The 260,453-nt window shown below is 45.9% G+C and overlaps 5 protein-coding genes and 1 long non-coding RNA gene across 14 annotated transcripts; 3 read left to right on the top strand and 3 right to left on the bottom strand.

The window, feature by feature from the left end:
* The first annotated feature begins 23,000 nt into the window (after positions 1-23,000).
* On the top strand, positions 23,001-38,096 carry LOC137335716 (steroidogenic acute regulatory protein, mitochondrial-like). The gene is made up of 7 exons (XM_068001020.1): positions 23,001-23,064; positions 24,815-24,928; positions 26,934-27,061; positions 28,736-28,894; positions 32,445-32,629; positions 33,996-34,089; positions 36,307-38,096. Exons 1-7 carry the CDS (start codon positions 23,001-23,003, stop codon positions 36,415-36,417), a joined length of 855 nt encoding a protein of 284 aa, XP_067857121.1. The 3' UTR covers positions 36,418-38,096.
* Positions 38,097-38,972: 876 nt separating this feature from the next.
* Positions 38,973-78,610, bottom strand: ash2l (ash2 like, histone lysine methyltransferase complex subunit). 5 transcript variants are annotated; one of them, XM_068001015.1, is made up of 18 exons: positions 78,523-78,610; positions 72,171-72,234; positions 70,782-70,930; positions 69,465-69,553; positions 67,289-67,383; positions 64,614-64,709; positions 62,509-62,604; positions 60,556-60,631; positions 58,620-58,637; positions 57,178-57,240; positions 52,528-52,615; positions 50,326-50,543; positions 49,246-49,413; positions 46,497-46,690; positions 45,901-45,993; positions 44,220-44,318; positions 41,894-41,953; positions 38,973-40,646 (listed from the first exon to the last, which is right to left on the bottom strand). In XM_068001015.1, exons 1-18 carry the CDS (start codon positions 78,606-78,608, stop codon positions 40,539-40,541), a joined length of 1,860 nt encoding a protein of 619 aa, XP_067857116.1. In that variant the 5' UTR covers positions 78,609-78,610; the 3' UTR covers positions 38,973-40,538. The 5 variants fall into 5 exon arrangements, with proteins under 5 accessions (XP_067857116.1, XP_067857118.1, XP_067857120.1 ...); XM_068001017.1 differs by lacking the exon at positions 57,178-57,240; XM_068001019.1 differs by lacking the exon at positions 58,620-58,637 and having other exon boundaries at positions 57,178-57,282.
* Positions 78,611-83,612: 5,002 nt separating this feature from the next.
* On the top strand, positions 83,613-93,041 carry LOC137336118 (nodal homolog 2-A-like). Its single transcript, XM_068001605.1, has 3 exons — positions 83,613-84,022; positions 86,367-87,166; positions 92,820-93,041. The coding sequence occupies exons 1-3, from the start codon at positions 83,716-83,718 to the stop codon at positions 92,970-92,972; spliced, it is 1,260 nt and encodes a 419-aa protein (XP_067857706.1). The 5' UTR covers positions 83,613-83,715; the 3' UTR covers positions 92,973-93,041.
* A 37,970-nt stretch (positions 93,042-131,011) lies between these two features.
* Positions 131,012-143,933, bottom strand: LOC137335714 (eukaryotic translation initiation factor 4E-binding protein 1-like). 3 transcript variants are annotated; one of them, XM_068001013.1, is made up of 3 exons: positions 143,799-143,933; positions 132,553-132,726; positions 131,012-131,443 (listed from the first exon to the last, which is right to left on the bottom strand). In XM_068001013.1, the coding sequence occupies exons 1-3, from the start codon at positions 143,929-143,931 to the stop codon at positions 131,412-131,414; spliced, it is 339 nt and encodes a 112-aa protein (XP_067857114.1). In that variant the 5' UTR covers positions 143,932-143,933; the 3' UTR covers positions 131,012-131,411. The 3 variants fall into 3 exon arrangements, with proteins under 3 accessions (XP_067857114.1, XP_067857115.1, XP_067857113.1); XM_068001014.1 differs by having other exon boundaries at positions 143,811-143,933; XM_068001012.1 differs by lacking the exon at positions 143,799-143,933 and adding an exon at positions 143,565-143,792 and having other exon boundaries at positions 131,014-131,443.
* Positions 143,934-160,490: 16,557 nt separating this feature from the next.
* On the bottom strand, positions 160,491-248,249 carry LOC137335712 (rho-related BTB domain-containing protein 2-like). Of its 2 annotated transcripts, XM_068001009.1 has the most exons (11): positions 247,920-248,249; positions 244,177-244,253; positions 201,813-202,014; positions 197,549-197,652; positions 196,253-196,438; positions 192,633-193,624; positions 185,968-186,086; positions 179,283-179,433; positions 176,551-176,639; positions 166,295-166,400; positions 160,491-161,277 (listed from the first exon to the last, which is right to left on the bottom strand). In XM_068001009.1, exons 2-11 carry the CDS (start codon positions 244,203-244,205, stop codon positions 161,084-161,086), a joined length of 2,172 nt encoding a protein of 723 aa, XP_067857110.1. In that variant the 5' UTR covers positions 244,206-244,253; positions 247,920-248,249; the 3' UTR covers positions 160,491-161,083. The 2 variants fall into 2 exon arrangements, with proteins under 2 accessions (XP_067857110.1, XP_067857111.1); XM_068001010.1 differs by lacking the exons at positions 244,177-244,253; positions 247,920-248,249 and adding an exon at positions 213,245-213,377.
* LOC137335713 (uncharacterized) lies at positions 228,005-249,842 on the top strand. 2 transcript variants are annotated; one of them, XR_010966485.1, is made up of 4 exons: positions 228,005-228,507; positions 242,372-242,543; positions 247,153-248,532; positions 248,918-249,842. It is a non-coding gene; the product is annotated as an uncharacterized lncRNA (long non-coding RNA). The 2 variants fall into 2 exon arrangements; XR_010966484.1 differs by lacking the exon at positions 248,918-249,842 and having other exon boundaries at positions 247,153-248,630.
* Positions 249,843-260,453: the final 10,611 nt, after the last annotated feature.

Below are 260,453 nucleotides of genomic sequence, written 5' to 3'. Positions count from 1 at the left end.
CAGGTCTGACTCATCTCATGTCTGGCTGTGAAATTTGAGTGTATTTATAGACAAAGGGAACATTGTTAGAAGTAGCCAGCAAGGCTTTCTTAAGGGACGATTGTGCGTTTCCTTGGCTGTAAAGCGCTTTGGGACATCCGGGGGTAGCGAGAGGCGCTACATCAATGAAAGTTCTTACTTTCTTGACAAACCTCACAGCGTTCTTTGAAGAGGTAACAGACATGGTAGACAAGGGGAAAATGACATACAAACATACGAATTAAGAGCAGGAGTAGGCCATTCAGCCCCTCAAGCCTGCTCTGCCATTTGATAAGGTCACAGCTGATCTGATTGTAACTTCAACCCGACTAAATTGTGAATGAAGACATTTTTGGTCGCTCTTGAGACTACTTGCATCCCGGGCTCAAACGCTAGCCTTCACCAGGATTCGAACCCACATCTCCCACCAAGATTAGCTGTGGGCCACCCTCACTCAGCTTTTCAGCCACTCAACCCTTTGAGCGTAGATATAGTGTACTGGAACTTGAGATGAAAGATACCACATGGGAAATTACGAGAGGAAATTTAAGGGTATGGCAGCAAACTCGATTAAAGATCGGTTGGTTAGAAGGAAGAAGACACTAACAGTTGACCACAGTTTTTCAGTGTCGTTGAAAGTGCGCAATGGTGTCTCAGGCTTCAGTTCTGGAACCACTTCTGTTCTGTGTATATCAATGATTTGGATATAGGTCTAGAGGGAGTGGTGTTGAAATTTGCACATGATACCAAATTACGAGATAGTTAATTCTTTACACCAAGACCAAAGGAAGCTGCAAAGTGATAGATAAGATGGGGGGCTGGGCTAAAAGTGGCAGATGTAATTCAGTGTCAGTGACGGTGAGGTGATGCACTTGGTAAAAAGAAATAGCAGTAATTATATTCAATGGAATTACGCTCAGTGCTGAGGAAGAGCAGAGGGATACAAGTTCACAGGACATTAAAAGCAGCATCTCAAGCTGATAACGCTGTAAAAAACCATTAAGAGTACGGTGTGCAGCATTGGACTCCACACTATAGGAATTATATGGAAGCTTTTGAGGGGACACAATGCAGATTCACTAGGATGTTGTCTGATAAGAGGAAATAGAAACACTAAGACAGACCTGAAAAATTGGGTCCTTTTTCAGTACAACACTGATTATGGGGCGATATGATAGAAGTGTTTAAAAATTATGGAAGGGTGGGACAGAGCAGATAGAAGCAGATTGCTCCCAGTAGTTGAGGGGTCTTGAACAAGGGACCATAGACAAGATTGAACGCAGGAGATTTAAAGCAGAGGGCAGGAGAAACTTCTTCACACGAGTGTTGAGGCTGTGGAATTCACTTCCAGGGTTGGTGATTGAGGCAGAAATGTCAACATTCAACATTGGATAGGTGGATGAAGGAAAAAAAGGGTGGGTCAGTGAAATTAGGACTACTTGCTCGCATGGAGGGTAAACACCAACACAAACTGGTTGGGCCGAATGGCCCCCGTCTTGTAACTTCTACACATTTCTATGTATTTCTGGTGACCACCACAAGGTATGTATCCTACCCAGGTCAAAAGTGCAGTCGGCTCTTAATAGCGGTTAGCGTGAAGAGGCACGGCAACTCATACAGCTATCAAGATGCTTTGCACCGTGACAAGCTGCACACACTCACTCAGCTCAGAGGGACATCGTTCATCGTACATAATCAATTCAGGTTCAGAAAATCACAATGTAATTCCATTTTAATGGAGATCAAAGCACTTGATGTTCAGGGAGCTTTTCGCAAGAATCTGCATGAAGATGCAATCTCGTCCTCAAAGCCATATCAGAAATGTTATCCTAACTAAAGAATGAACTTGCATTTATACAGTGCCTTTCACAACCTCAGGATGTCGCAAAGCACCTTACAGCCAATTAAGTACTTTTGAAGCGTAGTCATTGTTGTAATGTCGGAAACGTGGCAACTGATTTGTTGACAGCAAACCCCCACAACGTGATCACCAGATAGTCTGTTTTAGGTGTTGGTTTGAGGAATAAATATTGGCCAGGACACCGGGGAGAACTCCTCTGCTCTTCTTTAAAATAGTGGCATGGGATCTTTTACGTCCACCGGCGAAGGCAGACAGGGCCTCGGTTTGATGTCTCACGTGAAAGACGGCATCAACGACAGTGGAGCACTCACTCAGTATTGCTCTGCAGCGTCAGCCGAGATTTTGTGCTCAAGTCTCTGGAGTGGGACTTGAAGCCACAACCTTATTGTCTGGAGAAGTGTGCGCCACTACTGAGTCACCACTGACACCTTATAGAATCAAAGGCCGAAAGAATTTTATTCTCTGGTCTCGTGTTCTAATGTCTTCCATGAACTTCTTGTTGACTTGGATACAATTTCTAGCAGATGCCTATTGAGCTTAAAAGAGACACAAAGAATCCTCAGGTCTCCTGTCTGATAACATTATTGCAGCAAGATCCTTGAATTAAAAGGCATCTACAAAAATTATGCCGATCCTCCAACATTCTCAAAAATGTGCGGGTGGAAAGTTTACATAGATAAAATTAACTTTACTGCTACAATTTCAAAGGCTCGTTTGTACAGCTGAGTAGTGTCTTTTAAATGTTTGACGAAAAGCAGGTTTGTTTGCTACGATTGGTCAGATAGCCCAAAGTGACATTCAATTATAGTAGCTGCAGATATTTAAGGTTGATCATTACGTTAAATCAAAGTCTCAGCCAAAGGGATGAGGCATTAAGTGCAAAGTTGCTACTGAACAGCTACTTACAAAGCACTCAAGGACTCCAAATCACTACCAGTATCCCAAACAAATTGAACAATCCAATACTCCAGCTATTAAGTGGAAAGAGATTGTATAACTAGTAACCTGAAAGCATACGACTGCTACTTTGAACTCAAACACAACTAATCTTGGAAATCGGTAAGTCTAGCGAATGCTGCAATTATTAAGTTTATTACTGTGCTTGTTTAGATTGCTGGGTTTACAGGGAGAACCTGTTACTTTTAAACTATTGTAATCTCACAATGAAACTTTTATTGGTGCAAACCGCACTCTCTCAGATGTGTTTACGTAGATATCAGTCGGATTGCAAAGATCAGGCCGAGTCCTTGGGCGTTAAGTGTTATATCTCGGTACGAATCACTGACTGACGATTTGAGTTGGGTTATGCAGGACTCCCAGCCAGTTCAAGTATCACTATTCAGAGCTCGAGACAACCAGTCAAACAACAACAAAAACTTTCATTTATATAGTGCCTTTAACATAGTAAAACGTCCGAAGGCGCTTCACAGGAGCGATTTTCAAACAAAATTTGACACCGAGCCGCAAAGAAGGTATTCGGGCAGGTGAGCAAAAGTTTGGTCAGGTTTTAAGGAGCATCATAAAGGAGGAGAGAGGGGTTGAGAGGAAATTCCAGAGCTTAGTACCGAGGCAGCTGAAGGCACAGCCGACAATGGTGGAGCCATTAAAATCGGAGATGCACAAGAGACAAGAATTGGAGGAGCGCAGAGATCTCAGAGGGTTTTAGGGCTGGAGGTGTCAGAGATAGGGAGGGGCGAGGCCACGGAGGGATTTGAAAACAAGGACGAGAATTTTAAAAATCAAGGCGTTCTCAGACCGGGAGCCAAATGTCCGTCAGCGAGCACAGAGGGTGATGGGTGAATGGGACTTGGTGTGAGTTCGGATTCCCGTTTCCTATCCAATTCTTTGTAGCGTGTAGAGTCAAAATCACCGAGTGACAGAAAGGCAGTTTATTCTGTGAATTGACTGTTTCAACCAGAACATAATTCCAAGCGATCAGTCTCTGATTAAACATCATGCTATACAGTAACCCCAGGACTGAATGTTACAACACTTGAGATTGCTGGTGCTGAAACCATGGAAATAATTCAACAGCACCAATTGCATCTGACTTCTGGCACGTAGTCTTGAAAACATTACAGTCGAGCGCCACAAGCTTCTTCAGTGGCATGTGAATTCCCAAGGACCAAGTAGTCACCCGAGACTGACTATTTGTGGTATGTCTTCCCTAAGATGAGTTCAGCACCAAACACAAAGTTCAACATTGAGACCAGTCGGGCTTATTTTATACAACCAGCATTTATATGGCGCCTTTAATGTAGTCAAATGTCCCAAGGCACCTCACAGGAGTTTAATCAGATAAATAAATTGACACCCAATAGTAGGAGATGTTTGACCAAGCTTTTTGACCTGTCCTAAGAGCATCTTAAAGGAGGAGAGGGAGGTAGAGAGCCAGAGAGGAGGGAATTCCAGAGCTGAGGGCCAGGACAGGTGAAGGCACAGCCTCCAATGGTGGGGGCGAAGGAAGTCGGGGGTGCGTAATTGAAGGAACCCAGAGATCTCGGATGATGATAGGGCTGGAGGAGGTCACAGGGAGGGAAGAGCAAGGCCATGGAGGGATTTGAATGAGAGGATGAGGATTTCAAAATCAAGGTGTTCGGGGTCTGGGAGCCAACGATGGTCAGCGAGTGGAGGGGTGATGGGACTTGCTGCGGGTTAGGAATCAGACAGCAGTATTTTGGAGGTTTGTGGTCAGCAGAAAGGGAGATACCTTCAGCTTCCAGTCAACACCGAGATAAAAGGGTCCGATTTTAAAGGGCACTCGTACTGTCTTCCCATACATTAATCTAGATATCCACAAAAGAAACAAGTTATTAAGTGCACAGTTTAAGACTGCATGGGATTGGGATAATTAATTGAACCTAAGAACAACTACAGCTATGTATTTTCTTACTATGTGTCTGTTCAAATAGGCCAAACAACCATTAAAAGCATCAATCACACGGTTTACGAGTTGTAAATGTCATTTAGTACATGTTGCCCAAGTCCATATGCAAGAAGCAAGGTCATTGGGATGGTATGAAGCTTAAGAATACGCAGTGTAAATGTCTTGCCAATTAATGATTTCCAGCTGCTGATTCTACCCATGGCAGGACTTCAACCTGTCCCTGTAAACATTCCACCTGGCATTTCTGCACTGGGCAGACGCACAACATATCTTGTTCCAATTTAAGCCAACGTTACACATTTCTTTCAAGTTCTGCAATGACCATCACTGGCCATTACTTCGGGAGTATTTTTTTTTTTGCTTAAGGCGAACAAAATGAGGCAAGAAATTACGCTGGTATTGCAGCAAAAACGTTCGGGCAATTACAGCGCAACTTCTAGTGCCACACAACCGCTGCTGACTGCACAAGTGTGAAGTGGCTGCACTTGTGCCAACCTGCTGATGGAGATTAGCTCTGTTGGAGCATCGTGGAGGCTCGAGAATCCTCACAGTTGCCTGTAACCATTCACCAAGCGTTGACTCCACCTGTGACTGCATTCTGGGAGTCTTGAGCTGCAAGCCTCCGTACTAACGGAGGAAACAAGATGCTTCTACATACCCCATGGCCTGCAGTAGTAAATGCTCCATTGCAGGTGCTATTGAGGTGGTCACTTGCTTCATTTTTTGGTTGCACTGCAATCTGCCACTCATGGGGGACAGTAGTGCCTTTCTCGGAGTTTCAATTTCCCCACACGACCCAGATTACCCTCAGTCATGAGAAGTTACCTGCCTCCTGGCACAATGCAGTCTAATATGCTCATGCAGGTGGCGTTTAATAGCAGACCCAACTAATATCCATGTCCCCATAGTGGAGGGGCTCAGTATGCACTGTACTAACTGACTCCACATCAAGAGTCCTCCAAAGTGCTCGGTGCCTCACAGTGCCCTTTCCTGCCTGTATTTCCTGCAGTGCATGTAACTTGTAACTGCGTCAAGCAAAAGGTGACGTCAGCCTTCAGCTGGTCGGTACTCTTCTTGAATAGAGCTTGGTTTTCCTTGTTCTGAAAACAAATGGCACTTTATGGATACATACAGGCACACACGTCCAACTGGGTACTGCACTGTCATTACATGTAGTGTGCATATAATCGATCACCATTAATGTCACATTGTACAAGTCACGGGATCTCATTAATATGGCCGTTACCACTGACTCCATCCTCTAATCCCCATTATCCCAATGGCCTGCTTACTGAACAAATGCATCATTGCTGCTTTTTGTGCCATTAGTTGCTTCAGGTATGAGGTTCACCATCTGCTGTACACATACTTCTCTTCTATAAAGACCTTCATTGATATTGCACCATCACGACCTTCCCAAAGCATTTTACAGCCGATGAAGTACTTTTGAAGTACATTTACTGTTCGAATGTAGACAACACGGCAGCCAATTTGCACACAAGGTCCCACAAACAGCATTGAGATAATGACCAGATAATCTGTTTTAGCGATGTTGGTTGAAGGATAAATATTGGCCAGGACACCAGGGAGAACTCTCCTTTTCTTTGAAATAGTGTCACAGGAACTTTTACCTCCACCCGAGGGGGCAGACGGGGCCTCGGTTTAACATCCCATCTGTAAGCTGGCACCTCCGACAGTGCAGCACTCCCTCAGTACTGCACTGGGAGCGTTGGCCTAGATTACGTGCTTACGTCTTTGGAGTGGGGCTTGAGCCCACAACCTTTTGACTCAGAGAGGAGAGCGCTACGACTGAGCCACGGCTGACACTTGCATGCAAGTTTGGCCTTTAATTGCAACAACGGTGGGGATTAAGGAATGAATGGACCCATGGAAAATCTTTCCTGCTATACACTTCCCCACCATGGCATACATTATTTTTCTGCAACTATTTTCACTTGTACTATCTTACTTGTTACATTCTGGCCAACGTTTCTCAGTACCGTTTTCTTTTGCTTCTTGAAACTGAAATTTTTCCAGAAGTGATGCCTCCGCATTGTGTCATCTTATAGTTAGACTCGACATCAAATGATCGGAGTAATGTTTATACAGCACCTTCTACAATCTCAGGACGTCCCAAAGCGCTTTACAGCCAATCAAGAACTTTTGAAGTGTAATCAGTGTTATAAAATGTAGGAAAAGCAGCAGCCAATTTGCGCACAGCAAGGTCCCAAAACAGCAATGTCATAATGACCAAATGACCTGTTTCTTTAAGTGGTGTTGGTTCAAGGACAAACATTGACCAGAACTCCCCTGCTCTTCATAGAAAATTTCCGGTGCAAAAGGAGGCCATTCGGGCCATCGTGTCTGCGCCGGCCGAACATGAACCACCCAGCCTAATCACACTTTCCAGCACTTGGTCCGTAGCCACCTCACGACCATATCTTCTTCAAAATAGTGTCATGGGATCTTTTACATCCACCCGAGGGGGCAGACCGGGCCTCAGTTTAACATCTCATCTAAAAGACGGCACCTCTGACAGTGCAGCACACCCTCAGTACTGCAGTGTCAGCCAGGATTACATAGTCAAGTCTCTGGAGTGGAACTTGAACCCACAAGCGTGCTGCTAGTGAGCTAAGGTTGACATCACACTTAGCACCTTGTGTGTGCATGTTCTGGGTAACCAGTCTTCGCCCACACAATTGTCCTTCCATTGCCCCATGACAAAAGGTTGCGGATACAAGTCCCACAACTGACTTGAGCACCTAATCCAAGCAGGCACCTCGGTGCAGTTCAGACGCAGTGCTCAGCTATTAGGTCCTCTGCATGAAACATCTGCTGTTGACACGGCACAGATCCCATGACACTATCTCTAATGTCCTGGCCAACATTCCTCCCTCAACCACCACCAAAAACAGATCCTCCGTTCTTTCACTCATTTACCATTTGTGGGATCTTGCTGTGTGCAATTTGCTCACATATGCCGACATAACAGTGGCTGCAGTTCAAAATTAATCCACTAATAAAGAAGAATTTTGGACGTACCGTGGAGGCTTTTGAAATGCAAGTTCTTTTTTTCTCTCTTTACTATGCTCACCAGCATTTGCAAGTTACAAGAGTGGGGTTATTTGTCATTGCAATGTGCTGTTTACACACCCTTGAAGTAACATTTGTTTGACATGGCAATTGCTTGATTTATTGCTCATATTTTCTGGGGATAGGTAAATTACAATGCGGCTTTGGCTGAAGAAGCTAACTTCAGCATTCAAGGCCTTGATATCCATCTCCACAACGTAGCTTCAATTCTAAGTGTCACTCCCAAAAACATGAATCCACATCTATCAGGTGTTCATTCACCTGCCCATTTCCAGCATTTTTTTTTCCAATCTTGGCTCAAACTTCCACCAAGTGCTGTTCATCTTTCCAAGGTTACCTTGGAAGTAGGTGAAGGATTGCATGGTGGACTTCAATCTATCAGAATCCACTGCACAACACACTTGAGGTAATGTACAACTTCACAGTACCTACCTCTCTCTCAAAACTCCTGGCGCAAAGAACTTAAGAAGCTGATAGCGATCAAGCCTGGTTAAAGCCTTGGAATGAGATGTCTCGGCCAAGGTGGATGGCATATCACAAGCTGCCCTATGCAGGTCTTTCCACCACAAGACAGATGCCAGTCACAGCACTAGAATGACTACTGATGGGAGTGGTTACCTGGAGGTTCAGGTATCTGGTCACAGGCTCACATCAAACGATCAGTGCCTACCAGATTGGGTTTCACTGAGGCAAGCAGTTGCCACTAAAGCTTTGTACCATCAGGTCACCTCCAAGTCTACACTGCTCTCAAGTAAATAGGCTCAAGGACTTTGGTCTGAGTACCCGAGGTTCTTTAAGCTAGGAATCATTCCTGTAGCTTTCCTCTGGACCTTTAAGGTCATTATATCACCCACCATGTGGGAGAACCAAAACTGGGCACAGTACTCTAGATGCAGTCTGACCAGTGACTTGTATAGTGTCAAAATGGTGTCCTTTGACTTACACTAAATGGTTCTATAATACAATCCAATACCCTATTAGCTTTAGCTAGTTTCTCTACATTGGTCATGAACCTTCAGTGATCTGTGCACACTAACACCTAGGTCTTTTCCTCTCAGTATTCCCTGCAAATGGTACATGTATTTGTGCTGGCCCTACCAAAATGCATGACGCTACATTTATCTAAATTAAACACCATTTGCCATTGTGTGGCCCACTCCCCAAACACATGTAAATCTTTTTGGATTTGATGGCACTCCTCGACCATGTTAACCCTTGCACAGATTTTGGTGTCACCTGCAAACTTACCTACCATACTCCCAACACCACTTGCCCATGTCATTAATAAATGACCGTGAAGAGTCTAGGGCCTAGGGCCGATCCCTGGGGGCTCCACCAGTAACATGTCTCCAAGCTGAACCACTTCTGTTAACTGCAACTTTTTGGCTGAGGGATTGGAGCCAATTCCTAATCTAGCATTTCAAATTCCTACTGATACAAGATGCTATCTTGTGACGTAACCTAGACTCGGGTAGTGGAAGAGGTACCTTATCAAAGGCTTCCTGAAAGTCCAGGTGGGCAATCTCTACCGGATTTCCCTCATCCACTACCCTAGTGACTTCCTCAAAAAACTATGAGATTTGTAAAACACAACCTATTTTTTCCAAAGCCATGTTGTGCACTTCTGATAGCCCCTTCACTTTCCCAGTGATCATAAAGGGCATCTCTTACGACCGGAAGAGTCTCTGCTACTCTCCCCACTACATTCGACGGTTCTCCGTCAGACCATTTAATAGAAGGAAAGTTGAAATCTCCCATAATGCAAATTGGGCCCAGGCTCGAAGCCTGCGGAGTGGGATTGGGCAAGTCTGAGGATCTGCTCACGGTCCTGCTCTTGGGCCTGGCTAGAACAGCAATTTGTAAGTCCTGAATCGGCGGGGGTCTCTCTGGCTGCCTGCATCTCTTCCGCGGTCTTGTCTGTGCCTGGGTGGCCTTGGTGAGGGAGCACGCGGTATCCACCGGTACGCTTGATGCCTTCTGCGACCAGTGGGCACCGCACGGTTTAACAGTGTCTTTTTTGATGCTGGTAACATTTTGATATAGTTGGGAAGGTTCCCTTTGCTTTTGTTGGGACTTTGTTGCTCATTTTGCCTTCTTTTCGTTTGATGGACCATATGTTCCTTTCCGAGATTAGTGGTGCCATAAAAGGGGCACCTGTGGGCAACCCAGTGTCACCCTTATTTAAAAAAAGGCCCAGGCTAGAACCCTTAGCAATGAATGAACAAAGTTCCTCATCAGTTAGGGATGCCTGTCCTGGAGGTGTCTAACATGTGCCAATCAAACTTAGGGCCACTGGCTTGGGACTAATTGAATACAAACAGCTTCAGCAGCTGTTGATTTGCTAATCTCTTGCCTCAGCAGGCAGATTGTCTGAGAAATAAGGTGACACCTTCTCCCTTCTGACCTATTCTGTCTTTCCTAAAACAGTTATACCCTGCGATTGTGGCATTCTGCACCATCTACATCTGGCCATATCTCATTAACATCTATAACATCCAGGTTTTCGAATGCTACCTAAGATTCTCATTCCAGCAGTTTATTTTGAAGACTTCTTGCATCAGCAAAGAAGCATTTCAAGGGTCTATCAGCTACCTTACTCTGGGATCCACTCCTTTTAAGAACATAAGAAATAGGAGCAGGAGTAGGCCAATCGGCCCCTCGAGCCTGCTCCGCCATTCAATAAGATCATGGCTGATCTGATCCTAACCTCAAATCTAAATTCATGTCCAATTTCCTGCCCGCTCCCCGTACTGTCGATTTCTGTTTTAAATTTATTTAATGATGTAAAGGCATCCTTTTGGATGCCTTAACTTTGCCCTTAGACTATCTGGGTAGTCCATTATTGCGACTTACCCCAGTGAAACTACTGGCTGGTTTATCAATTCCAACCTTTCGCTCAATTAATTTAAATGCTCCCCTGAAGGCGACCTCAGCTAACATCCAGAAAATTAAGATGGAGGCCACCCCTCCTTAAAAGCTCACCTTGTCTTTGAAAAATTCCCCAGTTGTCTATAAAAGTAAGTCTCTCCTCCTTACGTACTTCCTTGAGCCACAGGCAGAGTTTGGTGATTCCGCCATTCTGTTCTGCAGAACCCCATCGCGCTGGAAGGCAGCCTTTGCTCTATTGTCCTTTAGTGCATGAACCAACTTCTTGTAGCTGTCCTGCAAGAGAAAGGATATTTTATCCATCACAGCATTCGAGCCCACATATACCATGATGGCTCCATCCTTCTCACCTTTCATGAGGTCATCCAATCTGTGCAGATCATTAATGTTCTTTCCTGGAAAACAAAACCGCAGTGGACACAGCCTTACTTCTGCACAGCATGTTGTCTGTGCCCTTACAATGGAACCCCCGATAACTGGGGCCTTCGGTCTTACCCATCTCTCTCTCTTTGACTGTCTACTTTCCATTTGCCTCGGCCTTCCTTTGTCGTCTTTTGGGGGGCAACGTCGGCTGTGGTGAGCAGCATGGCTACGACATCTGTATCGGAGTCGGTCTCTTCCTGCGAGAGACCTGCCAACCTGTTCTCCAAGGCAAAAGTACAATCCAGAGTACAGAAATTAGTGGAGTCAAGGGGAGAAATAGACTTACCAGTTGTCTGATTAAGGAAATTGTCAAAATCCACCAGCTATTTCAGGGCTTCAACAACTTGTTTCAGGTTGCAGATCTCCTGCTTAAAAGACTCTCAAGACATTTACAGCACGTGAAGGAATCGCAGTGCCCAATATAAACTCCCTCCCTTGCCAAACTTACCTTAAATGTGTACACACAACACCTTTCACACTGGACTACGCACAGCTCTGGAGGTGGCCATGATATTTTCAAGTGATCAAATGTCCTGCATGAAGGAGGCAAGAACACAGAGCACAAAACTGTAAGGGTAGAAGGAGATGACAAAGTAAAAGTGAATGAAACTCCCTCTGTTCCAAATTCCTTTGTTCTTAATTCCCAGAGCAACTGACTGCTCACTCTGTTGAACCCCTTATTCCCTTTGACTAATCCAGCCCTTTTCTGCCACTTTTCAAATAATCAACTGCTCCTGTTCTCACCTAATTAAGCTCATGTGGCTGCTCACATGACCTCCCTATGCACCTGCTAGTTATAATTCTAAATTATCCCCGTCTATCCATCTAGAGTCATGATGTGGAGATGCCGGTGATGGACTGGGGTTGACAATTGTAAACAATTTTACAACACCAAGTTATAGTCCAGCAATTTTATTTTAAATTCACAAGCTTTCGGAGGCTACCTCCTTCCACATCGTTCACCTGAGGAAGGAGGTAGCCTCCGAAAGCTTGTGAATTTAAAATAAAATTGCTGGACTATAACTTGGTGTTGTAAAATTGTTTACAATTATCCATCTATAGCTACTAGACACACTTACTTTTGTACTTAAATACTCCACAAACCACAGAAAAGACTACACAAATAGAGAATAGTGACAGACAATAAACAGGCGATCCAGTAAACACTCCAAGCAGTGCAAGTGAGACAAGAACCAAAATCCTTCGATTCTCTCACTCAACAAACCACCAACTCCCTTGTTCTCAACTCCCAAAGTAATTGACTTCTCACTCTGTTGAACCTCTCACTCAGTCTCCAATATTGTCAGTCTGCAAGAGTAATCCGATACCCAGGCCAGCACTGCTCCAGGGAACTATTAACAATTGGCCAGTCAGCCAGCCCTGCTCATTGATGAGACTTGGAAGAGTGAATTTATCAGTAGGGGCTTTGGGTTTCTTGCCATTCAGCTCCTGATAACACGAGGGGAAAATGCTGAAATCGGAGAGATGGTCCTTGGTAGATGGTCAGCAGGCAGCCTTCCAAGTGCTTTTTACTCAGTTGTGCAGGTTTAGCTGGTTGAAAGACAAGTTGCATCCCAATGCATACTTAGGGGTCTCCAAGCCTTGGCATTTGCCAATGTGCCCCAAATTCTCTGGGCTGGGTTAAACAGCATGTGTCTGTGAGAAAGGGAGTGCTCACCCCAAATCAGGCAAATGCTTGTACAGATGTTGCAGTAGCTCAGTAACCCTTGCATGGTGATAGATTTTCTTGGTGGTCAGACAAGTGTACACACACACACACTGGTAAATCCGATCTGTAGATATAGTCTCACTTGCCTCCGACTTCATTATACGCCAGGTATGGGGCCATTTGTCAGGTCATATTTTATAGCTTTCAAATTTGGCTTCTTTATGCCTGGCCTTCAAAGGAATGGAAGTCAATGTCAGTGGAATTGGTAAACTTAATGCAGGAACCGCTCAGCTCGAGCACATAATCTAGGCTGACACGAGTACAGTACTGAGGCAGTGCAGCAATGTCGTAGGAACGTCTAGATGAAAAAAGACCAATGTCCACCTAGTTCAACCTTCTACCACCCTGATAGTCACATGCTACAATGATAATGCAGATACTGACTAATCATAGCAATCGATCTCTATCAATTCGTCGACAATAGACCCAGACATGAGGCAAGGAAAGCGCCATTAGTGGAGCTTTGGGAACCATAGGTCCAAAGTCACATTCCTCCCAAACCTGCTACACCTCGTAAGTCATGTCTCAATTCACTGTCAGAGGTTTTGCCTTTCGGAGGAGACATTAAACAGAGATCCTGTCTGCCTCTCAGATCGAGGTAAAAGATCCCAGGCCGCAACTCGAAGGCAAGTACTACTAGAATGAATACTTCAGATATCCCAATCATATCTAATAGGGTTTATTCAAGTCAGACATTGGAAAGACTTCAGCAAAGGACAAGTAAATAGGTAGCTGGAATTAGGCACCTAGCTTATGAGGACAGGCTGCAGATCCTGGGAATGTTTACAGTAGAGAGGGCTCAGGGCTGATCTGAAAGAAGCACCTGAAGTGTTTAGTCAATCTGCTTAACATAGTCCCAGATCCTGCAAGAGGGCATAGCCTGAAAGTTAGAAGAGGGAGGGTCAAAGACAGCTGGGATTCAACGACTTTTTGCAGAGAGGTGAATGCATGAAACGGACTGGCAAAGGAGGCGATGAGGTGGGGGACGTGAGGTGGGTGGGGACTGTTTTGAAGAGCTGAACAAGTACCCGGAGTTGTAAATGTTGGAGGGGTACGAGGTATTGTGGGATGATATTTATGAGACACTAGTGACCAGCACAGATGGACCCGAGTGGTCCTTTCTGGTCTTGTACATTCACATATTCCAAAGCAGGCCCTGCCTGAATCGTCATTGCATTTATGGAATTTGGACAAAACAAAGGCTCAATATCACAATTCATAGCAGTTAATTGTACAGCACTAGCTAAAAATGTCTTTATCAAATAAAATCTTATCTGAAGGTCAGTATTTTGACATTGTATTTTGGCCTGGACAAGTCAAGGATGTGTGTTGATCGGACTGGTGTCCATCACCTTGTCAGATGACTTCCCACTTGAATGTGGAAGATTTACCACGGCGATGGGAATCGAGCAGCCACGGCGAGGGTTGTGCAATGTGATTTGTAGCCAGGTTTCTGAAATGTTCAGCCTCAAGTCAGTTTAACTAGGAGTATCGCTTTCTTGTTAAGGTAGACTTATTCAGACACATCGGCCAAGCTTCAGGTTCACTGCCATAAAGATGAAAATCTTCACTTGTGTCGTGGGGTCAGTCAGAGCAATTGACCACATCCACCCCGATTTGAATCTTTACAGCGGGGGATTCAGCTCATCTACTTACTGCCCCGACACAAGGTGCAATTCAATTGTTCCAATTTAGCAGTGGCTCCACATGAACAATTGAGGGATTACATCAGCCAAAAGCAGTACATATTCATCAGAGCCAATGCATTCCAGCCACAGCAATAACTATGGTGATATTTCCTCGACGCAGGTGAGAAAGCACAGAAGAGATTTACGAAGATGACAGAGGGAGAGTTGTGGGGGGTTTGGGGAAGGAGGGAATTAGAACCTGCATTTATGTAGTGCCTTGGATATCCTCAGAAAGCTCCAGAGCGTTTTACAGCCAATGAATTACTTCTGAAGTGCAGTCACTGGTGCTACGTAGGCAAGCGCAGCAAAGGCCCACAAACAGCAAGATAAATGTACCGGAAATGGTGGAGGGGTGAATGTTGACCAGGACAGAGAGAACTTCCCGCTTTCCTTCCAATAGTGCCCCGTGACCTTTTACGTCCACCTGAACAGGCAGCTGTGGGGGCGGGGGGGGGGGGGGGGGGGGTGGGGAGAAGTCAGTTTAATGTCTCATCCGTAAGACAAATCGCATTTATATCGTGCCTTTAACATAGCAAAACGTTCCTTCACAGGCACTTCAGAGGAGTGATTGTCAAAACAAAATTTGATATCGAGCCACATAAGGAGATTTTAGGACAAGTGACCAAAAGTTGTCAAAGAGGCAGGTTTTACGGAACGTCTTAAAAGGAGGAGAGGGAGGGGTAGAGCGTTTAGGAAGGGAATTCCAGAGCTTAGGGCCACGGCAGCTGAAGGCACGGCCGCCAATGGTGGAACGATTAAAATCGGGTTTGTGCAAGAGGCAAGAATTGGAGGAACGCAGAGATCTCGGAGGGTTGTTGGACGTTAGAGATGGGGGTGGGGGGGGGGGGGGCGAGGCCATGGAGGAATTTGAAAGCGAGGATGAGAATTTTAAAATCGAGGCATTCCCATGTCAGGAGTCAATGTAGGTCAGCGAGCACAAAGGTGGTGGGTGAACGGGACTTGGTGCGAGTGACGATATGGGCAGCAGAGTTTGAAATGACGTCTGGAGGTAACAAAGGGATGGATGAGGGTCTCAGCAGCAGATGAGCTGAGGCAAGGGTGGAGACGGGTGATGTTACGGAGGTGGAAGTAGGCGGTATTGGTGATGGAGCGGATATGTGGTCGGAAGCTCATCTCAGGGTCAAATAGGATGGTAAGGTTGCGAACAATCGGGTTCAGTCTTAAACAGTGGCCAGGGAGAGATAGAGTCGGTGGAAGGAACCCAAAACAATGGTTTTGGTCTTCACAATATTTAGTTGGAGGAAATTTTTGCTCATCTCAGACAAGTAGTGTGAAAAATTGGACAGTGGAGGGGTCAAGAGAAGTGGTGGTGAGGTCGAGCTGGGTGTTCTCAGCGTACATATGGAATCTGACGTCGTGTTTTCGGGTGAGGTCACCGAGGGGCAGCATGCAGATGAGAAGTAGAAGGGGGCCCAGGATAGATCATGGAGGGGGGGGTCCAAGCTAACAGTGCAGGAGCAGGAAGAGAAGCCATTACAGGTGATTCTCTGGCTACGACTGGAGAGATAAGAATGGAAGCGGGCGAGCGGAGGAGAGGTGTTGGAGGACGATGGTGTGGTCAACCGTGTCAAAGGCCGAGGAGGGATAGTTCATCATGGTCACAGTCACATCGGATGTCATGTGACTTTGATAAGGGCCTTTTCAGTACAGTGGCAGGGGCCCAGAGAAAGTTAAATGGCAATCTTCAAACTTACTGTGGGTTTTGATAAAGGCAAGCTGGGAAAAGTTAATTAGCTATTGACTTATCAACCAGAGTAGAGTGTATCAATTTTATCACAAGATCAAAAAGGTAGAAGTTAGGAGCCATTTTAACAGATAGGATTGTGAGGACATGGGACGTCCAACCAGAAACAGTCCTTGAAGCAGAATCCACCATAGTTCTTATTTAAAAAAATGGAAGTGAATAATAATGTTGAAAATCAAAGATTTGAGATTCTGGGGAAAAGGGAGGAAAATAGGTCGAACTGGGTAGTTCTTTCAGAGCTGGCACAGGCAGGATGGGCCAAACGTTCTCTGATTCTATAGTTAACAGTCACTAGTTGTCCCCATCTCTGTAACCTCCCCCAGCCCTACAACCCTCCGAGAACTCAGCGTTCCTCCAATTGTGGCCTCTTGTGCAAACTGGAACAATTTACTGATAAACAAAAATAGAACAGCTGTAGGAAACATATAAAACTGTGATCAAGAGTGTCTAGGAGAAATATATCCCACTCAAAAGCAAAGCCGTACAAGCCAGTAATGATACACCATGGATGAATAAAGAAATAAGGGCAAAATTGAAACTAAAGAAAAAGGCATACACTAAGTACATAAACAATGGAGAGGATGACAAAGGGGAATACAAAAAGGTTAGAGAAAAGTTAACACAATTAGGAAGGCCAGGAGAAACTACAAAATTCAAATCAAGGAACATAACAATAAAGTATTCTACAGACACAACAATAGCAAGAAACATCTGGATAGGGATAGGGCCAATAAGGGATACACAATAAACTCACAGGTAATGACTGAAATGGCAGAAATATTAAATAATTACTTTGCCTCAGTACTTACCTGGGAGACTAACATGGTGGGCATGACATTAGATGAAGAGATCAAAAAAGATAGATATTTAAGACAGAAAGGGAGGAGGTAATTGATAAACTAATCAAACAGAGGATAATACCCCTCGTCCGGATGGATTGCATCCACGCACATTAAAAGTAGTTAAAGATGTAGCAGAGGCACTATTACGTATACATATAAATTAATCAGAAAAGGGAATTGTGCCAAACGACTGGCAGACAGCGAATGCGATTCCTATATTTGAAAAGGGAGATAGAACTTGTCCAGGGGACTATACACTAATTAGGTTAACGGTGGTAGGAAAGATAATAGAATCCCTACTCAAAGATGTAATAGAGAAACATCTAGAAACCAAAAATATATAAAGAATAGTCCACACGGATTTCAAAAGGGAATGTCATGTTTGACCAACCTTATTGAATTCTTTGAAGTAATAGAAAGGGTAGACGAGTGAAGCGATGTAATATATTTGGATTTTCAAAAGGTCTTCAATAAAAGGTACTGCATAGTAGACTCATGACCACAGTCAGAGCATGTGGAGTCAGGGGACAAGTAGCAGAATGGATAGCAAGCTGGCAACAAAACAGAAAACAGAGAATTGGCAGTTGAAGGTCGTTACTCAGACTGACAAAAGGTGGGAAATGGTGTTCAAGGATCACTGCTGACACCATTATCATTCACCATTCACAAACGATTTGGACTCAAATCGGAAGTACAATTTCAACATTTGCAGACGACACCAAATTGGGGGGTATAGTGAATACTGAGGAGTACTGCGACAAAGTACAGGAAGATATTAATAAACTTGCAGAATGGACGTGTAAAATTGGCAAATGAATTTCAACAGGAACGATGGCCCGAATGGCCTCGTTCTGTGCCATAATATTCTATAGGTGTGAGGTATGACATTTTGCTTTTGTGACATTTTGGTTGCAAGAATCAGGGGGCCACATACTGCTTGGATAAGAATCTAAATGGGGTAGAGGAGCAGAGGGATCTCGGGATACAGATACACAAATCACTAAAAGTAGCCACGCAGGTGAAAGAGGCTAGAAAAAAAAGCAAACCAAGCACTGGGGTTCATTTCTGGAGGGATAGAATTTAAAAGCAGAGAAGTTATGTTAAATTTCTTTAGAAAATTGGTTAGACCACACTTGTCACAGTTCTGGTCTCCGTATTACAAGGAGGATGACGTGGCACCGGAGAAGGTGCAATAAAAATTTACTGGGATACCAGAATTGAGACGTTGTACCTAATCAGGAAAGATTGAGGGGTTACCTTCATAGACGTCTTTTAGATTATTAAAGGTTTTGACAGGGTAGATGTTGAGATGATGTTGCCACTTTTAGAGATGATGTGGAGATGCCGGTGATGGACTGGGGTTGACAAATGTAAGGATTCTTACAACACCAGGTTATAGTCCAACTGTTTTATTTGGAAATCACAAGCTTTCGGAGGCTTTCTCCTTCGTCAGGTGAGCAAGTGGTTGCTCACCTGACGAAGGAGAAAGCCTCCGAAAGCTTGTGATTTCCAAATAAAACAGTTGGACTATAACCTGGTGTTGTAAGAATCCTTACACTTTTAGAGAGACCACAACTAAGGGCCATAAATATTAAATAGTCACTAATCAATCCAATAGGGAATTCAGGAGAAACTTCTTTACCCAGAGAGTGGCTGGAATGTTGAACTTGCTACCACAAGGAGTACTTGAGGCGACGAGCATCGATGCATTTAAGGGGAAACTAGATGAACGCGAGGGAGAAAGGAGTAGGAGCAGAAGGATAAGCTCAGAGTTAGATGAAGTCGGCGGCTCATGTGGAGCATAAACACCAGCACGGACCTGTTGGGCCGAATGGCCTGTTTCTGCGCTGTACATTCTATGTAATCCCAGATTTCCTTCGCCCCATCATTGGCAGCCTTGGCTTCAAGCTCTGGATTTTCCTGCCCAAGTCTCTCCTTCTTTAAGACATTCCTTAAAACCTCTCTCTTTGACCAAGCTTTTGGTCACCTGTCCCAATATCTCCTTATGCAGCTCACTGACAGATTCTGTCTGATAATGCTCCTGTGAAGTGTCTTGTGGAACTGGTAACCACAATAACTTGCATTTGTTGTTAGGCGTCCAAAGTATGAATTCTGTAGAGGGGTAAATCACTACACATACTGGCACTCCTGCAAATCCTTTGGATTCATATTGGCCAGGGCACCAGGCAAACTCACTGCTTGGCTTTCAATAGTGCAACGGGATTTTTGCATCTACATGAAGCACCAGAACAGGCAGGCCGAGTTTAATGTTTCATCTGAAAGACTGCACCTCCGGCAAAGCAGGACTCCCTCAGTACAGGACTGATGTATTGATGTATTAATGGATTAGTACACAATGATAGTAATGACCAGGCCAAGAGGCAACTAGCATCCCGTGTGAGGTACCAGCCCTAGTGCCCACCTCACCTCAGGTGAGATACGCCTCTCCTTGCAGCAAGATCGAAATGCAGCATTACTACCTATCCAAAATTCAAGCATTCAGCCAGCTTGACTGCCAGTAGAGCACACATTAAACAATACACAACCACTTCCATAGTTTGATGCCAACTTCAAATTGCCTGCTGATATTTACTCTTGTATAGTAAAGCTGCTTTCTCAATATAATCTAACATTTTAAAATACAAGTCCTATTTAGCAGGCACTTCCTTCATTGTCACACTTAGCTTTAGCATAGCCTTCAAATCAACAGGAGCAATGCCATGGGAGATCTGCTAGAAGAGGTAAATTGAATAAAGGGAACATTTTTAATGATTAATCAATCACTTTTACCTTTAGTGTGTCTTGTACAAGACTGCATATATTCATCATAACTTGCATTGATAGAGCACCTTTAACATCGTAAAACATTCCACGATGCTTCACAGAAGTGTTATCAAACATTTGACACCGAGCCACAAGCTATTCGGACAGGTGACCAAAAGCTCGGTCAAAGAGGTAGGTTTTCAGGAGCATGTTGAAGCAGGAGGTGGAGAGGCAGAGGGGTTTCAGGAGGGAATTCCAAAGCTGAGGGCCCGAGGCAGCTGAAAGCACAGCCACCAACGGTGGAGCGATGAAAATCGGGGATGCACAAGAGGCCAGAATTGGAGGAACGCAGAGATCTCAGAGAGTTGTAGGAGGTGACAGTGATAGGGAGGAGCGAGGCCATGGAGGGGTTTAAAAAGGTTAAGAATTTTAAATTTGAGACATTGCTGGACCGGGAGCCAATGCAGGTCAATGAGAACAGGGGTGATGGGTGAGTGGGATGTTATGAAGGTCCAATTTGTGCTCAAGGAATTTTGGCCAATGTCAATTTAAGCTGTTCTCCAGGATGTGGCTATGCTGTGCTATTTGCATTTAGTTATACAGGCAGCACTGGTCCATTCTGAGGGCCGTCCCAATTCGTCCATCCACATGCAATTTGTCCTTCTCAGCACAGTTTAGCTCATTTTGAAGTGATAACTGTTTATCTGCAGAGAGAAGCCACCCTCAGGATCCAAGGAATTAGCAGTGAAGTGTGAAATCTTACAGGACTTGTAGAAGCCATGTTATGGGCTCACTGAATGTTTAAATCATGGGCCTTGAAACTCAGTGCTACCATTTAACATGCATTTCATGGCATACTCAAGTTATAGTAAAAGACAGACTTGCATTTATACAGCGCCTTTCAGGACATCTAAACACATTTTGCAGCCAATAAGTACTTTTGAAGTTTTTGGGCAGTCTTACATGAGAAGGAAAAAATTGCTGCACTGTTGGCTATGGGTCGTGACACGCCAAGGATTGACTCGCAAGTATGGCCAAATAGGCCTTCTGCAAATGTCAGAGCACATTCAAGTTATCAGTGCAGTGGACTGCCATATTACAAACTTCACAGCCCACAATGACTGCACTGATTAGATACCTTTCCCTCACTGAAGATAAGCTACTCCCCGCAGGAGTTCAGGGCTGTAGCTGGATTCCTTACCATTCTCCAGGCTTTCCATGAAGCCATGCAACTGCACAAGTCGTCCTAAAAGCAGGACTGCTTGGTTACACACGGCAGTTGCATTGGGTCTTTGCACCAAGAATTGGTTCTTGTGCCATTCTCAGCCAGATATTTGGGAGTCGGTGCTTCCACATGGGACAACTTGGATTTAGCATGACTTGGATTTAGAATTAATTTTTTGAAGAGGTGACTAAAGTAGTGGAATGGGGAATGTCAATGATGTTATTTATATGGACTTCCAGAAGGCATTTGATAAAGTCCCACATAAGAGACTGTTAGCGAAGATGGAAGCCCATAGAATCGAAGGACTTGGTTAGGAAGTTGGCTGAGCGAAAGGCGACAGAGAGTAGGGATATTGGGTAGGTACTCACATTGGCAGGATGTGACCAGTGGAGTCCCGCAGGGATCTGTCTCTTGGGGCCTCAATTAGTCACAATATTTATTAACGACTTCGATGAAGGCATAGAAAGTCTCATATCTAAGTTTGCCGATGACACAAAGATTGGTGGCATTGTAAGCTGTGCAGATGAAAACATAAAATTACAAAGCGATATTGATAGATTAGGTGAATGGGCAAAAGTGTGGCAAATGGAATTCAATGTAGACAAATGTGAGGTCATCCACTTTAGATCAAAAAAGGGTAGAACAGGGTACTTTTTAAATGGTAAAAAGTTAAAAACAGTGGATGTCCAAAGGGACTTAGGGGTTCAGGTACATCGATCATTGAAGTGTCATGAACAGGTGCAGAAAATAATCAACAGGGCTAATGGAATGCTTGCCTTTATATCTAGAGGACGAGAGTACAAGGGGGCAGAAGTTATGCTGCAGCTATACAAAACCCTGGTTAGACCACACCTGGAGTACTGTGAGCAGTTCTGGGCACCGCACCTTCGGAAGGACATATTGGCCTTGGAGGGAGTGCAACGTAGGTTTACTAGAATGATACCCGGACTTCAAGGGTTAAGTTACGAGGAGAGATTACACAAATTGGGGCTGTTGTCTCTGGAGTTTCGAAGGTTAAGGGTTTATCTGATCGAAGTTCAAGCTATTAAGGGGAACGGATAGTGTGGATAGAGAGAAACTATTTCCGCTGGTTGGGGATTTTAGGAGTAGGGGGCACAGTCTAAAAATTAGAGCCAGACCTTTCAGGAGCGAGATTAGAAAACATTTCTACACACAAAGGGTGGTAGAAGTTTGGAACTCCCCTCCGCAAACGGCAATTGATACTAGCTCAATTACTAAATTTAAATCTGAGATAGATAGCTTTTTGGCAACCAAAGGTATTAAGGGATATGGGCCAAAGGCAGGTGTATAGAGTTAGATCACAGGTCAGCCATGATCTTGTCAAATGGCAGAGCAGGCACCAGGGGCTGAATGGCCTACTCCTGTTCCTATGTTCCTTCCTAGAACATGGCAAAGGGAACCTCCTTGAAATGGAACACAATAGTGTAAATGGACCAGAGTGAGAAGCATCAGCTGTTTTGCTTCATGTACAATGCTTGTTGGTTTTATGTCTGGGTGACAGTGAGGACCACCTGAACAGTTCATTTTTAATACTTAACTTACTTAAAAATATGGTTATGTACTTTAAGGACCTGCACTGGAAGTTTATTGCAACTTGATGAAGTACGCAAGTAGCTGCCTGGTTAATTTGATGAATATTCCTGGCATGGAGAGAGTAGCCGTCAAGAGTGTACTTGACATTGTTCTGGTCACACCCATAAATTTTGGGCCTGATATCAATGCGTCCTTCACAGGGCGTATAAAAAAGAACTGACAGGACAGAAAAAAAGATTCCAGTGAAACAGTGATCAAGACGCAAGATGATTCCAGCCACTTTCAAGCTCTGCGCAGCAATCTCTTACCAGCATTTCCGAACTCTAACAGGTAATTGGAAACATCATATCTGTTTGTTAATGGTAATTAAATGGTAAACTCTGCTGCTTTCTAAGATAGTCAGCCGCTATAGAAGCAAAAGCAGATTGTGAAAGGAGCTGGGGGAGCATGGTGGACTTTGAATTGGCTTCTTGTGTGTTTGGATGCTTGATGAACTCAAAGGCAGAGAGCTGCTGACAGACAACAAAAAAAGTCAGTGCTTTTAAAAAAGGAAGTACACCAATAATACTCATTTAAACTTCCTTACACAAGCAGCTGTTGCTGCCCAATTCATTTGAGATTCCTGCCAGTCATCAGCAACTGCCAAGAATGACCTCACCATCATTGTGGTTGAACCCATAAATTTTCCATCTCCTATCAAGGTGTCCTTCACAGCGTATTCACTGCTGTCCTACCGCAAGGACACAGAGCGACACCAAGTGCGGTCGATGCACTGACTGTTGGTAGGGGCTTTCAGCTTTGCTGTATTTCTGTGGGAGTCTCCAACTGGTGATACTTCTGCCCCCAAACAGGAGGCCAAGAAAAACCGACTAGATGTACTTTACAAATAGTTTTCTGTAGACATAGGCAGTCTGTAGTGTCGAACATTTAACCCTAAAATTGGAAGAGGATACAAAGAGTTCAAGACGATTGGACTCCCCACCAATCTTACAAAGAGTTTCACTATTTTCAATCAATTGAGAACCTCAACCTCTCTTGTACAAGAGTCACTTGGTAGGACGCTGCTCCGTGGAGTGAACCAAATGTCTGTGGCTGCAATTACCCAAACAAGCTCCAGGCCTCAATCTTTCCACTGTGGGCATTTGGCAAGTGGAAACCAAGCATGTCTTCATAGCAAAATAACAGGTTGCATAAACTTGTCTTGTATTCCCTTCAGTTTAGAAGCTTGAGGGGGTGATTTGATCAGATCAAGGTCTTTTAAAAGAAAAATGATACAGATTCGATCAGGGAGACACGGAGAACTTATTTCCTCTGGTGGGGAATCCAGAATAAGGAGGCACAATCTTACATTTAGAGTTCAGCCATTCAGGGGTGAAATCAGGAGACACTTTTTCCACACAAAGGGTGATGGAAATCTGCAACTCTTGCCCACAAGACTGTGGTTGATGCGACAATTGAAATTTCAAAGACTGACCGATGTATTTTTGTTCGGTAAGGGTATCAAGGGATGTGGATCGAAGGCTGGAATGGAGTTGAGGTACAGATCAATCATGATCTGATAGAATGGTTGAACAGGCTCGAGGGGCTGAATGGCCTATTCCTATATAGAACCAGCAGATCTATTACGGTGTGTTTAGTTACATCTTAATTGAACTATCAAAACTGGGATAATCATGCTTCTTAATTTACTCAAGAAAACAAGGGACCAGCATGAAAGCTCACCTTAGTGTCCCACGGACAGGCAAGCCCCGACTGGAGGCACGCAAGTCCACCAAGGACCACAGGTGAAGAAAGCCACACCAAAAGCTCCCCAGGCTATTACAAGTATCACTACTTCAAATAGATGCTCAAAGTGGCTCGAGGAACCTGCACAAGGCAACTGGGTTATCTGGAGAGAAGCAGCACACTGGTTTCGAAAAGGATGGGGCTATTTCCTACTTGAATGGGACAGCGTACTGCAGCAAGGACTGGCTATTTAAAATACCAACTTGTTTTATAGTGTCAGCTCTTAGGATGGGAGTGTCAGCATGTCTGATTTAAGATTCAGAGTTTACAACTGAATGCTTTTTTTTGTCTCAAGGGCTGAGGCATACAGCAGTAGCTGCCCTCGGACACAAGCTGAATCACCTCAGGCTTCAGAGTCAGGGGCCCAGCACTTGGGTCAATCAAGTCCGCAGAAGGAGCTCCTTAATCAGTGAGTACAGATGTTTTGAGTGCTCTGTTTTCACTTCTGTGGTTCTTTTTTTAATATTTCTGGATTAGCTTTAAGGGTTCAGCAATACAAGACGACATTAAGAAACTTGTACAAAAGGTGTGTAAATGGCAAATGAATTTCTAAGTAGATGAGAGATGGTGCGTTTTAGTAGGATGAATAAAGAGGCCACAAACTCCTTGGAAAATAAGATTCTCAATGGGGTAAAGGAGCAAAGGGATCTAGGAGTACAGATACAATAATCACAAAGGAGTGACGCAGGTTAATAAGGCCAGAAAAAAGGCAAACCAAGTACTCGGGTTCATTTCTAGAGGGATAGAATGGAAATGCAGAGAAGTTATGATAAACTTGTGTAGAACTTTGGTTAGACCACACTTGGAATGCTGTATACAGTTCTGGTCTCCATATTATGAAAAGGATACACAGGCACTGGGTAAGGTACAAAAAAGATTGACAAGAGTGATACCAGAACTGAGGGGTTATACCCATCAGGAAAGATTGAACAGGCTGGGGCTCTTTTCTGCAGAAAAGGCGGCTGAGGCATGATCCAATAGAAGGTCTTTAAGATTATGAAAGGGTTTGATAGGGGAGACATGGAGAAGATGTTTCTACTTGTGGAGACACCAAAACTAGGGGCCATAAATATAAAATAATCACTAATAAATCCAATAGGGAATTCAGGGAAACCTCTTCCCTCAGAGTGGTTCGAACTTGGAACTCGCTACGACAAGGAGTAGTTGAAGCAAATAGCATAGACGCATTTAAGAGCGAACTAGATAAACACACGAGGGAGAAAGGAATAGAAGGGTATGGTGATAAGCTAAGAGGAGGGATGGGAGGAGGCTTGTGTGGAGCAGAAATACCAGCATGGACCAGTTGGGCCAAATGACCTGTTTCTGTGCTGTACATTCTATGTAATTCTATGCAAGTCATTCGGGTGGCCATGTGGTACTTTGCACACTGTTTCAGCTCGAGTTATGATCTGGAATGCACTGCCTGAAAGGCTGGTGGAAGCAGATTCAAAAGGGAATTGGATATATGCTTGAAAAAAACGGGCTAAGGGGAAGAGCAGGTGAGTGGGACTAATTCATATTTCTTGCAAAGGGCCGGCACAGGAACAATGGGCCGACTGGCCTCCATCTGTGCTAAAAGATTCTATGATCACTTTTCCACACTCATCCCTTCCCGACCCAAGCTTTCATTGAGGAAATTGAGCTTATTAAAAAAAAAGTTAGTCAGATCCATGACAAAAGCACTCTAGGGTGCAATACAGTTCATGAATCTTAAGAACTGTGCTTCCTAATTAGTTCAGCAGAATGGATGTAACATTTTTATTTTAAATTAGTGGCACAGGGGCAATTCCCACTTTGCTGTCCCAATAAGGCATCAGTCACTCAGGTCAGCTACTAATACCGACCGCAGGGAGTCTAAGGCACTCGAAGACTGAGCACCAGCTGTTGTTGCATGCTTGGACAATGCCAATGACATTTATATTCAAGTCTCTCAAGACCAAGAAAATGAGTCAAGACCAGTTCTTCTCTCTCCTCTCCCCCCACCCACCCTCCACCATAAGGATGCTTGACCTAAAGGCTGGCCATCTGTTTTGTATAGTTGCCGGGGGGAAAACAGAACTAATTCTTCCAGTTTGGATAAACTAAATCGTCAGAGACAAATACGCCAGTGCAGTAATGCATCTCACAATTTCAAGTTACTTCAAATGAATGTTTTAAAAAAGAAACGGAGAAATCTCGGTGTAGATTCAAGGCCAGTCAAGCACGTAACTAAGTCATGATGAGTTTACACCAAGCTTACTAATTCTAAAAGCAGTAAGACGGACAAAGGTTCAAAAAAGCAACTGCAGGACATCAAGAATAAGGATGCAAGAGGGTCTGAGAGATGACAGCAGTACACCAGGATGATCTACCACCTCTATTCTGAATGCGCAACACTAATTAGCATTTGCTTTTTATTCCCCCTCCCCCACAAGGTTGTAGGCTTGAAGAGAAGCCATATACTGAAGCAGAAATGGCCTATGTTAAGCAGGGTGAAGAAGCACTCCACAAATCCCTCTCCATTCTTCAAGACTCAAGTGGATGGAAGACAGAGATTGAAGGAGTGAGTTCTGTTGCAATATTTCCATTCAGCCAATCTTAAAGACATTGTTTCCTTTTTTGAAGGTAGTCATATCTCACAGAAGTTGCCTTACAGTTATAGCTCATTTAAATTACTAATAAGTAGAAGAACATGCCACAAATTAAGGCCCCCCGTTTGCAGTTTTCAATGAAGAAAAAGGCCAAATTAGTGAAATGCAATGCCAAAAAAGGTAAAAATCGTGACATCCAAGGTCGTAAAAACAAACTTAACTTCTTTATTCAGTGACCATAAGCCAGAGCATGGATCATAATGAACTGGCTTTCTTGCCTCCACTCTGCCCTGATTCTTGTCAGCCGTGGTTCAGTGGTAGCACTCTTACCTGAGTCAGAAGGTTGTGGGTTCAAGCCCCACTCCAGAGACTTGAGCACAAAATCCAGGCTGACCCTTCAGTGTGGTGCTGAGGGAGTGCGGCACTGTCGGAGGTGCCACTTTTTGGATGAGATGTTAAACCGAGGTTCCGTCTGCCCTTTCAGGTGGACATAAAGATCCTATCGTACTATGTGAAGAGAGCAGGGGAGTTCTCCCAGGTGCTCTGACCAAAATCTATTCCTCGACCAACCAATCTAAATCTACTGCGTGCAAATTGGCTGCCGTGTTTCCTACATTACAACAATGACGGCACTAAGTATTTCATTGGCTGTGAAGCACTTTGGGGTGTCCAGAGGTTGAAGGAGTCCGTTTCTGGAGTGTTAAAGCTATTTTCACATGAAGTCTCCTGCTAAATTCTTGTTAAAAGACTCATGAAAACATGAAAAAGGCACAGAAGAAAAATGATGGGCCAGTAAGGCACTAGCACTTGAAACTATCGGCTAAGACTTCGGTTTCAGTGGCAACAGCTTCTTAAATTGAATGTACGGTTTCAGGTGCCCCAAGTAATGTCCAGCAATATTGCACATGTGCATTTTACCATTTACCAGACCCCAAAAGTTAGCAAGTTCGATTGGAGCTTCTCTGGGTTGCTACGAACCTCCCTTTAAAACACTTTAGCAGCTTGATAACGAATTGCGACCAATCATAAATGTTGCCATCAAGTGCGCTTTCCTTTGGTGACCTGGCTCCTGCTCAGCATTTGCATTAGGTTTGATCATGAACTGAGTGGTCAAATCAACAATGGTCTTCAACAAGTCTACATGCTCAGTGCTTTGAACAGACTATGCAGTTGCCACTTGTAACCCGGTGAATCAGAGACCTATAGTAACAGTGATCAAGAGGTAGTTAGCGGGTGAGAATTCAGTCATCGGCACCCAGAATTCCAGAATCAGTACAAAATTATTCAACACCAATCATGCCTGCTGGAACAAGCCACCGTTAAGCCATCTCTGCTCTCACAATGAAGGTTTTAAGCTAAGGACACAAATTTTCTTTTAACACAAAGGGTGGTAGAAATCTGGAACTCTCTCCCACAAAAGGCTGTGGATGCTGGGTCTGTTGGAACTTTTGAGACCGAGATCGATAGATTAAGAAAGGGCATCAAGAGATATGGAGCAAAGGTGGGTAAATGGAGTTGAGGCACAGATCAGCCATGATCTCATTGAACGGCAGAGCAGGCTCGAGGGACTGAATGGCCTACTCCTGTTCTTAACGTTCCTATGTTGTGAATTGAGTGAAGAATTTAACATTTTGAATTTTTAACAGGCAAATGGCGATAAAGTGGTCAGTAAAATGCTTCCAGACATTGGCAAAGTGTTCAAGCTTGAGGTTGTGATGGACAAGCCCTCAGATCTACTCTACAGTGAGCTGTTTGACAAAGTTGAACAAATGGGAGAGTGGAACCCAAACGTTAAACAAGTGACGGTAAGATATTCAACAGAGGCACAATCATAGCCCACTTTAAAACAGTGTTTCCAAACTAGAATTATGCTGAGATAAATATAGCCTTTCAAGGGTCAATATTCCATGGGGCTACAATCAATTCTAATCCAAGCACACATCCATGCAAAGTCTTTACGCAATTCAACCAAAGTGCTGACTATCAACGGATGGTTTGTGGAAATGATCAGTTCTATTCACAAGTGCCAAAAGTTGCAGAAGTACAGAGACCAAGTCAAAAAGGACACTATGGAAAATCAAGTGACTTACATTCAACTCGTCGTTGGAGGAACACTGTTCTGTTCATGTGTTGTAAATGGAACACAAGTTAAAAATAGGGCATTAAAAGGAATAAATGCAACAAATTAATGAATTGCACACTTGGGTGCTGGGCACATTTGAGATTTGAATAGCCAGACCTGCAGCCCAACTGGTTAACTAATGTCCACCCAACTGGTTCACTCATGTCCTTCAGGGAAGGAAACCTGTCATCCTTACTCAGTCTGGCCTTTCTGTGTCTGCAGTCCCACAATTCCCTCTGGAGTGGCCTAGAAAGCCACTCAGTTGTAGCTAACCACTAATAAGAAAACTGCAATGGTTCAAGAAGCAGGCCAATCACTTCAGGGCAATAAATACCAGCCATGCCAGTGACGCCCACATCCCTATAATGAATTAAAAGAAATGTGGCTACACTGATTTTCATTTGGCATTTTCTCTGCTCTCTTCCCTCATGACCCCACCCTCCCAAACCCTTTCATCCCCACCATGAAGAACAATTTGTTGGTGACATCTTTGTAGTGCTAAATTTTGAAAGCTTCCAGCAAGCTGCTTATCCATAGTATTTTCTGCAAACATTTGTCCACTGAAGTACGACTTTGCACTCTCCCCACAAAACTAATCATGGTCGCACCGAGGTCTGGACTGCAAGTTCTTCACAGCAGTTGGGTGAACTTGGCCGCATTAAGAGCAGCAAGAATTAAAGGACTTCAGTTATGTGGAGAGACTGGAGAAGCTGGGATTATTCTCCTGAGGGCAGAGAAGGTTAAGGGGAGATTTAATAGAGGTGTTCAAAATTATGAGGGGTTTTGGTAGAGTAGATCGGGTGAAACTGTTTCCACTAGTAAGAGTATCGATAACCAGAAGACACACAATTAAGATAATTGGCTAAACAACCAGGGGCAGAATAGCATTTTTTTCTTAATGCAACCTGTCATGATAATCTAAAAGTTCTAATTGGGGAAAGGCCAATTTTACAAAGCTGAGATACGATTTGCCTAAAGTGGGCTGGAAACAGCTACTTGAAAGTAAATCAGTGTCAGAGCAGTGGGAGGCATTCAAGGAGGAGAGAGTGAGGGTTCAGAGCAAATATGTTCCCACAAAGAAAAAGGGTGGGACTCCCAAATCTAGAGCCCCCTGGATGTCAAGGAGCATGCAGGGTAGGATAAGGCAAAAAAGGGAAGCTTGTGTCAGATGCAAAGAGCTCAATACTGCAGAAAGCCGAGGAGTATAGAAAGTGCAAGGGTGAAATTAAAAATGAAATTAGGAAAGCACAGAGTGCATGAAAAAATATTGGCAAGTAAAACCAACTCAAGGATTTTTTATAACTACTTAAAAAGCAAGAGGATAACCAAGGAAAGAGTCGGGCCTATTAACAGACCAAAAAGGTAACCAGAGTGTGGAGGCAGATGATGTGGGTATGGTTCTTAATGAATACTTTGCATCTGTCTTTACAAAAGAGGGGGATGATGCAGAGATTGTAGTTAAGGAAGAAGCGTGCGAAATATTGGATGGGATAAACAGTGAGGGACGAAGTATTAAGGAATTAGCATCTTTGAAAGTTGATCAATCGCCAGGCCTCGATGAGATGTATCCCAGGCTGTTGAGAAGCAAAAGAGCAAACAGTAATAGTTCTGACCATTTTCCAATCCTCCCTGCCTACAGGCGTGGTGCTGGAGGATTGGAGGACTGCTAACGTTGTACTGTTGCTTAAAAAGGGATAGACCAAGTAATTACAAGCTTGTCAGCCTAACTTCAGTGGTAGGCAAATTATTGGAAAAAATTCTGAGGGACAGTATTAATCGTCATTTAGAAAGGCACGGATTAATCAAAGACAGTCAGCATGGATTTGTTCAGGGAAGGTCTTGTCTGACTAACTTGATTGAATTTTTTTGAGGTGGTAACAAGGAGGGTCGACAAGGGTAGCACATTTGATGTAGTCTCCATGGATTTTGCAAGGCTTTTGACAAGGTCCCACATGGCAGACTGGTCAGGAAAGTAAGTGCCCATGGGATCCAAGGGAAAGTGGCAAGTTGGATCCAAAATTGACTCAGTGGCAGGAAGCAAAGGGTAATGGTCGACTGGTGTTTTTGTGATTGAAAGGCTGTTTCCAATAGGTTTCCACAGGGCTCAGTACTAGGTCCCTTGCTTTTTGTGGTATATATCAATGATCTAGACCTAAGTGTTGGGGGCATGATTAAGAAGTTTGCAGATGATATAAAAAGGTTGGCCATGTGGTTCATTGTGAAGAACAAATCTGTCGACAGCAGGAAGATATCAATGGACTGGATAGGGGGCAGAAAAGTGGCAAATGGAATTAAATCTGGGGAAGTGAGGTAATGCATTTGGGGAGGGCAAACAAGGCAAGGGAATACACAATAAATGGGAGGATACTGAGAGGTGTAGAGGAAGTGAGGTACCTTGGAGTGCATGTCCACAGATCTCTGAAGGTAGCAGGACAGGTAGATAAGGCGGTTAAGAAGGCATATGGATACTTTCGTTTATTAGCCGAGGCATAGAATATAAGAGCAGGGACGTTATGCTAGAACTGTACAAAACACTAGATAGGCCACAACTACAGTACTACGTACGGTTCTGGTCACCACAATACAGGAAAGATGTGATTGCACTAGGGAGGGTAGAGATGAGATTTACGAGGATGTTGCCAGAGCTGGAGAATTTTAGCTATGAGGAAAGATTGGATCGGCTGGGGTTGTTTTCTTTGGAACAGAGGAGGCTGAGGGAGATTTAATTAAGGTGTATAAAATTATGATGGGATTAGTTAGAGTGGATAGGGAGGACCTATTTCCCTGAGCAGAGGGGTCAGTGACCAGGGGGTATAAATTTCAAGTAATTGGTAGAAGGATTAGAGGGGAGCTGAGGAGAATTTTTTTTCACCCAGAGGGTGCTAGGGGTCTGGAATTCACTGCCTGAAAGGGTGGTAGAGGCAGAAACCCTCATCGCATTTAAAAAGTACTTGGATGTGCACTTGAAGTGCCGTAACCTGCAAGGCTACGGACCAAGAGCTGAAAAGTGGGATTAGGCTGGATAGCTCTTTCGGCCGGCAGACGCGATGGGCCGAATGGCTTCTTTTGGTGCTGTGATTGCATGATAATTATAGCTCGCTCAGGCCGGAGATGAGCTTTGGCCAAACAAGGCATAAGCGACCAAAGCCCAAGCTCAATTCCATCCTCTCTCACACTCCAGAAGCATCGATTTCATGCCAGTTTCCAAAAATATATAAATTTGAACTTTTCAGATACTGCAAAAGATCGACAAGCAAACCATGGTTACCCACGAGGTTGCCGCGGACACTGCGGGCAACATGGTCAGCCCACGGGACTTTGTGAGCGTGCGCCACTGCAAGAGGCGCGGCTCGACTTGCTTCCTTGCAGGGATGGCCACGCATTGCGACATGATGCCAGAGCAAAACGGTTTCATAAGGTAACAAAATCTAAGCAGAGTTAAAAACATCTACCAACTGAGTGACCCCAGGAGATCGGAGAAGGTCGCTCATTGTTTCAACAGTTATATATTCCGCATCCAGATACTAATTTGCACATTTGGATATTGGGAGTCCTGTTGTGGCTCCCCCCGCCCAAATCAGATTTAAAAGACCCAGGAGCTTTTCGAACCCAAGTTCCAATCTCATCCGGTCAGAATTTCCCCACCCATCTGCTTTGGTGCTCTCCTGCTTTAAGAGTTTGAGAAAATCTTGCTATAAACATTGTGCAGTATCTAATTTGAAGTTGTACTAACTCTGGCAGAAGCTGCTAAATATTCGCACCCACCCCCTTGCCCCTCACTAACATTTAAGGGTCAATCTTTTCAGGCATTTCAGCACCAAAGCTTTAACAGTTCTTCAGTCGGAGCCATTTCAGATTGGTGGCCCCATTCATTACCTAGAATTCATTTTAACATATGGTGTACTGTTAAATACCAATAGCATTGCGTTATACTCGTCTCTGCAACGCTTATCTGCTTGTTGTTTCTGCTTCCAACAGAATGGCTGTCGTCACCAGGTAAGTGCATGTGTGCTGGTTTTATTAGATTGCACCACTGCTTGCATATTACAGCTCCAAACGTAGCTTTCACTGCATTACCTCCCACGAGTCACTCGCTTTTGCTGCTGACATGCTTTCCATCAACCCTGTACTCGCTGAACTAGTGGCTCCCGGTCCAGCAACGCTTCAAATTAAAATTTCTCATCCTTGTGTTCAAAACCCTCCATGGTCTCACCCCTCCTTATCTCTGACCTCCTCCAGCATTACAACCCTCCTCCAACTCTGCTTTCCTCCAACTCTGCCCTCTTGTGCATTCCCTATTTCCTTCTCTCCACCCCCCACCATTGGCGGCTGTGCCTTCAGTCGTCTAGGCCCAAAGCTCTGGAATTCCGTCCCTAAATCTCTTGGCCCCTCTACTTCGCCTCCTTTGAGACGTTGCTTAACACCTACCACTTTGACCAAGTTTTTGGTGACCTGTCCTAATATATCAAATTTTGTCTAATAACGCTCCTGTGAAGTGCCTTGGGACAATTAGTTATGTTAAAAGGTGCGATATAAATGCAAGTTTTTGTCTGGTTCAGGCTACATCAAGTATAAATGGTGATCAGAACATACATCAGCTCTGATACGCTGAAGGAAAACTAACGTACAACTTCTTATTCTAGATAAGGCAATTAGGGCCAATGACAACCCTGGTACAATCAATCTCGCATTCTGCTGCCATGTGACCTGGTTTCCATACACACATTTGTTGCCTTACTTCATCTTCAGTTGTACTTTGTTGACTTACCTTGTTCTAATTGCAGGGCTGAGAACGGACCCACTTGCATTGTCCTCCGTCCAATGGCAGATGATCCAAACAAGACCAAGTTCACATGGCTGCTGAGCATTGATCTGAAGGCAAGTTGGCAAAGCCAAGTTAAAAAGGATGAGAGGTTAACAGTTCTGGATGCTGATTTAGGTATACATGTGCAGCACTTTGCACTCCCCCAGGAGTTGAATGATGAGTGGAGTGTTAGATATACAGCAGACTGATGTAAAAGATAGTATTTTCAGTATGACTGCACAATTAGTCAAGTCAGCTTGTGCTTGAACGTCTTCTTTGACCTACAGGTTTCCAATATAACCACCTACTCATTAATGAAATATGACAAATTGACATTTCAAAGTCTTGCACATGCTGCAAAAAGCATCATGTCACTAACTTAACTAATTCAGCAACAGCACAGAGGAAAGTTCTCAAGCAATAACTTAATTCTGTCGTAGATAGTTCCTTGGTCAAAATAACGGACATTTTCCAATCCTCCTCTGTCAACCTTCAGTGAATTCCCATAGTCTCCATCCAGACCTGTAGTTAACAAGTTGACATCGTTAACTGCAGGTATGAACTGATCAACATTGAACAGTGTACATGATGAGGCTCGGCTGATGAGCTGGAGTTTAACTTTGGAGACGGGGGAAGAGGAGATACAGGGGAAAAAGCACCAGAATGATACTAGGGCATGGAGGGTTAAATGACAGGTTGCATTAACTTGGCTTGCATTCCCTCGAGTATAGAAGATTGATGGTGACGTGATCGAGGTGCTTAAAATGTTAAAAGGATTTGATGGGGAAGATACAGAGAAACTATTTCCTCTGGTGGGGGAAATCAAGAACAAGGGAACATAATCTTAAAATTACCGCTCAGCCATTCAGGAGCAAAATCAGGAAGCAAAATGTTTTTACGCAGCAAGTGTTTATGATCTGAAATGCACTGTCTGAAAGGGTGGTGGAGGCAGATTCAATCGTGGTTTTCAAAAGGGAATTGGAAAAGTACTTGAAGGGAAAAAATTTGCAGGGTTACAGGCAAAGGGTGGGTGAGTGGGACCAGCTGGATTGCTCTTGGAAAGCTGGGATGGGTTCGACAGGCTGAATGGCCTCCTTCTGTGCTGTAACCATTCTATGATACTAGGTGCAGATCAGCCTTGATCTTATTGAATGGCGCAACAGGCTCAAGGGGCTGAATGGCCTACTGCTGTTTCAAATGTTCCTAAAAAAAAAAATCACCTTGTTTTCTTTGAGGCTTCAAGTAGATCAACTTCCTCCGCAGATTCAGTTGAAAACAGACCACGTGTTAACCACCTCAACTGGGTGCAAACTGGTGGCAACATTGCTTTAAGCATGGTCCACAAAGCTCCATTCGCTGCAACTAAGCAGCCCACTCAGACAAAAAGCTTGGACACTCCCACTGCTGCAATGGATTTAAAATTCAAGGCTCTTCCCTTTTATTTTCCTTCTTGGAATATGGGCGGCGCTGGGAAGGCCAGCATTTATTGCCCATCCCTAGTTGCCCTTGAGAAGGTGGTGGCGAGCCGCCTTCTTGAATCGCTGCAGTCCGTGTGGTAAAGGTACGCCCACAGTGCTGTTGGGTCGGGAGCTCCTGGATTTTGATCCAGCAATGGCCAATATACATCCAAGTCAAGATGCTGAGAGACTTGGGAGGGGAACTTGAAGATGATAATGTTCCCATGCACCTACTGACCTTGTCCTTCCAGGTAGTGGAGGTCACTGGCTTGGGAGGTGCTGTCGAAGAAGCCTTGGTGAGTTGCTGCAGTGCAACCTGTAGCTAGTACATACTGCAGTCACGGTGGGCCAGTGGTGGGGTGACTGGATATTTAAGGTGGTGTTTGGGGGGCTGGTCAATCCTTGCGAGCATCAGATTTTAAACTAGTCAGAAAGGGGGATTTAATTCTCGGTTGTTTCAGAACAAACCAGAACGCACTGTCTGAAAGGGTGGTGGAAGCAGATTCAGTTGTAACTTTCAAAAGGGAATTGGATAAATACTTGAAAAAGGAAAAATTTGCAGGGCTATGGGAAAAGCGCAAGGGAGTGGGACTAATTGGACAGCTCTTTCAAACAGCTGGCACAGGCACAATGGGCCGAATGGCCTCCATCTGCGCTGCATGATTCCAAGACAACAGGGAAATGCAAAAAAAAGCAAAACATTCAGATATTTAACATCCTTTACTCACGTCTTTTTGCAGTGAGCAAGTGAGGTGATACCGGAGTCGTACAGAAACCAAAAAGCTTTCACAACATCTGACTGATTAAATGACTTCATTTTTCTTTCTATTTTAGGGCTGGTTGCCAAAGTCTCTCATCAACCAAGTTCTTTCCCAAACTCAAGCGGACTTTGCGAAATACCTGCGTCGGCACATGGATTCCCACGTTGTTGCAACCAGTTGCTGAAACCGGCCACGCTCAGTGTTAGAAAATCTGTTCAACCCAACAGTCCAAAAGAAACTTTAAAAAAAATAGCACTTGGTTTTAAAAAGATATCCATTTGGAGACTGGCTGAAATGAGCCTCCAAACCAGAGAAAGAAACTTCAACCTTTGACACCTTCCACTGTCGAAAATCATTGTTTAGCTACGGCTGTATTTAAAATAGTTGTGAATTTTTTTTGGAACTCATCTAAGGGAGAGAGGTTAGTGACTGTCAATTAAATACTTTTGGCACTTGGTGTCAGCAAAAAAGGCCATTCCTCGGTCAGATGTAAAACAGATTAGATACAGAAAGTTCCCCGTGTTCTTCCCTCTCACCCTGCTGAACCTAAACCTCAAAAGCACACGCTCCTGCAAGCATTATATTTTTTTCCATTAACCACATCAGCCCCTCTTGGATCTCGTTCAATGAGATTGCACTTTTCTGCACACCAATGTAGAACTGTGAGCAGCCACGTGCTATGGACTTGGAGTCAGTCAGAAACAAATCAACACTGGCCAGACACATTGGTAAAGGGAGGATCAAACGCCACATCCCAAAAAGTTGGAAAGAATCTCTTTTCATCCCCTGCCACGTCCCATCTCTTTATGCAGAATTACCTTCAATCTAGATAAACGATGGTCCTGTCACTTACATCAAGCAAACATCAGGAGTGTCTATCAGCAAGCTTCCAGTCACAGCCGGCCCTTTCCTTTGCCAGCTGAGATGCCAGGCCACAGAACCCATAGACAAATTCTCATGCTCAATGCTTGGGGGATGCTGAACATTGCAAGTTCTTCTACTGTTTTTGCTCCTTTGCCATAGATTTTCCCCAGCCAGGCATCACATGGACCAGTTCTCAGGCCTCCAGGAGGAATGCTGAGCCAACAGGAGCACAGGAACAAGGTTCTTGGGTTAGCACCTCCTCCTTACTCCCTGCAACAAAGACAACACTCCAACACAAGCTCACTGCACAGCAAAGAGCAGGTGCAAGCAAACCTGTGTCCCAACACTGCGAAGCTAACAAGCTGCACTTAATACCGGATTTATCTTCGTGATGCGATCTGCATTGCCTCTGTTCTACTTGCTCATTCCCTACTCTGGTTCATCCTGTACCAGAAGCAGACGGATACACCACATTTGTCCACCACTTACTGTTTCTATTTCACAGTGCCAGCGTTTTCTTTTGATTCCTTTAGAAGATAACAAAGATCGGTCAGCTACCATTACAGAAACTAAGAGAAAAGGCGGGTAAATGGAGATGAGGTACAGGTTAGCCATGATCTAATTGAATGATGGTGCAGGCTCGAGGGGCTGAATGGCCTACTGCCTTCCAGAAAGTTGATGTCCAATACATACACTGAAAGCTTAAACGAGCCTCCTCCCACACTACGTCATCCAAACCCATCTAACCACTAAGGTTTATCCCAATCCTCTGCTTGAGATATGAAAAATTCCCAACTCCAAGTGATTTGTAACTATGAAGTCGAAAGGTTACTCTGCCAAAGACACTTCTTCAGCTGACAGCAGAGTGTTGTCTGGGCTTTGCACTTTGTGTACATACATATTCCAGTTCTTGTATTTAAAATTGAAAATGCATAGCATTATTAACATTGCTATTTATTGACTTTAAAATGTTCTGTAAAAAGTACACTGCAGAGAAATAGTGCACTTGTATTTATTATATTTTGAATAAATTTCACATTTAGCACCATGAAAATCCTTCTCAAAATTGGAAATTTGTTCTAAAGTGTTGTGGAGAAACTCTTACCATTGATACACTCCAACAGAAATTACAACGTCGCAGCCTGATTGCAGTGTTGCTGGGAGGGGGTGTTGTAGAGATGGACAAGATACTTAAATGGGTAGGGCGTGTTATGATCTGGAATGCACTGCCTGAAAGGGTGGTGGAAGATTCAATAATAACTTTCAAAAGGAAATTGGTTTACCACTTGAAGGGAACAAATTTGCAGGGCTATGGGACTAATTGGATAGCTCTGAGAACCAGCACATTCACGATGGGCTGAATGGCCGCCTTCTGTGCTAACAGGGGCTCAAGCATGGGAAAGGCAAGTTGAGGGTGACAAGTGTTTCCTTGCACTGAGGGTGTTCAATAGCTGGAGCAGGTTGCGAAGGACAGTCGAGGTCAGAACACTGGAATCACGTCATGGAACAGTTGGATCGAGATCAAACCGGTGTAAGGGCCTTATCCATCATTTCTCCCCACATTAGCCTGAAAACTGTCTGTTCTCATGAAGACCCATAACCACGTCTGACCTTACACTGGTTAAGAGCTTGGACATTCTGGGCCTGACCAAAACATGGTTAGCGACAGCAGTACCATCCCTCGTTCTGCCTCTGGTTCGGGCACCTCTTCCTCCCCCGACACCTTTGCTTGTGTAAACAACTGCCCCCTTTGAAACCAGGAGTTATTCTTGGTTGTTTGGGTGAAGTGTAGGCTGGGTCTAACAGTCAACCCTGATGGCAGTAAATTGCTAACTGCAAAATGCACAGGTGCCCACTCTCCTCAGAGCCAGACTATTGTGTACAGGCTAAAAATACCAGATAGATTTATTTACAGATAAAATACAAAACAATAAGACATGTTACTATTCCATTCTTGGCTCCGAGCATACTCACTTGCGTTGCCACTAACAGGTCGGGAGTGTCGTACATGAGCACAGCCAATCAATTTCTCTGCCCCTTTGCAGAGTCATTCTTCTCAACTCCAATTGTTTGATATTTGCCCCAACCGCCTACTTTTCAAATAAAAACAGCTGGAGTACCTGGAATGAAGTGACAGAAAAACATGGAGAAACCAACAGCGACAATCCCCAAATGTATCTGGGAAATGGCAAGTGGGCAGCCCAATTCCAACACGGACTTGCATCAGAACCGTTTTACACCCAGAAATAAGTTACTTTGCTCGATAGGATGAAATAAAATGGAGCGGCATAAATTCTCACAAATATCCATCAACAATCAGATTTCAAAAAAAACAATCTGACGTTTATAACGAGCAGTAATTTAGCTCGAAGATGGGCAAATGTTTTGTGGCATTAGAGGCAGAAAACAATACTGAAGAGGCCAAAAAAAACTTCAGGTAAATGACTTAAAACCTATAAGCCGATTTAAAAACCCGAGAGAAAGAGTCACGAGGATTAGCAGAGGGTGAAAGCAGAAATTTGCCAAGTTGAAGTCCCTTATCCCAAAATAAAGAGAGGACAGAAACACACAGCATTATTTCATTTCATCAAAAAGTTATTCCTTTTTCACAATTATGAAATACAGACATTAATTCCAGCTTTTATTACAGAATAACGACATTCAAATGCAAGACTGCTTTGAGTGCACCTCACTTTGTCTGATGGGGCTTTGCTGGCCGTGATTTTGTGACTGTGAACCCACCGTTCCTGCACAAGTATCCAGACACAAACACTACCCACCCACACAATGCAATGATGCTTTTCCAGCACTTTGGAATCCCATTCTATCGAATATTGTGTAGCTTCTCTGAATAACCTGTTTCCGTTTGTTTTGATACAGAATTGAGCTGAAGGTTTCGGTCCTCCTGGTGCCCCTTTATTGAGTAGTTAGTCAAGTGACGTAAGCTGGTCAGGACTATATGAAGCAACAGCTTCTATGCTTATTAAATGCCAAGGTCCTCGATCCAAGGCACTTAAAAGCACAGTACCCATTCAATACCAATGTATCATTACTTGAAGTAAATTGCGTAGTTCCTTGTTTGGCATTGAAGATTCAGCTTCGTAACACAGGAAATATATCACGAGGTGGTCATTTTGTGTGACCAGACGATTGTGCTTGGGTTGTTGGGGGGAGAAGAGCTTGTATACCAGATCTGAACTTGACAATTGTACATGACACTTCCACGTGTATTGAGACTGCTGGCAATGGCATCAGGTCGTACAGTAATGATTAGGGTTACCTAAACCCAAGTACATGGAAATTGTTCTGACACGAGGCCAGCGTTGTATGAGCCTAACACAATGGTTCTTGGTTCAAGTATCACGTCCATTAACCTTAGGCTGCCCACAACTACTTCAGCTCCTTCTGAAGTCCCAGGGTTTCTCTTAAGTTAAAAGGGAGTTAGGGCTCCCACGGAGGGCTTCGTCTCCCATCGACCTCTCCTTCGGCGTGGTAAAGTATATCCGCTAGCGTGTGCTCCACCACAGCGTACCAGCCCATATCACTTATCTGCACATTAAGCAAAGACAAACAGGACACGGTTAGGATTAGTGGCGGAAGCTCCTGAAATAGCGCACTCTGAGCTTACATGTTTCGCTGGGTGTGTGGCTCAGTCACAGGGGACTGACTTCTATGCACTTTTCTCCAGCCATTACATTTTGAGCCTGAGCTGGCCGCTATAGGCAAGTCACGCTCAAGTGGACAAAAAGGGAGGAGCCAAAATGGGACCGTCCCACTTCCTTCAACAAAACTAGTGACGTTCAATCAGGCGGCAAACTTTATTTCTCGTGTGTCCACAATGTCATCGGTTCCCTGAATGGTGAGTCGCACACAGTCGCAGCGGAAGGACAACCATGTCTGCCATCAGCTGCACACCTTCAATGTGAAAGCATCCTTGCGGTCGACAACCATCTGACCACATTGTGCCGCACTGATCATCCCAATTCATCCAGACAGTGCGGGGTTTATTTGGAGAGCGCCGCCTTATTTTTAATTTTGAAGACAACTATCCAGTCGCCCCAAGACAATGAGCTGAGTTAAGGCGCGCTGAGAAATGCCAGTCAAGAGTTGCTGCTAGTTCAAGACTTGCACGTGTCCAACACAAAACCTGCATTATTCTTGCATGCACAAATATAGCAGATGGTTAATTCATGCCACATTATAGCACTACTGGTTAAGAACAAGAATGAACTTGTATTTAGATTGCAACTTGCATGACATCAGAACATCCCAAAGTACTTTACAGTTAATTACTTTTGAAGTGTGGTCACTGTTGTAATGTAGAAAACGCAGCAGACAAATTGCACACAGCAAGGTCCCACAAACAGCATTGTGATAATGACCAAATAATCTGTTTTAAGTGATGTTGGTCAAGGGATAAATATTGACCAGGTCACTGGGGAGAACTCCCCTGCTCTCCTTCAAATATGCTGAGGGATCTAGGGGGGCATTCACCTCGGCGGAGCAGATGGCGCCTCGGTTTAATGTCTCATCCAAAAGACGGCACCTCCGACAGCGCAAAGCATTTTTAGAATTAAAAATAACTGCCACAGTTGGAAATCTCTCTTCTGTTCTCCCTCCCACTGCCCCCTCAGAAAATGCTGCAAATACACAATGTTTGTCAAGAGTAAAGGCAGGTTATAGGGACGCACCCCTCACCACGAGAGTTCTCTATTTCCACAATGTATTTCTCTTTTCAAAACATTTAGTGAATAAAACAAGAATTGAGATGTTACAAGTTAATTTGCATTACTTACTGGTTTGAACGGAATGTCTTTTGGAGGGTACTTGAAATTTGGCCCAAAGTTGATTGACACCTAAAGACATCAGGCCCAAAAGTTAACTGTGTTTCATCACAAGATGTTTGAATTGATTAACAGTTTGCTAAATATTATTGTACATTAAACTGACTGTCCAACTTGAGCACCTCTTCAGAGCTAATCACAAAAATACCCAACAGACTAAGTGTAAAGTTCCATTCAATTCCTCCTTTCTACTGTACATGTTTTTTTACTCAGTGGTTAGAATGTGAAATTTTCTACACAGTGATTGAGGTGAATAGCATCGATTCATTTAAGGGGAAGCTAGATAAATACATGAGGGAGAAAGGAATCGAAGACCATCATCTAGTAGGTACAGCACAGGAGGCAGCCATTCAGCCCATCATGCCCATGCCGGCTCTTTGAAAGAGCGATCCAATTCGTCCCATTGCCCTGCTCATTCCCCGTAGCGTTGTAAATATTTCCCCTTCAAGTATTTATCTATTTCCTTTTTGAAATTTACTATTGAATCTGCTTCCACTACCCTTTCAGGCAGTGCATTCCAGATCACCACAACTCGCTGCGTAAAAAAATGTTTCCTCACGTCACCTCTGGCTCTTTTGTCGATCACCTTAAATCTGTGTCCTCTGGTTACCGACCCTTCTACCGCTGGAAACAGTTTCTCCTTATTTACTCTGTCAAAGCAGGTCATGATTTTCAACACCCCTATCAAACCTCCCCTTAACCTTCTCTGTTCAGAGAACAACTGCAGTTTCTCCAATCTCTCCACATAACTGAACTCTCTCAACCCGAGCACCATTCTAGTAAAATCTCTTCTGCATCCTCTCAAGGCCTTGACATCCATCCTGAAGTGTGGTGCCCATAATTGGACACAATACTCCAGCTGAGGCCTAACCAGTGTTTTATCAAGGTTTAGAATAACTTCCTTGCTTTTGTACTCTAGGCCTCTTAATAAAACACAGGATCCCATATGCTTTTTTAATTAAAAAAATAGCCTTCTCAACTTGTCTTGCCACCTTCAAATATTTGTGTACATACACCCCCAGGTGTCTCTGTTCCTGCACCCCCTTCAAAATTGTACCATTTACTTTATATTGTCTCCTCTCATTCTTCCTACCAAATGCTGATAGCATTACATCAAATGAGAGGAGGAGACTCGTGTGGAGCATAAACACCAACACAGACCAGTTTCTGTGCTGCACATCCTATGTAATATAACTCAAATTGAGCAAACTAATCAATTGAAATTCTCAGATTGGAACAAATTCTCACTGCAGGTGCAAAAATCTGTTCAGCTGCCTGCTGAAAACCCTTCATGAATTTCATGTTGCTTTAAAAAAAATGGTTGGCTACCCCCCTTATTTGCCCTTCATCTCCCACATCAAGGTAACAAGTGAGAGTGACAGGCAGGTGTCTACCAGTGAATCTCCTTTGGAGTATTGCCCATCTTTCACCTGGTCCTCTTCCTCCGAGCTCCAGAATGGGACTCCTATACCCTGCTGGTAGTGCGCAGTATTAGTACTCCGCCATACAGCATCCCCACAGCGTTGCAGCAAGCTTTCCACCTCAAAGGAAAGCCATGGGTCGTATGAAATGCAGTCCCCACCGCTTGTAGCGGGCGATCGTGTTAACGCGATTCACCCGCTATAAGCCCTGTGGACGGTAAAAACATCATAGGAATGCAAGGTTAGCCCCAGACGCTCTCCAGAGGATTCCGAATGTGAACCGTTGGTTGGGTTTTGTACACAGTGGGCTGGGGGAGAAGATTTTTTAAAGATTAAACCACTAAAGCAGTACAAGCACAGCCCCGCTATCTCTGGCCCCACACGGGTTCTATTTCTTCTACAGGTGAAACAGGGCGACCTGTGGCATCGTATGAAGCTCGAGTTTCCGTCCGTACCTATTAACTATCTCGTATGTTAAATGAAAGCAGCCCCGGGCTTCAGTACTTGGATCAATCGCATCCTGACACTGACTGGGGATTGTTGAATGAATGAATATCAGTGCAGCAATGTAATTTTAGAAAATGTAAAAAGGGCTTCTTAGCGGTGATAAGGAAACACAGGAAGTTTGTTACTACATCATTAAGTACGGGGGATTGAACTGCTCAAAGTAGCCGGCACGCTTAATAAGTGTCAACTTTGTTATCGACTCCTATGGTCAGCAGCTGGTTACCTGGGGCTTTTTTTGGCTGTGGTGATTTTTATTTCACAAATGTGAACGGGAGACTCATTAATGGGGAAAAGCTGCTTCCAGCAACACTTGGTTCTGCCCCACTTCCAACTCCTACAGCTGTACTCACCGTGCAGTTCTTGTACAAAGATATTGCAGGATGATACACACCGGCATACACATCTTCATAGGCAGTTCCTTCATTCTCTCCATTCTTATAAAATATCATCTGATCAAAAATAATATATTTGATGATTCAACCAAGACATCGGCTATAATAACTCTGCAATGACTTAGTGGGTAAAATGCACCAGTGTGGTGCTGAGCTAAACAGATAAGAACGAACTTTCTCAACCTCTGGACGTCCCAAAGCGCTTTACAGCCAATGAAGTACTTTTGAAATGCAGTCACAGTTGTGATGGAGGGAAACACAGCAGCCATTTTGTGCACAGTAAGCTGATAATGACCAATCTGTTTTTGGGTGATGCTGGTTGAGGGATAATTGTTGGCTCGGGCATGGAAGAAATCCCCCCCTACACCTCTTCAAATACTGCCATGCCATCTTGTCTATCCACCTGAGGGAGCAGATGGGGCCTCGGTGTAACGACTCAAGTGAAAGACACCACCTCAGACAGCGCAGCATTCCCTCGGTACTCCATGGGAGTGTCAGCCTGTGTTGTGTTCAAGCCCCTGGAGTGGGACTTGAACCCATGACCTTCTGACATCGAGGCGAGAGTGCTACCCACTGAGCTACCTGATCAGGAGATCCCAGCTTTAGTCACCTCAGCGAAAGTCGGTGTATGGCATTACAGCTGGCTTGAGCACGGTTCCCATTCCCGATAGCATTCCTACTATCAAGTTCATGTGTGGGGGCCCTGGATGAGGACAGGAGTCAGGGCGAGCCTGGATTAACCCCCTTGATGCACTCCCCACCCCAGCAAGGTCAAGTAGTCTGCAGGCACTCTCTGTCCAGCCTCATGAGGATCATGGCAAGAACTGTACCTCAGCACCTTCATGGAAGGAGATGTAAGGAAATATAGGTTACGATATTATGGGGAACCAGTCTCGATAGGGTTAATTAGTCACAGCTTTAGCTGAAACTACCGTACCAGCTTCCAAATTAACTTACTGCAGCTGCAGACACTAAAGACATGAGAATCTGGTTATCGCAAACTAAAGGAGGAACATTACAGTACCCCATTTCCTTCAGATATTGGAATGCTGAAGCTAGTCAGTACTCCTGTCACCTTCGAGGCCAATTGAGTGATTTATCAACTGCAGGGACTGAGGAACATTGTGCTAAGAGATAAGGGAGGCCCACAAGGCACTGTCTCCTCTGGACAAATACCTGTTGTCTATATGATTGGGTAAATTAAGGGGAGTATTTTGGAAAATACCTGGTTAGATGTTTGCCACAGTTCTGTTTTTTTGGGTACAACTGGGGAGTCTGAGCCTTTGTGAAGTGCACACAACAGAAAAGAAAGTACCAGGCAGGTAAACGAGAACAAACACACGTGCATGAAGGAACAGGGAACAAGGTCACTGCTTCTAACTGAAAAGGACAACAGGTTAACATAATTCTCAATTGTACTTTGTAAACTACTGCTTAAATACTGTAATATATTGATTCTTGCTTGTGCTAAATAAAGTCATATGGCGATGAACCATTATGGTATCAGTCTCGAACAATTGAACAGTCAAATAAGCTACAGAGGAGGGAATTTAGATAAAAAGGGCACTCTGAGCACAGGAAACTGTGGGCTGACTGCACCTGCAGAGACACGCGTGGGGCACAAGATTAGAAATCTCACCTTGCTGCCTGTCGCTGGCTTGAGGCTCTTCTCAGCTTTGTCCACAAAATCTTTCTCCTCAAAGTACAAGTAGCTCTTGAATTTAATCAGAGCCTGTCCCAGAAAGGAAAACTGGCATTAACAGCACAGAACACAAACTCAATCACTTCTTCCTCTTTCAGTTTTTCCCAGGCCCAGAATTACTTGGGACCAATGCTACACATTGTACTTGAGACTAGAGCTGCAAGCATTTAAGGAGCAGTTCGGTCCTTCTTCCAACTCATGCCAGATCTACTTTGAGTTGGATAATCAGTCATTTCCAGAGATGGATACTGTTTCACGTGTCAGAAGCTTTAGAATGAGCACGCCCACATGGTGCAACGCACTGGACAGTGAAACGCAGCGTTCCCCCAATTGCTCACTACAGGGAGGGTAACAAGGTCAGTCAACATGACCCTTTGCTCTCATCGGCCAGCTTTAGAAGACTAATATTTGTATAATGCCTTTCACGACCTCGGGACTGCACTGAGGTGTCAGACGAGACTTTGCGCTCAAGTCTCTGGAGTGGGACTTGAACCCACAATCTGCTCCGCTCTGCAACAACCCATTCCACTTACCTTGTCTTTGTAAGTGTCTGGCAGTGCCCGGGCAGCCTCGGTGTCCTCAGGAAGATAGAGGTAAAACCCAAGGATGTCTCCTTGCCCATAGCCTTCGGAGTAGTGTCTGCCAATCGACTGATGAAACTTGGTCCCTTTCTTACTGCGCCACGAGTAACTGAACTTATCGTAGCCCAAGGGCGCCTGGAGGTTGCCTGGAAGGACCAAAGTTTGAAAAGATTACAACTTTCCCTCTGAACTTCGATCTCCTAAACTCCAAATATGCCATTCAATACAGTCTTCCTACTGCCTCAATTCTTCTGTTGGAGTCACTCATTCTTTCCCAGGACTTCAAAACTTGAACTTTGCCTCTCCCTTTACTCCAAGCTACAGGCTTTCATAAGCCAAACTTGAAATTCTCAAACCACTGCTATTTAACTTACCTCATCATCTCATTTAAAATCTTGCGTCCCCTGAATTAATAGGGCGTGGCCCTTTATCTGGGTTTCTGAATTAAACAAAAAGTATATACCGTACCAGAGAAAAGTTATAGGCAGTGTACAACTTTGTCAAATGAGAACCACTGCCAAAAAAAAATGCTGTGGAGATGCCGGTGATGGACTGGGGTTGACAATTGTAAACAATTTTACAACACCAAGTTATAGTCCAGCAAAAAAAAAAAGTGCTGCAGTCGTTGTACATCTGCAGAATGCCACCATCTTGATTACAATCAGCATCTCGGCTACTGTAAGCAAGTCTACACCAGAACAAAGAGTACAATACATATTTTTAAACATTTTTAAAATCATGCGCCAAGTTTAAGGCAATAGCTCGGTATTCCGCTGACTGGAAAAACCAACTGACAATGGCTCGTGAAGTCATCAGCCCTCGCTTGATTGAATTACATCACTTATCAGTAGCGGTGTGTGCTTGCTCCTTTCTACTGCAATTTCAGCTGTTCTTAATGTAGCTATCAAGTTTAAGTTTGGACAAAACAACTAACTGAAATTGAAGATAAACCCATCTCATGTCCCGTCCCTTTTTAGAACAAAACTTAGCAGCAACTGTGACCTGACTTTTGCAAGCAGCTAAACTAGCCCAGTTTGAATTCAAGGTACTTTTTTTAAAAATTTCCCTGCTGGATTCAGGCATCGTTCTCCTTCCTCCCCCAAAACAAGTCTCGCTGCGTTGCCACCCAAACAAGGCAACGAAGGTTCAGGAGATTGATTCCTGTTGTGAGAGGGTTGTCCTATGAGGAGAGAATGAGCCTATATTCTCGAGTTAAGAATGAGATGTGATCGCATGGAAACGTATAAGATTCGAAGAGGGCTTGACAGGGTAGATGCTGAGAAGCTGTCTCCCCTGGCTGGACTGTCTAGAACTAGGGGGCATAGTCTCAGGATAAGGGGTCAGCCATTTAGGAGCAAATGAAGACTAGTTTCTTCACTCAGAGGGTTGTGAATCTTTAGAATTCTCTACCCCAGAGAGCTGTGGATGCTGAGTCGTTGAGCATATTCAAGATCGAGATCGATAGATTTTTTTGGACACTGAGGGAATCAAGGGATATGGGGATAGGGCAAGAAAGTGGAGTTGATGTCGAAGATCAGCCATGATCTTATTGAATGGCGGATCAGGCTCGAGGGGCCGTATGGCCTACTCCTGCTCCTATTTCTTATGTTTATATTTCTGACTGCAGCCAACTGCGAGGAAATTGTGCACTCGGCGTCGGCTGCAGGTTTGAAAAATCGGAGTGAGCATTGACACCACTTTCAGCCAATGAGTTACGGCAGGACTCACAGCCAAAAGTCTATTTACTCAGCAAACAGAGTATATTTAAGCAGAGTCTCTACGAACTGCAGCAGAACTCATGACTGAAACTACAGCAAAGTCTCCCGATAAAAGCAGGATTATTCCTCCAACAAAATGCACTGAATGGAGGATAGTTACATACAAATTATGCGCGTAAAACCAATCACTTACAGCAGTGCGGTCTCCAGGCACGATTGACGGGGGAATTACTCACTCAATCATCTCCATTCTGGCCAGAACTGTATGCAGCCTTTAAAAATAAAGCTGCCTTTCACGTAGCACCAGTTTCTTTCAAAATAAGTTAAATAGAGGAAGTCAATGGAAAATGGTGTGGGTAATCCAACTGAGCCATATTTTAGGCATTGAAGTCGAAACCACAAACTTATTTCCTTTGCTTTATCGAAGGCCAATCGAAACAGTTAATGGACAGTGTTATCACTGTCACTCACATCTGTGCAGGTTTTGTTTTCTCTCTGGTACAAATATACGAAAATGGCAGGAAGGAAAAGACAAGTTTGGTCCATCAAGCCTGCCCCACGCGAATGACGGCTGGAGCATCGTGACGAGACACTTCCTACCCTACCCCTGCAGTCAGACAATCTACTGGGAGAAGAAAAACCCAGGGCCAATAAGGGAAAACTCCTCTCCGACCCCCTCAGGCAAACAAAACCAGTCCGGGAGATCACATGGACCAAGTGTTGTCTGTAAAGCCACTCATCTTCTGTACGATGATGGATTCTACATCATCTCTTACGCTCCCAGCATTTTCCATTATAGTGCTTTTTTTTTTAAATTAAAAAAAAGGTACGATTTATGTGTTGCTGTCAACTAGACCCCAGGCCTGATTACTCCAACAGGTACCCTTCCAAACCTCTCACTGATGGGCTCCAACAGGACTAGACCGAGCAGAAAGCTCCCTTGCTGCAACAGCATTGCGCAGGTTTTTAAAATAGTGCTGTACCCAAAGGCTGTGACCAGCCAAGTCTCGCGGCCGTCTCCGCAGGCATTTCGTCCACAGTGATCTCGAAGTACCAGCCTCCTTTACGGATCCCGTGAGACGCTCGCACCATGGAATAACCTTTCTCTCCCGTCACCGTCAGCCGGTCGTCAGAGATCTTGAGCTGAGGGGCTGGAAAAGTTGTAGAGCCGATTAATACTGAGTTTCAATTTACAGCACAGAAACAGGCTATTCAGACGAACTGGTCCAGGTCGGTGTTAATGTCCATACCAGCCTCCTCCCTCCCTACTTCATCTAACTATTAGCATATCCTTCTATCCCTTTCTCCCTCATGAACTTATCTAACTTCCCCTCAAATGCCTCTATGCTATTCTCCTTAACTACTCCTTGTGATAGAGAGTTCCACATTCTAACCATCCTCTGGGTAAAGAAATTTCTGAATTCCTTCTTGGATTTATTAGTGACTATAAGACCTCCATTAAGTCCCCCCTCAGCCTTCTCTTTTCTTGAGAAAAGAGTCCCAGCCTGTTCCATCTTTCCTGATTAGGTATAACCTCAGTTCTGGTACCATTTTCGTAAATCTTTTTTGCACCTTCTCTATATCCATTTTGTAAGATGGAGACCAGAACTGCAAATTTGCGACCCAAAAGCCTGAAACGTATCTCTACCCTGCACACAGCTCCATAATTGACACGACTCCTTATGAAGCCTCGGGAGAGGCTTGGAGTGAGAACTGAGCCACCAAATAACATAACAAAACAATTGGGAACAAATACTCACAACTCAGTTGCAGTAAAATGAGCAAGGGCCAACTCAAACTTATACGAAACGAACTGCCCCCAACACTGATTCCATCTTTCCCTGTCCAATAAATTCTGGAAAGGATGCATGCATACTGGCATGTTTCTGAATTGTGTGCCAAGATTCACCCATTCCAGGCAGCGATCAGAGACATTACCAAGGTCGCGACAACTGCGAGCCTCTCTGACCCACTCCATGTCTACTCGGCACAAAGTCTAAGTGAAAATAAGACATTGAGAACCCCCCCCCCCCCCCCCCACCCCTCCCCCCGAATGTACAAACCTCGATCGTGCAGTGCCAGAAGAACCTTTTCGTACAGGCACGCCCTGTACAGGTCCCCAGGGATGGGCTTGCCAGCCCAGCAGTCCAGTTCAAGTTTCTCCGGGTCTGGAGCGTGAGGATCGGGCTCAGCCAGGATATACCGATATCCATCCTTGTTGAACGGATGTTCCAGGGGGTAGCCGTGGGGGGGCAGGCGTTGTGCAGCAAACAGCGGATCACTGAGGGGGGGGGGGGGGGAAAAAGAGACACCAATGGGATTTAAGTTTATTTGAGCGGAGTGAATGTTGACATCGCTGTGTCAGCTAATGAGTTTGAGGCGGGGTGGGACTTGTGGTTTTAATTTACACAGTCTCCAAACTCAACCAAAAGTACAGCAGGATTGTTTCTCCAGCAAAATGCTGTGAATGGAGGAGTTACATAATACAAATTATGCGCGTAAAATCAATCCCAGTTACTTCCAGCAGCGTGGACTTCAGCCGTGATTGACTGGGGAAATTATCTAATCAGCTCCATTCTGGCCAGGGCTTGTGCGGTCACCATATGCAGCCTTACCTAAAACAGCAGATCCCCTCCACATCTTTCTCTCCATCTCCCTCCTCACTGGTACCACCACCCTGTAAGAGGGTGAAACCTAGTTGGTGCTGACGCACCCCACCTGATCCCTGAGAAACGGAGTCGGATTTCGGTAGGAATGCAGTCCGCTCACTTACAAATACTATTGTGTGAATTTGCACCTTTTCTAACATCAGTTAAGAACTTAAGAAATAGGAGGAGTAGGCCATACGGCCCCTCGAGCCTGCTCCACCATTCAATCAGATCATGGCTGATCGACCTCAACTCCACTTTCCTGCCCGATCCAGATATCCCTCGATTCCCATCAATGTCCAAGCATCCATCGATCTGTCTTCAATATATTCAACGACTGAGCATCCACAGCCCTCTGGGGCAGAGAATTCCAAATATGCACAACCCTGAGTGAAGAAATTCCTCCTCACCTCGGTCCGAAATGGCCGAACTCTTATCTCGAGACTATGACCTCTAGTTCTAGACTCTCCAGCCAGGGGAAATAACCTCTCAGCATCTACCCTGTAAAAACCCTCAGCATTTTATACCTTTTAATGAGATCACACAGTTGTTAATCACTCAAGCGTTTAACACGGGGGAACTACAGATACTGAAGCTGCAATTTACTCTAGAGGAAGATGACCCGCTCTGCTCCCATAGCCAGCCAACTTAAACTGCCATTGGACTCATTTCTGCCCCCCACCCCACCAATTGGACTCATTTCTGCCCCCCACCCCACCAATTGGACTCATTTCTGCCCCCCACCCCACCAATTGGACTCATTTCTGCCCCCCACCCCACCAATTGGACTCATTTCTGCCCCCCACCCCACCAATTGGACTCATTTCTGCCCCCCACCCCACCAATTGGACTCATTTCTGCCCCCCACCCCACCAATTGGACTCATTTCTGCCCCCCACCCCACCAATTGGACTCATTTCTGCCCCCCACCCCACCAATTGGACTCATTTCTGCCCCCCACCCCACCAATTGGACTCATTTCTGCCCCCCACCCCACCAATTGGACTCATTTCTGCCCCCCACCCCACCAATTGGACTCATTTCTGCCCCCCACCCCACCAATTGGACTCATTTCTGCCCCCCACCCCACCAATTGGACTCATTTCTGCCCCCCACCCCACCAATTGGACTCATTTCTGCCCCCCACCCCACCAATTGGACTCATTTCTGCCCCCCACCCCACCAATTGGACTCATTTCTGCCCCCCACCCCACCAATTGGACTCATTTCTGCCCCCCACCCCACCAATTGGACTCATTTCTGCCCCCCACCCCACCAATTGGACTCATTTCTGCCCCCCACCCCACCAATTGGACTCATTTCTGCCCCCCACCCCACCAATTGGACTCATTTCTGCCCCCCACCCCACCAATTGGACTCATTTCTGCCCCCCACCCCACCAATTGGACTCATTTCTGCCCCCCACCCCACCAATTGGACTCATTTCTGCCCCCCACCCCACCAATTGGACTCATTCCTGCCCCCCACCCCACCAATTGGACTCATTCCTGCCCCCCACCCCACCAATTGGACTCATTCCTGCCCCCCTCCCCCAACCAATTGGACTCATTTCTGCCCCCCCCCCCACCAATTGTGCCATTTACCAAAGGCCCTCACCTTCGGGTCCTCTTTGCAGTTCCCCCTGAAGTGCCGTCCTGTTTACGCTTCGCTCCTCTTCCTTTCCCGCTCCCTCCAACAGTGCCACCTTGAGAAGAAAACGGCAAAGATGAGAGATCTAGGACTAAACCGCCTGCTCTCAACGATGCCTGGAGCTGAGCGACTGCTCGGGGAAGGGCAGAGGACACAAAAGCTCAGCCTGGGTTGAGAACAGACCAGCCCGACAAAGAACGCAGATCTAAGCGGCTGTCTACTTCACATGCCTGGGATAGGGAACAGGGACAGTACAAATAAAAAGGGTAATTGTTGACAACACCAACACCAATTTCAGCACAGTAGCGCTAGGTTACTCACTACGCTGTCCTTCAAGAATGCTACTGCCAGAATCTCACAGAGAACAAATGAATAAAATTAGATGCTTGCTGAATGAGCATTTCCATCAGTACCATCTGTTTTTGGAAGTAAAACCAAAAAAAAAAACATTTATTTATTTTTTGCCTTACTGTTGAGTGTGGATACCAAATCAGGGAACTTGAGCAGTTCCCAAGCTGAATGTGTAATAGGACTCTATGTAGTGTTGGGGTCAAACCAGCCTGGATTAATAACCATGTCGCCTAATGTTAGCTCAGCTCCGTTCCTCCAAACCAGGCCTCCTCTCACTCAAAAGCACTCTGTTTTAATCAAACTTCATTCTTTCTGTTGCACTGTGCCTACATTAAACAATCATTATTTCTCTCCATTGAAATAGCTACCAACTCGGAATCTCACATTTTAAAATACAAGCTGAATGGTGCATTTTGAAAACAAATTTGGCCAGAATGTAAGGAAACTCTACTGAAAGGGTTGTTGGTTATTGGAACAGCTTGCTAAAAGGAAAGACGCAGAGAAAAGTACCCGATACAACAGCTAGGACAGCAGGAGGGTGCAGTCGATAGACTGGATGTCCCTTTCTACACGTTATGCTGCGGATTCAGTCCAACACAAAGCCTCTGAAATTATACCACAACTTAGCATTTGAAATTCCTCTCTGATGGATTAACGAGTTCACTAACCTGTTTTAAATGAATGGGTGACTATCTGTCCTAAGACAGGGGAGAGAAGCATTTCAGACCATATCTGTGAATCACTGGGCAACTAACATTCAAAAGGTGTAATTTCAGGACCTGATGCTTCACTGTAGAAACAGGTTACACAGAGTGTGCAGTCAAACTCTGATTTGCATTTCAGTTGCTCTGTGATAGTGTATGTGTCGGTATTTTTATCAGGACTTGAACTACCCAAGTGATGTTCTCCCTGCCTCCCAGTCCAGTTTTATAACTAATACTCATCATGCTGGCCAAGTGCGTTTGTATCTGACTTATCACTGGATTGCTGAGGCTTTGCTCTGATCCAATACCTTGCTTGTACCTCACAGAACTGGTGGGACTAGAGAAAGACCCTTTCAACACACGCAACAGTAGTTTGCTGTTTTCAAACAGATTTTTGTAAAAAAAAACAAAAATAGTTCAGATATTGCACTCACTTCAGACCATATTGTCAATGTGTAAGTGTCGTCCAGATTTTCAAATCCCTGTCAAGACAGGTTAATGCTCTGGAAATGAGAATTTGCTGCCTCCGCAATGAGCCATTCCTGATCTTATTAGTGGAGGAACTGAGCTTCGGGCAGCTTTGATATTCCTTTGACATCTGTGCTAAATTCTGGCAGTAATTGTTTTGAGAAGCAATAAGGATGCAAGTCAGGTGGTAATTGTTTCACAGAAAAAAAAAACTCGCAGGTTTTTTGAGGAGCATGGGAAATTTTTTTATCAGCCGGTTCAAATTCTGCTTTGCGATTACTTTCAGGTATTTATAAATGCATCATTTTTGCGGCTTTTCTCAACGGGAAGCACAAATGCGCAAAAGGTTGCATAGAAACAGAGAACTTCAAAGACCTGGAAAGTCAATGCAGAACACCCATTACACTTGTAGAACCTCAACCCTCTTGAATCACTCATTCTTGCAGTCAAATCCCTTTTTGTGCAATTATATTGTATATATTGACGTCTATTCAAACACGTACGGCTGCAAAGGTGCATTAAGTTTCCTCTCTCCTCGTCCCATTTTTGGAGCTCTGTTTGGCTACACTTTCACAATAGGCTCATGTCGCGTACCATTTCAGGACGCTAGGCAAATATCTAGTCCTCCAGGTTGCTCATAAATGACCCTCAGCTTGGAAGATTGCCAGATTTCCCCTGCAAAGATGTTTATCCTACACTTGTCAACGCCCTGGATTACCCTTTTCCAAGAAGTGCCTTCCGAAACACTTCCTGAAACGGAACCTGTGTAGCTTTGTAACAATAACTTGCATTTATATAGCGCCTTTAATGCAAAATAGTAATCCAGGGAGCTTCGCAGAGGTGTATACAGAATAACAAAATGGGGATGTCGAGCCAAAGATGATGAGGTGACCAAAAATTTAGTCAGAGATGGGTTTTAAAGAAGGTCTCAAAGGGAGGAGAGGGAGGTGGCATGAAGGGGGAACGGATTCACAGGAGGCCAGAGTCAGAGGAACACAGGGTTCAGGGGAAGGGGCTATAGGGCAGGAGAAGGTTAGAGATAAGGACAAGCGAGGCCAAGAAAGGATTTAAACACGAGTACGAGCAGTTTAAACTTGGTGTTGAGGAAACTGGGAGCCAATGTCGGCCAGCAAGGTCAGGGGTGAAGGGTGAGCAGCACGTGGTAAGAGATAGGACACACACAGCAAAGTTTTGGATGAGCTGAAGCTTAGAGAGGATGGAGGACGGCCAGAAGAGTATTGCAATAAGAGTCTGGAGGTGACAAATGCATGGAAGAGCGCTCAAGGAGCAGGTGAGCTCAAGTAGGATGGACAGAGGCGGAAGTAGGCAGAGTTTACAACGGATACGGAATTAGCTCAGCTCAGGGCTGAATCGGTTGAGACAACGACCGGATCAGAAGGCAGTAGACCAAATATAACCCACTTCAAGTTACGCAGAGTTCATCAGGATCAAACTTTAAAAGGGGAAACCAACCAACACCAAATGCAATTATCAATTGCTGTTTATTCCAAGTTCCTCCTCAGCCTCAAGTCTTTTTTTCCCCCCTCACTGCTTCTGTTTTGCAATTACCATTGCCTGGATGAAACAAATGAAAGGAATCTTACAACACCAGGTTATAGTCCAACAGTTTTATTTGAAAATCACAAGCTTTCGGAGGCTCTCTCCTTAGTCAGGTGGACACTCACCTGACTAAGGAGAAAGCCTCCGAAAGCTTGAGATTTTCAAATAAAACTGTTGGACTATAACCTGGTGTTGTAAGATTCCTTTCATTTGTACACCCCAGTCCATCACCGGCATCTCCACATCATGGATGAAACAAACTCATTGGAGATAAAGGATGCTTAAATGAGCCACTTTTTTTTTTTTTTAAAAAAAGCACGAAAATATTCAAGTCAGACAAGACCACCATGGGGAGATCATGTTCTGTGGGGTGCAATCTCTCTCTCCAAGGCAGGTACTTTTCCAGTGCTGGTTACCCAGGACAAGTATCGACATGAGCCAGTTATAAATGAACACTGCATAATCAGAGTAAGAATAGATAGTTAGTAACTCATGTACACTAAATTCAATCTAGCTTGGTTAATTTAGGATTCAGTAATTTACTGATTAGAAAACAGAGGAACATGTTGCACTGAAAGATACCAAATCCAGCCTCTACACTTTACATAAACCCATTGACCAACATCAGAACAAGTACCTATTAATTACACATCACTTATTCCCCTCCCGACATTTGGTAAATACAGATGTGCATTGAAATATACAGGGCCAGATCTTAACTCTGTACCAACTTGTACATGAACTAACTCTACTATCTGTACTATCACGTGGATTTAACAATGTATCGCCCTTGGTATCTAACAATTCTACAGGTGTCTGAGCAGAAGAAAGGCTGCATAACAAATATTGCAAACAAACAGCAGACTGCAGAATTCATATGTTGACAAAAACATGCTTGTCTTAACCCAAAGGGCATCTTACATGAACATACACTGTACATAATATCCTATGCAACAAAAGTTAGAGCAAGACTGTAGATGCACCATATTCTACCTACTGTGCCTGCGATTGGGAAGATAATCCCAGAACAGGCTGGGGGAGGGCGCTTTCGAACAGACGTACCAAGTTACAGGACAAGTCTATTATTTTTGGTCAACTTTTGAATTAAATCTACAAGACGGTAGTACAGAGCTTGGATCAAAATCAAGTCTAATGTAGCATGGGTTTGATGCAGGGTTGAAGCCATCTCCACTACTCCTCCACCCCCAGAGGACTATCTCCACCCATCCAGAGAGTCAGCCTGACATTTCCAGTTTTCTCAACCCAATCACCAAGAGCTAGAGATGGCAGTCGAACCATTTTCAATTTGGAGGTAGTTTATGGCACTTGTGCATCAACTGCAACTTAGCTCAAACTCAGTCGGAACTCTTCGCTTAATCTTCATCTAAGAGCCTGTGCCGTAGAGGAAGACCTTCACCCTCCAATCTCAGCTACACTGGGACCCCAGGAAGTGGAGAGGACAAGGCTCTCACCTGCAACATACCTCTCATCACCCCCCCCCCTCCCCAGGCAGTTCCAGCGGATATCAACTCACCTTGCGTGGAGTCACGGGCCCGACCCCCAGTCCCATCACCGCATGCCGCACCACTGAGCCGCCCTGCAAACACAAATTGTGAAGCCACGATTCTCGCTTGTGAGCCTGTTGTGTTCAGTTAGCAGCGCCCAGCCAGTGCCCAAAACGCAGGACTGGCTGGCTTAACACAGGGCTGCTTCTATTACATGGAGACCAAGGTTTGAATACAGGCTCTACAGGAGCAAATGGCAAGAGTTCCACCGAGTGAGCACGTGGAGGGCCGCCTCAACAATGACTCGTACTCCTGATTTCTGCTCTCCTGGCGTCGCCAACTCGGGCCTGGGAATAGCTCCACAGACACTGGGCGCCCTCCAGTGCCAACCCAAGTGGCCATGCTTCACTTGAAAGCCCAGACGACCAACATTGGCGGCTATTTGACCATAGGGGCGACGCAGCCAAGCAGCCTCCCGTTCTTGTCCAATATTTACTCCTTTTCAGCAGGGGTCTCCAAGTTATCTAATACCTTGGATTGATTCTCTCCTCTGTGCTGAAGAGCATTATGGCCCAATCGCAGCATTCACACTGCCCCCTTACACGAGCGCAGCTAACTCAGCAGAACCTGAGGATGGAACATCACTACTCCATACCAGACCGCCCATTTACCTACTTCAGGGCCGAATAGGAGAAAGAAGCAAGAGGCACGGGGGTGGGAAGACAGGTAAGAAAACGATCTCAAGAGTAACTAGAATAAACTCAACTGAGGTGGGGGGGGGGGGGCGGGTAGAGAGAAGGAGAACGGGCAGAGAAGGAGTGTTACACATAGAAATGGACAATTTGAAGTCCAGTGCATGTAAAGTGACTGAATTGGGTCTGGTTTGTGGTAACTCACCTGAGCTGTGCTACACATTGCAGCTCTATGATGGCCGACATCACAGCCAGCTTCCCCTCCCCGTTACGACCACTGGGTACAACTTACATTTATAATGCTATCGAGTATACAGCTTTTAGACTGCTCACTACCTGAAGCTCAACATGGCAAAGGGAGAACATCTCCTCCACCCACTCAAAACTCCAGTTTAACTGGATCATCTGATTTGAACTGTGCAATTCTCAAAACGTATCTCAACAGTAACCTGATTATCTTAACCCTATCATCTTAAATCCCAGAATAGATGGTCATAAAACACTGCTCCAATTCAAAATTAAATAGGTAGAATATGGCTTGCTTCACGGCACCATGTGCAAGCACTTTAATGCAGTATATAATCCTAGGTTTGTGTCCGTGCTTACATTAAAACTAAATAAACAATTTTTCCTCCCCCCTGCACATGTGCTGCATTTTGCCCAGCTCAGATCAGAGGAAAAAGGAAAAGTATAAAAAAATGCAAGGCAAATCGCTAAGCAACAAGCATTTTAAACCAGGTACGAAATACTTAAGTTTCAGAACTTCTTAAGACACAAACTTTCAAATGAAGATCCACCTGGAAGAGAAGTCACAGCATGCATTTGTATAGTCTGAAGACAACACAAGCATCGACTATGGACTCTACGCATTAGCTCTTTTTGCTCTAGTTTGGTGCAGGTCCCATTCCACATTCAGCCGGGTCAGTGTTAGTCCACCAGCAGTCAGGCCGACAGCATCGCCCAGTGTGTGTGTCTGTCTCTCTCTCTCTCTCTCCCAAATGTAGCAGGAGATCCGAGCAACCAGCCTGGCTTCCCTCTGCATCTTGCGAACTAATGCAGTAGCTCCCGGGGTTGGGAAGGCACCTGCGGTTGGTATGGAGAGGCCACCTCAGACCCCGAAGCATTGCAGCCGGCCAAATGAGCCATGTGGCTCTCGGGAGCGTTTCCTGGGTCTTTCATCACAACAATGAGACAAAACACTTCACCGCTCCGTTACTGCACAAGGCTGGATACACTGCGAAATCTCAGGACATCAAACTTACATAGACATTTTCACACTAGAAATATCAACTCCCGATAAATGGACAAACCACAATATTTTTTCACAGCATATCAAAAGCCACTTTAGTCTGAACAGCAAGCTTTTCACATGCGTAATACCACACTGCAACTGGATGTTTATAAGCATGACTGCATAATTTTGGTAGGAACTCTTCCCAAAGCTCTCCACCGCTGGGGTTTTCCTCACCTCATATCTAGATCATTGCATTACGCGATTACCAGGATGGTAGAAGGTGAACTAGACGGACCATGGTCATTTTGCATCTAGCAATTCCTCCGATCTTAACTCAGTATATTAACTTTTTTTTTTGAAAAAGGCAAATCAGGAAATAATCTATTCTTCGACGAGGCAAGGAACGCAGTAGAAATAGGAGGTGGTGCAGCTCCTCGGGCTTCGATGCAATGTGACTAAACTAGAAGGTAAGGAACTTGGGCTGTTGTAACTTTATATCATGGGGACAAATGGGAAGGTTGGAATGCAGCATCGATCTGGAGTTCATGATTGACTTTCAAGGAAGTCTTCAAATAAATGCTAGAAAGCCAACGGATCTTGGCTGTGCAGCACCGGAGTACAAATGCACAGGTTAGCTTCTGCAACGCTCCACACTGTGCGATACTGGCTCAATCTATGCTCATCTCAGGCTGCTTCCAGATCCCTGACACTGCACATCCCACAAGGAGGACTGATAGATACCACAAATTCTACCTTTCCTCACAGGTCCTGACACCGATGTGCTGCAATCTCAACCACTCCTGCCAGATTGGAGGGACTTAGTACACTTATTACACTGGTGATACTTTTTTAAAAAATAGTTTTTTATTTTTATGAACTTTATTAGCTTGTTCCCTGCACTCATGAAATTAACAGGTTGAAGTCCATTCCTAACTGGTATGGGACAAACACTGAGATAGTTCAGGGTCCAACTGGTCAATAATCTGGGGACAGCAAATCACACTAATACACAAGAGTCTATATGATCGGTGAGCCAAAAGGCAGCTGTAAATAGGTTCAACAGTAAATTCATTTTTAAAATAGGCTTTTTCTGCAACTAAGCGTGAATAAAATTATTCCCAATTACACATTTAGTGCATACAATTTACCCTCCCACAGGTTTTACATGATTTGTTAGTCAAACAAAGAGCCCCTCAACCATGTAAAATAGAAATCACATGTTCCTCTGCCTGGCTTATTACATTTTATTTACAAACACGTTAAAACAGTCACACAAGTTAGTGACAGGTTAGTTGAAGATTTGTCACAGTGCAAACTGATGAACAAATCTAAATCATAGAACGGTTACAACACTGAAGGAGGACATTCGGCCCATCGAGTCCGTGCATGATGGAACCAGAAGCTGCGTTCACGCCAAAGAAACCAAGATTCGCTTGGAACTCAAAAATGAGACCAGTTCAGTACTGAAGTCATCAACTTACCATTGAGGTTGCCTCCCGGGGTCAAATTGCCACCCTGTTTCTGTGTGTCATACGCCGGGCCAATATTAGAAAGATCCTGCAAGAGAGAGTTCTCAGCACCAAGCCAGTTTCAGAAGAACAGCACACATCACTAACAGCTAAAACATCCAAACTGTTCTCAGAGAAACACTCAATTTTAAACTGTTTAAAGCACATGATAATTTCACTGACATTTTCAATACTGCCAATAGGAAGGATGCTAGTGGGAAAACAACCCCATTTATAAATGTACTTGTGTATCACAGGACTAAACAAATGCAACTCTAATCTAACTTACATTTATATACCACCTTTAACTGCGTAAAGACATCCCAAAGCACTCCACAGGAGCGTTATCAAACAAAATGCAACACCGAGCCACATAAGGTGATATTCGGACAGCTGGCCAAAAGCTTGGTCGAAGAGGTAGGTTTTAAGGAAGGTCTTAAAAGGAAGAGCGGTCGAGAGGCAGAGAGGTTTATGGAGGGAAATCAAGAGTTTTGGGCCTAGGCAGCTGAAGGCACGGCCGCCAATGCTGGGGTGAAGAAAAAGGATGCGCAAGAGGCCAGAATTGGAGGGATCTGAGGGTTGCAGGAGGTTACAGAGATAGTGAGGAGCGGGGCATGGAGGGATCTGAAAACAAGGATGAGATTAAAATCAAGGCGTTGCCAGACCAGGGGCCAATGTAGGTCAGCGAGCACCGGACTTGGTGAGAGTTAGGGTACCGGCAGCAGTTTTGGATGAGCTCAAGTTTATGGAGGGTGGAAGATGGAAGGCCAGTCAGGGGAGGTATTGGAATAGTCAAGTCTGGAGGTAACAAAAACATGGGTGAGGATTTCAGCAGCTGGTAAGCTGAGGCAGGGGCAGAATCAAGCGATATTAGGAGGCAGAAGTAGCGGTCTTTGTGATAGAGGATATGGGGGTCAGAAGCTCAACTCTGGGTCAAATAGGATGCCAAGGTGCAAATGGTCTGATTCAGCCCGAGACAGTGGCCAGGGAACAGAGTTCATGTCGGGGGCCAATGACGCAAACACTGATCTATAATGCAGGTGCTCACCAACGGGATTTTTGTAGATTTATTATTTCATTGCTCTTTCTCCCCCCCGCCCCCCCCCCCACCATCCTCCCATTAATATTTACATGTCAAATGTGCACTAGTTTGTGACGTGAAAAAGAATCAACTTCACTGCTGCAATTATTAAAGCAACTTACTGAAGCAGCAGTGGCACAAATATTCAAGCATCTAATGTCAGCTACTCCTTAGAAAACTTCAGACCGCTATAGTTTGAGAAACCACAGTTAAACAAAAATATACTCGCCTCAAGCAAGTTTATTCCTGTGTATAAAACATCACAAACAATGGAAAAAACTGCTCTTGTAGCACAGATCTTTAATCTGAAGCACTCACCAATATGGGAGACATTTATCTATCCATGAACTTAAAAAAAAATTCACACCTGTTAAAAGACAATATGATAGGGTATATGTAGGAGGCCTGGAATATTAATAGTTTATCCAGTTTTTAAAAAAACTGATATTTTAAGCAATCATTTCATGTTGTTGGTTATTCCCATACTTGACACCTACCATTTAAGGTTTCAAACCTGTCACATTCTCTCTAATCTAATGTCAGCTACGATGCCCAGTACTGAATGACACCCCTGGGTTTCCAGCCACATCAGTACCCCTTCCAGTACTGGATACCAATAGGGACCAATCAGCAATCTCTCCAGTACTGGAGTCAACCTTCACCTTGCCCCAAGCTAAAACTTGAAAAGCAGTTCCAACACGGAGCAGCTGGGCGACACATCTTTGTTGCGGTAAAGTTTGTTGCCCAGTGCGCTGACTCGACTGATTACGGGCGCCACGTCGATGGTGTTTTGACTCTGCCAGCATGCAAATGGCACATCATCTTGCACGCAGCAGGGTTCTTACCTGGTCTAGCAGTCCAAACTTGGGGTACTCTTCCTGCGGATCCTTGCTGCCAGGATCTGGGTTTTCCTTCACCAAAAACACATCCCGCTCTTTGGTCTGAAATTTCAAACGCATCCAAAATCGGTTATGGACTCCACAAGTCACCCAAATGCAAAAACTGGTCAAGAAATAAGACAAAAGCTTTGGTACCTCATTGCATCACCTGCCTTCAAACATGGTCACAGTTGCTTGTTCTGCCACTGAGCTAGTCCTACCCGGTTATTCAGTGTGGTACCTCTCCCCAGAACCGTGAGATCAGTCAGTGCATCCTTTGAAGGGTTGTGTCAATCAACGCAAAGGGTTTATTTTATTTTTTTTTTTAAAAAGTTCCAACACTGGCACGGTGCGAGCAACAAAGACACTTTGTGCACCCCCCCACTTCTTTCACCCCACCATTGATGGCCCTGCCTTCAGCCGTCTAGGCACTAAACTCTGGAAGTCCCTCCCCAAACCTCTCCTCCTCTAAGACGCTCCTTGAAACCTAACTCTTAGACAAGGCATTTGGTCACCCATTCTCATGTCTCCTTCTTTGGCTCAGTGTCAGTTTTAATCTGTGAAGCACCTTGGGCTGTTTTACGATGTTACAGGCGTTATAATAAATGCAAGTTGTCAGAACCAAGACGGGCTGTGTATGCACGGGGCACCAATACAGTCACAGCAGCGGCCTGTGTTTGTGTGTATACGTACCGATAAGCAAGAGCGAGGATAGGCACAGTACCAAGACGGACACTAAACAGGCGCATCGCACTTCTGCCGCTGTGTATCAGGACGATATCGGAGCCTAACCTGAATAGATCAGCTGGCAAACAGTATTGTTTCTCCAGGATCGACATTGAAGGTCAGAATAGAGATCCAACTGCACTCATTATAATGACAGCTGAAAGGCAGGCTCAATAATGATCTGAGCAGCTCTCTTACAGTCAGTGGACACAAATAGGAATTCATGCTCTGAGAGCAGACACACATCCCTCCTCTGAACTGCAATTCGATGGAATGTTGGACAGCTGAAATGCAGGTAACAGAGTAAATGTAGGCAACGACCTAGAAAGTATTGAACGAAGCAACAAAAATGCTAAGCGCAGCCGGGTTTCTCCAAACTCCCGACAGCACACGTCTAAAACTAGGGGGGTAAATTTTCACCTTCACATGCTGGGCGGTAAGCTGGCCCCTTGTAGAACCGGCCCGATTTTAATCGGACTGAAATCAATGGGATGGGTCCTGCAACAGACCCATGATCATATTGAATAGCGAAGCAGGCTCCAAGGGCTGAATGACCTATTCCTGCTCCTAGTTTCTATGTTTCTAGATGGGCGACCCACTCTGCCAGGTTACTGCCCAAGAGGTGAGGTTGAAAATTACCCCTCGTCTGTTCTCACTCGATCCTTTTGCTGCAGTTATCCTTTGCAGCTCTCCAACTACTTCAAACTAACCTGAAGGTGTTAAAATCTTTATCCTGGGATGCAGGGCACAAGGGAGCATTCTTTTTCTCCCTCCAGTTTCTGTCCCATCAGTCTCCCACTGCCACCAGTGCTGGTAGTGGGAAAATACACTGGCATCCACAAGCTCCACAAGGCTTTTTAATCTTTGCCTCTCCCAGGACACAGCACTGCTGGGAGAGGGGGAATGTTTGTGCGTGAGGTCACACAATCAATTAGATAGCCCGCAAACTCTGGCCTCACCCGTTGTTTTGTCCGTTCCTCAAGCCAGTATACTTGGAATGCTTTGCCGATGTGTTTCCTGGCCCGTAATTTGGCTTCAGGCAAGTGCCCTCACTGCAGAGCGAAGCTCAGAAGGACGACACTGTCCAGCCGGGCACCGTCCACAAATTAAATGGACCGAACACAAGAAATACTCAAGAGGCATCCCAGTGACAACCATGCTACGTTTTATTGTTCCAAGACCTGAAACATGACAATCTGCATTGCAGGGCAGGTGAGCTGCCTGTCAACTATTATGTACAGCGGGAAGAAAACTTCTCAGTATCGACCATCACCGTTTCTGCCTTTTTTTCTCCAAAAAAAACGACAGGGGAATTTTTGATCCCATTCCGAGGGGAACTCACTCACCATCGTCTTCACAATGTTGTTTGGCCAAGTGATTTTGCTGGGTCGTTGTCGGGTAGTCAAACATTCCCAGTACTTGTCAATAAATGGTATTATATCCTGCAGAAAAACCAAGACAATGAGCTCAAATTGAAACTCCGTACTGCTCACCACACAGCATGCACGAGACAAATAAAACACTCAACGCTTCCATTTCAAAATCCAGACAGATAAGAGGATTTACTGGCAAATCAGCTCACCTCCTCACCGATTCAGATACTGTGCCCCACAGTCCCTGTAGGGCAACCTGCCTGTCAAAGTAGGTCAGGTCCCACACGGCCTTGAGGTGCAGCTGCAGCTTGCTCTGTGACTTGACGCATCACGATGGCAAGCCTGGAGCAGACAGCGTCAGGAGCAGTCCTTGCACTTTCCCCCCTCCCACCCCACCCTCTTGACTCAGGCTTTTAAATGAAAAGGTATTTTAAAATCAACAGCAGCAATTTTTAAGCACTCTGCTGCTTTAAAATCACTCAAACTGGCCTGCCTGGGAAGGGGGGTGGGGCTTCTCGGAGGTGATCGCACAATCAGATTTCTGTCCCACCATCATGATTCCGTTATCCTATTACAGGATTAGGATGTGGGTTGATTCTGGTACAAATAAAAAGATATAACAGATACTCCACTGCCTCGTCCCTTCCACGGCTCTAATCTCCTCCAGCATCCCGACAACCCTCCGAGATCTCAGCGCTCCTCTAATTCTGGCTTCTGAGCATCCCCCATTTTCATCTCTCCACCATTGGCGGCTGTGCCTTCAGCTGCCTAAGCTCTGGGATTCCATCTCTCTATTTAAGACGCTCCTTAAAACCTACCTTTGACCAAGCTTTTGGTCACCTGTCCTAATATCTCCTTAGGTGGCTCGGTGCCAAATTTTGTCTGATTACACTTCTGTGAAGCACCTTGAGGGGTTTTACTACGTTAACGGCGCTATACAACTGCAAGTTGTTGTTCACACTGCAGGTACTTGGGTAACCAAAAAAAAACGTAGGAAGTTAGGAGAGGGGTTCTCCAGGAGGTCGAGACTGGGACAAGCACTGCTTCGAGTCTCCCCCCTCCCCAATTCTTCGATACCTCAGCAATAATATTTTGAGAAGCCCCCCACCAGCTGACTGCAAGTGGCTTCCTTTTGTTTATAATATAATATGAAGCGGGATTGCAGAATTTGATGCAGCATCTACAGATTTAGTAGTTATGTCTCAGATATCAGGATCTGATGTTTTCAATGAAAATATTGGCTGGCAGCAGATAACATTACATATTTGTTGATTCAAAAATGACATCAGATACAACTTACAAGTGGACTTTCCCACTCGGCCGCAGGCAAGCAAACTTACCGTCACAGGCTGCACCGAGCCATTCGGATAACAGGTGTCCCAGGTTCAATCCTCGCTCAGTGCCGAGATAGGTTATTGCAGCAAGTCCGCAGTGAGGGAGTTACATCCAGTCTCCAAACGTTAGCTCAATATCCCACTCTGGATCAATATATAGTCGTGAGATACCTTCCCCCCACCTCCCATGCTTGTGAGCGTCAGAAGAGGGTCCACTGTGACGCCTCACGCAGTTGAGCATCCCGCTGACAGAACTCACACATGAAGAACGGTCGCTTGGGTGAAACGGCAGTGGGAAGCCAGTTCCGTCAAAACAAGGAATACAGGTGGGAATCGAAGGAAAAGATTTTTGTACCAGACAGCTAATATGAAATTCCCACAGTCGCCCAATCTCACGTGGAAAGGCCGGTGTTCTCCAAATACCTGCAGCGTCATAAGAGTTTCGCCAGCTTTTTATTTGTACCAGAATCACTATCAGTAGCCCAAGACATGTAATGCTGGAGAACACCTCTCGTCAGGGCATGCGAGGAATAACACTGCAAGCATCTCAAGATGCAGCCCCAGCCTTCGGCGGAGGGCCAAGTTTGGGCGATTAAACCAGCAATCGTTCGAATGGAGGGAGCAAACAGAGATTGGTGACATCAGGTCACAAAGGCTTTGAGAAATTACCCGAAGAATTTCAGCTTGACCAGCTCCTTACCAGAGTTCACGGTTTTCCAGGAGCCAAACACATTTAAACAGCTGAGAGTTGGAGCCGTTCCTCCACCATTCATGATTCCAGGTTTGAGAACTGTGACGTGGTTCACTTTGCCCATCAGTGCTACACGGGAAGAACACTTAGAATCACGGAAGGCAGGCGGTCGGTCCATCGTGCCTGCTTCGTGAAAGAGCTATCAAATTAGTCCTACTCCCCTGCTCTTTCCCCTTCGCCCTGCAAATTTTTCCTTTTCAAGTATTTATCCAATTCCCCTTTGAAAGTCACAATTTAATCTGCTTCCCTCAACCATTAAGGCAGTGCATGCCAGATCATAACTCGTTGCGTAAAAACAACTCCCCATATCTCCCCTCTGGTTCTTTTAGTATTTGAATAATATCATGAAGCAATTAGACTTCCAGTGTGCTTGTGTACCACTGACAGCTATGTTGTTGTGCTGGATCAAGAGTCAATACCAACCCAGTGCCAAAACTACTCCAGGACCCATCTGATTTTTGTGGGTGTAAAAGTATTACCAAAATCTTCCAGACTGCGCACCTAGATTATATTTGGGATGAACACTCTCTGCAGCCGTTGCACCCAAGCCCTCAACACCGTACCTTATCTTTTGAAAACATGGTTTTGGGATGCTCGTCCTGGGTCCGGGAGCGCCAGGTCAGGTTGGCGAGACCCGTGAGGCACATTTCCTTCAAGTCTGCAGGGAAAGAAAGAACTTGCATTTATATAGCGCCTTTCACAACCTCACGACTTCCCAAAGCGCTTCACAGCCAATGAAGTACTTTTAAGTGCCATCACTGATGTAATGTCGGAAACACGGCAGCCAATTTGCTAACAGCAAGATCACACAAGCAGCACTGTGATAATGATCAGATAATCTGTTTTAGTGATGTTGGTTGAGGGATAAATATTGGCCAGGACACCGGGGATAATCACCCCTACTCCTCTTCGAAATTATGTTGTGCGATCTTTTACGTCCACCCGAGAGGTTTAACGTCTCATCCAAAAGACAGCACTTCAGGTGCAGCAGGTAATCCGGAAGGCAAATGGAATAGTGACCTTTATTTCTATGGGGATGGAGTATAAAAGCAGGCAAGTCATGCTACAACTGTACAGGGTGCTGGTGAGACCACACCTGGAGTACTGCATACAGTTCTGGTGCCCTTATTTAAGGAAGGACATACTTGCATTTGAGGCAGTTCAGAGAAGGTTCGCTAGGTTGATTCAGGGTATGGAAGGGTTGTCTTATGAGGAAAGATTGAACAGGTTGGATCTATACTCATTGGAGTTTAGATGAGAGGAGATCTTATTAAAACATACAAGATTCTGAGGGGACTCGATAGGGTAGATGCTGAGAGGATGTTACCCCTCATGGGGGAATCTAAAAGTAGGGGGCATAGTCTCAGAATAAGGGGTTGCCCGTTTAAGACGGAAACGAGGAGGAATTTCTTCTCCCAGAGGGTCGTGAATCTTTGGAATTCTTTACCCCAAAAAGCTGTGGAGGCTGAGTCATTGAATACATTCAAGGCTGAGTTAGACAAATCTTCGATCAGCAAGGGAGTCAAAGGATATGGGGAAAGGGCACGAGAGTGGAGTTGTGGTAAAATCAGATCAGCCATGATCTCATTAAATGGCGGAGCAGGCTCGAGGGGCCAAATGGCCTACTCCTGCTCCTATCTCTTCTGGTCTTAAGGTCTTATAGTGCAGCACTCCCTCAGTACTGGCTACTCTGAGAAGAGATGGATAAAAGCTTTAACATATTCTGTGCATCATATTCTATAAAGTCATGTACGTTGACAGAGTATTGCTTTGCTGCATTGATCCTCCTTAGCACTTCTCTCGCAAGAGAATTTGAGACACCAACAGACACCACCAACCAGCTACTTATCATCCAAACCCATTTCCAGTGGGCCCTTTAAGAGCCTCACTGTGTTAGCTCATTAAAACCCAAGCTGGGGTTTTACTCAGCCTCACAGAACAGCAAGGTCCCGGGTTCTATCGATGCTGTTCACAAACGCCTGGAGGACTGGCATTGGAATCAGTCTCAATTATTCCACCCTGAACTCAGAAGTGGTGGCAGGAGAGAGAAATGAAAAAGTTTCTGGGGCGAATGTACGAGGACAGGTTGCACAGACTAGGCTTGTATTCCCTTGAATATAGAAGATTAAGATGTGATCTAATGGAGGTGTTTAACATGATTAAAGGATTTGATAGGGTAGTTAGAGAGAAACTATTTCCTCCAGAACAAGGCGGGGCATAACCTTAAAATTAGAGCTAGGCCGTTCAGGGGTCACGTCAGGAAGCACTTCTTCACACAAAGGGGAGTGGAAATCTGGAACTCTCTCCCCCACAAAGCTGTTGAGGCTGGGGATCAACTGAAAATTTCAAAACTGAGATTGACAGCCTTTGTTGAGTAAGGGTATTAAGAAATATGAACCAAGGCGAGGAGACGGAGTTAAGATAGAGATCTAATTGAATGGCGAAACAGGCTCGAGGGGCTGAATGGCCTGTTCCTATGTTCCACCTTGCTGGAGGAGGACAGGATCAGGCTCGACTCCAGGGACCATACTGCATCAATGCAACACGTACACATGGAACGACCCAACAGATCCACAACTGGCTGGAGGAATCCCTTCGCAGATGTGATCCCAAACAAACATCAATCGTCGCTGTTAACCTGTATGACACAAAGTCAGCATCTCTAACCACGACTTTTCCACAAAGTGCATTAAGCTCAATAATCAAACACCGGGCGTTTCGTGCAATTCGTAATCTTACTTGCTTGTTTTCGGAGGAAGTAGGTGTTCCCGCTGTGGTGACACATGTTGCAGTGAAAAATGTAATTGGTCATGAACGGAAGGCATGAGCTGCAAACAAGGAAACCAGCGATCAGAATTAGGTACAACTCATAAATCTACCTGGATTAAGCGTGTCTGGATAAACCTGCGGTCATGACTTCAGTTAGTGTGAATAAAGTCACAAGAGAGTTTAGTGGTTATGTACTTGGGATAATAATCCACAGAACGCCAGTTCAAATCCCACAGCAGCAGTTTGAGAATTTGAATTCAATTCAAAAAAATTTGGAAATAAAAAGCTGGCGTCAGTTAAAAAAAAAAGTTACTATGAAGCTGTCCGATTGTCGTCAAAATCCAACTGGTTCATTAATGTCCGGTAGGGAAGGAAACCTGCCGTCCTGAACCGGTCTGGCCTACTGGTGACTCCAGTCCCACACCAATGTGGTTGACTCTTAACTGCCCTCAGAAATGGCCACTCAGTTACCATGTTATCAGGGGAACGAGGGATGGGCAATAAATTCTGGCTTTGCCAGGGATGCCTGCAGCCCGAGAATAAATATAATATAAAAAAATCAAACGAACAAAGTGGACTAGCTGTCTGCAAAGAACAAAATCCCTCAAAACTCAACAGAACCAATCGGCTATAGCTTCCTTCATGTCCATACAGACCAGCTAAGTCCCCAAGGACAATCTCAGTCGGACTCCAACACCTGAGGACAGAGGGAGGGGAGCAGCAGGAGGAAATTAAATCACCAGTTGGGGTTCCTATGCTGATCGCCGACCCTGTGTCATAGCATGAGGCGAGGCAGGACGCAGCTTAGCTGCGTTGTCATCCAACAGTCAAGCAGGTTGCCTACAGTTGTTGTCAGCGATCAGGTCGAGAACGGCCAGTCTAGTGAAGGGTGCCAGAGGTTCTCAGCACCACTGCTCCCCCACCCCACCCCCCATACAAACCTTCAACAGCAATCAACAGCTTCGCGAGAAGGGGGAATAGCAGAGAAAGGGGGAATACTTTGACTTAAACCACAATGTGAACGCCTCATTCCCCACTGTACAATTCAAGCAAGGCACTAAGGGGCCAATTTTAACCTCACCCGCCCTGCTACAAAGAGGCAGGTTCCAGTCAGGCCTATTCAGCTTTAGGTTAAAATTGCCCCCCCAACCCCGACAAAATTTCAACGTATTCTATAGACTAGCAATCGAAATATAATGCACCAGCTTAAATATTCTCTCAAAGTGAATTGCTGCCCTGTGACGAACCCTGGTGACCCGTGTACAGCGCAAGAGTCAGATTACGTACGTTGTATCAAGACCAAATGTGTCTGCAGAGAACCATTTTACACAGATCCCACACTGGAGCTCCACTCCACCGAGATGCCGCACAGATTCGTCCTCCATCACGCCCGCCTGCTGAGCGTCGGTGGCTTCGGTGCTATCGCCAGATGCCTCCTGGAAAAACAACGTACAATTCGGAAATCGGACATGGAAACAAGTGCCAACAGTTCACCATTCGGCCCGCGTGAGCAACAAGTGGGCCAGTCAAGCTACAACGGGACTGCGACAATTCAGCTCGCGTCTCCCAAAGTAACTACCAAAGCACTTGGACAGACTCCGCATTGAGCAACCCATCTCATCCACAGTGACGTGGAGAGGCCCTGAAGGCTGGGGCAGAAGTGGTTATGCACTTCATTAGGGTTAGACACTTTCCTAGAGGGGGAGGGAGCGAGAATCCCAAGAGAGAGAGTCATTCAGCAGGCTGCTGTCATTGAACTTTGAACAGCTGCTCATTCCCCACCTCGAGGGGATGGGCAGCCCAACGAGAGCTGGGAAAGGAGTGTGCCGGGTAATCAAGTAACCCATCGAGAGTTATGGGATACTCTCCACTTGCCTGGATGAATGCAGCTGCAACAACGCTCAAGAAGCTCAACACCATCCAGGACAAAAGCAGTCCGCTCCATCGGCACCCCAGCTATCAGCTTAAACATCCACTCCCTCCTCCACCGGCGCACCGTGGCTGCAGTGTACACCATCTCCAGGATACACTGCAGCAACTCGCCACGGCTTCTTCAACAGCACCTCCCAATCCTACAATCTCCGAGAAAGGCAAGGGCAGCAGGTACATGGGAACACCATCATCACCAGGTTCCGCAGACTTGGACGTATATCGCCGTTCCTTCGTTGTCGCTGGGTCAAAATTCTGAAACTCCCCACCTAACAGCACTGTGGGAGCACCTTCACCACAGACGATAGCGGTTCAAGGTGGCGGCCCATCACCACCTACAGATGGGCAATAAATATCAGCCTTGGCAGCGATGTCCATATTCCAAATATGAATTGAAAAAAAGCTAAGAGCCTTACTTTCATTTTAAACCCATTGCAGCAGCATGAGTGTCCAAGCTTTTAGTCTGCGTGGGCTACTTTGTGCGTTGGCCGAGACAGGTACCTGAAATACATTCGACAGCCCAGCACCAGCCTGTCCTCAACAGCGCCGAATCACCAAACATTTTCCAGCAGGTGGTGGAGTCAAAGGTCTGCAATCGGTCGGGTGAACCCCTGCTAACCCAGGGCAACAGGGCCCCAGTTGCAGCACCTCAGCTGCCATCTGCTAACTCAGCACAGACCAGAGGTCGAGCTCAGGGCCTCTCCCCCCTGGTCTCACCCCGTACCAAAAGCATCTCAAGATACTTACAATATCTTTCCCACCAGAGGACTCCATCTCCATAGTGACAGGTACTTCGGCTATAGTAGAATCACTGGAACAAGACAAAGGTATCATTATTGAACACAGTGCACTGACTGAAAGGACCGTCACTCAGCTGTGGTCACAAACCATTTACTTGGTATGAATTCTGCACTAACCTAATGATTGTAAAACCTTAAATCACTGGTTAGTTCTCAGCTGGAGAATACTGCATACAACTCTGGGCACCGCATTATTGGAAGGATATCAAGGCCTTGGAGAGGGAGTAGAGGAGATTTACCAGAATGTTACCAAGGATGAGGGACTTCAGTTATCTGGACACACTAAAGAAGCTGGGATTGTTCTCTCTGAAGCAGAGAAGGTTAAGGGGAGACTTAATCAAGGTGTTCAAAATCATGAAGGGTTTTGATGGAGTAGACAAGGAGAAACTGTTTCCACTGGTAAGAGGATCAGTAACCAGAGGAGACAGAGTTAAGATAATTGACAAAAGAAGCAGAGGGGAGATGAGAATTTTTTTTTAATGCAGCGAGTCATGAGGAGGAACGCACTGCCTGAAAGGGCAGTGGAAGCAGATGCGACAACAACTTTCAAAAGGGAATTGGATAAATACTTCAAAAGGAAACATTTGCAAGGCTATGGGGAAAGAGCAGGGGAGTGAGACTAATCGGATAGCTCTTTCAAAGAGCCGGCACAGGCACGGTGGGCCGAATGGCCCCCTTTCTGCGCTGTGATTATATTCTATGAGAACACTTTGGGAGTCCTGAGGACATAAGCTGCTATACAAACGCAAGGTTTTTTCACCCCTCCTCTTACTGCTTCTGGAGTGTGGGGGAGCTGGGGTCTAGGTTGGTAGAGATTAGTGGCCCTGGCCTGCATGTCTGTTTGCTGACTGAAGATCTTCCTGCTGCAAAAAGACTTGAAGTTGCAGCCATGGCCAGTACAGACACATGCAGGAGTCACAATATAGATTGGGGTGGGGGAAAAAAAAAGAGACTGAGGGCTGAGGCCCATGCTGGGAAGTCAACTGGGCCTCTTATTAGGGCTGGGAGGGAAGAGCATCCCGCTGGGAAGGTAGCAGAGACCTCCAGGTGCTTGTCTGTCAGCACTGGGGCTAACGCTTGGAGCCCACATCATCAGAGTGCATCAGGCCTGAGGTAGCATTGGTCCAGGAAGAGCAGCAGGAAGAGCACACTCCTGAAACAACAGGGCTGGGGGGGGGGGGGGGGGGGGAGAAGAGTGAGGAGGATCTAAGCTGAATGTATGTTGAGGGAAAGCCTCAACGAGGGGATGGGAAATAGTCCCACAATAACAGTTACGCAGATTTTCAACGAAACATACCAAGAGGATATTCAACCTCCATTTGGCAATAAAACAGCAACAACTTGCATTTATATGGCCCTTTCATGCAGTAAAAACGTGTCAAGGTGCTTCACAGGAACGTTAATAAAATTTGACAGTCACATTCGGACAGGTGACCAAAAGCTTGGTCAAAGAGTTAAGGAATGTCTTAGGAACACAGGAACAGGAGTAGGCCATTCTATGAGATCACGGCTGATCTGTATCCTAACTTCATAATCCCTTAATATCCTTGGCTAGCAAAAATCTATTGATCTGAGATTTAAAAATCATTAATTGAGCTAGCATCTACTGCTTTTTGCAGTAGTGTGTTCCACACTTGCACCAACCTTTGTGTGAAGAAGTGTTAACTAACTTCTCTCAAACGGCCTGGCTCTGATTTTCAAGTTATGTTCCCTTGTCCTAAACTCCCCCTCCAGCAGAAAAAGTTTCTCTATCAATCCTAAAAACCTCAACCAAAATCACCCCTTAACCTTCAATATTCGAGGGAATACAAGCCTTAAACGTGGGGAGAGGGGCAGAGAGGTTCAGGGAGGGAATTCCAGAGCTTAGGGCCTGGCTGGCTGAAGGCACGGCCACCAGTGGTGGGACGATGGAAATCGGGCATGCACAAGAGACCAGAATTGGAGAAACGCAGAGGTCTCAGGAGGGTTGTGGGGCCGGGGGAAGTTGCAGAGATAGGGAAGGGTGAGGCCTTGGAGGGATTTGAACACAAGGATGATCATTTTAAAATTAAGGCGTTGCTGAACCGGGGACCTATGACAACACATTGGTACCTTTGGTCTCCAAGATACATTGCTAGCAACTACAGAACAATCAAGTGGCGAAATGCCCCTTGCTGCTGATGGGAAGTAGTCGCACACACTGAAAGTGCACTTTCCCAATGGCCAGAGCAGCAGTGTTTTGTTCGACACAGGACAGTTCTGGGAATCACCCCGAAAACACGTATCGACGTTTCCTTTGTTGAGCAAGCAGACACAAGCTGCTGCAAGGGTTGTGCACAGTCGCAAAAGTTTCAAAATTAAGTTACTGCAGCAGCGTTGGAAGTGGAGAATCAACCCCCGATTCACTCATCTATCGTTAAATAAAACCATCTTCCGTGAACGTTTAAACAGCCCCACCATTTGCTGTAAGAAAGACAGACAAAACCAGACAAGCACAAAAGTGGAACATGTTTTAAAAGTCAGAGAAAAGACATGGGGTGCTGGTAGAATTACAGCAACACCCTCCATCGTGAGATTCACTCTGCTCTGCACAAAGGGGCAACAGGCAAGACTAACATCGTACTGGGGGAAGAAATGACTGGTGCAGCACATTGCACACCAAGTCCTGTGTCCTCAGTATCATGAGGGCATTGGTGGGGCGATGGTAATTACCCCGGAACCTGCTCCTCTCTGCTATCACAGTGAGGAACAGGAATGAGAACATTGAAGGACGAGGACCCCGTCACACAAACCCAAGACCCCGTCACAAACCAGAGGTGTGCTCAGCTCTGCAATCTGGCGAGCACTGAGATCGGTGTGGGTGTGAAGGGGTTGCGTGAATAATATCCATCCCCATATCATGGAACTATTCAGTTATCTGGGCAACTCTGTGGAGCACAAGACTCCAGTTGCACAGAGAAATCCTCCCCTGTACCCCAGTCCCCAATAAGACAGAGACAGAGACTCTCTCTCTCTCTTCACGCCCCCCCCCCACACACAGAGAGAGTCTCTCTCTCTCTCTCTCTCACCACCCCCCCTCCCACAGAGTCTCTCTCTCTCCCCCCCCCCTCCCTCACAGAGACTCTCTTCCCCCCACTCACACAGAGACTCTCTCTCTTCCCCCCCTCACACAGAGACTCTCTCTCTTCCCCCCCTCCCTCCCAGAGACTCTCTCTCCCCCCCTCCCTCCCACAGAGACTCTCTCTCTCTCCTCCCCGCCTCCCTCCCACAGAGACTCTCTCTCTCCTCCCCCCCTCCCTCCCAGAGACTCTCTCTCTCCTTCCCCCCCCTCCCTCCCACAGAGACTCTCTCTCTCCTCCCCCCCTCCCTCCCAGAGACTCTCTCTCCTTCCCCCCCTCCCTCCCACAGAGACTCTCTCTCTCCTTCCCCCCCTCCCTCCCACAGAGACTCTCTCTCTCCTTCCCCCCCTCCCTCCCACAGAGACTCTCTCTCTCCTTCCCCCCCTCCCACAGAGACTCTCTCTCTCCTTCCCCCCCTCCCACAGAGACTCTCTCTCTCCTCCCCCCCTCCCACAGAGACTCTCTCTCTCCTTCCCCCCCTCCCTCCCACAGAGACTCTCTCTCTCCTTCCCCCCCTCCCTCCCACAGAGACTCTCTCTCTCCTTCCCCCCCTCCCACAGAGACTCTCTCTCTCCTCCCCCCCTCCCAGAGACTCTCTCTCTCTCCTCCCCCCTCCCTCCCACAGAGACTCTCTCTCTCCTCCCCCCCCTCCCTCCCAGAGACTCTCTCTCTCTCCTCCCCCCCCTCCCTCCCACAGAGACTCTCTCTCTTCCCCCCCCTCCCTCAGAGACTCTCTCTCTCTTCCCCCCCCCCCTTCCTCAGAGACTCTCTCTCTCTTCCCCCCCTCCCTCAGAGACTCTCTCTCTCTCTCTTCCCCCCTCCCTCAGAGACTCTCTTCCCCCCCCCCTCCCTCGGAGACTCTCTTCCCCCCCCCCTCCCTCACACACAGACTCTCTCTCTTCCCTTCCCCCCCCCTCACACACAGAGACTCTCTCTCTTCCCTTCCCCCCCCCTCACACACAGAGACTCTCTCTCTTCCCTTCCCCCCCCCCTCAGAGACTCTCTCTCTCTCTCTTCCACCCCCTCCCTCACAGAGACTCTCTCTTCCACCCCCTCCCACAGAGACTCTCTCTTCCCCCCCCTCCCTCACAGAGACTCTCTCTTCCCCCCCCCCTCCCTCACAGAGACTCTCTCTTCCCCCCCCCCTCCCTCACAGAGACTCTCTCTTCCCCCCACCTCCCTCACAGAGACTCTCTCTTCCCCCCCCCCCCTCCCTCACAGGGACTCTCTCTTCCCCCCCCCCTCCCTCACAGGAACTCTCTCTTCCCCCCCTCCCTCACACAGAGACTCTCTCCCCCCCCCCCTCCCTCACACAGAGACTCTCTCCCCCCCCCCTCCCACAGAGACTCTCTCTCTCTCTCCTCCCCCCTCCCTCCCAGAGACTCTCTCTCTCTCCTCCCCCCCCCTCCCTCCCACAGAGACTCTCTCTCTTCCCCCCCCTCCCTCCCACAGAGACTCTCTCTCTTCCCCCCCCCTCCCACAGAGACTCTCTCTCTTCCCCCCCCTCCCTCAGAGACTCTCTCTCTCTCCCCCCCCCCCCTTCCTCAGAGACTCTCTCTCTCTTCCCCCCCTCCCTCAGAGACTCTCTCTCTCTTCCCCCCTCCCTCAGAGACTCTCTTCCCCCCCCCCTCCCTCAGAGACTCTCTTCCCCCCCCCCTCCCTCACACACAGACTCTCTCTCTTCCCTTCCCCCCCCCCCCTCACACACAGAGACTCTCTCTCTTCCCTTCCCCCCCCCTCACACACAGAGACTCTCTCTCTTCCCTTCCCCCCCCCCTCACACACACAGACTCTCTCTCTTCCCTTCCCCCCCCCTCACACACAGAGACTCTCTCTCTCTCCCCCCCCCCCTTCCTCAGAGACTCTCTCTCTCTTCCCCCCCTCCCTCAGAGACTCTCTCTCTCTTCCCCCCCCTCCCTCAGAGACTCTCTCTCTCTTCCCCCCTCCCTCAGAGACTCTCTTCCCCCCCCCTCCCTCCCTCAGAGACTCTCTTCTCCCCCCCCCCTCCCTCACAGACTCTCTCTCTTCCCTTCCCCCCCCCTCACACACAGAGACTCTCTCTCTTCCCTTCCCCCCCCCCTCAGAGACTCTCTCTCTTCCCTTCCCCCCCCCCTCAGAGACTCTCTCTTCCACCCCCTCCCTCACAGAGACTCTCTCTTCCCCCCCCTCCCTCACAGAGACTCTCTCTTCCCCCCCCCCCCTCCCTCACAGAGACTCTCTCTTCCCCCCCCCCCTCCCTCACAGAGACTCTCTCTTCCCCCCCCCTCCCTCACAGAGACTCTCTCTTCCCCCCCCCTCCCTCACAGAGACTCTCTCTTCCCCCCACCTCCCTCACAGAGACTCTCTCTTCCCCCCCCCCCCTCCCTCGCAGGGACTCTCTCTTCCCCCCCTCCCTCACAGGGACTCTCTCTTCCCCCCCTCCCTCACACAGAGACTCTCTCCCCCCCCCCCCTCCCTCACACAGAGACTCTCTCCCCCCCCCCTCCCTCACACAGAGACTCTCTCTCCCCCCCCCCCCTCCCTCACACAGAGACTCTCTCTCCCCCCCCCCCTCCCTCACACAGAGACTCTCTCTCCCCCCCCCCCCTCCCTCACACAGAGACTCTCTCTCCCCCCCCCCCCTCCCTCACACAGAGACTCTCTCTCCCCCCCCCCCCCTCCCTCACACAGAGACTCTCTCTCCCCCCCCCCCCTCCCTCACACAGAGACTCTCTCTCCCCCCCCCCCCTCCCTCACACAGAGACTCTCTCTCCCCCCCCCCCCCTCCCTCACACAGAGACTCTCTCTCCCCCCCCCCCTCCCTCACACAGAGACTCTCTCTCTCCCCCCCCCCTCCCTCACACAGAGACTCTCTCTCCCCCCCCCCCCCCTCCCTCACACAGAGACTCTCTCCCCCCCCCCTCCCTCACACAGAGACTCTCTCCCCCCCCCCTCCCTCACACAGAGACTCTCTCCCCCCTCCCTCCCTCACACAGAGACTCTCTCCCCCCCCCCCCCCCCTCACACAGAGACTCTCTCCCCCCCCCCTCACACAGAGACTCTCTCCTCTCCTCCCCTCTCCCCCCCCCCTGAACCTCCCCCTTTTCCCATTCACTCCCCATCGCCATGGAACCAGCGGCCAGTCCTTGTTCCCTAAATCCAGCCCTGGACTCCCCCTGAATCCGGAGTTATCACTCCACCCACCGCCGCCCCTTCACCAACCTGCTGCCGCCGCCCCCGGTCGCTCCGGGCCCGGCCGGAGCCTCTTCCCCCGCGGCCGCCGCTCCCGCCTCCCCGACACCCGCCATCTTTGAACCAGATCTCGCTCCAGCTCCGCAACTCTCGCGAGATCACCGAACGCGCCGCCGCTCTTAAAGTCACCTGACGCCCGGAGGACTTAAAAAAAAGTACAACACTCTTAAAGGGGCACAACCATTGGCCTTAAAGGGGCCTCACCCTCTTTGGTGTCTCCTTGGCTTGTTGAATAAAGATCAAATCTACCAGGATTAGAAATCGTTCCTCCCCCCCCTAAAAGGAGAAAACAGCATCAGTTAAATAAAAGACAACATGTCCAAACCAGAATGAGAAAATAAAGAGTTTTTTTAATGTGGAATAAAGATAGAAAATGTTGGAAAACACTCAGCGGGGCAGACAGCACCTGTGGAGAGAGAGAGGTCACCTCTGTAAACCTTTTCTTTCCAGTACGTTGATGGCTGTTTTGGTTCCGCTTCGTGCTCTCGCCCTGAATTGGAAACTTCCATCAATGTTGCTCCTAACTTCCACCGCTATTTCCTCTGGTCGGAGAGTCAGTAACAAGAACAGCAGCAGTGGGAGTTCATCCAACGATAACAGGCAGTTAATTAACCACAGGATGGTGTGTCCTGTGCTGCTATTTACCTTCACATATCTCAATTTGGTAAATGTGTCTGCAAGTGTATTTTCTGTGACTTCCTTCGTTCTTCAATTGCGCAAGGCTTGATTCATCCATCAGACAGGATATTTTGATGAATTATTTCTGGACGTTGCCTTTAATTCATCGAAATACCAAAAGCAATGGTGCAAATAAAGTGGACAGTCTGATCCCACTGAAAGTTGGGAGAATGAACTGTTTGGTGGGTCCTGTTACAATTTGCTTTGTGTGAATTCTACTAACAGGCCACGAGGTGGCAGCATGGACAAAGAGTGGCACTGCCTCAGATGAAGCATTTCTCACTCATGGACGGGCTTAAAGTGGGGTTTATTGAGAAGAGGTCCTAGCCGCCCCCCCCCCAACCTCTTGTAACCTTTGCCCCCACCCCACTACTTATATACCTGATACTCATGTAATAATTTCAAACACTAATTTCATTTTCTGGAAAATATAATGTTGCAAAGCACACATGTTCAAATCTAAAAACCATGGTGGGGCGGGGGGGGTGAAATTTGATTTGGACAAGGAAGAAAAATGGGCTGTATCACATCTGGCACCCGATATACATCTGGTCCGATATTTAGTACCACAGATTTCAATGGAATAATATCAGGCGGGGTGTATAACAGGTGGCAACAACAACAACTTGCACCTTTAATGCAGTAAAACATCCCAAGGAGCTTCACAGGAGCGTTACCAGACAAAATTTGACACTGAGCCACATAAGGAGATTGTTTTTATTCGTTCATGGGATGTGGGCGTCGCTGGCGTGGCCGGCATTTATTGCCCATCCCTAATTGCCCTTGGCATTTTAGATATTAGGACAGGTGACCAAACGCTTGGTCTCAGAGGTAGGTTTTAAGCGACAACTTAAAGGAGGAGAGAGAGGTAGAGAGGCGGAGAGGTTTAGGGAGGGAATTCCAGAGCTTAGGGCCTGGACTGCTGAAGGCACAGCTGCCAATTGTGGGGCGATGGAAATCAGGGGTGCACAAGAGGCAAGAATTGAAGGAGCGCAGAGATCTCGGAGGTTTGTAGGGTTGGAGGAGGTTACAGAGATAGGGAGGGATTTGAACACAAGGATGAGAATTTTAAATTTGACCCATTGCTGGACCGGGAGCCAATGGAAGTCAGCGAGCTCAGGGGGTGATGGTTGAACGGGACTTGGTGCGAGTCAGGATATGGAAAACGGAAGGAATTGGGGTTGGGAGCGATGACCAGAGGACTGACTTGATTAAAAAAAGGGGAGTTTTCAGTGTGAGGATCTTGAGACAGGCTTGCTCACTGGCTCAGCGTGGAATTACTCGTGCTGCGAACTGCCAGAATGTTACTGTGTCAGTTGTCAGCGGATGTGAGTGCTGCAGCCTGTACCGAACTGTTTTCTGACAGCAGTTTTGATTATTTAAATCTTTCTTCTCCCTGTTAACAGTGTCTGGCAAAATGACCAACCGTGGTCGCAATGCCCCTTTAAGATTTGGGAGTGCTTTTTTTGTCCTGTTCCTGCAACAAAAAGGAAAGAGAAAAACAAACACACAGGAGAAGTCTGAATTTTTAACTTTTTTTCTTGGAGTTGCTGTTCCTATGTTTTGCCAGATGGTGGCAACATTTCACCAAGATTTAAAGAAAGAAGCAAAGACTTGCATTTTTATAGCGCCGTTCACAACCTCAGGACCTCCCGAAGCACTTTGCAGCCATTTAATACTTTTGAAGTGCAGTGACTGTATATTTGTGTCTGTATGTGCCTGTGTGTATATATGTGTGTATCTGATTGTATATGAATGTGCATATGTATGTGTTTGTGTGTGTGTATTTGTGTGTGTGTGTGTGTGTGTATATGTGTGTGTGTGTGTGTGTGTGTGTATTTGTGTGTGTGTGTGTATATGTGTGTGTGCCTGTTAAATTCGAGGCCATGCTGGACCAGGAGCCAATGTAGCTCAGCGAGCACAGGAAGTGATGAGTGAACAGGACTTGGTGCGAGTCAGGATGAGCTGAAGTTTACAGAAGGCGGAAGGTGGGATGCCGGCCAGGGAGCTTTGGAACAGTCAAGTCCCATCTCCAATATTCTTTTTAGAACTAATAACCAAAAATATTCAAAGAAAATGAAGGAAAAAAAACATTTGTTTTAATACACTCATTGTATTTTTTCTCCCTGGTTTTTGCTTACCACAATGTCCAGGAGATTATTTTTTAATTCTTGAAGATGTCAAGACATTTCTGGAGTGTTGGCAACTCTCTGGATGGGTGTGTGGGGCGGGGGGGAGATTAAGAATAAACGAATCAGATCAGCCCGCCCCCTTTTGATGAACATGGACCTGCCGAAGCAACATCACTTACAGAAACACTGGGAGCTTTGACAACCTTTCAATGATGGATCCTCGTGTTAATAAAGTCCAAACGGGCCATGGACCCAAATGGACCATCAACTCAACTCTCTGCCTGTAGTTCAGGGGCTTTTGTGATATGATTCCTAGCCCTGACTGGGGAGAGGGTGGGGATCCGATGAAAGGGCAATTCTACAAAATAGTTTTTTTTTATTCGTTCATGGGATGTGGGCGTCGCTGGCGAGGCCGGCATTTATTGCCCATCCCTAATTGCCCTTGAGAAGGTGGTGGCGAGCCGCCTTCTTGAACCGCTGCAGTCCGTGTGGTGAAGGTTCTCCCACAGTGCTGTTAGGAAGGGAGTTCCAGGATTTTGACCCAGCGACGATGAAGGAACGGAGATATATTTCCAAGTCGGGATGGTGTGTGACTTGGAGGGGAACGTGCAGGTGGTGTTGTTCCCATGTGCTTGCTGCCCTTGTCCATCTAGGTATGATGTGGAGATGCCGGTGATGGACTGGGGTTGACAAATGTAAGGAAACTTACAACACCAGGTTATAGTCCAACTGTTTTATTTGAAAATCACAAGCTTTCGGAGGCTTTCTCCTTCGTCAGGTGAGCGTGGGATGGGAGGTGCTGTCGAAGAAGCCTTGGCGAGTTGCTGCAGTGCATCCTGTGGATGGTACACACTGCAGCCACAGTGCGCCGGTGGTGAAGGGAGTGAATGTTTAGGGTGGTGGATGGGGTGCCAATCAAGCGGGCTGCTTTGTCTTGGATGGTGTCGAGCTTCTTGAGTGTTGGAGCTGCACTCATCCAGGCAAATGGAGAGTATTCCATCACACTCCTGACTTGTGCCTTGTAGATGGTGGAAAGGCTTTGGGGAGTCAGGAGGTGAGTCACTCGCCGCAGAATACCCAGCCTCTGACCTGCTCTTGTAGCCATAGCTGACATCGGTTGTCCTGTTGGAGGGAAAAATGGGCAGATAATTAAATGAAGTCGCCTGGTATTGGAACCATTAACAGTTCGTCATTCATTCCCATTTCAAAGGGGCCGGCAACTCACACCTTGCGAGCTGAAACTGACTTAAAATCTCCCCTCCCAGCAATGTCTGTGCAGGGACCTTGAATCCACTCCATAGACTTTACGAGTTTAATTACTTTTACTGAACAAATCAAGTCTCCTCCTGTTTGGCGGGAGATTGTTACTGCATTCATCATTCTTGAGATCAAAGCTTTGCATTTTGACACCATCATCTCCTATCTGATATTTTTTCTCTCTTGAGTTATTGATATGATATCCCCTCTAGTCCCTGATCAGGCAGCTCTCTGGGTTCGAGCTGGAGGGTGGGGGGAGTTGGGTAAAGGCCGGTCAGCGTGGACGGATTCTGGGCTGGATTGGGATTTGAATGGGGCGGCTCTTATTTGAAATGCTGATCTGGTCTGGAGGGAGCTGATCTGATCAGCACCCGACATGACCGGCTGCTTGAAAGAGATGAGCCTGTTAATTCGCAGTCCCTCTCTACCCCCAGTGCTGGGGGATTAAAGAGGTTGGATTTGTGGCTCGGGCATCGAGCCCCTCAAAAGTTAGTGAGTTTATCCCGAAACTATTCAAAACTTGCATCCGAGTGACTGATATCACAAATCACTCATCTCACGCACCTCCCTCTTGCATATCATTCTGAAACTTTACAATCACACACATAAGTCCCTTAAAACCGCCCCAATCCCTCTGCTCAGGACGCTTTTAAGATCTATTTACAAACAAGGTTTAAAGGACATTTATTCCTCGCTGTCCCGGTTTAAATTCCTACCTTAACAGCTGCATTTTCTGCTGTTTGATATCTTATATGGGACAGAAGATCTTGTAACTTTGATTTCCCCCCAATGAGAAACAGATATTTATTGCACCGAAAGCGGAAACAGCAAACGTGCAGGGTTTTTAAAAAAAGGCAATAGTCTCCTTAAAATCAGCGATGATTTACAGGGCGGGTTGTCACAGGGTCTTGGGACAGTGAACTTGTGTGTATTGAGGTGAAGGAAGTTTGGTTTGTGGGATATCAGGAGGAACTGAAGAGGCGGCCAGATCAAAGCATCGCCCTTGTCTATAAGAGTGAACGCCCATCCCTCGCACCCTTCAGTCTCTGCACACTCCCATCCAGCCAGGAGTTACTTGACAGAGCGACCCAGGCAGATGGCTCTCCGCCGCCGCCTCCTGCTGCCCGCTGTAATGGTCTTCTGCATCTCGGTCTTTGCGGCTCCCAGTTGGGAGAGGAGCCGGGGACGCGAGCAGGGTCCTCTGCGCCACTCCCTGGGGGCACCGCAGCCCGACAGCCTGAGGGCATCGAGCCCCGGGCACGGGGGTGCCCACCACCCAGGGTACCCCCTCTACATGATCCAGCTGTACAAGGCGGCGACGGGAAGGGGCAGCAGAGACATCCCGATCCAGGACCAGGCAGCGGTTCGAGAGGCGGACGAGGTGATCAGCCTGATGGCGAGAAGTAAGTCTGATTCATTCCCTTCTAAATCTCTTTTTTTTATTTATTGCTCGCTGCCGCCTTTGTAAAATTTCCTTTGGGTTCCCAAAAATAAATGTTTAAAGGGGAAACATTTGCAGGGCCAGGGAGTGGGGCAAGTGGGACTAATTGGGTAGCTCTTTCAGAGAGCCAGCACAGGCACGATGGGCCGAAAGGCCTCCTTCTGTGCTGTATCATTCTCTCCCCTCCCCGCCCCCGAGGGATTAGGCGCCCAGAGGTTTGTACAGATGTTCTGACTGGGGTTGAGTACACATCCTGTCAATGTTTTGACATATGGGCAGGAGGGAGCTGGTCAGGGGGGGTTTTCGGGAGCTGTCGGGAGCATCTGTTGGACAAAGTCCAGCAAACATGAGAGGGGTTCATCGGTGTAGTGCAGAGTCCCATCAGTCACATAGGACCTGCCCAATGAGACCCCAGGAGCTCAGGCCGATGGGACCCCCCCCGCTCCGACCCCACAATGGTTGTATTATCCAGTTGATTCCCTTTCCTGCTCTGCTACTGGACAGACCCTGCGAGAAAGCCTGTGGGACACCCCATGGATCAAATCCACCCCTCCCGATAAAATCCGAGACTGCAATCAGCCTGATCCTCTCAGCAGTAGAGTCCTCTCTGACCAGCCAGACTTCGATCAAAACCCTCCCCAAAATAAACTGGGAGTCTGAAACACAAAGTAGAAGAGGCTACAGACACACCGCAGATCGGTTAAGTGTCTGTGGAGGGGTCAGGACAGGGCCATTCTTCAGAACTGACTCCCCCCTCCCCTGCCTTCGAAGAAAGACCTGCATTTATATAGCGCCTTTCACAACCTCATGGCACCAAAAAGCGCTTTACAACCAATGAAGCATTTTTTGAAGTGCAGTCATTGTTATAATGTCGGAAACGTGGCAGCCAATTTGTGCACAGCAAGATCCCACAAACAGCAATGAGATAAATGAGCAGATAACCTGCTTTTTTTCGGAAATTCCAGATTTCCACTCCCCTTTGTGGCCAAAAGTGCTTCCTGATTTCACTGCTGAACGGCCGAGCTCTAATTTTAAGATTATGTCTCCTTGTTCTGGATTCTCCCACCAGAGGAAATCTGTCTCTACCCTATTGAATCCTTTTAACATTTTAAACACCTCGATTAGATCACCCCTCAATCTTCTAAACTCAAGGGAATACAAGCCAAGTTTCTGCAACCTGTCCTCGTAATTTAACCCCTGGGCAGAGTACCCGAGTTCAAACAAATGCTGATTTGAGAAATGTTACAGATTACTCGTCAATTGGTATTTTGACTGAACTGCGGTCCGCTGTATCTCACCTTTGAGTTTATTTATATTTTTCACTGCTTGACTCACAGTGGGTGAGAAACAGTGGCGACTTAAAGGAACTGACCATTTGCCCTCCTTCTAGCTTAATTTTGCGCCTATTTTCTTATCTTCCTCCATCGTTGGGTTTTATAGCGAGGCACTGGCTTGGGGTCAACGGCATAAATACTGGCCAATTTCCCCGCTCCCTAACCCAAGGGTGCTGAGATCAGTTCTGTCGCTGCTAACGTTGCCTCATTGAGATCAGCCGACTCAGCGCAGACCGGGGAATCACTGTGCGATCTCCATCTGTAGCACTGAGCTGGAGAGACCTGCTCGCCATCGTGGAGCTTCATCTGTCCCTTGTTAAAGGGTTTGCATGCACCCCACTCATTTCTGGTTTGCTTGGATTTGATTTGATTCCTGTTTCGCCTGGTCCAGAACAGTGGAAGCAGAGGACACGGCCTGCTCTTGAAGGGGGCGGGGGTTAATTCCAGGGAGAGGATGGAAGCAGATAGTATTGACTCATTCAAATGCAAATTAGGTAGAACTCTTTCAGAAAATAACATTTTGGGATACGGTGTCTGAGTAATTTGAGACATGACATGTGGGAAGTGCAGCAGGCTCGGAAGAAACAGATGACTTTGGCCCTATGGTTCCCAAAGCTCTCCAACACTGGGAGGAGGGGCGGGGGGGGGGGGGGGGGGGGGAGGGTTTCCTCGCCTCTTGAGAGAAAAAAATTTGCAGGGCTACGGAGAAAGAACGAGGGGAACGGGACTAACTGGATTGCTCGTACAAAGAGCCGGCACAGGCTCGGCGGGCCGAATGGCCTCCTTCTGTGCTACAGTGATTCTATGCCTGGGTCTGTTATGGACTGATTGATGGAGATTGATTGATATGATGACTCACCAACTCCATTATCGTTGTGTCATGTGACTACCAGGATGGTAGTAGGCCAACTAGATTGACCTTGGACTTTTAGCGTCCGACAATTCCTATGTTCCTGTTTCTACCTCTTTCAGGTTGGAATCACAGTGGAGACAGTTGGATTATCGATTTCGACGTGACCTCCATTGTTGCCCGTGACACCGTGCAGTTTGCCGAGCTCAGGGTCCGCTTGCCCGCGTTCTCCGCCTGTCACAACACCACCGTTGTCATCGATCACAGCCACGGCCACAAGTGCGACGGCAACGGGACCTGCCACGATCGCGTGGCTCTCGGCTCCTTCGCTGCCAGCCCTGCCGCCGGTGCCAGATCGAGCTGGAAGGTCTTCAATGTCACCGGCCTCCTGAACAGCTGGCTGAGCCCAGAGCGGCCTCCGCGGGAGGGGTCCGGGCGGCAGGGTCATCTCCGGCTGCCGACCCGCGGCTGCCTGGAGGGCGAGGAGCGTCGGCAGCGCCCGAGGGAGAAGATCGGCAGACCGGCCGCGACGGGCAGCGAGCCCCCTCTCGGGGCCGCCGGTCAGGCCATGCTGGTGCTGTTCTTCAAGAGGGACCGCTCGGAGGCAGGAGGGGCCTCCTCCACCCTGCTGAGAACCGTGGAGCGCTCCAAGTTCCGGCCGACCGCCAAGGGCACCGAGGATGCCAACAGCAAGAGGCACAAGAGGAACAGGAAGGAGAGGCTGATCGTGGGCAACAGCACCTCCGTGCTGAGGAGAGACCAGTCCCTGTGCCGCCGACTGGACATGGAGGTGAACTTTGACCAGATCGGCTGGGGGGAATGGGTCATTTACCCCAAGACCTTCAATGCCTACAGGTGTGGGGGGGAATGCCCATCGCCAGTCGACGAGACTTTCATGCCAACCAACCATGCGTACATGCAGGTGAGGAGTAAGAGGTGCCCTTACTTCACCGGGCAGGGCATTGCGTTCAGAGTCATTAGGAAGGAGGTGGAACTCGCTATCACAAGGAGTAGTTGAGGCAAATAGCGTAGATGCATTTAAGGGGAAGCACATGAGGGAGAAAGGAATAGAAGGATATCCTGATAGGGTTAGATGAAGTTGGTGGGGGGGAGGAGCCTAAACGCCGGCATAGACCAGTTGGGCCGAATGGCCTGTTTCTGTGCTGTAGTTTGGATGTAACGCAGTATAAGATGTCTAATGGGCAGCTGATCCGTTATCGGCCGTTTTACACTGTCGCCCAAAGTCAAAATGAGCCCCTTTAAATTTTCAGCTCACCCAGTGTAAAACTGAAACCAGCACCAATATCACTGTAATAACACTTCAGAGAAACTTTGTTACTTGAAAACATTTTTAAATAAAAGTTTAAAAATGAGTACCTCCCTCTCTCTCTCTCTTCCCCACATTCCCTCTCCTTCAGGTTTCTCTTTCTATTTCAATGCTTTACATTCACTTTGTTTACATCTACTATCTCCCCCCTGAAATCTATATACGCAAACTCTATTTCTGAGTCTCCCACGTCTCACCATCATCCCTTTCAGGGGCGGGATCAACTTTGCAAAGACTGGATTCAAAAGCATTTTTGCAGCCGTCTGGGCCTAGATCTCTGGAGATAGTCATCATGTCCAGACAAGATAACTCACTCAAGTTGCACAAAGGGTTAAAAACCAAACCCTGTCTCGGCCCAACTACAGAACCATAGAAATGATACAGCACAGAAGGGGGCCATTCGGCCCATCGTGTCCGTGCCTCCTCGAAGAACAACCAGGTGCCCATTCTAATCCCACCTTCCAGCACCTGGTCCGTGGCCCTGCAGCTTACAGCACTTTAGGTGCAGGTCCAGGTACTTTTTAAAAGAGTTGAGGGTCCCTGCCTCTACCACCAATTCGGGCAGCGAATTCCATACACCCACCACCCTCTGGGTAAAAAAGTTTTTCCTCCTGTCCCCTCTAATCCTTCCGCAAATCAGCTTAAATCTATGTCATCTAGTTCTCTTGAACTCTCCACTAGGGGAAACAGGTACTTCCTGTCTACTCTATCTGGGCCTCTCACAATTTTGTACACCTCAATCAAGTCTCCCCTCAGCCTCCTCTTCTCCAAGGAAAACAACCCCAGCCTATCCAATCTCTCCTCGTAGCTGCAATTTTCAAGCCCTGGCAACATTCTTGTAAATCTTCTCTGCACTCTCTCCAGAGCAATTACATCCTTCCTGTAATGTGACCAGAACTGCGCACAATACTCCAGCTGTGACCTTACCTGCGTTTTATACAGTTCCATCATTAGATCCCTGCTTTTGTATTCTATACCTTGGCTAATAACGGAGAGCATTCCGTATGCCTTCTTCACAACCCTATCGACCTATACTGCCACCTTCGGGGACCTGTGCACATGCACTCCAAGGTCTCTCACTTCCTCTACCCCTCTCAATATATTCCCGTTTACTGCGTATTCCCTTTTACTGTTTGCCCTCCCTAAGTGCATTACCTTACACTTCTCCAGGTTGAACTCCATTTGCCACTTTTCCGCCCACTCCACCAACCCATTGATATCTTCTTGGAGTCTACAGCTGTGCTCTTCACTATCAACTACACGGCCAATGTTTGTGTTGTCTGCAAATTTGCCAATCATGCCCCCAACATTCAAGTCCAAATCATTAATATATACCACAAACAGCAAAGGACCCAACACTGAGCCCTGTGGCACACCACTGGAAATGGATTTCCATTCGCAAAGACATCCATCGACTTTTACCCTTTGTTTCCTGTTACTGAGCCAATTTTGGATCTTATTCTCCACATTTCCCTGTCTCCCATGGGCTTTTACCTTTCTGACCAGTCTGCCATGTGGGACCTTGTCAAATGCCTTACTAAAATCCATGTAGAAAACATCCACTATGCTACCCTCATCAATCCTCCTTGTCACTTCCTCAAAGAATTTAATCAGATTTGTAAGGCATGACCTTCCCTGAACAAATCCATGCTGACTATCCCTGATTAAACCATGCCTTTCCAAGTGACAGTTTATCCTATCTCTCAGTATTGATTCTAATAGTTTGCCCACCACCAAGGTAAGATTGACTGGCCTATAATTGTTTGGCCTTTCCCTCGTACCCTTTTTAAACAATGGTACTATGTTTGCAGTCTTCCAGTCCTCTGGTACCTCCCCTGTATCTAGTGAGGATTGGAAAATGATCCTCAGAGCATCCGCTATTTCCTACCTGGCTTCCTTCAATAGCCTAGGAAACAATCCATCCGGCCCTGGTGACTTATCAACTTTCAAGGATTCCAGTCCCTCTCGTACTTCCTCTCTCGTAATGTTTACCTTGTCCAATATTTCACATCTCTCCTCTTTAACTACTACGTCCGGATCATCCCTTTCCTTTGTGAATACGGAGACAAAATATTCATTTAAAACCCTACCCACATCCTCTGCTTCTACACACAAGTTACCCTTATCGTCCCTGATAGGTCCCACCTTTTCCTTAGCTATCCTCTTGTTCTTAATGTACTGATAAAACATCTTTGGGTTTTCTTTAATCTTACTAGCTAATATTTTTTCATGCCCTCTCTTTGCTTTCCTTATTTCCTTTTTTACGTCATCCCTGTACTTTCTATACTTCTCTAGGCTTTCTGCAGTATTTAGTTTTCTGTGATAGTCATAAGCTTTCTTTTTCTGCTTTATCTTGCCCCATATACTTCGAGACAACCAGGGGACTCTAAATTTGGCAGTGCCACTCTTTTTCTTTGAGGGGATGTGTCTGCATTGCACCCGTAGAATTTCCCTTTTTAGTGCCTCCCACTGGCTTGCCACTGATTTCTCCTCAAGTAGTTGTGTCCAGTCCACTTCTGCCAAATCACCTGTAAAATTTGCCTTCCCCCAATTTAAAACGTTTACTCCTGATTTAACTCTGTCCTTTTCCATAATAATGCTGAAACTAACTGAATTGTGGTCACTCTGCGATTCTCCTTGCCTAAACCCATTTGCTTTGCTGTCTCTCTTTGTCTCGTCCTTTAAGGATGTACCTTCCCAAAACCTGTCTCTTTAATTGTGCTTTCACTCATCTCTCCTCCATCCCCTCGCAGCATCCCGTTTCTCTATGTGAAGCACCTTGAGACATTTACTCTGAGTTCAGTCACTGCGGTAGGTCCATAGGGTGAAGTCTAATGTCAGGGCAAAGAATGAGAAGTGTGCAGAGCTGACTGTTCGAGAGGGCTGATCTCAGGGTGTTGGTGAGGAGGTTCGCCAGCTGCCAGCAGGTATGGAAAATTTAGACTCAGACTGCCATTGTTTTCCAACCAAACTTTCAGTAAGACCCACCGATGGGCAAGAGTACTGTACTCACCAGCAGTCTGGGCTCTTCCAATCAGTCCTTAGATTGATAACCCATCTGGTTCACTCATGTCCACCCAACTGGTTCACTAATGTCCTTCAGGGAAGGAGACCTGCCGTCCTTACCCAGTCTGGGCCTATATGTGACTCCAGTCCCACACCAAAGTGGTTGACTCTTAACTACCCTCCGAAGTGGCCTAGCAAGTTACTCAGTTGTATCAAACCCCAACCGTCGGTTCGAGAAGGCCCACCACCACCTTCTCAGGGCAACTAGGGATGGGCACTAAATGCCAGCCTTGCCATCCGTGCCTGCATCTCGAGAATGAATAATAAAAAAGATTTGCTCCCAATGTGGGAATTAGCTGCCTCTCAGGGTTGTCTCCTTACAATGTTATAAACTGGATAGCCAGGTGGTGAATAATAGAATACTAGAGCCTGGTCTTCAGTTGCTTCCAAGCCTTTATTCACAGAGATTCACAGGGAGCTGGAATCAGTCGTGTAAATAGTCTAGCGGGCGTCAGTCTCCCGGAATCAGAATCAACACCCTGTATCAAAGCAGCTTTAATTGGAAATAATATCCTGGGTCTATCCTATCTGTCTCATTTAATATTTAATAAACTTCACAGAGATCCCCACAGCAGCACTGCAGCCTCCACCCTTCACCACTGAAGCCCTAATATGCGCCTTAGTCTCCTCTTGACTTGGCTACTCCAACGCTTTCGTAGCTGGTCTCTCATCCATCACCTTCCATCAACTCCTAGCTTGTCCAAAATTCTGCTGCTTGTATCCTGTCCCACAGAGGACAGCCCTCACTGGGCCTACATTGTTTCCCTGTCTCCCAACGCATTAAACTTGAAATCATTGCCCCCATCTTCAAATCCATCCTTGGCCTGGCCTTGCCCTATTCCAACAATCGTCTGTAGCCCTACAATCCTTCCAAACACTCTGGTCTTCACATTCGGCCTTTTGTGCATCTCTCCTGCCCCCCCATCCCTTTGCCCCAACACTGGTCTTCAGCTGCCTGGATCCCATTCACTGGGATTCCATCATTAAACCTCTCCCCGCTCCCCGCCTCTCTCTCTTCCTTTAAAAAGCTTCTCAAAACCCATCTCTTCAACCAAACTTTTGGTCAAATCTCCGAATCTTCCCTTTCCCTGCTCGCTGTCCTGTTCCTTTATTACCTGCAAAGCTTCGAATCATAGAATGATATAGCACAGAAGGAGGCCATTCGGCCCATCGTGCCTGTGCCGGCTCTTTGAAAGAGCTATCCAATTAGTCCCACTCCCCTGCTCTTTCCCCATAGTCCTGCAAATGTTTCCTTTTCAAGTATTTCTCCAATTCCCTTTCGAAAGTTACCATTGAATCTGCTTCCACCACCCTTTCAGGCAGTGAATTCCAGATCATAACCACTCGCTGTGTAAAAAAATTCTCCTCATCTCCCTTTTGGTTCTTTTGCCAATTACCTTCAATCACCGTCCTCTGGTTACTGACCCTCCAGCCAATGGGAACAGTTTCTCCTTTTTGAACACCTCTATTAAATCTCCCATTAACCTTCTCTGCTTTTTTTTCCCCTCTCAACAACAACAACTTGCATTTATATAGCGCCTTTAACATAGTAAAGCATCCCAAGGTGCTTCACAGGAGCGATTATCAAACAAAATGTGATACCGAGCCACGTAAGGAGATATTAGGACAGGTGACCAAAAGCTTGGTCAAAGAGATAGGTGTTAAGGAGCGTCTTAAAGGAGGAGAGAGAGAGAGGGAAAGACGGAGAGATTTAGGGAGGGAGTCCTAGAGCTGAGGTCCTAGGCAGCTGAAGGCACGGCCGCCAATGGTGGAGCGATGAAAATCGGGGATGCGCAGAGATCTCGGAAGGCTGTAGGGCTGGAGAAGGTTACAGAGATAAGGACGGGTGAGGCCATGGAGGGATTTGAAAACAAGGATGAGAATTTTAAAATCGAGGCGTTCTCGGACCAGGAGCCAATGTAGGTCAGCGAGCACAGGGATGATGGGTGAACGGGACTTGGTGCAAGTTACAATACGGGCAGCAGAGTTTTGGATGAGCTCGAGTTTATGGGGGGTGGATGATGGGAGGCCGGCCTGGAGAGCATTGGAAGAGTTGAGTATAGAGGTAACAAAGGCATAGATACCTTCAAGATGCCACAAAAAGGCAAGTTGTCGTTTGCTGCCTTTTCCTTGCTGCGAAAGTAACTTGTTCCGATCGTTCTCTCTCTTCTTTGTTTTGCAGAGTTTGCTGAAATCCTTACACCCGGAGCGCGTGCCCTGCACGTCCTGTGTGCCGGTCAAGATGAGCTCTTTGTCTATGCTCTATTACAAGGACTGGGAGGTGGTCCTGAGCCATCACAAGGACATGATCGTAGAGGAGTGCGGGTGTCACTGAGCAAAAAACCATCAAACCCCTTCCTCTCCCCCAAGAATGGAAACAGACAGCTGACAATAATGTTTCAAAAGTTGTGTAAAGTAAATAACTAAATGCAATATATAGAATACAAAATGATATATTTTTATATAAACGCTGAATAAAAGCAACAACAATATTTTTACTGTGCTGCGTTGACTGCTGTACATCAGCAAATCAGGATATGATCTGGATTTTAAGGAACAAAGGACCAGGAGCAGGCCATTCAGCCCCTCAAGCCTGCTCCGTCATTCATTAAGATCATGGCTGATCTGTACCTCAACTCCGTTTACCCGCCTTTGCTCCATACCTCAGTATGGAATCATAGAATTCCAGCAGAGAATGAGGCCTTTCGGCCCATCGTCTCTGTGCCGGCTCTTTGAAAGAGCTATCCAATTAGTCCCACTCCTCCTGCTCCTTCCCCAGAGCCCTGAAAATTTTTCCTTTTCAACTGCATACCCAATTCCCTTCTGAAAGTTATCCCTTGATACCCTTACCTAACAAAAAGGAGATAATTATTTCTCTGTCCACTTGGTTCTTCTCAGACAACTCCTGCACTTGCTTGGGACCTGCGGCCAAGTCTGTACCAATGATTCTCTGGCAGCGAGTGTACAGACCAGGGTGAACTGGCCTCTGCCTCCTCACCGAGATTTCTTTGCTCCTCATTGTTGGGGGCGGGGGGGGGGGAAGAGTCTGCACTTTGTTCGTTGCTGTCCTCCAGATCTCATGCTCCTCCCCGATGGTGCATTGGAACACAAAAAAAAGGAGCAGGAGTAGGCCATACGGCCCCTCGAGCCTGCTCCGCCATTCAGTAAGATCATGGCTGATCTTCGACCTCAACTCCACTTTCCTGCCTGATCCCTATATCCCTTGATTCCCTTAGTGTCCAAAAATCTATCGATCTCATTCTTGAATATTCTCAACGACTGAGCATCCACAGCCCTCTGGGTTAGAGAATTCCAAATATTCACGACCCTCTGAGTGAAGAAATTCCTCCTCATCTCGGTCCTAAATGGCCGCCCCCTTATCTTGAGACTATGACCCCTAGTGCTAGACTCTCCAGCCAGGGGAAACAGCCTCTCAGCATCTATCCTGTCGAGCCCTCTCAGAATTTTATACGTTTCAATAAGATCACCTCTCATTCTTCTAAACTCCAGAGAGTATAGGCCCGTTCTGCTCAATCTCTCCTCATAGGACAACCCTCTCATCCCAGGAATCAATCTAGTGAACCTTCGTTCCACCCCCTCTAAGGCAAGTATATCCTTCCTTAGGTAAAGAGACCAAAACTGTACGCAGTACTCCAGATGAGGTCTCACCAGAGCCCTATATAATGGCAGCAAGACCTCCTTACTCTTATACTCTAACCCCCTTGCAATAAAGGCTAACATACCATTTGCCTTCCGAATTGCTTGAAATGATGATGTGGTGGAGGGCAGGAATTTTTCACATCACAAACCGTGAGCGCGAGAAACAATTGGTAATTGTAGAGCACAGAAGATCATTGAATGTTACTACTGAATCGACTTCCACCGCCCTTTCAGGCAGTGCAATGCCACTACAAAATGTTGGAACGACACAACGGGTCAGTCAGTAAAGGAAAGAGGAAAGAGAGGTTAGCATTGCACTGCCCGAATAGGTGGTGGAAGCAGATTCAATAGCAACAATCGAAAAGGGAATTGGATGGATACTTGGGAAGGAAAACATTTGCAAGGCTACGGGGAAACAGCAGGGGAGTTGGGGCTAATTGGATAGCTCTTTCAAAGAGCCGGCACAGGCACGATGGGCCGAACGGCCTCCTCCTGTGCTGTATGATTCCCAGCTGAATTTTAAAAAATGTCCCTTCCCTTCTAAATACACACACATAATCTTCTCTTTCTCAGCAACTTCCTAGCCCTCGTCTCCTGAAGGAGTTGATTCTCGCTGGGTGGGGTGGGGGGACGCAGTGCTCTTTGGCAAATCGCTCAAGTGGGCCGTTATTGAGGAGCAGCGAGCTTTGACAGGGCAGTGCCCGCGGGCTATTCAACCGTGACGTCCACATGTACACTAGGAGCGGTTGGATGACGTTTAGAGGCGTGAGCTTGGACAAGTCTTTGGGGACTGTTATATTTCGAACATGATGGCACTTCCAGTGGCCAACACCACTGGCACCAATGGGTGGCAGGGTTTTGCCTTGGGTTGCGTGAGTGAAATCATCCCTTGGGTCTCTGCTTGCTGGTGATACGACCACTGGCTATTCCGGCCGGGCTGTGAGGGACGTGCAGGACAAACGTAGCCCAAATTGTCCGCCTGGCGCAGTGGGTGGGTGCAGAGCGTTAGGTCCCACGTCTGTGGTCTCAGACAGGGCAGCAGTCAGGGCACCACGGGCTAGCCGGGGGGGAGGGCGGGGAAACCAGCCACGGTTCCCATCAGACGAGAACTGGATGGGGACTGGAGGTGATGCCAACTGTGGTCGAGCAGCCTGCTGCCATTCACTGCCTGCGCTTGTATACGAAGAACAGCCACTTGGGTGCAGGATGTAGGTATTGGGAGAATAGTTTAGTGGGACTCAGCGACTTCAGGAGATGAGACTATAAAGGGAGCCACTCTTCCACTGATGAGACCCTCCTCCGTGTCTTTGTTACCTCTATACTCGACTATTCCAATGGCCTCCCGTCTTCCACCCTCCGTAAACTTCAGCACATCCAAAACCCTGCTGTCCGCATCCTAACTCGCACCAAGTCCCGTTTGTCCATCACCCTTGTGCTCGCTGACCTACATTGGCCTCTGGTCCCCCAGTGCCTCAAGTTTAAAATTCTCATCCTTCAGTTTAAACGGTGTCAGCCGTGGCTCAGTGGGTAGCATTCTCACCTCTGAGGCAGAAGGCTGTGGGTTCAGAGCCCCACTTCAGAGACTGGAGCACAGAATCTAGGCCGACACTCCCAGTGCAGTGCTGAGGGAGTGCTGCACTGTCGGAGGTGCCGTCTTACAGATGAGACGTTAAACCGAGGCCCTGTCTGCCCTCTCAGGTAAATGTAAAAGATCCCATGGCACTATTTAGAAGAAGAGCAGGGGAGTTCTCCCCCGGAGTCCTGGCCGATATTTATCCCTCATTCGACATCACTAAAACCGATTATCTGGTCATTATCTCATTGCTGTTTGTGGGACCTTGCTGTGTACAAATTGGCTGTTGCCTTTCCTACATCACAACAGTGACTACACTTCAAACAATCTACTTCATTGGCTGTAAAGCGCTTTGGGATGTCCCGAGGTTGTGAAAGGCGCTATAGAAATGCAAATTCTTTATTTCATTGCCTCATCCCTCCCTATCTCATAGAAATATAGAAACATAGAAAATAGGAGCAAGAGTAGGCCATTCGGCCCTTCGGGCCTGCTCCGCCATTCAAAATGATCATGGCTGATCGTCTAACTCAGTACCCTGTTCCCGCTTTTTCCCCCATATCCCTTGATCCCTTTAGCATTAAGAAATATATCTATCTCCTTCTTGAATACATCTAATGGCTTGGCCTCCACTGCCTTCTGTGGTAGAGAATTCCACAGGTTCACCACCCTCTGAGTGAAGAAATTTCTCCTGATCTCGGTTCTAAATGGCGTACCCCGTATCCTGAGACTCTGACCCCTGGTTCTCGACTCCCCTCTGCAGCTTCCTACTACCCTCTCCCGCAAAAAAACTCTTTATCCCTCTCACTCTGGCCTCTTTTTTAAAATTCGTTCATGGGATGTGGGCGTCGCTGGTGAGGCCGGCATTTATTGCCCATCCCCAATTGCCCTTGAGAAGGTGGTGGTGAGCCGCCTTCTTGAACCGCTGCAGTCCGTGTGGTGAAGGTTCTCCCACAGTGCCGTTAGGAAGGGAGTTCCAGGATTTTGACCCAGCGACGATGAAGGAACGGCGATATATTTCCAAGTCGGGATGGTGTGTGACTTGGAGGGGAACGTGCAGGTGGTGTTGTTCCCATGTGCCTGCTGCCCTTGTCCTTTTAGGTGGTAGAGGTTGCGGGTTTGGGAGGTGCTGTCGAAGAAGCCTTGGCGAGTTGCTGCAGTGCATCCTGTGGATGGTACACACTGCAGCCACAGTGCACCGGTGGTGAAGGGAGTGAATGTTCAGGGTGGTGGATGGGGTGCCAATCAAGCGGGCTGCTTTGTCCTGGATGGTGTCGAGCTTCTTGAGTGTTGTTGGAGCTGCACTCATCCAGGCAAGTGGAGAGTATTCCATCACACTCCTGACTTGTGCCTTGTAGATGGTGGAATGGCTTTGGGGAGTCGGGAGGTGAGTCACTCGCCACAGAATACCCAGCCTCTGACCTGCTGTTGTAGCCACAGTATTTATATGGCTGGTCCAGTTAAGTTTCTGGGCAATGGTGACCCCCAGGATGTTGATGGTGGGGGATTCTGCGATGGTAATGCCGTTGAATGTCAAGGGGAGGTGGTTAGACTCTCTCTTGTTGGAGATGGTCATTGCCTGGCACTTGTGTGGTGTGAATGTTACTTGCCACTTATGAGCCCAAGCCTGGATGTTGTCCAGGTCTTGCTGCATGCGGGCACGGACTGCTTCATTATCTGAGGGGTTGCGAATGGAACTGAACACTGTGCAATCATCAGCGAACATCCCCATTGTGCATCCCTCGCCCTCCCTTCGCTCCACCATTGGTGGCCGTGCCTTTAGGCATCAAGGCCCTATTCTCCGGAATTCCATCCCTAAACCCCTCCACCCCTCATTTAAGAGGCTCCTTAAAACCCACCTCTACGATCAAGTCACCCCTCCTGCTATCTCCTTCTTTCGGTCGCCATCCCTCTTTATTTCTACGCCTCCGTGAAGCGCCCTGGGACTATTTCTTTCAACGTGAAAGGCTCTAAAACGCAAGTTGTTGTTATTCACGCAAAGGCTTTCGGGAGCAAGTGGCCTTCAGCTGATAGAAATGTTAGTTTTGCAGCTCGAAGTGGCTGATCAGTTGGTTTACAGGCTGTTCGTTGAGTGGGAGCTGGAACACATTCTACAAATAACATTTCCTGAGATGAAGCAGCCGGTCATTTGCTGGACGATCGGTGTCTGTCCCTGTCAGTTGGCGGAGGGGGTCCATGTAATGTTGATGACACTGACTACAATCTCCTGCCATCGCTGCAAGAGGTCGTGGCCTTTCTCTCCTCCCTCCCTCTCTCCCTTTGTCTGGCTGTCTGGGAGCACGTGTTTATTTAGCAGTCACAACAGGAATCTGTAGGAAATCCCCAAAGTGGCCAAAGCAAACGCCTTAAGGAAGGCCAAGGCAGCAATTCACAGGAATGTGTCGAGATCAGTGACATAGTGGGGAAGGATGGGGCAAATCGATCAGTGCCGCTATGCGTGTGTATGTGTGCGTTAGATGGAAGAATTGTCTTTACATCGTGCCTTGCACGACCTCAGGACGACCCAAAGCACTTTACAGCCAATGAAATACTTTTGAAGTGTAATCACTGTTGTAATGTAGGGAAACACGGCAGCCAATTTGCGCACAGCAAGATCCCACAAACAGCAAATGTGATGATGACCAGGTAATCTGTGGATGAGGGATAAATATTGGCCAGGACACTGGGGTGAACTCCCCTCTTCTTCTTCCAAAAGTGCAGTGGGATCTTTTACCTCCGCCTGAGAGGGCAGACGTCTCATCCGAAAGACGGCACCTCCGACAGTTCAAAGGAGTGTGGGTAGCGCAGTAGCGGGGGTGGGGTGGGGTGGGGGCAGGCTCACAGCTCCACCCCCCACACGGTGTCAACGAGCCAATACCGAAGGGGACGCAAGCGTGGACCGAAGGACCCCTCCGGTGGGTTGCAGCTGCTTTCGCGTCGCCCTGGCGCCCCTCCGGGACTGGCGGTACTGGCCCCAGCCAGCCTGGCCAGCTTGCCCTCGGCACTGCTGCCATGCCTGCGATACCCGGGCGTTGGGACCCTCCCCACTTTCGTCCGTGACAGTTGGCACTGTGGTATGCAGCATCCCACTGGAGAACAGGATGGGCTTCGGAGGCATTCCTATTCCTGATGGAAACGGTGTAAGTGCCTCCATTGTTTCAGGAATGACAGGACTACATCCTGGCTCCAATTCCTGCTGCACCCCACAACAATGCATTTATATCAGCACCAAAGTGGGATGTCTCTCTATTGCCTACACGAGCCACCTTCCTGCTTTTCTATTGCCAGCTGATGGCAACTCATGTCCCATTTGCTGCTGCAGGCGAATGCTCACTAGGATCTGGATCATTTCACATCGGACCCTTACATTCAGTCCACAACAACAACAACTTGCATTTATATAGCGCCTTTTAACATAATAAAACGTCCCAAAGCGTTTCACGGGAGCATCATCAAACAAAATTTGACACCGAGCCACATAAGGAGATATTAGGACAGGTGACCAAAAGCTTGGTCAAAGAGGTAAGTTTTAAGGAGCGTCTTAAAGGAGGAGAGAGAGGCGGACAGGTTGAGGGAGGGAATTCCAGAGCTTAGGGCCCAAGCAACCGCTGCACCATTGGCACGGCCGCCAATGGTGGAGCGATGAAAATCGGGGATGCGCAAGAGGCCAGATTGGAGGAACGCAGAGATCTCGGAAGCTTCTAGGGCTGGAGGAAGTTACAGAGAAAGGGAGAGGCGAGGCCACGGAGGGATTTGAAAACAAGGATGAGAATTTTAAAATCGAGGCGTTACCGGATCGGGAGCCAATGTCGGTCAGGGGGTGATGGGTGAACGGGACTTGGTGCGAGTTAGGAAACGGGCAGCAGAGTTTTGGATGAGTTCAAGTTTATGGAGGGTCTAAGATGGGGGGCTCGACTTGGAATAGTCGAGTCTGGAGGTAACAAAGACAGGGACAAGGGTTTCAGCAGCAGACGAGCTGACCATCAGGATATGCGTATAACTCGCAAGCACAGAATGAAACCAGAAGCCCAAGGGCTTGTGTTCACCTAAAGCCACTGGGACATTGGAGGGAGTTACCAAGAGAGAACGGGAGAGGGGATGATTCAGAAACAAGTTGAGTCCCTGACACTGTGAACAGCTGCGACCTTTTTCCATGTGTCTGTCAGCGGGGCGCATGATGTGAAGCAAAGTGCTGCCCGATTGTTTCTTTCCTGCCTGGGGGGAGTGAGCCCTGTGTGTGTGTGTGTGTGACTTGCTCCTTTCACTTGAACAGTCGCACTGGCCTCCATGTCGATGACCAGTTGCTGGATCAGTGGGAAAGTGTGAGAGTGCCCACTCTCCCATGTTTATTTTTGGATGCCAACTCCATTAACCCAACCTTCGTAGATCCACATCTTCATGGGGTTATGATGCCATTCGACACCAGGGACGGTGTTTGAGGGAGGGGACGCGGGCTGAGAGTTTATATTGGGGGCACAATCCTGCAGGATTATCTCTGGTTGCCAACCCTCCAAGATTACCCTGGAGTCTCCAGGAATTAAAGATTAATCTCCAGGACAAGCTGGGGAGAAAAATCACAGGGACATTAAAAAAAAATGGTGTTTTAAAAAATTTTCTTGGAACACTTTTGTTTTTGAGTTATAAATCTATTGTGGATGGGGGCGAGGGTTGGGGGGGGGAGCTGTTTGACTGCGTGAGGCGGTCGGAAGTCCTGTGATGAATTCTCCATGAATACCTCCAATCAGAGTTGGCAACCCGAGACACCTGGCAAAAACGAACAAGCTCATTCACCTTTCACACGAGACGTCAAACCAAGGGCCCTGTCTGCCCTCTCGGGTGAACGTAAAAGATCCCCCAGTTGATGGAGTTCTCCCTTTGTCCTGGCCAACATGCCTCCGTTAACAACACCACCAAAAACAGGTTAACTGGTCCCATATTTCATTGTTCGTGGGATCTAAACATGTTCAGAGCTTAACGAGATCACAACAGTGAGGCTGCATCACAAAGTAATTTATCGTGTGTGAAGCTCTTTGAGAGAGAGTGAGAGGGATTTACATTGCTATAGCCAATTTCATGACCTCAGGACGTCCCAAATCGCTTCACAGCCAATTAAGTACTTTTGAAGCGTCGTCACTATTGTAATGTAGGAAGCCAATTTGCGCACAGCAAGATCCCACAAACAGCAATGAGATCAATGACCAGATCGTCTGTTTTAGTGATGTTGGTCGAGGGATAAATATTGGCCCAGGACTCCCCTGCTCTTCTTCGAAATAGTGCCGTAGGATCTTTCACTTCCACCCGAAAGGGCAGACGGGGTCTCGGTTTAACGTCTCATCCAAAAGACGGCACCTCTGACAGTGCAGCGCTCCCTCAGTACTGCACTGGAGTGTCAGCCTAGATTATGTGCTCAAGTCTCTGGAGTGGGGCTTGACCTTCTGACTCAGAGGCGATATTTTTGGGATGTTTCTGGGAGATGTTACATAAAGAATACAAGTCCTGAGTAAAAACTCGGTTGAAAACTTATTTGGAGCCGATTTTTTTCCCCCACTGTCGGGAGTCTTAAACGGATTTAGAAAAAAGCAAATCATGGACACAAACAAATGTCGGTTGTCAACTCACCCTGCCAGGGCGGAAGAGAGATGTCTAAAGCCTATCCTGAACATATCGAGGGCTGGCTCGGTTTTGACCATTTGTGGCTTGCGTTGTGCACTTTTTGTAAGATTATGGTGTCGACAGTGAGCTGTGCCAGGCAGAAGCAACCAGCTGGGTGAGTGAGGGGGTGGGGCTTGGCAGACGAGTGTTTCACATGGGACATGTGACAGCCAGCAGTCTGATGAGATGCATATCTCTCCTGCCACCCTCCACACATTCTACTCACAGCACCTAGGAAGTGTCTCACTTGTGGCGTTCATCACCCTGTCTGTTATACAGTCATCCAAACACGACTAGTGCTGATGTCATGACCCTAAGGCATCCACTGTCAATCGCCGAGAAAGAACTTGCATTTGTATAGCGCCTTTCACAACCTCAAGGACATCCCAAAGCGCTTGACAGCCAATGAAGTAATTTTGAGGTATAGTCAACTGTTGCAATGTAGGAAATGCAGCAGTTAATTTACACACAGCAAGGTCCCACACACACAGCAATGAGATGATGACCAGGTAACCTGTTGTTTTAATGATGTTGGTTGAAGGATAAACATTGGACAGGAGAACTCTACTTCTCTTCTTTGAAATAGTGCCGTGGGATCTTTCACGTCCACCGGAAAGGGCAAATAGGACCTCAGTTTAACGTCTCATCCGAAAATCGCCACCTCCGACAATGCAGCACTCCCTCAGTACTGCATTTGAAGTGTCAGCTGAGATTTTGTGCTCAAGTCTCTGGAGTGGGACTTGAACCCACAACCTTCTGACTCAGAGGCGAGAGTGCTACCCGCTGAGCCAATGTTGACACCTGTTGCTCTATGTTCAGCTGTCGAGAGCTGTATTTACGTTAGGAGGTAGGCAGATTATGCCACCCACCCCCAAACCTGGCAGCACTCATCAAACCCGTCACTAATGACGTGCAGACAGTCCTGGGCTCATTTCCAGTTGATTCTCTAAACCAGAAGGATCGGGGCTTTCCCTTCAGCTTGGCTCAGTTGGTAGCGCTCTCGTCTCCACCAAGAGGGTTCTGCAATCAAGCCCTGCTCCGGGGCTCGAGCCTGTAGCCTTGGTTTGACACTTGAGCACAGTCCTGAGGGAGTGCTGCTCTTTTGGAGATTAACCTGAGGCTCCATTGGCCTATTTAGGTGCAGATAACAATCCTTTGGCACAATTTGAAGAAGAGCAGGGGAGTTCTCCCTGATGTCCTGGCCAACATTCCTCCCTCAACCAACATCACTAAAAAAAAACAGATTTGCCTCATTTACTGACTTCCCATCTTGGTCTTGGATGCTTTGTGCTGCCCAGGGCTCAAGCCCAGGTCGCAATATGGTGTTTGAAACAGTGAGGGCGCCCTCTGCTGCAGGGGAGGAGATGATGCTTTCTGACAGAGAGGCCTTGACCTTCATGGAACAAGGGCTTGCAGCTGGAAAATACCCTTGAACGAGTGGTCCACACATGGGAAGAGCCTGAACAAGGGCTAAGAGGTCAGGGAGATGTTTACGCTCCCGTGACGCGGCTTGGGATGTTTTACGACGTTAAAGGTGCTATATAAATGCAAGTTGTTGTTGCTGTCTCTTTTACCAGCTGTTTCCCTTCAGGGAAAGGAGGAGAGAGAGGTAGAGAGGCGGAGAGGTTTAGGGAGGGAATTCCAGAGCTTAGGGCCTAGGCAGCTGAAGGCACGGCCATCAATGGTGGAGCGATTAAGATCGGGGATACGCAAGAGGCCAGAGGAGTGCAGAGATCGAAGCTCTCTCCTCATTCTCTTACTGACAAGTTTAAGTCGATAACTCAGCCTCGTCACTGACTCTCCAACCTGAGAAACAGCCTTTCCTTATTCTCCCTATCGGAAGTCTTCATAATTTTAAAAACCGGCCTTAAATCTCCTCTCAGCTCTGGTGGAAACAGTGTCAGTATCACAATGCAACATTCCCATCACTGGTATCATGATGAATGTGAGGAATCTTACAACACCAGGTTATAGTCCAACTGTTTTATTTGAAAATCACAAGCTTTCGGAGGCTTCCTCCTTTGTCACTCACCTGACGAAGGAGAAAGCCTCCCTCCGAAAGCTTGTGATTTTCAAATAAAACAGTTGGACTATAACCTGGTGTTGTAAGATTCCTTACATTTGTCAACCCCAGTCCATCACCGGCATCTCCACATCATGGCATCATGATGGGCTTGCTTATGATTTTATCACACAAAGCACACAGAGGGAATCTTCCTCCATTTTTACATTCTAAGCCGTAGTCTGTATACAGTTTCCAGCATTCAATGGGACATTTGCATTAGTCCTTTCACACTCATGCCCTCACAGGCCTGGGTGATCCCTCAGATAAAAGACCCGGACAGTTTTTTAAACCCTCGCAGCATTGAATGGAATATTGTTTTAAGCTTTGCTGCGTATCTCAGTCCCGTTCCCCAACAACAGCAACAAAAGGATTCAAGCAGTCAGGCCCCAGTATAAACATGCCTCTACGCTCTCCTCTGAAGCCAGACACCTATTTGTTTGTTCAGACTAATGGAGATTACTGCAATCCACATCAGCCGCTCGGCAGGAGAAGCTGCCACTTGCCCTTTGAATGCTTCCCGCCCGCATCTGTTTTTGTTACAAGATCAGCAGCAACATTTTAAGCCCTCACCCGTGCTTTTGTTGCCTCCAGACTCGACTATCCCAATGCTCTCCTGGCCGGCCTCCCATCTTCCACCCTTCGTAAACTTCAGCTCATCCAAAACTCTGCTGCCCGTATCCTGACTCGTACCATCATCCCCTGTGCTCGCTAACTGACACGGACTCCCGATCTGGCAACACCTCGAATTTAAAATTCTCGTCCTAGTGTTCAAATCCCTACATGGCCTCGCCCCTCCCTATCTCTGTAACCTCCTCCAGCCCTACAACCCTCTGAAATCTCCGCGCTCCTCAAATTCTGGCCTCTTGCACATCCCTGACTTTAATCGCTCCACCATTGGCGGCCGTGCCTTCAGCTGCCTAGTCCCAAGCTCTGGAATTCCCTCCCTAAACCTCTCTACCTCTCTCTCCTCCTTTAAGACGCTTCTTAAAACCTATCTATCTGACCAAGCTTTTGGTCACCTGTCCTCATATCTCCTTATGTGGCTCGGAGTCAAATTTTTTTTTGATAATGCTCCTGTGAAGCGCCTTGGGACGTTTTACAATGTTACAGGGAGCGATGGGTGAACGGGACTTGGTGTGAGTTAGGAAACGGGCAGCAGAGTTTTGGATGAGCTCAAATTTATGGAGGGTGGAAGATGGGAAGCCGGCCAAGAGACCATTGGAATAGTCAAGTCTAGAGGTAACAAAGGCATGGATGAGGGTTTCGGCAGAAACAAAGACCCTGCTGTACGCCAGTTGTTGGTTTGAAACTGCTGACTTCTGCTGACTGGTAAGGCTGAGTCATACTGCTGGCTCTGCGTTGCTCTCAGGATAACGGGTGCTAACAGGCACATGTTGAGCTCAACTCACCAGGATGCAACCACCAGGTGCATTTAAAGTAATGTGCTCATCAGGGTGAGGGTTGTCAGTGCTGGGGAACAGAAAACTTTACATTTTAAAACACGCAGTGCCAATATCAAGCGCTTTGGGACGTTTTGCTACGTTAAAGGCACTATATAAATGCAAGTAGTTGTTGTTGTTCAGCACAGCGAGATGCAGAGTGAAGCTCCCTCTAAACTCTGTTCTAACTTCAGGTGAGCGCAATCTACTGCACCAGTGTGCCATTTTTTCCATTTCCCTACTCCGGTAGTTTTGTCAGTGTGTCCCGGATCGGGAGCCAGTGTTAGTCAGCGAGCACGGTGTGGGGGTGATGGGTGAATGGGACTTGGTGCGAGTTCGGATACGGGCAGCAGAGTTTTGGACGAGCTGAAGCTTACAGAGGGTGTAAGGTGGGAGGCCGGCCAGGAGAGCGTTGGAATAGTCGAGCCTGGAGGCAACAAGTTTTGTCAGTGTGTCCTCTAGGCTTTGGATTTAGCCTGCCTGACCTCACTCCATAGAGGATCCTAACAGCCAGCAGGCACGCGAGGCTTTCATGCCATCACTCTGGGCTGGATTTGAACACAGATGCCAGAAATAAAGGGCTGTATCTCACCCACTCCACCACCCAAATTCCTGAATTGGTTACATTTGCCCTACATTCCAACAGTGACTACACTTCAAAAGGCATTCATTGGCTTTAAAGCGCTTTGGGACGTCCTGAGGCCATGAAAGGTGCGATATAAATGCAAGTTCCTTCTTTCTTTAACGCTGAGCAAAGAGGCAGCTGTCCTGAAGGCTTTTCGTAACACTCGAAGTATAGATTAACATTTTATAAAGTTTGCTTCGCACCAGAGGTGCGAAACTGGTGATGTGGGAGGACCTACTCAAGGTGGTCTCACACCGCCTGTCACAATGTGATGCACTGTCAGTTCAACCACTTCACTCCCAAGTCACACCACACAGTCTTTGGGTCAACGCGGCATAACTGAGTGGCATCAGTGCAAAAACCTGAAGTATAAGTGGGGAGTCTGTTTGAAACGCAAAGGTTGAGCAGCAGAGAGATAGAGGGAAAAAAAGGAAAGGACAATTTAACTAGATCAACGTAAACCAGTATCAAAGCAAGCAGTACCTTGGAAACATCAACGTCAGCCCCTCCTCCCCAACCAGTAATGAGGGGACAGGTTCAGTCAGCCTGATTGAGGATAATTAGCTCCAATCAACATCTTCAGAAGAGCAATGAATAAACAAATGCCTGTCTGGTTCTCACAGCAGCAAGAAGCTTAGCTGATTCCAACCCAGGCAGGCAAAGAAAAACAGTCTGCTCTGCTCAGATTACATATTCAGACAACAAATAGGTATAGGGGCAATTGGCTAATTAATCCACTTGGGTCAGCATCTGCGAGCATCACACAATCTCGGACCAATCTACGCGAAGTGCGATAAGCCTTCACGTTCCCTCTTTCAGTGAAGGTTTGCCCACAGTCATTATAGGATCATTGATATTTAATCACCTCCATAGACATTAATCCGCCAATTACTGCACATCCTTCCAATCTGCCGGAGGAATAAGCCCACACTGGAAGGTTTTCAATTATCAGTCTGCATGAGTGTAATAGTGAACAGCACAAGCTAATTTGCAAAACAGGCCCTTATCACTGCCTTGTGAATGAGTTTGATCATTCACCCTGTGTTTTGAGTTGGGTAAATGGATGAATGAATGAATAGCCCCGTCAATCATAGAATGATGCAGCAGAGAAGGAGGCCATTCAGCCCACCATGCCTGAGCCAGCTCTTTGAAAGAGCTATCCCTTTAGTCCCATTCCCCTGCTCTTTACCCAGGCCCATGTAAATTTTTTCTCTTCAATTCCCATTTGAAAGTTACTATTGAATCTGCTATCACCACCCTCTCAGGCAGTGCATTCTTTTTTTTATTCGTTCATGAGATGTGGGCATCGCTGGCGAGGCCGGCATTTATTGCCCATCCCTAATTGCCCTCGAGAAGGTGGTGGCGAGCCGCCTTCTTGAACCGCTGCAGTCCGTGTGGTGAAGGTTCTCCCACAGTGCTGTTAGGTAGGGAGTTCCAGGATTTTGACGCAGTGACGATGAAGGAACGGCGACATATTTCCAAGTCGGGATGGTGTGTGACTTGGAGGGGAACGTGCAGGTGGTGTTGTTCCCGTGTACCTGCTGCCCTTGTCCTTCTAGGCAGTAGAGGTCACGGGATTGGAAGGTGCTGTCAAAGAAGCCTTGGCGAGTTGCTGCAGTGCATCCTGTAGATGGTACACACTGCAGCCACTGTGCGTCGGTAGTGAAGGGAGTGAATGTTTAGGGTGGTGGATGGGGTGCCAATTGTCCTGGATGGTGTTGAGCTTCTTGAGTGTTGTTGGAGCTGCATTCATCCAGGCAAGTGGAGAGTATTCCATCACGCTCCTGACTTGTGCCTCGTAGATGGTGGAAAGACTTTGGGGAGTCAGGAGGTGAGTCACTCTCCGCAGAATACCCAGCCTCTGACCTGCTCTTGTAGCCACAGGATTTATGTGGCTGGTCCAGTTAAGTTTCTGGTCAATGGTGACCCCCAGGATGTTGATGGTGGGGGATTCAGCGATGGTAATGTCGTTGAATGTCAAGGGGAGGTGGTGAGATTATCTCTTGTTGGAGATGGTCATTGCCTGGCACTTGTCTGGCGTGAATGTTACTTGCCATTTATTAGCCTAAGCCTGGATGTTGTCCAGGTCTTGCTGCATGCGGGCACGGACTGCTTCATTATCTGAGGGGTTGCAAATGGAACTGAACACTGTGCAGTCATCAGCCAACATCCCCATTTCTGACCTTATGATGGAGGGAAGGTCATTGATGAAGCAGCTGAAGATGGTTCCACATCATTACAACTTGCTTCATTAAAAAAAATTCTCCTCATCTCACCTCTGGTTCTTTTGCCAATTACCTTAAATTTGTGTCCTCTGGTTACCGACCCTTCTGTCACTGGAAACAGTTTCTCCTTATTTACTCTATCAAAACCCTTCATGATTTTGAACACCTCTATCAAATCTCCCCTTAACCTTCTCTGCTCTAAGGCGAGCAACCCCAGCTTCTCTAGTCTCTCCATGTAACTGAAGTCCCACATACCTGGTACCATCCTCTGCACCCTCTCGAACATAGTTACATGAAACAGGAGTAGGCCATATAACCCCTCAAGTATGTTCTGCCATTCATTGAGATCATGGCTGATCTGTGTCCTACCTCCATATACCTGCCTTAGCCCCATATCCTTTAATCCCTTTGGTGAAACAAAAATCTATCAATCTCAACTTTAAAATTAACAATTGAGCTAGCATCAACTGCCCTTTGCAGAAGAGAGTTCCAAACTTCTACCACCCTTTGTGTGTAGAAGTGTTTCCTAACTTCACTCCTGAAAGTCCTGGCTCTAATTTTTAGACCATATCCCCTGGTCTGAGACTCCCCAACCAGTGGAAATAGTTTCTCTCTATCTACCTATCAGTTCCACTTAATATCTTGAAAACTTTGATCAAATCACCCCTTAATCTTCTAAATTCCAGGGAATACAACCCTAGTTTGTGCAATCCCTTCTCGTAATTTCACACTTGCATTTCATGTATCATTTTAGTAAATCTACACTGCACTCCCTCCAAGGCCAATATAGCCTTCCTAAGGTGCATTGTCCAGGACTGAATACAGTACTGCAGGTGTGGTCTAACCAGGGCTTTGTATAGCTGTAGCATAACTTCTACCCCCCTTGTATTCTAATCCTCTAGGCTTTGACATCCTTCCTAAAGTGTGCAGTCCAGAATTAGACACAATACTCCAGGTGGAGCCGAGCCAGTGTTTTATAAAGGTTTAGCAAACCTTCCTTGCTTGTGTACTCTGTTATTATTTATAAAGACAAGAATGCCGTATGCTTTTTTAACAGCCTTATCAACTTGTCCTGTCACCTTCAAAGATTTGTGTAATTATATCCCCAGGTCTCTCTGTTCCTGCACCCCATTTAAATTGTACCATTCAGTTTATATTGTCTCTCCTCATTCTTCCTACCAAAAAGCATCACTTCACAGTTCTCTGAGTTAAATTTAATCTGCCACATGTCTGCCCATTTCACCAGTCTGTCTACGTCCTCCTGAAGTCTGTTACTATCCTCCTCATTGTTTACTACATTTCCGAGTTTCAGGTCATCTGCAAACTTTGAAATTATACCCTTTACACCCATTAATAGATATCAAAAAGAGCATTGGTCCAAAGACTGACCCCTGGGGAACACCAATGAATGAATTGGATGCATTGTCCTGTGAATGAGTTGGATACATTGTCCTGTGAATGAGTTGAATACACTGCGCAGTGAATGAGTTGGATACATTGCCTTGTGAATGAGTTGGATAATTTGCCCTGTGAATGAGTTGGATAATTCGCCCGGTTTATGAGTTGGATAATTTGCCCGGTTTATGAGTTGGATAATTTGCCCGGTTTATGAGTTGGATAATTTGCCCGGTTTATGAGTTGGATAATTCGCCCGGTTTATGAGTTGGATAATTCGCCCGATTTATGAGTTGGATAATTCGCCCGATTTATGAGTTGGATAATTTGCCCGGTTTATGAGTTGGATAATTTGCCCGGTTTATGAGTTGGATAATTTGCCCGGTTTATGAGTTGGATAATTCGCCCGATTTATGAGTTGGATAATTCGCCCGATTTATGAGTTGGATAATTCGCCCGGTTTATGAGTTGGATAATTCGCCCGGTTTATGAGTTGGATAATTTGCCCGGTTTATGAGTTGGATAATTCGCCCGGTTTATGAGTTGGATAATTTGCCCGGTTTATGAGTTGGATAATTTGCCTGGTTTATGAGTTGGATAATTTGCCTGGTTTATGAATTGGATAATTTGCCCGGTTTATGAGTTGGATAATTTGCCCGGTTTATGAGTTGGATAATTCGCCCGGTTTATGAGTTGGATAATTCGCCCGGTTTATGAATTGGATAATTCGCCCGGTTTATGAGTTGGATAATTTGCCCGATTTATGAGTTGGATAATTCGCCTGATTTATGAATTGGATAATTTGCCCGATTTATGAGTTGGATAATTCGCCTGGTTTATGAATTGGATAATTTGCCCGATTTATGAGTTGGATAATTTGCCTGGTTTATGAATTGGATAATTTGCCCGATTTATGAGTTGGATAATTCGCCTGGTTTATGAATTGGATAATTTGCCCGATTTATGAGTTGGATAATTCGCCTGGTTTATGAATTGGATAATTTGCCCGATTTATGAATTGGATAATTCGCCCGGTTTATGAGTTGGATAATTTGCCCGGTTTATGAGTTGGATAATTCGCCCGGTTTATGAGTTGGATAATTCGCCCGGTTTATGAGTTGGATACATAGCTCTGTGAATGAGATTACATAGCTCTGTGAATGAGATTACATTGCCCTGTGAATGAGATTACATTGCCCTGTGAATGAGTAGATGGAATTGAGTGAGGCCCTGGTGATTTCTATGCTTGGTTTTAGCATCCATCACACGGAACTATGTTATGAGTCTCATACAAGGCTCAGTTATTTGGCAGTTTTTGCTTCAAAGTGATGTGGTTTTACATTTAAAAGTGGCTTAACATCGCTATGGCTGTGCAATGGCTGCAACCAGTGCAAACCAAACTTTGTAAACGTCAGATCTTCTGATGTTATCAAAGCCGATGGTCCCACCAGCTCAGCACTAACAGAAAAAAAAATAACCAGCATTTGGACCTGGTGAGAGAAACTCTGCTCATATGCGAAAGCAAGAAGCAGAATCAAGCAAAGTCCACCTCTTGGGTGGACGTACAAGATCCCACGGCAGAAGAGCAGGGGAGTTCTCCCCGGTGTCCTGGATGACATTTAGCTCTCAACCAACAACACTAAAACAGATTATCTAGTAATTATCTCTTCGCTGTTTGTGGGATCTTGAGGTGCAAATTGGTTGCCGAATTTCCTACATTACAACAGTGACTACACTTCAAAAGTACTTCATTGTCTGGGAAGTGCTTTGGGACGTCCTGAGGTTGTGAAAGGCACTATATAAATGCAGATCGTTCTTTTTTTTTGTATAACTTGGAGCCGCTGGCACTTCACTCTAAAGCAAGGTCGCAGAGGGATTTGACGTTAGTTTGACGAGCATTGGCCAAGGTAATAACTTCCAGGTCTTTACTTTAATGGTTTGCAATCTACCACTGTCATTTGCCACTGTGATGAATGCCAGATACTTTTGAGCAAGAAACAAAGAAAGAGAGAAAGAAAGAGTCACCAGCAGAGGGCAGTTGATCCTCATTCTCCAGTAGCAAGCGTTGCAGTCATGTTATCTGCACAGCTAAACAGAGAAAGAAAATCTACCTTTCTAAATCTCCTCGGGTTTTTTCCAGCAGACATCTCGTTTCTCACACCCCGTCGAGGAACCATTCCTGCTCTCAGCTGCCATAGCAGAAAAAAACATAACCAGCATTTAGAGCTGGTGGGAGAAACTCTGGACATGTTAACGGTGAAAGCATGATGCAGAGTCAGCAGTATAACTCCACTCTAAAACAAGGTTGCAGAGGGATTCGACGTTGGGTTGATGAGGATTGACCAAGATAAAAACTTCCATTTCACTGGTGCTCCATGAAGCGTTAAAAAGAACTGGCATTTACATCGCGCATTACCATTGTTGTTCAGGACGCCCCCAAAGGCACTTGGTACCCAATGAAATGACTCTTGAAGTGCAGTCACTGTTGTTGTGTTGGCAAACGTGGCAGCAAACTTACAGACAGCAAGATCGCACAAACAGCAAATGAGATGAACGAGTAGTTATTAATGCTCAGTGCATGAGTTTGCACTCAGTATGTATGCTTTATCAACAAAACTCAGCAACCTTTACATCAAGTATTTCTATGAGAAGAGGATGTAGAAAAGGAATACTCTCTCCTTGGTGCTCTCAACACACACAAGTTGCACAGCAATCTCAACATACAAATATCCTTTCTTTGGGTACTAGCCATTCTACATGCATAATATATGTATGTGTGCGACATTCGTTCAGTCACTGAGGAGGCTAAGTGCTGGATGAACAATGCATTATTGATATCAGGAGATGAAAAGCTTGGTGCAGTCGCACTGGGGAGATTTTTTTAATATGTGCTGCTGCTTTCTTCTTCCTGTTGCTGACGTCTCCCTGCACTACACATGGGCAGGAGAAAGAAGCTGTGAACTCATGGATTTGCTGTCTATTACAAATCAAGCACAGTTCTCAAAGAAAGAAACAACCATTTGCATTAATACAGTGCCTTTCAACCCTCTGAGAACTCCGCGTTCATCCTATTCTGACCTCTTGCACATCCCCAATTTCCTTCATCCCACCGTTGGCGGCCGTGCCTTCAGCTGCCCAGGCACTAAGCACTGCGATTCCCTCCCTGAACGTCTCCAACTCTCTACCTCTCTCCTCCTTTAAGACCCTTCTTAAAATCTACCTCTTTGACCAAGCTTTGGTCACCTGTCCTAATATCTCCGTATGCGGCTCGGTGTCAAATTTTATTTGATAATTGCTCCTGTGAAGTGCCTTGGGATGTTTTACTACGTTAAAGGCGCTGTATAAATGCAAGTTGTTATTTTTCATGGCCATCGTTTGCCCAGCAATCTAGTCCACATAGACAGGTTAACTGGTCAATCATCTCAAAGCTGTTTGCGAGACTTTGCTCAGGGTGTCCCAAAGCACTTTGCAGCCAATGAATTACTTTTGAAATGTAGCCACTGTTGCTATGTATGTAAAAACAAAAAGCGAATTTGTAGACTTCAAGGTTCCACAAACAACAATAACGCATTGACTGTCCAGTTGGTCCTTTTTGGTGGTATTGGCTGAGGGATGGAGGTTGGCCTTGGCACCAGGAGAACTCCCCGCTCTCCTTCAAAATAGTGCCATGGGATCTTTTACATCCACCTGAACAGGCAGGCAGGGCCTCGGTTCAACGTCTCAGCTGAAAGAGTCCCAAAGCTGATACGTTCTCTGTTCAATAGTTCTGACAAATACATTTTCACCTGACCGCACCAGAAATTCCCACAAGGTACTCTGTGCAAGTATTGCATATTTTCAACCACTTAACCTAATTTTTCGTCACTAAACAGTGGCCACACTTCAAAAGCCCTTTGGGGTGGCCTGAGGTTGTGAAAGGCATGGTATAAATGCAAGTTCTTTCTTAACCCTTTTGTTTTCTTCCCTCACCTGCTGTCTCATGGACTTACGTGATGTTTTTAGTTAATTAATCTGTCCATCGTGCCAAGACCCAGTAACATCTTCCGAAGTTCAATGTTCAAATACTTGTAAACCAACTCTGTGGAATAGCCGTGCACACATACCATTTACATAGCTCCTTAAATACTAATTTGAAAGCGATTCATTCACCACATGTGGTTTGTCTGAAGTGGCAAGCCAGAAATTCCTAGCAGTGCAGAAGACAATGCAGTGCCAGGAATGTTCAGCCATGCTGTGCCTCAAGTCCCATTGAACAGCTTCTATCTGATTAATGCAGTTTACAATCTTCCAAAAAAAGTAACAGGAAATGTCACAGTGGATTTTTAGCACATCTCTTACTGATGCAGGAACATTTAAAGAGAAATGCCACAAAAGCAATTTTTTTTAAAAAATGAGCAAAACATTACCTGCAATCCCAAGGTCAGCTATAATGTTCCCTGTTGTTTCAAATATGTACATTGGCTGATTTCCCATGGCATTGCTCACGGTAATGCTGCATTATAAGAATGGGAGCGTGATACCACATAATGCACACAGTAAGGTGCATCTGTGCCCCTTTAAGGAAGCAAAGTCTGAGTGTCAGAGAACATCAGATTGGATCTTTCAGAGTTTAATTATTGTTTGTGTCAGGAAATTTTGCAGATAAAAAATTGCTGGTCAATGTTGGCTTCAGATCAGAAGCATCTAGCATGAAGTAACTGGCTTTTCCTGTGTTTTTTTTAAACATGACTTTGCATCTACAGTGTTACGAAAATGTGAAGCCTGCAACATGTTGTCTTAAATAAATATATGTATATATATATATGTATATATATATATATACACACACTTGCTGATCATCCATGGATAATATATAGGAACATAGGAACAGGAGTAGGCCATTCAGCCCCTCGTGCCTGCTCCACCATTTGATAAGATCATGGCTGATCTGTGATCTAACTCCATATACCCGCCTTTGGCCCATATCCCTTAATACCTTTGGTTGCCAAAAAGCTATCTATCTCAGATTGAAATTTAGCAATTGAGCTAGTATCAATTGCCGTTTGCGGAAGAGAGTTCCAAACTTCTACCACCCTTTGTGTGTAGAAATGTTTTCTAATCTCGCTCCTGAAAGGTCTGGCTCTAATTTTTAGACTGTGCCCCCTACTCCTAGAATCCCTAACCAGTGGAAATAGTTTCTCTCTATCCACCCTATCCGTTCCCCTTAATATCTTATAAACTTCGATCAGATCACCCCTTAACCTTCGAAACTCTAGAGAATACAACCGCAATTTGTGTAATCTCTCCTCGTAACTTAACCCTTGAAGTCCGGGTATCATTCTAGTAAACCTACACTGCACTCCCTCCAAGGCCAATATGTCCTTCCGAAGAACTGCTCACAGTACTCCAGGTGCGGTCTAACCCAGGTTAGATATAGATATATATATGTAATGTGGTCAATTTTGGTGGCCAGAAATCAGCTACGTGGGTAATTATTGGAGTTTGCATGTGGTGTAAATGTACAAGAATTCAGAGTTTGGGGCTTGTGTTTTTATTTTAAGCTTGTGACCTCCATGCACCGCTGCTTCCAGTACTCCCAGTATCCCTGGACTGGCCAACAGCAAGCCTTGCCTGTTGTCCAGCGAGTCCAATAACGTCTTGCCCCGCACTCCAGCTTCCGGTCCACAGCATTCACACGACAACTATTGAGAACTTTGAAATCTGATCACACGTGTAAGAAAGACTCGCATTTATATAGCGCCTTTCACAACCTCATGACGTCCCAAAGTGCTTTGCAGCCAATGAAGTACTTTTTTTTGAAGTGTGGTCACTGTTGCAGGAATGGTGACTCCTCCCTCATCCCAACCGGAGAGAGGGAGAAAGGAAATGGGTTGGCTGAAAAGTGGAAGGAAAGGTGGAGAGCTCTCGACAGTGAGTCCCACAGAGAAGGACAAACACGACTGAAAATTCTACCACCTATCATGGGGCGAAGGGAGGGAGGGAGCAAAGGAAATAATCAAACGAGCGGCATGTTCAAGAGGGGTTAAACAGTTGCAGGAGCTTGCAGAGATAAGGTGGAGCAGGTTGTTAAGGGATTTATGGAGAAGGTGAGAATTTTAAATTTAGAACAGGAAGGATCTAAGCCTCACTGCGTTGGAAGGCCAGGCCCCCCCATTTTTCAGAGCTGAATCTATGGAGAAAACTTTGAAATCCAGACCAAAACTTGGGGTTTTACATCACTTGAATCCTATTGAATGCTGCATCCAAACACTCCCCAAAAATATCACAGGTAGTGGCGAAACATTTTTTTTTGGAAAATAAATGCTCTCCCTTCCGCAAGGCAACAATTGCTGCCAGGTTCCAAGGATATTGGGTGCCTTCCAGTATCTCATTCAAGTGCCCATTTCTTCAGTGTAGGTATTGATAACGACAGAAGACATCACAACCAAATTTGATCCTGTCTCGCTGTGATTTCTGTAGCTGTTTGTTTCCCCTCTTTCCGTAAGCATCTCCTTTCCTGGCATATCTCCCTTTCTGGATCCCTCTCATGCACTCCCCCCCTCCCCCCACCCCGACCCCATCTCCATTGCCACTTTTCCTTCTTTTCCACCGAGACCTGAAACCAGCATCAGGACTTCCAACCTTCAGATAAGTCCAGAAATGATCTCATCTACCCACTGCAAACAATGGACCAGGGACTGGGAGGAAGGATTGGAGTCGAGCCATACAGGCTCTACCAACAGGCTAGCTGGTCTCCCTCCTGGTAGTGTAGTGGGTCTGCAATCTCAGCCCATCCTCAGTACTGGCACATCCTGGTGCTGATGCAACATCAGTGGGTGAAGTAAATGGAGGGGGGAGGGGAACATGGGCAGACAGCCAAGGTTCACACAGCTACACCAAGGCGGCAGGGCGGAGAGAGACATGGTCCACGGCTTGCATTGAGGCTCTGTGGGCAAAAGATAAGCAGCTTTTAGAGCTGGGCTAGGTCCATTAACCCTGTGGCTGGTAATGCACCAATCATCACATGGTTACCAAATGAATGAGATGTCTCGGTACAAGATAGATACAGCAGATGTTACCTGTATCATACTTAGAATCATCGAATTTTAAAAGCACAGCAGGCCATTTGGCCCGTCTTGCCTGTGCTTTGAAAGAGCTATCCAATTAGTCCCACTCCCCTGCTCTTTCCCCAGAGCCCTGAAATGTTCTCCCCTTCACCAATCTTTCAGGTAGTGCATTCCATAAGAGATAGGAGCAGGAGTAGGCCATTTGGCCCCTCGAGCCTGCTCTGCCATTTAATGAGATCATGGTTGATCTGATTTTTACCTCAACTCCACTTTCCCGCCCTTTCCCCATATCCTTTGACCCCCTTGCTGATCAAATTAATTCTTGTTAATTCAATGAATTAATTAAATTAATTAAATAAAATCTGGAATTTAAAAAAGTAGTATCAGTAATGGTGGCCATGAAACTACCGGATTGTCGTAAAAACCCATCTGGTTCACTAACGTCCTTTAGGGAAGGAAACCTGCCGTCCTTACCCGGTCTGGCCTATATGTGACTCCAGACCCACAGCAATGTGGTTGATTCCGAATTGCCCTCTGAAATGGCTGAGCAAGCCACTCAGTTTGTAAAATCTCGCTAAAAAAAGTCATAATAAGAATAAACCGGACGGACCACCCGGCATTGGACCACGAGGCACCAGACAAGACAAAGGCAAACCAAGCCCAGTCGACCCTGCAAAGTCCTCCTCATGAACATCTGGGGACTTGTGCCAAAATTGGGAGAGCTGTCTCACAGGCTAGTCAAGCAACAGCCTGACAGAGCCATACTCACAGAATCATACCTTTCAGCCAACGTCCCAGTCTCTTCCATCACCATCCCTGGGTATGTCCTGTCCCAACGGCAGGACAGACCAACCAGAGGTGGCGGTACAGCGATATACAGTAAAGAGGGATTGGCCCAAGGAGACCCCATGAAATCTCATGGCACCAAGTCAAACATGGGCAAGGAAACCTTCTGCTGATTACCACCTACCGTCCTCCCTCAGCTGATGAATCAGTCCTCCTCCATGTTGAGCACCATTTGGAGGAAGCACTGAGGGTTGCAAGGGTACAGAATGTATTCTGGGTGGGGGACTTCAATGTCCATCACCAAGAGTGGCTCGGTCGCACCACTACAGACCGAGCTGGCCAAGTCCTGAAGGATATAGCTGCCAGACTGGGCCTGAGGCAGGTGGTGAGTGAACCAACATGAGGGAAAAACCGACTTGATCTCGTCCTCACCAATCTATCTGTCACAGATGCATCTGTCCATGACAGTATTAGTAGGAGTGACCACTGCACAGTCCTCGTGGAGATGAAGTCCCGTCTTTGCACTGAGGACACCATCCAACTATCACCATGCTAAATGGGATAGATTCAGAACAGATCTAGCAGCTCAAAACTGGGCATCCATGAGGCGCTGTGGGCCATCAGCAGCAGCAGAATTGTATTCCAGCACAATCTGTAACCTCATGGCCCGGCATATTCCTCACTCTACCATTACCAACAAGCCGGGGATCAACCCTGGTTCAATGAGGAATGTAGAAGAGCATGCCAGGAGCAGCACCTAGCATACCTAAAAATGAGGTGCCAACCTGGTGAAGCTACAACTCAGGACTACTTGCACGCTAAACAGCGGAAGCAACATGCTATAAACAGAGCTAAGCGATTCCACAACCAACGGATCAGATCAAAGCTCTGCAGTCCTGCCACATCCAGTCATGAATGGTGGTGGACAATTAAACAACTAACGGGAGGAGGAGGCTCTGTAAACATCCCTATCCTCAATGATGGCAGAGTCCAGCACGTGAGTGCAAAAGACAGGGCTGAAGCGTTTGCAACCATCTTCAGCCAGAAGTGCCGAGTGGATGATCCATCTCGGCCTCCTCCCGATATCGCCAGTCTTCAGCCAATTCGATTCACTCCACGTGATATCAAGAAACGGCTGAGTGCACTGGATACAGCAAAGGCTATGGGCCCCGACAACATCCCGGCTGTAGTGCTGAAGACTTGCGCTCCAGAACTAGCTGCGCCTCTAGCCAAAATGTTCCAGTACAGCTACAACATTGGCATCTACCCGACAATGTGGAAAATTGCCCAGGTCCTGTCCACAAAAAGCAGGACAAATCCAATCCGGCCAATTACCGCCCCATCAGCCTACTCTCAATCATCAGCAAAGTGATGGAAGGTGTCGTCGACAGTGCTATCAAGTGGCACTTACTCACCAATAACCTGCTCACCGATGCTCAGTCTGGGTTCCGCCAGGACCACTCGGCTCCAGACCTCATTACAGCCTTGGTCCAAACATGGACAAAAGAGCTGAATTCCAGAGGTGAGGTGAGAGTGACTGCCCTTGACATCAAGGCAGTATTTGACCGAGTGTGGCACCAAGGAGCCCCAGTAAAATTGAAGTCAATGGGAATTAAGGGGAAAACTGGAGTCATACCTAGCACAAAGGAAGATGGTAGTGGTTGTTGGAGGCCAATCATCTCAGCCCCAGGACATTGCTACAGGAGTTCCTCAGGGCAGTGTCCTGGGCCCAACCATCTTCAGCTGCCTCATCAATGACTGTCCCTCCATCATAAGGTCAGAAATGGGAATGTTTGCTGATGATTGCACAGTGTTCAGTTCCATTCGCAACCCCTCAAATAATGAAGCAGTCCGAGCCTGCATGCAGCAAGACCTGGACAATATCCAGGCTTGGGCTGATTAGTGGAAAGTAACATTCGCGCCAGATAAGTGCCAGGCAATGACCATCTCCAACAAAAGAGAGTCTAACCACCTCCCATTGACATTCAACAGCATTACCATCGCCAAATCCCCCACCATCAACATCCAGGGGGTCACCTTTGACCAGAAACTTAACTGGACCAGCCATATAAATACTGTAGCTACAAGAGCAGGTCAGAGGCTGGGTATTCTGTGGTGAGTCACTCACCTCCTGACTCCCCCAAGCCTTTCCACCTACAAGGCAAAAGTCAGGAGTGTGATGGAATACTCTCCACTTGCCTGGATGAGTGCAGCTCCAACAACACTCAAGAAGCTCGACACCATCCAGGACAAAGCAGCCCACTTGATTACCGCCCCATCAGCCGACTCTCAATCATCAGCAAAGTGGTGGAAGGTGTCGTCGACAGTGCTATCAAGCATTCACTCCCTTCACCACCGGTGCACTGTGGCTGCAGTGTGCACCATCCACAGGATGCACTGCAGCAACTCGCCAAGGCTTCTTCGACAGCACCTCCCAAACCCGCGACCTCTACCAACTAGGACAAGGGCAGCAGGCACATGGGAACAACACCACCTGCACGTTCCCCTCCAAGTCACACACCATCCCGACTGGAAATATATCGCCGTTCCTTCATTGTCGCTGGGTCAAAATCCTGGAACTCCCTTCCTAACAGCACTGTGGGAGAACCTTCACCACACGGACTGCAGCGGTTCAAGAAGGCGGCTCATCACCACCTTCTCAAGGGCAATTAGGGATGGGCAATAAATACCGGCCACGCCAGTGATGCCCACATCCCATGAACAAATAAAAAAAAATTTGTCCACCTCAGCCTTGAATGTATTCAATGACTCAGCCTCCACAGCTTTTTGGGGTAAAGAATTCTGAAGATTCACGACCCTCTGGGAGAAGAAATTCCTCCTCAGTTCCGTCTTAAACGGGTGACCCCTTATTCTGAGACTATGCCCCCTAGTTTTAGATTCCCCCATGAGGGGTAACATCCTCTCAGCATCTACCCTCTCGAGTCCCCTCAGAATCTTGTATGTTTCAATAAGATCTCCTCTCATTCTTCTAAACTCCAATGAGTATAGACCCAACCTGTTCAATCTATCCTCATAAGACAACCCTTCCATACCCGGAATCAACCGAGTGAACCTTCTCTGAACTGCCTCCAATGTAAGTATGTCCGTTCTTAAATAAGGGCACCAGAACTGTACGCAGTACTCCAGGTGTGGTCTGACCAGCACCCTGTACAGTTGTAGCATGACTTGCCTACTTTTATACTCCATCCCCCTAGAAATAAAGACCGTTTGCCTTCTGGATTACCTGCTGCACCTGTATGTTGAGTTTTTGTGTTTCATGTACGAGGACACCCAGATCCCTCTGTACCGCAGCATTTTCTGGTATTTCTCCATTCAAATAATATTTTGCTTTTTTATTTTTCTCCCAAAGTGGATGACTTCACATTTTCCCATATTATATTCCATCTGCCAAATTTTTGCCCATTCGCTTAACCTGTCAATATCCCTTTGCAGACACTTTGTGTCCTCATTGCAACTTGCTTTTCCACCTATCTTTGTATCATCAGCAAATTTGGCCACGAGACACTCTGTTCCTTCATCCAAGTCATTGATATATATTGTAAATCATATTCCAGATCATAACTCACTGGGTACAAAACAAATTCTCATCTCACCTTCTGGTTCGTTTGTCGTTACCTTAAATCTGTGTCCCCTGGTTACTGACCCTCCTTGGCTTTTCTTTCCCCAAAGTATTGTTGTACATTGTGTGTCATAACCAGAATTAGGAGATTCTCACTTCCCCATCAGCTCTCAGGACAAACAGCTTTTATGTTGAGCGTTCCCTCCTTTTTGTTGAGGTTGTCGGTCCTGTGTTAAGCACACTTGCTTTATAATTTCTCTTCTTCAGCCACTTCTGTTCACTTTTTGTGTGTTATTTCTTTGGGCAGAGCTATAGCTATAGTGATAGGGGACTCAATTGTAAGGGGAATAGACAGGCGTTTCTGCGGCCGCAACCGAGACTCCAGGATGGTGTGTTGCCTCCCTGGTGCAAGGATCAAGGATGTCTCGGAGCGGCTACAGAACATTTTGGAGGGGGAGGGCGAACAGCCAGCTGTCGTGGTGCACATAGGCACCAACGATATAGGTAAAAAAGGGGATGAGGTCCTAAAAGCAGAATATAGGGAGTTAGGAGGTAAATTTAAAAATAGGACCTCAAAGGTAGTAATCTCAGGATTGCTGCCAGTGCCACGTGCTAGTCAGAGTAGAAATAGGAGGATATTTCAAATGAATACGTGGCTAGAGGAATGGTGCAAGGGGGAGGGATTCAAATTCCTGGGACACTGGAAACGGTTCTGGGGGAGGTGGGACCAGTACAAACCGGACGGTCTGCACCTGGGCAGGGCCGGGACCGCTGTCCTAGGAGGAGTGTTTGCTAGTGCTGTTGGGGAGGGTTTAAACTAAAGTGGCAGGGGGTTGGGAACCTGAGCAGGGAGAGAGAGGAAAGCGTAACAGGAAGGGACAGAAGGTATGGAGTAATAGGTAAAGTGTTAAAAAAGGAAAAAGCAGGAACTAAGCGTCACAAAACAGATTTGAAAGTTCTTTATCTGAATGCACGTAGCATTCGTAATAAAATGGACGAGTTAACGGCACAAATAACTACGTATGGGTATGATCTTGTGGCCATTACAGAAACATGGCTGCAGGGTGACAACGACTGGGAATTAAATATGCCAGGGTATTTAACAATCAGGAAGGACAGGCAGGAAGGAAGGGGAGGTGGGGTGGCTATGTTAATAAAGGAAGGAATCACTGTAATACAGAGAAATGATATTGGGACAAAGCATCAAGATAATGAAACAGTTTGGGTGGAGATAAGGAATAATAAGGGAAAAAAAACATTAGTGGGCGTAGTATATAGGCCTCCTAATAGTTGCAACTCTGCTGGAAGAAGTATTAATCAGGAGATAGTCGGGGCATGTAATAAGGGAACAGCCATAATTATGGGGGATTTTAATTATCATATTAACTGGACAAATCAAATTGGGCAGAGCAGCCTTGAGGACGAGTTCATTGAGTGCATCAGGGATGGATTTCTTGAGCAGTATGTAACTGATCCTACAAGGGGGCAGGCAACCTTGGACCTGGTCCTGTGTAATGAGTCAGGATTAATTAACAATGTCCTAGTTAAGGATCCCCTTGGAACGAGCGACCACAACATGGTTGAATTCCATATCCAATTAGAGGGTGAGAAGGTTGATTCTCAAACAAGCGTACTGAGCTTGAATAAAGGAGACTATGATGGTATGAGAGCGGAATTGATTAAAGTGGACTGGGAAAATAGATTAAAGGGTAAGACGGTACATGAGCAGTGGTGTTCATTTAGGGAGTTATTTTACAACTTTCAAAATAAATATATTCCACTGAGGAAAAAAGGGTGTAAAAGAAATGACAGCCACCCGTGGCTAAGTAAAGAAATCAAGGATAGTATCCGACTAAAAACAAGGACATATAAGGTAGCCAAACTTAGTGGGAGGATAGAAGATTGGGAATTCTTCAAAAGACAGCAAAAAGTAACTAAAGGATTGATTAAGAAAGGGAAGTTAGATTATGAAAAGAAATTAGCAAAAAATATAAAAACAGATAGCAAGAGTTTCTATAGTTATATAAAAAGAAAAAGGGTGGCTAAGGCAAACATAGGTCCCTTAGAGGATGAGACCGGGAAATTAATGGTGGGAAACATGGAGATGGCAAAAATGCTGAACAAATATTTTGTTTCAGTCTTTACAGTAGAGGACACTAAGAATATCCCAACACTGGACAAACAGGGGACTCTTGGGGGGGAGGAGCTAAATACGATTAAAATCACTCAAGAGATGGTACTCAGTAAAATAATGGGACTCAAGGCGGATAAATCCCCTGGACCTGATGGCTTCCATCCTAGGGTCTTGAGGGAAGTGGCAGTAGGGATTGTGGATGCTTTGGTGATAGTTTTCCAAAATTCCCTGGACTCAGGAGAGGTCCCGGCAGATTGGAAAACTGCTAATGTAACACCGTTATTTAAAAAGGGTAGTAGGCAGAAGGCTGGAAATTATAGGCCAGTTAGCTTAACATCTGTGGTGGGTAAAATTTTGGAGTCTATTATTAAGGAGACAGTAACGGAACATTTAGATAAGCATAATTTAATAGGACAAAGTCAGCATGGCTTTATGAAGGGGAAGTCATGTCTGACAAATTTGCTTGAGTTCTTCGAGGATATAACGTATAGGGTGGATAAAGGGGAACCAGTGGACGTAGTGTATTTAGACTTCCAGAAGGCATTCGACAAGGTGCCACATAAAAGATTATTACTTAAGATAAAAAATCACGGGATTGGGGGTAATATTCTGGCATGGGTGGAGGATTGGTTATCAAACAGGAAGCAGAGAGTTGGGATAAATGGTTCATTTTCGGACTGGCAACCAGTAACCAGTGGTGTTCCACAGGGGTCGGTGCTGGGTCCCCAACTCTTTACAATCTATATTAACGATTTGGAGGAGGGGACCGAGTGCAACATATCAAAATTTGCAGATGATACAAAGATGGGAGGGAAAGTAGAGAGTGAGGAGGACATAAAAAACCTGCAAGGGGATATAGACAGGCTGGGTGAGTGGGCGGAGATTTGGCAGATGCAATATAATATTGGAAAATGTGAGGTTATGCACTTTGGCAGGAAAAATCAGAGAGCAAGTTATTTTCTTAATGGCGAGAGACTGGAAAGTACTGCAGTACAAAGGGATCTGGGGGTCCTAGTGCAAGAAAATCAAAAAGTTGGTATGCAGGTGCAGCAGGTGATCAAGAAAGCCAACGGAATGTTGGCTTTTATTGCTAGGGGGATAGAATATAAAAACAAGGAGGTATTGCTGCAGTTATATAAGGTATTGGTGAGACCGCACCTGGAATACTGCATACAGTTTTGGTCTCCATACTTAAGAAAAGACATACTTGCTCTCGAGGCAGTACAAAGAAGGTTCACTCGGTTAATCCCGGGGATGAGGGGGCGGACATATGAGGAGAGGTTGAGTAGATTGGGACTCTACTCATTGGAGTTCAGAAGAATGAGAGGCGATCTTATTGAAACATATAAGATTGTGAAGGGTCTTGATCGGGTGGATGCAGTAAGGATGTTCCCAAAGATGGGTGAAACTAGAACTAGGGGGCATAATCTTAGAATAAGGGGCTGCTCTTTCAAAACTGAGATGAGGAGAAACTTCTTCACTCAGAGGGTGGTAGGTCTGTGGAATTTGCTGCCCCAGGAAGCTGTGGAAGCTACATCATTAGATAAATTTAAAACAGAAATAGACAGTTTCCTAGAAGTAAAGGGAATTAGGGGTTATGGGGAGCGGGCAGGAAATTGGACATGAAGCTGAGTTCGGATCGGTCAATGCCCTGTGGGTGGCGGAGAGGGCCCAGGGGCTATGTGGCCGGGTCCTGCTCCGACTTCTTGTGTTCTTTAGATTTGTGGTTGGGATCAGATCAGCCATGATCTTATTGAATGGCGGAGCAGGCTCGAGGGGCCGATTGGCCTACTCCTGCTCCAATTTCTTATGTTCTTATGTTCTTAATGCTGCCATGTTGGTGGGAATTTGCACGATTGTTTTGAGGCTTGGAATTAATGTTACCGGCGCGCTTTTAGAAAACTTACCAATTTTAAGTTCCTCGGATAACACATGAAAAGGGTAAGGAAAGACTGAGCAAAGCTCACCCTCTCGAAATTAAAAGTGTCCAAACTTTTTTGTTTGCCTTTATAGGCCACTTAGACACATGCCATGCAGGATCGGGGGTGGGGGGCGGCACTTAAAATGTTTTAAACCACGTTCTCATTAACCTGCGTATATCTCAAGCTGCTGATGCTGGCAGATCTGAGTGCCCTGATTCAATGAGAGCTGCACTAAGAAAATAATCAACCTAGTGAACCTTTTCTGAACTGCCTCCAATGCAAGTATATCCTTCCTTAAATAAGGGCTCCAGAACTGTATGCAGTACTCCAGGTGTGGTCTCACCAGCACCCTGTACAGTTGCAGCATGACTTGCCTGCTTTATACTGCATCCCCCGAGAAATAAAGGCCAATATTCCGTTTGCTTCATTGACCATCATCTAGCGAGGAGAAGTACAAGCACAGATCGAACCGAGTTCCCTGGGCTCCATAGGCTGGAGTGCTGTGACTCGTGGGCAATGTGGCCCGAGGACTCCTCCAGTTTGGACACCCCAATGACTGGCACGTCAACTCCCAGCACAAGCAACAAAAAAAACTTGTGGCTTATTTCAGGGGGAAAAAAAAACTCAAATTGCTTCCTGTGCACCACGCACAAGGTTAAGCTAAACTTCATTCATACCTCCGAGGAAAAATGTTTTGTTTAGCCCACTGTATCTAATGCACTTATTTGAAATATACCCAAATGACAAATAAAAATATCTGTACACTTAATGGTAAAACCTCGTTGCTGCATTTTTTGGAAAGTACTGCAGGAAGTGTTTTCGTGCTGGTTTTGATTTCACTCAAGCACATTTGAACTCATCGACCTGACAGGCAGGGGTTTGAATTAATAATCTTATTACTCCACACCTCTCATCGTTAAATATGGAATGGTTAACCTGCTCAGGATGCTTTCAGTGAGCTTCAAACTCAAGTAGATTCCACTTTGTTCTCAGATTTTTAAAAAACTTCCATTATTTAAATCTATTTTACTTCCTGTGATACTGAACCCAACTCCCTCAATAATTCAGGTTTTTTTCACGTGTGACCTTTTTCCCTACGAACTGTTCTCGCCCACTTCAGAATTTTGCCCCTTTGCTCAATCTTTTCACACCACCCACTCTCCCTGACCAGGAACACAGGAGCTGGCTGCTGGCAGACTTCAGCCCAGCCTCTACCAGTATCTCCCCTGTAAACTGGCTGGCTGGTGTGCCATAGTGGCCCTGGGGCAATTATCCCTCGGATTTGCCTCTGCCTCCAGGTCGGTGTCTCACTTTCACCCAAAACCTTTCGACGACAGCTGGGCTGGGATTGGGAACACGCCCGTGTACGAAACTGGAGCAACTAGTGCACACGCTGCACCATTCACAGAACTTCCAGTCAGCAACTTCCTTCAGAGATTTCCGCTGTAAATGCAGCATCTCATTATGGTCATGATGTGGCGACGCTGTTGGACTATAACCTGGTGTTGTAAGACTCCTATCATTATGGTCATGCCATTGACTGCCAAATGAGTTCACATCAACAGTAACCTTCTTGGACTTCAGGAAGGCAGCTACTTGCCTTGTCCTCATGCAGAAAGGATGAAGGACAACGGAAAATAACTCTGGACAAGTGTCGGTAACTCTCATCACCTACGTTGTTAATGGATACGACCTCGTCCGGCACCAGCTGGGATTACTGTTACCTCTCTCTTCAGAGCTAGGCAAAGATAGAAGGTGGTAACAAACATGAAACACTTATCTTTAAGTCCACAGGCTCAAGTCACCCATCTCTTACTGAAAATCGAAAACCAGAAAATATCCGCAGGGTTGGCATTCCTGATTGATGTCCAGAAATCCCTGTTAGAAGGGCATGAGTGGGAATTATAGAATCACAGAATGAATACAGCAGGAAAGGAGGCCATTTGGCCCATCAGGCTCTCTGCAAGAGCAATCCAGCTCGTCCCACTCCCCCACCCTATCCCCATAGTCCTGCAATTTTTTTCCCTTCAAGTAATTATCCAGTTCCCTTTTGAAAGCCATGATTGAATCTGCCTCCACCACCCCCTCAGGCAGTGTGTTCCAGATCACAACCACTCGCTGTGTAAAAAAGTTTTTACTCATGTCGCCTTTGGTTCTTTTGCCAATCACCTTAAATCTATGTCCTCTGGTCCTTGACCCTTCCGCCAATGAGAACAGTTTCTCTCTATCTACTCTGTCTGGACACTTCATAATTTTGAATACCTCTATCAAATCTCCTCTCAACCTTCTCTGTTCCAAGGAGAACAACCCCAGCTTCTCCCACTTAACTGAAGTCCCTAATCCCTGGAATCATTCTACTAAATCTTTTCTGCACACTCTCTAAGGCCTTCACATCCTTCCCAATGTGCAGTGCCCAGAACTGGACACAATACTCCAGTTGTGGCCAAACCAGTGTTTTATAAAGGTTCATCATAACTTCCTTGCTTTTGTACCCGATACCTCTATTTATAAAGCCCAGGATCCCGTATGCTTTCTTAACTGCTTTCTCAACCTGTCCTACCACCTTCAATGATTTGTGCACATGCACCCCTAGATCTCTCTGTTCCTGCACCCTTTTGTTTATATCGCCTCTCCAAGTTCTTCCTACTGAAATGTATCACCACACATTTCTGTGTTGAATTTCATCTGCCACCCATTCCACCAGTCTGTCTATGTCTTCTTGAAGTCCATCACTATCCTCCTCACTGTTCACTGCACTTCCAAGTTTTGTGTCATCTCCAAATTTTGAAATTGTGCCCTGTACACCTAAGTCCAAGTCATTAATATATAACAAAAAAAGCAATGGTCCTAGTACTGACCTCTGGGGAACACCACTGTACACCTTCCTCCAGTCCGAAAAACAACCGTTCACCACTACTCTCTCCTTTTACTTAAGCCAATTTTGTATCCATGCTGCCGCTGCCACTGCCCCCTTTATTCCATGGGCGTCAACTTTGATGACAAGCTTATTATGCAGCACTTTATCATACGCCTTTTTGGCAATATAAACTAAAGGGTACAATTCTAAAAGGGATGCAGGGAGAGATCTGGGGGTATACATGCACAAATCGTTCAAGGTGGAAAACTTTTTTTTACACAGCGAGTCGTTGTGATCTGAATCCGCTGCCTGAGGGGGTGGTGGAGGTAGATTCAATTGTGGCTTTCAAAAGGGAATTGGATAAGTACTTGAAGGGAAAAAATTTGCAAGGCTATGGGGACAGGGAAGTGAAGTGGGACTAACTGGATTGCTCTTGTGGTGGGCGAGCATGGACTGTATGGGCCAAATGGCCTCCTTCCATGCTGTAACCATTCTATAATTCTCAGTCAATGCATTGCCCTCATCGACCGTCTCTGTTACCTCATCAAGAAACTCAATCAAGTTGGTTAAATTCGAGCTGGCTTTCCTTAATTAATCCACACTTGTCCAAGTGACTGTTAATTTTGTCCCGGATTATTGTTTCTAAAAGTTTCCCCACTACCGGAGTTAAACTGACTGGCCTGCAGTTGCTGGGTTTATCCTTACACCCTTTTTTGAACCAGTGTATAACATTTGCAATTCTTCAGTCCTCTGGCACCAACCCCGTATTTTAAGATTGTACCCTTACTCATAGTACAGTGAGCAAGTGAAACAGCTATAATGGCGTCTGTATGTGGATCTTTTTGTATAATTTTGTGTAATTAAATACTCTGGTGCTGGATGTGCGAACCGCACGGGACTAATAGAGCGGGGAGCTCTTTGATCACATCAAGTTACAAGAAAGTTGGCCTCAGGATTCCGCCTTCTGGCTTGTTTACATAAACAAATGAAAAGATGAAACAAATATTCCTGTCCGAATTAGGATTGGGGCCCTTATCAGATACTGGGCAGCCATAAACAATGGAGCCTTCCAAGGCTGGTCCAAGAAACCTGGCCTAGAATCTGAAGGAGTCAGGGAAGGCCTGGAGAACTATGGACTCCCAGACTTGACATAAAGGCAAGACTAGATAAGGTGAGGAAAAACAGTTTTGAGCTACTGTGTAAGTTGATGATGGGTTAAGATCAGAGGTGGGACACAAGCTGCTTCTGCAGACCCTTGAAAGGTGGAAGATAACAGGGGAGGCTGACACTTTCTCAAAGAAACAAAGAACTCGAAGCATTATTAGGCATCTCGCCCTTTTGGGAGACCCCAATAGGGCAAAGGCCCATGCCAATAGCTAACCCTGGGTCCACCCCCAAAAGTGGCATAAAAGGAGCACTCTCCGCTGGTGTTAGGTTATAGAGACTTGGCAGGAGTAACGACTGGTGACGTTGGAGACCAGCCAAATAGCTATTTGACATTTTGAAGAACCTTCCAGATCAATAGAAGTGGCTTCAGGCGGAGCAGGACAGAGGACAAGGGTTCTAAAAGGTCACCCCAGGCGGGGCAGAAGACAGGAGAGATAACCAATTGATGAAGATATCCCAGGTGGGGTGGAAAGCACGCTTTCTTCATGTCTCCTAGACTGATACGACTCTACCCAGTGCGGAACGGTTGATATGGTCTCTTGCTCTCTGTTGTAAATCACTGTCCCAACACTGCGTATGTTGGTTCTTTTGTAAAGTTCAACAAAGCACCTTTTTACCAAATTGGAGTCACGTCAATTACCGGCAACTAAGAGTAAAATCTCAACAGTATCGCAGGGAAGATTATGGCCAGTACCTCCACAATTTCCACCCTTATTTCCCTCAGCAACCTAGGATGCATCCCATCCCGACCGGGTGACTTATCGACTTTAAGAACAGCTCGCCTTTCTAGTACCTCCTCTATCAATTTTCACCCCATCCAGTATCTCAACCACCTCTTCACATACTGTGACTTTGGCAGCATCTTCTTCCTTGATAAAGACAGATGCAAAGTACTCATTTAGTCCATCAGCTTGCCCTCTGCCTGCATGCGTAATCGGTCCCACCCCTCGTCTTACTGCATGCCTATAGAAGACTTTTGGATTCCCTTTTATGTTAGCTGCCAGTCTATTCTCATTCTCTCTTCCGGCCAGTTCCCTCCCAAACCATTGTTCAGGGACAACGGAGCCAACTGCAGTGTCCCACTAGCACCTTGGCTGAGTTTGGCCAATTCAGCAGATCAGTGATTCAACGTGGCATCTCCCTGATACATACATCTCAGCACACTACCATGCTGTGCATTCAGCTTCTGAACCATGAAGGGAGCATATCTTTTACATCATTAGTCTGGGTATTTAGACTGTGACCATGAACAGAAGTGAAGGTGCTAAACGGCTGAAAGTACACCTTTGTCTTTATCTTGAAAACTACGTTGTCATGTTTCTCTACGCACCAGAGGCTGGACTCTTATTGATTCAGTGCACTAAGCAGCACTGCAGCAAATAAGGTCCCTGGAGGAATTTAGACCCGATACAAGCATATAACACATTTGCAGAATGGAGCTCGGGAGCATTATGCAACAAATAGCATTGAATTTGTTCAGTTAACACAAGTACTGGAGTGTGCTTTTGTTTTAGTGGTAGCATTCCCGCCCGAGGCAGAAGCTGCAGCGTTCAAACAACGCTCCAGACAGTCCCGGCGAGTGGAGACCGGAGCACCCACTCTGAACTCTGGGATGACATCCAGCGGGATATTCGCGTCTGGTGGGTGTGCGTGGCCCACCTCATCCTAAGGACTAGCCACCTTATTGGCTGGTATAAAGATGGTTATGGCCCTGGAAGAAGCATTGCCATCAGACTGTTAATAAGCCTGCGAATCCTTCCATTACTTCACACGATTCTCTCCAAGAGCGTGAAGATTACAAAGAAGAAACACAAGTACTAGCAGGAGATGCAATAAGGGCCACATAAACAGTGCTGCTCGTGCAGCAGACGAGAGTTGGTCAGATGACACTTCAACACTGAGCAGCTCATCTGAGAGAGGATGTCGATAAATGCCATTAAGAAAAGTTAACTGAACAGCAAGGGTGTTGGTCAGCATCAGAAGTGGGAAGTAAGTCGTTATAATCAAGGGGAAAGCCAGTTTTGCCTCCAATTTACACTGAATTTGGCTGAGTGTGTTGCTTTATTCGTGTGTACAATGGTCCAGAGTTGTTCACCACTAACGTACTTGAGTAACAAAAACTGTGAACTGGGAGACATTCTGGGAAAGTTGTGAATTGTTTGCACTGGTTTTGAGACAAGACGCAACAACTTCAGGTTACTGAATTTGACTTTATTTATTGGCTTTCTCTCTCTCTCTCTCTCTCCCTCCCTCCCTCCCTCCCTCCCTCTCTCCCTCCCACCAAGAATTACATCTCTGAAAGGTTAACCTTTAGCCTTGATTACCAAAGGCATACACATTTGAAACCAGATTAAACAGATCAAGAACTCGAGAGATGTCCCCTCTTTACAACGCCCATCGCCAACTAGGACAGCAGATGCTCCACCACGTTCAAGGCGTGGCACTTACACTTTTCACAGCATTTGCAGGATGTGTCACTGTCTGTAGCCGGGTCGAAGTGGATGGATTCCATCAGTGGCAGGAAATGTTTGCATATTTTTTTTTTATTAGAGCAAGCAGCTTGGTGAAGACACTTGGGCTGATCTACAAGCCCAGCTGGAGAAGTTCCAGGACCAAAGGTCCTCACTCTGGAGGAAACCATATGGTGTGCCTTAAATGTCCATCTCAAATTGGGCATCATCTCCTGTCAAGGCAAAACAAAATGGCATTCAGTGACCTTTTAATCACTCCACGTTCAAGCAATAATCAGATGAAGGTCATTTCCCTGGCCTCTCACCCTCCATTCTATCTCTTCAGGAGGTGCTCACTTGTGCAAGGGTTTTGGTTCCACGAGCCATCCATTACCTCATCCAATTTCTCGTTCTTCACTGCAAGGGCAAAATTGGTTGCCCATTTGACCAGAAGGAAGCACTACAGCATACTCAGATTTTGTGTTCCTTGCGCGTGTGCACATATACACACTCGATCAAGGTTTTACTAGACAGTCATCAAGTCTGCAAACCCTACTAATGTCCCCACATTCGCCCATCAACATTGGAGCCAAACGTGACATCCAATTGTTTCCTGGATAAGATCAGCCAATTCAGCAGCTACTGAGAATCCAGCCTAGGACCTACTGGTCCATTTGGTTTTGTATTATACCAGATGGTACCTTTACTAACACTGCCAATAGGTGAGTTTAAGGGAGATCTTCAAAATACTGGGTACATTTTCACTGGTCAGGAATTTCTTTAACCAAATTATCTCCATTTTAGTTTGCAATGCTTACTTTAAATTACAGAGTGGATAGGATTAATTACTAACTTTGGTCAAATGCCATGTCATATGCCCAACAACCTGGGCATAAAAGCTGGGTACAAAAACAGATTTATGTCCAGGATCCTTCTTCCTTTCCTACAAACACACACTTGGTAACCTCAGCCATGCTGACCAGGTTGGGAGGCAGGTGCTTCCACACAAGGAGATAGAGATTAAGTTATCCACTGATCATGAACATGTACCTCCCAACAGTCCATTTCACAACAGCACAGTGATGCAAGCAGCGCAGCCAACATCCATCTTGGTTGTGAACATTGTGGTATCAGAGAAAAAAAAAACATGCTTCAACCACCTCAAATTGCTCACGCCAATGGTGACAAGAGCTGCAAACACCAGTACTTCACATTGATGCCTCCAGTTTGGATGGACAAAATCTACAATTGTCGGGCTGGTGCAAAGTGGGTAGAATCCAAACCCTCCCTCCAAAAGCACCCTTCACTGAAATCCTCACACTCCGTCCCCATCGTCACTTACCACCAGCTGCCTTATCCTCATGGCTGTTCACATGGTTGGCTGCTGGCTTCGCCTTCTCTGTTGTGTTCGGATTCGTGACACCTGGGATGTTTGGAAGGTCACGCGGAGGGGTCCTGGCAACGGGGGAATTGCGGCATTCCATGAGGAATTTGCGGTCATAAATAATGCGGGTGCCTGCAACATAAAAAGCAATGCATGGTTCAGGTCAACAGGGAGCGAGCGCCATTCATCAGAGCTGTGAGGTTTTACAGCCTTGGGTCATGATTCGCCAGGTTGCTTTGTCACGATAACATACTTGCAAACGCTTTTCGGGGTGGTGGAGTGAAAACAATTTCAAAAACTTATTTGTCCGTAAAGACCAGAAAGTTCCGCGTTGGATCCCCAGCCCCTGCTGACGTCAAGTGGGCAGCAGTTTGAGGTACTTTTGCAGGGAAGAAATCAGCCAAGGATCCTGCTCCTGTTCACAATCCAGTGATTCTGCTTTAAGTGTTCAGTGTGCTGCAATAGCCTGAATACACAAGTGTGGCCACTTGGGGGAAATATCCAGCACCTACAGAATCACACCCTCGTACAGCCAGCACCTTCAGGAACTGGGGGGGGGGGGGGGGCGCAAAGAAAAGGACAGACAAGAAATGTTCTTAATTTAACAAAAAAATAATTTGTTGGTTCGTCAATAGGACTGTAAATTTGGATTTTCCTCAATAAAAACATATCCCTAAAAAAATTGGGATTTTTTTCAATCTTCAATAGGAGATAGACAACAGGCAAGCAAAGAGCTGCAAATGGCTAAGGATCAAGGAGGTAAAGAACACAGATCAGAGGGTTCAATGCACAGCTTGTGAACTGCTTCATTTTTGCAGTTCAACCAAAACTGGCAATCTTACTGGCCTTCACTGGCTGTTGGGGATTTTTTATTTTTCTCTGTGAAGTTTCTTCTCAGGGTGTGAGCGATGCTGGCAAGGCAGCGTTTATTGCCCATCTCCAGCTGCCCGATGAAGGTGGTCCTTCTTCTTGAATCGCTATTTTCTGTACAACTGAATGGCTTACTCGGCCACACCAGAGGAGGCATCGAATCAACCATGTTGTGAGGGACTGGAGTCACGTGATGGCTGGACCGAGTAGGAAGGTTTCCTTCCTTGAATGACGTCAGTGAACCAGTTGGGTTTTTCACCACAATCCAGCAGATTTTGGGGGACATTTTATTCTGGTGCCGGCCCCACAAATTACCAGATTTACTGAATTCAACTTCACAACTCGTGTGTTGGGATTTGAACTCACGACCTCTATCTGGATCGCTGGTCCGCTATCATCTCCACTGCACCAGCGCCTGTCGAAAAGCAGGCCCGGGGTGACCCAGCTTCTGATGTCCCTTTAGTGCTTGGCTCGCACAGAACTTTCCAAAGACAGTATTATTGGCAACTTGCTGTGTTGATATTGCGGTCAGACTCCTTCTCCCAAGCATCAACCACACTACATACAATTACATAGAACGTACAGCACAGAAACCGACCCAACTCGTCTACAATGGTGTTTATGCTCCACTCGAGCCTCTTCCCACCCCTCTTCATCTATCCCTATCCTTTTCTCCCTTGTACCTACCCAGCTTCCTCTTAAAGGCATCTATGCTATTCGCCTCAACCATTATGTGGTTGCAAATTCCACACCCTAACCACTCTGGATAAAGAAGTTTCTCCTGAATTCTTTATTGGGTTTATTAGTGACACTCTCATATTTATGGCCCCTAAATACAAGATAAGTCACTGCATGTTACAGTACTGAGGCACTGTATCACTCATTTAATACAGACTTCTGTAATTTCATAATGACCCAGGTTTCATTTGTGGGGACTGTGCATTATAGGAATCGTGACTGAAACCCATAGATTGTCTCCAAATTCTGCCAACTTCCACCAGCTGCAGGTTCTGTACTTGCCTGGACTTAGCACTGCAGAATATTGATCAGTTGAATACATAAGCACCATGCAGGTTTGAAAAATCAGTAGATCGCCTTAAAAATTCTCTCTCTAAGAGAAAGCACTTCAACTGCTACTTTTAATGAACACCTCAAGGTCTTTATGATCCTGTGGCTCAACTCCGTCTGCACCGACTTTGTTGGCTTGCTGTTTTATTTCTGCAGTCTACTCCAAGTATTTCAATTCTGGGGAACATCTAGGTTTAACATGTTCACCTAACCCTAGATATCCCTCCCAGTTTTAGCAAAAGCATACACACAGGAGAGGGAACTATGTAATGGAACAGAGAGTACATCAGCTGAATTCAGTCATTCAAACCAACTCAGATATCTCATTTCCGGTGCAACAAAGTCAAAGGAAACGTTCTTTTTGAAGTTTTTCACAAACGCACGCATACTCTTTCACACACACACCGACACCATCTGGTGCCTTTCCAGTGCTGGAAGCCTTAATCAATGTTATCAGCCGCAGACACTAAGTGCTTCATGCTGATGACTGCACCCTCAGCAAAATGTGGAAAGTGTAACATTCTGCCAATTGTAATGTTGCATTATCAATTTTCATTACCTGATGTCATGGAGGGGAGCCCGTCGATGGGTAATGAAATCTGGCGGATAAATCAAGAATTGCCAAAATGTGGACAGCCGTATGGTGCAGCAATACTTTAGGCACAGGAATGAAGACAAGTATGATACAAGAAATGTTCCGTGCACTGTGCAGGGAAGGGATTGCTCAAATCAGGGTTTGTCCTGTGAAAATGATGGCAGACAACCAGGTAGGTGGACAACTGGGGCGTGGACAGGCCCAACTACTGTATTGTCCAGGGGTTAGTTTTGCCAAATTTCACTCCTGAATGTAGCGACTCATGCTGGGGAACGTCTCTGGTCCCTCACTTGGTAGCCATGGGGGAAGGCTGCACAATCATAGAAAGGTGACAGCACGGAAGAAGGTCATTCGGCCCATCGAGTCCCTGCCGGCTCCATGCAAGAGCAATCCAGCTAGTCCCACTCCTCCACCCTATCACTGTAGCCCTGCAATTTTCTTCCTTTCTAGTACTTATCCAGTTCCCTTTTGAAGGCCATGATTGAATCTGCCTCCACCACCCCCTCAGGCAGTGCATTCCAGATCCTAACCACTCGCTGTGCAAAGAAGTTTTTCCTCATATCACCTTTCGTTCTTTTGCCAATCACCTTAAATCTACGTCCTCTGGTTCTTGACCCTTCCGTCAATGGGAACAGTTTCTCTCTATCTACTCTGTCTGGACCCTTCATGATTTTGAATACCTCTATCAAATCAACTCTCAACCTTCTCTGCTCGAAGGAGAACAACCCCAGATTCTCCAGTCGATCCATGTAACTAAAGTCCCTCATTCCTGGAATCATTCTACTAAATCTCTTCTGCACTCTTTCTAAGGCCTTAAGATCTTTCCTAAAGTGCAGTGCCCAGAACTGGTTACAATATTCCAGTTTTGGCCGAACCAGTGTTTTGTGAAGGTTTGTCATGACTTCCTTGCTTTTGTAGTCCAAGATTTATAAAGCCCAGGATCCTGTATGCTTCTTTAACCGCTTTCTCAACCTGCCCTGCCACCTGCAACGATTTGTGTACTTACACCCCCAGATCTCTATTCCTGTATCCCTTTTAGAATTATGCCCTTTACTTTATATTGCCTCTCCTCATTCTTCCTACCGAAATGTACCACCTCACATTTTTTGCGTTAAATTTTATCTGCCATGTGTCCGCCCATGCCACCAGCCTATCTATATCCTCTTTTAGTCTATCACTATCCTCCTCACTGTTCAATACACTTCCAAGTTTTGTGTCATTTGCAAATTTGGAAATTGTGCCCTGTATACCCAAGTCCAAGTCATTAATATATCAAGAAAAGCAGTGGTCCTAGTACCGACCCCTGGGGAACACCACAGCACACCACCCTCCAGGCCTCAAAACAACCATTTACCACTGCTCTCTGTTCTCTGTTACTTAGCCAATTCTGCTACTGTATCCATGCTGCTACTGCCCCTTTTATTCCATGGGCTTCAATCTTGACGACAAGCCTATTATGCAGCACTTTATCAAATGCCTTTTGAAAGTCCATATACACCACATCAACTGCATTGCCCTCATCTACCCTCTCTGTTACCTCATCAAAAAACTCTAACTTAATCAAGTTAGTTAAACACGATTTGCCTTTAACAAATCCGTGCTGGCTGGCTGAGCTTAGCAGATGGATACTTGACTGGAAGGGGGGTTAGTGGTGGTGATAAGGAATGGGGGAACATCACAACCAATCCTTTCCCTGCAGGGGTTTGAACCACCAGTTAGGAAATAGAACATCGGCTGACTGTCACTGTGGACGAAAGGAAACACTGACCCAAGGATCAAAGAGCAAAGAACTATTTGAAAAGTGGGCACAAGATTCAAAATCCCTTTGAACCAAACATGAACTCAAGGTTACCAGAAACATTACCCACTTAAGAGATGAAATTAAAAGACACAACATGACCACATCTGGTAATGTAGAACTATTTCTCCGAACAAGGAGTGATACATATTCAATTAATGATACATATTCAAAAGGTTTCACCTCAAATATAGTGTGCCAGCAGATATTCTCCTTATTCCTGTCTTCAGTGCTGCACATTTAAAGCTCCTGACCAGATTTATCACCCGTGTGGAGTACAGCCCACTTGACTCTTCCCAAATTCGTATCAGTACTTGGACAGGATGTGATAAGGTCACGTGGGGAAGGTTTATCATGTGAATATGAGCATTTGGTGGATATTAAATGCAACTTGCACTGGTAGCATGAGACAGAACTAATTGGCCCAACAAAAAGGGGCACAAAATGTGAGCAGCATATTTTACAAATAATGTCAAGGAGGGGTCTTAAGTCAATAATTGATAAAGCTTCTGTACAGATGAGCTGCCCCATCTTTGTTTCTAAGGGGGAGGTTTTAACATTGTACCTGTGGATAAATGCCTTGTAAACACTAATATCTAGTACTCCTTATGTTGTTACATAAAATATATTGTTTTTAAATCAGCATTAAACTCAACACTCTATAGGATCAGACAGAACCAGGAATGCTTTTAGGTCAAGATAATCCCCGTGTTCCCAATCACTGGTGGGCATCAACCTTGCGACATGAACAGACCAAATAAAGTGGGTGGAACAAACAGTTACTTAGTTCTGCTCCTCTCCACCCAAGATCATACATCGAAGGCCTCCAACGTGCAGCTGTAAAGGCAGGGAAAGCTCAGAGTAGGGTCTTACCCTTGTCCCCTGTTGAGCAATGGTGCCAGGTGTTATTGCAATCGAAGAAGGGAAGGATTACGAAAATAAAGAGAGTATCGCCTGAATGAAAACTGACATCAAAAAGGGGGGAAAAAAACACTAATGACAAAATTCTGATCATCAAACATGGAACAATTTTCCAAAATATCTTAATCTTCACCGGTAATCAGTTACAAGTCATTTCCAATACTATAAATCTGTCTTAGCTAATAACTGACTGACTTAAGATTCAAAAAAATTTCCTTTTTTAAATATAATCAGTATCTGTTACTTTTTTTTAAAAAAGTTTGAGACCACTTTTTATTGGTTCAGCATACACCAAAATTCACATTTTAAACAAGTGTAGAGAGTCAAACTAAAATAGCTGTGTCTACAATTAAATTTGTTTGTCTTGTATATTTACAGAATGATAGAAGATTTTTTTTTAACGAGTGCAGGCTGCACAAGTCGTACTCAAGTTTGGATTTTTTTTGTTGTTGGCACCAAGACAAAAAAACCCTCATTACACTGTTGTGAGCACCATAATTTATTCATTCAATGGGTCGGCTTTTCAACCTGCTCTGGAAGGTGCAGCACAGCGCAGAATGTGAAATGATTAAACTGCTGTTAACTTGCACTGGAGAAGGACTTGGATTTCACCATCTGCGGCGAGATATATGGGTCTACGAGAATCCCAACTCCAAGACTGCTTTTCAACAGATTTATTCAACTGGTGATGCAAAGCAACCTCTTGTGCTGAAAGGCTTGGCCACAATCATTCTGCGTTTGGTCTGTTAACAATTCAAACATGTGGATTTAGCCGATTGACTGTTTACTCACTCTTATCATCACTATGTTCCAATTGGCAATAAGATGCAAACCTTATGACACAAAAGCCTAATGAATCAACACTTGGACTTGGGAGAGTAAGTAAACTTTGGGTGAATTGTCCCGAGTGATTACATTATTAAGGGATTAAGTAAATCATGATATTAAATCATTCTCTTAAGTACTCTGACTTGTGTGTTCTTGTCGAACATGTTCCAGGTGGTGACACGAAACTGCAGAGACCAATTATCCTGCTGCACCATCGAACAATTTTTGACGACAGTATATTGGTCGCAGGGAGTTGAGGAGATAAATTCATTCCCTCAACAATCACACTCAAATTTATACTAATTGTCACCTATTTTCCAGAGAGAAATAGGGCACTTGTTAGAGTGAGGGATCAAAAGGACGAGTCTTCATCAATACACCGTCAAGAGTGGCACTGCTAAAACCTGGGTGCACATCATTCATGCCCTCTGGGAGAATGATACTCGTGGGAAGATGACCAGGAAAAATATACTTTTCTCTCCTTGCCAATTTTCTCTTCTGCCTCTCCTGAATTTGCTAACTCCTTGCTGGGATATGGTCCCAGCAGCCCAGTCATCATTCAGCACCTCATTGGTGAGACTATTATTCTTGTGGAAGTCTTCACAGTGAGCAGTAGCAGGCAATACAATCTGAGCCCGCTCCTGTTTCCCACTTAAGCTCACACAAGTAAACTTCCATCAGTGGTTGCTGTATCGCGATCACGGGAGGAAACTTAGGCCCATCTCCCCCTCCTCAACCCAGCATGCTTGAGGCCAATTAAAGCCCGATAACAGCAGTGTTCGTGTAGATCAACTAATATAGCCCACAGAACAGAGATTAAAAATATCCTTCCTGATCTATATGGTTCACTGAAACATTGGAGGAGCCCCTTCCCCCAACCCAAAAAAATAAATTAAGATATAGGGCAATAATTGTACACTTTTTTTTTTGCTTAATTGGTTAACACAGAATGGAATCAAAATTAAAACTTGTTGTACTGTGAAAAATTCGCTATGTTCTCTCCCCATTGGACAGATGGAACCTCAAAAAAACTTCAAAGATTTTCTTTCAAACAAACCCGCAGGCACCAAGCTCTGTCCAGGAACTCAGTGACGAGCAGAGTGCAGTTGAGTACACGGACTGTCTGACCTCTGGCATTCGTTGCTACTGTGAAAACATGGAAACATTTCTATTAACTGCTCTTTCGATCTGATCAATACTGTGGTGGGGGTGGAGGAAGGAAAAGAGCGAAGAGGGGGGGAAAAAAAGTGCTGCAATGGGACACTGCAGCTTCAAGTGGCTGCACTACTGACACAGCTCCCACATCATCAGTTATTGACACTACGTGTTTGCTAAAAACACACGTGGATAACGATACAAATTATACTGGCAACTGTGTCCCATCCTACATTACAACAATGACTACACTAAAAATTAATTCATTGGCTGTAAAGGGCTTTGGGGCATCCTAAGGTGGTGAAAGGCACTATATAAATGCAAGTTCCTTCTAATATTGCAAACAACTGGAACGGATAGTTATGTTGACGAGTGGCTCCAAGATGATCATTTTTCAAGGATTTAATTGAGAAAAGTGAGACTGAAAACGCACCATTTACGCAATGACAGGAAACAAGACCATTCAACAAGCTTGGCAGGATTCAAATATCATTCAACCAGCAGTAACAACAATCAAACCCACAGACTGAATTAAGTTCCACTTCACAGTTCACCTGAGGAAGGAGGTAGCCTCCGAAAGCTTGTGAATTTAAAATAAAATTGCTGGACTATAACTTGGTGTTGTAAAATTGTTTACAATTCACAGAAATAGGCACTGGTCTTGCATCAGCTACTGATGGACGCTGCTGATATGACAATATTCATCACAGCTGCTTCACCTCAGGTCAAATGCTTAGGCATTCTTCACCCAGACACCAGATCACAATCCCACTCCAGTATATCAGAAATGGAAGCGTTAAATAATTTACATGTACATTAAACAAAAATGAAAATTCAGGGCAATAAGCCTGTTTAGATTTCAAATGCCACTCAAATCTGCCTTTATGGTTTGAAATGCCTCAACAGCTTAATTCAAATTAATTGATTAAAAAACTGATGAGGGAAGAAAACTTCACAACAATGGACCTTAATTACACTGCACAAACTTGCAGCAGATGTTACAGCAGGATCTCATCTAGTGTCACAACACGAAGCAATATTTAGGCAAATATGAAGAAAAAACAAGTTATTTTGAGATTATAATTTAATCTCAGGCTTCAGATGATTATGAACTGGTTCTCGTGGTTTCAAACATCATATGATTCTCTTGACGCTTTACTGCCTTGTGATCAATACCACTTGGTCATTGTGTTGCATTTTATCAATACAGCTGCTTAGAATTATTTTCCTCCCAAATGTGACGCAAGACACATTGTGAAAAGCACAATTATTTTTTGCAATTAAATAGTGTGTTGGACTTTCACACAGGGGGGGCGCGCGCGCGGGTAGGCCCGGGTGGGTGCGGGGAGGAGCGGGGGGGGGGGGCCTGGGGGTGCAGCAGGGGTGGGGGGTTCTGTTCTGTGGTTGCAGCTGGGGGATGCCTGAGGGTTCAGTGGGGGGGGGGGGGGGTGCCTGAGGGTTCAGTGGGGGGGGGGGGGGGTGCCTGAGGTTGCAGTGTGGGGAGGGGGGACTGCCTGAGGGAGCAGTGAGGAGGGAGGGTGCAATGTTGGGGGGGGGGTTGCTTAGGGTGCAATGTTGGGGGGGGGGGGTGTTGCTTAGGGTGCAATGTTGGGGGGGGGGGGGGGGGGTTGCTTAGGGTGCAATGTTGGGGGGGGGATGCTTAGGGTGCAATTCTGGGAGGGGGAGGGGGGTGCCTGAGGGTTCAGGGGGGGGGGGGGTGCCTGAGGGTTCAGTGGGGGGGGGGTGCCTGAGGTTGCAGTGTGGGGAGGGGGGACTGCCTGAGGGAGCAGTGAGGAGGGAGGGGTGCAATGTTGGGGGGGGGGGGGTTGCTTAGGGTGCAATGTTGGTGGGGGGGGGGTGTTGCTTAGGGTGCAATGTTGGGGGGGGGGGGGTGTTGCTTAGGGTGCAATGTTGGGGGGGGGGGTGTTGCTTAGGGTGCAATGTTGGGGGGGGGGGGGTGTTGCTTAGGGTGCAATGAAGGGGGGGGGGATGCTTAGGGTGCAATGTTGGGGGGGGGGGTTGCTTAGGGTGCAATGTTGGGGGGGGATGCTTAGGGTGCAATGTTGGGGGGGGTGCTTAGGGTGCAATTCTGGGAGGGGGGTGCCTGAGGGTTCAGTGGGGGGGGGGGGGAGGGGGGGTGCCTGAGGGTTCAGTGGGGGGGGGGGGGGAGGGGGGTGCCTGAGGGTTCAGTGGGGGGGGGGGGGAGGGGGGTGCCTGAGGGTTCAGTGGGGGGGGGGGGGGGGAGGAGGGGTGCCTGAGGGTTCAGTGGGGGGGGGGGGGGGGAGGAGGGTGCCTGAGGGTTCAGTGGGGGGGGGAGGGGGGGAGGAGGGTGCCTGAGGGTTCAGTGGGGGGGGGGGGGGGGGAGGAGGGTGCCTGAGGGTTCAGTGGGGGGGGGGGGAGGGGGGGTGCCTGAGGGTTCAGTGGGGGGGGGGGGGGGGGAGGAGGGTGCCTGAGGGTTCAGTGGGGGGGGGGGGGGGAGGAGGGTGCCTGAGGGTTCAGTGGGGGGGGGAGGGGGGTGCCTGAGGGTTCAGTGGGGGGGGGGGGAGGGGGGTGCCTGAGGGTTCAGTGGGGGGGAGGAGGGTGCCTGAGGGTTCACTGGGGGGGGAGGGGGTGTCTGAGGTTCAGTGGGGTGGGAGGGGGGTGCCTGAGGGTTCAGCGGGGGGGCAGGGGGGTGCCTGAGGTTCAGTGGGGGGGGGCAGGGGGGTGCCTGAGGGTTCAGTGGGGGGGGGGGGGGGAGAGGGGGGTGCCTGAGGGTTCAGTGGGGGGGGGGGGGGGAAGGGGGTGCCTGAGGGTTCAGTGGGGGGGGGGGGTGCCTGAGGGTTCAGTGGGGGGGGGGGGTGCCTGAGGGTTCAGTGGGGGGGGGGAGGGGAGGGGAGGGGGGGAGGGGAGGGGGGGGGAGGGGAGGGAGGGGGGAGGGGAGGGGAGGGGGGGGGGGGAGGGGAGGGGGAGGGGGGGGGAGGGGGGTGCCTGAGGGTTCAGTGGGGGGGGGGGGGAGGGGAGGGGGGAGGGGAGGGGAGGGGGGGGGGGGAGGGGAGGGGGGGGGGAGGGGAGGGGGGTGCCTGAGGGTTCAGTGGGGGGGGAGGGGGTGCCTGAGGGTTCAGTGGGGGGGGGGGGAGGGGGGTGCCTGAGGGTTCAGTGGGGGGGGGGGGAGGGGGGTGCCTGAGGGTTCAGTGGGGGGGGAGGGGGGTGCCTGAGGGTTCAGTGGGGGGGGAGGGGGGTGCCTGAGGGTTCAGTGGGGGGGGGAGGGGGGAGGGGGGGGGCTGCCTGATGGGGGGGGGGGGGGGGAGGGAGGGGGCTGCCTGAGGGTGCTGCCTGAGGGTGCAGGGGGGGGGGAAGAGGGGGTGCCTGAGGGTGCAGTGGGGGGGGGGGTGCCTGAGGGTGCAGTGGCAGGGAGGGAGGGGGCTGCCTGAGGGTTCAGTGGGGGGGGGAGGGGGCTGCCTGAGGGTTCAGTGAGGGGGAGGGGAGGGGGGTGCCTGAGGGTTCAGTGAGGGGGAGGGGAGGGGGGTGCCTGAGGGTTCAGTGAGGGGGAGGGGAGGGGGGTGCCTGAGGGTTCAGTGTGGGGAGAGTGGAGGGGGGGTGCCTGAGGGTTCAGGGGGGGGGTGTTGGGGGGGTGCCTGAGGGTTCAGTGGGGGTGCCTGAGGGTGCAGTGTGTGTGTGGGGGGGTGCCTGAGGGTGCAGTGAGGGGGGTGGGGGGTCGGGAGAAAGTTGAGCACCCATGTTGTGCAATTGCCTTACCTCCTGGGGTGGTGCTGAAGAGGGTGCCCCCGGGGGTGGTGCTGTAATCGTGCGGCAGCTGCCCCGAGTCACTCACGGTCACCCTGCGGGTGGGAATGGCGCGGCTCTCGGTTTTCTGAGCTGGGCCGGACATCCTCACACTGACTCACCCGCTTGAACGCGACCGGCGAACGGGAAAGCCAGGCCTGATCTCACCCCCCTCCCCCTCTCCCTCTCTCTCACACTCACACTCACACTCACACTCGCCTTCTTCCACCTTCACCTTCACCTCTCTCTCGCCCGTCCCCGCGAGCACCAACACCGGGACCTCACTCAACCCCCCAGGCCCACACACATCCAGGCCCGAGCACCCTGCGACCAACAACATCCGCTCACCCGGCCTCCAGAGCCGCGTCATCTTCGGCAGCGCGACGGAAAGAGCCGAGCGCGTTCGGGAGCCTCGTTGCGTCCGATCTGACGTCACGTCATCTTCGGCAGCGCGGCGGAAAGAGCCGAGCGCGTTCGGGAGCCTCGTTGCGTCCGATCTGACGTCACGTCATCTTCGGCAGCGCGGCGGAAAGAGCCGAGCGCATTCGGGAGCCTCGTTGCATCTGGTGACGGGGGGGGGGGGGGGGCTGGGATGAGCAGTCACTGACTCGGTCTCGCCATCGAACTATTGTCGTTCACAGTCCAGAAGGAGACTATTTGGCCCATGGTGATCATGCCTACTCTTTAATTGAGCAACCCCCCCAAAACAAATCTCTCGGTCTATCTTCCTCTGTTTACAATATTTAATTGTAAACAATTTTACAACACCAAGTTATAGTCCAGCAATTTTATTTTTAATTCCACAAGCTTTCGGAGGCTTCCTCCTTCCTCAGGTGGTGTGGAAATCTTTAACCAGTATTTAACCAGTTTTCTCTTTAAAGATGCAATGGTGTCAAAGCATGAACTACTAGTGGTAAATTGCTTTACCGAAGGAAGGATATACTTGCCTTAGAGGCGGTGCAAGGAAGGTTCACTGGATTGATTCCTGGGATGAGAGGGTTGTCCTATGAGGAGAGATTGAGTAGAATGGGCCGATACTCCCTGGAGCTTAGAAGAATGAGAGGTGATCTCATTGAAACATATAAGATTCTAAGAAGGCTTGACAGGGTGGATGCTGAGAGGATGTTTCCCCTGCCTGAAGAGTCTAGAACTAGGGGACATAGTCTCTGGATAAGGGGGTCAGACATTTAGGATGGAGATGAGGAGGAATTTCTTCACTTCGATGGCTGTGAATATTTGAAATTCTCTACCCCAGAGGGCTGTGGATGCTCAGTTGTTGAACATATTCAAGACTGAGAGTGATACATTCTTGGGGGCAAAAATTGGATCGGGCCTGTTTTTGGGCGGGGGTAGCACGATCCGCTATTACCCCGCGCCCAATGGCCTCTGCGCAGGCAGGACGAGACTTTCCTCACGCCTGAGGACTTACTGCAATCTGCGTTGGAAATCAGCGTCGAATGAGGATTCCGTGCAATTCACACTTTCCACCAGCAGGGGGAGCTCCAATCTCTTAAAGGCAGGCTGTCTGTGAGAAATCTCTTAAAGGTAGCTGGTACCTGTTATTTGCTGAAAATAACAGTCTGCTGTCTGCACGGAGTCTGAACGGAGATCAGACATCGCACATGTAAAGTACAGATGCAAGTCCTGTCCCTATGTTTACACACTGATGAGTTATGTTAAAAACATTGAATACAGGTTGCACATCACTAAATCCCACATCCTCCAATCTGCATGCTAGATCTCATCAATCTGCCGATCTGAGGTTGTACCAGGCCTGCGAGAGTGCATGCACCAAGGTTCTCTGCTGATGCACCAGGGGCCTTGGTGCAAGAGGTGGACAGAAGGAGGGACATCCTATATCCACAGTGGGGGGGGGGCGGGGGGGCAAGAGGCCCTCCAGATATTTACCCAAAAGGCAGTGGGAGGCAGTAGGGGATGAAGTCAATGCCAGGCGCACAGCATCAGGAACATGGATGCAGTGCAGGAAGAAGTTCAATGCTTTGACATGAGTGGTCAAGGTGAGTGAGGTCAACTGTCAAGTGGCGTCTCCTACCAACTACACCACTAGCCGCATCCACTGCTCCATGCACTACACCCCCCATCACCCACATACCAACAAACTCTTTCCATCAGTACTCAACTCTTCCAACCAGATGCTTCACCCTCACACATTACCACTGTTGCAAGCCCCCCACCCACAACTCACAGGCCACACACACTGGCAGCTCTTCAACTATGACAGGCACATCACCCAGACACACGTCCCGTTTTCTTGTAGGAGAAGGTAGCACATATCAGGAGGCAGCAAGTGACAGCAGCAATCAGCCCCTCGAGCCTGTTCCGCCACTGAATGAGATCATGGTGGACCTGTGACCAAACTCCATTAGCCCCATATCCCTTAATACCCTTGGTTCACAGAAATCTATCAATCTCAGATTTAGAATTCACAATTGAGCTGGCATCAACTGCTGTTTGCAGAAGACTGTTCCAAACTTCTCCCACCCTTTGTGTGTAGAAGCATTTCCTGACTTCACTCCTGCACGTCCTGGCTCTAAATGTTAGGCTGTGTCCCCGTGCCCTAGTATTCAAGTATAGCAGACCTCCAAAAACAGTTACAAATGTTTCGGCAGCCAGAAGCAATAATCCAGCCACTAACCTGTAAATCCTGCACAGTCCCTTTAAATAGCGCTGGCGGGGTTCCTCCAGGCATTCTAAGACACATTCAGATGGTCGGGGTTAAGACTGATATAGTGCTAAGTCCCGATATAAAAATACCACTTTAAATCAGCGTTGCACACTGACTGTATCCATTTTCTCCGTACTTTACATGTTTCCGGCCTTCGTTATCTGCGCCTGCGCTAACTCCTATACCAAGATAGCGTCCGGCGCACGGCACGCTGGGAACGTGCGTGTGCAGCCAAGACGCCATCTTGACACTTTGGGAGGCCGTGGGTGGAAAAGTGGAGTTGAGGTCAAAGATCAGCCAAGATCTTATTGAATGGCGGAGCAGGCTTGAGGGGTCATATGGCCTACTCCTGCTCCTATTTCTTATGTTCTCATGTAAACCACTAACTACTAGGGATAAATTGCTTTAACCACTACAAGCGGTAAACGGCACAGTTTGTTGTGGTCCAGGCCATACAGATGGAAAGGTACCAAGGTGGATTCTGCCCCCCATTGAGTTTGTTGATTGCCATTAGGGACGGTGCATTTAGCTTTGGTTCACCTGGGCTAGTTGGGGGGAATCAGTTATGGTTCCCTCTTTCAACCGCTATGCAGTGACACCAAGAAGAGCCATCATGTGAAACTACTGAGAAATCCACGTAATTAAACTTTTTGTTAAAAAGAAAGACCTGCATTTCTCGAGAGCAGATTGGGGCTCTTTTCTCTCATAGAATCATAGAATCATAGAAGTTACAACATGGAAACAGGCCCTTCGGCCCAACATGTCCATGTCGCCCAGTTTATACCACTAAGCTAGTCCCAATTGCCTGCACTTGGCCCATATCCCTCTATACCCATCTTAGCATGTAACTGTCCAAATGCTTTTTAAAAGACAAAATTGTACCCGCCTCTACTACTGCCTCGAAAAGTAAAGGCTGAAGGGAGACCTAACAGAGGTCTTTAACATTATGAAGGGGTTTGATAAGGTAAAGTTCGAAAAGATGTTTCCACATGTGGGAAAGTCCAAAACTAAGGGTCATCAATATAAGATGATCACTAATAAATTCAATAAGGAATTCAGGAGAAACTTCTTTACCCAGAGAATGGTTGGAATGTGGAATTTGCTACCACAGGGAGTAGTTGAGGCGAACAGAATAAATGCATTTAAGGGGAAGTTACCTAAGTAGGTGTCAGCTGTGGCTCAGTGCGTTCACTCTTACCTGTGAATTAGGTAGTCGTGGGTTCAGAGTCCCACTCCGGAGACTTAAGCACAAAATCTAGGCTGATACTCCCAGTGCAGTACTGAGGGAGTGCTACACTGTTAGAGGTGCTGTCTTTCAGATGAGACAGCACTGTGCCTGTTCTCTCAGGTAAACTTAAAAGATCCCATAGCATGATTCAAAGAGGAGTAGGGGAGTTCTCCCTGGTGTCCTGGCCAATATTTATCACTAAAAAATCAGATTATCTGCTCATTATCCACATTGTTGTTTGTGGGACCATATTGTATGCAAATTGTTTGCTGCATTTCCTACATTAAAACAGTAACTACACTTCAAAAGTAATTAATTGACTCTAAATCACTTTAGGATGTCCTGAGGATGTGAAAGGAGCTATATAAATGCAAGTTTGTTCTTTCTTTGTAGAAAGGAATAGAAGGACATGCTGATAGAATTAGATGAAGTAGGGGTGGGAGGAGGCTCATGAGGAGCATAAACACCAGCACGGACCAGTTGGACCGAATGGCCTATTTCTGTACTGTAAATTCTATGTAATTTATACAGTGCGTTTCGCTACCTTAGGATGATGTCCCAAAGCACTTTGCAACCAAGGTCCCACTAACAGCAATGAGATCATGATCAGCCCATCTCCACCCCGCCTCAGCTCATCTACTGCTGAAACCCTAATCTATGCCTTTGTTACCTCTAGACTTGACTATTCCAATGCTCTCCTGACCGGCCTCCCATCTTCCACCTTCCATAAACTTGAGCTCATCCAAAACTCTGCTGCCCGTATCCTAACTCGCACCAAGTACCGTTCACCCATCACCCCCCGTGCTCGCTGACCTATATTGGCTCCCGGTCCGGGCATGCCTTGATTTTCTCATTCTAGTTTACAAATCCCTCCATGGCTTCGCCCCCTCCCTATTTCTGTAACCTTCTCCAGTCCTATGACACTCCGAGACCTCTGCTCTCCTCCAATTCTTGTCTTTTGCGCATCCCCAATTTTAATCGTTCCATCATTGGAGGCCGTGCCTTCAGCTGCCTAGGCCGAAAACTCTGCAATTCCCTTCTCTCCCCCTCTCTAACTCTCTCTCCTCCTTTAAGACACTCCTTAAAACCTACCTCTTTGACCTTTGGTGGTTCGGTGTCAATTTTGTTTGAAAATCGCTCCTGTGAAGAGCCTTGGGACATTTTACTACATTAAAGGCGCTATATAAATGCAAATTGTTGTTGTTGTTAAACGGTTTTTTTTAAGTGATGTTGATTGAGTGATAAATATTGGCCAGGACACCAGGGAAAACTCTCTTGCTCTTCTTCGAAATAGTGCCATGGGATCTTTTACATCCACTTGAGAAGGCAGACAAGGCCGTGGTTTAACGTCTCATCCGAGAGATGGCACCTCTGTCAGTGCAGCACTCCCTCAGCACTGCACTGAAGTGTCAGCCTGGATTATCTGCTCAAGTTTCTGGAGTGGGACTGACATTTTCAATTTTTCAATCCAAAAGCAAAACTGCTGAATCCAGAGAGCTTTAAAAAAAATTAGGGCTAATAGACCCAGACGGGCCTGCCTGGTTTAAATATCATGTTCCTGAGTTTGCTGCGAAAAGATCAACTAGATTCCAAACTCCTGTTGCCAGGTGTGTTAACTTAGATCCAAAGAGAGTTGCTTACCCCTCCTCCAGGGAAGATAAGAGGAAAGAATCAGAGAAAAAAAACGGGGAACGAAAATTTAAAGCACAAGTCAATCACTTTCATTAGCAGCTCTCTGTTCCCAATGCAGCACCTTTGAAATTCATTTCCAGTGTTGCCACTATACCCTGCAATTGCTGAACATGTTTGCACAGACATCCAAGCTTGCATGGAAAAATTACTTAACAAAATATCTTTGACTAAAAGCTGTAGGGATGCAGGAAATTACATTTCACAGGAGATGCGTTATTCCATGTGACGCATAAAGTGACTGATTGATGTTCAGAGTCAACGTATGCAGCCTTAATGAGCAGTGAAACAAAGTGATAGCACACAGTTTCACAGCTGCAATATCCCCACAGGGCAACGTCCCAATCTGTGGGAGCAGGGCATTTGCCTGCCTATTATACGTCAACAACAACAACCAGGGCCTTTAACGTAGTAAAACGTTCCAAGACGCTTCACAGGAGTGTTATCAGACAAAATTTGACACTGGGCCACATAAGGTGATATGAGGACAGGCGTGATAGGTTTTAAGGAGCGTCTTAAAGGAGGAAAGAGAGTTCGAGAAACAGAGAGGTTTAGGGAGGGAATTCCAGAACTTTTGGCGAGGCATCTGAAGGTCAATCCATCTCCCAAGTGATATTCTTATCGCAAAAGTCAGCTTCCAAAGTTAAACCCGAGCTTCTTATGATATGTGTATGTTGTGTGCTGTCTGGCAAACAATCTTCCATGTTATTTCTGAACTTGCTACGAGATAACATGTAGGATTCTACTCTGTCTCGTATCACTTCAGAAGATGGATAATACCAGCAAGGCAAGACACTTTACAAAGCAGGCTAAATTATGAGACAAGTTTATTCCCAAAGGTAATTACATACAGAAGCAAACGACATAGGTGAGACAATTAACAGTACAACACAATACTAGGAGTCTGGAGACAGATTCCAGGGGGTTGTTCAAGTCAGTTGGACAAGTCCCTTTGAATTCTTGCTGCAGATCTTGAGGTAAAGCACTTTTGAGAAATAAATGTTCAGTCTTGTTCTTCAGCAGAAACAGAGTGCAGTCTTTGGAAGCATTCCATACATGCAAGCTTACGCAGCTTAATTCATCCTATTGCTCCACTGCAAGACAAACCTAAACAGGCTACTTTTTTATATTCACAATTCCTTTGAAGAGATTGTCGATGAAGGCTGTAAATAGACATTATCTGGGTTTGGGCAACTTCACATAATTTCAGCCCAGAGAAGGGAAACAGATAGCAATGTAGGTGAACAGGGTAAAAGAGACAATAACAACAACATGTATTTATATAGCACCTTTTAACATAGTGAAACATCCCAAGGAGAGTTATCAGACAAAATTTGACACCAAGCCACATTGAGATATTAGGACAGGCAACCAAAAGCTTGGTCTAAGAGGTAGGTTTTAAGGAGCGTCTTAAAGGAGGAGAGAGAGGTAGAGAGGCGGAGAGGTTTAGAGAGGGAATTCTAGAGCTTAGGTCCCATGCAGCTGAAGGTGGGTCGATGAAAATCGGAGATGCTAAGATGCCAGAATTGGAGGAGCGCAGAGATCTTGGATGTTTGTAGGACTGGAGGAGGTTACAGAGATTGGGAGGGGTGAGGCCATGGAGGAATTTGAACACAAGGATGAGAATTTTAAAATTAAGGCGTTCGTGGACTGGGAGCCAACGTAGGTCAGCGATCACAGGGGTGACAGGAGAACGGGACTCGGTGCGAGTTAGGAAACGGGCAGCAGAGTTTTGGATGAGCTCAAGTTTATGGAAGGTGGTAGGTGGGAGGCCGGCCAGGAGAGCATTGGAATAGTCGAGTCTGGAGGTAACAAAAGCATGGACCTAAAATCCGGTTACAGAGAAGTTGGACATCGCTGGAAGAGAGTGGCAGTAAATTAAACATTAAAACAAATGCAAAATACTGCAGACATTGGAAATCTAAATAAAAACAGAAAATGCTGGAGACACTCAGCAGGTCACACAGCGTCAATAGATTGATTCTAATACACTAAGATCTCAAGCCTGTGTGAAAGGCTTTCTGTGGGAGATTTTAAAGCACAGAACCTAAAAATGTCAGAATCTGCAACAAAAGATATTATGAAAACCAAAGCATTACTGGCTTGAAATAATTGTTTGCAATATTTAAAATGAACACCTTGCTTTTATATCTATATTAATATCTATAATGCTTTTCATTTTCGATATTAATTGCTTGAATGAAGGAATAGGGAGTTGTATGTCCAAGTTTGCAGATGGCACTAAGTTAGGAGGCACATTAAGTTGTGTCGATGGGAGCAGGAAGTTACAAAGGGACATAGACAGACTAAGTGAGTAGGCAAAATTATTGCAGATAGAGTTCAATGTGGGGTCATTCACTTCGAAACTGAGAAATACTAATCAGAACCATTTCTTAATGGTAAAAAGACGAGGAGCTGTAGAAGAGCAAAGGGATTTGTGTGTCCATGTGCACAAATCACTAAAAGATAGGGCACAGGTCCAAAAGGTAATCAAAAAGGCTAATGGAACATTGGCCTTTATCTCAAGGGAGTTGGAATACGAATGTGAGGAAGTGATACTTCAGTTGTATCGAGCCTTGGTCAGACCCTGTGTTCAGTTCTGGGCACCGAGCCTGAGGAAACATTCATCGGCCTTGGAGGGGGTACAGCGCCGATGAATGATACCTGGGCTTAAATTATGAGGCCAGGTTGCATAAACTTGGCTTGTAGTTCCTTGAGTATAGAAGATTGAGGGGTGATCTGATCGAGGTGTTTAAAATGATTAAAGGATTCTATCGGGTCGATACAGAGAAACTATTTCCTCTGGTGAGGGAATGCTGAACGAGAGGGCATTACCTTAAAATTAGATCGAGGCCATTTTGGAGTGAAACGAGGGAGCACATCTTCACACAAAGGCTAAGTAGAAAACTGGAACTCGTCTCCCTTAAAGGCTGTGGGTCACTGGGGTCAATTGAAATTTTCAAGACTGAGATTGCTAGATTTTTGTTGGGTAAGGGTATCAAGGGATATGGAACAAAGGCGGGTAAATTGAATTGAGGGACAGATCAGCCATGAGGGGCTGAATGGCCTACTCTTGTTCCTATGACTGGGTGGGTTAGAAATCTACCTTTCATCTCCAGAACTCAGGCTCAAATCCAGCCCAGATGGAAAATCTCCTGTCTTTTGGTGTAAGGGCTCTGTGTGCGAACTGATTCCAGACAGTCTCAGTCCAGTTCCAAGTGGGCAAGGCACAAACTCGGCCATTTAAATCAGACTGATCATAAGGGTTGCAGACGCAGGAAGTGGAAAAATTCAAATTGGACAGTCAAGGTTGCTCTTCTGAAGGCACATGGGAAAGATTCTGTCTGTGCGCTTTGTGTAATGAATTCATAAACCTGTTTATGGAGAACCCGTGTATTATTTCACAGAGTAAATCTTCCCATTGTTAACCAATATCCTTCAAATAGATGATCTGGCCTTTTTATCCCACTCTTGTTTGTGGGACCTTTGTGTGCTCGAATTGACTGCTGCCTTACAGCGGTGACTACACATTAAAAATACTTCATTGGCCGTGAAGCGCTTTGGGACGTCCTGAGGTGGTGAAAGGTGCGAGATTCTTGGGACAAAGTAGAGCGACAGTTCCTCGGCAGTTGACAGCAGCGATTGGTGAAGATGCTCAGCGATGAATCTGTTCCAGAACTGCTGCCGGTCACCTTAATGAGTCTGCAGTTCACTCCAAAAGAAATTAAACATTGTTTATTTGGGTTGAGAAACGATAAATCGCCTGGCCGGGGGTTGGGGAGGGGGTCTGAGAGGAATTTTTCAGAGTATTATTTCCCTTATTGGCCCTGGGTTTTCTCGCCTCTCCCAGGAGATTACATGGCTGCGGGGGTGGGTGGGTGGGAGGGAGGGAGGGAGGGAGGAAGTGTCTCGTCATGATGCTCTGGCTCTCTTTGTATGTGGGGCAGGCTTTGAGGACCAGCTGGTCTCTTCCTGCCCGTCAATTATGTACGTGTGTGTGTGTTTGTAAGAAGATAAAGAACTGACAGCAAGGGCTAATTTTAATTCCTTTTTTTAATACATGAACATTGCACGTGCCACATAATTCCACTTCCTATTTCTCTCTGCAGCAACACAACAGCAACACTAACAAACTGGTACAAAAATATTTTTTCCGCAATGAAAATATCTAACAGCAATTGTCAACTCAAGATAAGAAAAGGACAATATCTTAGTTCATCTCGTTACTACATCTAGCAGTTATCTTACATTAAAATATATAATAGTAAGGTATAAATTGACGTATTGCACAGCCAGAGCTGAGCAGCACTCATGGAATACGAGTATCCAGCACTTTTATAATTCTTTAAGGACCTGAAGGTGGACTAATAACCAACAGAAACAAAGCGGGCAGTTTTAACCTAACCCAACTGACAGGATCGGGTGCATCGCTGGTTTTACACCCGGTCAGCGCTCCTCCAATTCTGGTCATTTGCGCATCCCCGATTTTCAGCGCTCCACCATTGGCGGCCGTGCCTTCAACTGTTTAGGCCCTAAGCTCTGGACAATCCTCCCTAAACCTCTCCGTCTTTCTCTCCTCCTTCAAGATGTTCCCTGAAACCTACCTCCTTGACCAAGCTTCTGGTCACCTGTCCTATTATCTCCTTACGTGGCTCGGTGTCAATTTTTGTTTGATAATCGCTCCTGTGAAGTGCCTTGGGACCTTTTTACTATGTTAAAGGTGCTATCTAAATGCAAGTTGTGGTTGCCTGATTTTACTCTCCATTGAAGTCAACAGAGTGATATCGGATCGGCTGTAAAACCAGCGTTCCACCCGATCCCATGCGTTTCCCGCCTGGCGAGTTAGGTTTAAATTACCCCCAAAGACTTTCCGATTCAGAGTTCTCATTCTCACAGCAATGGTTTTGCACCTGTGAAATCTCTCATCTGTAAACTAAACCTCTGTACAGAACGCCATGTCTCATTTTTAAGAGTCCAATTCATGGCAGCAGTCATGAGTCTGTCCCAGGAGGCAGTTTCTTCGAATAGATATATTTACATTTTCTCCCCTCCTCAAGGCACTTGCTGACGCTGGGGTTACAGCTCCACAGAAGCTCACCAGCCCCTCGTTTAAGGGGGCTTTCTTCCTTTGTGAGCCCTGATGGTGAGCCTGTGCAGGCTATTTGACTGCAGAGGCCATCACTGCTGCACCCAGTTCTGTCCTCACCAGATGCCCCCTCCCTCCCCACAACACACACTGGAGGCACTGAGGCCAATCTTGACACCAACAACTGCCACACCAGCTGAGATTTGCTGAAGCAGCACAGACTCGATCGAATTTGGGACATTCTTGGCCTGTCTCTTTTAGGATCACACCAGGCAGTGTAAAAACCCACGAGATCCCGAGTAGACTTTTGATATTGTGCAATCACATATATTGCTTTAATTTTAAAAAAAAACTATATTGGCACCCACACTGACCCATCAAATACTTCCTAATAATTGGGCATTTGGGAACAAATTATTAAAATATTAAATATAGAAGGATGTACTGATAGGGTGAGATGAAGTAAATCATGAAGGGTCTCGACAGAGTGGATAGAGAGAAACTGTTCCCATTGGTGGAAGGGTCAAAAACCAGGGGCCATTGATTTAAGGTGATTGGCAAAAGAACCAAAGGTGACATGAGGAAAAACTTTTTTTACACAACGAGTGGTTCGAATCTGGAATGCACTGCCCGAGGGGGTGGTGGAGGCAGATTAAATCATAGCTTTCAAAAGGGAACTGGATAAGTACTTGAAACAAAAAAAATGTGCAGGGCTACAGGGATAGGGCAGGGCAGTGGGACTAGCTGGATTGCTCATGCATAGAGCTGGCACGGACTCGATGGGCCGAATGGCCTCCTTCTGTACTGTAGCCTTCCATGATTCTATGAGTGGGAGGAGGCTCGTGTCGAGCATAAAAACCATTTGGGTCGAATAGCCTGTTTCCTATGTAATTATGTAAACCAGGATATTTGAATGCATCTCTCGTTCATCAGCATTTTGTCGGGCCACTGGGGAGCAAGCAGCAGGTGAAGATATAGAGAAACAGTTCCACCCTCAGCTGGAGGAGTCCAGTGTATTATTTCAAAACTGAAAAGTACCACGGCCTTTTGGACTGCTGGCACATCAGGGCCAGATATTCTGCGGCTATGGGGCTGGCATACTTGCTCGCTTCTTAGTGTAGTGATGGTCACGGCCGGTCAGCCAACTAAATTAATAAGATTCCTGCGTGGGTGCTCCTTTAACATTGCCTCAATGCCCCCTTTAACAGTGCATCACAATGACGTGCTCAAAAGCAAATGGAGTTTCGAGGGCAGGACGGTGTTCAAGTTGTAAGTAACTGCGGTGCCCTGACAGGGTCAAGCGAATGTTCTTTATACCAACGTAAAACAAGCGAAAGTTAGCTCGCAGCAGTTGTTAGAATCCACGAGTGACACCCAGTGGAGGAACATCATTACTGCGGTGACGTTTTCAAAATTTGTCAGGCAGAGTTTTCTGTCCATTTAAGTAATTGTACAAATGTGCCCGCGCTAAAATCCCCTCTCAGCCAGAGAAAGAAATTTGGGAAGAAGACACTAGGACTGGGAATGATACGGCACAGAAGGAGGCCATTCGGCCCATCGTGCCTGTGCCGGCTCTCTGAAGGAGCTATCCAATTAGTCCCACTCCCCATATTCTTTCCCTCGAACCCTGCAAATTTTTCCTTTTCAAGTGTTTATCCAATTTCTTTTTGAAAGTTATTATTGAATCTGCTTCCACCGCCCTTTCAGGCAGTGCGTTCCAGGCAGTAACGACTCGCTTTGTTTGATAATTTTGTTGACAGTCCTTCCTACCCTTGTGTTGATGGACTGTTCAATCCCAACAGCTTGGTTTATTCCCATCGTATCTGTGGAGTCAGAATGGCAACCATCGCCAACTGCACAGCTTGGTCCGATGCTGCTGTCAGCTTTACCAACCCTTTCCAAAGTGTGCGCTTAGTGTTAAGGCGTTTGTGTTGCTTGTTTAGTCCACCTTAACTACACCAATCAGAAGAATACTGCAAACAAACAATAAAAACAACATTTTGTGGTTCTGTACACATTTTCACTCTGCTAAAAGACAACAAAGCCCTTTAATATCATGGCGGATGAGATTACATCCCTTGTAAAAATCTTTTTTTCCCAACAGTGTCACCATCCATAATGCAAAATGTTTGCCTAATCACGGTTTGATTGTGTGCAACATTAAAATGAAAAGGCTGGCTGGTGTTTCTCGGTTACATGCAGGCGCCCTGCTCTGTAACAGGATCATTCGGAGCCAGACACAAAATGTGTGTTACAGTGCGAGCTGCATTACATTGATGGCGTGTCCTGTGGATTCTCCATCAGCGGCAGAAAGGTCAACGGGCCATCGAAGCTCAGGGTACGTTGGGGTGATATACAGGAGTGGTTCTTTGATAGTGAGGGAGGCATTCACAACTGGGGTGATGTCAGGAAATACTTCTTCACACAAAGGGTAGTGGAAATCTGGAACTCTCTCCCACCAAAAGGCTGGGGGTCAATTGAAAATTTCAAAACCGGGAATGATAGATTTTTGCTCGGCGAGGGTATTAAGGGTTACGGAACCAAGGCGGGTAGATGGAGTTAACATGCAGATCAGCCATGATCCAAATGAATGGCTGAACAGGCTCGAGGGGCTGAATGGCCTCCTCCTGTTTCTATGCCCCTAACGAGTGCGGTATATCAAGTGCAGTGACCAGGCTGCCCGTCAGAGAGCAGATGTCTGATGTATTAGTCAGGGCACCACAAACAATACGTGTTAAAGCACAGCACAATGTACAGGGCTGTGGTGAGGAATGAGAACACCGTTCAAAGTGGATTATTATTTGTGTGCGAGCCAATAACAACTGGGAAAGAAACTGCTCCAGTTGTTGTGTGGGACAAAATTACTAACACATTGTGGGGGGGGGGATTTTAACCGAGCTCATGGGATGGGAATCCCACGGGATCGAGTGGAACTCAGCTTTTACACTCTGCACAATGTCGCTCTCCGTTGACTTCGATGGAGAGCAAAATCGGGGGCAGGGTGTAAAACGTTGCAGCCGATCCCATCAGATTCCTGACGGGTTAGGTTAAAATTGCTCCCACATTCTTTTCGAATGGACTTATGGTACCGCCATACATAGCAAGCAGCGCTTATGTGTGTTAACTCTTGTGTGTGTTATATTGAAAGTTGTGGTAAATTAGAGGGCTGTACTGCATGTTTTGAAATCTGTTAAAAGAATTCAAAACTCGAAAATGTTTCGCAACTGTAACCATTTCTAAATCGCGATGTTTTTATTTCACCAAGCGTTTTTGGGTCTTGCATTTTGCAAACAAGGTTGCAAAACAAGAATTATGCGTCAAAGGGGTTAAGTTAGAGGTTGAAAGGATCAGATGGGACCCTGACTCACAGCTAAAAGCAAACCATTTTCCAGAAAGCATGCATATGAAATGAATGTATTACAGCCCAACAACCTAGGACCCCCTTGCAACACTGATCTCCATGGACCAGAAAGTCTTGTCCAGATAGCCCACTCTGCAAGCAACAGTTATGCACCTCAAGTACCAGTTCCTGTTTCTTTTATCATTAATACTGTCCAAAGTCATCATTTCCACCCTGTCCACCACCATCACTCTTCAGGCTTCTGCTGTCGCTCCAGTTTAACATTCCATTGCTTACATTTCATTTCGACACTCTTCTTACTTGCCTTTTGTCTTTCGAATGCCTTTTTTTAATCTCACAGCCTAACCGCTGCACTTCCCTCCAGCTCCTTGAAATGTCTTTGCAAGCTCTTAATGTCATTAGCTGCCTCTTTCCAAGAGTAATTCGCACATTTATCCTTTATTCTCTCCCTTCTCTTTTATTTTGGTCAACCCTACAAATGGGCTGTCCTGCCTTACAGGATCATGCAGCACAGAAGGTGGCCATTCGGCCCACCGTGCCTGTGCCGGCTCTTTGAAAGAGCTATCCAATTAGTCCCACTCCCCCTGCTCTTTTCCCATAGCCCTGCAACTTTTTCCTTTTCAAGTATTTGTCCAATTCCCTTTTGAAAGTTACTATTGAATCTGCTTCCACCGCCCTTTCAGGCAGTGCATTCCAGATCATAACAACTCGCCGCGTAAAAAAATTCCTCATCTCTCCTCTGGTTCTTTTACCAATTACCTTCAATCTGTGTCCTCTGGTTACCGATCTAATACTACTTCTGACTAAGGGGCTTCCACTCAAAGCTGCACCTGTCTGCTTTTCTTTCCAGATGCTCTTAGTTTCCAGATGTTACTGTTTTTTTTAATCCCAGCGATTATTCATGGGTTCAAATACAGTTCGCACAGAGAATTAAAAAACATCAGCACACAGGAGCGCTGTCAACAACACACACAATTTGACCAGTGATCCATCTCCAACACGTAACTTGTCTGGGTCGCAGTGATCAGCACGCACGTGTAGCACTGAACACGATAATAAATCAAATGCTCATCCTGCACAGTAATATTATCACCATGCTCCCATCATAATTCGACAGGTACCCTTTACATTATGGGGAGTTCCCAATTCAAATCACAGTTCTGATCAAGGCATAACCTTTTTTTTTTGGTTATGAGGGTGTAGTTTGACTTGTAGCAACACACAACTGTTCCACTACTCTAAGGACATAGACTCCGAGCAAACTTTAAACCACAAATTGGCACATTCCACAACACATTTTACAAGTTTTTACCTCTGAAGGTAGAGTGTAGTTTTAAACCACGTTTACACAAGAATTCCAGTGTATTTACACAAGGAGCTCTACAGTCGAGAGAGGAAACCTATCAATTGACAACATTTAAAATATTTTCTTGCTCCTTTCACCCTTTAACTGGAGCACTTTCCATTAAACAATCACCTAAAGTACAACTTTCTTTCTCTTATTTTTTTTAAAAAACATCTCATGTTAAATTCACAACAGGCAACAAACTCAGGTAAACATTTGATTCCTCTTAAAAGACCGCACAGCTTCAGATCCCTACAATGAACAAGAAGTTGTTAAAGGGACCGAGCGCTCCACCTAAGGGCCTCGCAACGCAGGAACTCCGCAGCATCAATGTGATGCTTTGCAAAATGGCACCGATCAAAAGTATCACTATTAGAAGAAATTACAATAAATGCTGCGTTGGGGACCCTGAAATTGGCTCTACTGAGTTCTGGTCTTGCACGACTATTTCATGAGGTGTCAGAGCCACTTTAACTTGGATATGATTGTCGCCATGTTTAAGAGGCACCTAACTGTGCCTGTTTGTAAGGGAACTGCCCCTAAAGAGATGCCTCCTTGACTCAATGATTCAACTGCGCTTATGTACAATCGCCTTGTTTTGGATGCATGTACAGGTGCCAATCAAATGGCACGTGGGCGCATCGTGCCGGACTATCGATGGTCATCTATTTCTTTGCTTGCAAGCTCGAAAATATGCTGATGACTAAGCTTCAACCCGATCAAGTTTGAAAAATTGTTCAGCCCTATTATTAAGATTATATGATTTTTATCTTCCCCCCCCCCCGGCACAAGGAGACATGGAGGAATTGAAGGTCGGAGAAAGAGAATCTACCTCTTCTGGATTCCATTTTGATTCCCAAGTGACCGGACCGGTGGAGAAGGTCTATGACGCAGGCCAACATTCATGAAGTGATATTCAATGCACGTAACAATTGCATGGGAAAAAAATCCGCGCCTGCCATTTCCTTTTTTGTGAAGGTGACCCTGGATTCAGTCTCCTCCAGGGTTTGTCCTGTCCTCTTGATGTAGTGCAGCTCAGTCAAAATGCAGCTGCAGAAAAAACTGCGATTCATTTTTAGTAAAATATCACATTTTGAAAATCATCACCTGCAAAAAACGTTTAGTGTGCTAAAATTGAAAATCACCGCCGTGTTGCGAGGAAAAGAACTTCTACCGGATATTCATCAGCTCTTGCACTCAGAGTGGGACACGTGGTCACACTTGTCTGAGCACCACTTGCTCATGCACTATTTTATAATACTGCATCTTGCATGTAATGTCGAAAAGCAACTGCATCATTTCCTGATCGAGACCAATTCACTGATAAACTCCCAGTTCCTTTTTTTTTTCTTGTTTTTTTTTTAAAATACAAAATTTGTACATTTTGTACATAAACTATAAATTTCAAATTCAGGGACTGCTTTTGAAATCAACCAATCAAACTTACATAAAATACTTACAATTGGGAAAAAAAACATTTCATTTCTTAAATTTCCATTAAATGAAACCCTGATTTATTCTTTTTTTTTAAAAAAGATTAGATATTAAGCTGTAGATATGAACTATTTGCACCATCCAGTTTGTGACCAATAATGAATCCTACAATACACCAGTCTTTACTCTAACTGGCTCAGCCATAGCAGGATCCATGCAAGAAGGAGTATCATGCTTTCTAGAACTGTACCACTGTCCAAGACAACCCCCCGTCAGCAAACAAGTTTAATACAAGTCAGTCACCAGTCACTGCTTCACGGCCTTACATCTCCCACCCGTTCACCACAATGTACTCAGCACTACTCCGATCGATGCAGCAAGCCAGCCCAAGTCAGCTCTGTCCAACAGTGGCGGTGCTGTGTCAGCAGATTGGCTCCTTTTTTTTTTGCTGCTTCACCGGAGAGAGAGAAGTTGTCACCGGCAGTCAGAAAATACAAACCCACTTCGGTCGCCACGATCCACACCGCTCTGGCCCACTTGTCGATAAAACCTGGTACGGGTTAGGCCGATCGGGACGCACGCCTTCAAACCGTCGTGCGCTGGATTAACGGTTAGGTTACAAACAAAAAAAAAAAAATTGGTCCTTCCAGCCAAGCCACGTTTTCAAACTACGGTGGAGGAGGACGAGGCTGCGGATGGCGAGCTCGAGTTCCAGAAGAACCACTTGCGTTTTAACTGCCGTTTCTGGCACAAGTAGTCCTCTTTGTCACGTTCCTTCCTGGCTCGCTGGTAATGATCATCTTCTTTCAGGAACCAGACAGGAGGCCAACGGTGCTTTTCAAAATAGTCCTGGTTTTCTGAAAGCAAACGTCAATCAAACCATGAATGAAATGTCGGTTTCTCACTCACTTCACATTGCACTGGAGAGGGGCTCGACTTGCCTTTCTAAGGTGAGTAGATCAAGCATGCAGCCTTTTACAGCGCTCCCTCCAACCCAGTTGAAGAAAGAAAGAACTTGTATAGTGCTTTTCACAACCTCAGGACGTCCCAAAGCGCTTTACAACAAATGAAGCACTTTTTGAAGTGTAGTCACTGTTGTAATGTAGGAAACGCGGCAGCCAATTTGCGCACAGCAAGCTCCCACAAACAGCAACGTGACAACGACCAGATAATCTGTTTTAGTGATTTTAGTTGAGGGATAAATATCGGCCAGGACACCGGAGAGAACTCCACCGCTCTTCTTCGAATAGTGCCATGGGATCTTTTACCTCCACCCGAGGGGGCAGACGGGGCCTCAGCTTAACGTCTCATCCGAAAGACGGCATCTCCGACAGTGCAGCACTCCCGTAGTACTGTACTGGGTGTGTCAGCCTAACTTTGGTGCTCAAGTCTCTGGAGTGGGGCTTGAACCCACAACCTTCTGCCTCAGAGGTGAGAGTGCTACCTTAGTCAGAGATATGATAGTCAGTCTGGGTCCGCCTGCTAGTGGGAACTCTGCACTCCATTCTGCCCACCAGAAAAATGGCATTCCTGGTGGGGAAGCAGGAGCTACTTCTAATTCATCTAAAAAATATACCATACTTAGCAGTTTTATGGGTGGGACCACAGCATTGGTGCTTCTGCCAAAACGGTGCCATGACATGTTCAGGCTTTTCCTGTATACCACAATGTTTCCACACTATTTTTAATCTGGCTTCCCTACGTGCTTTTTTTTTTTAATATGTTCTTGTGTACAAACACCAAAAGAGAGTGTGGAAATGACTATACTGATAGTTTCCAGAATTTTCTTGGTATCCTATCTTGTGAAAACAGGAAAATACCCAGCTAACTTGACCTTTTTATTGCTAAATGCCAGCTATAGTTTCTAACTCTTTCTTGATGCCAATCTCCTTGTTGCCCTCCATTCCTCCTGGTTTATCTTGGCTTCCACGAACTCTCACTCAACTTTTTTTTATTTCTCCCTCTAACGTTTCTTTCTCCAAGATCTCTGTGTTCCCCCAATTCTGGCCACTTGTGCATCCCAGATTTCCTTAGCCGCTCCATTGGCGGCCGTGCCTTCAGCTGTCTAGGCCCTAAGCTCTGGAATTCCCTCCCTAAACCTCTCCACCTCTCTTTCCTACTTTAAGACGCTCCTTAAAACCTAACTCTTTGACCAAGGTGTCCTAATATTACCTTATGTGGCTCGGTGTCAAATTGTGACTGCTAATGCTCCTGTTTCTTTTTCGTTCATGGGATGTGGGTGTCGCTGGCAAGGCCAGCATTTATTGCCCTGCCAAATGCCTTGAGACGTTTTGCTACATTAAAGGCGCTATATAATTGAAATTGTTGTTTCTGCCTTCTCATGTTTCTCTTTCTCATGCGTCTCTATCAATTTTCTTCCTCCTGTTTCTTTCTTTTGTTTCTCTCTTCCCTCTGCTGACCCTCAGATTGCGGTGGACCATCATCCAGCCAGACATGAACACTGTATCACAACGGTCTCCTACAGGGTCTGTACTAGGTGGAACTCATGATTCTGCTTGCTGGCTACAACCATTTTATCATGCCACATGCAATTAAAAAAAGAATTAACCGAAGTGCAATTAAGAGAAATTCATTCCCATATTCACGTTCAGAGAATGAGGGGCTGAGAGGGTTCAATTATGAGGTTAGGTTGCATAAACTTGGCTTATATTCTGTTCAGTATAGAAGATTGAGGGGTGATCAGATTGAGGTGTTTCAAATGTTAAATGGATTTGATAGGATAGATATGGAGAAACTATTTCCTAGGGCAGGGGAATCAAGAACGAGAGGACATAATTTTAAAATTAGAGCGAGGAGGGAAATCAGAACGCACTTTTTCACAGAAAGGGTAGTGGAGATCTGTAACTCTCTCCCCCGAGAGGCTGTGGATGCTGGGAGTCAATTGTAGCTTTCGAGACTGAGACAGATAGATTTTTGTTCGGTAAGTGTATTAAGGGAAATGGAGCAAAGGCGGGTAAATGGATGAGATACAGATCAGCAAAGATCTGATTGAATGGCGGAGCAGGGTCGAGGGGCTGAATGGACTACTCTTGATCCTACGTTCCAATGTGGGAATCCTGTAATATATTGGAATTCTCTAATGGACAGGGCGCTGTTACCAACAATGCCAAACTACAGCACAAAGCCATACTGTGCCTTTTAAACGACAGGGCAGCTGTTCTCATTATTAGATCCCAAGTGCTCTCATCTACTGTTGTGTTACTGCCTTCAACTGGTAGGGTGGGACAGCTTGAATGGATCTTCCCCATACCTATGATCAATACTGCCCCACAACAGTTTGACAGCACATATACGTACGGGTGGTATTATGAAGAGGTTCGATCGGGTAGAGGTGGAGAAGATGTTGCCACTTGTGGGGGAGTCCAAAACCAGGGCCCATAAATATAAGATAATCACTAATAAATCCAATAGGAATTCAGAAGGAACTTCTTTACCCAGAGAGTGGTTAGAATGTGGAACTCGCTAACACATGGAGTGGTTGAGGCGACCAGCATAGTTGCATTTAAGGGGAAGCTAAATAAGTACATGAGGGAGACAGGAATAGAAGGATATGCTGATAGAGTGAGATGAAGTTAAAAGGAGAGTGGGAGGAGTGGATCAGGAACACCGACAGACATGGTGGGCCGAATGGCCTGTTTCTGTGCTGTAAAAGTCTATGTAATTCTGTGTGTAGGTGGGAAGACACCAGAATTACTCACAGTTCCCCCATCCTCAAGATTAAACACTCCAACACCTCAAAGATTTGCATCTGACAGCTGGCTGATGGCCAACGGAACTCGTGTATGGAAAGAAATGGAGCTTAAATAGGGGCCTTCAAAGTGAGTGAAGTTTCCATACAAAAGTTACAAGGTCAACCCCAGGACATATTTGGGGTCATCAATTTGGAAATTATTCTGAACAGAATGCCTTGAATCTTTTGGCACCCAGTCACTCCTTCTCTACAAACCTGACCCACTTCCAAACAATGACATTCCCTCGGAGTAAGAGGGTAAATATTTTCATCCGTTTTATGAGCATCATAATTTATCATAACCCTATATAAACTTGCTGAAAATGAACACTTCCGTGATGTACATTACTGAGCTGCAAGGTACAAGAAGCCTGCACTGAATCAGTGAGACCAGTGCAGCAGGTTTACAAATGCACTAGTGTAAGAACGAGTGGCCGGAGACAGTATTTCTATCCAAGAACACCTAATGTGAGTCTAATGATACAATCTCGAACCTCTCACGTGATACAGTGAGCCGTGGCTCAGTGGGCAGCACTCTCGCCTCGGAGTCAGAAGGTCGTGGGTTCGAGTCCCACTCCAGAGACTTGAGCACAAGATCTCGGCTGACACTCCCAGCTCAGTATTGAGGGAGTGCTGCACCGTCTTTCAGGTGAGACGTTAACCTGAGACCCCGTCTGCCCTTTCAGTTGGACGTAAAAGATCCCATGGCACTATTTCGAAGAAGTGCAGGCGAGTGCTTCCCGGTGTCCTGGCCAATATTTATCCCTCAACCAACACCACTTAAAACAAATTACCTGGTCACTATCTCATTGCTGTTTGTGGGATCTTGCTGTGTGCAAATTGGTTGCCGCGTTTCCTACATTACAACAGTGACTACACTTCAAAAGTACTTCATTGGCTCTGCTCCAAAATTTGCGCATCGCCACTGGAGGCCTGGAATCAAACAGGTGCACAGCCAGATGCAAACAATTACACAGAATGCACAGCACAGAAACAGGCCATTTGGCATGCTGGTGTTCATGGGCCTGCTCCCACCCTACTTCATCTAATTCTATTAGCATAATCTTCTATTCCTTTCTCCCTCATGTACTTATCTAGCTTTCCCTTCAATGCATCTGTGCTATTCACCTCAACTACTCCTTGTGGTAGTGAGTTCCACATTCTAACCATTCTCTGGGTAAAGAGGTTTCTCCTGAATTCCCTATTGGATTTATTAGCGACTATCTTATATTTATGGCCCCTAGTTTTGGTCTCCTCTACAAGTGGAAACATCTTCTCTACGAGAAACTGCTTTTACCCCCCTCTCTTGACGGCCAGCAATTCACCTTCAAATTGCTTGGTAATGTCAGATGTCGGGACAAGAATGGGACATCAGGCCAACTTCAGTGTGAGAAAACAAGCTAACATATCTACACAAACGGATAACAAACACCAGTTTTTGGATCATAGAATCATACAGCACAGGAGGCCATTCGGCCCATTGTGCCTGTGCCGGCTCTCTGAAAGAGCTGCCAATTCGTCCCACTTCCCACTGCACTTTCCCCGTAATCCTGCAAATTTTACCTTTTTTTTTTAAAAAGAAGTATTCATTCAATTCCCTCTTGAAAGTTACTATTGAATCTGCTTCCACCACCCTTTCAGGCAGTGCATTCCAGATCATAACAACTCGCTGCGTAAAAAAAATTCTCCTCAGCTCCCTCCTGGCTTTGTTGCCAATTATTTTAAATCTGCATCCTCTGGTTACCGACCCATTTGCTAGTGAATGAAGTTGACAGGGAGCGTGATGCCCAGGACCCTTGGAAGTCGTCTTCCTTCTGTTTAAAACATCACGATGACCCTAGCTCACATCATAATGTATCTCTGACCCCACCACCAAACTCTCTGCACCTATCGTGCAGCATGGAACCAAACGCCTCTGACTGCACGAGACTCTAAGGATGAATTAAAGAGCAGTCAATTGATACCCTGACTCTCTTTTGAAGTTTCAAGGAACGTTGAAGAAATAAGGGGCTGAATGAACCCTATTAATTGCATTGCATCTGTTGGGAATTACGATGATTAAGTTGGCATTGCAAAGCAGACCACGTGGATGTTGCTGAATGAGAAAGGCACTGGAATCCTACCTGTAGACTTGGCCTTCATTTCCCTGGGAAACTTGCGACACACATTGTTGTAGTTCGTACAGATGTGGTGCAGGCACCATTCCGACAGTTGATGGGCACAGTGGAACTGTACGGAAAGCAAAAGAGAGAGATACAAGTAAGCTTATTGTTACTCTTCACTAAATATACTGCACAATTATATTTTTTGTCAATCATCGGCCAGCATTATAAAATCTACAATTCTGGACAACAACTTGCATTTATACAGCGCCTTTAACGTAGTAAGGTGATTCACAAGAGCGTTATCAGCCAAAAATGGACTCCAAGCCACATAATAAGATACTCGGATCGGTGACCAAAAGCTTGGTCAAAGAGCTAGGTTTTAAAGAGCGTCTTAAGGGAGGAGAGAGAGGTAGAGAGGGGGAGAGGTTTAGAGAGGGAATTCCGGAGCTTAGGGCCAAGACAGCTGAAGGCGCAGTCACCAATGGTGTGGTGAAGGGGGATGCACAAGAGACCAGAATTGGAGGAGTGCGGAGATCTCGGACAGTTGTACCACATGGCGTGTGCCAAGTGTAGCAAGCTTGGGAGGAACAAGGTGACTTTGAACCTATGGCTCCCAGAGCTCTTCACTACTGAGATGTCTGGGTCTGCTGTGGACTAATTGATAGAGATTGATTGCGACGATTGGTCACCAACCCCATTATCGTTGTATCATGCGACTAATGGGATGGTAGAAGGCCAACCAGATGGACCCTGGTCTGATGTTGTCTAGTAATTCCTATGTTCTTCACCGTTGAGACCAAGAAGGAAACTAATCCATCGCTCGTCTCTTGAAAGGCGCGAACCACCTCTGGAGGCCAAGGGGCTTTGTGTGCTGATTTCAATTCAAAGTGGGGCTTTGCACACAGCAGCTTTGAAATAAAATTAGCATCATGCAGCCCCGTGGTTTTCTTAAACTCCAAACATTTATTATTTTGTGCCCTGACCAATTATCAGGATTGTTGACCTGAGAACGTAAAAACATTCTGGGAGCAGAAAGTCATGTTTTCTCAACCTGTCCCCAGGTGTTTTGCATCCTCTGTAAAACAACTGTTTGCATCTTTGACTCATTCTGCCCATCTCCTGAGGAGTGGGTCAGGCAACGCCTTGATTTTAAAACTCTCTTCCTGGTTTTCAAATCCCTCCACGGCCTCGCTCCCTCCCTATCACTGTAACCTCCTCCAGCCCTACAACCCTCCGAGATCTCTGCGCTCTTCCAATTCTGGCCTCTTGCGCATCCCCGATTTTCGTTGCTCCACCACTGGCGGCCGTGCCTTCAGCTGCCTGAGCCCTAAGCTTTGAAATTCCCTCCCCAAAACCTCTCCGCCTCTATAACTCTCTCTCCTCCTTTAAGATGCTCCTTAAAACCTACCTCTTTGACCAAGCTTTGGGTTTCCTGTCCTAATGTGTCCTTATGTGGCTCGGTGTCAAATTTTGTCTGATAACGCTCCTGTGAAGCGGCGGTTTACGACATTCAAGGTGCGATATAAATGCAAGTTGCTGATAATGTTGGATTCTAAAATCTCGATCTCAGCCTTGTGGCAGGTCAAAGCTGCGATCTTTGATAGTGTGGCAGGGATTGCATTAGTGTGTTCAACGCTGCAGTTGACACTGGGCTCAGAAGCAAGTGCAGGAGTCTCCGCAGGAGGCTGACAGAGTGACTCAGATGAAGGTCATGATGTGGAGATGAAGGTGGCAAAGAATCTGCACTGAAGCTTCAGAGTTCGCAGGTGCGACTGGAGAGTTCAATGGCTTGCCTCCATTTGAGATTCACTGTGAGCTGCCCTGGAAAACCACCTCACAGATGTGCGATTTAGGTGAACAAATTATGAAAAAGACTCAAAGATGCCAGGAGGTGATTGCGATGCATTAAGGCATAACTGGGAGTCTTTGAATTACCTTAAAGGTTCTGAGCAAGTAAAGTTTGCTAGCATGAGAAGGAAGCAGAAACATTTGTTTGAAGTAATTTATCCAACCCGTCCGGATATCGGTTGCACAGTGTGAATTCATGTTCTTGCCATGGGTGCTTCATCAGACTGTTAAGACCTACATCTGCATCCATGATTTGCGCCACAGGCAAACTTGATCCCGACCGCTGGTGGGAGGGACTGGAGGGGAATAGTGAAGATGCGGAGAGGAGGCCAGGGGGCATGATTTTAACTCGGCCGGGTGGAGGCGGAAGGGGCGGTGGGTGGAGTAAAAAATGTTTTAAATCTAAAACCCGCCCACTTCCAGTTTTCAAGGAGGCGGGACGAGGGCCGGTTGGCCAACCCGCTCTCAGGAGGCAGGTTGGTTACTAAAAGCTTTCAAGGAGGCTGCGGGCCTCCATTTTAACCCCTAGGAGACAGGAATCCCGGGCCTTCTACTCCCTGCCACATGAGAGGAGGCGAGAAGGCCCGAAACAGCAGGTAAGTGGCCTTTACAGCACTGCTTGCGGGCCCGGAGGAACAGGAGTGCTTCCCCCAGGCCCAACAAGCCTACCTGCAGCGGCCACCCCACGATCTCTGACCCGACCTCCTCCTCCCGCTCTCTGACCTCCCAATGACCCCCGATGACTCAGCCCCCACCCTGATGACTGAACAACCCCCCAATGACCCCCGACCGTCCCCCATCCCCCCCTCCCAATCTAAGACTTATCTGCTTGCATCCTCTACTGTCCTCTTCTCCCGCGCGACTAGGACCAGCCTGTCAGGGGGATTTTAATCGGGGAGCCAGGAAGGGGGGGGGGGGGGGGGTGGAATTCCGTCAAAAAAAAAATAAGACGACGTCCTTCTGTAAAAATCGCAACGATGTCTGGGAAACCCACTCCCCTGCCCCCTTCCTGGCTCCCCGATAAAATCAGGTGTTACCCTGAAGAAGCAAGCTGTCCAGGCCAGTCTGGCATCTGATGCAAGCCCAATTCCAAGGAGATTGGCTGCCCCGGTGCCCGGTCAGATTCACTACTGGGCCGGCAGGTGGGTGGGAGCTGCAGTTTGGCCAGTCGGCGCCTCCGGCTGTGGTCCTGCAGCCCGGCAACAGACAGCGCGGGACTCCCCCCCCCCGACTTGCTGGTAATATTACATCGCGGCGCTGATCTAGTCATCGGGCCGTCATTGCATGTTATGTGAGGCCCTCGCCGACCTTTAGCAGGGGCCTCGTTCAGGGCCCTGAATTGCCCTCGTTATTATTACGGCGGCCAGGAATGAGGTCGGGTTGAAGGCGGGATCTTGATGGTCAAGATTTTAACCCCTCGCCCGTCCCTTTCCTGCCAGTTTCGGGGGGGGGGGGGGGGGTTTAAAATCAAGGCCGTTGTGCCAGACGGTTGTCTGTTGGGAGTACAACAGTAAAGGGTTGCTGGGAATAAAAGTAATTCCACCTTAATTTCAATAACAAATTATGTGCACGATGCTTGTGGCCAGGAGATAACAGCACAACTTTGTAATTAAGCCCTTTACATGAAAATTGCATTTAGGTTATATTCCCTATATTACTTGTCATTTTTTTGTCCTTTTGGGAAAAGAAGGGATTAGGAACCAGTTTTAATCATGAGATATTCAATGAGGCGCATAGCCTCTGCAGCTTGAGACAGAGGTGTGCTTTCTTTTTATAGAACCTAATTATATAGTTGAAAACAAAATTCCTCCAGGCTCCAATGATCACCTTGTGAATAAGAATGAATTCTAGCATGTTTAATTGAAAAGTTTTGATTGAAAGTTTACTAATTGAGGGATTGAGGTCATGAAATCAGTTTAAAAGGACAATATCCTCTTATTGTTCCATGCTTTCAGCTCTCCAACTAAGCTCCATCCAACACCTTCACCGGAGTAGGTGGAATACTTCGAAGTATGTTAGGCATTAATTTTAAGGTGGTTTGTAGGGAATATCTGGTGTAGAATCACCTGCAATGGCTTCTCTTCCCGCTCCCGCATCGTTACCTCTGGAATCCCCCAAAGGACCTATCCTTGGCCCCCTCCTATTTCTCATCTACATGCTGCTCCTCGACGACATCATCTGAAAACAAGTCAGGTTCCACATGTATGCTGATGACACCCAGCTCGACCTCACCACCACCCCTTTCGACCCCTCTGCTGTCTTTGATTTGTCCGGCATACAGTACTGGATGAGCAGAAATTTCCTCCAACTAAATATTGAGCAGACCAAAGCCGTTGTCTTTGGTCCCCACCGCAAACTCCATCCCTCTCCCCGGCCACTCTCTGAGGCTGAACCAGACTGTTCACAACTTTGGCGTCCTATTTGACCCTGAGATGAGTTTCCGACCACATATTCGCTCCATCACCAAGACCGCCTACTTCCACCTCCATAACATCGCCCGTCTCCACCCCTGCCTCAGCTCATCTGCTGCTAAAACCCTCATCCATGCCTTTGTTACCTCTAGACAAGACTATACTATTTAAATGCTCTCCTGGCCAACCTCCCATCTTCCACCTTCCATAAGCTTGAGCTCAACCAAAACTCCGCTGTCTGTATCCTAACTTGCACCAAGTCCTGTTCACCCATCACCCTTGTGCTCACTGACATACATTGGCTCCCGGTCTGGGAACGCCTCGATTTTAAAATTCTCATCCTGGTTTTCAAACCCCTTCATGGCCTCGCCCCTCCCTATCTCTGTAACCTCCTCCAGCCCTACAGCCCTCCGAGATCTCTGCGCTCCTCCAACTCTGGCCTTTTGCATATCCCCGATTTTAATCGCTCCACCACTGGCGGCCGTGCCTTCAGCTGCCTTGGCCCGAAGCTCTGGAATTCCCTCCATAAACCTCTCCGCCTCTCTCTCCTCCTTTAAGACGCTCCTTAAAACCTACCTCTTTGACCCACCTGTCCTAATATCTCCTCATGTGGCTCGGTGTCAAATTTTATCTGATAATTGCTCCTGTGAAGCACCTTGGGACGTTTTACTACGTTAAAGGTGCTGTATAAATTCACGAATAAGTTCCCCAGTATTCCACATTCAGAAGTGGTCCAAATCTTCATCACCTATTTTCCATTCAGATTTTTTGGGTTGACAACATGGGGACTTCTTTGGGATCATTTGATTTTTGGTCAACCTTCTGGAAACCTGTCATCGTGTTTGACTCTCCAGCTCAGGCTACTGCGAAATCCATACAGGCAGCATGTTTGGCCAATATGGAAAGCACATTCTCTTCCCTGCCCCCGACCTGGTCAGTCCAGAGAGCTCAAGTGATGATTGGCACAAGCCAAAAGGTGGCCAGGGACACTGCTGAAGTTTAAATCACTTAAAACCACGTGGCATAAAGCATCGGTAAACCTCCTGCAGCTTGCCCAGCTAGGACCACCCTACCTGTTGGGGCACTGGGGTGCAGATTTACCTGGAGCAGAATGGGTAGAATTCCAGCTCCGGGTTCCACTAATGAGCCAGGTTCTGAAGTTCCATCACTGGGTTTGTACATCTTGAAGCCACCTGGACCTCACATACACGATTTACTTGTTTTCCTTTCTCCGCTCCCTTAACTCTCTATAAAGTCCAAGACTGAAACACAGTTCCCATCTTGAGGGGATCATTTCTGGCATTTGAGACACTCCGACACAGGGTATGAGGAAAAGCTTCTTGTCTAATCAGTGTTTCTCCTCTCAGCTCTAGTCTCCAATATCTGTTGCAACTTTTCTTGCTACTTTTTTGCCATTACTATTACTATAGTCTGATTCCTCTTGCTCCTAATGACCATATAACTTATTCCATGTAAATTTCCTACTTTCTGCTACCTCATTAACGACATGAAGTCTCATTGCACCAACTCTGACTTGTTCACTCCCACGATCTCAGCTGTAAAAGTCTTCTCCTCTGTCTTTCCTTTTCTCTTACGATCTACAGAATTCTCAAGATCAAGCTTGGTGTCATCTGACTGTTTACATAGAATTTACAGCACAGAAACAGGCCATTCGGCCCAACTGATCCATGCCGGTGTTTCTGCTCTACACAAGCCTCCTCCCACCCCTCTTCATCTAACCCCATCAGCATAACCCTCTATTCCTTTCTCCCTCATGTGTTTATCCAGCTTTCCCTCAGCTACTCCTTGTGGTAGTGAGTTCCACATTCTAACCACTCTCTGGGTAAAGAAGTTTCTCCTGAATTCCCTATTGGAATTATTACTGACTATCTTGTACTTATGGGGAAGACCAAAATGAGGGGCCATAAGTGGAAACATCTTCATATCTACCCAATCAAACCCTTACATAATCTTAAAGACCTCTATCAGGTCACCCCTCAGCCTTCTCTTTTCGAGAGAAAAGAGCCCCAGCCTGTTCAATCTTTCCTGATAGTTAGAACCTCTCAGTTCTGACTTCTTTTTTTTTGATTTCTTGCCTAATCTCTTCAATCTTGGCACCATGTAGTTTGCCTCGTCGTCATGGTATCTCAATTTTTTCTTGTTGCTGTGTTTTTTTTCTTAAATCTCTCCCGAAGGTATTGATTCCTCACTGGCGTAGAGTCACACAGGCCTTTCTCTGGTACCTCATGTAACTGACCATTCTTCACAGTGTAGCCTTTGACCGCAAGTGTTAGCAGAAGAAGGAGGGAATCACAGCCTGTCCTCACCAGAGCTCTTTCAGCAAGGGGGTGCTGTATCGCAATCAGGAGCAGCAACCCTGTTTTTATTTTAGATTAAAATGAGCATATCAAGAATGTTCTTCACTGAATCATTCATGTTAAATATCCCCCCAAAATCAGTCGATTTTGGTTCCTGGTAGCAGTGACAGCTCAATCATGATTTAACTTACAAGTTCTATCTTGAGAAACCCAGTATGTGCAAATAGAGGTTGCTGCTGAGCTTTGTTTTCCTGTTGGCTTTGATATATGCTCAGGGATTTGCCAACAGGCTTGGACATTGATATTGTTCCATAAACAACACGAGTGATTTTTCCCAGTTTGATCTCTTTTACAAACATGTCTTTTCAATGTTTGGTTTTCTGCTAAATGCCATGGGAATCTGATGATGGGGCCAGGTGATTTCTTCAAAGCAACCTTTCACTGTTGGTGCAGTGTATTGAATTGAATTGTATGTAGAATGGAAAGTAAAAAGGCTGAATTATACGGTCCTCCGTTGTGTGGTATCTGTCGATTGGTTTCACATTAATGAACATCATATACCAGTATATTCTGGAAGCTGTAAAAACACAATTACGCAGAAACTCAGCACTCCCGACATACACTCAATGTAATGTCACAGCATTTGGATTGAAGGTCTGTGGAACGTGTTGGCAGCAGTGGGTGTAAAAGCACTAGTCAGAAATGTCAAGGGATAGGGAGAAGGGTGCATAGCCGCAGAGTATTCTGTGGCGAGTGGCTCACCTCCTGACTCCCCAAATCCTCTCCTCCATCAACAAGGCACAAGTCAGGAGTGTGATGGAATACTCTCCACTTGCCTGGATGAGTGCAGCTCCAACAACACTCAAGAAGCTCGACACCATCCAAGACAAAGCAGTCTGCTTGATCGACAGCCTATCCACCATCTTAAACATCCACTCCCTCCACCACCGGCACACCGTGGCTGCAGTTTGTACCATCTACAAGATGCACTGCATCAACTCACCAAAGCTTCACACACCATCTCGACTATATCTGCTGCTCCTTCATCGTCGCTGGGTCAAAATCATGGAACTCCCTACCTAACAGCACTGTGGCAGCACCTTCACCACACAGTTCAAAACGAAGGCCCACCACCACCTTCTGAAGGGCCAATAGGGATGCCAGCCTTGCCAGCGATGCCCACATCCCAAAAATGAATTTTAAAAAAAGCAACTCTTAAAATGGAATTTCTCCATTTTGTTTGCCATTACATTTCTCTATGCAAGAACACAAGAAATAGGAGCAGGAATAGGCCATACGGCCCCTCGAGTCTGTTCCGCCATTCAGTAAGATCATGGCTGATCTTCGACCTCAACTCCACTTTCCTGCCTGATTCCCATATCCCTTGATTCCCTTGGAGTCCAAAAATCTATCGATCTCAGTCTTGAATATACTCAACGACTGAGCATCCACAGCCCTCTGGGGTACAGAATTCCAAAGATTCACAATCCTCTGAGTGAAGAAATTCCTCCTCATCTCAGTCCTAAATATCCGACCCCTTATCCTGAGACCAAGTCCCCTAGACCTGTTCCCTCCAGCCAGGGGAAACATCCTCTCAGCATCTACCCTGCAAGCCCTCTTAGACTCTTATATGTTTCAATGAAATCACCTCTTATTCTTTTAAACTCCAGACAGTATAGGCCCATTCTACTCAATCTTTCCTCATATGACAACCCTCTCATCTCAGGCATCAATCTAGTGAACCTTCGTTGCACTGCCTCTAAGGTAAGTATATCCTTCCTTAGTTAAGGAGACCATGAGGGAAAAATTAGAAAGGGCCTGTTTTTGGGCGGGGGTAGCACGATCCGCTATTACCCCGCGCCCAATGGCCCCTGTGCAGGCAGGACGAGATTTTCCTCACGCCCGAGGACGAACCTGCAATCTGCGTTGGAAATCAGCGTTGAATGAGGATTCCATGAAATTTGCACTTTCCACCAGCAGGGGGAGCTCCAATCTCTTAAAGGCAGGCTGTCTGTTAGAAATCTCTTAAAGGTAGCCGGTACCTGTTATTTGCTGAAAATAACAGTCTGCTGTCTGCATGGAGTCTGAACAGAGATCAGACATCGCACACGTAAAGCACAGATGCAGGTCCTGTCCCTATGTTTACACACTGATAAGTTATGTTAAAACATTGAATAAAGGTTGCGCACCACTAAATCCCACATCCTCCAATCTGCATGCCAGACCTCACCAATCTGCCGATTTGAGTTTGTACCAGGCCTGTGAGAGTGTGTGCACCAAGGTTCTCTGCTGATGCACCAGAGGCCTTGGTGCAAGAGGTGGACAGAAGGAGGGACATCCTGTATCCATGAGGCGGGGCAAAAGGCAGTGGGAGGCAGCGGGGGGACGAAGTCAATGCCAGGCGCACAGCATCAGGAACATGGATGCAGTGCAGGAAGAAGTTCAATGCTTTGACACGAGTGGTCAAGGTGAGTGAGGTCAACTGTCAAGTGGCGTCTCCTACCAACTGCACCACTAGCCGCATCCACTGCTCCACACACTACACCCCCATCACCCACATACCAATAAACTCTTTCCATAAGTACTCAACTCATCCAATCAGATGCTTCCTCTCACCCTCACACATTACCACTATTGCAAGCTGGCCACCCACAACTCACAGGCCAAACACAGTGGCAGCTATTCAACCATAACAGGCACTTCACCCAGACACAAGAGGAGAAGACAGCACATGTCAGGAAGCAGCAAGTGGCATTGGCATTTAGCCCCTCGAGCCTCTTCCGCCATTCAATGAGATCACGGTGGACCTGTGACCTAACTCCATATATCTGCCTTCGTCCAATATCCCTTAATACCCTTGGTTCACAGAAATCTATCAATCTCAGATTTAGAATTCACAATTGAGCTAGCATCAACTGCCGTTTGCAGAAGAGCGTTCCAAATGTCTCCCACCCTTTGCGTGTAGAAGCATTTCCGAATTTCACTCCTGCACGTCCTGGCTCTAAATGTTAGGCTATGTCCCTGTATCCTAGTATTCAAGTATAGGAGACCTCCCAAAACAGTTACAAATGTCTCGGCAGCCAGAAGCAATAATCCAGCCACTAACCTGTAAATCCTGAATGGTCCCTTTAAATAGCACCGGTGGGGGTCCACCAGGCACTCTAAGATACATTCAGACGGTCGGGGTTAAGACTGTGTTGACTTGAGCGTTAAGTCCCAAAATGGTGTCTATCACTTCAAATCAGCGTTGCACACTGACTGTATCCATTTTCTCCTTACTTTACATGCCTCTGGCGCTCGTTATCTGTGCCTGCGCTAACTCTTATACCAAGATAGCGTCCAGCGCACGGCACGCTGGAAATAGGCGTGCGCGGCCAAGACGCCATCTTGGCACTTCGGGAGGCCGCGTAGTGCCGAAACAACGGGCGCTACACGGCCCAATTTAGCGGCCCAAATCTCTTCACTTATTGCACCAAGGCAGAGAGTACCAGTGTCCCGTGCTTGAAGGTTCAAAATATATGTGATCCATGCAACATTTCTGTTATCTCCATGTTTGTGGCCAACTTGCAAAATCTCTGGAGTAGGTTGGCAATGCGGATTTTTTTGGGATTGGTTTTTGAAATAGCCGAAGGATTCAACATATTAATTTTATTCGGATCACAAACAGCAGACGTTAACCTTGAAATCTATCGCTTACCTGAGCCATTTCCAGAAACAGTAAAACATCTCCGTCTATGTCCACACCCAGGTGTGTTGCTTCAATCAATCCCAATACCGTGTACTGCTCTGCAACAAACCAGTCGAATCATTTAATCATTCACCCAGGGTTAATCGGCTTTCAAAAGTTTACTGCAACAACTTGCATTTATACAGAAAAAAGCCCCCAAGTTCTGCACAGAAATATGAGGAAAAATGCATGCTGATGCAAAGAAGCAGAGATTTGGAGGGTTAACCAGCCTTCTGGTTGTCAGGAAGGTCGTAAAGGAGAAGAGGGAGGCAGAGTCAGAGGGGTTTGGGGAGGCAATTCTACAGACAGGGGTTATCTATGGTCTATTAACCTTATCACAGAACTTTCCACTAGGTCTCAAAACAGCAATATTTTCTACCCGATAGCACTTCTAGAATTGCTTTCTGTAACTTCCAATGCTCATTGTTTCCAGTTAGAATATAAATAGCAGTGTTATTAGCTGTATTCAGTTACACTGAAATTTGTCATACTCCGTGAATACCCAGGCTAGATCCTGCAAACAAATTCCTGATACTGTCCCTTCTATTTGTGTCTAGGTAAGGACTGTGGCTGCCCTTTGTTTCTTTACACTGCCCTTACAGGCTTCCTGGCATATGATTGGAAACTGAATAGCAAATCTTTGCGGCAGAAGCTCGGAGACAAACTGCCGTTATGCTCGAGGCCTTTCGTGACTGATGGGTACCACAGGGTACAGTGTCTTATAGACACTGATGATTTAGTTGGGAAGGTTCCCTTTGCTTTTGTTGGGACTGTTTTGCTTATAATCATACAGCACAGAAGGAGGCCTTTCGGCCCATCGTGCAAGTACCGGCTCTTTGAAAGAGCTATCCAATTAGTTCCTCTTTCCCTGCAGCCCTCCATATTTCTCCTTTACAATATTTATCCAATTCCTTTTTGAAAGTTACTACTGAATCTGCTTCCCCCACCTTTTCAGGCAGTGCATTCCAGATCATAACAACTCGCTGCATAAAAAAAATTCTCCTCATTTCCCCCCTGGATTTTTCTGCCAATTATCTTTAATCTGTGTCCTCTGGTTACCGACCCTCCTGCCACGTTGAGCTTCTTTTAGTTTGATTAAACCATATGCTTCTTATATCAGCGGTGCCCTTAAGGCGGCATTTATGCTGATTCTTGTTTGGTGACCCTGGGGCAACTCAGTGTCACCCTGAGTGGTCCTTCAGAATAAACCCAAACAGCACTGGGAAGCAGACGATCGAGCAGGCAGACGCCTATTTTAAAACTCTCCCGTGCAACAGGTGTCTGGGAGTATGCCACAGCACAAAATATAATCTTAGCGATTCAGTCAACAAGGGAAAATGCTGCTGCTGTGAAGTCCAACAGCTCTGCTGGAGTGTCGGTTAATATTCTTCACAGTCAGGTTGTGGGGATTTTTAAAAGGGTTCCAGAGATTGACATCTCGCTTCTCAATTTCGAGAGATTTTAACATTCTAACAACAAAACTGGATGTCCTCTCCAGCGTGGCTCTCCTCTATTTCATTTGTGTCCAGAAACTGCAACTTTGAACCCTGCGGGTGCATATGCCACTTCTTGTTTAACTGAGGTTGGGTTTTGATGGAGGTGTGTTTGTCTACAAACAGTACTTGTGCAATAGACCCATGATTGGGAACAGGCAAACGTCAACCTGATTATGTCAGTATTGTTAAGTGTCACAGCACTTATGGCTCAGTTGGTAGCACCCTCACCTCCGAGTCAGAAGGTCATGGGGAAACTCTGTGGACCGTTATGCCTGTTGACTCCGATTACCTCTATGGGCCTTCTCCACAGTGCCTTGTGGGAACAGGCTGACTGAGTGCTCAGTCGCAGAAGAACCACCTTTCACAACCTCAGGTCCCTCCAAGGAACTTCACAGCCAATGAAGTACTTGTGAAATGTAGTCACTGTTGTAATGTGGCATAAGTGACGGCCAATTTGCCGACAACAAGCTCCCACAAACTGCAATGTGATAATGACCAGATAATCTGCTTTTGGTGTTATGATGTGGAGATGCCGATGATGGACTGAGGTGGACAAATGTAAGGAATCTTACAACACCAGGTTATGGTCCAACAGTTTTATTTGAAAATCACAAGCTTTTGGAGCTTTCCTCCTTCGTCAGGTGACTCCTTACACACCTGACGAAGGAGATAATCTCCGAAAGCTTGTGATTTTCAAATAAAACTGTTGGACTATAACCTGGTGTTGTAAGATTCCTTACATTTGGTGTTGTTGGTTGAGGGATAAATGTTGGCCTCAGAGAACTCCCCTGCTCTTCTTCAAATCGTGCCATGGGCTCTTTTACATCCGCCTGAATAGGCAGTTAAACATCTCATCTGAAAGGCGGCACCTCCAACAATGCAGCACTCCCTCAGTACCGTAATGAAGTGTCAGTCGTGATTATATGGTCAAGTGAAGATTGAGCCTCTGACTTCCTGCCTCAATCTAGTTTAAACATTGCAATAAAATGTGGTGAAGTTTGCCACAGTGAGAGCGCTACTGCAGAACCAAGACTAGGCAGAATGAAGATGAGGAGGATAAAAAAAGACATTTAAAAAGTATAAATTTTTAAAAAAAAACTCATTTAATTTTTTGCACCCTTAAACATCACCCAGTCTCTCAATACAGTGATCCTTGAATTAACTGTTCAAACACAGGGTGAAGAAGGCCGAGATCACGACTCTTACCTGTTAGCGCGACGAGGTGGGGTAGACAGAGGCGGTTTGCCAGCACTATGAGTTCCATGGAGTCCAGATCTGGGCTAGAGCAGAACTGTCCCGTGTACAGGTATTCCAGCACTGCTCGCATGCAGCTCTTACTTGTGTTTGGGAAGTACACCTGTTAGAAGTGTAAAAGTGTATTACTAACGGTCTGCACACTGCTACAACATGGACAACATCAATACCTCACAATGAGGAAAATTACTGCGACTCAATTTCTCCCTTACATATGGCATAGCTGCTTTGTTCCATGCCATGTTCAAGTCGAGAACCAAAACATAAGGCGCAAGTCCACGAATGGATATTGTGAGGGGTTAATGATGCTGAACGTACCAGCATCTAAACTGATTACATTGTATTACACAGATTTTTACAGCACATTTTTACAGGCCATTCATCCCAACAGGTCCATGCCGGTGTTTATGCTCCACATGAGCCTCCTCCCACCCCACTTCATGATGTGGGAACAGACACGATAAATGGATCTACTCAGCTCAAAAGGCGAAAAAACTTTAGAACTACATTGGCTCCTGGTTCAGCAATCTCCCGAATTTAAAATTCTCATCCTTGTATTCAAATCCCTCCATGGCCTCGCCCCACACATCTCTGTGACCTCCTCCAACCCTCCGAGGTCTTTGCGTTGCTCCAATTCTAGCCTCGTGCATGTCCCCGATTTGCTTTGCCCCACCGTCTGCGGCCATGCCTTCAACTGCCTGGGCCCCAAGCTCTGGAATTCCCTCCTTTAACCTCTCTGCTGCTACCTCTCTCTCCTCCTTTAAGAAGCTCCTTGGTCAAAGAGGAAGGCTTTAAGGTTTTGGTCACCTGTCCTAAAATCTCTATGTAGCTTGGTGGCATTAAAAAAAATGGTGTTTTTTTTCTCATTTACTTTGAATGCTTTTCTTTCTAAATTATGAAAATATTGGAGGTGGGCAAAAGGCTGTTTGACTGAGAGTCAAGAATCATCCACTATGTTCACTTGCCAATTGGCAGGGGGAAGGCGGTGCCCTGTGAGGATGGACATGCTGGAGGACCATCGGCATGAGCTTGGGGGCGGGGCGGTTCGAGGCATGAGGTCATGTGATGAAACCTCCAGGAATGTGTCCAAGCAGAGTTGGCAACCCTACTCTCAACTCACTGCCACCTGCACAACGTGATTTTAGGGTATGCTGATGAGCCATTCTCGCTCGCACTTACCAAGAATGGGCACGGTCGGGATTTGAAATCAGAATTCATGTAAACTGGGTGAATTTAGGCAAATCAGAATGCATCCAATTGTTGCCAAGTTATATATTGAATTATGAAGTATCGTAGTGACGTTGCCATATTATCCAATCCCCACACCGAAAACAATGCCTGACACAGGGTACATGTATATCCAGCATAACACGGACTATGGGTCTGCATATACCTGACACTCTGACATATACACGCTGCATAATGTAGACTATCAACACATGTTTACACAGGAGATCGCAGCCATGTTTTTGGTAAAACACATACACAAATGCACCTGTTACATCACTGGAAGCACCATTCCCACTCTGTGATACAAACTCCTCTGTGATGCACATCTCAACCAATCTTGCAGTATGGGTGTTTTGTGCTGCATAGGAGTTGATACTGACACATACACTAACCAAACAGTAACAGGTGGGTAACAAGGTGACAGTCCTGGAACCTTTACAATGGGAAGGATTGGGCTGAGCTGGAAAAGGTGCAATGAAGAGCAAGTAGAATGATTAGAGATCCAGAGAACAAAACATTTGAGGATAGAGTCAAAGAACAGGGAGAGAAGAGGACCGAGGCAGGATATGACAGAGGTTTTTAAATTGATACGGGTCAGGGATGTACATAGGAACAGGAGCAGGCCATTCAGCCCCTCGAGCCTGTTCCACCATTCAATGAGATCATGGCTGATCTGTATCTTAACTCAATTAGAGTTAATTAGGAAATTAGGTTAAAAGATATGATGGTAGATAAGCATTGGTGAACATTTAAAGAAATAATTCATCCTTCTCAACGAATATACATTCCCTTGAGGAATAAAACTTCCACGGGAAAAATGATCCAACCGTGGCTAACTAGAGAAGTTAAGGATAGTATTAGATGAAAAGAAGAGACTTACAATGTTGCCAAGAAGTTGCCTGAGCATTGGGAGGGTTTTAGAAATCAGCAAGGATGACCAAGAAATTGATAAAGAGGGAGAAAATTGAATATGACAGTAAACTGGAAAGAAATATGAAAACAGATTGTTCGAGCTTCTACAAGTATGTAAAAAGGAAGAGATTAGTGAAAGTAAATGTGGGTCCCTTGGAGGCAGAGACAGAGACAGGAGAAATTATAATGGGGAATAAGGAAATGGCAGAAACATTAAACAAATATTTTGGATCGGTCTTCACAGTAGAAGACACAAAAATATACCGGAAATAGTGGGGAACTCAGGGTCTAAGGAGAGTGAGAAACTTAAAGTAATTAATATTAGTAAAGAAAAAGTACTGGACAAATTAATGGGACTAAAAGCCAACAAATGCCCTGGACCTGATGGCCTACATCCTACGGTTCTAAAAGAGGTGACTGCAGAGATAGTGGATGCATTGGTTTTGATCTTCCAGAATTCCCTAGATTCTAGAACGGTCCCCATGTATTGGAAGGTAGCAAATGTAACCCTGCTATTCAAGAAAGGAGGGAGAGAGAAAATAGGGAACTGTAGGCCAGTTAGCCTCACATCTGTAATAGGGAAAATGATGGAATTTATTATTAACGACACAGTAACAAGGGCACTTAGAAAATCATAATATGATTAGACAGAGCCAACATGGTTTTAGGAAAGGGAAATCTTGTTTGACAAATCGAATAGAATTTTTTGAGGGCGTAACTAGCAGGGTAGGTAAGGGGGAACCAGTGGATGTAGTATATTTGGATTTTCAAAAGTCATTCGCCAAGTGGCCACACAAGAAGTTGTTGCACAAGATTAGGGTGCATGGGATTGGGGGTAATATATTAACATGGATTGAGGATTGGTTAACGGACAGAAAACAGTGAGTAAGAATAAACGGGTCATTTTCAGGTTGGCAGGTTGTAACTAGTGGGGTGCTGCAAGGATCAGTGCTTAGGCCTCAGCTGTTTACAATATATGTCAATGACTTAAATGAGGGGACTCTCTCTCCCCCCCACCTCCCTCTACCCCCACCCCTCTCCCGCCGCCCTCTCTTTCCATCACCCCCTCTCCCCCTCTCGAGGCGCTCCTTAAAACCTCCCTTTGACCAAGCTTTTGGTCACCTGTCTTAATATCTCTTTAGGTGGCTTGGTGTCAAGTTTTGCTTGACAACACTCCTGTGAAGCGCCTTGGGATGCTTTACTACGTTTAAGGCGCTACATAAATGCAAGTTGTTGTTGTTTTGTTGTCATCTGTAGCTATTTCAACACCATTCACGGAGTATATGTGACATCTGTTGTTTCTTTCTATGTGTAGCACTTTATACATTTGTCTGCATTAAATTTCATCTGGAACATCGGAATGGGAGTAGGTCATTCAGCCCCTCGAGCCTGTTCCACCATTCTATTAAATCATGACTGATCTGTATCTCAACTCCATTTACCTGCCTTGGTTCTGAAACCTTTAATACCCTTGTCTAACAAAAATCTATCAATCTCAGTTTTGAAATTTTCAATTGACCCCCAGCCTCAACTGCTTTTTTGGTGGGGGACAAAAGAGTTCCAGATTTCCACTGCCCTTTGTGTGAAGACTGAGTGACCTCACCCCTAAACAGCCTAGCTCTAATTTTGAAGTTATGCCCCCTTGTTCTGGACTCCCCCCACCAGAGGAAAAAGAGTTTCTCACCAGCTACCCTATCAACTCCTTTAATCATCTTAAACACCTCAAATAGATCACCCCTTAAGCTTCTATACTCAAGGGAATACAATCCGAGTCCATGCAATCTGCCATTGTTCTGCCCACTCACATATCTTGTCCACCTTATTCTGTAGTTTGAGTTGCCTCTTCTGGTCCCACTGTCCCTCCAGGTTTGGTACTGTTTGCAAATTTGACACTTGCCACTGAGTTTCTGAATCCAGGTCATCTATGTAAATTAGAAGCTGTAGTCTCAGTAGTACTGGCCTGGTAGCCCCAGCACTAAGCCCCGAGACACCTCACTCAGTGCTCTCCGCACCCCACCGCCCCCCCCACTCCATTGCCAAACACAACACTGAGGCTAATTACACAACCCACCATCCCAGCCCACGTACATATCGACGTACGAGCAAAATATCCCGAATGAGTACGAATGACTCTGAACATGAGCTGGATGCTTTGGAAATTCTTCAACATTTGACCCAATTTCAGGAGATGAAAGACTCTAAACGCAAGCCCCTTGATTAATAAGACTAAGATAGATCTGCATCACTGAGGGACAAATCCTATTTCTCGAAGTGGCTGTATAAAAATCTTTAAAATGAATGTACTTCCTAAACAGGTCCAGGCCTTGGCAGTAGAACTGTTTTTGGGAGAGTCAAAATGCATAGAATTACATCTAATGTACAGCACAGGAACAGGCCATTCGGGCCAACAGAAGAGAGAGGGGTTGTGATTGCTGGAGACCAGAAGTTAAGGAAGTGACGTTGGTGTCATTTTTCAACCCCCATAAAGAGAGAAGAAAGTGGCCTCTTCAAGTGCTACACAAGGCCATAACTTCCTCTTTATATTTCTTAACCAAAAGGACATTTAAATCTGTTAATCAATCATTTTGCTGTGCCAAACTACAGTTTGTGCCCTGAGACAGAATCCATTCGCCCGAGTCACGACAGTGAGAACGAAACTTTATGTCACTGTTGGCATGGATGCATAAAAATTCAGACTTTTCGGTTTATAGATCAAGAAAGTACTTGCTTCAATCCTACATGCGATGTGAGACATGTTCCTTTAATATGAACATGAAAGAGTGAATAAATGTCATTTCTGCTCAGTACACGTTGCCAACTGACTGCTGCAGATTTAATGCAGCCTAAGCATTTCCCACTGTGAGCATCCTTGAGCTGTACTAGCCCCGTGGTGCAGCTGCAATGCAGGATACAATGCAGCACCAGAGATTAAAGAGAGCAATACTGCAACATCTGCCTTTTATCATGACTGGTCAAAGATGTTGTCACTCGACGTGGATCTTCTGGCTCACTCCATTCTGCAAACACCTCGGCAACTTGCAAATAGTTACCTTTTGCTCCGCATTTGTGACCCCTTCCTCTCTCTCAGTTTTACCTCTGACTTTCTCCCCTTACTACAACCACCCAGAAAGTGGTTAGAATGTGGAACTCGCTACCACAAGGAGTAGTTGAGGTGAATAGCATAGATGTATTTAAGGGGAAGCTAGATAAACACATGAGGGAGAAAGGAACAGAAGGTTATGCTGATTGGGTTAGATGAAGAGGGGTGGGAGGAGGCTCGTGTGGAGCATAAACACTGGCATGGACCAGTTGGGCCGAATAGCCTGTTTCTATGCTATACTTTCTATATTGGAACATAGGAACAGGAGTAGGTCTTTTAGTCCCTCGAGCCTGTTCCGTCATTCAATGAGATCATGGCTGATCTGTGACCTAACTCCACATATCCGCCTTAGCCCCATATCCCTTAATACCTTTGGTTAACAAAAGTCTATCAATCTCAGATTTAAATTTAGCAATTGAGCTAGTATCAACTGCCGTTTGCAGAAGAGAGTTCCAAACTTCTACCACCCTTTGCGTGTAGAAGTGTTTCCTAACTTCACTCCTGTAAGTCCTGGCTCTAATTTTTAGACCATATCCCCTAGTCCTGGACTCCCCAACCAGCGGAAATAGTTTCTCTCTATCTACCCTATCAGTTCCCCTTAAGATCTTGAAAACTTCGATCAAATCACCACTTAATCATCTAAATCCGAGGGAATACAACCCTAATTTGTGTAATCTGTCCTCGTAATTTAACACTTGGGGTCTCGGTATCATTCTAGTAAATCTGCGCATGTATTTCTATGCAACTGGGTTACGAGAGAGAGAGAGAGAGAGAGAGAGAGAGAGATCTTTTCCTCTGATGATTATGAAAACTGAGTGGAAATCATTACATTCTGAACCGACGCTGATTAGCTGTTCTTCAGTGATTAAGTAACTTGTCAGCTAAAGTTCAAAATAAAAGTCTCACAGAAAATAGAATTACACAGAATTTACAGCACAGAAACAGGCCATTCGGCCCAACTGGTGCGTGCTAGCGTTTCTGCTCCACACTAGCCTCCTCCCACCCCTATCAACATATCCTTCTATTCCTTTCTCCCTCGTGTACGTACTTTTGGAACAGAGTTTAATCAAATATGGGTTGGATGCCAATAGGTAGCGAATATCCAGCTTCGAGAAACTCCCTGGATTAGATCCGGACTCTGTGCGACAGTGTAAAACGGGTGATAGCGAGTCGGCAGCCCGCTTTACATCTCTCCCCATTTTTTGTTGAAGTCAACGGAAATAAAAATCAGGAGAGATGGAAAAGGGCCGGCGACTCGCCATCACCCATTTTACACCGTCGCACAGAGTCAAGATCGACCCCCTTGACCTTCGGCCAACGTCTCCCATGCAACAGCATCCCATAATATTTGAGCTGATCTGGACCGACACCATCCAGCCCTCGTCGCTCGCTTACCTCTTTGGTTGAACTCTCCACGAACGGACCTCCGAACATTGCGGCCATCCAGTCACAGCTGGAGATCAGCAAAGGCTTATGGGCGCAGATCGTCCCATCGTCCAGCTTGAAGACCACATCTGTCGGAAAACAAGAACAGCGGAAAAGGTTCATTTCGACGCGGCCTGTGCCTTTGAATGTTTCAGAAATTGATCAGCCGCACAGCTTGAAAGGCTAACTTCACACTTTTATACATTCCAGAAGAGAACTGCAGCGTACATATTGAGCTGTTGCCATGGTGTCATCATTATGACTTGAGTTAGCCAGACAGATGTGCAAATGCTGATGGATCATCCTGATCCACACTGAATTTGATCGCTCAGTGAATGAGACACAATTATCCCAGAATTATCTCAATGGTTTATACCATTGGCACTTTTTAAGGAAAGTCATTATAGTGGAATATGTCGGCTCGATAACCAACAGAAGCCTTTAAAAATGACAAGTGGCCAACTAAAGCACGTGCTGTAATCGGTCATAAAAGTAACTGTAGCCACCGTCCACCGAAGACATCACTGGGTAAAATGCTTCTGAACGGCAGATACAGGATTAAGATTGGTGGTCAACTGCCCATTACCAAAAAGGTACCCTTTCCCTCTCACCCGAGTTTGCCGAGCGTTTATTTGTTATCTCCTTTGTCATCTCCAAAGCCTTTGAACATGGTCTGGCATTGTGCGCAGCTGAAGATATTATCTAACTATGTATGGTCTTCCATCAAAGCTCTGTTCCCAGCTATCGAGCAGCCTCTCAACTTGCACTCTGTGTTATAATTGATGGCTCATCCTTTGATTTTAATCCCTTGATTAAAATTCCATCCACTCGGAGGTTCCTCAGAGCTCTGTTCTCCCTCTTAATTTACTCTGTCTGCATATCAATGATCTCCTCCATTCAATACTACTATTTTTAATGATTTCACCCGTCGTCTTTCATCTATTGACATCCTTGGCCTCGTTATCTCTTTGATCTGAAATGAAACTCCCACAGCTCTTCCACTGCTCAAGCTGAAGCCCAGATCTTCATTTACCTCATCCACTCACCCACTCTTTTTCGACTTTGTGATGTCTTTTATGTGGACCTTGGCTTTCACCTGGGTTTTAACTGAACTAAAGTAAAATAGTCTACGGTATTTGACTACATCCGTGCTCTGACAGGATTCAAAACACACCAGGAAATCCGGAGAGATGTACCATTTTTGAAAAAAAAAATCTTTAAATTCTCGTTTAAGCAGCAGATTAATTTTTAATAAATAAATAGCTGTCCAAAGCAACAAAATAAACTACTCTCTGAGTCAAACTGAATCAAGAGCACAGCCACATCCTTTTTATGCAGATATCCTTAACTGCAGAGTTCAGCGGCTTGCAGTTTAGGAACATAGGAGCAGGAGCAGGCCATTCAGCCCCTCGAGCCTGTTCCGCCATTCAATTAAATCGTGGCTGATCTGTATCTCAACTCCATTTACCTGCCTTGGTTCCATATCCCTTGATACCCTTATATAACAAAAATCTTATCGATTTCAGTTTTGAAATTTTCAATTGACCACCAAACTCAACAGCTTTTTGGGGGAAGAAAGTTCCAGATTTCCACTACCCTTTGCATGAAGATTCTTTCCTGACATGACCCCTGAACAGCCTAGCTCTAATATTAAGGTGCTGCCCCCTTGTTCTGGACTCTCCCACCAGAGGAAACCATTAATAGAAATTAAGTAGAAACATCAACTCTCCTGAGCTGGTAGTTGTTGGCCAGAACAGGACATGTTTATGCTTGTAACCTGTTCACTTGAAGCTCAGGTTGATTATACGACTTTTAAAAAGTTAAGTAAAAACGGAGCAGAGTGCTCAAAGTGCCAAATCTGCATCCACAATCTTCCGTATCCCGGGAATCAGAAATGGCCCAGCAAAGGTCAGGCTTGGGAGGGCAATGGCGAGAAGGATATTAAAGGAAGAGTCACTTATCAGTCACATTGTGTATGGCAAGACTGGAAGAGATCTGGATGCGAGTTACCACTACATACCCAACCCAGTGCACGACTCAGGGACAACAGAAGGGCTTTTCAGAACAAGTTACGGTCATTTGGTCCAACAAGCCCATCCTTTTGGTATGGATCAATCCCACCTACCCATTACTTCACCATATCTCCCAATCAATTCTGCTTCCAGAATGGCATTTCATTGTCTCTTAAGTATTTCTGTGCCATTTCCCGGTAACTTGTGCAACAATTTTATTACCCTTTGGACAGATGAACATAAGAGATAGGAGGAGTAGGCCATCCGGCCCCCCGAGCCTGCTCCGCCATTCAATAAGATCGTGGCTGATCTTCGACCTCAACTCCACTTTCCTGCCCGATTCCCATATCCCTTGATTCCCCGAGAGTCCAAAAATCTATCGATCTCAGTCTTGAATATACTCAAAGACTGAGCATCCACAGCCCTCTGGGGTAGGGAATTCCAAAGATTCACAACCCTCTGAGTGAAGAAATTCCTCCTCATCTCAGTCTTAAATGGCCGACCCCTTATCCTGCGACTATGCGACGGAATCTAGAACTCTTTATCCCTATCCCCAAAAAGCTGTTGAGGCTGGGGGGTCAAATGAAAATTTCAAAACTGAGATTGATAGATTTTTGTTAGGCAAGGGTATTAAGGGTTAAGGATCCAAAAGCGGGTAGATGGAGTTAAGATACCGGTCAGCCATGATCTAATTGAATGGCAGAATAGGCTCAAGGGGCTGAATGGCCGACTCCTGTTCCTATGAAATGTATGGTCTGAATTACTTCATCTTACTTCTAATTTGCCCCTTGTGTCCTCTGGTATGTGCCCTTCAACTCAGTGAACAATTTGCCTGGATCAGTTTTTGTCAATTTATTTCATAACCTTGAAACCTTCAATTAGCTTACGTCAAAGGCAAATCCCCTTTCACAGAACGCAAGCCCAACTGACATAAATCTTTACTCATAACTGAAGTTCCTGATGCACTGAAATCACCTATGCTGCTTGTTTCTGTATCCTCTCAAGCAATATCATAAAATCACGCAGCGCAGAAGGAGGTCATTCGGCCCATCATGCCTGTGCTAGCTCTTTGAAAGAGCTATTCAATTGGTCCCACTCCCCCATCTCTTTCCCCATAGCCCTGCAAATTATTCCATTTCAAGTGTATGTCCAATTCCCTTTTGAAAGTTACTACTGAATCTGCTTCTACCACCCTTTCAGGCAGCGCATTCCAGATCATAACAACTCGCTGCATAAAAAGATTTCTCCTCATCTCCTCCTGGTTCTTTTACCTTAAATCCGTGTCCTCTGGTTACTGACTCACCTGCCAGTGGAAACAGTTTCTCCTGATTTATTCGATCAAAACCCCTTGTAATTTTGAACACCTGTATGAAATCTCCCCTTAATCTTTTCTGCTCTCAAGATCAATCCCAGCTTCTCTAATCTCTCCACACAACTCAAGTCCCTCATCCCTGGTAGAATTCCAGTAAATCTTCTCTGCAGCCTCACCGGGGTTTTAACATCCCAATATTAATGAGGGAAAAGCATTATGCGAGTTGAAGCACTACTTTAGATTCTGATTTTTTTTTGTAACGATATGTTTGACAAGGAATGCTGCTGCCATCTGATGAAGACGCTGGATGTGGAGTCATATTTACCCGGACGACAGGCTTCTCTCCACTTTGTATTGGACGACCCAGTGTCATCTCTGGTCAAAGGGTCCCAGAGGTTTGAACTACTGTTAGTTCATTCAACCCCAGTCAAGGCACACAAGTGCCAAAGCTGACTAGTACCTGAACACACATTCAGATAAAAAGGACACAGAGATAGTCAGTGAATATCAAACAAAACTTCACTTCTGAAATAGAAAAGAGAAAATGCTGGAAATATAACTATTTTTAGGAACAATTTTGGAACCTTCCTCCAAAACGCTGTCTTTAGACTGCTATCTTGGAACTCAGTCTGAATGACAGTTCAGAAACAATTACAGCAATAAATAGCATCTTTTTTTTAACCCACACATAAACCTCCCGTCTTACATAAAGACACACAGCCAACTCTGCGCTAGATTCTTTTCATGCGTACAAAATTAAATTCACAGGGGAGAACAAATAGATTTCTTCGAAATGCCTCCAGCACAATTTCTAAGCAGTGCGAATTCTCTCAGGAAAGAAACTGGAAAAGAGGAGCTGATTCCAGGTGGATCTTCCGGTCGTTTCATCAGATGGAAAAAATGGGGAGTAGACGCCTGAAAATTATAAGCAACCTCGAGAGCCCTGTCGAGAATCTGTTGACAGCAATCTGCAACTCCCCACGGCCTGACGACGGTGATCTTTCCTGTTGAACATGTGGACTGTCTTCCAGCCAAAGAAACGTCAAGAAAGGAAACCACTGTGGTGTTAATTTTATTCACTCGCACATCCGCCATCTGCTACCTGTGCTGCACATCAGAACACGTCGACAGGTTGTCTGTGAGCACTGGTTAATTCTCAATTGTTCAAGTGAAACAGCAGATCCCCCATGAAGCCACTGCATTATTCATCTTCTCTCGATTTAATTACATCAAACGTGTTTCAGCTGCTTCTTACTCCTGCGGTCACAGCATTTTGTGGCCACTTGGGTTTCCTTACTAAGGATAACAGATCGTTTCTTGGTGGGGAGGAAGGAACACTGGCACTCATCAAGGTGAGGGATGCAAGTGCTGGGGAATAAAACATTTTGGACTCCCCTGTATCAACACCAAGCATTCCCAAGTTACATACATCGAGTGACATCGAACATGGAGCACAGAAAAAGGCCATTCAGCCCAACTCGTCTATGCCGATGTTTATGCTCCACCCGAGCCACCCTTCTTCATCTAACCCGATCAGCATATCCTTCTATTCCTTTCTCCCTCATGTGTTTATCGAGCTTTCCCTACAAATGCATCAAAATATTGGCCAGGACAGCCTGCTCTTCTTCGAAATAGCGCCATGGGATCGTCTACGTCCATCTGAGGGGGCAGAGCTCAGCTTAATGCCTCATCCAAAAGACGGCACCTCCGACATTGCAGCACTGAAGTGTCTGCCTGGACTGGGCTCCACTGATGGAATAGTAATTTTATTTGAAAGCTAGGGGAGACATAGATATCCTACATTCAACTCTGACTGCACATTGTGATATCAATCTTGCATAGAGGACACCATACTGGTAGCAGTTACGAATAAAGAGTATTTTACAGCTGTACAAGGTTGAGTATAATGGCAAGGAATGCCTTGGCAAGCTAGGCTTTTCAGCCTTAAAAAAAAGAGACATCTCATAGGGGACCTTATAGAATACTTTATAGGTCAGAGATAGTTAACCCAGAACAATATATTCAGATACACTGGGAGAAGATGACAAGAGGGCACAGGTGCAGGGTTGTGAAGGGCAATTCTGGAACACCACCAGCAGGAACAGGTTGAAAGGAAGAGTGATTGACACCAGAACACTGCACTCATTTAAGAGCCAGCCCGAGGGTGTAATGAGAAGGTGGTGTGGTTGGCATTTTGAAAGGTTGTGATCAAAGCAGCTGAACCTCCTTCCTCATCTAAACCGATGTTGTGATCTTGTTAAGGTGTAATGGGCAGATTTATTCCAGTGAAGTAAAATCATAATGAATCACATCGCATAAAGCATTTCCTTTGGGATATTCCATATCACTAAGCACTTTGGGCTTTTGTGAATTTGTGTGAAAATGTTCCACGATCAGGAGTTTTTCATCTGGAGACAGTGGCCCCGCAGCGCCCATTTTTCAGGCTTTAAATGGCCCCCAAAGCCTCCAAAATGGCGAGCAGGAAGCAGACACTCATTACGAGGCAGAAGTGCGCAGCCCGCCATATTGGTAAAGGCCAAAAAAATCGGCGTGTGGAAACAAGAGGCCTAATGCCTGTTTGAGGCCCCAATACAAGTTTGGTTCACCCTGCGCCATACGTGGGCACACCCGAATTTCTGGGCCAGTATTTTCAGGTCTAGCACAGCACTGGTCAAATTCAATACACAAACCTGCCTACAGTAACTTCCCCCCTAAACTGACCCTAATCTATGGAAATGCACCCCATACTGACCAGTGAGATAATTTCTATCTTCAACACTCTCAATCACTGTGGAATCTGTGTTGGGCCCTCAATGCCAAGCATGGTTCCCCTATCAAGGCAAACAATTCCCAGGTCTTTGCCAACAGCACTCTTCAGCCAGATGGTCTGATGTCTTCAATTTTTATCCCATGGCCATTGAACAAATGTAAGCAGTGTTCCTAGAAGTAAAGGGAATTAGGGGTTACGGGGAGCGGGCAGGAAATTGGACATGAATTTAGATTTGAGGTTAGGATCAGATCAGCCATGATCTTATTGAATGGCGGAGCAGGCTCGAGGGGCCGATTGGCCTACTCCTGCTCCTATTTCTTATGTTCTTATGTTCCTTGGTTTTACAAAGTCTCTCTTCTCATCGGCGATATAAGAAGGTCACATGAAGAATCAACAAGTATAAAACCAAGTCACATGGCCTGTGGTGGCGTATGTCGATACGCTGCATCACCAGGGCATCTGACTAAATCATTTCCAAGAAATCTTTCAGCTGAGCACAGCGCTATCTAATCAGAAATAGAAACCAATCGGACACACTTACCCGAGAAGGTCCCTTTGGCGAGGCACTCTTTCACACGGTTTGCTCTCCTCACGTGGAATGCTTTGGTAATCTCTTGGTTCATGAAGGCCTCGTTGTTCAAAATGTTGGCCACCATCATCCGCAGGTCGAAAACCTCCAGCAGCTCAGCAATGTGGGCTATCTGCATCAGGTCCTTCTCGTCCTCGTCCAGCTGACCGGTGTACAAGTAGCGCATGACCGCGCTGAACGCATCAGGCTGAACCGAAGAGTCCATCCTGACGACAGTCATCAGCCGATTGTTGAAAGTGACGGGATCTTCTGCCATCTCTTCCTGGATACTGATGAAAGCTCTACTCCACGACGACAGAATTTTCCCTCTTTTGAACCAAGCTCTTGCTCTTGCACTGTTGTCGTAGGGATTCAGTTTCAAGATGCTATCACTTGTAGAAGCCCTAAGAATTGATAAGGGTTGGGTGCTTGGAACTTCGTCTGTGCTTTCGCTCACGTCAAAACTGGCAGCTCTCATCAAATATTCCCTGCCCTGCTTGTCAGTGTGGTTCACTGCCCTTTCTCCACCAGACTCTGGTTCTTCACTTAGGTCCATTAGAAACAAGTCATAGAACTTTGAGGAGGAGGTAGACAAATAAATCTTGTGAGCGTAGATTTTAACCTTGTCCTGCAGCACCAAGATGACATCGGCGCAAAGGGGGTTGGCCAACAGGCGGGCAGGATGCTGCTCGTTGGTTGTGGGAGGGTCAGGAACAGTGATGATGGGGGGCGGTGGTTTGGGGGGCAGGAAGGGGGCCTGTAGTAAAGGCTTCTGAACGTTCCTCAGGTGCGACTTCCAGAACTGGAGGTGCCGCCGGGAAATCAACGCGGCTCTGATGGCGTTATCGAAGACGTCCTTAATGCCAAATTGGGCAACCACGCTGGTTTCGTAATAGGGGATTCCCAGCTCTTTGGCTACCTCACGACCCTTTTCAGGGGCTAAGATCTCATTGTGTTTTATCGGCCTGGGAATGCAAGAAAAACACAAAGTAAGTCGGATAAGGTAACTCAGAACTGCCCAAAGATTAATGTTTTGCAGCTTTTTACTACTGATTTCTTGGTAAGACCCAATTTCCAAAGCTCTTTAAAAATGTCAAAGCACGATGGTTGGGGTACTTTTAGTGCACTCAAATTATTTTATAAATCTAAATTTTGCGAACAGGAAGAATTTATTCCAATTTTAGAAAATTCACGACGTTACAATTGTTAACACAACATTGCCTCAGGCAATCTGCATCATCGTTCATGATATTTTGAGGGGTACTGGCAGAACACAGTTCTTCTGAGATTGAATATCTTGCAGACAAGTTGGAGAGAACAAACAAGAACGTTAAAAAAAAAATGTTTCAAAAGAAAATTCTATACAAAGGCTTGGTTGTTGTTAGTTTTAAACCCGACCAGCGTCGTGCAGTAGCTCTCGTAGGAAGAATATATCACTCCCAAATGAAAGACTGTGAGTCTCAGGGCCACCAGTCCCTCCAATTTGCTGAGTTCCCGCCTTGGGTTTTGCCAGTTCGTCTTTGGGTTGGTGGTTGGTGTGTCAATCAGATGTGAAAGTTACCAATTTAAAAGGAGAGAAAAAAATCCGTTATCAAATCTGGGGGAGAATCATGATATGAGGTTGGTGCCGGTCAGTGAGAAGACTACAGGGTAAAAATTTACCTTGGGCGGATAACGTAAAAAAACAGGGACGATCGAATGGGCCGTCCGTTATACTCCCCACCCGATATTTACTGACTTCAATAGAATTGAGTATCAAGTGGGTGATGATGAGCTTTGCAATAGTGACAAGTAATACCAGTGAGAAAAGCATCATTAAAGTAATTGGGAGAAGGATTGGAGGGGAGCTGAGGAGAATTTTTTTCACCCAGAGAGTGGTGGGGGTCTGGAACTCACTGCCTGAAAGGATGGTAGAGGCAGAAACCCTCATTGCATTTAAAAAAAGTACTTGGATGTGCACTTGAAATGCCGTAACCTACAAGGCTACGGACCAAGTGCTGGAAAGTGGGATTAGGCTGGGTAGCTCTTTTTCGGCCAGCACAGACACGATGGACCGAATGGCCTCCTTCTGTGCCGTAAATTTCCATGACCATGATCAAATGACACACATAAGAGGCGCTGTAGCAATTCAGGAAAAACACTTGCTTCATTCCCATGTGCTTACAGGTTCGAGTCCCAGCTCTACCAGCCATTCACTAACCACAAATGAGATTAATTCAGCCAGTTATCCAACGGTCGTGCGAGTTATTTCCAGAAAAGATTAAAGTCCTTTCATAACACAGCAAGCAAGCATCCTTTTGTGGAATGTATGAAATTAGGAAAAAATGATCTGAAACTCCCCAGTGAAAGATTTAAAACAGTGGACTCAGACTCCTAGCTGAAAAAATGAAGTGTGAGTGATGTGCAGCAATCTTTTGAAGACATTTTTTTGTTATAAATAGAAGCGTGACATAAATTTGCTCATCGGATCCATTCTTTCCACGCGCTGTCATAGGAACTTAGGAATTGCTGGACAAAAAAGGCGACCTTCTCCCATCCTGAGAGTCACCATGATACAATGATAATGGAGTTGTTGACTAATCATAGCAATCAATCTCCATCAATTAGTCCGCAACAGACCCAGACATGAAGCAAGGAAAGTGTGGTGGAGAATCACAGGTCCAAAGTCACCTGTCAATTACAGCTCGACCGAGTATTCTACACACGCCATTTCATCTCATTAAATCTTCTGTAAGTTTCTCCCCGCTGCCCTCCTCCAAAAAAGGTGAATGAAGCAAAACTCCAGAACACCAGTCGAACCTTGGATCGTACATCATTAATCTTTGACCGCTTATTTCCCTTGGCATCACAGGTCCACGGTACCAGAAGCTAAGGAACTATCAATGTTCCGTCACATCAAACAAACATTCATCCAGTGCTTTTAAGAACTGTTAACTGGCAGTGCATCAGCCGATTTAGCTTGGAGTACATTCCACACGACTGCTATTCTGCAGGGAGGGGAAAATACTTCTAATATCGAGGCTTGCTTGAGATTTGGTATTGTTATTCTCACGTCCTCCAATTCTGTCCTCACAGACCAGTGAGGCTCTCTCAGTGTGCAGCTTTGATTTTTTTCTCCCTCACCAATTTTCTCCCCTTCCCTCAAGTCATGGGCTCACGAGAGGTTGCAGTTCCTTAGGTATCTCATCCTAGTATGCATTCTTCACTTGTGAGCCTGGGCGGTGAGTGCTGGCAGAGTATTCCAGTGGCGGGCGGGCAGGCAGGGCATGCAAAACCTCGCCCAATCCTGCCATCACATCGACACAGGTGTGTGCATTTCCACCAGCAGACATTAGGCCAGCAGTCAGGAGCAGGAACCCTGGCTGAGATTTCCGAACCCAGCTGAGGACAACTGGAGTTCCCATTCTGACAGATTAGCTGACTCACAGTTCGGGAAGCCTTCCTGGTTTGCATGGCTCATCTATTCACTGGACAAACTCAACTGAGCACTGGGGGAAAGCTCTCACTTTTGTTCTTAACCCATCCTGAACATACACCGTAACCACAGAATGCATTTATACATTTGACTGAAATATAGATGTTAAGGACTATACCTTGCAAGAGGTCTCCGTGCGCGATTAACTGCTTCCAAGTCAGCGTACCGCAAGTCCAGTTGGCAGCCGACCAAAATAACTGGCGCCCGTGGGCAGAAATGTTTAATCTCTTGGTACCACATGGTCTTTACATGGTGCAGAGAGTTGGGGTTAGCAATGGAGAAACAAAGCACAACCACATCAGACCTGAGCGAGAGAGAGGAGAAAATAACCTATTGTACAATCCAAACGACATTGGGACTGTGTACAGGAATATAACATTTTGGGAGTTTTATAACGGATGAGTATTGAACTTCAGAAGCTGCATTGTGTTATCGAAAATTACATAGAATATACAGCACAGAAAAAGGCCATTCGGCCCAACTGGTCCATGCCAGTGCTTATGCTCCACACGAGCCTCCTCCCACCCCTCTTCATCTAACGCAATCAGTATAATCCTCTATTCCTTCCTCCCACATGCATTTATCTACCTTCCCCTTAAATGCATCTGTAATTTGTTGACTACATTAATTTTTATTGAGGCCTGTACGGGATAACGACTAGAATGCCGATCTATGTAACTGAGGTGAGCATCGATTGCACATGGATAAAATCTTATGGTAGCAGTTCAGTTTCAGGCTCTTTTTGAATAAGCTAAACCGACCCGTCGAATCACTGCAGGTTGGGTACAATTGTCAGTGAAAGCACCTCAAAAAAAATTACAACAGATAAAACGTGTTGCAGATGAAATTTCTCCTCCTTTGGCACTGGTGGAATCGTCATCTCAGCTTAATTAGATTGGCCTGGTTTTTACAATGTCGCAGCAGTGTCGTTTCCAGAGCACAGGTTCGCGGTGCAGCTAAACCACACACAAGAGATGCTGCACTGCACTTGGGGACGTACTTCTCCAGCTGGGGGCCACAATTACCCCAGATTCACGAATGTTATCGCACGGTTTCATTTTAGTTTTGTTCAAGAAATTAGTATCTAACGGATAGAAAGCATTTTGGTTCCGTGCAATCTCCTAATTCTCATTTCGTAATGGTTAGCTGTAAAGAATTTTTAAAAATAAGTTTTGCAGGATATTGGCACATATTTAGAAAGGTAGAAAAGTCCAATACAGTTTTAATTTTTGATTTGTGGTGGAAGATAGCTCAACTAAGGCACAATGTTCGGAAGACCACAGATTTCTCATGCCGTTGATTGCTTCATTATTTTTTGAATGACTGGTTGCTTCAATTAGAAATCTGGGGACGGGGGGATTTCCCCACTCAAGCCATCCCAAGATTGCCCTGTTCAGCTTTTGCATTGCTATACCTGCCGTAGGCAAACCGTCTGTCCTTGTGATGATCACCGAATGTATCCCAGAGCCGCAATGATACACTGACGTCATCCACTACATCACGGGAACGCTCCAGAACCTAGGGAAAAAAAGACCAATTTGATTCAGTTGATGAAATGATTTTGTGCAATTCAGATCTCTTGGGTGAAAAAATTGGATAGGGCCTGTTTTTGGGCGGGGGTAGCACTATCCGCTAATAGCCCGTGCCCAACGGCCCCTGCGCAGGCAGGACGAGACTTTTGTCAGGCCTGAGGATTTACCTGCAATCTGCGTTGGAAATCAGCATTGAACGAGGATTCAATGCAATTTGCACTTTCCACCAGCAGGGGGAGCTCCATTCTCTTAAAGGCAGGCTGTCTGTTAGAAATCTCTTAAAGGTAGCCAGCCGGTAACAGTCTGCTGTCTTCACGGAGTCTGAACGAACCCTTGGTTCACAGAAATCTATCAATCTCAGATTTTGAATTCACAAGTGAGCTAGCATCAACTGCCGTGCAGAACAGCTTTCCAAACTTCTCCTACCCTTTGCATGTAGAAGCATTTCCTGACTTCACTCCTGCACGTCCTGGCTCTAAATGTTAGGCTATGTCCTTGCGTCCTAGTATTCAAGGAAAGGAGAACTCCCAAAACAGTTACAAATGTCTCGGCAGCCAGAAGCAATAATCCAGCCATTAACCTGTAAATCCTGCATGGTCCCTTTAAATAGCACTGGCAGGGGGTCCCCAGGCACTCGTTCAGATGGTCGGGGTTAAGACGACGCGTTGAGTTGAGCGTTAGACACCATTTTGGGACTTATCACTTTAAATCAGTGTTGCACACTGATTGTATCCATTTTCTCCTTACTTTACATGCTTCTGGCGTTATCTGTTCCTGCGCTAACTCCTATACCAAGATAGCGTCTGGCTCACGGCACGCTGGAAATGTGTGTGCGCAGCCAAGACGCCACCTTTGCACTTCGGGAGCGCCAAAACAACGAACGCTACACGGCCCAATTTAACGTCTCTTGGCTTAAAAGTGTGTCCCTACACCCGCCCAATTTAATTAGCCAATGGCGACCAGCAAGAGAAAATAAGCTGCGCAAGTCCTCCACGAATGTTGTTGAAGTAGCTAAAGATAAAGTGAAGGAGACCAAGGAGTCTTTGTTTACTGGGCTTTCAACACCTCCGACCAATGCAGAGCGGCAATCAAGAAATGGAATATTGAACGACACAGACAGTAGAGTACAGGCCAAGAGTTGGGCCCAAACTATACATCACTCTGGAAGTCAGACTGCACCTTGAATACCGCATCCAGTTCTGGTTGCCGAGGCACAAGGGAGATTATTCAAGGGGAGAGAAACAGTGCGGAGAAGAGTTACAAGGCTAATCCCTAATGCTAAAGGTCTGAGGCATGAGGCAAGGTTGGAAAAACAAGCTGGAAAGGAGGTGCCCGAGAGGTGATTTTACGGAGAGATGGAAGATGGTTAAGGAAATGGAAAGGGCAAATCTGGAAGATTACTTTACGTTAAATTGCAAGAGTAAGACAAGGGAAGATAGATTCAAACTACTAAAAGGCCCATTAAGGACTGATGCCAGGAAATTCTACATGGTCGACTCTTAATGGCCTCACAGAAACTAGAGATGGTCTAATAAATACTGACTTGCTGACATCGACCACATCCCAAGAATAAATAAAACACAAGTGGTCAACATATGGTACAGACTTCCAGGAAGTGGAGTGGAGGTGAAACTCAGGCTAATTTCTCTTTCCCAGAATGCATATTATATCAGCCATCTTATGCCAATGTGTGTTACCCATTTTGTGTTAATATCTCTAAAACCGACAACACCCACATTCCAACAGAGATGACTGGACAGCAATCAGGAATAGGGACGCTGGCTATTATTGCCTCTCCTCCACAGCCTGGGCTGCTGGACTCCAGCTGCTGGACTAGTGAAGATGACCAAACTTAGTACACTCCGAGGATCGATCCGCAGACCTTTCATTCTGCATGGCTTATTGTTGCATCGGACTGTGCCTTTAAAGAGACAAGCTTGGGCTTGTGGTAGCGATGCCAATGTAGGTTACTTTAATGTGGAGATAAATAGAGGAATAAATATCCACAAATTAAAACCAAATTAGGGCTTTGATTTTCTAAAGCCTATTGTTGATCACCCAATGTGGGTGGCCAGTGTGACTTTTCCCGTTTTAACAGGCTGAACCAGACGTTCATGAAAAGAAATAACTTGCATTTATATCACGCCTTTCACCACCTCAGGATATCCCAAAGCATCTTACAGACAATGAAGTACTTTTGAACTGTCGTCACTGTTGTGATGTAGGAAACATGGCAGCCAACGTGCGCACAACAAAATCCCACAAACAGCAATGTGATAATGACCAGGTAATCTGTCTTTAGTGATGTTGGTTGAGGGATAAATATTGGCCAGGACACTGGGGAGAACTCCCCTGCTCTTCTTAGAATTATTGCCATGGGATCTACGACATCCACCTGAGAGGGCAGACGGGGCCTCGGTTTAACATCCCCATCCGAAAGACGGCACCTCCAACAGTGCAGCACTCCCTTCAGTACTGCACCGGGAGTGTCAGCCTGGATTTCTGCTCAAGTCTCTGGAGTGGGACATGAACCCACAGCCTTCTGACTCAGAGGCGAGAGTGCTACCAACTGAGCCATGGTTGACACATACTGTAAATAATATTCTTTCCAAGTTGCATTTACCATACCATTCTCCTTAATGCCAAAAACGTAAATTATATTTCATGTCCTAGTGATAAAACAGTTCTTGATGCTCGATGGTTTTCAGTGTTGTGCAGATTTATTATAGTTATGAATAAAGCCTGAACACAAATCTACCCATGCGAGTGATAATGATTTGAAGTGAATTATTTAACATTTACAAAGACAAATTGAGGTTACAGCAGCTTTGTGGTTACGGTACTGGACTTGCAACCAAGAGGTCGTGAGTTCATAATCCCACTGTGGCGAGTCGCCAAATTGAATTTACTAAATCTGGTCATTTGTATGCTAGCACCGGAAAAATGACCGAAGCTGCATTACTGTAAAAACCCAACTGATTCACTAATGTCCTTGAGGGAAGGGAACCTGTCACATCCATCCTATCCTGGCCTTCATATGATGACAGTACCACACTACATGGTTGACTCTTAATGCCCTTAGGGCAACGAGAAAGGGCCTCGCCCACATTCCAAGGACAAATAAAAAAATTGCTGGAATGCAATTTAACATCTCAAGGTGCAAGTGTAAATTCCACCAAATATTACATTTTGGATCTTAGTTTCATTCTAAGATCATTTAAGATGAAATCACCTGGCTTTTTTTCATCCTGTATGCATTTGTAGATGACCACGCATCTGTTCTGAGCACCTCACCCATCTAAATATCGGCAACACAACAGAACATATTGACTGTTGTACTGCCAGCATTTAGCTGATGTGAGGTACTGATAAATTGAGGTTCACGCACAACATCTATTTGATATTTAAATGATCACTTATTACAACCAGAGGTCTATAACGTGCTTTGCGCCCATGTTAAGCTGGTTACAGAGTCCAATAGTGACAATTAAAGCACCAAATTTGTCCTCGGTGAAGTCAATTTTTTTCCTAATTATTATACGTAAAACCTAGTAAATAAAGTCACTGCTCGCAGGATTTGTGACATCACGGTTAAAATGACGCCCATTCCATGTTGTATTTAGAATGACATGAATTAGTGATTGAAGCAGAAAACATTTAAGAATAGGTTAAGATGGGTGATTGAAGGAAAGGAGATAAAGAGATCTGGGAACAGGGTGGGCCCATGGGATTAGTGCACTGCTCATGTAGAGGATAAACATCAACACGGGCAGGTTGGACTGAATGGCCTTTAGCCGTGATCCTAAGTGTTTATTCCATGTAATGCTCTTTACATTACAACAATGACTACACTTCAAAAATACTTCCTTGGCTGTGAAGCACGTTGGGGTGCCCTGAGGATGTGAAAGGTGCTATAGAAATGCAAGTCTTTTTCTTTCTTTAATATTTATGTATGCTAGCACTGTTTATGTTGCACTGTTTGGATTCTCATTTCCAACTTATCGGTAAAATGTTTCTCAACATTAGAAAACACACACACACACACACACACACACACACACACACAGTGAGAGCACTTTACAATCAACTGGGACTGATCTAACATGGGCTGGACTGTACTGAAATAAAGTGACGTCTGCTCCTTACCTCTTGGCACACACGGTACTGGTCAATGGCCCAGACTGTCGGTACATGAGTGGCCAGTAGCTGGTATTGTGTGAGAGTGGCATTGCATGCTCTTGCGCAGATAAGCCTGGTCTTGCCGACTGCATTGTCACCCACGACCACACACTTGATGGTTTCTACGTTTGGTCTTTCGTAGTCCATATCTGTAGCCATCAACTGTAGTCTAGACATGATGAAGAGAAAGGTTAGATTACAAAAGATGCGCAAACAGGAAAAGTTGAAAACTCTATTTTTTCTTCCATGGAACCAAGTTTGCAGCTCAGAACACCATTTCACGCTGCAAAACTAATCCCACTGCCCCGCTCTCCTCATAGTCCTGTATCAATCCAAAACTAATCCCACTGCCCCGCTCTCCTCATAGTCCTGTATCAATCCAAAACTAATCCCACTGCCCCGCTCTCCCCATAGCACAGTATCAATCCCAAACTAATCCCACTGCCCCGCTCTCTCCCCCATAGCCCTGCATCAATCCCAAACTAATCCCACTGCCCCACTCTCTCCTCATAGCCCTGTATCAATCCCAAACTAATCCCACTGCCCCGCTCTCCCCATAGCACAGTATCAATCCCAAACTAATCCCACTGCCCCGCTCTCCCCCATAGCCCTGCATCAATCCAAAACTAATCCCACTGCCCCACTCTCTCTCCATAGCCCTGTATCAATCCAAAACTAATCCCACTGCCCCACTCTCTCCCCATAGTCCTGCATCAATCCCCAAACTAATCTCACTGCCTCGCTCTCTCCTCATAGCCCTGTATCAATCCAAAACTAATCCCACTGCCCCACTCTCTCCCCATAGCTCTGTATCAATCCAAAACTAATCCCACTGCCCCACTCTCTCCCCATAGCACAGTATCAATCCCAAACTAATCCCACTGCCCCACTCTCTCCCCATAGCTCTGTATCAATCCAAAACTAATCCCACTGCCCCACTCTCTCCCCATAGCACAGTATCAATCCCAAACTAATCCCACTGCCCCACTCTCTCCCCATAGCTCTGTATCAATCCAAAACTAATCCCACTGCCCCGCTCTCTCCCCATAGCACAGTATCAATCCCAAACTAATCCCACTGCCCCGCTCTCTCCCCATAGCACAGTATCAATCCCAACCTAATCCCACTGCCCTGCTCTCCTCATAGTCCTGCATCAATCCCAAACTAATCCCACTGCCCCACTCTCTCCCCATAGCCCTGCATCAATCCAAAACTAATCCCACTGCCCTGCTCTCCTCATAGTCCTGCATCAATCCAAAACTAATCCCACTGCCTCGCTCTCTCCCCATAGCCCGGTATCAATCCCAAACTAATCCCACTGCCCTGCTCTCTCCCCATAGCCCGGTATCAATCCCAAACTAATCCCACTGCCCTGCTCTCTCCCCATAGCCTGGTATCAATCCCAAACTAATCCCACTGCCCCACTCTCTCCCCATAGCCTGGTATCAATCCCACACTAATCCCACTGCCCTGCTCTCTCCCCATAGCCTGGTATCAATCCAAAACTAATCCCACTGCCCCACTCTCTCCCCATAGCTATCAATCCAAAACTAATCCCACTGCCCCACTCTCTCCCCATAGCTCTGTATCAATCCAAAAGTAATCCCACTGCCCCGCATCAATCCCAAACTAATCCCACTGCCCCGCTCTCTCCCCATAGCCCTGTATCAATCCCAAACTAATCCCACTGCCCCGCTCTCTCCCCATAGCCTGGTATCAATCCCAAACTAATCCCACTGCCCTGCTCTCTCCCCATAGCCCTGTATCAATCCCAAACTAATCCCACTGCCCTGCTCTCTCCCCATAACCTTGTATAAATCCAAAACTAATCCCACTGCCCTGTATCAATCCCAAACTAATCCCAATGCCCTGCTCTCTCTCTATGAGCCTCTTGAGCTGTACACACAATCATGCTGCAGAATGTGGCACTATCGGTGTTCTGATGATCAAAGGGAACCAAAATGTTGCTCACATTACAACAGTAAGCACAATTCAAAAGTACTTCATTGGCTGTAAAGCACTTTGGGACGTCCTGAGGTTGGGAAAGGCGATTTTTATATTATATATATATATATATATATATATATGCGCAAGTCTTTCTTTATAAAATAAACTTGACATTAGAAACAGCACAATATCGAATTATCTTACAACTGAAGTTTGCTCAAAGCTCAAATATACTTCAGAAACCACTCAAGCTTCACTCCCAGAGCATGAATGACCTTTTATTTAGACGATACCATATATAGATTTTCCCTCTAACCTAGTACACATTGTTTCCTGGTAACTCTGCAGCACTAATGTCACAAGGGAGGTTATACCCTCTTGTGAATATCACCACACACAGCAGAGACATTGGCACTCCGCTCAAGCTGCAATGAAAATGTCATTTCTTACAAATAACAAGAGCAGTGTGTACTGTATGAAACTACAGAAAGCTCAGGGGCCCAGGCTGCAATATAATCTTAGGCGTCAGCTGCCATTTATAAATAGCACAAACATCAATCAAGAGTTTATGTGGCATTTGATTCCTTCAATTATTCTGTATTTAGAAAAGAATATTTCTTCAAATCCAATGTTATTTTCTTCCCTCAGCAGTTATCTTCCCTTTATCTCCTTACTGAGGATATGGCTGCGATATTCCACCCATTCAATTTATTGGATGAAACATTGTCCCAGCCTGGAGTACGGTGCCTCAGGCACCCTGAAGAACTTCACTCAAGTGGCCATCACTCACGTACCAGCCTTGATTATAATCGGCAGGTGACCCGACAGTGGACGGCATCGCAGCCAAGGCCAGTTCACATGTGCACACTCCCAGCAGATGGATGAAGCTCAGGAGCAGGAGAATCCTGCATGGTGTTCCTTACTCCTGAATACAGGCACGCTGAGTCAAATTCTAGAGCTTCTGCTGCCAATTCATCTCAGGTCAGCTAACTCAGTGCTGAGCAGGCACTGAATCTGGAATCTTCCAGGTCTACATGAAACGGGAGCCCTTCGCCACTGGTTTACGATGTTTACAATACACCTGAACCCAACTGGATTGATTACTGATGAAGCTGCAGGCCGATTTTGGCAGCTGAGTTCACGATTGGTGCAGGCATCATCTACCACTGGCTGGAATCACTTTATTATTGCCATGGTGTCAGCCGTGGCTCAGTGGGCAGCACATTCGCCTTCTGAGTCAGAAGGTGGTGGGTTCAAGTCCCGCTCCAGGCGCTTGAGCTAAAAAATCTAGACTAACACTTCCAGTGCAGCGCTGAGGGAGTGCTGCACTGTCGGAGGTGCCGCCTTTCGGATGAGATGTGGCCCCGTCTCAAGTGGACGTAAAAGATTCCATGGCACGATCTTGAACAAGAGCAGGGGAATTCTTCCCGGTGTCCCAGCCAGCATCATTGAAACAGTTTACCTGGTCATTATCACGTTGCTGTTTGTGGGAGCTTGCTGTGCGCAAATTGGCTGCTGCATTTCCTACATTACACAGTGACTACACTTCAAAAGTACTTCATTGGCTGAAAAGCGCTTTGGGACATCCTGAGGTGGTGAAAGGTGCTATATAAATGCAAGTTCTTTCTTTCTTACTTACAAGGGGGAATTAGTAGGTAAACCTCATAATTATTTGCTCTTGTTCACCTTCCCTGTGATTAGAAATGCCTGGGCCTGGAAGGGTGTGTGTCTTCGGAATATCCACAGAAGGGAGCAAATCGCTAAAAGATGAAGTAAATGCAGATATCATCGTACGAGGCACTTGACTACTCGGATTCCTGAAACGCTGTCGGCACATGTTTGTCAGCCATCTATTTTTCATGCTGCTGAACACAAGACACAATGCTGGAGTCGAGACCAAACTGAGGTATGAGCTATTTATAGTCACAGTGCGGACCTGAGGAACTGGAGTGCTGTTGAAATTATTCTGCTCACCCTACATATCAGATCTCATTTCAATCACACTCGTGGCAGGCACAAGGCTTCGGAAAGGCTCTCAGGTTTTCAGCTATTACATTAGCCGGTATCAGATGACATTACGAAGGGCACGGACGTGGCATAATGAGCTGGTGCTGCGTGCGCTGTGCGAGCTTGCAATAGTCCGCGGCTTCGTGCTCGTAGTTCCTCCCATCAGCTGAACTCTAGGTCTCTGCCATGCTATCCGGGTTAGAGTGCCAAGCAGCAGCCACGTGCTCCCCAAAAGAAGGGATGGAAAATTAGCATCACCCACACCACTAATGACCCACAGGCTTGGTGTCAGCGGTGGCTCAGCAGTAATACTCTCACCAATTTGCACACAGCAAGGTCCCACAAACAGCAATGTGATAATGGCCAATAATCTGTTTCAGTAACGTTGGTTGAGGGATAAATGCTGGCTACGACACAGGGACAAACTCCACTGCTCTTCTTCGAAACAGCAGTCATTGGCTTTTTTACCTCCACCCAAGAGGGCAGACAAAGCCTCGGTCTCATCTGAAAGACGGCACCTCCGACAGTGCAGCACTCCCTCAGTACTGCACTGGGAGCGTCAGCCTGGATTTGGTGCTCATGTCTCTGGAGTGGGACTTGAACCCACGACCTTCTGACTCAGAGACGAGAGTGCTACCAAAGGCTCAAAAATGAAGGATGGTCATTTGGGCAAGATCGCAGAGGGCACCGGCCGCCCTCAAAGCCAATACCAGGAGAAGGCAGCGTCTGCAAAAGAGGGAAGAAGAGGGCAGAAGAGCAATATGTACTTGAGAAAAATTCAAGGATGAGCAAGAACTGGGCTATCTGCACACCGATGCCTTTGATTCAAAAACAGCAAAGCAGCACATCACCATTAAAATCCAATGTAACTAATCTTCAGCCAATCAGGTCTTGATGATACAACCAAGACGACTGAATATGTTATCACAACACCATCTGGAACCACCTGCCGATTTCAAAGTCCATCAGCTCATCCTCCGTAAACACACATATACGCACACACCCACACAATCATCTGTTCACACATAACAGATTAGATTTATACATAGAATGCACTGCATCTCATTTCCCCCACCCCCACCCCATTTCAATTCTCTTCCCTCTTCTTCCAAAGGCAACGATTCCTATGGTTTCACAGTCGCCGGATGCTGTCTGGAATTACACCTAAGTTGAAACTATTTCCGCTGGTTGGGGATTTTAGGGGGCACAGTCTAAAAATTAGAGCCAGACCTTTAAGGAGCGAGATTAGAAAACATTTCTACACAGAAAGGGTGGTAGAAGTTTGGAACTCTCTTCCGCAAACGGCAATTGATACTAGCTCAATTGCTAAATTTAAATCTGAGATAGATAGCTTTTTGGCAACGAAAGGTATTAAGGGATATGGGCCAAAGGCAGGTATATGGAGTTAGATCACAGATCAGCCATGATCTTATCAAATGGCGGAGCAGGCAAGAGGGGCTGAATGGCCTACTCCTGTTCCTATGTTCCTAAGTGGGAGCCTGGCTACAGCGTTGTGAAACTATTTGTGGGGCACTAGTACAGCCAACCCTGATCCTTTCCTCAAGCACCATCCACACGCATGCGCTTTCCAGCAGGAGTCATTGGACGGCAGTCAGGGTTGGAAGCCTGGCGGGTTTTGAACTCTCAATAACCCAGGAGTATGGGAATCAAACAGTAATACCTCGACCCCTAACCTGGCTGAGATCGGCTAGCTCAGAACACATGTCAATTTTTAAAAAAAGATATGGGCTAGAAATTTGCCTTTGGACGGTCGTGCAAAAGGGTCGGCCTGTTATACTCCCTTCCCGATATTCAGTTCTACCGACTTCAATACAATTGAATATTAAGCCGGGCGTATAACAGGCGGCTGATGTGATGCCGCACAAAGACCCCTTAAGAGGCCAGTTGCTTATACCCATTGTTATATTTCACTTTTTTTTAAAAAGGACCATTTTCCCTCTCAGTGGTTTAACAACAATCCCCGTGACTGGAAAGCTGTAATTTATATGACAGCCGACCTTTGCAGTTGATATACGGCCCTGAGCTAACAATCGCCTGGGTTACAGTAAACTGCGTACGACATTGACTTAGCCTCCATTTTCTACGTGAGGCCCTAAATTATGCTGTGGGTCATTCGTGCTCAACGGAATCAAATTTTTCTCTTTGCTATTTTAATAGCGGTGTGAACCCATTCGGTTTAAATGAGTTAATGCCTCTGCTAAAATAGCGGTGAGAAGATGCCAGAATTGAGAGGTTAGAACCATCAGGAAAGACGGTACAGGCTGGGGCTCTACATGGGAAGGCCGAGGGGCGATCTAATAGAGGTTTATAAAATTATGAAGGGTTTTGATAGGATAGACGTAGAGAAGATGTTTCCACTTGTGGGGGAATCCAAAACTGGGGGTCATGAATACAAGATAATCACTAATAAATCCAATAAGGAATTCAGGAGAAACTTCTTTAGCCAGAGAGTGGTTAGACTGGGCAACTCGCTACCACATGGAGTAGTTGAGGCAAATAACATAGATGCATTTAAGGGGAAGCTCGTTAAGTACATGAGGGAGAAAGGAATAGAAGGTTATGCGGATAGGGTGAGATGAAGGAAAGTGGGAAGAGGCGCGGGTCGAGTAAAAAGACCGGCATAGGCAAGTTGGGCCGAATGGCCTGTTTCTGTGCTGTGAATTCTATGTTAGAATTTTCAGACGAGCAAGTCAAGTGTTTGTCCAGGACTATCCCACAGTGCAATTTCAGAATCTCCCGTTTAAACTTGGTTAAAGAACGTCGAAAGACATCTTTCTCAGGTGACCTCTCTCTCGATCGGCAAAATGTTCAACTTTATAGCTCTCTTCAACCTCCTGATTTTTGGTGACAATCAGATTAATAGAGGATATTGTTCTATTGGACAATTAAATGAAGATGGATATTCAGAAAGAAAGACCTGCTTTGAATCGATCCAGATAATAATTAACAATGTTAGATGATATTAGGCTTTGAACATGAAAACCTGTTTTATATTGGCACACGTTAGAAGCCAATCTAAGCTGCAAAGCTCGACACCAATTCCTGTTTCCTCAGTCGACATTACAGGTTTAGTTGCTTTTATTTTCAAAAGAACAGAAATAAAACGTGCTTTTATCAAGGCCATGTAAAAAGAATTCTAATAGGCAATAGTTTTCCAGACACTGGAAAAAATGGTATTTATTAATTTCAATCAAGGAGATCACATGGCTTACGGGTGGAGTAGGGAGTGAATCTGCTGCGATGCACAAGGCATTGTCTTGTCTGGGACAGGCTGGATGGACCAGAGGGGTCTTTTCCTATCTGTCGGCTCGTATGTTCCTAAGTTGCGATGTTGCTGGCATAGTTTTGGGGGCATTTTATCAATGTGCTGGATAATTGAGTTACATAGCTTCAGCCACAAAGAAAACCTTTGCGGCTTGTAGCGACAGCAAGCAGTAGTTTGTTCCTAAATATCTCTCTGGGCTTTGCACCAAAAATACAGCAGGCTAAAGTAGTTCTGCGAAAGGTGATTAACGTTTTCGGAATGGGAGTACAAAACGTAAGTGTATTACAGCTTCATGTCTGCAGGCATAGAATTGGCACCCGATGACGCCAATTAACAAGCACAGCTGTAAGCCCCTGGGCTCATCGGTTTGCATTTCAACCCAAATGTCCAAAATCCCACACAGTCAGTCCAGGACCTTGGACCTTGAAGTGGCAGCAAGGAGTTTGACTTCTGCCACATTGAATTTTAAAACTGCACAAAACCTCAGCAGGACACAATTTCGATTTCTGTCCCAGTCACCAACACAAATATTGATTGTGTATAACTTCACGCATCTATACCGATAGATATTGCTAAATAAAACTCCAATAAACAGCAAAAGGACCTCAGGTGACTTTATGTCCGACAACTGGAAAAATAACACGTCTCCAAAAGTGACGTCATTAAGTTTTTGAGGTCGTGGCAACTGCCCCAAGCACCATTTTTCTTTTGCACATTTGTTTTCCACTCGAAGTATTGAATAATAATCTGATTTATATCTGAACATCTGACAGAGGAAGGTGCCAATGGCTGTGCAACTATTTTTAGATCTGGTGTGCCACAGAGTGGTAGAATCAAGCTCACAGTGAATATTGAGACTTCCATTATCAGGTAGCGTGCCAGGCGACACCAAAGACACTTCACCCGACAGAGAAAGGGAACAAGAAAAAACAATCAAGAGTCCATATCTATCGGTGGCAGCCAGCTGTTGCATAATACTGGTAGAGAGCAGCTCATTGTTCACCTGTGCTCTTGGTGCACCACCCAGTATCCCGACTGGAACACATTGTATAAACCATGCATTACGAAGGAGCTTTTTAGTGCAAGTGTGAGAAATATTAACATATTTTGTGGTGAAAACTGGTTATTTTTCTCAGTTACAAGATACTTTGATTATTTAAAGCCCCTAAACATGATAGTGTGGGTAAGTGATTAAGGATTCCCTCAATGTAATGGAGATACAAAGGGCAGTTTTAACCTCATCCCGCCCGATTTTACTCTCCACTGAAGTCAACAGAGAGCAATGTTGGGCTGGGTGTATAACGGCATTGCACCCGATCCCGTGGGTTTCCCGCCTGGCCAGTTAGGTTAAAATTACCACAACACTGTGAGCAAGTGAGAGTGGCCAAAGTGGCCAAAGAAATTAAATTGAAGCAACTCTCTTACAGAAAACGACCCATTTCCATAGCTTATTTCAGCTTTGCTCGACCATGTACAAGTCTCAAACACCTTCAAATTTATTCAGTCTTGCTTCCAGGATTATTAAGCAAAAATAAAAATTCAAGAGACCAGGGATCAAACCTGGGAGTTTCCTGGCCTGCATGATTGCACCCCATACTGGGTTGTGTATTCACCACCTGAAATTAATGGTTAAAATAAAACTTGGTGCTTTGTTTCATCTGAGTATTTAAATGTTATCTTGTTTCTTTGTCCTAAATATTGAGTAATATGTGTTGGAAACTAATAGGACTGCAACTACCTGAACAGGGGAGTTCTCCTCAGTGTCCTGGCCAATATTTATCCCTCAAGCAACATCATTAAAACAGCAACAGCAACTCGCCAAGGCTTCTTCGACAGCACCTCCCAAACCCGCGACCTCTACCACCTGGAAGGACAAGAGCAGCAGGCACATGGGAACAATACCACCTGCACGTTCCCCTCCAAGTCACACACCATCCCGACTTGGAAATATATCGCCGTTCCTTCATCGTTGCTGGGTCAAAATCCTGGAACTCCCTTCCCAACAGCAATGTGGGAGAACTTTCACCACACGGACTGCAGCGGTTCAAGAAGGCGGCTCACCACCACCTTCTCAAGGGCAATTAGGGATGGGCAATAAATGCCGGCCTCGCCAGCGACGCCCACATCCCATGAACGAATAAAAAAAAACTAACACAGATTATCTGGTCATGTATCTCATTGCTGTTAGTAGGACCCTGTTGTGTGCAAATTGGCTGCCACATTTGCATACATTACAACAGCGACTACACTTCAAAAGTACTTCATTGGCTGTAAAGCGCTTTGGGATATGCTGAGGCCGTGAAAGGCGCTATATAAATGCAAGTCCTTTCATTTCCTTTACCTTAAGAATGCTGAGTAAGTCCCATTGGACATTTTCCCCCAATCCATCCCATTAAATGCTGCTTAGCAAAAATTTCATACCTAAATAAAATTACAGTGGTAAGTTACTTTGCAGAATGCATGCGTAAGATGAGCTTCAGGGAAGGGAACCTGCCACCATCGTTTGCCTCCTGATACTCAGTGTCAAGGCTCACATGCACAAGCAATGGCCATGTGGGCAGGGCAATAAAGAGCGACCAGTAAGACTGGTCCCCACTAAAGGAGTCAATGCCTTCAGGAAATTTGGGCAGGCGGGCGAAGCAGTCTCCATCATTCAGTCTGTTACAGTACTATTATCTTTCTATTTCTTATTCCTCCCCCCCACCCCATACAAGTCAAATTGGTATCAATCTTAACTTTTAATGAGTATTATAATTCATGTCTAAAGCCTAATCTGTAAGTATTACTAATTTGTTAAATTTCACAATGGATGTTTTGTGTTGCAGCATCTGTGTATAATTACGTGTTGAGTCATTTGTTAAGACTGCTCTGACTCTGTAATGTTTGAAATCTGCAAACTGTAATAAGGAAACTGAGCTGCGTAATCTGTTTTGCTTTTTGTCTGGGACTCGTGGGGCTAGAAGGGAAATATTTACCAGCTTTGGGCATAGTTTTTGAAGTCTGAATCCATGCATAATATATTAAATTGCAAACAACCAGTAGACACCAGTGCACTGGCAAGTATGGGATCAAAATTCTACTGCAGTCCTGATCAACCCTATACGCTTTGCTTCTGTGTTACAATAACCTTTGATTGCTCTAATCTATCACACAGTTAGATATGGAGATATGATTCCTGAATTGCATTACTCATCATAATCCTCAAATCTCTACTTTACCTTTCCCACACGTACAAAAAAACCCCCAAAAAGGTTTTATCCTCTTTAAAGCTGAATTACTGATTCCTCCCGGAACACTACACAAATAGTTGAAACCTACAAAAATTCGAAACGAGAGATATTCGGCTACAGCAGGAAACCAGAAGTAACCAGTGTGAAGCGTTTCGACCTCTTTTTTTATTAAAAAAAAGGGGACCTGAATTATTAATTCCTCCCGCAACACTACACAAACAGTCGAGACCTGCGAGAGTTGGACTCACGCTATTCGGCTACAGCAGGAAACCAGAAGTAACCAGTGTGAAGGGTTTCGACCTCTTTTTTTATTTAAAAAAAAGGGGACCTGAATTATTAATTCCTCCCGCAACACTACACAAACAGTTGAGACCTGCGAGAGTTGGACTCACGCTATTCGGCTACAGCAGGAAACCAGAAGTAGCCAGTGTGAAGGGTTTCGACCTTTTTTTTTAAAAAAAAAGGGGACCTGAATTATTAATTCCTCCCGCAACACTACACAAACAGTCGAGACCTGCGAGAGTTGGACTCACGCTATTCGGCTACAGCAGGAAACCCAAACCAGAAACCAGAAGGTGGTGTTGGGACTGATTGGGGGGGTGGTGGGGGTTGCATTCATCACATGCTCCATCCACCGCCTGGTCAGTGAGAAGTGCACCTCAGCCCTTGAGCCCTCAGCCCTGGGAACACAGCGATTTTCTGGGTTGCAGGAAGAAGCAGAGACCCTTTCCCTTTTCCCGTTTTGTTCCCGATTCCTGTTACCAGGACAACCAGCTCAATTTAGTCACTGCTGCGCCCGGGCAGACTCCAATATAGGGGGGAGGGGGGAGAGGGGGGGGTTAGATAACAAGAACCTTTCCGAAAATAGAAGCAGAGAGAAAATATCTATATATATATAACTGGAAAAAATAATAAAATTCATAACGCACCGTTTTTAAATAGTAAATCTCCCTTCAACAAGGAAGTCGATCCTTTTCTCCTCCTCCTCCTCCTCCTTCAGTGATTCGCAGCTATCTTAGTCATTGTATCCATTTGAAGAGTGTATCAATTAAAAATAAATAATTCGACATTGTAACAAAAATTAATGGCTTCAGGCTAGAAAATAAAACCATAAAAACGACCGCCAGACAAATCGAAAGCAGGGGGAAAAAATCACTTCAGAATTCATGTAGAAATTAAAGAACCCTGCATATAAATATTGAATGAAGATCTTAAACCGGGGGTGGGGAGGGGGGGAAAGACTGCAAATATATGAAATAAGAGAAGCGGTCGATCTTTTTTTTCTTCTTGAAACCATCCGCTAATTCGCCTCACGCTGCAGCTATTATTTCATTCATAAAAATGAAAGGATTCTGCAGCGGACCGAGTGCAAGCCATGGGAAGAGTTGGGGCCCGCCTCCTCCGGCCGCTTCCATTGGCTCACTCGCCTCCCCGCCCACTCCTCCGTCACAATGATTGTGCCCGCAGTCCGACGGTCGATTGGCCCACGGCTCACGTCAATCGACTGACGTTCGTCGGCACCGGAAGGGTAGGACCCCCACTGAACCCCCCCCCCCCCCCAAAAAAAAAACACACACACCTTGTCCAGGGAGAGATGCAAACAGTCCTGGAACACACCTTTCAGGGAAGGGGGTTCACCATCTAATACATTGAATATTTTATTACATTGCATTTAATTAACAGCTCCCTGAAAGAGACAATGGGCAGGTCTCTCAATAAATTTTTAAAAATTGCTTTTGTCTTCTTTCAGTGTGTGACTGCAATTCTTTTGGACAGTTTATTTTCCCATTTCGTTAGAAGCAGGCACATTATACTTCGGAAGAAGCAGAACTATGGTTAATTTGGATAGCTATGACATTAAAAAGCAAATTATTCTTTTCCCCTCTCCAAGCGTTGAGAACCTGCCCCTTCTTCAAATCTAACTCTTGCTTTTCTTACCAACTTTAATTTTCCAGATTCCCCCTTTTTAAACCCCACATCAGAACACAGCAAGCCCGATTTAAATGTTCAGGGATTGTCAATGGGCAGATGTGGTCCAAGAATAAAGCCAGGACATTATGCAATTCCCGAAAATAAGCTGTCAGCTGTACGATTTTGTTACGTAAGGGGTGGAAGGCAATTGGAGCCTTGTTGAGAGGATTCTTCCAGAATATTGGTATGCAAGAGATGTCGACAAGTGACTCTGTGGCTTTAACCCTTCTGGAGTCTGTTTTCTCTTTCTCCAACCTCTCATTTTACTCGCAGATGTTTGGTTATAAATCAACATCATTCAACATACTGCTGAGTAATTTACATGACCATCTTAAAATCTATTGACACACGTTATTTACAGGATATTAATGATTTAAAAGTGATGGAGCACATTTCATCCTTCCAGGACATGGGGGAATGTGATTGGTGAAGCGATTGTCTGTATATCTGATACTCTCATTTATTTTGTTGGAGTTTAAATACATAAAAAAACTTTAAAATACCTCTAAACTCTATTGCAAAAGCTCACACTGAAAATGAAACTGTATCTAATGTAACTCAATGACATTACCAGATGGCTATCAAGGCGGTTCGTTTTCGAAGGCTGCATTTATACTGCCATTTTGCACTGATGTGATGTGTAACGTGCATACATCAATGCAAAAGTGGTAGTGCAACTCTGGGGTCAGGTCCTCATCCAAGCTCGTCTCACACTGCTATGAATTTGCATGACATGCAAAAACAATTTGCATTTATATATGGAATCAGAGAATCAGAAAATTAACAGCACAGAAGGAGGCCATTCAGCCAAAAATGAGCCACTGAGCCTAATCCCACTTTCCAGCATTTGGTCCGTCGCCCTGTCGGTTACAGCACTTCAAGTGCACATCCAGGTACTTTTTAAATGTGATGAGGGTTTCTGCCTCTACCACCCTTTCAGGCAGTGAGCTCCAGACCCCTATCGCCCTCTCGGTGAAAAAAAATTTCCTCAGCTCCCCTCTCATCCTTCCACCAATCACTTTAAATCTATGCCCTCTGTTTATTGACGTCACTGCTAAGGGAAATAGGTTCTTCCTATCCACTGTATCAAGGCCCCTCATAATTTTATACACTTCAATTAAATCACCCCTCAGCCTCCTCTGTTCCAAAGAAAACAACCGCAGCTTATCCAATCTTTCCTCACAGCTAAAATTCTCCAGTCCTGGCAACATCCTCGTAAATCTCCTCTGTACCCTCTCTAGTGCAATTACATCCTTCCTGTAATGTGGTGACCAGAACTGTACACAGTACTCAAGTTGTGGCCTAACTATTGTTTTATACAATTCTAGCATAACCTCCCTGCTCTTATATTCTGTGTCACGGCTGGTTCGGGGGGCCCCTGGCCTGCACGAAGAACTGGGAGGAATGGATCGCCAAGGCCAAACAGAAGCTTGGTATGTGAGGGAGGGGCAATCCCTCTCCATAACCAGCAGGAACCTGGTGATATGGTGCGAGGTACTCGCGGTGTTGCTCTACATGGCCAGGGTCTGGCCCATTCCCCGCCGATCCACCATCACAGTCACCCGAGTTATCTTCCACTTTGTCTGGAGGTCCAAGGTAGAACGCGTCCACTGGGTCACCATGTACAAGCCCCCAGACAAAGTGGGGAAGAGCGTCCCCAATGCCGCTCTGATCCTGATGGCCACCTTTGTGTGGGGGGCTGCCTCAGGATGTGTGTAGTTTCTATGTTTCAAGTGTTGCCAACTGGCACACTCGAAGGTCCAAGAGTACATGCTGAGGGATGCATTGAAGCAAGGTGCAGCCTACGCAAAGGCTCCATGGGGAAAGGCCACTGTATAAGGCCATCCCACTTTGTATTGTACAGAATGCATTGGAAGATATGTACTGTGTTTTGAATTGTAATGATGGGATCATAGTGTGTATGACCTGCTGTGCATTGGTTTGAACTGCATTACTTGAAATCATGTCTTTTAAATTTTATGGAATGAAGTATATTTTGAAATTTTTCAAAACTTGCATTTATATAGCGCCTTTAATGTGGTAAAATCTCCCAAGTCGCTTCACAGGAGCGATTATCAAACAAAATTTGACACCAGGCCACTTAAGGATATATTAGGACAGGTGACCAAAAGCTTGCTCAAAGGGGTTGGTTTCAAGGAGCGTCTTAAAGGAGGGGAGAGAGGTCGAGAGGTGGAGAGGTTTAGGGAGGGAATTCCAGAGCTGAGGGCCCAGGCTGCTGAAGGCACGGCCGCCAATGGTGGAGTGATGAAAATCGGGGGTATGCAGGAGGAGCGCAGAGATCTCGGAGGGTTGTAGGGCTGGAGGAGGTTACGGAGATAGGGAGGGGCGAGGCCAGGGAGGGATTTGTAAACAAGGGTAGGAATAGTATGAACCTAGCTTAAATGGACTGTTCCAGAGATTTCCCCCCGCCTCCCCTTCGATAATCATTTCTCTTGTTAGTGCATCAGAATATTTGTCAATATTATCCAGTATCAGCTTGCTTTCAGAATTCTCCTACCCGGGCCTATTTTAATTGCCCCAGTGTCACCTGACAGGAGTCGGCGTCAATAAAACAATGAACTAATACGTGGTCCAAACTGGAAGATGCTTCAAATAAAGCCACAAAGTCCCATTGCAACAAAACCAAAGGAAACTCAACAACTAAATCATAACCATAATAAAATTATTATTTGACTTTGTTTGTTACTTGATTTTGATTTATTTTTTAAAAAAATAAAGCACATCAAAAAAAAAACGAAATCATAACTATTAGATACTCTATTCCCTGCAGTGAGCACCAGGCACAGCCCACCTGAGTGAATTATCCACCCCAATACCTCATTATTTTTATAGTCCAGCTTTTCCACACGCTGTGCACTGATCCAAAGCACTTTTGGATTTGCAGGAAATCTGTGAGTTGGACGCAGCTACACAAATCGAATTTAGGCGAATGGTGCGAAACCATCTCAGGAAAGCAGCATCACACTGTTTCAGCTTTGCACCTGCTGCAGTATAACTGCCAGCCATGCAAAACAGACATTTTAAAAAGTTCCCCAGCGGTTCAGCTGACCATTTCAGAACTACTTCAACTTAATTTTCATGCTCACAGTCAACTATCCGATCAGCTCTTTGTTAACATTGAAGTTTAACCTGTGTTTGAACACTGTATGCATTTCCCTGGCAGTGTCAAAATGGTTCGTGTACCGTAACTGGACCCTTAGCAATGGCATGCACTGTGCATACTTCAACAAATGTTTCAACAGCAGTTAAAGCAATGTCTGACGTGCCAAGTTAAACTTTGACTGTCGGTGGGGTACGTAGGTATTAACCAGTCAAAGGCAAGCTCAGAACTGACGTCAGGAAGCAAAGAATAATACCTGGAATAGTAGGGTAGCGGAGACACAAACCTTGGAGTCATTCAAGAGGCAGTTGGACACTATGATGGGGAGATTGTAGCTAGATGGGCTGAATGGCCTCCTTAGTCCGTACTTTTAAAAAAAACTTTATTCTTGGAATGTGGGCGCCACTGGCAAGGCCGGCATTTATTGCCCATCCCCAGTTGCCCAGAGAAAGTGACGATGGGCCGTCTTCTTGAACTGTTGGTAGCGGGCTTGATACAACTGAGCGGCTTGCCAGGCCACTTCAAAGGGCAGTTAAGAGTCAACCACGCTGACGTGGGACTGGAGTCACATATAGGCCAGACCGGGTGAAGATGGCAGGTTTCCTCCCTTCAAGGACATGACTTATTTTTGTGCTATTTATGAATTCCCTGCACTACTGTGGGGTAGATTTTCAACTTGCCACCTGGACAAAAAAACTGGAGTTGTGTTTCACCCGCCCGTTATAGAAACTGCCCGATCTTCCTCACGATGGAAATGTTTCGGGAACCACCGATGAATTTTACTGGCTTCAGGAGACAAATACAGGCAGCAGATCACCCTAAATATACAAGTGGAAACTAAATAATATGGATCGGGATTACAAATAAAAGACAAGTAACTAAAAAGTGGAATGAGTAAAAGCACAAGTAATGGGGAAAGTAAACTGTGGGAAATAAATTGAAAGAAGGAACTTGCATTTATATAGAGCCTTTCAAAATCTCTCAAATTGCGTCACAGCCAATCAAGTGCTTTTTGGTGTGCAGTCGCTGTTGTAATGTAGGGAGACGCAGCAGCCAATTTACACCCAGCAAGGTCCAAAAACAGTAAATAAGAATCAGATAATCTGTTTTAGTGATGCTGGATGAGAGATAAATATTGCCAGGACACCAGGTGAATCCACCCTCTGCTCTCCTTCGAATTGTTCAAATAATTTGTTTACGTCCATCTGGGAGGGCAGACAGGCCTCGGTTTATCTTCTCATCCGAAAGATGGCACCTGAAGTGTCATCCTAGATTATATGCTCAAGTGTCTGGAATGGGACATGAGTGTACGGCCCTTTTGACTCAGACAAGAGTGTTACCCACTGAGCCACGGCTGACACCTAAAATGAAACAAGAGCAAATCAGAAAAGAATGCAGAGTATCCTGCTGGACTCATGTCTTTCCTGGGTCAGGTGACTCTGAATTAACTCCCAAACTGGTCCAATGTTGAAGCCTCCATTAAAATGACTGGAGCTGCTTTAAGACACAAGTGGTTGTTTCTTATCAATGACATCATGGAATATGGGGGACATTTTGATCATTGTAAAACAGATACTGCCTTTTGCGCCTTCCCAATTTTAATCGCTCCACCATTGGTGGCCGTGCCTTCAGCTCCCTAGGCCCTCAGCTCTGGAATTCCATAGTGGTTATGTTACTGGACTAGTAATCCAGAGGCCTGGACTAATATTCCGGAGTTATGAGTTCAAATCCCGCCGCGGCAGCTGGGGAATTTAAATTCAATTAATTAAATAAAATTCTGGAATAAAAAAATCTAGTATCAGTAATGGTGGCATGAAACTATCAGATTGTCGTAAAAACCCATCTGGTTCACTAATGCCCTTTAGGGAAGGAAACCTGCCGTCCTTACCCGGTCTGGCCTATATGTGACTACAGGCCCACAGCAATGTGGTTGATTCTTAATTGCCCTATGAAATGGCCTAGCAAGCCACTCAGTTGTTCAAGAAGGCAGCTCACCACCACTTTCTCAAGGGCAATTAGGGATGGGCAATAAATGCTGGCCCTGCCAGCGATGCCCACATCCCACGAACGAATAATAAAAAAACCTCTCCGCCTCTCTCTTCTCCTTTAAGACGCTCCTTAAAACCTACCTCTTTGACCAAGCTTTTGGTCACCTGTCCTAATATCTCCTTATGTGGCTCGGTGTCAAATTTTGTCTGATTACACTCCTGTGAAGCGCTTTGGGACGTTTTACTACGTTAAAGGCGCTATTTAAATGCAATTTGTTGTTGTTGATATTTTTCCGAGATAGATTTTGGCAGTGTCCTTTGAAGAGTTCTCCCCAAATCTTTTCTTCCATTTTAAGCTTTAAAGTAGAAAATTTGAGGAAAGTAACAGGGGAGTTCAAGTGAAATATACAGGTGGTGCAATTTCTGAAACAATTGGCTCTTAATTTCTCTTTGATTAGTTCCCTCGGCAATGGATATTTCTGGGACAGGTTGCTCCTCGCCATCACTGATGTTACCACGGTGACCTGGAGACAAAATCTGACTCCGAGCCACATAAGGAGATATGAGGACAGGTGACCAACAGCTTGGTCAAAGAGGTAGATTTTAAGGAGCGTCTTAAAGCGGGAGATAGAGGGAGAGAGGGCTAGAGGTTTCAGGAGGGAATTCCAGAGTTTAGGGCAGAGGCAGCTGAAGGCACGGCCGCCAATGGTGGAGCGATTAATGGTGATGTTTCTGCTGGACTAGGAACAAATGTCAAGGAACATTTTTTTTAAAAAAGAGATATTAGCGATACTTTGAACAGGATACCCTGCCTCCTGACTTTCCTTTTCTTTTGAAAGAAGAGCTCAGAGATATTACTGTGGGGAGAAAGCTCTGCCCTGGGGTTGATACCGAGATCGAGTCGAGGGGCAGGGTTGAAATCTACATGTAACGCAGGTGGTCTTCGTAGACCTATGAAATCCAACAAAGCAGTTGCAAAGAAAAGAAAGAAGGGCAATCTAACGATTCATGGGACTGAATCCATGTTGGCACTGCAATCACTCTCATTGATTTCAAATCCATGATCAGGAACCAAAGGGGTAAACTTTCCATTGGCATTCGTTGCAAGTTTAAGATCTTAGGTAATCCAAATCCAGGCGGTTTATCTGAACTGAGAAAAGCAAACTTTGCCATCTTAGGCGCATTCAACCTTTTGTTTAATTCGGCGATAAAGAAGCCACTTGGAGTGGACCCAAGTTTTCACTTTGCCACTGAGTTGGAAGGAATAGCAAATTTCATGAGTTTGGACTGGGCCCAGATTCAATGGGAAGCCACTTGCTCATCCTTAAGTGGTCAATTAACATTTTTGTCCCAATGCTGACCTCATCTTGAATTCATAATTAGATCTTGTGCAAATAAAATTATTCTGCACAGTGCAGGGAGCTCCAGTGAAAAACAATCTGAGTGATATTTATCTATAAAACTCATTACTGCTATAAGTAGCTTTTATGTTATAACTGGGCATATTGTCCAGGGTTACAGGTCAAAGTTCTCTAGATTCAGGAACTGTCCCTCTAGATTGGAAAATTACACATGTCGCTCCGCTTTTTAAGAAAGGAGAGAGAGGGAAACCGAGGAATTATAGACCAGTTAGCCTAACATCTGTTGTGGGGAAAAATGCTGGAGTCTATAATTAAGGATAGGGTGACTGAACACCGAGAATTTTCAGTTAATCAGAGAGAGCCAGCATGGATTTGTGAAAGGTAGGTCGTGCCTGACAAACCTGATTGAATTTTTTGAAGAGGTGACTTATGTAGTGGACAGGGGATTGTCAATGGATGTTATTTATATGGACTTCCAGAAGGCATTTGATAAGGTCCCACATAAGAGACTGTTAGCTAAGATAGAAGCCTATGGAATCAAGGGAAAAGTACGGACTTGGTTCGGAAGTTGGCTGAGCGAAAGGCAACAATCAGTAGGGATAATGGATAGGTACTCACATTGGCAGGATGTGACTAGTGGAGTCCCGCAGGGATCTGTCTTGGGGCCTCAATTATTCACGACAATATTTATTAACGACTTAGATGAAGGCATAGAAAGTCTCAGGTCTAAATTTGCCGATGACACAAAGATTGGTGGCACTGTAAGCAGTGTAGATGAAAACATAAAATTACAAAGCGATATTGATAGATTAGGTGAATGGGCAAAACTGTGGCAAATGGAATTCAATGCAGACAAATGTGAGGTCATCCACTTTGGATCAAAAAAAGGATAGAACAGGGTACTTTCCAAATGGTAAAAAGTTAAAAACAGTGGATGTCCAAAGGGACTTAGGGGTTCAGGTACATAGATCATTGAAGTGTCATGAACAGGTGCAGAAAATAATCAACAAGGCGAATGGAATGCTGGCCTTGAGATCTAGAGGACTGGAGTACAAGGGGGCAGAAGTTATGCTGCAGCTATACAAAACCCTGGTTAGATCGCACCTGGAGTACTGTGAGCAGTTCTGGGCACCGCACCTTCAGAAGGACATATTGGCCTTGGAGGGAGTGCAGCATAGGTTTACTCGAATGATACCCAGACTTCAAGGGTTAAGTTACGAGGAGAGATTACACAAATTGAGGTTGTATTCTCTGGAGTTTAGAAGGTTAAGGGGTGATCTGATCGAAGTTTATAAGATATTAAGGGGAATGGATAGGGTAGATAGAGAGAAACTATTTCCGCTGGTTGGGGATTTTAGGAGTAGGGGGCACAGCCTAAAAATTAGAGCCAGACCTTTCAGGAGCGAGATTAGAAAACATTTCTACACAAAGGGTGATAGAAGTTTGGAACTCTCTTCCGCAAACGGCAATTGATACTAGCTCAATTGCTAAATTTAAATCTGAGATAGATAGGTTTTTGGCAACCAAAGGTATTAAGGGATATGGGCCAAAGGCAGGTATATGGAGTTAGATCACAGATCAGCCATGATCTTATCAAATGGCAGAGCAGGCACGAGGGGCTGAATGGCCTACTCCTGTTCCTATGTTCCTATAATAATGTGTACTCAGGCTCTAACAGCCTGTTAGTGCAGCGCAGACGATTTTCAAGAAGTCATCCTTGGCTGCTCTTGCTTGCTTTGAGGAATCTGGTTGTAAAGCAGTATCAGCAGAGGTTAACTGTCTTCCATCCCTGTCGGAGCCCAATGTTTGGCATGTGGGGGAACCAAAAATTCAGGGGAATATTTACACTTCCTTTTGGTTCTATTTCTTTTCAGCTGCATGTGTTGCCAATCATTACTCCCTGTTGTGTATTCCATTTGTACTTCATGTGGAGTGTACATCTGTGGTGCATTGAGTGAGTGATGCACTAGTCATGTAAACTCCATTTATGTGCAAAATAAACATGGCTTAAGAACTTGACTGCTGAAGTCTCTTGAGGAGCACAATTCTTTATGCATGACAAGGAAGAATTTCTGAATCGCCACACATCGCTCTCACCGTTATAACATCACACCGCAGTGATGCAGCAGCATTTTTGAAAATAATGGCATGTTTTGACATGAATTCCATCATTATATGCAAGTGTTCGGCCGACAAACAACACTTTTCATCAAATCGCCAGATCAAACATGTTTTTAAACATCTAAATATTATTCTAACTCGCACATTCTTGGCTTTAAATATGTAGTTGGCAGTGGCATGCAGGTTATTATTCTATTTTCAATCAACCATGTGCCAGATAATAGGATCCATTGTGTAGATCACAGTACCTTTCTGAGATAAAGCTGAAACTTTCAAACGTGTGTCTGCTGAACAATGTGGTGTAGCTGTAAGATGTCGCAAGGATGTTTGTAAAGTTACAGCTCTGAACAAAAAAAATCTCAGGATTACAGCAGTCAAACAGTTAAAAGTGCTGAAAAGCAGTTTCGAAATGTAAGTCGCAGCTTGTGAACACACGTCATTGATTGTTTGACCTCTGCACAGCACACTGCAGGTATATGCACCATGACAAGTGGAACTCAAGAGGATGCAACTAATGCAGGCACTGTCTCTGCAACTTGAATAGCCTGATACATCTAATCAGTAAGATTTCCAGCTTCATTGAAGTCCCCAGACAACACATGAGAAGTTAATGAGAGAAATGTGGCTGTGATATGTTCAAGCTACAAGAGTAAATGCATGTTGATGCAACTGGAAAAATAATTACCAAATTGCATTGTCGAACCGTTTATTTTGTTAAGTATCGTCCTTTCCTTTTCTCCTTTGCACAAAATATCATTCAGCAGCCGAAGTATCAATCATGTAATCTGCTCCCAGCCCATTCATTCATGAGTGATGTTAATTTATATTAACATCATTTTGTAAACAGTCGGTAGGAAATGTATAAGGCTCAGGAACTTAAAAGCCATCTGATTTCCCTCGGGGAAATGTCTGACCTCTGGTCATTAGCTTTCCCTGCCTCCATTTGGTGCCAGTGGGCGTGGCTGGAATGGTGAATTCACAATATCGGGAAATACTAATGTGAACTCTTAAAATGTCCACTCCCTCCACCACTGTGGCTGCCATGCGTCCTATCTACAGGGTGCACTGCAGCAACTCGCCACGGTTTCTGAGCAGTACCTCCCAAACCCATGACCTCCGCCACCTAGAAGGACAAGGGTGCATGGGAACACCATCACCTCCAAATTCCCCTCCCAAATCACGCACCATCTCAACTTGGACATATATCGCCGTTCCTTCATCGTCGCTGGGTCAAAATCCTGGAACACCCTCCGTAACAGCACTGTGGGAGAACCTTCGCCACACGGAAGGCAGCGGCTCACCACCACCTTCTCAAGGGCAACTGGGGAACAAGGGCAGTAAATGCGTGAGAATGAATTTTCAAAAACTAATCTCTACCACACTGCTGCTGCCCCACCTGTATAAACTAAGGTAGGGGCTAACTTAAGAAAGAACAAAATAAGATTTTGAAGGAGGTAAAACAATTTAGTTGTCACACTCCACCTGCTGAGTTCAACCTGGTGGTTACAATTCTCTAGGGGTTCTCCTGATTGCCGTAAGTTTGGCGGGAGATTGGTGAAATTGGTTGAATTTCTGCGGAGTTTCTCCCCATTGTCCACGGGGTTTTGCGGATCTGCTGCTGACGTCTTGGGGGACAATGAGGAGATCCCCCTTGGAAATTCAAACCCCCCCACCCCAGTATTCATTAACAGAATAAGATGTAGCAGCATGGTGTACAAACATAATAATTTCACTGGGGTAAGAAGACAGGAAGTGTTTCTTTTTAGTGGAGAGAATCCATTTTTAAACACGTACTTAAGTTCTTGTTAGTTGAACAGATATGATCAGTTCACTTACTATAAGTATAGTGTCAATGTGAAGTGGATTCAGCTTTTCCATTCGGCACTAAACCTCTGGAGTGTCAATCAGGATGAAGACGCAAACTAACTCTGAAAGCATAACTGTCAGATCCCTTCTTTAGGGAGTCTCACTCTGCTTTGTTCCAGTGCCAGGTTGGGTCCTGATAATGGGTCGCACACTGCAGTTACACCAAAACTGCAGCGTCTGTGCAAAGTGCACTGCTTTGCACCAACGCTACAGCTGTAGTGTAAATGCACCCTTAATGAGACAGTGTACAACATTATATTTTACATTAATAGCTCGATTTTGGTTTTGTTTCAACACCGGATACATGTGTTGGTTTACAGTAATAGAAGCTCCTATTAACAAATACAGAATGTTGCAAATATTCTACTCTATTACAGTTAGTGTTAAAAAAATGCAGAAAATTTTGTCTTAGGCGTTATCTGAAAGAGTTGAGCACTCTGAATTGAAAAGATCCTTTCGCACTCAAATGGTTTCAGGGCTATATTTAGCTGAACAGAAACATTGGGAGAGTAGTCTCGTGTGATTACAGTACAACCTTGCTTTGATGAACCATGTTATCGCATTCTCCCATTACAACAAACCTTCCACTGATCCCATTGAACTTTCAGTCATTAAAGGACTTTAAAGGTCAATATGATGAATACCCACAGGAAATTATTTTGCTTGTCATTATCAATGTGCATTAATGAGGTTTGATGTGATTCTGAGAACAGACTATTTTGAAGCAGAATGTGAGAATGAAGAATGACCGAACATTTATTTGGATAATTATAATGTACCTTATAGTTATGGAAGTTATTCTCCCAGGCCAATGCTCCTCATTTCACTATGAAAATAAATACACCTGAAGCACTGGGAAAGCACTCAGTCGTACCGATGTATATGGGTTCTCCTTACAAAAAGTGCGACAGGCATGTTGTTCCAGACAGAGTCATGCATGGATAACAGCAGCCTGCTGACCTACATTTCTGCACTTTCATTATTATAAAAGCACCCTCCCTGACTTCATAGCTGCCGGTCTTTTTTCTTTAGAATTACATAGAATTTCCAGCACAGACACAGGCCATTCGGCCCAACTGGTCCATGCCGGTGTTTATGCTCCACACGATCCTCCTCCCACCTCACTTCATCTAACCCAATCAATATATTCTTCCATTCCTTTCTCCCTCATGTACTTAACTGGCTTCCTCTTAAAGGCAGCTGTGCTATTCGCCTCAACTACTCCATGTGGGTACACAAGTTATGTTAAACTTGTATAGAATCTTGGTGAGACCACACTTGGAGTATTGTGCACAGTTCTGGACTCCATATTATGGAAAGAATATAGTGGTACTGGAGAGGGTGCAAAGAAGATTCACAAGGATGATACCAGAACTGAGAGGATATCCTTATCAGGAAAGGCTGACCAGGCTAGGGCTCTTTTCTCTCGAAAACAGAAGGCTGAGGGGTGACCTGATTGAGGTCATTACGATAACGAAAGGGTTTGATAGGGTTGACGTAGAGAAAATGTTTCCACTCGTGGGGGAGTCTAAAATTAGAAGTCATCAATATAAAATAGTCGCTAATAAATCCAATCAGCAATTCAAGAGAAACTTCTTTACCCAGAGAGTGGTGAGAATATGGAACTCGCTCCCACAAGGAGTAGTTGAGGCAAATAGCATAGATGCATTTAAGGGGAAGCTAGATAAATACATGAGGGAGAAAGGAATAGAAGGATGAAATAGGGAGGGAGGAGGCTCGTGTGGCGCATTGACGCCGGCATAGACCAGTTGGGCCAAATGGCCTGTTTCTTTGCTGTAGTTTTGATCTAACTCGATGTAAGAAGTTTCTCCTGAATTCCTTTATTGGATTTATTAGTGACGATCTTATATTTATGGCCCCTTGTTTCAGTCTCCCCCACAAGTGGAAACATCTTCTCTCTGTCTATCCTATCGAATCCCTTCATAATTTTAACCTTCATGTCTGATAAAAAATACTTTTTCTGTAGCGATTTGTTAAACCCAACATCTACTAAACCCTGCAGACTTCAGACCACATCACAGAATCAAACCACAAAATGATTTCTTTTTGAATACTTTTGAGTGTCAGGATCTTTGAACACAGAAGATTCTTGCCTGGTTTGCTTGTTGATGTTATTTTCTAATTGCTGTGTGCCCAGACATTCAGCATCAGTTATTGAAAACTAGTCCAGTTTGTGCTTTTATTCCCACGTGAGTGACTTTATATCAGGAAACAAAGATCTCGTACACAAAAAAAAAATCACAATCTATTGATATTTCAGGAACAGCAGCTCTGCTGGTATGTCGGCCAAACTTATGCTGCATGTAGGAGCAAAATATTTCAGAAATGTGAAGTGTTTTTACTCTCTGTGCTTTTCACACTTGTAATCAATGAACCAGATCGGTCGAGAGTGGTGTTTCGCTTTAGAAATCTAAACAAAACTGTCTGGAGTAAATCTATACAACCATTCAAAGTCAACCCCACAATCCCTTGCTCTTAGGTTGGACAATTTTAGCCATTTTGTTTCAGGAATTGTTTTCCCCCCCCTGCTCTCCCAACTTATACCAGACGCCCATATATGGCTCTATGCGGGAACTGCCAATTCAATGGGGTCAATTTTCGTGTCTGGCGTTGGATGGGCAGGAGGTGGGCAGGGCGCCCGCTCCGCCGACCCGCCTGATGCAGTTGGCGCGAGGCCCGAGTCAACCTCAAGAGTGGGCCTCATTTAAATGCGATCAGCGAGCTGCCAGCGCGATGCGTGCTCCCTACGGGCATCTCGCTGAAGTGGGGGAGATGGGGTGGGCCAATTAGTCCCATTCCCCTACGATAAGAGCGGGGGAACGGGACGAATTGGATAGCCCTTTCAAAGAGACGGCACGGGCACGATGGGCCGAATGGCCTCCTCCTGTGCTGAATCTACTGTGATACTTAAAGGCAGCTTGAAGTGTTTTTGATGGTGGTCAGTGGAAAATGATTTTCTAAAGAAGAAGCAAGCAGCAGGACTTCATTCAGGGACCCCCCCCCCCTCCCCGATTATCTCATGCCATGAAAGGCGTTATATATATAAATGCAAGTCTTTCTTTGTGTTACTTTTCATTCCCTTGTGATTGAGATGTACAGTCTCAATGAACTCTCCTGTTTTAAGTACCGACAAGTAAATAAACTTGTCTTGGCCTGTGGCAATGTGCTCCTGTCAGTGGTTGTATAAGTAGCAGAGATTGCTGTCTGTGACCCATGCATGTACCTCTCAGTCGGAGAGCGACTGTGCAGCAATGATGGAAGGGATAACATGCCTCGACACCTCTGAGGAATTTGCAGCAGCGTGAGAGAGAGAGAGAGAGAGAGAGAGAAAGAAAACAAAACAGGGTCGAAAAGAAAAGGCTCGTTTGCCACTGAGCTGTAAAAAAAAATAAACCTGATGCAGAAAAGCTGCAGCACAGAGCCAGGGAGACATGTAGAACTGTTGACTCTCCAATATCAGCTTTCAGCACTCAACTCAGCAATCCTTGGGAGCGTCCGGAGAGAAGCACAGATCGCAATACGATTAAACTGAGAACCAATTTCCACCTATGCCAGCCGACATGCCCGTGATTCCTGGAAAGGGCCATGGAAATCGAAGAGGTCTTGAATATAAGAAGTCATGAGTTGGTTCTGCTCCAAATGTGATGATAATATGAAACGTTCTTCTGCGAGAATTCCTGTTATTTTTGAAGCCAGTTGTCTGGAATGTGGATTTCCCTTTGACTGTATTAAAGGCGATCAGCGTGAGTAGTTTACCTTGTACGATACAAGCCTCCCGATTCACTCGTGCCAGTTCTGCCTCCCTGTGTTACAGGCAAACTCCCCGACCGCAGTGTTCTAATGGAGCAGTGGGGTCAGGAGGTTTGCCTGAAATCTCAAGAGTGTCAGGGCTGATACTGGCGATCCAGGTTACACCTAGAATCATCGAATGATGCAGCACAGAAGGAGGCCATTCGGCCCATGGTGCCTGTGCTGGCTCTTTGGAAGAGCTATCCATTTAGTCTCTTTCCCCAATAGCCCTGCACATTTTTCCCCTTCAAGTATTTATCCAATTCCCTTTTGAAAGTCACAACTGAATCTGCTTCCACCACCCTTTCAGGCCGTGCGTTCCAGATCATAACAACTCGCTGCGTAAAAAAATTTCTCCTCCTGTCGCCTCTGGTTCTTTTGCCAATGACCTTAAATCTGTGTCCTCTGCTTACCGACCCTTCTGCCGCTGGAAACAGTTTCTCCTCATTTATCACAGAATCATAGAAAGGTTACAGCACAGAAGGAGGCCATTTGGCCCATCGAGTCCATGCCGGCTCTATGCAAGAGCAATCCAGCTGGTCCCATTCCCCCTATCAAACTCTATCAAAACCCGGATAGATTGAGAGACTTGTTTTTACATTAGGAGACATAACAACTGGGCGCAGCTTGAGAGAAATGTCAAAAAAAGGAAAACATTTCAGAAATGTGACCTTGCTGCTGCTTGGAGCACAGAGAGGGTTGACCTTTCACTTATATTACCCCACGTGAAGTACATTAAGATGTCAGCCTCCCAGGATATTCCCTCCATTTGCCGTGTCGCCAAATTCCCGATAGGTACTCCCAGTGCACAAAGCTCTGCAAATTCACAGGCTGGAATTTTTAAGATAATTCTTCACTCCTTGGAGAAATTCCCCCACCAACCTCTTCATCCCCTTCTCCCAACTGGACTGTAGCAATACTCAATCATGTCATTCTGCTGAATGGACTAACTAAGGCACCATTCTTGAGGCGGACAGGTTTGAGTCACAAAGGCAGTCTTATTTTTGTAAGCGACAATCTCTAGATTGTGCACCAAGTACACTTTCCTCCAACTTAGTACGGTGCCAACATTTTCCCATCAAAGCTGGCTCTTCTCAATCAGCAGGAGTCACTCAAGGGAACTGAACGCTGTCCTTTAATTACATGGAAATTACAGCACAGAAACAGGCCATTCGGCCCAACTGGTCCATGTCGGTGCATATGCTCCACACGAGCCTCCTCCCTCCCCTCTTCATCTGACCCAATCATCATAGCCTTCTGTTCCTTTCTCCTTCTTATTTAGCTTCTCCTTAAAAGCATCTGTGCTTTTCGCCTCAACTACTCCTTGTGGTCGTGAGTTCCACATTCTAACCACTCTCTGGGTGAAGAAGTTTCCCCTGAATTCCTTATTGAATTTATCAGTGATTATCTTATATTTATGGCCCCTATCTTTGAACTCCCCCACAAGTGGAAACATCTTCTCTACGTCTACCCTATCAAACCCTTTCATAATTTTAAAGACAAAGGCCACCCCTCAGCCTCTCTTTTCTAGAGGAAAAGAGCCCCAGCCTCAGGGACCGAGGGTGAGATTCACCCAGGCAGAACGGGTGGACATCTGGAATCCCTGATGGAACGTGGGCAGTTCAGTGTGTCAGATGCTGTTCTTTTAACTTTGGGACCTGGGTTGAAATTCAGCCGAAACTAATGGTATGAAGATCTCTTTCTGCCACTGCAGTCCTAAGTGAAATACATTTAATTAATCTCAATCTCGTTCTGAGTTAGTGTAATAACACATTATATAACTATGCATGATTAGGAAACAGATGAATAGCTGGTGTAAGAAATGGAAATGTCATACTGGTGCAGTAGGGGTGCTCTTTAGAGGCTGTGGTTAACGTAAATTGTTGGGTGAATGAATAGATAAATGTCACCCTGTGTATAACCCATGACTGGGGAGTGCTTGACACTGATACTGGATGCAAAAGTTGGAAACTCTTTCTAGTCTCCAGCATTGATTTTCCACACTTCGATTAGAACGAAAAAAAAACAGATGAGGCCTTAAAGGATCATAGAATGATGCAGCACAGAAGGAGGCCATTCGGCCCATCATGCCTGTGCTGGCTCTTTGAAAGAGCTACCCAATTAATCCCAACCCTCTGCTCTTTCCCCCAGAGCCCTGCATTTTTTCCCCTCCGATTCCCGACTGAAAGTTACAATTGAATCAGCTTCCACCATCCTTTCAGGCAGTGCATTCCAGATCGCAACATCTCGCTGCGCAAAAAGAATACAATGTTTGCACTTCGTCCTCGTCCCCAATCTCGGGAAAGCACAGCACTGCGTCGAGCACAGCCAAGACGCGACATAACTAATTGCCAAATGCGGCAGGTGGCTTTGAACTAAGCAAGAATTGAAGCCCTCCAGGCTGTTCTGAACAGATTCAAGTGATTGGTGTGCATGATTCTGTTCAGGCAGCAATCGTCTTTTCCAAGCAAACCCCGCAGGGTTGAAATCCCTCGGATTTGCAGCGAAGGAACAAGGTGGGCTTGCTCTCCCACCAGCAGGTTATTGCTCCTTCACTGCCAGCAACACTTGCTCCTCCTCATGCACGCTCAAGATCAGCACCTAAATCCTCTGGAGTGTACGTAGCTGTGCTGTGCTGGTGCCGAGTGCTGTTGGGCGTTCCCTTCTTCTGTGCCACTGAAAACAGAAAAGGAACCTCTGTTACAATGCTGTTTGCAAGACAGCATTTCAAACACTGCCAACGTGGCGTACTGTGTGCTTGCCTCTGTCAGTGCGAGTGAGTCGGGGGATATATTTGGCTTCCCCCTACCCCATTCTTTCTGTTCCCTCCGCTCCAATAATATCCAGCATGGCCATTTGAGCGCCGTCAATGACTTGAGGCCCGATTTTAACTCCGGGTGGCTTTTGGGGCGGGCGGGCCTGATTTTCACCTGGAGTCGGGAACTCGGCGGGCGGCTGGATAATCGCGTGGGAAACCCGGAAGTCAAGTGAGCGCGTCGGAATCTGCGATCGCAACTCAACTGAAGGCAGTTCATTTCACTTCCGGGTTTCACGTCTCCGAGCTGTGCAGCGGGCGTACTGCGCACCCGCATGACGCCATCTGAAGTCCAGTGCAAAAATGGATCTGGAGGAGAAAGGAGGAAGGTGAAGCCATGGATTCAAAGAGAGCAAAGGCAGCACCCAGGTTCACGGAGAACCAGGAGAAAGGTCATCGACCCAAGTGGTGGGAGGAAGAAACCTGGTTCTGCCACCAAGAAGGGGTGGCTGGAGGTGGCAGAAGAGGTGAGCAGCGGGAGCAGGTGCCCAGGTCTTGGCTGCAGTGCAGGAAGCGTTTTAATGACCTAACCAGGTCAGGAAAAGAGAGTACATTTGCTGATTTGCCTACTCCTGTGGTGTACAACACCCCCCTCTCACTCTGTCTTGACAAGCCTGCTCCATCACATCACTCCTCACACCCAGTTAAGTTTAAGCATCAAACATCCTTCACCTTCTATGCACTTCCTCACCTCCCAATGTATTTACTCACCACTGCAACTCACCCCAATCCTGATGCAATGTGATGCATCCATCCGATAGTGACCCTCTGATGCATCTGTTTCATTGTCAGCCTCACCCAAAGCTATGCATCCATCGGGTGAATACGTCCCCTTCAGCCACTCACAGGTCTGTTCTTTCTCCCCTTGTAGGAGAAGGGAGTGCAAAATGCAAGGGAGAGAACGAGGACTGGAGGTGGACCACCACAGATAGTCCAGCTCACAGATGCGGAGGAGGAGGCCATGGAGATAAGTCGGACCATTGCATGCCTATCCGTCAGAGATGGAGAGGCTGGCAACCCACAGACGGCTGGTGACAGAACGTTCACATCTTTCACACATGATGAATTGATTTTATCAACGATTGAACTGTTCCAGGCCTCAATGTGGACAGCGGAAAGATGATCACTTTTCCAGTGAATAATTAATATCGGCTTCTGTTTTCTTCCAGGGCCTTTACGCCTTCGAGAGGAAAGAGCCGAGATGGCAGAAAGTGATTCCTCAGGGGATCTCATTCCTTCTGAGGGTGCACCGTCACAGGACATACAGCCATGCACCAGTGCAGACACCAGACACTCGCACTTTGGTGGGTCCTGTTGGACAGTTCGTTGGGTTGTCACCTGGTGATTCACCACTCACAATTGAGCACGAGCAGACACTAGTGGCAGGGACATCTGTGGAGAGTCTGCGTCGGTGGGTGTACTCCTCTCCAGGCTCTGCTCAGCTGGACGCAGATGCTAAACCCCGGGGGCCATCGTTGAGAAGGAGAATGATCGAGGTGCAGATGCTCCTTTGTGAGGTACTGGAAAACGTGCCATGCACACCCTCCACAATAGCGGAGAGGATGGAGGAGCCTAACTCCATTGCTAGTGGATTGTTGGCGCAGTTAAGTGCGGGAACATCAGCAATGGAGAGAGTGACAGCCTCCATTGAGCTTCAAGCACGGATCTCAAATGAGTCCATGCAGGCCATGACAACGGCCATGCGGACTCTGGATGCCAACGTGTCTGCCATCTTAAACAAGCAGACAGATACTTTAGCCCTGGCCTTACAATGTGGCACATCTGCTCACCAACCTGCTGTCCAGCAGAGTGGTGGGAGTGATGTTGCACTGGCCCGAGAGAGGGATGATGGTGAAAGGGGCATGGAAGTGGGGACTCCACTCAAAGCCCTCCCACGTCTCACCCGTTGCCCCCTCCTCAACCAGTACCCCCAACGCTGCTCCTCTCCTGATGGCCAAGTCGGCCACCCGCACAGATGCAGGTGGAGCAGTCTTTGGCGGGGCCCTCACGGGCTCCAAAACCCAGAAGTCGTAGGCCGAGAGCATCTCAGCAGTCAGGTCAGGTATCTGAGCAACCTGCCACTACCTCTGCTGAAGCCACAGGGGATGCACCCCATTGTAGAAGCAGTAGAAAGAGACAGGCTAAGCAATTGTAGTTCACCAAGGGTATATGCACAAGGGTGTGTCATGTTGTTCATTTATATATTTTGTTTGCTATAGCACATTAAATTTATGATGTGGAGATGCCGGTGATGGACTGGGGTGGACAAATGTAAGGAGTCTTATAACGCCAGGTTATAGTCCAACAGTTTTATTTCAAATAAAGTTGTTGGACTATAACCTGGTGTTGTAAGACTCCTTACATTAAATTTAATCATTATCACCACTGCCTCACCTTGGCCATTATTGCGTTGCGTGTGTGAAATCACATTTCATTTGCTTTATCTTGAATGCCAAGACATGATGACACCCATTGGGCAGGTGTGGAATGGGTGTATGCGTGGGTGAAGGACCGTTTTGTATAAAGGGAGGGGCGGGGGGTGGGTTGGCGGTGGTTGTTGTTCCTGGCGACCTCAGAAATCTTCAATTTGCACATCCCATTCTGAGCACCTGTTAGAGATGAGGGAATACCTGGCATCACGGGCAGGGATGTGCGCCGCTGCTCTCGCGATGGGTTCCCCCACTTTCATTTTCTTCCTCCTCCTCGTCAATGTTGGAGCCAGCAGAGGACGCTTGATGGACGCACTCGACCTCCTCCACCTGTAAACCTCTCTGCTGCGCTACGTTCTGCAGCACACGCCGGTTATTCTGCACACCCTGAAGGGCTCCCCCACAGCTATCTGGGCACCTGAAGTGCATCTTCAGCATTCCTATGACAGACCTAGTGGTGATGTGGCTTTGGTTGTACTGCTGCTGTGCCTCGTTGGTGGGGTTTCTCACAGGTGTCACGTGCCATGTCTGCAGTGGGGTATCTCTTGTCGCCAAGGAGCCAGTCCTGAAGTCTTCCGGGTTTCTGTTCATCGGAACGCATTGGGTAAAACCCGGAAGTGGGTGCGTTGGAGCTGGGATGCGGTCCCGCTGAAGAAATCAACCCACCCGCCCCCAGTCCACCCGTTCTTGGGGCTTAAAATTAGCCTCCTGGTCTGTCGGAACTCTCGAGCCTCGTTCACATGCTGCTGAGCCAGTTCCGGCTGGAAAATGGGCGCGAAGCAGTTGCCTGCCTCCAGCAAATTGCCCTTGGGCTGCCCGCCGGCATGGGTAGGTGTGGGGAAGAGATTTCCGGGAGAGTCTCGTGGGAGGGAAAGGGGGAAGGGAGCGGAGTCTGGGGCAGGAGAGGCTGCGACTTTCCTTGTGGGGCAAGGAGCAGCAGTCCTGCTCCTCCTGGCCCCAGAAAGGAAAGTAAAACAATCACCTGTATGGGCCTCTTCCTCTTTCCGACAGTTCCCAACTCTCTTCAGCCGAGCGGGAAAGCCACAGTGAGTTCGCCACTCGAGCCGGAGTTAAAATCACAGTCGGGGCCCGATTATGTCATCGGACCTCAATCTGCCGGTTTCCGCCGTGCTGGTCGGGTTAAAATTGCTCCCAAAGTTTCAAGATCCTCTTTTGATGTTGGACACATCAAGAGCACATACAGTGCCACTGAAGTCCCCGTCCTGCATTGCATTGTCTGCTTGAGGATAAAGGAGCATGCATCATGCAACTAGGCTTTGTTTCAAAGGATTTCTGGTGTAAAGTCCTTTTAAGATGTTAGGTGACAACATAGGTGAGCCCATATTCTCTGGAGTTTAAAAGAATGAGAAGTGATCTCATGGAAATGTATAAAATTCTTAAGAGGGCTTGATAGGGTAGATGCTAAGAGGGTGTTTCCCCTGGCTGGAATGTCTAGAACTCGGGGGCATAGTCTCAGGAGAAAGGGTCGGGCATTTAGGACTGAGATGAGGAGGAATTTCTTCACTCAGAGGGTGGTGAATCTTTGGAATTCTCTACCCCAGAGGGCTGTGGATGATCAGTCGTTGAGTATATTCGAGGCTGAGATCGATAGGTTTTTGGACTCGAAGGGAATCAAGGGATATGGAGATCGGGCGGGAAAGTGGAGTTGAGGTCGAAGATCAGCCATGATCTTAGTGAATGGCGGAGCAGGCTCGAGGGGCCGCATGGCCTACTCCTGCTCCTATTGCTTATGTTTTTAAAGGTACTAATTGTAAGTTGCAGCTTGAATATGTGCCCTGCTGTGTGTAAGATAGCTAAGTGTTTTGCTTGGAGCAGCATACATACTTGAGGTATTTACTTGGTATAAGGAACTACTGGTTAGCCTTACCTTCGCAGCTTTTACCAGGTCTTCTGCCTTCTTTTTCATTGTATCCATGCCCTCTGAATGTTGGACACAGGATTAATTCAGTTGGTGACCCCCTTGCCAGACATCCTGGATAGATTTCTTCTGGGGATGGTACCCTCGGGTGCTGAGCCGAACATCCCTGCTTTAAACAATTTCAAGGAGCAGCAGCCCACTGTTGCATCGGTAAACCTTGGAGTTCTACTTCTGACACGCATCATTTGTAGTTAGTGAACACCTTTAATTCACAATTTCTTCTGTCAGAAACCGCAATGCAACTTTGCAAATGGATGCTGCGGCCCTTTAAATAGCTGCAGTCAGGCGGCAATATTCCTCATCGCTCCCACAGGCAGCCCGCTGAGTGAGCAGGAGAGAGCTATCAATAATTAATTGGGTGGAAACCCTCATGTGCTATCTGGCTCTAGTTGCACAATGTCTAACTGGGCTCCGTTCCTGCTGCTAACTCACCAAAACAGCAATTTTACTCTCATTGTTGCTTTTATTATTAAAAAAAGTACTGATTTTTCATTGTTTCAAATAATGCTAATGAGTGAGGAAATAATAAGAATTCATTAACCATAGGTCATAACGCTGCGGTTTAGCTCTGACTACCATATTCGGAATGCTACGAGTTTTATTTAAACAAAATAAAATAATCTAAAACACTGATCACCTTATGTTAATTAAGATATCCATTTAAGCCCTAACCCTGCTGAATAAATCAGAACTTCACACAGTTGGCATTATAAATGCTGAGATTAGCATTTTAGAGGAGACCTGCCAATTCAGCAACACCTACACTGCTAGCTGTCCTCACAAGAGTAGGACAGTGTGAACGTACAGGATTACAGAGGATAAATACCAGAGGGAAAATCTAGGTATAATGGATGGGTTCGGATTTGACAAATCAACCCCTGTATCCGTGCTGTCGTCCTCAGTCAGGAAGGCTTGGAATGTTTAGTGCACAGACATCTCTAAGGATAATGCTGACATCCTTTCTCAGTCCATCTACCAGAGGGTGAGTTGAAGCACGTGTGGTTAAAAAAAAATCTTTCCCCAGTCCTCCTGCCCTTTCCTTCGAGAATCTGATTACAACTGGTAAAATTCAACACCCCAGCGTGCGGTGAGCCCAGGACTGGAGCTTTGTAACCTGCCCAGGCCATCTTTGACAGAGAATTTAACAGACAATTTGCACCTCATTCTCCTGCGACAAACTGTGTCATTTTACAAAAAAAATTGAAAAGTAGGCCTTCAGGCTAAGAAGAGCGCATGCAGAGGCAAGAACTGTGAAAAACATCCAGAAACAAGCTCCAACTCGCTACGTGGCAAGACACGATGAGTTCTTGATCTCAGCCCTCCTAACGGGACCAGACATCGACCCGCAGCAAAGAGGGAAAACTGGCAGGTGAGTTAACGCAGGTCATTCCTGTGTACATCTTTGTACGCAGATTAAGTGGTGCTGGCGGAGACACAATCCAACTTCTCTGTTAGAGATTGCTGCACGGCCTGGGAATGGCAGGGGGCTGGGGGAAGAGGAGCTTGGTTGCCAATCCTCCAAGACTGCCCTGGAGTCTCCAGGAATTGAAGGTTAATCTCCAGGTCACTGCTACGAGCAAAACCCGGGAGAAAAATCACAGGGGCGTTAAAAAAAATTGTGCATTTTTCATTTTCATTTATTAGTTGTAAAAAAAAATTGGAGAAGGATTTAAAAAAATGGCTGTTTAACTGGGTGGGGCAGATGGCGGAGGGTGGTCATGTGACGAAACCTCCAGGAATACATCCAACCAGAGTTGGCAACCCGACTGTCAACAGACGAGAACCAAATAAACAAATGAGCTCAGACCTCATAAAGAAAGTTCTTCCTTTTTACACTTGGAAGCATTTTCAAACCAGCAGACCCATGTTGAGCACTTTGTAATGTTCCAAGTAACAGACCTCATGAAGAATTCATGCAGCTCTGCATCTATGCTGCTATATTGCTCACCGCAGTGTGGCAGGATGCAGATGCCTTTGTTTCTGAGCTTGCAGCTTCGGTTTGCGGACTTTCCATGGTTAGGTTTATTGGCTATAAGATCTCTTCCTTGCCAATTCACCCCTCTTACCCCCCCTCCCCCCGACCCTCATCTTTTCAAAAGGTGCTGATTCCTTGCTGGGGTACAGTTCCACAGTTACTGCGTTCTCTCTGGTGCCTCACTCATGTGGCCGATATTTATCGAAGTGCCTTGACATCGTTGCCAGGTGATTCGACTATGTAAGGGGAGGGGGTGGCATCTCAGTTCTTTCTGAACCCTTTGCTAGAAATTCTGACCAGATGAAATCACTACATACAAGCCTCAGTTTTCTGACTGGCATTACTGTAACATCAGATGTAAGTGGATTACCAGAGGGCACAGATTTAAGGCGATTGGCAAAAGAACCAAAGGTGACATGAGGAAAAACATTTTTACACAGCAAGTGGTTAGGATCTGGAATGCACTTCCTGAAAGGGCGGTGGAAGCAGATTCAATCGGGGCTTTCAAAAAGGAATTGGATAAATATTTGAAGGGAAAAAATTTGCGGGGCTACGGGGAAAGAGCAGGGGAATGGGACGAACTGGATTGCTCTTACATAGAGCCGGCACAGGATCGATGGGCCGAATGGTCTCCTTCTGTACTGTAACAATTCTCTGATCTATGTTAAAATAACACCGATCGGAAGACGAGGATTTTGTAACCAGTGTAATTCTTGCCCAACTGTTGCTCCCCCTGATAGCTCAGTTGATAGATACACTGTGTTGGGCCATACAGAATAGGAAGATCTCAGTTGAGCCTTGACTTCTGTTGCGTTGGCTGATTTCAGCTGGGGTCGTAGGGGCTGTACATTGGCCTGAGTGTCCCCAAGCTGTGGAGGAGAAAAATCAAGTAGGGCTCCTGCTCACGATCCTTATCTAGTGACCCCTGCCAGAAAGCTGATGGATGTGAGTGTTGAGTGAAGGCAGAATCAAGCACGACTGTGCTGTCCCAAATGATTGGAGACATTGCCAACACTCATTGTCTTGCCTCGTACATGAGGAGCAGCAACTCTAATGAGGTACCAGCAGGCAGATAGCAGCCATGGGACTGTAAAAGAAATATTTGGCCAGAAATGATAGTTGGCGGTTTTAACAGATGAATGCTAAGTGCGGTCTTAATACTTTCCTCTATGCACTATTTTAGCAAAAGCGTTAAACCATTTAAAATAAACATGTCAACATCTGTGTTAAAACAGCAGACAGACGAATGCTGTACAGATGCTTTCTGCTTCCATCTGCTGATATCGCCAACTGTAATCTTTAGGCGATTATAATTGCCAGCTTTAATCAGGAACTTGTGATAAAAGGAATTAAAAGCACAAATGCTGGAAATCTATAAGAAAGACAGTTGGAAATGGACAGTCCGACAGTGAAAGAGAAGGAACGGTTCATGCTCTGGGTGTGGCCCTTTGGATCAAGGCGAGTTCTGATGAAAAGTATGGGATAGACCTTGAATTTGTGCGACAATGTAAAACAGGTGATAGCGAGTCGGCAGCCCGTGATACATCTCTCAATGGAAATAGATATCGGGAGAGATGTAAAACAGTCTGCTGACTCACTATTACCTGTTTCACACCATCAACAACAACTTGCATTTATATAGCACCTTTAACGTAATAAAACGTCCCAAGGCGCTTCACAGGAGCGATTATCAAACAAAATTTGACACCGAGCCACATAAGGAGATATTCGGACAGGTGACCAAAAGCTTGGTCAAAGAGGTAGGTTTTAAGGAGCGTCTTAAAGGAGGAACATAGGAACAGGAGTAGGCCATTCAGCCCCTCGTGCCTGCTCCGCCATTTTATAAGATCATGGCTGATCTGTGATCTAACTCCAAGTACCTGCCGTTGGCCCATATCCCTTAATACCTTTGGTTGCCAAAAAGCTAACTATCTCAGATTTAAATTTAGCAATTGAGCTAGTATCAATTGCCGTTTGCGGAAGAGAGTTCCAAACTTCTACCACCCTTTGTGTGTAGAAATGTTTTCTAATCTCACTCCTGAAAGGTCTGGCTCTAATTTTTAGACTGTGCCCCCTACTCCTAGAATCCCCAACCAGCGGAAATAGTTTCTCTCTATCCACCCTATCTGTTCCCCTTAATATCTTATAAACTTCGATCAGATCACCCCTTAACCTCCTAAACTCTAGAGAATACAACCCCAATTTGTGTAATCTCTCCTCGTAACTTAACCCTTGAAGTCCGGGTATCATTCTAGTAAACTTACGCTGCACTCCCTCTAAGACCAGTATGTCCTTCTGAAGGTGCGGTGCCCAGAACTGCTCACAGTACTCCAGGTGCGATCTAACCAGGGTTTTGTATAGTTGCAGCATAACTTCTGCCCCCTTGTACTCCAGTCCTCCAGATATAAAGGCCAGCATTCCATTAGCCTTATTGATTATTTTCTGCACCTGTTCATGACACTTCAATGATCTATGTACCTGAACCCCTAAGTCCCTTTGGACATCCACTGTTTTTAACTTTTTACCATTTAGAAAGTACCCTGTTCTATCCTTTTTTTGATCCAAAGTGGATGACCTCACATTTGTCTACATTGAATTCCATTTGCCACAGTTTGCCCATTTACCTAATCTATCAATATCCCTTTGTAATTTTATGTTTTCATCTGCACTGCTTACAATGCCACCAATCTTTGTGTCATCGGCAAACTTAGATATGAGACTTTCTATGCCTTCATCTAAGTCGTTAATAAATATTGTGAATAATTGAGGCCCCAAGACAGATCCCTGCGGGACTCCACTAGTCACATCCTGCCAATGTGAGTACCTACCCATTATCCCTACTGATTGTTGCCTTTCGCTCAGCCAACTTCCTAAACAAGTCCGTACTTTTCCCTCGATTCCATGGGCTTCTATCTTAGCTAACAGTCTCTTGTGTGGGACTTTATCAAATGCCTTCTGGAAGTCCATATAAATAACATCCATTGACATTCCCCTGTCCACTCCTTTGGTCACCTCTTCAAAAAATTCAATCAGGTTTGTCAGGCACGACCTACCTTTCACAAATCCATGCTGGCTCTCTCTGATTAACTGAAAATTCTCGAGGTGTTCAGTCACCCTATCCTTAATTAAAGACTCCAGCATTTTCCCCACAGCAGATGTTAGGCTAACTGGTGTATAATTCCCTGGTTTCCCTCTCCTTTCTTAAAAAGCGGAGTGACATGTGTAATTTTCCAACCTAGAGGGACAGTTCCTGAATCTAGAGAACTTTGAGGAGATAGAGGTTGAGAGGCAGAGAGTTTTAGGGAGGGAATTCCAGAGCTTAGGGTCTAGGCAGCTGAAGGCACGGCCGCCAATGGTGGAGCGATGAAAATCAGGGACACGCAAGAGGCCAGAATTGGAGGAGCGCAGAGATCTTGGAGGGTTGTAGGGATGGGGGAGGTTACAGAGATAGGGAGGGGGCGAGGCCATGGAGGGATTTGAAAAGAAGGATGAGAATTTTAAATCTGAGGCATTGCCGGACCGGGAGCCAATGTAGATCAGCGAGCACAGGTGGTGATGGGTGAACGGGACTTGATGCGAGTTAGGATACCGGCAGCAGAGTTTTGGATGAGCTCAAGTTTATAGGGGGGCGGAAGATGGGAGGCCGGCCGCAAGATCAAAGTTAAGATTTCCCCCAATAACCTTTATTTCTCTTTCCAGTGCTGATCAATCTGTTATACATGTTTAACTAATTTTTTTTTCTTTTTAATTTGAAACTTAGTGGATTGTTGATAGTTTTTGGATTCTGCTACAAATCTCACAGTAACATGCATTGTATTGTACTCCAAAGCAGCAAAAGCCTTTTGTTGCTTTTCCTTATCAAAATATTGAGAGTCTAAATCTTCTCAGTGCTTCTGGTCTTTTTCCACATGCTTTGCTTTATTCAAATGAACCCATTAAGTATTAATAAGCATTATGGAGCTCAGAATATGTATCACTTATCTTTCATATAATATCTGCAAAAGTCATTTATGTCATCTAGAGAATTAGTGCAATTGGCAGAATGACAGCACATTTCTTAACGGATAATGTTCTTGGAACATTAGAACATAAGAAATAGGAGCAGGATTACGCCATAAGACCCCTCGAGCCTGCTCCGCCACTCAATACGATCCTGGCTGATCTTCTACCTCAACTCCACTTTCCCGCCCTATCCCCATGTCCCCTGATTCCCTTAGTGTCCAAATATCCATCAATCTCAGTCTTGAATATACTCAATGAGAGAGCATCCACAGCCCTCTGGGGTAGAGAATTCCAAAGATTCACAATCCTCTGAGTGAAGAAATTCCTCCTCATCTCAGTCCTAAATATCCAACCCCTTATCTTAAGACTATGACCTCTTGTTCTAGACTCTCCAGGCAGGGAAAACAGCCTCTCAGCATCTACCCTGTCAAGCCCTCTAAGAATTTTATATGTTTCAATGAGATCACCTCTCATTCTTCTAAACTCCAGAGAATATAGGCCCGTTCTACATAATCTCTCCTCATAGGACAACCCTCTCATCCCAGGAATCAATCTAGTGAACCTTCGTTGCAACAAACTAATAACAAATTTTTTCCAACGGAAACTCTGCAGCAGCCCACTTTAACTGAGGTCAAGTGAAACATGTTTTCTTTTGCAGGACAAGATTCAATGCAAATAAGTGAATCATTCATATTCATCTGGATGACGTGATCACCAGAGGCAATTTTACCCTGAAGTTTACAAAATGCCAACGTACGTGCTCATTGACTTGCGAGAGCACTGGGGAGCAGAATATTCTCCACTCCACACTGTGGATTAAGTACTTTCAGGTGCAGTATGCCAAAGACAGATGCTGAGCACAGCTCCCCCTGTGTTGCCCTGACAACCCAGATTTTTTTTTGAAGGCGTGAGAATATATTTTTAGTAACTGAATTCACACTTAGGTTGCTTAGAATCAGTCTCAAAGCTGCAGGCCAACATTTTTCTTGTCCTACCCTTTGATTACTATTCCCGTCAGTAATGAGATAGGTTAGGCCCCTTTTTCCTTGATAGTTCGGTGGCTAACTGGTGTGGGTGCCGAGTCCTTAAAAGAAGGTCCCAGTTTCAGTCCACTAAATCCACTATTAGCTGTGGGATTGCCACAACTGAGCTTAGCGGCCAGGAGGCTAGCCAAGGTTGTACCATTTTTGTATGGACACCAGGCGAGGACAGGAGTGGGCTCAATTGTGATGGTCCAAACAATTGGACCAAGGCTTAGTGATCAGGAAAGTCACTTAGAGGAGGGACTGGACGGCGGCTGCGTCCTAATGGAATCTCGCACGAGGCACAAGAGCAGAAATTTATCTTGGGCCAGTCGCGAAAAACGAGTGGTATTGCTTCAGCCACCCGTTATACGACCTGCCTGATATTCAATTCCATTGAAGTCTGATCAGCAGCAAGACTTTTGGATGGAAACAGGTTTGTGTTTTGGTAGGTCTTCCCAATGCAATCGTTTCCAAGGTAAACGAAGGCCGGGGACAGAGCCAGGGGCAGGGACTTGCTACACTGGGTGTACACGCTCCACAGGTAGCAGTGGGACCTGGCATATCAGTGGAGGCTGGTGAACCAAGTGGGTGAGGGTATACCCAGTGTCCGCAAGGCCCCACTGGTTTGGTCCCTCCAAGAGCAGAATTTAAAAAGAAAAACTCTACATTGGTTACCTTGCTTAGGGGGTTGGCGGAACATCAGGCTGGGGCTGGGGAGATGCCGAGAGGCAATCCTCACCCCTTGTGGGCGGGCACCAGGGTTTCTGGCCGACATGGGCAGAGGTGCGTCCAAAGTGGCACTCGAATGCCATGCGAATTAGGCGCTCTCCCACTGACCCCGCGAACTCTGACAGGTGTCTGCGCTGGAAGGCACCACTCGGTGTGACCCCAGCGTCACTACCGGGATCGCAAACCGAGGAATTTCAGCCGCCCTGTGTTCAGAGGGCGTTACAGTCTGACAACTTGTCGATAATGCACTTCAAATGCTGGGATATATTTTTCTCTGTCAGAAAAACTAAAGAAAATTCTTTCACTGTTATTGGAAACCAATTCGATCAGCAAAGAGATTTTTCTTTAACTTCGCACACAGTGGAATGTATATATATCCCACAGTGTTTCAAGGATTCAAAACTTAAACGAAAATGATTGCAAAATATAAGCCTAGAAATTATTGTTGGCAACATTACCAGCTAAATGCTTAAATGCATGTGAATCATATTCCTTTCTCTGCTATTTTGCAGAAGTTGTTAACCCATTTAAAATAAACAGCTTAATGTCCGCACTAAAATAGTGTTTCAAAGGAATGTTGTACAAATGTGTTGAGTGTTTGACCGCTAACATTGCCGAAGATAATTTCTAGGCTTCACTTTATTATTACCTTTGAGTTCCTGGATTGATGGCAAATCTCAGAGAACACTCATTGCTTTCGATGTGTAACTTAGTCAGTTCTGAAGGTGGAAGCTCCATTTTTTGCCTCAGTGATCAGATGCTATCTTCTTACTCTGAAAAGCCAGCCTTAAAACAGAAAAAAGGCAAAAAAATGTTACACTGCACTCTATACTTTTCTCACCCAAGTGTTGAGACCAAGATCAATTCCTCAACCCCCATCTTTAGATTTACTCCACTGACTTGGCAATGGGCCAGCTGTAATTGTGCAGACTTCTTACTGACGATGTTTATATCTCAGTGCCATATAGGTACTTGTCCTGGCCAATATTTGTCCCTCAACCAACATCACGAAAACAGATCATCTGATCATATATCTCGTTGCTGTTTGTGGGAGCTTGCTGTGCGCAAATTGGCTGCCGCGTTTCCTACATTACAACAGTGACTAGACTTCAAAAAGTACTTCATTGGCTGTGGAGTGCTCTGGGGTTTCCTGAAAGGCACTTTACAAATGCAAGTCTTTCTTTGTGGTATCTAAAACAAAGGGAATCTAATGTTACTTTGAATTTCCGCCCACTGTGATGTGGCCCTGACCATTTTCATTTCATTATGTAAAAACTGTCGTTAAAAATTTCCCCTGTGGTCTCACACTCCCACAGCCAGTCAGAAGTCAGTCCAAAGGCAGTGTCGGATGAAGGCCCAAAACATTGCTCCAAAAGAGTCATTTCCAGCTGCAGTAAATGATATTCAAACTTCCAGCAGCCTTCAATCCCAGTAACTCCTAACTTCCACCAGACTCAGCTGATCCTGAGAGGATGGGGGAAAGGCACATGAGACAGCATTTAAGGATGGTTAACCCCACATTTTGTTATCCCACCCTGCCCACAAGGAGTATGCAGGCAGCACAGGCCCTGTGAAAACCTTCCTGAGGAGATGTATGTTAGAAGAGTGCACTACACCAAAGAGGCACTAGGGCGGCTGTCCCAGCTACTGCAGCAGCAACAGCTGCGTCTTGGCCCAGATGTTGCCAGTTGCAGGATGTTTAGTTCTCCAACACCATTCGCAATCTGAAGAAATGAGATGCCACACTTTTAATTGTAAGGAATCTTACAACACCAGGTTATAGTCCAACAATTTTATTTTAAAATCACAAGCTTTCGGAGATTTTCCCCTTCGTCATTCACCTGACGAAGGGGAAAATCTCCGAAAGCTTGTGATTTTAAAATAAAATTGTTGGACTATAACCTGGTGTTGTAAGATTCCTTACATTTGTCCACCCCAGTCCATCACCGGCATCTCCACATCACACTTTTAATTGTTCACTTTCTGGGCAAGAGCGGTTGATTGACAGTCAGTAACAATTATTATGTTGTTAAAAGGGTACTTACGCTGTTAATTACTGGACGTAACTTTCTGTGGCGAGTTTAATGGGCAACTAATGTGCAAATGCAGCAATTTCATGTAAATCAGGGAGAGGTTAAAAGCAAGAAACTGTTTTCGTGGCGCAAATCAGCCAGTAATTTGTGACGATTCAGAATTAATGGAATATCTCTTCCTGGCCACAATTTGCTGGTTGATTTACCCATTAATAACGCTGTGTGTTGTTCACACGCCGTTATTTTTTCGGCAAATTCTGGGCCCTCATATTCCTCATTCTAAGTGCATTAAATACAGGAGGTTGGAGGCTGCAATGCCACGGGCCCTCATCTAATTATATTTAAATTAGGTGCACGGGGACTCAGCGGGGAGATCATGGAGATGACTCCTGCTCCGATTTGCTGGCCAGAAAAATGAGTTGCCCTGATTTAAAGCTAAAACGGAATGGGATTTCGGGCCTAGTGAAAATTGCCAGGGTATTTCCCCATGGGGAGATCACAACATATCCCGATCATGACTTCACCTGTCGTTCACAACTGCCTCATTCAGCAGGGATTCCGACATAGCAATCCATGAGCCTCAGCTGCTTTTCTCTCCCCCCTTAGCCCAGGAGCTACGAAGCCACATTGCGGTCCCTTCACCGTTGCCCCGGGGATTGAACATAGCACCTCCCTGGTCTGCCTGGTTCAATGACACACTCGGCAATACATTTACCCACTGAGCCATATTAGGGAGCTCTGCAGCCACATTTTTGATAAATTTAATATTGGTCCATCGTCATGTGAATGGGCGTCAAAAGGTAATGAATCGTATTTGCAGTGAGTTCAGAGGTACGTTATGAAACATTGGCTTGCGTAATAGTTCAGGGTTCTGCTGGAAAATGAGATTCGTCAAAAATGCTTGCTGCATCAGATGGGAGTGCCAACAAGAGGGAACGTTCTTTGTGTAAAAGATCAATGTGCACCTGTGAATTTCACTGCATGAACCAAGTGTGAGGTTTACTGTCAAAATGCATGACTAAACTCCACTCAACCAATAATCAATAAGCCAATTTAAAGTTCATGTAATTACAAAATCAGTTTTCGTCCACAGGTGGGCAGTTGATATATAATGTTGCGAGAAACACATTCACAAAAATTCTTTTGAAGCATATCAGGGCCTTGAGAACAACTTGAACTAGACTTTCATGTCCAGACCTTGGGACACATGGCACATTTGCTGAATGTGAGGGGGGAAGATTTAGCCTTAACACAAAATTTTAGAATCAAGGGGACGATGGCATAATCTCAAGTCCGATAATAATGCAAAAACCTTTTTAACAAGGCACTGAGCATTTTTTATTAAGTCAAGCATCTATCAGCAGTTGTTCTTTTAAAACAGCTTAATCCTTTCAATTTACCGACAGATTATATTATTTCATAACAGTAATCCTCCGTACTTTCCCTTGTTATAGTTTTGTAACAGAACACTCTGTCATGAGCAACCTTGTTAACTTCCACATTCTAAAAAGAGTGACCTTTAAAGAAATGTCACTGGTCAATTGAAATACTTTTTCTGGTTTTGAGTATCAGAAAGGAGGGGGGAACTCTCAAACAATGGTTTCTTATTCCCTACTGTTTAGTTCATGTTTTATTTTCCCTGGACTTCACAGATCTTCTGTCCATACACTATTTCCTTGACTAGGAGTACAGAAAGACAAGTGATGCATTCCTGGCAACACAACCTGTGAGGGCTATAAGCAGAGTCTCTAGTGTCACCACCCTGCCTCTTGTGCTCAGGAGAAATATTCTAAAGCTTTGCCAATGGCATTTTCAATTGGGTGCAGAGAAATTAAAGTCGCTTTGGATGAAGAAGGCCCATTTGATCTCGGCCTTCCAGAATACCGGCCTTACTGCCTCCACCTTGCAGCATCGAGTTCTTTCTCAAATGAATCATAGAATAGTTACAGCACAGAAGGAGGCCATTCGGCCCATCGAGCCCGTGCCGGCTCTTTGTAAGAGCAATCCCATTCCCCCGCTCTTTCCCCGCAGACCTGCAAATTTTTTTCCCTTAAAGTACTTATCCAATTCCCTTTTGAAAGCCATGATTGAATCCGCCTCCACCGCCCTTTCAGGCAGCGCATTCCGAATCGTAACTACTCGCTGCATAATAAAGTTTTCCCCTCATGTCGCCTTGACGTTTTCCTCACCTCAAGTCGTCATAACTGAATCCTGTGACCTGCCCACAACCTCTCTTCATTTTGGGAAAAGAACAAGGACTGGAGTTGCTCACCAAATGGTAAAGCTTTAAAAAGAGTGGAGGAGCAGAGAGACACGGGGGTGCTTGGATATGCAATTCTCCAAAAGTTGGAGGGACAAGCTGGCGAAGCTGTTACTTCACTGTTTTTCTTTCCATCCGACTATTTAAAACATTTCGTACCTGTTGAAAGTACGGTTTCCCTCAAAGTCACCGTCGCTGGGCTTCACTTCACTGGACAGGTGGCTGTTGTTCCATGTTCTGCAGCAACTCTGCAAGGGGAGGCTGTAAAAATGTTCAGACTCTGCGAGTTCCAACCGGAGGAAACAAGCCCCACTACGTCCCCACCTGCTCATGTGACCCAGTGCTAACCTCAGGCACTGCACAACGAAGGAGAGGAGAGAAAGGCAAGGGGTCACCGAAGCCTGCAACAACAAAACGTAACAGAAAAAGCAGCAGTTTCACACACAGCAGCTTTTAGAGGTCTGCAATGAGGGGGGAATGGATTAAGATGTTATCTGTGGTATGAGAAAATTCCTTTCGCTCACAAGGGCAAGAAAGGACTGACCACTGAGCTAACCCTTTCACGAGAACACGACTGAAGAAAATATCCCTAAGCGGCATTTGTTTGAAGTGCCTCTAAAGTAGGCGGCTAAGGGAACCTGGACATTGGACTGTTTGTACATGAGCCTTTCAACAGCTTCAGGACTCCTACCACTGCATTGGATTGAATCAGACATGAATGTTGTTGAGTCTATATTCATTTGACCTTCGAAAATAATAAAAATTTTAAACAGTAAGTCTGGTGTAGCCCAGTTTAAAATTGGAATCTAACAGATTTGGTGCAATCCAGTTTGAATTAGGAAATTGTGCATTCATCGTCTCACCCTTTATTTGGCGAAATAAACTGAAACTTCTGTTGCATGGTTTTTTTTTTACACAATGCAATTATACAATAATATTACTGGTGTCTATTCAGCAAAACAATTTTCAGATTTGTTTTAAAGTTGATTGGGACATTCCTTCTCAATATTTCTGTAAATAAAACAATATGCTGATTAAAACAAAGAAAAATGTATTGAATTTAAGAGTACTTCTCAAACTAACTTCAATGAAGAAACAGGCTTCAAATATTCTTTTCACTGGAGATATTTTTGTTGTTTTTGTCTTTTGAACTACAGGTCAACAATGTTTAAGTGAGAAGAACTGCAGACTGCGATTACACCAGCTCCTCTGGTCTTCGCCTTGCTCACGTCTGTCGGTCCATCGTGTGGACATGATTTGGACCACAGGCTGCTGGGGTCAAGCAAATTTGAAGAGCCACTGTCATCGTATTAAGACTTGAAAAACAGACTAAGACACAGGCCTGTTCAGAGGTGGTGTGGGGAAGAGGAGACGAAGAAAGAATCCTGTGCAGGGATGGTAAATAGGAAAATGGCTCAAACTTGGCTTGTGCAAAAGTGTTTGGGAAGAAAAGAAATGACTTCCTTTCTTATCAACTGATTGTTGCTTCTCAGGTTTAGGCTGACAGGACATGAACTTGTGCAAATTCATTCATTTCTTTAAGCACCTTTAGTGCGTTAAAATCTTTTTTAACACACTATAGGTACTATATCCCATAGATAAATTATTTATATGTAGAGTCTGTTGGTGAATCGAAAGAAAGACAGAACTTGCATTTATATAGCGCCTTTCATGACCTCAGGACATCCCAAAGCAACTTACAGCCAATCAAGTACTTTTTTGAAGTTATAATGTAGGGAATGAAGGTAAAATAGACAACATTAAACAATTCATTGTATCTGAGACTAAAGTAAAATACAACTTTTTTTATTGTTAATTTATTATTGCATTAGCTTTCTTCCCCTCCTTCTGTCTTTATTTGTATTAGTAGCTCTTTTGAGGCCCCTCGGTATCATAAATCATTCTCTGCTCTTCAGCTTCTAAGGGGCCAGTGACAGTGCGGTATCCAATAAATCTCATCTTGCACCAGCTTCTACATTGAATACTGCTTAATCTTCTTTCAGTCATGATAGCGTGTCCCAGTGTACTGAAGCTGCAATTGCAGTGCCTCAACTGAGCAGAATTGGGTTATCCAAATAACGCATAGGTAAACTGCAAAGTTTGAACAAACTCAGATTTGAAAATGACTTCACTGGCAATTCCTAACTTTAGCAATGATCGCAAAAGAGACCAGAATCCCTGAATCTGAATGTCCTGTTGGGAAACCTGGAACAAACGTGGGGAGTATCGAGTAGAGCATGAGGCAGAAATCGAATTGTTTTTAACCATGAGCTCTTGGATACCAAAGTTAAGGTCCAGCAGAAAAAGCTAAGAACAACTGCAGCCCTCCCGGAAAGACTGTAGCACTCGAGGCATTCAACGAGGTGATAAAACTGAACAGCAAGGTTGCCTGGTTTCTCACAGAAGAACATTAACTAAAATTTAGTCAAGCAAAACGAATGTATCACACAGAGCAATTGAGAGCAATTAGAATGTTTATCATTTACTTTCAAAAAAAGTCAACTTGGTTTGGAAGTTGCAATTCATTAATGTTCACGAATGCCACGTGACCAAAGCTCACACTGAAATTCCATCAGTAACTCACCTTATCCATATCTAGCACATTCTATGGCATGTTGGCCTTTATTGCAAGGAGTACAAGTGTAAGGGAATCTTACTACAATTGTACGGAGCTTTAGTGAGACCTCATCTGGAGTACTGTGTACAGTTTTGGTCTCCTTATCTAAGGAAGGATATACTTGCCTTGGAGGCGGGACAACGAAGGTTCATTAGATTAATTCCTGGGATGAGAGGGTTGTCCTTTGTGGGGAGATTGCGTAGAATGGGCCTATATTGTCTGGAGTTCAAAAGAATGAGAGGTGATCTCATTAAAACATATAAGATTCTAAGGGGGCTTGATAAGGTAAAGGCTGAGAGGTTGTTTCCCCTGGCTGGAGAGTCTCGAACTAGGGGTCATAGTCTCAGGATAAGGGGTCAGCCATTTCAAGCTGAGATGAGGAGGAATTTCTTCACTCAGATGGTTGTGAATCTTTGGAAATCTCTACCCTAGAGGGCTGTGGATGCTGAGTTGTTGAATATATTCAAGGCTGAGAATAGATAGATTTTTGGACTCTAGGGGAAATCAAAGGATTTGGGGATCGGGCATGAAAGTGGAGTAGAGGTTGAAGATCAGCCATGATATGATTGAATGGCGGAGCAGGCTCGAGGGGCCTACTCCTGCTCCTATTTCTTATGTTCTTATCTCAACCCTTTGAATGCCAGACTTCTGTTGCTATTTTTAAAAAGGTCAGGTGTTTTGGAATTTACACGAGTGTATAGTGCCCTTTTTGCCCCCAGGATGTCCCAAAGCAGTTTTCAACCAATACGTTACCTTTGAAGTGTAGTCACTGTTGTTTTGTAGGCAAAAGAAAAACCTGATAGGAACAGACAACCTAGACTCAAGATAAAAGCCTCGATTTTAACTGGCAGCGAGAGGTAAGGGGAGCGCCAAACCCCTCCCGAATCTCGGCAGCGTGAAGCCCGGATAATTTTAACTCCCAGGCCTCATCTGCGTGCAGCCAGTCAGCCGCCCACCCGAAATGGGCGGGAAGGGGTAGCTGGTTGGTGGGCGTGAGCAGAATTCCGGGTGGCAGCAAGCCGCTGGTTGGCACCAAAGCTTTTCAAAGCCTTTGCAAACCTGCATGTTCACTTGCAAAACACTCTTTCCCCGCAAGTCGGTTCCCGGGAAATGCGTACAATTGCATTTTGCTTGTTTCACAACGTTGTCGCTGTGTATCGACAAGAGATTTTCCGTGCGAGGGTCATAAATTGCACATAAAATTAATTTTCTGAGAAGTGTAATCATATTTTTGTGCCACCTGAACCAGCAGAGATCAATCAATCAGTCATGGGTATTAGTAGACATGGAAACAAGATAAAATTAAACATTGTCTACTGGACGATACTGATCCAATGGCTCACAGATAAGTATCATTCGGTTCATCTGGTTTCTGAATGATGATCGAACTATGAAAGAAATCACACTGCTGTCCGGTATAACAGAGTCAGGGCTGCCGGACAGAGGCCATGCAAAGCAGTCAGCCAGCTTTGGTTCCACTGATCACTGCCTTTTGGGGATCACTTGCAACTGTTCCTCACCGAGGCTTTCCACGGCCAAACCATGAACCATCACCGGTGCTGAGCAAACAGCAGGCAGAATTTATGGAGCTATCCAACTTTTTCTGTGCACCATAGCAAGGAACACAGGAACAGAAGGAGGCCATTCAGCCCCTCGAGCCTGTTCCGCCATTCAATTAAATCATGACTGATCTGTACCTCAACTCCATCTACCCGCCTTGGTTCCGTAACCCTTAATACCCTCGCCTAACAACAATCTATCAATCTCAGTTTTGAAATTTTCAATTGACCCCCCAGCCTCAATAGCTTTTTGGGGGAGAGAGTTCCAGATTTCCACTCCCCTTTGTGTGAAGAAGTGCTTCCTGACATCACCCCTGAACGGCCTGGCTCTAATTTGAAGATTATGCCCCCTTGTTCTGGACTCCCCCACCAGAGGAAATAGTTTCTCCCCATCCACCCCATCAAATCCTTTAATCATCTTAAACACCTTAATTGGATCACCCCTTAAATTTCTACACTCGAGGGAATACAGGCCTAGTCTATGTAACCTGTCCTCATAATTTAACCCTTTTAGCCCCGGTACCATATGAAGACTCTTACGATCCAAACATGGTCTGGCGACTGAAGCAGCAGGAGAGGCATGTCACTGACAACAATAAAAACAGAGATTTTTCAAGAAAAGAAAACTTCCCTGGTTTGAACACACAGCTGCTCTGGACCAGCCAGTGCAGCTATCCTGCAATTCTGCTGCTGGCCACACGAGGTCAGACTGGCAAGCAAACCTGTGAGGAAGGCAGCTGTCTGTCCAGGCTCGTCTGCTAAAATCAACGAATTGCACAGAATTTACAGCACAGAAACAGGCCATTCAGCCCAACTGGTCTATGCCAGTGTTTATGCTTCACACGAGCCTCCTCCCAACCTACTTCATCTCATCCTATCAACATATCCTTCTATTCCTTTCTCTCTCATGAACTGATCGAGCTTTCCCTTAAATGCTTCTCTGCTATTTGCCTCAACCATTCCATGTGGGACGGAGTTCGACGTTCTCACCATTCTCCGAGTAAAGAAGTTTCTCCTAAATTCCTTATTGGATTTATTAGTGACTATCTCATGTTTATGGCCCCTAGTTTTGGTCTCCCCTGCAAGTAGAAACATCGCTACGTCTAACCTATCGAACCCTTTCATGATTTTAAATACGTCTGTTAGAAGGTCTTTGGTGACATTTTTCAACTTAACAGTTATGTCACAACATTATGAAACCAAAAGGGGAATATTTGGCTGAAACAGGGAGCAAATGCACCATTTAGATGCAATTGAAGTAATCTTACAATATCAGTGCAAAAATCTAAAAAAAAAATCCAAAAATCTCAAAGCTGCCGAATTTCACAAGGTGGCCATTGTTTGCAAAGTGGGAACATGTGGTGCATTCATGTCACAAGCTGGGGGCCACAGAGTAAGGGGATATGGCTCACTCCTCAGATCATTCACTTGTTTGACTAAGGAGCAGTGGCAGAGCATGAGGACTGAGAGTCCTCCCTGAAAGAAAGACCTTGCATTGATATCGTGTCTTTCACACCTCAGGACGTCCCAGAACGCTTTACAGCCAATTAAGTACTTTAGAAGTGCGGTCACCGTAGTAACGTAGGGAAACGCAGCAGTCAATTTGCGCACAGCAAGCTCCCACAGTGTGACAATGACCAGATCACGTTTTTGGTAACGTTGGTTGAGGGATGAACGTTGACCAGGACAACTCTCCGACTCTTCTTCAAATAGTCTCACAGGAAGCTGTACATCCACCTGAGAGGGCAGGCGGGGCCTCAGTTTAGCGTCTCATCCGAAAGACGGCACCTCCGACAGTGCGGCACTCCCTCAGTACTGCACCAATGTGATTATGAGCTCAAGTCTCTGGACTGTGGACTTCGACCCACGACCTTGTGATTCAGAGGTGAGAGTGCTACCCACTGAGAACACCGGCTGACAACACACCAGGGACAAGTGAGGCCCAGGACGCCTGAAGGGGGATGTAGAATTCTGAAAGATAATTACAAAAGAGTGAAGTGTAATATTTTTCATTCTTGCAATTGCTCTGTTACGTCGTATAATTCTGCATGGATGTCAGATCAATGGCCAGACCAGAAGGTTGGGCCTGGGTCTGTAAGACATGTGGTTGTGTCTGTCTCTGATGGATCAATTTGGCTGTGTCACACATATAATTATCGAATGTTTACAGCACAGGAGGAGGCCTTGCGGCCCATCAAGCCTGTGCTGGCTCTTTGTAAGAGCAATCCAGTCAGTCCCATTCCCCCGCTCTTTCCCCGTGGCCCTGCAAATTTTTGCCTTACAAGTATTTACCCCATTTCTTTTTGAAAGCCACGATTGAATCTGCTTCCACCACCCTTTCAGGCAGCGCATTCCAGATCATAACAACTTGCTGCGTCAAAAAAGTTTTTCCTTATGTTCTTTTGTCAATCAACTTAAATCTGTATCCTTTGGTTCTTGACTCTTCCGCCAATGGGAACAGTTTCTCTTTATCTACTTCATCTAAACTCTCTGGGAGAAGAAATTCCTCCTCATTTCCGTATTAAATGGGCGACCCCTTATTCTGAGACTATGCCCCCTAGTTTTAGATTCCCCCATGAGGGGTAACATCCTCTCAGCATCTACCCTATCGAGTCCCCTCAAAATCTTATATGTTTCAATTAGATCTCCTCTCATTCTTCTAAATTCCAATGAGTATAGACCCAACCTGTTCAATCTTTCCTCATAAGACAACCCTTCCATACCCTGAATCAACCTAGCGAACCTTCTCTGAACTGCTTCCAATGCAAGTATATCCTTCCTTAAATAAGGTCGCAATACTCCAGTTGTGGCCGAACCATTGTTTTATTTAGGTTCAATATAAGTTCCTTGCTTTTGTACTCTATGCCTCTACTTATAAAGCCCAGGATCACGTATGCTTTTTAAACTGCTTTCTCAACCTTTCCTGCCACCTCAAAGATTTGTGCACATATATCCACAGGTCTCTCTGTTCCTGCACTCCCTTTAGAATTATACCGTTTAGTTTATATTGCCTCTCCTCTTTCTTCCTGCCAAAACGTATCACGTCGCACTTCTCTGTGTTAAATTTCATCTGCCATGTGTCCGCCCATTCCACCAGCCTGTCTATGTCCTCTTGAAGTCTATCACTATCCTCCTCACTGTTTACTACACTTCCACATTTTGTGTCATCTGCAAATTTTGAAATTGTGCCCTGTACACCCAAGTCCAAGTCATTAATATATATCAAAAAAAGCAGTGGTCCTAGTACCGACCCCTGGGGAACACCACTGTATACCTTCCTCCAGTCCGAAAAACAACCGTTCACCACTACTCTCTGTTTTCTGTCACTTAGCCAATTTTGTATCCATGCTGCCACTGCCCCTTTTATTCCATTTCCATGGGCTTCAATTTTGCTGACAAGCCTATTATGTGACACTTTATCAAATGTCTTTTGGAAGTCCATGTACACATCAACCGCATTGCTCTCATCAACCCTCTCTGTTACCTCATCAAAAAACTCAATCAGGTTAGTTAAACACGATTTGCCTTTAACAAATCTGTGCTGGCTTTCCTTTATTAATTCACACTTGTTCGAGTGACTATTAATTTTGTCCCGGATTATCGTTTCTTGAAGTTTCCCCACCACCGAGGATAAACTGACTGGCCTGTTGTTGCTAGGTTTATCCTTACACCCTTTTTTGAACAAGGTTGTAAAATTTACAATTCTCCAGTCCTCTGGCACCATCCCCGTAGCTAAAGAGGATTGAAAGATTCTGGCCAGCACCTCTGCAATTTCCACCCTTACTTCCCTCAGCATCCCAGGTGGGTGACTTATCTACTTTAAATGCAGCCAGCCTTTCTAGTACCTCTTCTTAATCAATTTTTAGCCCATCCAGTATCTCAACTACCTCCACTTTTACTGTAACTTTGGCAGCATCTTCTTCCTTGGTAAAGACAGATGAAAAGTTCCCAATTAATACATGTAAGGAATCTTACAACACCAGGTTATAGTCCAACAGTTTTATTTGAAAATCACAAGCTTCACCTGACGAAGGAGAAAGCCTCCAAAAGCTTGTGATTTTCAAATAAAACTGTTGGACTATAACCTGGTGTTGTAAGATTCCTTACATTTGTCAACCCCAGTCCATCACCGGCATCTCCACATCATCCCAATTAATACCTCAGCCATGCCCTCTGCCTCCATGTGTAGATCTCCTTTTTGGTCCCTAATCGGCCCCACCCCTCCTCTTACTGCCCGTTTACTATTTATGTGCCTATAGAAGACTTTCAGATTCCCTTTAATGTTAGCCGCCAGTCTATTCTCATAGCCTCTTTGTCCTCTTATTTCCTTTTTCACTTCTCCTCTGAACTTTCTATATTCAGCCTGATTCTCACTTGTATTATCAACCTGACATCTGTCATATGCCCCTTTTTTCTGCTTCATCTTACTCTCTATCTCTTTCATCATCCAGGGAGCTCTGGCTTTGGTTCCCCCATCTTTCCCCCTCATGGCAATGTCCCTAGACTGTACCCGAACCATCTCCTCTTTAAAGACCGCCCATTGTTCGATTACAGTTTTGCCTGCCAATCTTGAATTCCAATTTACCTGGGCCAGATCCGTTCTCAACCCACTGAAATTGGCCCTCCTCCAATTAAGTATTTTTACTCTAGATTGCTCCTTGTCCTTTTCCATAGCTAATCTAAACCTTATGGTACTATGATTACTGTTCCCTAAATGTTCCCCCACTAACACTTGCTCCACTTGACCCACCTCATTCCTTGTTGGGCTGGAAACATACTGATCAAGAACGTTCTCCTGAACACACTTCTGAAACGTTAACTGTTTCTTTCTCCACAGATGCTGCCTGACTTGCTGAGTATTTCCAGCATTTTCTGTTTTTATTTCAGAAATTCCTCCCCCTCTTTGCCCTTTACACCATTACGATCCCAGTCTATATTAGGATAATTGAAGTCCCCCATTATCACTACTCTTGCACCTCTCTGTAATTTCCCTGCAAATTTGCTCCTCTGTATCCTTCCCACTAGTTGGTGGCCTACAGAATACACCCAGTAGTGTAATGGTACCTCCATTGTTTCTTAACTCTAACCAAATAGATTCTGTCCTTGACCCCTCCAGGACATCCTCTCTCTCCAGCACTGTAGTATTTTCCTTAATCAATACTGCCACCCCCCCTCCTTTTTTTCCTTCCCTATCTTTCCCGAACACCTTATATCCAGGAATATTTAGTACCCAATCCTACCCTTTTTTGAGCCAGGTCTCTGTTATCACCACTACATCATATTCCCATGTGGCTATTTCCACCTGCAGCTCACCAACCTTATTTACCACGCTTCATGCGTTTACACATATGCACTTTAAACCTATCTTCAAACTTCTCGTATTCTCTCTCAGTCTGATCCCACCTAACACTGCACTATTTCTTACTCTAGTGCTCTCTGTCTCTCCCAATCCTTTGTGCACCTTATTTCCCCTTTCTAATGCTACATCCTAATGCCCCTCCCCCAGGCAAATTAGTTTAAACCCCCCCACCTCCACACCCAAAACAGCACGAGTGAACCTCCCCGCGAGAACATTAGTCCCAGCTCTATTGAGGTGTAACCCGTCTGTCTTGAACAGGTCCCTCCTGCCCCCAAGAATCTGAAGCCCTCCCTCTTGCACCATGTTTCTAGCCACGCATTAATCTGCCATATCTTCCTATTTCTGCACTCACTCGCGTGTGGCACTGGGAGTAATCCAGTGATTACTACCTTTGAGGTCCTGATTTTTAACTTCTTCCCTAGATCCTGAAACTCTGACCGCAGGAGCTCATCTCTTTTCTTTCCGATGTCGTTGGTACCCACGTGGACCATGACTTCTGGCTCTTCCCCTCCCCCACGCAGAATGTTCTGCACCCTCTCCGTGATGTCCCTTACCTGGCGCCAGGGAGGCAACACACCATGCGGGACTCTCGTCGGCAGTCACAGAAATTCCTGTCTGTCCCCCTGACTATTGAATCCCCTATGACTACTGCATTTCTACACTTCACTGTGCCCCCCTGTGCAGTCCTTTGCCCCATGGTGCCATGCTCAGGACTGCACTCCTTCGAGGTGTCGTCACCCTCACTGGTATTCCGGTTTGAGAAGATTCCCGCACTGCCTGCCTCTTCCTATCCTTTCGGATGGCCACCCACTTGCTATCCTGAACCCTCTATGGCTGCAGGGCGACCACCTCCTGGAACGTACGATCCAGGGAATCTTCAGCCTCCCTTGGTGACCTTGACCTTGACCAGGCAGTGTGGGGCATGTATCTCCTTGGGTGGATGTTGTCCACCTATCTGCCAGGCCCAAGTTGGGAAGCAGTTTTCAGGGAATCTCTCGAATTTGGCCATTAAAGACTACTTCGTATTTTAGTCCTTAAAAATGTGGATAGCTGCTCAAACCATCTTGGCAGGTGACAGGATCCAAACCGAACACCACCTCAGTCGAGTGCACCATCGTACTAACAACATGTGGGATTGTGTTTATCTTCTTTGGTTCTCAGGAGGTGGCGCTGGCAAGAGGCGGCAGCGGCCACTTCAGTTCATGTATTGTGGGACTGGAGTTACATATAGGCCAGGCCAGGCAGCAGGCTCCCCATCACGCTCATCTTTTTCCAGTACCAGCCCTCAGGTTTATTAAATTCCGTTTCACAACGTGCCCGGGTGGGATTTGGACCCTCTCCCTCAGCGTTGCTCACCCAATACCCAAATCACGAGGCTGCTGCACTCGGATGCTAATGTCCATTTGACCTATACTGCACTTTATCTATCTTTTGTTTCGTTATCCACTGAATTCTGCACATTTCATGAATTACAAACGGCGCAACATTAATACTGTTGTATCATTTTCGTAAAGAGACTCCATCCTCCCCGCATCGGCCCCGAACTCACTTCTCTCCTCCGTTGTTTCCTCATCGGCCTCTCGCCATCACACAACCTCCTCCAGCTTGTGGGCAAAGGAAGTGCCCAGCTGCCAACTTCACCACAGTCACGATCGGAGCCGTCCTGCAATCGGTCGCTGGGCAGCCGATCCAAGTCTGGCCGGGTCGAGGCGATTCATTACCTCAAAATAAGGTGAGGTGCTTCACTTGCCGTGCTCCAGTTCAACGAAACGAGGGGCAGCCTGGGAACCAGGAGTGGGTCGACGGTGCCTGTCTGATGCGTGCTCCCTTCAAAGCCAGAATAATATTTCAATTAATGAAGCATCTTTTCTTTCAATGCAACATTTTCCTATTTTATGCCGTTGACCGAAATACTCACACATTTTAGTCAGTTAGTGTGAGCTGTGCCAATGCTCCGATAACGCGCTACTTCATGAAACCATTTACAATCTTTTTGAGCCTGGGCCTTGTGTTTTAACGGATTAACTTATGGACAATTAATGGTTAAGTGTTGAGACTTTCCATCTCCTTGGAAGCCCTGGAACTAGTACAGTTAATCCATCCTTTTGGAAGATTGAATTCATTCTAAGGGATCGCCTCAAGTTGTTTCATGTATGTTTTACACCATCAGTCTAATGGCGAGGACCCTTACATTAGAACGTACAGCCCAGAAACAGGCCATTCGGCCCATCTGGTCCATGCCGGTGTTTATGCTCCACACGAGCCTTTGGAAAAAGAGGGAAATTTAGGAGGAGGTAGAAATCTTTCTACCTTAGGCAAGCTCAGACTTCTACATCTTATCCAGCCCCTGCCCACCCACTCTCCCCCCAAAATATGGCAAATATTGCCCTCCCCTTTCAATTAGTTAACACTAATTTTTAGCAGTATGACCTTTGCAGGAAAGTTAGAAGTTGTCCTCAGAATGCAACTTTTTGGCCAGCTTTGAAAATGGAATGGGGAGCTGCCCAATGGCTCGGTTGCTAAAGGCAAAGTGTAGCCAAACAACATAAATCTGACGGTCCTAGCTTCAGTGTCCTTTCTGTGCTGAGTTGATGGATCTCACCTGGAGTAGCAGGTGCCTGTGCCCTGGGCAAGGAAGGGAAAAATCAGTCATGGTTACCATTCCGAATTGGATCAACTGGCCCCTGCTGGAACGGGTCAGGTGAGATAGATTCAGGTACAGACATGATTGCACACCTGATCAAATAGCACTCTACCACTGTCCGGACTCGCACAGGAGGAATAGCCACTTGGGAACAGTACTCTGGGGCACGTCCTGTCAGTGGACCTGTACATCTTCAGGGGCAATGAAGGGTTGGGGGGGAGGGGAAGGGAAAATTCAAATTTGTCAACCTGGGTAAACGAGAGACCAGACATAAGGCGAGAATGATCCCTGAATCCAGTCACTGCAATATCTCAAGTCACTGCAGCAAGTTAACTGTCCTTGGGTCAAGGGGTAGAGTAACAACCAACAACCCTACGCTCTGGAACTCCCTCCCCAAACCGCTCTGCCTTTCTATCTCTCCTCCTTTAAGATACTCCTTAAAATCTACCTCTTTGACCAAGCATTTGGTCACCTGTCCTAATTCCTCCTTGTGGCTCGGTGTCAAATTTTATTT

Source organism: Heptranchias perlo, chromosome 20, assembly GCF_035084215.1.
Source record: "Heptranchias perlo isolate sHepPer1 chromosome 20, sHepPer1.hap1, whole genome shotgun sequence".
NCBI lineage: Eukaryota > Metazoa > Chordata > Chondrichthyes > Hexanchiformes > Hexanchidae > Heptranchias > Heptranchias perlo.
Note: the sequence above shows the minus strand (reverse complement) of the source record. Positions and strands in the feature narration are given on the sequence as shown.

Bases quoted from the DNA above. Each gene is read 5' to 3' on its own strand.
- LOC137335716 (XM_068001020.1), top strand. From the start codon at position 23,001: ATGATTCCAGCCACTTTCAAGCTCTGCGCAGCAATCTCTTACCAGCAT. The intron at 23,065-24,814 runs GTAATTGGAAAC...TTTTGTCTCAAG, and splicing joins GCATTTCCGAACTCTAACAG to GGCTGAGGCATACAGCAGTA. The intron at 32,630-33,995 runs GTAACAAAATCT...TTCTAATTGCAG, and splicing joins GAGCAAAACGGTTTCATAAG to GGCTGAGAACGGACCCACTT.
- LOC137335712 (XM_068001009.1), bottom strand. From the start codon at position 244,205: ATGGAGCTTCCACCTTCAGAACTGACTAA. The intron at 197,653-201,812 runs GTAAGGAGCAGA...TTTTTTCCCTAG, and splicing joins AGTACCGTGTGTGCCAAGAG to GTTCTGGAGCGTTCCCGTGA. The intron at 186,087-192,632 runs GTAAGTGTGTCC...GTTTTCCGACAG, and splicing joins CGCCAAAGGGACCTTCTCGG to ATGTGGTCTTCAAGCTGGAC.
- LOC137335714 (XM_068001013.1), bottom strand. From the start codon at position 143,931: ATGTTGTTGGTCGCAGGGTGCTCGGGCCTGGATGTGTGTGGGCCTGGG. The intron at 132,727-143,798 runs GTGAGTGTGAGT...TTTATGTTGCAG, and splicing joins GGAAGAAGGCGAGTGTGAGT to GCACCCGCATTATTTATGAC. The intron at 131,444-132,552 runs GTAAGTGACGAT...TTGCCTTGACAG, and splicing joins TGAGGATAAGGCAGCTGGTG to GAGATGATGCCCAATTTGAG.
- LOC137336118 (XM_068001605.1), top strand. From the start codon at position 83,716: ATGGCTCTCCGCCGCCGCCTCCTGCTGCCCGCTGTAATGGTCTTCTGC. The intron at 84,023-86,366 runs GTAAGTCTGATT...TACCTCTTTCAG, and splicing joins GATCAGCCTGATGGCGAGAA to GTTGGAATCACAGTGGAGAC. The intron at 87,167-92,819 runs GTGAGGAGTAAG...TTTGTTTTGCAG, and splicing joins CCAACCATGCGTACATGCAG to AGTTTGCTGAAATCCTTACA.
- ash2l (XM_068001019.1), bottom strand. From the start codon at position 78,608: ATGGCGGGTGTCGGGGAGGCGGGAGCGGCGGCCGCGGGGGAAGAGGCT. The intron at 52,616-57,177 runs GTGAGTTGATAT...TTTCTTCTCAAG, and splicing joins GGCCCGTGACTCCACGCAAG to GTGGCACTGTTGGAGGGAGC. The intron at 44,319-45,900 runs GTGAGATTTCTA...ATTTTTGATCAG, and splicing joins AGCCAGCGACAGGCAGCAAG to ATGATATTTTATAAGAATGG.